Source organism: Aquila chrysaetos, chromosome 24, assembly GCF_900496995.4.
Source record: "Aquila chrysaetos chrysaetos chromosome 24, bAquChr1.4, whole genome shotgun sequence".
Lineage (NCBI taxonomy): Eukaryota > Metazoa > Chordata > Aves > Accipitriformes > Accipitridae > Aquila > Aquila chrysaetos.
This window is the reverse complement of record NC_044027.1, coordinates 18,731,411-19,019,768: the sequence shown is the minus strand read 5'-3', so window position 1 is coordinate 19,019,768 and position 288,358 is coordinate 18,731,411. Positions and strand designations below refer to the sequence as shown.

The 288,358-nt window shown below is 40.3% G+C and overlaps 8 protein-coding genes and 1 non-coding gene across 54 annotated transcripts in view; 6 read left to right on the top strand and 3 right to left on the bottom strand.

Annotated features, from left to right (window-relative positions):
* CRB2 (crumbs cell polarity complex component 2) overlaps positions 1-73,454 on the bottom strand; it is a 74,785-nt gene extending 1,331 nt beyond the window's left edge. Inside the window, exons 1-18 of one of the 14 annotated variants that reach the window (XM_030001041.2) lie at positions 73,334-73,443; positions 72,402-72,577; positions 61,571-61,628; positions 60,759-60,822; positions 58,042-58,186; positions 53,619-53,717; positions 28,054-28,755; positions 25,555-25,750; positions 24,871-25,010; positions 24,210-24,392; positions 23,134-23,247; positions 11,235-12,182; positions 9,843-10,399; positions 8,805-8,970; positions 7,085-7,952; positions 5,346-5,462; positions 4,741-4,867; positions 240-1,682 (exon numbers count right to left, since the gene is read on the bottom strand). In XM_030001041.2, the coding sequence (XP_029856901.1) occupies positions 1,455-1,682; positions 4,741-4,867; positions 5,346-5,462; positions 7,085-7,952; positions 8,805-8,970; positions 9,843-10,399; positions 11,235-12,182; positions 23,134-23,247; positions 24,210-24,392; positions 24,871-25,010; positions 25,555-25,750; positions 28,054-28,755; positions 53,619-53,694 (4,422 nt within the window). In that variant the 5' untranslated portion in view covers positions 53,695-53,717; positions 58,042-58,186; positions 60,759-60,822; ... (1 more) ...; positions 72,402-72,577; positions 73,334-73,443 and the 3' untranslated portion in view covers positions 240-1,454. Of the gene's footprint in view, positions 1,683-4,740; positions 4,868-5,345; positions 5,463-7,084; positions 7,953-8,804; positions 8,971-9,842; positions 10,400-11,234; positions 12,183-23,133; positions 23,248-24,209; positions 24,393-24,870; positions 25,011-25,554; positions 25,751-28,053; positions 28,756-40,401; positions 40,643-53,618; positions 53,718-58,041; positions 58,187-60,758; positions 60,823-61,570; positions 61,655-72,401; positions 72,578-72,714; positions 72,730-73,151; positions 73,184-73,333 lie in introns of those variants that run through there. The other 13 variants (XM_030001047.2, XM_041119596.1, XM_030001043.2 and 10 more) reach the window with 13 other exon arrangements.
* Positions 73,121-148,408, top strand: LOC115335413 (spermatid perinuclear RNA binding protein). 15 transcript variants are annotated; one of them, XM_030001080.1, is made up of 19 exons: positions 73,691-73,813; positions 98,908-99,083; positions 102,435-102,652; positions 107,049-107,214; positions 109,878-110,022; positions 115,641-115,735; positions 116,152-116,247; positions 116,960-117,071; positions 117,685-117,782; positions 118,259-118,370; positions 119,062-119,187; positions 120,061-120,260; positions 122,564-122,722; positions 124,683-124,817; positions 125,733-125,873; positions 127,568-127,691; positions 129,842-129,886; positions 136,245-136,309; positions 148,390-148,408. In XM_030001080.1, the coding sequence occupies exons 2-18, from the start codon at positions 99,081-99,083 to the stop codon at positions 136,265-136,267; spliced, it is 1,998 nt and encodes a 665-aa protein (XP_029856940.1). In that variant the 5' UTR covers positions 73,691-73,813; positions 98,908-99,080; the 3' UTR covers positions 136,268-136,309; positions 148,390-148,408. The 15 variants fall into 15 exon arrangements, with proteins under 15 accessions (XP_029856925.1, XP_029856930.1, XP_029856940.1 ...); XM_030001079.1 differs by lacking the exon at positions 148,390-148,408 and adding an exon at positions 144,973-146,578; XM_030001077.1 differs by lacking the exon at positions 148,390-148,408 and adding an exon at positions 136,591-146,578.
* A 10,353-nt stretch (positions 148,409-158,761) lies between these two features.
* Positions 158,762-234,379, bottom strand: RABGAP1 (RAB GTPase activating protein 1). 2 transcript variants are annotated; one of them, XM_030001060.2, is made up of 26 exons: positions 234,268-234,379; positions 227,158-227,359; positions 220,496-220,730; positions 219,744-219,948; positions 218,934-219,108; positions 218,426-218,583; positions 214,703-214,813; positions 213,533-213,599; positions 211,946-212,048; positions 210,553-210,722; positions 207,613-207,787; positions 205,755-205,848; positions 202,739-202,889; positions 178,205-178,318; positions 177,156-177,230; positions 174,756-174,881; positions 174,015-174,158; positions 172,379-172,420; positions 171,908-172,036; positions 167,476-167,568; positions 166,360-166,470; positions 163,455-163,559; positions 162,888-162,971; positions 162,034-162,105; positions 161,288-161,485; positions 158,762-160,487 (listed from the first exon to the last, which is right to left on the bottom strand). In XM_030001060.2, exons 2-26 carry the CDS (start codon positions 227,305-227,307, stop codon positions 160,365-160,367), a joined length of 3,210 nt encoding a protein of 1,069 aa, XP_029856920.1. In that variant the 5' UTR covers positions 227,308-227,359; positions 234,268-234,379; the 3' UTR covers positions 158,762-160,364. The 2 variants fall into 2 exon arrangements, with proteins under 2 accessions (XP_029856920.1, XP_029856921.1); XM_030001061.2 differs by lacking the exon at positions 234,268-234,379 and adding an exon at positions 234,170-234,192.
* GPR21 (G protein-coupled receptor 21) lies at positions 183,947-199,689 on the bottom strand. Of its 4 annotated transcripts, XM_030001086.2 has the most exons (3): positions 197,016-199,689; positions 196,493-196,754; positions 183,947-195,418 (listed from the first exon to the last, which is right to left on the bottom strand). In XM_030001086.2, the coding sequence occupies exon 3, from the start codon at positions 195,044-195,046 to the stop codon at positions 194,000-194,002; it is 1,047 nt and encodes a 348-aa protein (XP_029856946.1). In that variant the 5' UTR covers positions 195,047-195,418; positions 196,493-196,754; positions 197,016-199,689; the 3' UTR covers positions 183,947-193,999. The 4 variants fall into 4 exon arrangements, with proteins under 4 accessions (XP_029856946.1, XP_040975531.1, XP_029856947.1 ...); XM_041119597.1 differs by having other exon boundaries at positions 196,493-199,689; XM_030001087.2 differs by lacking the exons at positions 196,493-196,754; positions 197,016-199,689 and adding an exon at positions 196,292-196,484.
* On the top strand, positions 234,379-242,810 carry ZBTB26 (zinc finger and BTB domain containing 26). Of its 3 annotated transcripts, XM_030001082.1 has the most exons (4): positions 234,379-234,467; positions 234,727-234,807; positions 235,306-236,249; positions 237,125-242,810. In XM_030001082.1, exon 4 carries the CDS (start codon positions 237,135-237,137, stop codon positions 238,449-238,451), a length of 1,317 nt encoding a protein of 438 aa, XP_029856942.1. In that variant the 5' UTR covers positions 234,379-234,467; positions 234,727-234,807; positions 235,306-236,249; positions 237,125-237,134; the 3' UTR covers positions 238,452-242,810. The 3 variants fall into 3 exon arrangements, with proteins under 3 accessions (XP_029856942.1, XP_029856941.1, XP_029856943.1); XM_030001081.1 differs by lacking the exon at positions 235,306-236,249 and having other exon boundaries at positions 234,385-234,467; XM_030001083.2 differs by lacking the exon at positions 235,306-236,249 and having other exon boundaries at positions 234,394-234,464.
* Positions 242,811-242,937: 127 nt separating this feature from the next.
* On the top strand, positions 242,938-247,430 carry ZBTB6 (zinc finger and BTB domain containing 6). The gene is made up of 2 exons (XM_030000788.2): positions 242,938-243,013; positions 243,195-247,430. Exon 2 carries the CDS (start codon positions 243,205-243,207, stop codon positions 244,486-244,488), a length of 1,284 nt encoding a protein of 427 aa, XP_029856648.1. The 5' UTR covers positions 242,938-243,013; positions 243,195-243,204; the 3' UTR covers positions 244,489-247,430.
* Positions 247,431-248,402: 972 nt separating this feature from the next.
* Positions 248,403-281,536, top strand: RC3H2 (ring finger and CCCH-type domains 2). 13 transcript variants are annotated; one of them, XM_041119587.1, is made up of 23 exons: positions 248,403-248,529; positions 256,957-257,253; positions 258,687-258,804; positions 259,249-259,482; positions 260,439-260,614; positions 261,901-262,101; positions 262,504-262,636; positions 262,887-263,005; positions 263,377-263,489; positions 264,125-264,433; positions 264,904-265,118; positions 266,089-266,516; positions 266,957-267,169; positions 268,262-268,417; positions 269,823-270,036; positions 270,190-270,274; positions 270,802-270,883; positions 271,294-271,428; positions 271,990-272,097; positions 273,158-273,306; positions 274,966-275,049; positions 280,923-280,965; positions 281,423-281,506. In XM_041119587.1, exons 2-22 carry the CDS (start codon positions 257,023-257,025, stop codon positions 280,927-280,929), a joined length of 3,510 nt encoding a protein of 1,169 aa, XP_040975521.1. In that variant the 5' UTR covers positions 248,403-248,529; positions 256,957-257,022; the 3' UTR covers positions 280,930-280,965; positions 281,423-281,506. The 13 variants fall into 13 exon arrangements, 12 of the variants coding, with proteins under 12 accessions (XP_040975521.1, XP_040975525.1, XP_040975523.1 ...); XM_041119591.1 differs by lacking the exon at positions 274,966-275,049 and having other exon boundaries at positions 281,423-281,536; XM_041119589.1 differs by lacking the exons at positions 280,923-280,965; positions 281,423-281,506 and adding an exon at positions 275,600-279,313 and having other exon boundaries at positions 273,158-273,287.
* Positions 262,301-262,415, top strand: LOC115335505. Its single transcript, XR_003921449.1, has one exon. It is a non-coding gene; the product is annotated as a small nucleolar RNA SNORD90 (small nucleolar RNA).
* Positions 281,429-287,630, top strand: PDCL (phosducin like). The gene is made up of 3 exons (XM_030001176.2): positions 281,429-281,597; positions 282,687-282,868; positions 283,982-287,630. Exons 1-3 carry the CDS (start codon positions 281,429-281,431, stop codon positions 284,531-284,533), a joined length of 903 nt encoding a protein of 300 aa, XP_029857036.1. The 3' UTR covers positions 284,534-287,630.
* The last annotated feature ends 728 nt before the right edge of the window (positions 287,631-288,358 follow it).

Below are 288,358 nucleotides of genomic sequence, written 5' to 3'. Positions count from 1 at the left end.
TGCTCTTTCTGGCTGACCAATTTTACACACATCTTTTATGGGATGAGCTGCGATAACCAAGCTCGTTCAAGCAGTTGATCCTTCTTGTCAAGTAACAGCAGGCAGTCGCCTGTAGCCTATGAAGTAGCTTAAAGGTGTACAGACCTGTCCTACAAAAACACATCTCAAGACCTCAGACAGAGATGCTGCAGCAGTTCCATGATTATTAAAGGATGACACGGCACCTGTTGTGTGACCCCAGTTCTTATATCAGCCGCTCAGTTGGTGGCATCTTGATTACGTTCCACATTTCCACTCGAGCCCCATCCTTTTCTTGACGGCTTGGGCTGTAGGTTCCCTGAGTTGCTCTCCTCCTCTTCATGGCAATCGCTGTGACTGCAACAACTGCAAGGAGAAGGGCAGCCCCTGCAGCCCCGACTGCTCCCACAACGGAGGAGTTGCTAAGATGCGCCCACAGTGGCTGCTGCGGTAGAACAGGGTGTTACTCAGAGCTTCCACGTGGACAGTGCTGCATTTCACATCCCTCATCCCAGTACCCCAACAACGCCTCTCTCTAAGCTGCACTGTGCTGACAGCAGTGCTAGACAGGAGCTCCCCTCCCTTTCACTGCCCCCTCCATGTCACACAAGAGTCCAGGGAATACAGAAGCAGCCTGGTGACCCTGTCCCTGCTCATCTCTTCCCCCCCCGCCATGCAAGTCTTAAGTTCAGCATTTGGCAACAGGTACTGCTGATAGCTCCAGCACTGGCCACCAAATCCACACAGTTCTGACTGCACCTTTCCTGTGCGGTACCCATGGGAATGTCTAACAGAGATCACTTCATAACACGTTGATTTGTACAATGATTTCAGTAATTCCTGACAATTCCCTGTAACACTGTGGCTGTCACAGGGCAGGAGGTCACAGCTGCTGTTGCTGTTGAAGATGGCCTGTGAAAACCTCATACACCTGAGCTGAAAAAAGCTTTGAGTGTTTTTCAGTTGTTGACAAAAACAGAACAGTATATACAAACCAATCATAAATACCTTCTATACAACACTCTTTAAAAGTATATATAGATCTTAATCGGTAAATTAGTGCCTCATTTAACCCTGCCTTTTAAAGCAGATTTAACTATGCCATTGCTGCCTGAAAGGTGGAATGGAACCAGAGCAACTTCAAAGCAGGTGCACCTCAACAGCTCCTGCTGAGGTGAACATATAGGGCAGTCCACAGGGCAGGAAAGAAGGGCATAAGGAGGCTCACTCTGAGCCAGTGGTGTGCAATTGACTCAATTAACTGAAACCAGCCAGAACAGCTATTGCATATGCAGTCTGCCTTGTACTTCTAAGTCCATATCTTCATTACCATGCCTTAAGGAAACTGAGATAGGGTGGATCTGCTGCTGCAAGTGCTGGAAAAAGATCAAGGTCAAAGCAGACCTTGCAGGTGCATCTCCTTGTCATGGCAGTGCCTATATTAACCGCTCTTCAGGTGGCACCTTTAGGACACTGTCCATCTCCAACCGAGCTCCTGCCACTTCTTGCTGGCTCGGACTGTAGGTTCCCTCTGATTGGCGCCTCTTCCTTGCAGTGAGAATCATGAATATGAGACCAATACTGAGTAGCAGTAAAGAGCCACAGGCTACAGGGACAGCTACTTCAATTAGTGGGGAGGGGAAGAGAGCACCTGGAGTCCCTTTCTGTAAAAGAAATTAATGGAGAAACAATGAAACTCCAGTGGTTACAATAACTTAACTCGAAGAACCCAAAATGGTCAGATTGGAGGGAACAAGTTTTTTAGAAAAGCAAAAAAAAAGCAGAAGGTTTGTACCTGAATGGAAAAGGACAAGCAAGGAACAAGTACAGGGCTTGAGGGCACCTGTACAGAGAACACTCATGTTCATTCTTAATAACCTCTCAGCAAAACACGTTCAAACTTATTTTTTAAAATGGACTATTCTTAATACAAGGAACAGGCAGTAACACATTCTGAATTTTTCTTTCCAGTTCAAAACTAGTGACACTCATCAACGACACTCTTTAACTGGCAGCTTTGGTGAAGCTGATCTCAACAGGGCAGAGTTATAAACAGATCGACCGGTGGAACAGTTAATACCATTACAATAATTCATGCAGGGCACATGGACAGAATTATCACAAGGAAGAAAAGAGGGGATTTACTGAGCTGAGCAGCTAACCGGCATGGAGATAGCAAAACTAAATGCAGACAATTTATGGGACCAGTCCTGGAGCTGCAAAATTGCTACAAAGTGAGCTGTCCCTTGCACACCACTTGCTAATGAAGATAATGCAGAGCTGTTCATTACAGTTAGAACAGCAGTAGCTAAGAGTCTGAGCAACACTTCAGACACTATTAGACAAGGTGAAACTGTCCAAATAATATCACATGTTCCATGTTTTCCTCTCTGCTTATGGTTTTTCACAGCAGGACAGCCCCTTAAGATTTAAATGCCAGTATATTCAGCATCCACAGTGGAAATCTTTTAAGGGGCCTCCTTACCAATATCAGACTAAAATATGTAGGTGTCACTAGGAAAGATCCAACCAGTGTTGGAAAAAAAAAAAAATTTGTAAGTATAAAGTTAATGCAGAGTAATGTGACTTTTCAGTAACCCCAGAAAATTTCCCTGAGCAGGGGAACGATACTAAAAAAAAAAACAGTTCAATGCCACCTCTGATGGCAGGGTAGAGAATTTATTTCACTGTTAAACTACCCATCACAAGATGACTATATGCAGACTTGTGATTCAGCACTTCCTTGAAGATCTTGGGACAGGGAGGTGTAGTAAGTTTCAGGTTTAACAGCTAACAAACCTCAAAGCCAGAGGAAAGACTAGGATACAAAACCAAGAACTGACATACCTTGCAGGAACTTTATGAAATCCTAGGGCAAAAGATTTTAAATAATTTAAATAGCAGATGTTGAGTACTAGATCCATTGAATTCGTAGCTCAAAACTTTTACATTACAAAGGCACATACTTTAATGTCCACACTATACAAAAATGCTATAGAACAGACTTGAAGACAACTTGCAGCAGGAAGGGGAGGATGTTAAAAAGGTCAATACATGGATGGGAGATGGAGACAATAAAAGGCCCAAGTACTGAGGAGAGAAAAGAGCTGAATAAGTATTCTTTGGATTCTGGTGGAATTAAGGATGGTATGGAACACTACAACAAAGAACTAAAAAAATTGTGGAATTTTTGTCATTAAAGAAAGCTTTAAAATTGCAATAAGCCTAAAAATAGGAAATATTTCTTATTGCTAACAATAGTGTCTGCCACCTTACAGATAAAAACAAAAGAATTCAAGCTTGATTATTTACAGCTTTTGGACGCCAGGCAGTCTATGCTAATGTCACAAAGCAACACAGCACAGAATGAATATTCCCAGAGTACCTGGAAGTCCTTCTTCCATTTTCAAATGACTAAATTTCAAGTCGATTCTCTGGGCCTGCCAAAACTCGAGCGATGTGCTAGAGGTTAGTTCTAGTTTTGCACAGCATGCACGTTAGTCGCACAGTACCAACACTACAGGAGTTTTTAGCAGTCCACCCTTCTGCTTGCTGCATGCTTTTTAGTTGCTGCTGTTGGTGGGAAGGATAAAGAGCACGAGAGAGCAGCTAACAGCCCTTTGCTTCTACAGCTATTGTTAATAGCAAACACAGCCAACAGCCATACCTTGTCCTCCTCCCTGCCCCCCACCACAAGCCCTGGCCTTTTAAGAGGGAGAAGGCAGACAGTTCTGCAAAAAGTAATGGGGATGATGAAAATGAATACAAGGAATCTACAAGAATTGTCCTGGGACAGAGGAGACGGAGATGCCTGAAGGAGTCTATGCATGCAAACTGGAAACGGCAAGAGTGACCTCATGGCACATGCATTACAGAACCCTTAGTAACAGCAACAGCAGCAAACCCCACCTTGGCGCACAGCCTTTTCCATGCAGTATGGGTTAGTACATTCCCAGGTTACCAGACAAGCCACCTGTCCATGCAATAGCTTTACAGAGAAAAAGCAAGTGTATGATTTTACAGCTCCCACACAGGAAGCAGTTCAGCCTCAAACAGCAATGCTTTGCTTACGCAGAAAAGGAAAAGCATCACTGAGACTGCCCATCCACCAGGCCCATCGGGTCAGAAGCAGATTCAGCAGATAAAGGATGCTACTTTTTTTACTGGTGCTTGAATCACTTTTAGCCTGACTTCATCTGACTTCCCTTCTCCAAAAACATCCATTTCTACCCAGATGATCTTTGGAAAGAGAAGGTGCTTTGTAACTCTCTCATCCAAGATAAAACACCAGCAGAAATTCCATTCTCCAGGAAACTGCAGAGGCGATATTACTTATATCTCCTTTCTACAGGTCCAACTGCAGTAGTTTGATTACTGTCAAAGGAGTCATAAAATCTAAGGCAAGTTGCAGAGACAGCCCTGAAAACCACATGGCAGCCCATGCAGATACTGAAAAGTATTTGCTGCAGTTGCTTATACACTAGAGACTAACAACAGCACTGCACAGGAAAAATAATTTCCCACTTCAGGTTTCTTTGGTACCAGCTGATTTCCTAAGTGTGCTTACCAGTGCGCTTTAGCCAGGACACATGTGCAACACGTAGGCAGTCTCACCAGTACCCCGGTACCCAAGGACTCTGCTAAGCCTACTTCTGCTGCTCCTCACAATGCACAGATTGGAAGAATAGACAGGAGCTTCCATGAGCAAAGGGAAGTGCTTACGTTAATGTCACAGCGCTCTCCCGTGTAGCTGGCACTGCACAAGCACTCGTATTTGTTCTCAGAGTCTTGACACGTACCTCCATTCTGGCAAGGGTTTGGATCACACTTGTTTATATTAATTTGACAACTGGAAAGGAAAAGTGTATTAAAATTAAATGAAATTTCTCACACATGTTCTTGTGTCATAGAACACAAGATCATACAGTCTACAAAAGCCTCATTTATGTGAAAAGTTCCTGTTGGATCTTTTTCAGGTGCTTTCTCCAGGGTCCAACAACATGAAATTTTTACCCATTCATACCAATCCTCCTTTTGTCATTTCTGTATGACTGAAGCCAGTATGGGTCTCTAGCACAGTTAATGAATTCTCATGAGGCACAAGAACTACTTGGAAGCAGTTCACGCTGCAAAAATTGGTATTGTCAGCAGGATCATATCAAGCCTGCCTTTTCTAAAAATAACTGCTAGTTTACAGTTCTGGAGCAGTTGTTTGAATGACAAAAGGATATAGAAGAGGATGAAGCATTTGAACCTGCTCAGCTATCCCACTGACGTAAGAATCAGAGCACTAGCTCCTTTGCAAGCATCAGAAAATTAACACTTACTTCCTTCCAGTGAAACCTGGCTTGCAAGTGCAGTTGGCTCCCCAGCTCTCACTGATGCACTTGCCACCATTCAGACAGGTGAAGTTCTTACCACATTGCTCAGGTGGGAATGGCCATCTGGGAAAAGCAAGAGACAGCCTTGAAAGCGATCAGTTTTTGGGGAAGGTAAAACTGCAGTCAGACTCAGTGGAGGCTGGGCTGGCGAGGGTCATAAGCACAGTCATTGGTATTTCTAGGAAGGAGTTTGACACAAGTGGAGAAGGAAATAGTCTCAGAAATTATCCACAATATCAAAGCATTACTTTGAGCATGCCCAGAGAATACACGGGAGCTGTATCAGTACTAGGACTTTTCTCACATAGTTGCCTATTCTTGCTGATGAAAATAGAGACAGGATACTGTTGGAATACCAAACTGCAGCACAGCTAGGCCACAAAAAGGGTAATGCAAGTACTAGATAACTGTCTACGCTAGAATTAAGTAATAACAGGAAATTCGACCTGGGTAGATTAGCTGACTGAAGCTTGGCCATGTAAGTATTTATCTCAATGTTCAATTTGAACAGGCACAAGTAGATGGAAGTCTAAGTAACATATTGATTCCTACTTCCTTTACCGATATGAGACATACCTTTGTGACTAAAATACGCTGGATTTTTTCCAAACTAATACAAATGCTATGAATATAGACCTTACAAAAAAACCAACCCAACCCAGCCCTCCTGACTCCATACTGATTTCCCACCAAATTTTACAAGAGGTCCATGAAGGGATAATGAAACGTGCGCTGCTAAGCAGTACAGGCAGTAAGGTGATGGGTAAAGAAACTTGTTTCTCCCAGTACGCATTTGATAAGGAGCAGGATACACAAATAGACAATTTTTTAATCAATACACAGAAACAATGCCACAAAATACAACCAAGGCCTTGGCTGGAGGAACGCTGTTAATCAGTCTAGGAGTTCATATGTATTTTTATCTAATATTATAAGAAAATATTTGTCAGGGTAAGGCTTGTTTTTGCAGTGGTAGCAGCAATGGGCACCTTCATTAGCACTGGCAGCTTTCTGCTCACAGGCAGGCTGCATATCTCTTTAAAGTTGGCTGTGTACCACTAGTAGCAAAAATAACGGTAGTTAGGAACTTCTGCTACAGGTAATCTCTATAAATCCAGCGTCAAAGTGTTATCAAAAACAGCATTCTCAGCAGAGATTAGATTGTCCCTTTTCTGTACTCTGCCCAGGAAGCCATCTGCACTGGGACCATTTCTGTCACTCCAGGACATTCAGTGCACCTGAAACTGTAGAATACAGCCTGCTCCAGGGGCTGGGAGGCTCCTTTCATTTCATAAGCAGGCCAGTGGCGGTTTTTTTTGTTTGTTTGTTCTGTTTTGTTTTGTCAAAATCAATACAGGAATATGCCAGAGGGGAGTCAAATCCTGGAGAAGATGGATTTCTTGGGGAATGCAAGAGGGAAGTGTCAACAGGCTACAGTACCTGCACTTGAAACAGCTCTGAAATATAGCATGGGGATAACCCACATAAAAAGGAAGGTTCCTTATCCTGTATGAGGCTGAGCACCTTTCAGTGAGGATTTGGACCTGGACAGCACCTTCCAATTCACAGCAGAATTTAGGTGCTTTACCTACCAGACAGCTGCAATGAAAAATTTTCCCAAAGTAAAAGTCCAATTTATCTGGGGGCTCCTCTGACCCCTGCGTCAAACCAAGCAAGGCACTTACTCGCATCGAGGTCCCGAATACTGAGGAGGGCACTTGCAGGAGTAGCCATAAACCCCATCAACGCAAGTAGCTCCATTTAGGCACTGGTGCCGCACACAGTCATCAACATTGATGTCGCACTTCTTCCCAATGAATCCTCGGAAGCATTCACACTGAAAATCTGCTACTGCATCGACACAGTCCCCATGAACACATGGGCTTGACTGGCAGTCATCGATGTTAGATTCACACAGCCGCCCCCCCCAGCCAGCACTGCAGGCACAGCTGAAGGAATTGAACAAGTCCTCACAGGTGCCAGCATTGAGGCAAGGGCTGGAAGCGCAAACGTCAGCCCCAGTGCAGCCCAGCTGGATGGTCCTTCTGCTGGACTGCTGGAACTGTTCTGGCTGGGGGTACGAGAGATGGGCAGTGAATGGCAGGTAGATCCCCCCTATCTTCACTTGTCCTAGGCAGCCAGTGAAATTTTCAGCTAGAACAATCAGTGCATTGTTCTTTAGGAAGTCCAAGTTCCCAGCATTTCCCTGTAGAGTCATATTAACAGACCCATCCAAACGAACCAGCCATCTGGAAGAAAGCGCAGATGGCTCTTCCATAGACACAGAGATGGTGTGCCAGGCACCATCCGTGACGGACTTCTGACTCAGGAAGCTGACACCTTCGATGCTATTCCCACTCCTGATATCAATAAGCAGGGAGGAGTTCTTAATGGCTATCTGGAGGAAATCCACTTCTTCCACAGCCTGAAGCAAAACAGCATCTTCATCCCTGGTTCTGAAATCTATGTGGAGGCTGCTCAGAGTTCTAGTCACTGATGTATTGGTGGTAAATTCAACAGCAGCATAACTATTAAATGTTGCATTAGCCAGACCTATAAATAAAGGGGTAGAGCATAAGGGATTTGAAAGACAGTAGGTGTCATGTTTGAGACAGACCAACGGCAAACTCCTGGCAGGTTCTCTCCCTTAAGAATCATGTAAGCTTAGTGTGAGTAGGATTACAGGCCTAGCTGCTGGCATCCTTAAAGCTCTTCCTGTTTACAGTTGCACCTCTAATAATAATATCCAGCTCTTGTGTAGCAATTTTTACTCATCAGTCTCACAACACTGCACAAAAATAAAACTATTCCCCTTTTACTGCTAGAAAAACTAGAACATAAATCAGGAAAGTAATACATCCAAACCTGCTGAGGCAGCCAGTGGCAGAGCTGGCAACACCCCAACATCCTGAGTTCCAGGACACTTTCTAGTCACTAGACAACACTCCCTCCACATCAGGGCATCATTAGCTAAATAGTTTTCCTCATTCTCCATGGTTCTGTCTTAGGAGAAAATTAAGACACATTTGCAATACTTAATTGGGTCCTACTTGGTGAAATAATCTGAGACACTAGAAATGGCCGAACTTTACAGAGAGCAGGATGGTCCTTGTGCTGCAATGGTAATGAATTAGGCAATCACTCCACAAAAGTGGATAGGTTCCTCCCTGATCAGGTCAAACTAAGAGAAGAAAACACCTCTGAGTACCATCTTTGCTCTATCACAACCTGGTGGTAAGTCCATGGAGTGCATGCTGCCTGCAAGAGTGTGTACCTGGGCATCATTCCATTTCCTTTTTGCAGCATGCGTTTATATTTATTGCAACAGTACAAAGTAGGAATACTGATTATAGACAGTGGACATGAGGGATTTTACCAACACATATGCAGGACAACAGTACTTACACACATATCCTGCTAGAACATCTATACAGGTGGTAGCTTCAGGACATGGGTCACTTTCACACCAGACTCTCTCTTCACAAAATTTCCCAGTGAAATTTGCTGGACAGCTGCAATGGAAATCATTCCAAGTGACAATGCATCTGCCACCATTCTGACATGGTTCAGACTGAAAAACAAAATAGCAGAATTTAGGAGCAGCGTAATTCATCTTTGGATCCAAGAGAATTTGGTAGAAGGAAATGTGACAACAAAGATTAGTATGAGCAGCGCTGGAATCAAGAAAGAAGGTTAGTTAAAATAGTGACTCAACAGCAGTGAAGGAAGCACAAGGGTCTCTGTACAAGAAATTCCTGAGACCCTACCTCTCCCCGTAAGCACTGGTGAACAGAAACTCCCCAGGCAGAGCTCCATCAATTCGGAAAAGAACAAAGCACAGAAGCAAAGGTGAGAAACAGATGAAACAGGCTGCAGTGCTCCTGAAAACCTCACAAAGTTCTGTCACTAGAAGGACACACCTAATACCAGAGGCATGACAATACTTTATAGCACCATAAGCAAGAAGGGCAAAATTAGAAAGTATGGCCTCCCCATCTTCATGTGTGGCATAAAGGAGAGACAGCATCTGATCTAAAGGCACCATGGAGACAGTTCCTTGAACTGTTGCTGCTGAAGCAACAAATTCCTGGGGGAACAGGTTGTTGTGCAATGGAAACAAGATGAACGGAGGAGCTGAAAAGGTTACTGGTTAGAGGGTGGAGTCTGGAAAGCATGTGGGCTTGGCAAAATGGAGGTTGGCAGCACAAGAGCAGGACTGCCCAAGTTCTACAAACTACAAAAACTACAGAGGAGCTAGAGGAAACTTGGTGCTTAAATTGTATGTAGTATATTGAGCGAAGTAGGAGCGTATGGGACAATGTGTCCTTCAATACTTAAAAAACTTCTCATCTTCCCAATATCAGCAACAGTCCAACTGTTCTGTAATCACAGAACCATAATAAACAACTGCAAACATGTAGAGACAAGCGAGAGACATCATACCTTGCAGGTGTTATCAGAGATGCAGCCATTCACAAGATTACCATTTTGAGTCCTATTGAGTTCCTGTGGCAGACTGTAGTTCTCAACCTGAAAAAACTGTATTTGGTGGCTGTTCAGTTGGATGTCTTGCAAACAGCCTTTAAAATAGCCTCCCCACAGATCAGCGCTGTCTGGGTTAGGATGTCCACCAATATACACTTCATAACCAGCTAAAAGAGGTCTTGCTACGAGCTGTCCCAGCTCCAAGTATGTGTCTGATTGGTGAGCACCCACAATTCCTCCTTGAAAAGACAAGGCTACCAAATGTCTTCTCCCATCAACTAAATTTTCTGGAAACGTCACAGTATCTGTAGATACCATCTCTATCTTCAGCTTGCCATTCTTCAAGTATATGGTGAGACAGGGGTCAGTTTCATTGCCGATTTGCAATAGCAAACCGTTAGGTTTCCGACTACGAATGAAAAAGGAGATGTTGAAGTTTGCACCAAGGCTATCAGAAAGGGAGAAAGAGGCAAAGCTGGTGGAGTTCTCTAGGCCAAATGTTGCTGCTGGGTGCTCTAGAACGGAAAAGAAATGCACATCAGCTTGATGACAAGGGGAATGCAGCTGGCACAAGGATATTCTAAGCTGTAACTCCTTATGAATAGGGCAAGACCTTTCTTCCCAACATTTTTGACATGCATCAGGGTAATTACGCTCTCTCCCCACACAGGTCTCTGAAATTAAGAAGTGAGTGAATGTGTCCTTGCTCTCTCTGGAGGCATGAATTCAAGCACCTAAGTAGCAGAGAGGGAAATACAGGTCTAGCAAAGTCCTTGCCACCTATCAGATTTACTCAAGGACTTTTAAGCTACAAAGTTGCTTTTAAAGTTTGTAAATTTGGAAATAGCAGAACAACTTTGTACTTGCCATGTTTAGGGCTCAGGAGTGAAACAAAAAAATGGAACAATACTAATATATGCCTTGCAGGAACAAAAAAATGCAAATAGATATGATTTTAACTCAAAATTGTCAGAGCTTCCTTAACACTGTGTTTTATGTATAAAGCAATACATGCCTATTCATCCTCAACTCAGAAGCTCAAGATCAACTTTTCACAGTAAAACTACTTCCCTGCCCTCCTGCACTCACATAGATCTGATACAAAGATGAAGTCAGAGCCTCTGGCTCAACAAGGAATAACATCTGCACCACAGAACTGACAATCATTCCTGCAAAAGCAAGTGACAGAAAAGGGATCAATGAGAATTTTATTTACAGAGGGTTTTGCTTTAGTTTTCTCACTGGTCAAGTAGAAAATACCACTTCCAGAGCTAGCATCAATGCTTATCTAGTATCTTTGAAGCACCAACTGACAGAGGAGCTGGCAGATGTAAATCACGTGGCACTTACCATATGAGCAAGCTGGGCCTCCATAAGGCCTTGAACAGTCGCACCTGAAGGTTGCCCAAAGGTCCACACACAGTCCCCCATGAAAGCAGGGCTGGGAGAGGCACCACTCTGTCCGGTCACAGCCCAGCTTCACTGGGGAGGACTCGCCCACAGGCAGATCCATCGGGAGCACAGCTTCAGCATCTACCTGAAAGTCTTCCAGGCAGCCGACAAAGCCTTGCTGGCTCTGTGTGTTGTTGGCCATTGGATCCTCAGCACCTCCAACGTACATGTTCAGGAAGGCATGCGGGATCAAAGCAGTGCCTTGTGGGAGAGGAGAGCTCTGCAGGCAGACACCTGCATCACAAGAGTCATGCCAGAGCTTTAGCTGCACAGTGCTGTGCAGAACAACTTCAACTTTATGCCACTGGCCGTCATCAACTCTCAGCCCCTCCAGGGCCAGTGTGTACCCAGCATCCTCCCTCTTCAGTCCTGCATGCAGAATGCCATCAAAGAGCTCCAGGAACAAGTATTCAGCTTCATGGCCTCGGTAAAAAAGGATAGCGCTGGGCAAGGTGGTTCGGAACCGGAGGGACACGCTGGCAAGCTGATCTCCTGCTACGTCCCTCCTGCTCTGATTGTTCACGGGCAGCTCAATGAGGAGATACCCTCTGGAAGCAAAGGAAAATGTTGTTGGTGTTGAGCATGTGGCATCATAGAAACCAGGCTGGCACTGGCACAGGTGGCCGTGGCTCTCAGCTTGGTAGGTTGGGATGCACAAGGCCTCATTTTGGCAGTCATGCGTCTGGCACCCAGTGAGCTTGACAGAGCAGTTCTTCCCTCCCCATATAATGCCATCCTGGCTAGGGACACAGTGGCAGGTATAGTCAGCAATGCCATCCTCACAGACAGCTCCATTCTTGCAGGGACCCTCCTCACACTCATTGATGTTAACAGCACATTCCACACCTGCGAAAGAGATTTAGAAACGGAATCTCACTGCAGGGGATTGCGACTCCCTTCCCCAGAGCAAGCCTGCCAGGCACAGACCGCCCTCCCCCGCACTGCCGCTCTCTAAGCCATTCTCTTCAGGAAACCACCAAAGGGCCAAGAGCTGCCAGCAAGAAGTCCTGCTCACTACAGAGCGACCTACCACTAACATAAGAGCAAGAAAAACATATTTCTGTGCTGTCCTCCCAGGTGCTGCAAAGAAGGTGCTATTTATAGATCTTTGGCCAGTCAGCCTACATCATCCAACAGACTACTGTCCTCTCCCAGACAACCTCAAACACCACAGGTAATCAACATGCAGAGGATATTAAAGGGACAAAACAGCACAGACAAGGATTTTATGCATCTTTCATAATAGATGTGGTACGTTGAAACTCAATTTAAGTCTACAGTTCTGACCGGAGCATGTTCCAGGCACCATTGCTGCAGACAGCATTAAAATGGGAAGTTATTGGAAAGCCTCAGTTAAGAAAATTCAAATTCCCAGGTGACCCTCCAGTTGTAAAACACTCACAAAACTCAATTCATTACCAAACAACAAACAAAACGTGCTCCACAGGCATTTTGCTATACTTGCACTAAGCTGATCTCAGTTCTGTCCAGTCCTGCAGAAGCGAACTGGGTAAAAAGTACTGCATTGCAGCTCGTCTGTCTCTTCGAGGGACATGTATCCCAACAGGGCTCAAGTAAATTACAAGACATTACACTCAAATCTAGTTAATGAAAATCTGCTGTCATTTTCCTGAGCATCTCCAGACTGATAGAAGAGCCCTTCTGAACCAGTTCACTTTATCTAGCCCATAACATTGGTTTTCACTAATCTTCAGAGACAGTCACACAGATAAACCAAGCATGGATTATCCCAATCTAATAGCATTACACGCTGAATCTAGCTAGCAAGCACAACGAGGACAGCAGAAAGAAATAGAAGGAATTCACACACAAAGGAGGGGAATCAAAACACAAAAGACATTTGTAAAGAAAAGCCACTGGACAGAATGTGCATGTCAAAGAGATTAGAGAGTTGCCTGAGGGAAAGAGATGAGGGGAGATGGGGCTTTAGGAGCACTGGAGCTGGACTTGATGTGCGATAAAAAAAACTTAGCAAAGATACAGGCTTCTTGAATATATGCGTTGATGGTTTGTCCCCACTCATGCCCCAGCAACACCTCACAGGCAGTCTTGCACAAATGTCTAGTACCCTGCTGTCTAACCAAATTGCTTTACTCTTTTCAGACCCAGTGTTTATTTGCTGTTACCAGTGCCATCTCTGCAGATAGGCGAAGACTCAGCACCAGCTTCCAGCTCCAAAATGTCGGTTTGTGTCAGTGTAGGGACATAACACGTATGGAGCTCTGAGAAGCACTGAAAAAGAAATGGAAGGCTCTGGTAATTCTGCACTTGCCAGCTATGCTAGAGTGGTTCTGTAGGCAACATTACCTCGGATTCCTCTAGGACATAGCTCTCTACTGATGTAAACTAGAAGAGAACTGCTCTGTGTACTGCCTGTGGAAAAGCACTGCATTTGGGCAATAATATCTGCCTTGAAGAAGAGCTCAGCTGATGGACGGATTCAGAGTTGCTAATACTACCTCAGCACAGCCTTTTTTCTCCAGCTATTTATGCTGGGATTGCTCAGCACCCAGAAACTGGAGTGTGATCTTACCTGTAAAGGAAGCACCAAGGATAGAACTAAGATTTCAGCACAAAGCTATGGCCACACCTGAAGGAAATGTGTTGGAATAAATAGAATATAATGGACATCTCTGGGCTTGGAGAATCTCAGTCTGGGAGTCGATTGGAAGAATTCAACTGGAATTAAGAAAAATCAGTAGAGCAGTAGGACTGTATGGAGTGGGTTTTCCGAGTTATCAGTGGATTGGAGGGCTCTCAAAACTGTAAGAGGCAAGTTTGCAGTCAGATTTAAGGGGAGAGGTTGTTGAATGGCATCAGAAAGCTAGGTTTGGTATAGTCCCAAATCCTTGAGATGCTGCTCATTTCAGATCAGAGCTGTTGGTATTTACCAGGGCAACGAGGAGAAGATATCATTGGTTTGGATAACAAAAGGAGAGATGCCGTGAATTTTTGCATTTCTGAGAAGGCTGGGAGGCAGGGTCGAGAGCCCCATTTTCTGGTATCACATTCCTAGCCTGACCACGTCTCCTCCGGCCAGTGTGCTCTCTCCATTGAGCAGCAGCAGGAACACCTGCCTAGGCTGTTTCCCAGCCTCCCAGCTGACACCTGTGGGGTGAGTGCTTCACACCAGGTGGCAAATTAGTCCCTACGGTGAGTGCACAACCCCAGGCTGGTGGCTAATTAAACACCAAGCTTTCCCATGGGATGCAGCTGGTTTGATTTCTTAGATTATTTGTTTGAAATGGGTGAAAAGAATAAGCTGGCACTTCGGGTCTTTACACACTGCTGTCTAACCTCACAGCTTACAAACAGGCAAAGGACACATTCAGCAGCAGAAAGAGAGGAGGGCATCTCTTCCTGGAGGACCCAAAACCACACACATCATCTTTATCACTGTTTCTGCCAGCAAACAGCCACCCTTCACAGGACTAAAGCAGGAGAAGGAAAGGGCCTCTAAAATAACACCTAATGTATTCTTGCCCTCCTAGAAGCCAGTGCAGTGCCAGATTTGAATTTGGGGCAGTTTTAAAAACAAATATAACAGAGGAGACTATACAAGAGTTCTAAAAATCTGGCTAACAACAATTTTTTCCTGGAAGCCAATCTCACCCCTTGCTGAACAGTTAACCAGTGCTACATCACTAACTCCTTCTATGCCTTACAGTGACCATAGCCTCCATCAGCCAGCTGTCTTGCCCTCTCTCCTCCTCCATTAACACCAATGATTTTTGTCAACTGTGTTTGAACATCTCCAGTTTGTCAAATTCTTCAGTTACACCAAAACAAGGCAGAAGTTTCTGTTGCATATTGCTTCCTAGATGCTAATTTCAGTGCAGCAGAAGGGTCTGTTGGCTGCAGATGACAGTGTAAATGAAGAAGGGGATGCCAGAAAAATAAAGGAACTTTTCCCTACTTCAGAAAAAAAATAAGATTTTTGCCATAGGCCGTTACAGTATCCAGAAGTACAGATAATTTCCTAGATATCCATTATTCCAGTCTTCTCCAAGACATGGACAGCTGTGTCTTTGCAAACCCACTGGAAAGTGGATATTAAGTAGTTAGAAACTAATTCGTTTCTCCAAGAGAAGCTTAGGCATCCCTTTTCAGGTACACTTAAAAAAATAAATAAATAAAAGGAGGGGACAACTCCATTTGACAAAAACAGGCCACTCTTACGTAGTCTCCCCTGTTCCCTCTAAATTTCTTAGCTCAAATGTTTACTATTATTTGAACTACCAATAGTAAAAGTGATGTTGCTAATCTGATTCACTACATCATTAGGAGACTTTAAAATGTTTAATGAGTTTCTTATCTAGTTAAAGACTAACGAACACAAACCAGTGGAACTTGTTATCTGAAAATGAGACAAGTGTTATTTAAAAGGCTGCTATCTGGAGACAAGTATTTTCAAACATTCCAGTTAATGTAGCAGTGTTTAAGCAAACAGTCCCAAGCTAACAACCTACAGGGGTTGGGTCAGAAACAGACACTCAGAAGTCACTGAGCTTTAACAGCCTGCAGTATTTTAAAATACAAATCTATTCACTAGATTTTTAAAGTGTTACCGATGTGGTGAGAACAGTCTTGTTTCATAGAAGCAAGTGTTACTAAAATCCATACAGCTCGCCATTCCCTGAATGAAGGTAACGATTTACTGACTGCTGTTAATAAGCAAAGATTCATGTATACAGTGTAAGAATCATATACTTCAACAGATACATAATATGTTAAAAGAATAAGCACACATAAAGAGAGATATTCTAATTTAGCTGTCATATACCAAAAAAAACCTGATGGACGAGGTCTATTCATGGTCCCAATCTCGAAACATGCGAGTTCAGTGGGACTTCCCGGCCAACACTGGCTTGCCCTCTCCTGTAAGACAGCTGAATTCCTAGCAACCTTTCCCTGGTGCATCCTAATTAGGGCTTGCATTATTATTATCAAAAGGAAAAAGGAGGGGAGGGAGAGAGGGGGGAGAGAGAGAATTAGCCACAACAAAGGGACCCCGACACAATTATATTTGCACAATTACTGCCATTTCCATGGCAACACACTGCTTTGACCTCTCTCCTACCGTGCACTACTACTCAAGGAGACAGTGGGGGAGGAGATGGAGAAGTGCATAGGCCAGCAAAGGGTTTGTCCTCCAAGTTGAAACAAAAACTACTTCTCAATAAAGGAGTTTTAAATCATTAAAGGAAAAAGGAAAATTGCAAAAACATCTGTAAAAAGCAGAACTAACGTTTCACAGAACTAACAGGGAGACATCTGTGTGTTTACACAGTACACCTGAGTACAAAACAAGGACCCATGCCTCAGAACATCCCAGATTTGATTACTGCACAGACCAAGGCAGAATTGTAGCAAAGATGCACACGGAGCATGCTGACAGCTCCGCATTCATCTTGCAGCAACAAGGAAATTCCTTGCCCTAAAGTTTCCAAAACAAAACTTTAGGTCTCTTCAAAATAAAAACATTCTTCCTTTCTAGTCAATTCTTGTTCCTTCTCATGCCTCCAGCTACCACTAATCACACAACCAGCTCCCTGCCCTGGGCAGGCACGCAAACATTCAGGACACATTGCAATTACCGTATAGATCTCATTACCTGCTAGCAGAAAAATTCCCTTCAGGATCACGCCAATCAGCACAGATTTCATGGCCGACTCCTTGTGGACATTTGTGACAGTAAAGGGAAAAAAAATGGGGGTGAATGGGGGGGGAGGAATGACAGAAAAGGCTGGACTGAAACGGCAGAATGTGTGTAAGCGCTCCCTGATGCCAGTCAGACAAAAAGGGATTGGAGATGAAACTAGCCAATATAGAAGAGACCTGCGCTGTAGTGAGATCTAATCCAGCCCTGCTCTAAACCTCCCCAGCTGGCCTCTGTCAGTGCTGACATGAAGAATGTGTACTCACAGTGTATTCTCACTCAGTGCATTACAGTAATACCCTGCAGTATCCACAGCATTAGCTCCAACAGTAAAAAGTTGAGAAACAATCTCTTGCCCTTGCCACCTCTCTGGTGAATCTGCCAAATTCCATGAATAAGGCCAAAATTTGGATTTTTGGTTTTATAGGCTAAGCCAAAAACCTGCATTTCCATCAGTGTGTAATATCCAAACCATACAAATAAGGAGAGTTCCAAATGCAGAGTGCAACCTGGACCCTGCTATACATTCAATACTGACTTAATCAAGGACCAGCACTTCATGTGGTTTCCTTCTTCTATGTGCCCTATTCTGTGCATTTGTGAGCACGAGCATTTCCACTCCACAATATTCACGAAGAAAAGTCTCGAGTTTTAACTACCGTGATCTGTTTCTCTGAAGTCAAACTGAATGGAAGGAAATTCCCTGCATTATGCTGACTGTACTGGAAACATGGGACTGCAGAATCAAAACTCTCTTTCCTCATTAATAACCTTATAAAATTAGCTGTTGCAATCTCATTTTTTTACTCTATAGTGCTGGGTTGGGTTGTTTGGTTTTTGTTTTGTTTTGTGTTGGTTTTGGTTTCTTTTTTTTAAAGTGGTTACTTTCATATTGTGAAGTTCCTGGAGGCAGAATTGTACTTTCATGTTGTAAGGAACCCAGTGAAGGTTCTTATTTCTGTGAAGAAACGTTATCTGGGAGCTTTTTCCCAAACCTGCAGTCTCTGTTAGTATCAATGTCATGTCCAAGCAAACAAAAACTCCCACATGTCAGAGTCTGGAATCTGCATTAGCAGTATCACTTTAAGATATTAAAAGAAAGCATTACAACAACTCTTGTAGCTATTTTACTTTCTTCATTTCACTCAATCCAAACATGCCAGTTGATTTTACAGATATTTTAAGTGGGAGGGATATGGTGTTTGTTTGGAGTCAAAACTGCTCAGATAGTCACGAGTCCTATGCACACATAGACCTATCCTAGCACAGATTTTAAATACTGTCTATATTAGCTAGTACAACCCTTCTGTTACTGTTCAAGAGAAAACAAACAGGTAGCTTGTGCCCATTCAACCGCCTACTGCAACAATAAAGTATAACAGCTATGAAGACTGGAAAACGTTAAATCCCTTTAAAAACATCCATATTTTGATTTATACACACACATATATATTTACATACACACACACACAGAGTCTATCTGTATACTGCTGATCAGAAATATATTGTACCCAAATCCATGTAGCATAAGTCAGCATAGATTCTGATGCCCTACTAGTCATTACATCTTTTCAAATTCATAACATGAAATATTGCTAATTAGAAACTGTGATTGCTTCTTTTCCCAGGATCAGTTTAAGGATATATACAGACTAGGGTTCTCTTAGAGAGACAGAATGAGAATGAAGAAATACAAAGTCATGACAATTCTAAATAGTACATATATATATATGTATACACAAGATAAAATAATTAAATAAGACCTCTTATAAGCCAAAATGGTGGATCACTGAACATCTGTCTCAAACTATACACCACTGAGGAGTAACTGCTTAGGTTCTTTGAAGCTGGAGTATTCTAAAGAAATTAAAAGGATCAGATGATTCATTTTCTAGAGGTTTTAATTCCCCATTCTTACACACTGGCAATCATGCAAGTTACAAGATTCAGTCATGGGGTTTAAATTCAGAGAATTATTTTGTTCCTAATCGTTTGTAAAACTTCTTGGAGGATGCCAAGATAAAAAATACTAAATATGTCAGAGGGTTCTTAGCAGGAAAATGTCACAAAATGGAGAGTGAACTTTGGATAGAAATTTCCAAATTACACACATGTTCTTTAGATAGAGATTAGCAACTTCCTCACTGTGTTGGTAAATGAGTCCCAGAAATGTAGGAATTTCTTTCCAGGCTTCAGAGACACCCATCCTAGTCTCAAGAGCTAGCCTTCCCGGGGGAAAAGAAAGACGGGGGAAAAGGGAACTTTGTCCTGCCTGAAGTATACATGGCAGTTCACATACTGCAAGCGGTGGCCTCCTGGCAAGCAAATCCATTATCACTGAAAATAATAAACATTGCTGATGATAAGCATTTTATGTGAAAATCAACACACTGAATCTAGTCTAATATCTGACATCTTGAAGTCATCTCTCCTGGTAGACACCATTAGAAGACAGCCATCTCGCCATACCTACTCACAGGAGAATTCTTCTGTCTCTCTGGGACACTGCTCTGCCCAAGTACTTGCCTGGCTTGATTCTAAAGATGACATTAAGCTGGGCTTCACCCATTTTGTTTAGTAAGGAAGTCAAATTTAATTCATCAGAGTTGCTCCACCACTAATAATCCTCTCAAAAGTCTTTAACCATGGTGAACTAGCATATCTCAGGCTGTCCATAGTCAGAAAATCTATGCAAAGAGCTAGTTCAAAACAGAATGTGCAGTCACAAGCATCACAATCTCAGAAGACACTTTTGATCAAAACTCACCTGACACCTAGACACAAGCAGGATCTAGACTGAAGCATACACTTGTAGCATTCTGATCAGATGACAGGGAAGTCAAAAGGTCTGATTAACCATGGAACTATGGTCCAGAAGGGAGATGCAGTGTGGAATGGAAGGGAAGCAGGGGGGTCTCATGAAGTGTCCCCTAGCTCCCTTCAGCTATATTTACCAAAAGGGATTCTGTTGAAGGGGTAACAGTCCTCTAATCTCTTTACTATCTTAACCTTTTAGCTGCCCTTTCTGTAGAGGCTACATCTCTAAAGCAAATCTGACATCAAGAAATACCTGCACAAAAAAAATTAAATCTATCTAAAGGTGGTTAGAAGGAAGAAGCATCTCCCATTTATTTCATGACCCACGACCCAGGAATTCAAGCCTATTTGATCTGGGCTAGTACTCCTAAGAGTAACCATTTATAGCTAACTACACAGAAGGTATCCTACTTCTTTAAGAACAACTGACAGACATTATGGCTGAACAAAGTAAAATGGTCAATAAGCACTCCAATTATATTAAAACACATTCACAATCACAATCCCTCCCGAATTTACCACATCACCTTCTGATTCTCGTGAAAGTAGAAGCATTCCTGAGCCATGTGCAAAAAAGCTCAGAATTTTACGATGATCACAAGGTGCCACTGCCAAGGGATGTCTGCAATTGAAAGGATGATGCTCTTCCACTCATTCAGGCTGACCAATGCCACAGCACTGTGTTTTAGGACACTGCCTCTCTAAAGGCAACTTTAGCAGGAGTTGAAATATGAGTGGGAACGCTCAGGCCATTTAAAAGTTTTTAAAAAGTGAATGAGCCAAATTCAACTTAAGTGATTACAGTCTTGCAGGTTAAAAATTGATTCCCATTCCAAATGGAGGTACCTGTCTTTTACGTGATGGACTGAAACTATTCCTATGAATAAAGAATTCGTTTTCATTTTTTTTCCCCTAAAAGACAGACTTTTCCTACTATGCTTTTTCTTTTGACCACAATTTACATCATTTCCAAGACCACGCAAGATTCATTCTCCTTCTCACTTCATTTAGTACCCATGCAATCTTTTGATTCATACTTCTTACATCCTCTTAGGGTACATCCTCTACTAAAGCACAAACTGATGCACTGACCAGACTCTTCAGGACCTGTTACGTAGTTCTCTCAGGAATGAGGCACCACTTTTGCAACAACTACATTTCAGAGAGAGCTGGCTCATCTCCCTGCACTGCTGTAGCCTGAGACAGCACTGAGGCAGTTAATTTGCAAAGAAAGAATTTCTCCTGACTCGCATTGTTATCCCAACACTCCCCAAATTCCTCAGACTGAAGAAAAAAAAATACAGCAAGAACCCCCTGCCGCCCCAAGAAAGCATTCTTCATCAGAGTAGCAAGTTCACTTTAATCAGCGGAGGCAGCTTAAACCCAAGTTCATGGCAGATCTAAGCTGCCACAGAAATGTGTTTTGAACAGAAACATTATGGGAAGCTTCACAAAGTTGTTCTGTGATCCTAATATGAAGTAATAAGCTGTTTACCCAGCATGACTGTACTGGGATTAATTGACAAAGGAGGGGAGATTAATTGCTATTATTTCCCTGTCAGCTTCACTCCTCCACATGCACTCACTGATCTCAGACTGCTCCCAGCCTTTCACTGCGTTAATGTGTCAGAACTACCTCAGCTGAGACAAAGTCCTTTACCAAAAGCAATATCCAGAAGAGCAACCTGCTTCTAATCCCCTTCAAGTACTAATGAACCCAAATTTGATGCAACAGAATGAACTCTAGCACTCCTTTGCCCATCATCCTGTGTTTCTGTCAGCTTTTCTGCCCATAAGCACACTAAGAATTGGAAAGGATTAAACAGATCTGCAGTTTGGCAAAGCACAATGAAATTCTGAACTCTGTGAGGGTGCTGGGGCACTGAAGGAGGAAAAGGGAACAGGGCACATATGTGCGTGGGAATTCTGACAAGTAGGATAAACTTTAAACCATCTCTTTGGACAAGATCTCAGTTCATGAGTACAGCATCATAACTACCCAAGAAAATAGCAATAAAGAGTTTAGATAAAAGCCTATTTTCAAAGACCTCACCTACAAAAGCAAATTTTTCTTCGCTTAGCCTAAATTAGGAATCCAAAGCAAATGAGGTAGGCCAGAAAACCCCACAAAGAATTCAGCCCAGTTACAGAAGGTGTTAACTAGGAGTTGACTTGAATTCTGGGAGTGAAAGTACCTGTGTAATGAGACTTCCCAGGAAAGAGCTGGACAGAGTTACACCAACATAGCTCAACCACTATGATCACAGAGGGAAAACAGAAAACTTTCCCATGCAGTAAAGGCCTAAGACACGTCTCTGGAATGCTGCTACCTGCTGTTGCAAGGAGTTAAAGGTACAAGGTTTTCTTCTGGCTTCAATTTTTTCTTTTTCCCACGAGATGGCAGCCTAGTAACACTGTGGAAAGGTTACATCCACCTCAAAAATACATAATTACAAGATTGTGCTGGGGACCACCTTTCCTATAAACTACTTTTTGGTGTTAAATTGCTCAAAACAGAGAGTACACATGGAATTTAAAGATGCAGAAGACTGAGAACGAATATTTTAAACTACGATGAGGTTTAGTATCAGTTAGCAGTGTACCTTCCCAACAGAGTTGATGTGCAATATTCACCATCCCCTAGTTTCTCAGCTAGAAAACTGAGACCCATTAGGGTCAGGCAGGGCATTTGTGTAAGAATCCAAACTCCCCATTCCCTTGTAAACAGAGAAGGTTTCATTTGCTCACATCACAAAGACCTTTTGACCTCCTAACATAGCAGATTACTGCCTTCAACCAAAATTGCTGGCTCTTATCAACCAGGGGTGTTAGGGAATGGAGATGTTTTACAGATGTTTTATGTGCTGGTGATCCAATCTGCTATAGTTAGTAGCCTGTGACAAGTAGAATGTTAAGCACCCCTTTTTTTATTTGAAGGCTGGTTTTGTTCACCTTCATAGTATGTGTATAAAAGAAACCCCACAGTTCTCCCAGTGAACTTTCACTCCAGGATACAGATCCCCTAGATATTCTGATCTTAGACTCTTCTACATAGTTGGTCTTAGGTCTCAAAATTCAGTTCATAGCCTATGAACTTCCTTGACCAAAATCACATAGCTTTCCCATGGCATTTGAGTCCTGAACTGCAGACATCCCACTACCGCACTCCCCACAGTCCTGCTCAGCAGCCTGGGCTACCCAGTGCTGGAATCCAGTCCTGCAGCCAGGCAGTAATGCAGCAGCTCAGCATTAGTTAAGCAGAAGGACCCAATTCCAGCCACCCCCCTTCACCAACATTACCTGAATAACCTGGTAGGCAATGACAAAGGAAGCCATTAATAAGGTCCACGCAGAGCCCTCCATTCTGACACGGCTGGGACTCGCACTCATCAATGTTAGTAAAGCAGGTCTCCCCTTTAAAGTGAAAACACAAACAGCCACCTTAAGTGCACACGTGCATAAGCGAAGTTAAGAATCTGAATGACAATTGCATTCATAATTTTTTGCACTTCTGTTATCTAAAAATGCAAAAGAATTTCTTGAACTATAGCATGTCTCTCCAGACACTCTGACAAATAGATACTATCACCAAAACAATTAGGGAAAACGAAATACGGAAAGGTCAAATGATTTTCCAGTGTCATGAAAGGCAGCAGTGGCAGGATCACAACTTCTGAACCATTCCCATCTGTGCAATAGTGGGCCAAACACTCATTTTTCTCTCAGAAAAAAAAGTATTACTGTTTAGCCCCTCCTACCAGGGAATTTCCCCAGCTGTTAAATCCAGCCTTTTATACATATCTATAAACCAGGGGAAGAGTGGTATTTCAGCTGAACATCCGCAGAGCTTCTAGCTCCAAGAGCAAAATACCAAGAACCCCCTCTTCTCCCACCCACTCTGATTATACAGTTGCTGTCAAGAGAGTAATCTCATCAAGGAAACACCTAGAATAGTTATCTGAGACTCCAGGGAATTAGTTTCCTTTGATGAGGAGTTTCACAGATATCCTGTAGGGATGAACTCTGCCATATGAATGAGAGACTGACAAAGAGAAACCACCTTGGCATCTGCATAGCCAGAGGGCATTCATCAAAGCACTTGGAAAGTGCCTAGGCTGTTGCCTCAGCCTTGAGACACGCTTGCTGGACAGAGAATGACATTCAGACAGCTGTCTGCAATATATTCATACAGTATGTGAACAGAAACATGTTTCTGATGCATCAGGCTGCCACCCCCTCTGAAGTACCAGCCTCCTCTGAAGTACCAGTCGTTAGGTGATTTTTGTTGCACAGATAACATTGCTCCATTCCTATCTACTCAAACCATGCACCATCTATGAGGTGCAGACAGCATGAACATTTACCACATAGCTTACCTGCAAAGCCTGGCTGGCACCAACAGAGGAAACCAGCTGCTTGGCTATAGCTGAAATTACTGGGGAAGTCAGGTCGTGTTCCATAATAGGCTTGGTTGGATCGCTCAAAGCATACACCTCTGTTGTGACAGGGTTCTGTCGCACACTCATCCACATCCTCTTCACAGTGCTGCCCTGTGTAACCTGCCAGGAGACATCAGTGTCAACACCATGTACAACTTCACTAGAACTAGTCTCCCAAATATTGTGGCTGCCCTGAAAGTGAGAATAAGACCCAGAAGACACTGCAGCTCATCTAGTAGGGAGTCCCCAGCGTCCTCCACTTTCTCCACTATGTCAAACACAGGAGCCAATTAATCGATTTGCAGGAAAGCATTACCTCATGATAAAAAAACCACATGATGCAAAAAGGCAGAAAAGAGAAAGACAATTTTATGGTTGAGAATCGGGACGCATTTCCCAGCAATGATGTCAATTGGATCTTCGGATGGCCTATAATGGGCAGCAGTGGCAGCCTCACTGTTTCAGACAATGAAAACAATCACACTGGACCATGCTGTATGATCATTAATTCTTTCCTTCTTCAACACAGCAATTTAGCACGTGCTCTCCATTGCAGTGTGCCTACATGCCAGCATAGCAAAATAGATTTCTAACCTACCTGGCCAGCAGGCACAGCTGTAGTTTTTGATTCCCTCCACGCATGTGGCACTGTTCAGACAGGGTTCAGAGGCACACTCCAAGATATCCAACTCACAGTGGTCCCCCTCAAAGCCTGTGCCACTGCAGTCACAACGGTAGCTGTGGGGCAGCAAAACAGAGCAATGCATAAGCTTTTAATTTGACTGCAAAGCCCAGTATAAGGAAAGAGCAAATGGAGCTAAGCTGTCAGTCCTCATACCCACTTGTGGGGCAGAGGAAAAAGACAGTGCCATCTGCACAAACAGGGCACACTAATGACATAGGAGACAACCCTCAGCAGCCTCTGAGTTCACACCTTACCTGCAAAAAGGTAAATTCAGACATACAGGTCTGTTCTCAGCAGTTGCGTTTGCTGTTCATGCTCCGCAAATCACTTCCCTTTGTATCTGATATGTCAGCTGGAAGCAATAACGGGAATCTTTTCCTACCTTCCTTTATGCATCCTAGGACTTCTACTGGGAGGGGTCGTCTCACTTATTGCCACGAATCACTCTCAGTTACTGCCACTGGGACCACCGGGATGTACACTTAAACTAAATCCAACTCCCCCCACAGATTTCCAGTCTAATTTTCACAGGTTACACTAAGTAGACCTTTAGATCAGTCCTGGTATCTAATTGACCAAACAACACTGATTTCTCACCTGTTAATGAGGTCATGACATGTCCCATTGTGCTGGCATGGCTGGCTCACACATTCATTAATGTCCACCTCACAGTGGATTCCTTGGTAACCTGGTGCACAGGTGCAGGTGTAGAACCCAACATGATCATTGCACAAGGCCCCATTCTGGCAAGGGTCTGAATCACATTCATCTATTTCAGCATCACAGTTCATACCTTTGTTGCAAAACAGAGAAATATCTGTGTTATAAATCCAGAAAAGTGTATCTGTGCTGCCTGGACTTCTGAGCTGGAATCACAAAAGCCATGTTATCAACCCAAACTGGCTAGCATAGTGATCTGTTCTAATTTTGCCATAAGAATATTGGGAGCTTGTGAACAGCATGTGATTCTTACAAATTAGGACCTTTAATTTTTTTTTCAAACAAAATTATTTTGTCTAAACTTTTGGATTTTAGTCTTCTATCAAAATTAGAAATAGTTTCCAGTATTTGCAAAGCTTTAGTCTCTTTCATTCAGGTTTGCTGAAGCAGCCAATCAGTCAGCACTTCACAAATAACATCCATTTTCTGAGTAAGCCATAAAATCTTGATCTTACACACAGTTCTTAAAAATCTAATGATAGCTGTTTTGGTTTGGGATCCTTTGAGGGCAGGGAGGACAGGGATGGGAAGAGAAGAATCACGTTGCTAGTCAGTGTTATTTAAACTTTTATACATGATATAGCTCTTACAGTTTTAGTTAGACATGGTACTCTTCACTTGTGTTGCGTTGCTATTAATCAGATCCAGTGTTCTACATCAGAGGCAGCTGCATTTTGGGTATGGGAAAAGTGATTTCTACCTGCTTCTCCAAAACATTGTTCCATTTGTTTAAATAATATTTGTAACTTGCTTTGAGATACCTAGGAAAAAAGCATTAAAGCAGTGCAAAATGCTAATTACAGTGATACTAGGTATTAGTAAGTCATTTTATTATGAAATGCTATTAAAAGTTAGGTGTTAGCTCCAATACTACTAGTCAAGAATAACAGCAAGTCACGCATTTTTGGTCCAAAGTCTCAACTTTCCCTGACAGAATAAGGCCTCCTGCGTGACTTCTATGCAACTATCTTATCATACTATATTCCACATCTTTGAGTTGTCCATGGCCTGGCATCACCTCCAAACTTTAGTCATTATAGTGGCACCTGCCAATCCATCTAATCTCCCTTTCTTGGCAAAGGCTCACCACATAGTGGACATGACCATCCTAATCCTGATGGAATGTGGGCCCCCTAATCTGCTAGTTCAAACCCCTCAATACCCACGCAAAACCTCCTTCACCCAAATTCCAGCTGCAAGCACCAGGAAACAACCTGGCCTTGCTAGCCAATGGTGCTAGATCCTCTGGAAGAAGCACTAGATCATAAGGGAAAACCTCATATTTGACATCAGAATAACCTGGAGCACAACAAGATCCTCCAGCTGCCTGTGTCATTTTATCACTTCCTTGGCAGGGGAATCCCACAATCCTGAATTGAGGATTCAGCATAAAGATAAAAGAGAAACTGATTTGCAAAGACAATTATGCTTGATACTCAAAATCAGTGGTAATCTTAAGGCCTACACAGAAATTCTGGGGTTCTTCTCCTTCATCTCTGTTCTTTTTTATCAGAGAGTGAGTCAGCATCAAGGACTGCATTCCTGATGTTGTAACTTCTCCTCATTCCACCGGTAATCAGCAGCATTCCTTCGCAGCAAACTAACTCTTTAAACACTTCAGTCTGTGACAACAAGGAACGCTGAGAAAGTTCATGTGCTAGGTGGTACCAGGCAGACGTGGGCGCAGTACAATTGCATTCCACTCTGATAAGCAGGGCTGGAGAAAGGAGAAACCCCCACTGCCTCCCTCACAAATAACTCACAGGTGTAGATTACTCTCTGAGTCATCATTAGCACAGATGCACAAAAAAAGAGATACTTAAGTCACATGCCAAAAGACACTCACCAGGCATGAAAGAATTGGAGAAGATATCTCCAACTAAAAGCCACTTTATTCCAAAAAGACTACTTCCCTCAGAAATCCTGCAGAACAGGACAAAGAACTACAAGCCAGATAGTATTTCCAGGTATACCTTATCTCTGCCTAAGTATACTTATTTCCTGATAATAAATCTCTTTTCTTGTATATCTCCCTTAATTTCATACTGAGAGCTAATCACATCTATTTTGTATCTAGTACTCAAGTCTCAGACAGTCCACCCAATTCCACTCTTAGATCCATGTCTCTCAATATTCACACCATCCATGGGAATCAAAGCCTCAACAAGAAGCCCTACACCATTATTGACACACAGTACCAAACACTCCAGAAATATCAGTCCTGCAACAGAGATTTAGTCTCATAGCTGTAAAACAACAGCTTCTCAGAACAGCTACTAACACGACAAGACACATCAACAGCAGGCAAACTGTGGAACTACATGAACAGTGAGACATAACCCAACCACCCGGCTAGTACGTGAGCATGAAAGGTACCTGTGTAGCCGGGGACGCACTTGCACAAATAGTGATCCATCTCATTCAGGCAGGTGCCATTGTTTTTACAGGGCCGGGACGCACACTCGTTGATGTCTATTTCACAGTTGTATCCTTGGAACCCAGGCACACAGAAACAGCTATACTCATTCACCCTGTCTCGGCAGATGGCTCCGTTCTGGCAGGGGTTGGAGGCGCACTCATCAGTGTTGTCTCTGCAGTTGGCCCCGGTGAAGCCAGGCTGGCAGATGCAGGTATACTCCCCAGGACCCTCGACACATGTCCCATTATTTAGGCAGGGGTGGCTAGAGCACACAGAGCTTTCTGTTTGGCAGCCTTCTCCATTCAGTTCTGTTTGGCATTCACAGGTGTATCCATTTACACTATCTACACATTCAAAATGAGGATCTTTACAAGGGTTGCTCTCACACTCATTAATATTAATGTTACAATCAATACCTGTAAAGCCAGGCATACAGATGCATTCATATTCCAGGAGTCCTGCAGTCCTGTTGCAAATCCTACGGGCAGGACACTCATGTTTAATGCATGCGTCATAGAGGAGTTCACAGTTTATACCCATATAGGCTACAGGCTCCACAGGGCAGGTGCACTGGTAACCCCCTTCCAAATCCTTACAGCTGCCACCATTTTCACATGGGGATGAGGAACAGCTGCTATCATTTTCAGAGTATGAAGTTCCTGTTGAGAAAAGAGACTTTTTGTTAGTCAGTATTCATAGCCCTAAAGAAGAAAGTTCTTCTGCCAATCACCACATACAACTCAGAGGTTGCCCACCTCAATTCCACACTGCAAGGGGCTGTTCTAGCTGTTAGCTGAGAAGGACACTGGAGAACCAAACATTTACTATAAAGAAGACAACGCAATATGCCTTCATATGATGGCAATCAGGAATTTCTTGCTAAGTCGGGTGACTAGTTTTAGGAGGCGCTCACAAACCAACTATTTTACTTGTGCTTATTCATCCCTGAGTCACGTTGAGAGCAGTGAAACATTATCACCTTAAATCCATTCACAAGATGAACTTTGTGTAATATTCAATGACCCCTTTCACCGACAGAAGCACAGGACTTGTGCTTGGAAATCCAGAGGCAGACAGTATGTTTTAAGATATTGGCTGTGGCTTTTTATGTCCCAGCTCCTCCTTCTGAGGATACAATTTTTTTCTCAGATAATTCACTACCGGTTTGAAGATGCTGCCATAAACAATCCAACCCAAACTCCAAACTGGCACATTTCACACAGTCTGATTACATCGAGCAACTCAAAGTTTGATAACCACTGGCAAGGCACCCTCGCCCCCAGGTTAGAAATGTAAATTCACAGAGCAGGAAATTTTTAGGTGTTATGAGAACAGCAAAGAAGAGCAGAGACTGATGAGATTCACTATACTGGTGACATTTTTAGATCCAAACTCTTAGTATCTGTAGAGCCAAAACACCAGTGTAATATCTAAATACCAGCAACTAATGTTGAGACCAGATTGCCCTAAATCTGGGAGCATTTGGATGTGATCAATTTATTCACACCCAGGCACAATGCCTTGTTGTCCCCAAAATGGCAGTGTTTAAAAGGCTCTTGCCCCATTAAGCAATTCCACCATCCAGAAATGTGATGGGACGTGCCCATGGGACTGCAAATTTAATGGATATAAATTAGATTATACAGGATATAAAAAACAAAAAAGTGCTCAATTTAGATATTTGTCAAAGGAGCAGAACAGAAGAATAGGAGGAATCCTCATTTCTTTTCCAAAAGAAATTTCAAATTCACTTTGTGAAACAATCTGGTCAAAGGGCAGAACAGCCCAGGGGACAGGAGACAGTTACCTTGATATTAGAATTAGGATATATGCCCTGGACTCAATGACTCAACTATACTTTCCAAAGGGAAAAAAAAAAAAAAAAAGGTATAAAGGGACAAAGGCAATGCAAACAGAGAACTTCTCCCTTCACAAAGGCAGCAGTCATTAGCCCCTCATCCCACTGTGGCTTTCTGATGCGAGAGTTTTTTGTTCTGCTCCATTCCAGGATACATAGGAGAAAAGCTGTGGGGTAGAGATACCCCAGACTGATTCCTGCGTAAGTGTTATGAAACATCCAAACTTGGAAGTAACTCTGCAAACAACTATATAGCAGATGTTTTGAAAATGTCTATGGCCACAAAGCAGAGAGAAAGCTCATGAAATTGCAAATGGTATCTGAGAAATAGCTACTGCTTCTGGTGAGACAATCCTGACTTTGCCTACCATTGGAAGTCAAGCAATCACTAGCATTTAACCTTGTTTTTAGATGCCATTGTGTAAGCGGCTCTTTGCCCTTTTTGCTGCCTTCTGCACATAACTGTGGGCCAGCTTGTGACAGAAATCAGTCCCTGGGAAACTCCACAAAACTGCAGGTGGAGAGTGGGAAGTTACTCTGACACTACCCACAGCTCCCCACCCTCGGCCCTCGCTGCATTACTGCTAGTTGAGAAGCGTTGTTTTAACGTGCCATGCTCCATGCTAAGGATTTGCCAGGATCACACAACAGAGCATCACTTCTCACCTGACCGTACACATTCTCTCATTCGTGCCATCATTATCCCAGCCCATTTTTGGTCATGTTTGCCTTGCTTTGGTGCACCTTCTACACACCCAGCAGTTAATCTGTGTCAGTGGTTTTCTATCAACTCATTGCCCTATCAGCTTCTCAGTCTCTTTGTACCTGAAGGTGGAGGCATCCGACTTCAGGGCCTGAAAGGGATTTATAGGAGACTTTGGTTTACAAAAGCCTGCCCCTGCTCTGACCTCCCCCAAATTCCTCCCACGAAAAGACTGTAGTGTTTCTAAGTCTTCTTTTAAGAGGCAGTCTTGATGGGGAAGGGAGGGTGCTCAGGGATTTAGACAGCCCTTTCTCTTCCCAGCATCATCTCTACAGCCCACCCCTCCCTTCCTCTCTCATGTGATGCTGGGGAGAGTTGCTGAGCATTGCACTGTCCAGCAATCTCATTATTCTGCCATCAACCCTTTTATTCTCAGATTCCCAGTCAGGCAGAAAACAAGGATGACGGAATCTGCCTGGAATCTCTGTAGCAATTAAGAGTGGGAGCCCAGGAAACTATTTGCAAAAGAGCTTTACTAGGCAGGAGATATGAGCCTTTGTACGCTTAATGAGTAACCAGTCCCAGCCTGCACTTTCCACAGGCCAGAACACAGTCTATGGTAAAAAAGAGACCAAGTCCACTGCATGTTCAGAATGACTTTTCCGACTTGCAGCAGGCTCCATCTGCAAAGAAATTCACATTTCAACAGAATCACCAAGCACTGCTACTGTAGACAGGCTGAAGTAATTTCAAAGGCTACATGCATAGTTTTCTGCTTCCATTATAAATAGACAGTCTAAATGCCTCTTGCAAATAAAGATAAACGTCAAATCCCTTTGCTATTTCCCATCTTTTCCAAAGTTCTTTCACAACAGACATACCTTTTTGTACCTTCATGACTGCAATGCTCAATTATCTGTATTAGTCATTATGCCTGTCCATTACAAAAAGATTTGGTGACAAATATATCGCCCGTTTTCACACACAAACTTGCAGACTCAACAGGGCTGAACTACAGACAGATACCAAGTCAAGCAAACACAGAGCTTCACTAAATAGCCAGGAGGCCCTTTTGGCTTACCAAAAAACAGCAATAGAGTAATAGGGAGAACTCCAATCTCCTCTAAACTCACTATGATCATGAACAATAGCAGTGGTTAACTAGTTACGTGTACTCATAATGTGGTGAATGACTAGTTATGTACAGGACTGCATAGAGAAAAGCTGAATTCCTGCATTGTTACTGTATTAGTTTTAGCTACTTTCTATGACCAAATGTTAACCCTAGTTACGTCTAAAAGTGATGACTTCAGCAGAACCTCATTTTGGAGGAAAATGTTCCTTTTTTAGAACAAACATCCTGAAGTAACACAGCATTGCTCATAAGGCATGCATGGAGCAGGCTGAGAAGACTGCAGCGTAAATCACAAGAAATGAAACAACATCTAACTAACTTCAAATTATTCTGTGAACTGCAGCTTGCAGAAAATTACCCAGTGTTTGCCCTACTCAGTAGAGGTTACAGGTGTGTTAACAACACTAACTCCAAGATTATATCGTATACTCCCCTGTATTTAGCGTGCCTATACTAATACTGCAATATTTCCCAAGGACAAAACATGCCCCTGTGCAAATATAAGTATAGCCCTAATGTTCATTCAGTGGTAGTGCTAAACTTCTGGCTAAATAATTCCACAGATGAGACACTAATTCAAAACAGAATTTGTTACAGAGTGATGTCAGAAAGGGGGATTTCAGCAGTGAGAAGTGAGTACAACACTCGTGACATCGCCAGGAAGTTAAACACAGAGCCTGCAAGAATTCAGTGTACTAAATGGGTATCAAAGACTTAGACTACCACCTAGCTTGAGAAAGAACACATACATTTTTAGCTCTAGTTTTGTTATTTTCATCCATCAGTCCTAGGGCATACAATAATTCCTCTCAATTTTGGAATAGATTATTATATGAATGTGAATAGTGTACAAATATGCACCAAATGCTAATAAACAAAATAAGTAAACTATATTTTCCTGCTGCACAATATACCAACCATGAAAACATTTAATTCAGACTATGCTGTTTCATGAAAATGGTGAAAATCAGGTCAAAGTCGTCATTGAAAGACAAGAGTTTATAGTTTTCCACAGAAGTAGTTGATGCTGGATTAACAATGACATTTGGGATTTTCCTTTACGTTTCACAAGAAGAATATGAATCAGTAATGTCTATAAATGAAAAAGCCATTAAAAAATACATTACAGTCATACAATCCTACAACCCTACTCTGAAATGAAACTGGAGAAGCCTACAGTTTCTTTGAAGAAATATGTTCCAGGCATTTAGGGGTGGATTAGGAGGAACTTCAAAGGCTAACAGAGTTGCATATAAAGCATTCATTGAGCTCTGTCAGGACAGGTCTGGTTTTACACTTTAAAGGTAGCTGACAAGGATTTTCCCTAAAAGATGAGGTTTGTGACCTTTTTTATCACTTTAAGGCAAACAAGCTACATTACCAGGCTTTCTTTTAATAACTGGCTTTAATAAGTTTATACTTTATACCTTTACTAAATTATTTTGTCAAAGGGCAGTTGCAACAGTGGGTTTTCTAGCCAATAAAAAGAGAAATCAGAAATTAATGAGATGCTGGGCAATCTGAGATACCCCTGGTAGTAGTTCACTCTCTCTCTCCCAGAGAGTCCTGAGGAATTTCTTACTTCAGCTAACCAGGACAAGATGCTGTTGCACTGCACTGGCAGAAAGAGTTGTGGGAACTGATAAAGACGGTGCGGGAGGAGGAGGCTCTCAAAGAGCTGTAGCGAGGTTTCTGTCCTTCTCTTTAAAAAACAAACAAAACCCCTCAACTTTTTTCTCCATTATCTCACACATGTTCTGATATCTCAGTGGTAATCTCCCCCACAACATAAGTTGCATTGAAGTAACTTCTTTCACAGCCACCCCTCTCCGTCCTGACATAATGTTAGCAGAAGGTTTTATTATAGACCAATTATGAGTTGCTAAGACAATACACAGGACAAAGAGCTTCAGTCATTTTATTACTTCACCACTTGTGACATGCTGTTTTAGCATTACTCACTGGCTTCTAGTTTTTGTTTTGCTTTTCACAAGTTTGTTTTTGAAAAGTCTTGGGAAACCATGATACAGGATGGATGCCTTCAGGCTGGGATACACCTGACCTCATGGAAGATGCACAGTGGAACATCTTCATGAATCTCTCTCTCTCTCACTTTAATTTTAGCGGCTTAAGTTGTTGATTCCCAAGGTCCCCTTAATTGTCAACCTTTCCATGCACATGGTACCTGAAATTTCTAACTCCTCACACTGGCTTCACTGATAACTACCTTAGAGGTGCTCTTAATGATCACTTAAAATTCCAACAGGGAAGTGGCATGCATCAGGGTTATCAGCCCAGAGATTACCTTGTTTCTTTCATACTGAAGGACAATTTTAACAATCGATTGGGTTTTTTTCTTAAAATTATAATTATTGTGTTATTCAAATGGAACAATATAATCTCTACAAACACAAAAAAAATATAAGCAGAGTCAGCGGTACTTACTGAAAATACCCATCTCTGAATACCTGTTCATGCATGTGCACTGCACTCAGAATACATTTTCATCTTTTCACTATCTCCTGTGTACAATCTCCCAGCAAAATGCTCACAATCACAGACACAACTGCCAGAAGAGTCAGGATGCCACAGTATTATTTCCTGGCCTAGCAAAAACTTAATGTGAGGTTGGGGAAGCCAGTTCCACTTTGTGTATCAGTTTGCCCAACTTAAAAAATAGTTACAGGTAGTTCACAAGTGTCCCATAAGATGAAATTATTCAAAGCCTTTAATACTTTACATTGGAGGTATTACAGAATTAGGAATTTAGATTTTTCCAGTCTCTATAACATGGAGGTGCTTTATTTCAGCATGTAATATAAATACTACAACTGCCTAGCAAAAGGAAAGACAATTAAAGAAAAGGGTGTATTTAATTTCTGGATTCCCACCGACAATATGAAATATATTTCCTCAAGTTCTAGGCTCTGAAAACTTGCCCAATCTTACACATTCCAGCTGTGGCTTTGATCATTCCTAGATGCCCAAATCATCTCAGGAAGCAGACAATACCTAGGAGGAGAAGGTAGGCTCTAAAGTGGTATAGGATGTCAGATTGGGCACTTTACCCAGACTAATTACAGGAACATTACTGATAAAAGGAATTGTGTCTTTCCTGTCTTTGGGTCAATCAGAAGTGAGGCTTTCTGAGACAACAGGATGACAAAAGGATGAGAATCAGGTCTGCATATGTCCAACTTTTCTCATCCCTTCAGCTTCTCTCTCTCAGAAAATCAGCACAATTCGCATTACCCACAGTCCAGTTTAAAAAAAAAAAAGACAAAAAAACAGAGGATGTAAAATACCAGACTGAAGCTGCAATGCTTTTAAGGGGTAACCAGGCTACACGTATGCCCAACAGTGTTTCCCCATGACATGAACTGAGCAAAGGGATGTGCACTCTTCTCCTCAAGAACCTATTACTGTGAAGGATTGCCAAACAGAGGAGAAAAAAGTTTACCCACTGCATCTCCTAGTGTAGCACTTTTGTTTTCTGTTAAACAAGTTGCAACAGACAGGATTCTGGCATATTATCCTCTTGTTTTAGTGATATACTTTGGGAAAACACTGCTTCATGCTTATGAGTATTTATTTATGTTTCCAAAATTATGACTCAGTCATGATGTATTAAGTACCTTCTGTGCATGGATTTGTTATCGAGTTCCTTGACTTTCACGTTATTTTAAATCTTGCTCCTTATGACTATCACCTTTTACAAAAATGCACTGCAGGCTTGTGAAGAAACAGGCTTCCTTCAGGTGTATTTCACCTGCCCTACTCACTACAACAACTAGAAAGAAGACAATTTACAACCAAGAGGGGAGAACAGAAGGCTTTCCAGCAGTAGCCTCCAACTGCACCGCAGTAATAACTCAGCTAGAGGAATCTTCAAGTGCCTAAACCATGAATGCTCAAAACCCCAGCCTGATGCAATTTTTACCAGTCAGGCTGTGCTCCTGCTGATCACCCCAGCACATTTCCTGCTAGAGAAAGATACTGAGGCCAAGGGTAGAAAGGGAATCCCTCCACCTGAAGTATCAGAGTAACACAACTACTACATAAACTCTGAATAAAGGAATGGAAATAGTTATGTCTCCATGACAACAGAAAGGCATGTGCTTATATTAGTAAATCCCTGCTGACCTCTGCTGATCTTTCCCTGTCCTGGTCAGTGTAAGGGATTAGTGAAAGGGTACACACCATGGCCTGTTCCCAGGATCCACACACCAGGAAGGAAGACTGGACAGGTCTGAAAAGGGGTTTTCATGCTGTTACCCTCTCTCTTCCCCACCCTTGCTAACTTTGGAAGGATAGCATATCTGCTATGGAAGGTAATGGCAGAATAAAATCAAATCCTTCTTTAGGAAGTACCTTCAATGTACTTGTCCAGGGAGCATGCAAGGCCTTTTTAGGCAGCTTTACACATCCTAGGGCTTTACAAGCCCCACTTCCTTCTTGACACAGAGAGATTAAACCCTTTCTTCTCAGACCTGAGCAAAGCACCTGCTCCTAGTAATACTAGCATCAGAAAACAAGGCCCTGAAATTCTCTGAGACTACTGACAAGCTTATGACATGCTAACAATTGGCACTGATTTTTCACCTAGCCTTAATTATTCCTTAACCTGTATTCCTTGTCCTGTTTAACACGGTAATGGGCATCTTTTGACAGCTACTTTAAGAGTGGGCCTTTCTATTCAACATCAGAAAATGGGATGTGGGCATGGGAAACTTTCCAAAATCCCAATGTTTGGTCACAGCTACTAAGCCCCTGAGCTGCAGCAGTTTACTACCTCTGCCAGCCATCAGGAGAAGCTCTGTTGAAGTAGCTTGCTCCCACCTACCAGCTGCTACCTCTCCCCCCAACCACTTCCCATCAGCTTTTTTCTGAATTTCCTGGTCTCATGCTCAGTTGCTGTCACCATTAGGATCAGGTATATTCAATTCCCCTCAAGATCCTGGTGCCCAGAGTCAAGTTCTTCCTCTGCATTTTTCCATAGCAACTATTTAATTTTTTTGTTGTTGTGCAAATAGTATAAAAGGGAGAAATGATACTTCAGTGAAAACGCAGGCTGAGATACTATTTGCTGGCTGAATCTAAACATCATCGTTATCATCTCAGGTTATCAGCTTATCAGATCTGACAATCTCTGTGAAGCAAGACATGACACTATGACAAAAACCTCAAAATAAAGATTAGATAACCGAAAAGCAGGTAGTACCTCTAAGACAATACTGAATAAACAGCCCAGCAAGATGCTAGGGATCCTAGCAACACCTAGAGCATCTTTTAGAAGAGTCATTTTTAAAAAAGCCTTACTATTCATGCCTTTGATATATCTTGTAGATTTTGGTAGATTAAGCACACCAGCCCAGTATCTTAGCCAACTACCAGTTTGATTACTAATTTAAAAACCTCTAGTGAAGTCCCTGCACACAGTTCAGATTGCAGTTTTTCCTATCCAAAGTTTTAGATGGATATTGTGCATTCATCACTTCCCAGCCTACTTCTTACGTTGTTTTTCTTTGTTACTGGAGACCAACAGGTTCCAGACCACAACATTTGCATGCTAGGTTTTTGGTGTGACAGAGCTTTTTCATGCCAGAGATATGTACACAGTCTACCAGTGTAAAATATTCATGAAGAATTTATAAAGGCATAGACCACTAGACTTTCATTAAGACAGGCATAAGAAGATGTGGCTCAGTTTCCTCATGTGAAATATGCATAATATTTACACCCTCAAAGAAGCAGAACACCGATTCCTGGCTCTCTCCCACCCAGCTTGCCCAGTGAATTGCTAAATGGTGCATAACGGTGGGCAGCAATTCACAGGGCTCAGCAGTGCCAATATTACGGCCAGAGACATTAACAGCATTAATCAGAAATACCACTTCAGGGAATTAAACTTACTCTTAACACAGAACAAGCAGCCAGCTAGCTCGTTTTCATTATTTGTTCACTGCCTTAACACAGATTTGAAGATGTAACTCCTATTATCATGTTTCTAGAACTTGAAGAAAGACAGGAGCTATAAATCTATGTTTTATGATAGTATTGCATATATTGCCACAGTAGCTCTTTGATCTTCTGTGCTTATGACACCCCCGTATTTTCCCTTAATACATACTCCTCCAAGCTGACCTTCACGGTTTACACATTCTCTGATCTCTCAGCCATTTCCACAGATCAAACACTGAGACAGGGGGTTTCCTGTGTATTCAGTTAACCAGATTGAGTCACAAGCTTTAATTTCCAATTCTTATTTAAATATAACTGACAATCAACAAAACAGCTGAAAAGATTGTATTTCTTTGTTTCCACATTTTGAAGCAAGTAAGATTTAAGTCCAAGCTAATCTCAAGAGCTTGCATTAGAGCAGATAGCAAACTGCCAGAAAAAAGGTTTGTCTGCACATGTTCTCTCTCAATAGGCGTCCAAAGCATTTTCCAGGCCAAAGGTATGTGAATTACTGTGCTCATTCTGGCTAGAGTTGTGGGAACAGAAATGAGCAGACACTCATTCTGCCCTCCAGAATCTCCTTTAGAACACAACAAATTAAGCTGAGAGCTATTCTGCCCCTTACACACACAGCAGCAGTAAAACTGGAGTCACATGCAGAGTCTGTACCACTGTCCCTCTGGAGTTTATTTTAAACAATTGGAGATAGCGTGGATCTGGGTGCAGGATGGTCTTACGGTTACAGCTTGCAACAGGCCACCTGGATAATCAGAATTTTCTCAAAAATTTGAACAAATAACTTAGCCACCCTGTGCTTCAATGACATTTAGATTCAGTCAATTAGAAATAAAAAAAAAGTAGTCATAATGTCTCACAAGGGCAAGAAAAGGCATTTCCTTATGGCCTTAAAATTCTACAAGTACTACATAAAATACCACCATTCACTACAGTTAAAATCTGGCAGAATTCCCCCTGCAAAACAGGAGCAGGTGGAAAGACTATGGAAACTACTGCTTCCCTTGAGCTTTGCTGGCTATACCAAGATGTGTCATTCACCTGCACTCCAAAAGAAAACAATGTTCTCAGTAAATCACTGTTCCAAAGAAGAGCTTTACCAAAGAATGAAAAGCTATCAGTGCAATGGTCAAACAGCACGAATTCTCAGAAACATGCCAGCTCTCTGGCAGACACATACCGAGCAATTCCGTATATGCAATGGGCCTTCCTTCTGCACAATACAAAGCCACCATAACTGCCTCACACTCCAAACCAGTAGCTATGGTTACTAGATACAAAAGACAGTCCTGCTGCTTCCCTGTGGCCAGAGGAATTCCAGGCACTTGGAGCGAATGCACCAAACAAAGAAGCTGGTACAAGGAAGAGGGGGAAAAAAAAAAAAAAAATCAGACAAAAATCAAAACATATTTTGACTTTCATATTCATAGTCTGAGGTGATCAGAGCAAAGGAAATTTAGGGAGGCTTCAGAGGGGAAAAAAAGAAACTGTTGGGGAATCAAAGGAAAAGCTGAAAACTTTCTCGAACTCTCAAAAATTACATAAACATCACCCACTAATGAAAGAAAATGCTAAATGCAGTGTTCAGCAGATATGAGCAGAGAAAAGGCACTTTGACTGTATTTTCTGCATGTTCTCCATATTTTACCTCCACTTCATGTCATTGATCATTCCTGTCCTAGCTCAGTGGAAACCAAACAGGACTTTTATATACAGATACTGGCCTGGCAGTGCTGAGGAGAGGATAAGGAGGTCGGTTCAATCCCAATCATACTTTCCAGTAAAAGGCTGGACATGTTCCTGACATGACCTTATAATCCCTAGATGACTAAAACAGATGTCTAGGCCCAGCAGATCTCCAGGCACCCATTCCAGAAGAAACAGAGAAATCTATTTTTCAGGGAGCATAAGAAATTGTATAAAAGGGTGACTTCTGGAGCCCAAAGACATGTTCATGTGAACTTGAAGAATCCCAGTATACTCAAGTATATTCTTTGGCTACAAAATAAGTTTTCAATGTGGAAAAAATAAAACAAAACAAAAATCCCCATCAGTGTGATAGACTCTTTTGTTACCTCATCACTTCTTGCACTTTCAGGATGGATCTGCTTTCTTCAAAATTTCTAAGTAAGAATACTCATGTACTGTCGTCTTCTTCCACATTTTGTTCCAAAGGTACCTGGCACTTCAACATATTAGTATATTCCCCTAGGTATACTTCTCTTTTGCCTAGATGTACTTCTAAAGCATATAGAATGGAAATAAAGCTCTGTGTTTCTTCTGTATGGGCACAACCGTAAAATTCAGAACTTTTCAATGGAGAAAATGGTTACTATAATAGCTGAAAACTTAATTACATGAAAGTGCACACACTTATAGCTCTTGTGAATAAATGCATACATACATATGCACAGGGAGAAAGAAGAAAGGAGACAAGAAATAAATAGAAGGAAAAACATATCCAGAATTAAATGCCTGTTTATCTTTCAGACAAGAAGTTTTCAGGCTTCAGATCTAACTGTGGGAGTGACATTTTGTTCAGTTACTTTTGCAATACAAGGGCAGGTCAGATTTGATCCAAAGTTACTGCATAGTAGCTGGGTAAGAATCAGGCACAGAAGACAAAAACTTACCCCAAAATAAGAGGAAAAGTGGCAGCAGGAGAGCAGCATTGTACGCCCTGGAGGTAGTTTTCTTTAATTCCATGACAAGTCTAAGAGTGGCTATTCTAAAAACCTCTGGGGAGAAACAGTACTTGGAAACTAGCAAATACCAGCTCTCCCCACATCACGGACTTTGGAGAATTCTCTCTACTACAGGCACTCGCTCCATGCTCTGCCGAATTGGGGACTAGCACTAACACAGTGGACAGAGTCCCTGTCCACTCTCGAATGCTTCACTCATGTTCCTGGAACAACGAGAAAACGCTGCCTGGATCGCACGGATTGAACTGCACAGGGCAAAGCAAGTCGGATTTACAGGCACAGCAGCGGGAGGGCTTACAGGCCCACGTGTGAAAAAAACCTAGGCTGTCAAAGGTAGTAAGAAATTGAAGAACTGAGAGATTCACCGTACAAGGCAAAAAGGAAAAAGGACCCTGTGTGGTTTTTTGCTTTCTGTTTTTTGAACTCCCCCTATATAATGAAGAAAACAAACCTGGTGTCTCCTCCAGAGTGTGGCAGGAGCTTAGAATTGGCCTGGGGACTGAGGTGGCTGGGGGTCATTTCTAGGATGCAGGCTTCTGTATCAGCTTATATTTACAAACAAATTTCAGATGAGGATCAATCACAATTTTCTGATAGAGGCTGCTTTGTTCAAAGAGAAAATAAGACAAAAGACAAAAGCACACTGTTAATCCCAAAGAGCAGAGTTAGTCCACATTAGCCTTTACTGCTACCTCTCATACAATACGACACGTGTGAACCCACAAGACAAAATGTACGCGAGCCCTCTTCCCAACTAAGGAACAGTTATAGAGATCAACATGAGAAGTATCCATGTAACACAAGCACCAAATCACATCACCACCTTTAGATGCATGTGTTTAGTTTTAGAAATGGAAAAAATTATCAGTGTCCATTGTTTTATGAGAGTAACTGGAAAATGACAGAGCCCACACTCAGTTGTGACCTACTAAGTACCTCTAAATCCACATCACAATTGGATTAAATTAACCGTAATGAGAATTACGTAGATTGCCTCACCCTTCCACTGACAACTAAAAATAGAAGTCAGGTAAGATGCCATACAAATTCCTAGTTCAAACAAGAAATATGCAAGATAGCAAGGAATTGGTGCAGACAGACCTAGACTGCACATGATGAAAACAACAGTAAACCTACAATGAGTAATTTATATTTTCTCAGCATCCTTGCAGAGCAGACAGAGGTTGATTGGCCATGTGCAGGGAAATGGGATATTTACTGCATTGTTTTTACCTTCAGTGCAGAAAGCAGAACAGTCACAGCAAGAGCGTTTTCACCACCAAAACACTGCAATTCAGGAACAAATGGTTCATCTCACTATCCTGCCTTGGAATGCTCCAAAGATGATATATCATGTGTTATCAACCTTATCTGGACCACCCTGCCCCCACTTTCATCTCTGGTGTCTTCAGTCTGTTTTTTCAAGATCAGCCTCAGTATTAGTTTCTTGCCAGTTACCACAACCATCTGGAACTCATTTCTCTCTCTTTAGACTCTCATTTTGCTGTCAGGGGATGTAACCAAATGCTGACATGTGCAGAATCTTTCTGCTCAGAAATTTTTTGCCTCACCTGCGTGAATTATCCTCCTAACAACTCACCTTTTCCAAATCAAAGCAAATACATATGAATCCATTGCGCAATTAACACTGCAAGAAACCACTGTTGTTCCTTGACTGAATACAGCCACTTCTGTGAACCAACTAGTGCAACACTTCACAACACTTGGGAAATAAAACTATCCATAGTAATTTATGGCTCATATGTCTACCTGAAGGACACGCTCAGCTTTCACAGAACAGAATTACTGTAACAAATCCCCACACATAAGAAAATGGACGTCCTCCCACAGAGGCTTAGGTCTCATGCAGCTCTGCTGCTACTGCTGTGCTGTGTGGCCTGTGGCACCTCATACACCTGACAGAGCCATTAGCTACTAAAGCCTTGTTACACACTAGCTAGACCCAGAAAGAGCAAAACAGTTCAGCAGAGGCTGAACGATTAAAAAGCTCCAAAGAGGAACATTTCTGGTGTCTCTCAGTACATTTGAGACAATGTCTCAAGCAGTAGCTTCTTGTGCTAGCGACTGAGTTTTACTCTGGAGTCTTCATTTGGTCTTTCTGTCAAGTTAATGTTGATGGGTTCGAACTGAACTGCTAACATGGCCAATGTGTCAATAATATTACACATGCAGGAATGCTATGAATGGTACCTTTTTGAAGGTACCATTTCATGCATTTGTCACAACAAGGTTTGGACTTGAGCAACCTGGGAAATGGCAGCAGCATATGGTTCTCAGCCAAAATCTTCCCCAGACAGAGGTGAGACTCTCATGTCTGTACCACATATTTTAAGTTCTGGGGTTGGAGCAGGTTACAAGGGATGATCTTCTTGAAAAAAGTGTTCATTTGTTCTCTATGACCACTGTTAACTGCTAGCACATCCAAGTGGTCTGCCAGGGCTTACGGCTCGTTTAGTGTCACTCAAAACCCAAATTAATGGAGCCCACATAGGTCAAGACATCCGACTTCCTTCTAATAATAAAAAATACCTTAATCCAGTGTCTACCTGTGAGGATATTAGAATTTAATTTTTACAACGTTCATGGTTGCAATTTGATGAGATTTTGCCAGCATAAATGGCAGACTATTTCTGTGCTGGACCATTGGGCATACAAAAGCCAATGTGGGTATTAACCAGCTTAGTCCAATTAAAGGACCCTAATGCAATGCTGTTAAGGCCCTGATTTGTTAGGCTTGACTACATTTCCAAAGAAAGAGCACAATTGGGTGGATTTGTTATCTAAAGCATAAGCTCCAAGTCCTTAGTCATCCTTGCTAAAGCCTTCCCCAAACTGGCCATGGTTTGTGCTACCTCCGCATCACTGCAGTCCAACGTCAGTATAATCTGCTCTTTAACATAGTATTAAAACTAGAGCCAAAGGACACAGCTGCTTTCCTCTGTGTAACACTCATTACAAGAGACTTAAGGACAGCATAACAGCAAGGCTTCTATTCTCAGCCAGTAGGCAGGAAACTTTGCAAGCCGGAAATGCATGCCATGAAAATGGGGCAGCAGTAAGCAAGCTGGATTAAGAGAAAAAGGAAAGAGTAGGTCTGGGGTACTCAGCAGAACCTTTCTGTCTTCTTATTCTATACTTTTTGGTGTACTTTCCACAAAACAATCCTATACATTTTTGTATAAACAGTTCAGAATGAACTGCGCAGCAAAGTACCTAAGCAAAACAGTCTGCACTTTCCATTCAAAGAACAATGTACGCTTGCCAGAGTTTCACAATCTTTCCTCACACAGGGCTTAAAATAATCCTAATATTACAGATTGGATACTAGAGCTTAGACATGTGATATGACTGCCAGTATCACAGACAGAAGCTGGTAAGAATAAAGGTATTCCTACCTCCTGTCACATGCACATGTTGTAGCTGCCTCAGAGGAGAGAGCCTCACCTTCCCCCCTTACAGTTCTGGAATCTCACCACTGAATATAAATCTGCTTTTCTGAATTGAACAAGGCAAGCTAACAGCATCAAAATCTTCTGACATTTTTTCCCCAGCTTCGTCCTCTGAGGGTTATTAGACACAACCATAAACAAAGGAGTCCATGCTAACAGTGCCTGCAGACTTGGAACTTGGGAAGCTGAGCTAGTAAAGAAACAAACTTCCAGTTGCACTCAAAAACAGTGTGCAAAAAATGACTGCTTCAGTACACTCTTTTGCTCTCAATCACTGCCTAAAACTGCCAGGTATATTTTTTAAAAGTTCAGCTTTTGGAATTTCAAGCCTACAGACTCACAGGCCAATTCTGTAAAGTGAAAAGTTCAAATACAATTTAGTGATGTAATGCTTGAGGGTTCCCTGGGGTCCAACCTCTAACTCGAAATTGGCTCTTTCCTGTAATAACCAAAGTTATTGCCCTTAACATGCATCGTCACCACTTTTCCATCGGGCCGCTAGATGTCCCTTCTGCACAGCGCAAATTCCAGCAAAGGCCATTGTGTGAAAACAGCAGAGTGGAAAAGAAATTCACGTATCACCAGCGCTACCAAACCAATACAACTAGACAGATCCTGAAATGCTGTAGGGCTGTGCCAAGCAGCATGCTGAACACTGTAAGACCTACTGCAACATCTACACATCAGAAGAGCCAAGGAAAAGTTTTGTCTGCAAGTCAAAACTTTAAGTTGCTATTAAAATCTGGTAAAATCACACAAAATTTCCAGTTTCAAGACATCCTATTTGCACTTCTTAGATACAATAAATTTAGTTTCCTATCACTGCTAATCAGAACTGCTGGCAAGGAAATCATGCTGCCTGATAAGAGTATTGAGCATATGACACTGGTCAGTCCCAGCTAATGGCAATGAAACAATTGGCATGACAAGAAATAGCAGAAAGGTTGCTATTTCTTGCTATGCAGTAACTCAATAGAGCAATGTAATGGATAGTCAGAGTTCTGACCCAGTCTCACTTTCCTGGAGCACAATAATCAATTTCATATAAAATTGTAGCGCTGAGGAAGAAGAGGGTTGGCAGTCTAGTAGGACAAAGGCATAATGAACATTTATTTATCAAAATTTCATAGGAAATATCTATGTGGGTTAAGACTGAATGTAGCATACAAATCCCATACGCTTAGGTTTGGGTCTAACTCTTCCCATACATGCAGCCCTGCAAGCCTGGCCATCGGGCGCCATCCTGTGGCAATGGACTCTCACTCCTGTGATGCACCAGCGACTGGCCTCAAATGCATGATTTATGTCAGTCACACAGCTACAAACAGCAAACGAAACCTCAGTGAAATCCTGCCTTAACTGAGAAACTGGGACAACACCAAATCCTCTTAAAAGAATATCACTTCTACACAGAAATGATATCTTAAGCAGAACTTTTTTCTAATCAGTATCACCAGCAATGTCTCAGAAGACTCCTGTATTTGTCTGCAGACTGTGAGATGAGGGAACAAAATTGAAGCAGATTCGCCTGAAGTCTCAAATCACCTACTCTGCCTTGCAACATTGGCTGATTGTGCAGAGATCTTCACTACATGCCTCATTCCAAAAAAGAACAAGTTGTAAGAACCGTAACAACGATATGTAATACATGCATAGTACCTATAGCTTCCACTCCAGCATATAAGCCCATTCACAACATACGCAGACTAGGCTGTAGGCCATACTTCTGCCAAGTTATCTCCAAAGGAAGTTACAGAAGTCAGGCTCTAACCATGTATGTACCCTTTGATCTATGTGAGACCCTGCTGGAGTGCTGCAGGTCAACTTTAAGCCCCTTTGATCCTCTTCCACTGCTTGCAGCTGCCTCGGTGGAGGTGAATCCCTTCCAAGGGGCCTCTTTTGGCAGGCGGGAAGATGAGAATGTTGATCAGCTAACAGGAAGCAGCTAACAGTGTAAAAAAAGGTCTCAAGCAAGATTTTCTGCAGTAAAATGTTATAGCAGGAAGAAGGATGTATCCAGTACATTGCCTGGATCTAAGAGTGTTTTGAAGTTGTGTTGACTATTGAGAGGCCTTTTTGCTGCTGTTCTTGTCAAAATGATCCAACATACTTCTAAATATCTCTTTTCACTACGACTATCGCTGCTTAGAGGGAGCCTCTCAAGCCACTGGAGGGCAGTGCTGGGCAGTTTTCTGATCTACCAGCCTAAAAACAAGCTTTGAAAGGCAACCTTCTGAATTAGCATACGTTTGTTGCACATGTCTGCGTTGCTGGCAACCCTAGAGTCATGGTGGTGCCTAGGGCGCTTAGCAGGCTTCAGGGGAAAACTAAACGCTCAGTCAGTACCAAAGGAACCTACAATCAGAGCCAAAGTAAGGGAGCTATGCCCTGCAGCAGAGCCTGGGTGAAAGGAACCTTGTAATGCAAAAGTTTGCGCTCTGTGAAGGCCAAACATGGGGGTGGGGGAAAAGGGAATTTTGGAAAAGCCCCCAGCACAACCTGAAAAACAAACACATCTAGCTGCACCATGTGAGCTGTGTGTTCTGAAGCAGAGTCTAGCCTCAAAGTCCTGTATATGACATCTATCTCTGCCATGGAAATGACACCTTTGAATACTGCACAATCAGCAAGCTCTGCCTCATTTTCCTTCCAGATGTAATCTCTGTAGTCTATCGCAGACTTCATGCACACAGTCTGCTCTGTAATGAGGCCTCTGGGAAAAACTGGACATTCTTACCACAGTAGGTGGCAGGAAGTAAGATGGATGCAGACCACAAACATGCCAAATGTTGAGGAATGATTAATTTTCTCCAAGAAGCCAAAGATGCAGGGCTCACTTTTGTGTATTTGCACCTTAACGAACACTCTATTCAAGAAATACTCCTACTACCTCCAAATCTAATCCAGGTAACTAAACAGACACATTTGTCAATATGAAGGCAAGGGATAACTGTACAGAAAGAGCCCTATGTTCAACTTCCTGACTCACAAGCTGGGGATATTGTCCAGCTACTTTCAATATCTTAGGCTTGTGACTTTCTAGGCCGTGTTTCACACCAGTATTAGCATAACCTCTGACTGTGCCACAGTGACACAGAATAGCAAACATCTCCCAAGTTAACTCCTGTTCTAAGATTATTTCACAGACTGAAACTCCTATGTGAGTCAATTGTTTCTTCTTCACAGATGCCCCAGAATAATGGCCTGACCTAAACTGGGTGCGCAAAAGTTGCTGGATCTGTTATCACTTCGATAAGAGGGTCTGGCAGCCTTGCAAGGATTACTGCAGCACATACTGGCATGTGAGTAGACATTTAATTTTGCTGAGATTCTAAATCCTGGTGTTTCCATTGCCATACATCTGTCAGATTGCTTAACAAACCTTTAAGAATGACAAACACAGATTTTTATATAATTGTTAACATTCAAGCTTGTTCTCATGGTCTTCAAATGGTGCTTCATCCCAATGTCAATAACACTGAAGTTGTTTCATAATTAGGACTTGAATAATTAACTTGTCACCACACTGGCAACAATTCTTCCAGACCTGTTTTGTATGTGTAGACCCCTCTTTAAGAAAATAAATATCATGTAAGTCAGGAAATTTAACTTACTAAGCATATATACTTGTACTCCTGACTGTTTTCTTCTGGCATGGAAAGGTTTCGATGATGACCAACTACATTACTACCACTCTGGCAGCACTAACGTCAGATCAGAACAATCTGAGCTGAGACACAATCCCATATTTAGTTAATGCTCTCATTCTCTATTAGTACTGCTGCATTGCTGCAAACTAAAATAAAAAATACCCTTGTTTGCTTCTAACTGCATAACTGGACCAGAGACAAGGGTAGGTGGCGGTTTTTAGGGCCTCAGCACTTCTCTCTGCCCTGAGGGGAGCTCTAGTTTGCCTCACTTCTCTTAGGGAGCATGGTTTATGCACATTTTTTACTTCATGTCTTGCAACAGCAGGCAAACCAAGCTCCTGCTGAGCTTCTGCGAAAGGTGATATTGATTTGCAACACAAGTGTTTGAATCTTTAGCCCTTCTAACTGGTGTGCTGAATGTGCATGAGAGTTCATCAGTACGTCTGAAACAAAATCTGCTCAATGGCCTCTGGAAAAAAAAAAAATTAAGCTTTTATAGCATGCTGAATTAAAACACAGTCTATATCTTGATTTATAATAAAGAATTCCAACTATGATATAATCAACTTTCATATACACAATACATTGCATTGCACAAGGTCAATATGGCTTTCTTGCTACAATGGGCAAAAGGAGATGGGATACCCTAGTCTGGCTGCATATTGCATCAGCTGTAATGACAACACACTGAATCAGTGGGAATAGTGCAGTTCTGGGTGTTTGACTGTGCACTTTACTATATGGAGCATTTTTAAGCTGAGGGCCTCTGCTGCTCATGCTGGAGTTCCAGAGTGATCAGTCCTGTGACTGCATTGCCAAAGGCCTCAGGTGTGGTAAGAGGAAGCAGCAGCTGCAAAGTCTGAAGTGGAAGAGTCCGTATTCACATGAGCACTCAAAAACTTACAGTAGAAAGTGACCTCAGCAGATTTAAACAGGGGAACTGTTTTAAACTTTTCCAACCTAATTCTGGACACAACCATAGGAATAGAGCACTCGTAAATCCTGGTACAAGCACAATGGTAGCTTCATTGGGATTACAATTGTTCCAGTAAGAGCAAGAATAAGCACCAAAGCATCTCTCTCCGATGAGAGGCATATAAGCCTTCTTATGAGGTTGTAAACAAAATATTCAACTGGATGGATCTAGAAACTGCCCAAGAACTATGGGAAGAAACAAGGGAAGAATTCTAGTAGTTTAAATCAGTTGTCTAATGCCAATCCAGCCTTGCCGTTCACCAATTATATGTGTCATTTCTGGAAAGAAACATGATAGTTGACAGCTTATTGGAACACTATCCATTTTATCCCTGAGAAACTCCATTGCCACTAAGTCAACCCTATATATACCCCAGTAAGAAGCAGCATCTTGTATCTTTAAAGAAGTTTTCCACACCAAGGCCAGCTTGTCAGCATCATTTATTATACTTGAATGCTTTATGAGACAGAAGCCACAAATCTGACAATTTAATTTTCATTTGCTTTGGGAATGACTGCGTATGCCAACCTAGCTATACTATCTGGGCAAATGACGAATCTTTCTGCTTCCAACTCAGCTTTAGGTCCTCCTCTTTCTATTACAGGACATGACTTCAGAAAAATTTCCTTTCCTTTATCTGTGATGGGAAGGCAAGCCAAAGTATAGATAGCTGAGCTTCCCATAATGGTAGAACAGTTGCAGAAATTTAATTTCACTCCATGGTATATGAATCGATCTCTGGATCTTTAGCTTTGCTAACCTGTATGTTCAGCGAGTCACAGATGTTTCATGAGGGTCTATCAGTGCTTTTCAAAAAAAATCTTTGGCTGAAGATTTAAACTCCATTTGATCCTAAAGCCTATTTAATGCATGACTCTGAACCAAGGGACTTTGCATATTTCTGCTAGTCTCACTTCCCAGAAGGTCAGTAGGGCAACCACACTGGAAAAAACTGAATCCAAAAAGCAAGGAGAAAAATCTCTTTAGATGTGTATGTTCTGAGAAAATGACAAAACACTGTCACTTGTACTATATGAGACTAAATGAAAATTTCTTCAATTCCATTTCTACCTCTCTGTAAAGCTTGTTAAAACATACGTTCCCTTTGCTTCTGCATTTCCTTTGATTCAGGCCAGACAATGTAACATGGAGATTAATCACTACACAGCACCCAGTATTTCTGAGATTTCACAGCTTCGTTTTACTTAGAAAGATAAAAAGTAAATCTCCAATACTGTCAACCATATGGGCTGTTATAACATTTCCTCTTATAACTTGGGGAATCATACAGCCATTTGCCTGAAATCTTGAATGAGCTAATGATTACTTTGAATTTTTCTTTCCTTCAAGAGTGCACACTACATGCAAATGATCCAGCACCTCTTATTATAGCAAACAACTTTCAGGAGTACACGAATGAGAAAACAAAAGCAACCAAAATGCACAGGAGAAAGCCAGGAATGCCAACACATTGTTTTTCTACCTTGAAACAGTTTCTTCCCATTGAGTAAGAGGTTATGTCCTTCAGACATTATTTTAAAATAGTGAATCCACTCCTGGCTATTAACTTCAACACTGATACATACTTAACTCCAATTTCCTTGTTTATTTCCCCTCAGTAACTTAACCCATAACTTAACCCTATTGAAAATTTCTGTTAAAATCATAAAGCTGACACTTTGTATTCCCACCACCAAATATCCACTGGAGTTAACACTGAAGTCAAAGCCACAGTTCATCCTCTTTCCATGACTTTAAAGCTCATAATCCTCCACTAAATTAGCCAGTAAGGACAGTGATTTGCTGATTCTGCGCAGCATAGGACTTGATCTCTTGTCTTTCTCTATTGCTTTACAGAAATGGTGCTTCAATTACAAGCACATCCTTGTGGGCTGATAGAATCTCACTGTTAGGTCAGAACAGGTTCCTACAATTGCAGAACCAAATAACTTATTTGGGCAGTGACACACAGGAATTGCCACAGCAGCAATGGACACAATGCTTCCCAATTCATTCATCCATCTTCAGCTGAAACTGAACTTCCGGGGGTGAAATAAGGTCAAAACAAAGTAAAGAGTGAAATGGAATCTGTCCGACAATAAGCCTGGTGTCAGGCATCCAATCCACAGAGCCTGACCAAGGACAAAACGGTCATTCTCTGTTAGCTGTGGTGGGATGTTAGGAATTTTGAGCAGATGTTAATAGGATGAATACATACTAGTCATACAGTCTCAGAATGATAATGCCTCTGAATACCAAAAGCATACTGATCTCCTTTAGTTCATAGTCAGAACATCTAATGGCTTGGGAGAGCAAGGAAACACTTGGGGGGGGGGGGGGGGGGGGGGAGAAGAAAAAGAGAAGATGCTTTAGATGAGAGAGTTTTATCAGTTAAAAAAGCCTTGGGCCACACAGGGAATGTTAAAATGCTCAGGCACAAACAGACACATACTGAGGGATGCCAAGAATGCACACTTTGCGCATAGGAATTGAAGAATGAATTTACAAAACTTGTATGATTATAACAGGTCCCAAACACCACTTCTTGGTAGAATATTAGAACCAGGAAGAACCTAAAGGGGAAAACAAATCCTTACTGCACTGTCCTGGTGGATCAAAACTGTGGGAAAAGAAAAGCTAACACCAGTGACGCAGAGAATGCAGATCCTGTTCAAAAGAAATTCAAAGGGAAATTCTTTCTATTTTAATGACCTCAGCTGTTATTAGTAATGCAGATCAGGGCTTTGTTCTAAAAGGAAATCTCATTTCTAACCTGCAGTGTCTTTTTCAAGTGAGACTTTTGAAAGCTCCTTTTTAAACAAGGGCTGTGTAACTGGGAAATTGAATTCATTCTCTCTGCTTTGATATCTATTTAGTTCAGCACTATACACACCATCAAAAGCAAAATGTTATCCTCCACTCTGCACTAGAGGGCCAAGCAGTCCAATGGCATACGCTCTCTGCTCCATGGTACCGATCCAATGTTTTCACCATCTCACAAAAGCGTGTAGCTCTTTGAAGGAGGACGAGACTCCAGGACAACAGGACTGCAAATTATCAGCATGTTCAGAGGTGTTTTTCTTTTTTATGAGCTACAAATCAGACTAAGCTACACTAACAGAAAGATCCTTGTAAAGTTCACTGTCAGCAGTGCCACCATAGGAGCATATAATAATTCTATGAACTCTGGTCAATAGTATTATATATCCACTGAGCCACTAAGGACATTAAGCAAACACATTGAAAAGATGAGAAAAGATTCCAGTTGTCCTGAGCTTCCCACTCTCTGACCGCAAAACCGCACTCTCACATCAAATGGGGAATGAAACTCAAGGGACATTTTAATCCTACACCCCTGCTCTAATTAATAATCCTACTTTATCAATATTTGATGGAGCTGTTATTGTGTCTCCTCTGACCATTACACTTCTCATATAATGCTCCGAATTATACTGCTCTATAGCAATGTAGTAGCAAGGTACTCCTTTCAAGGTAATACAGATAGAAAACATGGCACCTCCTTTCCTAACACAGTGCTTTCCAGAAGACCCTGCTTCAGGACTAGCCTATGAGATCAGCAGCTATAGCATAAGCAACTGACTAACAATTTATGCAAAAAGATATATCGACTTAGCCCTAAATGACCCCTCCCCTTTGTGGCCCACTAAAGCGCCATCATATGGAAAAGAAAATATATTCATATCCTGAAAACCAAAGCAAAACACAGATAATGTCGAGCACAATAGAGAATAGTCATTGTGTATATTGGCATAGAGAATCACAGTTAATAAGGCACAAAAGCAATTATGACAAGAAAAACTTAAAATTTTTTGGCAACTAAAGTGTTGAGGAAGAGGACGTAGACTACCCTGTGCTAAACATAACAGAAATGCCTGTCCCCTGCCACAAAACCTGCATTCATGTCACACAAACTCATTTAGATGAGTACATGATTAGGTATGCTGTTGTGGTTGCATTTCCACAGGGTTAAGAGGTTACTGCTGCTACCCAATTACTCATCGGCACAGTTCCACAAGAGAGTACTCCCCCTCTGCTTTGCATGCGTAACTGCAAATGCAATAACTCCCAAAACAGATGTTGTTAACATGATCAAGAATATTAACTCGGCAATTGCAACTGCTTAAACTAATGTGAATTGCTTAGGTAAAAGGCAGCTCAAGAACAATTACATGCAGCTACATGAAAAGTAAAACATTCCACAATCCACATCACACTCTTTAAGGATCCTCTTCGGAAAACATAATACATAGTCAAAATTCTCCATCAGTGCAGAATCATTAAGATTAGTGCCTGTTGCTGAAGAATTGAGACACAGGGAATACAAATTCATGGATATAGAAGGGGCTTTTTCTGTAGATTCTTCAGTCTCTCAGTTTCTGAATACTGTACCTTTCTTCTGCAAGGGACCTTATTTAAAACAAACATGAAAAGTAAAAGTAAAACAAACATTTAAGAGAATAATAACCTGCTGACAGAAAAGAAGCACCCAGCTTGCTTCTCTACAGGACACCTGTTCCCAAAGCAGAGGTATGGGCTGAAGTATGGCAACTTATTGGGAAGCTTACACTTTCTCATCAGATTGCACATTTTCCCAGTTCCAGGCTTTTACTGCATTATACAATGTTGGTATCATAACATGCAAGTGTCAATTCATGGAGAAATACAATGAGGGAGTAGAGAAGCAGATTAATTCATCCCAATTCAAAGCCTGGGCAATAGTGGCTTCCCTGCCTGAAAAGCAATACCAGAGCAGTTACTGTTCACAGGAAAAAAAAAAAAGAGGAAAGAAGTAGTCATCCCCAACCTTTGGTCACCACAGATTAATTGTAGAAGTGTGGCACCCTTCTTCCCTAGCTCCCTAATGGTCTCCCAGTAGTGAAGGGGAAAAAGGAAAGAAAGAAGTAGGGATGAAGGAAAAAGAAACCAGACAAAAGCAGGTTTGGGACTCCATATAGTTAGATGCGTAATTTATTTACTTGTGTATGTGTGAGGAGGCCAAGCCAGTTCTTCCATTCAGAGTGTACAAACCCGTAATTTCAGCACCTAGAAGTGAGTCTCCAAAGTTGCAAGCCCAGCCAGGATTTCTTGTGCTCCCATTCTGCATGGAGCCCAGTGGAGACAGAATTTCTGTGGAGAGCAAGGGAAAGGGTTGGAGTGCACAGAAATCACATCAAAGAGGTTTTTGCATCTTTAGCTTGTAGAACATAAAGCAGAGATATTAAAATGGGAAGATTAAAAGAAAAGTAACAAAGAAGTTTTGATGTATTAATGGGACAACAGGTAGCAGTCAAAGTGCCAGAAGAAGCCAGAGAGATTGCTAGTTACTATGTGTCTTCTACACTTACGATCTGACTCAAAGCCCGATGAAGTAATTAAAGATAGCTAGCAATTACAGTAAGCTTTGGTTCAGGCCCACAGAGAGCATGCTGCTAGGAAGCTTAGTCCTTCCACATTTCAGCAGATTGTAACAACCGTGAAATTGCCAAAGATCGGAAAAAACTATGGAGAGAGGGAGTAAGTCCTGAATAACATCTGTCCAATGAGTTAAAAACACTAGATGATGCAAGCTTTGAGGGAACTTCTTTGTTATCTGTTCTGTCTTTAGAGAGAAGAAAGATGTGGTTGCATTTTTTTTTTTTTCACAGCAACGATACAAGCACAGAACAGCAAACAGATGGAGGTGTCATAAGCAAAGTGTGAAAAAGAAAAAAAAAAAGAATAAAGCGAGAGTGCCTCTGCTGGAGATTATCATGCTGTGAAATCGTTTGTAATGACCTGTCAGAAAAATGCCTCAATTACTACAGGTTGGGATAAGCAACAGGATAAGCATAGGTACTTAACCTCAGAGACAGAAGGTCCCCAAGGATGGACTGGTTATCCACACCATAAAGCAAGGCAGGTCATAGAACTGGGGAGGCTGATGACTGCATGCAGTACAACAGCAGCCTGTATACCAGACTGATGGCTTGCTGTTGTAATCAACCCTGGCATGATACTGTTTATAGGAGTATTCATGCAAATTCTGAGTAGTGGAGCTCTTGAGACTTGTCAAGTGACAGAGTAATACTTTTGTTTGTTTGCTTCTGCCCACAAGTGGGAGTGGGGGGGAAACCACGGTGGAAAGTACAGAAGAGAAAACAGCCCATAAGTGGAAGGAACTAAATGTTATCAACATAAAATGGAAAAGGCTTAATGTGGACAATCAAAGACTACGTATCCCCACCACAAAATATGCTAGGCAGGTTTAACTGAGCAGTATGGATTTTGAGGGACACACTGTTTCATGTATAAAAAGAAGGTTTGGAGATGTTACAATTTAGTCTTTTTTGCCAGGAGGTCCTTTATTAAAATTGCTGTAAATGATAACTTGTTCAACTAAAGAAGAGGCTCCTTCTGCCATGAGCTGTCAAAGGACGTAAGTTTTCAATTCTGTTTTTGAAGGATGTTTCAGATATTGATTTCTACCTCATGCTCAACATAAGTTATGTTTTCTTCACAATTCTGGTGCTCAGACCAGAGAGAAGCAGCATTTTCCTGAATCTCTAAACAGATCTTTTTTAATGCAATGTTCTCTGAACAGATCTTCACAATACTTCTCCATGGCATAACCCAGCATTCATAACAAACCAAAGTATTTGGCAATACCGAATTGCTCAAAGAAATCTGAGACTACTTTCTGTTCATAGGTCTCCCTCAGGGCCCTGAGTGGGTTACAATAGCACAGAGAGTCATTCGAAATATCTTGTATCCAAACTGCTGGATGGTGATATAAAATGTTACATGCCCAATGTTTGAAACAAAAAGGCCGGCAGCACCTAAGAAATGCTTTCCCCATAGAGCACATTATAGCACTGGACCTACTGGAAATACTATCATGTGATCCAGTCACAAACTATTGCTCTAAAGAAAAGAAATCCAGAACAGAAAGGAACAGTGAGAAAGTTCAAGATGTAAGACTAATTTTTTTTCCCCCTTTTTATTCCATGTGTAAGCCAGTCTTTGTTGCAGACCTGTATGAGAAAACAGATATTATACACACTCGTTTGCTACACAGATACTATTCCTAGGACATGTGCTAGTCTACACAATTCAAGGCAGGAGGTTTTTTTATTGTTACTGTGAGATTTGTATGCTTCAAAAGGAAAAAAAGTTAGGGGTTTTTTTCCTTTGAAAAGGCTATACTTTACAAAGATGTTGCTAACAGAGGAAGTGAATATCTGCAGAACACACTGATATTTTCTAGTATCAACTGCAAATTAATTGGACTTTGTTATATAGTTATACTTTTTTCTAATATAATACTAATCGTGACAATCAGTTAGTACTGATTAGCATTTTGGTAGTGGTTCTCAATAGCTTCTGACTGATCAGGCTGTGGTCCCCACTGTTTCAAAAAACTATAGAAAAAAGCAAAGCAAAAGCACAGACAAGGCAAACACCATCTCTCGTTCACCGAGTAATTTAAATATTTGAAAGTAAGTGTGGCTTTATAATCCTTTAATTATGTATTGCATCTGAATTATGTAAGGAACAGAGGGCGTACAGGAATTCTGGTGGAAAGAAGCAGCACTGTGCAATAGTATTACCTCACCCAGGATAAGACATGAACATGCCCTACAATAGGTTTGCTCCAGTTTAATGGAATCCTATAACTGCCAGAGAATCTGCACACCCATTCTCACTGCATCTCACTGCAAGAAGCAGTCTCATGTGCCTAAGAAATTTCCTGTAGCCCCCTCAGAAGAATACATTTACATTGCTGGTGAGCAAAAACTTTCTCCTATATTCTGCTCTACTCTTATTTAACCCAAATACTGTTTAGGAGTAACATAATACACAGGTACTTTACAACTATAAGCCTGTAAGACCTAACTGATTGAACGTGAAGTGTTTAAATACAGAACATACATCATGCCTTTCATATTAGTCAGTGGTTTTATAATATATGGCAAGTCCCAGAATTGTTCAGATTATTCTGAGACTTTATCTAATCAGCAATTTTACTGTTCTGTTGAAAAGTATGACTGGTTTTGCTAATCTAATTCAGTATTTACACCTCCACCATTTTTGTCAGGGACAGAAATGAATCAACTCCTATAATGTCATAAAATCTAGCTGTAAGGTCACTTGGAAACAAAAGTAAACATTTTTTTTTTGGTGTTGTCACGATAGGACTGCACACATAGTGGTGACAACACCTACATTAATCATTATATCAAGTTCTGTCATTGCTACCTATAGTGGATCTATAATGAATGTATACATACACAAATGATCCATTAGTATAACGATTCCTGTGTTCTATCCTTAATTCCATCCTCTTCTTTCCATATGCTTCTGTTTTCTATTTTATGTTCTTCATTTTAAACACACAGTTGTGTATTATACATAAATAAATACAGACTTTTTAGAGAAGTGATAGTAGGTGAATGATTAATCCTCTGAGATAGTTTTACTGTCCTTATCCATTTCAATAGTCATACATCAAGAAGAAACATTCCTCCACCTCCACCCCACCACCTCTTTAGATTGGGTCTGTACCTTGCGCTGGGCAAAATACTAAACATTGCTCCCCGAAGCTAAGTTTCAAGCAGAAAACAGTAGCTGTCAACTTCAGATACAGTGTCACACATGCAGGCTGACGTTTGTTTTGTGCTGGGAAAACTTCTGAAACTCCGGGGCTAATTTTGCATAAAAAAATGTTTGTGCTTTTGTCTTTCCCTTAGGCACAATGACCTTCCCTTGAAACAGTGACAATGCTGGCCTGCTGATTAGCAGTACAGCTTTGCAGCCAAACCTCCTCCGGATGGGGCCAATGATAGGCAGTGAAAACTAACTGCCACTTGGTGGCAGAGGTTAGATACCATAATTACATTTCTGGTTCCCAAGAATGCATCATGCATGCTTATTCTCTGCCCAAGGTGACTCTCAAGATTATTTCTTGCCTCCTCATTAATTACTACATATATTTATAGACAAATTAAAGATTAAAACTTAAACATTTATTCAATTAATCACTTCGAGTTCTAGTAGAATAAACAGTATCAAATCAATTCATTAACTTGGGGGTTCACGACAATTTAACACATTCATTTTCTGTTTCCTCTCTGTGGTATCATGTCTCACACAAGAGTTAAAACATCAAACACCAGCAGCTATCTTTGTAACAGAAAGAGCATAAGAAGTTCGGAACCATCGAACTATTTGCTTCAACTCACAGTGAACAGAAAACAGATTTGCTGCAATAATCAAATTAGGCTTGCTTCTACACCCCTCTTCCAAAGACATCATGTCTAATCTTTAAGTCTTTAGCTGATAATTCAATTACTAGCTTATTGAGAGCAACTATAAACACAGTATATGTTACTTACTGCATTTGGTTCACAACATAAATAAACAATATTCTACAAACAGACACTTCTGAATGTTTACTTCATGAAACCTTGCTTACCATTCAACTTCTGAGGAAGCTATATATTTTATTCCTTAAAGATGCTACAACAGCTCTCATTCTACAGCCACAACCTTCCATCCCATGAGAGGGGCAGCCCCATGACTTCAGCAGCTTTGCCCAACACAGGAACAAGCAGCAAGGTCTAGCCACAAGAAAAAAAAATCTTTTAAATCAAGCCAAAGGGACCTACACAAACATAATGTTCCCCTTTCTGCATCTATGCTCTCCACTTTTTGTTTCACAGTCTTTTTAAAACCTTCCTGACACTGTGAACCTCATAAATACATACTGCAATAACTATTCATTTCATCTAGAAATAAAATAAAGGGAACTGACAATTTCACATTTGCAGGACTTTTACAGAAGGATTGAGCTGAACACTGTGAGATAAGTTTATGCCTAACCTTGGCCATACGGACTCTTTCTGCTCCCTAGAAATTTAGTAGCCAGCCTTTACTCATCTCTACCCAAGCCTCCAACTCCGTAATGCCATTCAGAGTAAGCTACACACAAAGTCGCAGAACATCGCTGCTGACATGCTCCAAGCCAGAATGGTTCCAATTATACAATAGTAAAGTAGGATTAGGAAAAAGGCTCTTTAAAGACAAGTAATTTTTATCAGCTGTTTTTTCTGACAGGAAACTTTGGACAGACTTTACAAGTTGAAGTTCAGGACAGAGTTTATAAACCACAGGCATTTAACCTCAGAAATAAATATCACAAACCCTCTGAATAATGATAATTTCACCTAATAATAACTGTTTGTTTTGTCCACACAGGAAAACTCTAATCTAGAAACACTGACATAATTAAACATCATCTTAGTATAAACCATTTCATAAAACTTCAATTAACTGAAACTCATCTAGCCAATTTACCAGGTTAGCCAAGCTGGCTCTATGTACACCAGCTGCACTTCATCAAATTGGAGTGCTCTATTTATGAAGTATGCATTAATCCAAATACTATCGACCTCTCTGACACTCTAAATGAACACAGAAAGTAAGCATAAATACACCAAGATGTTTCGGTAGTGGTAACTTTCTGGATCTAGAATAATTATTACTGCTACTGAAGATTTGTTAACGTTCCACAAAGAAACAAGTACGGGCTAAAATCAGAGCAGGCAGTAACTGAGTATGTGTAAGAGAGAAACCAACTATTTAACCTAATTTAGAAATTCTCAACAGAAGTAGTTACTGCAGAGGCTGAATATACTATCTACCAAAACTCCATTAATTCAGAACTATGTCACTTAGAATATTATTTTTTCATCCATTACACTAATATTTTCCAAACCCAAGTCACAGCTGTTAAAGTTGTGAAATCTCCATTTGCCTCTTATTTCAGCATAGGTGAGGAGTTACCATAACTGGTACCCCTCTCTTATACCTAGACCTATTTATAATACATGTACTCCTCTATTTCCTGAAATGTGTCTAGTTCTAGAATTGTATATTGCATATTTGGTGCCTCAAGTGCTGCATGAGTTATTTAGAAAGTGCACCTTTCTCTTTTACTTTGTTATTGGGCACAAAGCCTGGAAAAATACGAATGTACAAATTTAATACGATAAACCTGGGATTTGCCACATTCCTGCAAAACCTTCTTTTGGAAAAGTTCAGGTAAGAACAAAAATTTGCATGCATGATTTCAGAGGAAGCAGATGTTTTATAATGTTTATTTTTATGGCTCTCAGCATCAGGCTATCCAGGCTCTTAAGTAATGATGACAACAGCATTGACCTCTGCATGCATCCAAAGATCCAGAAAAACTGGCCATCTGTGAATCCTTCTTTATCAGTTGCTCCAGCTTCTTCCTAGAACAGATCTGTATCTTCATAAATTTGGGGAAGATCCCTGTATTTTTAGATTATGCAAGTCTCACCAGGTCAACCAAACCCCTTTTCCAGTCTCTGCCACACCATTCATGAAACCCCTTACAACATTAAGCAGTACAGCTTTATGCTGCCCTCAGTATTCCAGCCTTGCATTCATGCAGTTTGGACCATTTCCTTTATTCAAACCCTGTAGACTTCTGCTTTTCAAGTATTTAAGCACTTAAGCTTTGCTAATGCATCTTTTTATTTGCAGTTCTTACATGTTTTTCTAGACAAGACACATGCAGCATGCTACACAGCTTTAAAAAAAACCCAACATGTAAATATCCTTAGAATGGCTCAACTAGAAGAGCGTAACAGACAGCATGTGGCCCTGGAACAGAGGCCATGGGCATTGTAATGCTACCTGCTGAGCACAGCCGCCAGCATTCAGAGCATTATAAAAAGGGCATTACTGTAACAACGACAAAGACAGTGAGCGCTACTTGCATAGTATTTAATGAACAACACAGACCATGGCATTTGGAGCCTGACAGTTTAGGTTTGTTTGTTGTTGGGTTTTTTTAATCCAAAATTTCCATCACCTTTCAAATAATAAAGCACCTGAATTAATCAGAGAGTCAGTTCTGAGAAAGCAGCATATATGATTTCAAGCCCATTTGCAAAAAACACACATGGATGCCTTTCAAGGCCAGCATGACAAGTCTTCTGCAAAGAAAGAAATTTGAGAAGATCACACTATACTTGCTTAGAAACCATTTTGCCTTTACAGGATCTGAACTATAATTAGAATGCTGATGCCCTGTTATAATAGAGACAGAAGTAGAATTACAAAGAGAGAACAGAACAATTTTCAGGATAGGGCATAACTCACAAACTGAAAGAACAGGTCACGATGGACAAACTTCTGGTATCAGTTCTTTCCAAGTTTCAGACTTCTGCAGAAGCAAAATAGAAGATCCGACAAATAAAAATATTTATGATTTTTAAAAAAATAAAACATCCCATGCTAGGTACTTCTACTCTTCCCCTTTAAATTTTCCACAGAACACTGGTTTTGTAGCTGCCAATTCTGTGACCTTGCTGGAAGTGACCAAGCCAGAGATCAATTAGTGAGTACAGAATAGAGAAGCATTCTGCCTGTCCCTTGGGAAGAGCAGCTATGCTTCAGGGTACAAGCAGCATAAGCCTGGAAGATCGTTATCCAGCGGGAGCGCTGATACGCAGGTTGGTTACCAACTGCAAGATGCACAATGCAGCAGAACTGAAAGGAAACAGGAAAACCTCCTTTTTCCTTTGACTTCCACATTTAAAATTTTCCAATAATTTAAAAACACTTTAAATTTTGCACATAATGAAACCTTATTACACTAAATGATATCTACAACAAATACACCATGCTGGCTTCAAACATATAAATTATGAACGTTTGTTAGTACTCTTCCTACTGATGTGCTCCATAGGAAAGTGTCCTTTAAAAATATTGCCTATTCTTCACATATCCCCCCATTTAATCACTAATCAAAGTTGGGAAAAGTTTGCCTGTAAAGGTTAATTGAGAATACGCAAAATAAATTAAAAGAAACCTTTTCTGAATCTCAGAATAGGTTTCCTGACTTTTATTAGCAGAGAAACATCATCAGTAATATTTAAGCATGATCAAAACACCTACCATCTTCAACATACCTTAGAAAAGCATGTTGCTTTTCCTAGAAAGGGAAATGCAGTACAGAGGGTAGAATTCCTTAAAGGGAAAAGAAAGAAGAAAAAAAAAAAAAAGAAAAAAAAAAAAAAAAAAAAGATAGAAAGTAGTTTGCACCAGCAGTACTCAAGTCCTGAAACTAGATAGATCATTGTTCTTCTCTATGATATGGACTGGTTTGGAATATGTTACCCAAAGAGGTACAGCAAGCATTTTTAAGCAAGCTCCATAAATCCTCAGTAGATCACCACTATTCCCCATTTGACAGACAGGATGAACCAAAACACAAAAGAATTTGGAGATTTTACTTGTGTTACACACCAAACTACAGTGACGGAGAAGGATAATAGCCCCAGTACCTTAACTTCCAGTTGCATATCTGAACTACCACACAAGTTACCAGAGCGGATAGTGTCCTGCCTTCCTGATACCTCCAGAGAAGCAGCAATGCGTACCCTCTGCTGTTCCCAGTGACACACAACTCTTTCCAATCCACTTGCACACGTTGCCATCTCCACTTTCTCCTTCACACAGAAGACTAACAGAGAATTTGGAATTACAAGAGTTAGATGCCATCTCTACATCTACCAAAAGCTACTGCTACCTAATTCGTCTGGCTTGTGCTTCTATGCCAAAGTAAGAGGTGACACAAAACATAAAACAAACACTTTTACAAGTGTCAGGAGATAGGGAAAATGGTAGTTGATATTTCGGAAGACTACTGAAATTGTTTATCCCATGCAATGAGATCTCACCGCCCCCAGACCTTGACTAAATTATTAGTTACTGGTCTCCATTTCACACCCTGCAGTACAGATTACCTGGACCACAGAGCAGTGACTTCAATAATAAAACTATCAAACTTGTAAGTTCTAACTTAACTTGTCTATTAGATCAAGTGATGTAAACAGAACTTCAGAAGAAAGTCTCCCCCCAAGAGACATTAGGAGCACTTATTTATGTATTTCAGTCCCCATTTCCAGTGACCCACATGGTGTTCAGAAACAAATCAGCCCCTTTTCTCTTGTCAAGGAAAGAGGACCTATTTGCAAGTCAGCAGGAACATCCCAACACTCAGTAAAATTGTTTCACAGCACCTTATTAGAGACTTGACATGGGTCATGTAGCACTATCTGCAAAAGCTGACTGATGACAGAACACTTTGGGACATGGAGCAGGAAAATTCCAAAGATCAGCCCTACAGAACCATACATATTAGATTTTTTTAATTTTAAATTTGAGCTTTTTAAATGCTATCCTGAAAAAGTTATCAGGAAACATAACGCACGATGATGATCACATGTTAATTCTCAATGCTACAGCACTTCTGTATGTACTAAATTTCACAGCCTTCTTGTTATCTTTCTCCTGTGACTAGACTAGCACTCCAGGAATGGAAAGCCAAGAACCGTGACTCAGACCTCTGTGGTTCATAGCAAAGGGTCCTAAATGCTGAATGTCTTTAGAACATAACTGGGGGGCTTTCCACTAAGAAGATTCAACTGCTGACTGACATATAGCTGTATTCTCAGTACTGCATGAACTCCAGCTCTTTAGTATTTAAATCAGTATGTAAATATTTCACGTAGAACTTAGACTAAAATAAGCCACCTGCCTGGTTACTGCATGTTACAAGTCTGTCTGCTTGCCTTAATTTGCAGGCAACTATAATGCTATTTGTGTGATACACTATTCTGTAAGGCCTCCCAGAAGAAACCTGAGAGATCAATAGTCCTTAAATAAGTAATTAGAAGAGCTGAAATCCTTTAGGTCATCAAATAGCAATTGGGATAAATAAAAAGTCATAGCTCCATGAACACCTGCATTTAATAGAATTTTTACATTTATTTGTTGAGTTAAATGACAGAAAGGCTGCACACTAAAGCGTACGAGGCAGAACTGCTTAATAGCATCTATAACAGGAAAGCAAAAAAGGGTAACATTACATACCTGCATTAAAATTATTTGGCGGGTTAATTAAAAAAAAAAGAAAAAAAAGAAACAAGATACAAGATACATCAGTTGTCTTCAACTTCCCACTCCTAATGCAAGCAAACTTAGATCAAAAATTTGAAGGGAACCTTCTAACCTAAGGCATGAAGCAAAGACAACATTCTGTGTAATGAGACATTTCTACACTCATAGATGTGTTACGCTGAATGTGAGAAAATTTATGTAAAATACACTCTTCCAAAAATATAGGTACATTTCTGTTCAAATGTCTCAGGTTTAATCTATGTTGCCACATCTACCCTACTGCAGTACAGTATCCTGTCATACCCAGAGTAGATAACTGTCCATGCCTTACCCCATTATGAAGACCACTTGGTTGTTGCCTTACTTTAAAATCCTTTACCATCTCCCCTCAAGGAGGCCTCCTACCTGTGGCTCCTTCAGTCTTGGCAGGGACATCAGTCTTCTAAATTTTCAAACATCTCATTCATTCATTCATTTCTAGACTCCTACTGATCCCTACGTATTACAGAATGGCTCCACCTTCCACAACTCTACAGGCTCCTGCTTCCTCAAAATGGATTATGGCTATAAAGTTTGCTACCTTCCTTACCACAGGTGGTTGAAAGACTCTCTAAATTATAGCTGATTACAGTCTTCTGAAACTACCGACCTAATGTGACACCATTTTGGACTTGCACTTGGGCAAGTAAACCCTGGGAGATTCTTTCCAGGTGTATGGTCGTCACAAGAATACCTATTCTACCAAACCATCTTTACAGACTGTGCTCAATTTTCCCTTAAAGGGGAAATCTGATATACTTCAAAATTGATAGTCAGCACTGCAGTCTACATACCCCATACGACACAGACATCCAAATCTTTCACAGTGTTTCAGCAGCACACACAACTTATTTGCTAGTCACAGCTTACTGCAATCTCCAGCTACTAAACAGCCTACATTTAGGTAACATCTTGACATATCAAAGTTTATGAATTTTTGAGGTACATGCCTAATGTCTGGCATGTGACCTGTATCTGTTGCAGATCTGTTTCCCATTTATCACTTTATATGACAAAACTAGTTAGTTAAGCAGCAGCATGCTGGGTACATGGAGTAAAGAGGCTCAAATATTGAAAGGTTACTTCTAGTTTATGCTGTGCAAGGAGCATGGCACACCACCACAGAAGAGACAAAACAGATTTCAAAGAGTAAGCCTTCTACCGTAATTCTGGTTAGAGGGACGTGCCAACACCCATTTGTCAAATCTCAGTTTTAGTGTACTGGACCATATCTGTTTGCTCTAGAACTTCAACTATTTTGAGATGAATAGACATCAGAATTACAAACTGCTCTAACCCCATGTTGCGATACTGGGTTTGGGTACCAACACATTCAGGAAACACTCGCACCAGCTTCAACAAGGTCAGTATTTTATCCCAAGGGTACAGCTTGTGAATGTTTTCCAAATGCCATTGAATTCTGGCTGTAGGGTCACAAAATTTTTAGTGAAGTTATAAAACTACTTCATTATAACCAAAATTCTCATTATAGCAAGATTTTTAGACCAGATTTCTGACCACAGTTCAAAGCAATTTATTTCTATCTAACAATTACTATTATTCCTAAGAGTTCTCTACTTTCTGTTGATGAAAATTAATCTTGGTAAAGCTTTTTTTAAGTTATTATTATGATGGCTGTACTGCCAGCTGCACTCAGACAAACTCTGATTCAAGTTCTAGGCTTCAGGGTCATCGATAGACACTCAGCTATTGCTTCCATCAAAAAAGATGGATCGCCATAGACAAAAACAGATACGGGAAGGAGAAAATACACAGTTAAAAAACCAAAGAGGAAAAAAAAACCCAAACCAAACACTGAAAACAAAAACTTTTTGTACCAGAAACAGATTGAAAACAGAAAGAAAATTAGCATTTAGGAATGAAAAAGCCTATTCACTGTTGATGTTAAATACAACACCCGCAGAGATGGAAGCTGGGTTTATTTTTGATAGCAGCAAAAACATTAAAGATAAGCCAAATGCATTTAGAAAATACGGGTGCAGTACAAAGGCTCATGTGATGAGAGATATTTTGCTTTTAATCTTGACCTGGAAAACCTCTTGTATGACAGAGCCTCTTTTCAGTGGAGTCACAGTCCTGCCTAGTTACTCTGCCTATTAGTGATAAAAAGGCCACCCAAGTTGTTTCTACTTTGGAACGATGGCAGGTTTTCAATCCTAAACTTCAAAGGAAAAGGAAAAACCAACTGAGTATAACTAAGGACCTGCACTAAACTCCTGTCTTCCCTTATCTGGTCCAATCACACTCTTCCCTAAAACAATAACCCTTACAACTGTATCATCGTTTTTCTAGAAAGGACATACATATTCCCCTAAATATTTATCTACTTGCCACTGACATATATGAAAATACTTATCTCATATTGATATGAGATAAACACGTACCATGTCCTACCCACACAGTGGAAAAAACAGCTGATTTCCAGATTGGTTCATCATGTCTACAATCCCAGTAATATGTAAGGGCTAACCACATCAACCACAATCATTGTGAAGGTTAAGCGATCACAGGATCAAACCTCAAATGTATATTATAAAGGATTAAGACTGAAAACTGTGGACACCTCTGTGAAGCTCAGTCCTACTTTGGATGTCTGTTCATACAGTCCAGGCTTCTCCAGGGAGGAGAGCTGCAGACCAATGGTTCATCTTCAGAAATTTATGCCATCAAATTGCAATGAGAAACCTGCTGCGTAAGACACTGCCAACCCCACATGCTCAGCTAAAACAGGACTGTAGAACCTTCTTTCTGCCATCTTTCCTTGCACAGACCATACAGGCAGAGATGCCCTGTAACTAGCTGCAGCCACCCCATATTCCCATGGGCACAACAGGTAAAAGCATTTCCATTCACAAGAAAAGAAAAAGGTTAGAAGGACAGATTATATATCAACACCCCATTTCCCACAGGAGAGATGTTAAGGATCAGGAGACTTCAGATGATCATTTAGGGCCCCACCTTTATGAGAAAGTTTAATTAAATGCTCATTGAAGGTTGGCAACATTATTTGTTTCCAGGCCTTCCTATTGCATAAGGAATGGGTCAGATCAATGCTCCTGTGTAGCCTGGTATTGTGTGTCTCAAAGCGGCAGCAGGAGGTACCACTTTGAGAAAGCCTCTGAGCCTGGCCACTTCCCATGGTCTGTTCTCTCTGTTTTTCCCCAGGGTCCGCAACTGTTGTATCAGTGATATCAGAGGTTATGAAGTCAGTAACTACCACTTTGTCTCCCTTCCTTTTCTGTAGAGACTGACATTGTACCGTCAACAAGTTTGTTAGATTCCATCAACCTGCAGAAACACTTTGAGACAGGAATTGAAATCACTTTTTTTTTCCTCCACACTGACAGGAGTGATCATGTGCCCTCTCCTACATCAGTGATGAGCAATATGGCAGCAGTTCTTTCAAAGAATTCATTCTCTTTCCCATCTGGGCAATGCAATCCGTACTTTGAAAAAACCATTAAATTAACTACAAAGTTTTAATTTCTCAGGAAACACTCCTGGGACACATACCACGATGAAATAATCTCAGCAGAAAACATGTCTGCACATGCACGCTCACATTTTAAAGAAGACTATTTACTGCTATGAGTTTTGTCATGGCCACTAGTGGAAAAGTTTTAATTATAACATTCGGCAGTTGCCAGATGGGGTTGAGAATACAACTAGTGGACTTAAGACAGCACAGTCTACAAAACAATCTAGATGTTAAGATGGCCAAGGCTAGCTACATTGCACTGTGCCCTAAACAGCACCTATAAAAATAAGATTAAAGCAATTCTGTTTACAAATGGTTCAGGAAACTGCTGATTTGCAGGTTCACTATAGACAATTTCACTTTGGCTGGTTCTAGCCAAACAAAGTAAGGGATGCAGTGACAGTGTCTTACCAAAGGGACTGTAATGCTGAATGCCAGTACAGTGTATAGCAATTCACTTTCTAGTTTAAGGAACATTCTGTACCATGACACTCAGCAAAGCTAAGACACATCAAACAAAAATGTGAAATCAGAAGATTAACAAGTACTGCAGCAAACAGAGATATGCACTCTTTTTTTTTTTTTTAACCTAGACCTTCGTTGTTTTTAATAATTGATATAAAGTAGCAAATGACTCACTAATTGCACTTCTAAATTGTAACCCAACCTGGAATCAATCACACATGGCATAACTTCTGTTCTTATTTGAAGCTAAATCCACCACAGTGCATGCAGTAGCCTCTCTAATAATTGCATTAGTCATAACCTGAAAGTATTTCCCACTTACTTTGTTCCAGTTTTGCTTGCTTTTCAAGCTGATCCTCATCCCTATCACTAAAAAGATCTCTGAAATGTTACCCCACAGAGCCTGCTCCGGGACTTGAAGAGCACTGTGGTACATTTCATGGTGTGATTCCTCCTCTTTTAGTGTCTAATTTTCCTCCAGTACCATTTTATCTCCTTTGCTCCAGTCCGAAGTCAACCAGCTATCATTCAAGATTGCACCAGATATTAGCAAGTACTCTGTAAAACTCTTAGTAATGAGTTAGGAACACAAAGAACTGCCAGATTTATGCATGTCATCTTTTGTTTTGCAGCACAGATTCTAGATTTTTAAGTACCCTCTACACTGGATAGTAGTCTGCTTGATTCTCTCCCTTTTATGCCTGAGATATACTTTTTTGTTTAAAACGAATACAGATCTTGTAAGCATTTGTCAGAATAAAACTCTTTGCTACATCATGCCACAGTTTAACCATCTAGCAGCTGCAGGCCAAACAAAAATGAAGGCAGAATGAAATGAAACGAAACAATAAAAGCTGGGATCAAGTATACACAAAACAAGGTAAATTCTGACACCTAGGAACAACGTGGGATGCTTGAAGAACAGCGAGATGGCATTTGAGAACTACCAAACAAGAACTCAGTTAATCGACTTTTGCAGGATCTTCACTAGGAAACAGACATGTTAGAGCCCATGTTAAAGTAAAACTCAACAGTACTCGCACTCCTAGCCACGTGGTGAGAACCCAGGCTTAAGTCACGTGAGTCCCAGCATAAGCAGGGTGTAAGGAGAGTTGCTTGGTTAAGACTTGGATATGCTTTCAGAAGATCAATACCCACACACAGTTACACCTACCACAAGCAATGCTTATCTACCCTAGCAAAGACTATTCTAGTACTGGTATCATCTCATGTTTCTTTTCCCCTGTGAATCTTCTAGGGGTGAATCTTCTGCCCACATCCTGCAGAAAAACAGATTCAATTAAAATCTGCCGAGTTTTCGCTGTTAATTTCCCTTCCCGCACCCCCAGACCACTCCCAGCAATTGACTACTCAGATATTTAGCCTTTGATTTTAATGCAGATTTGCAGAAATATTTTTGTTGACTCTGGGTTTTAATATTTGCACAGTCACCCTGTAAAGATAGGGGATTTAAAAAAAAAAATGTTTACCCTTTCTGAATACAGTTTTAATCCGCTCAACATCTATTTTTGTGCTGATTATACTATAACCTTTTAACTTTCACCTTCTGCTCTTTATGTCATTGGGTTTTTTTATAGAAGACAGATGACATCATGCTTTTCCACTTTGTTTTCTGTATCCTTTGGCATTCTACCTCCCTTCTTTTCTCATGACTTCTCTCTACACAAGCAAATACAGCAAGACAGAAGAGTGGTTTTGTACACTGTTTTGTGTTGTATGGAATTGTTTCCAACAGCACTCTTGTTATTAAAGATGAGCTGCTTCTTCAAACTTCAAGATTTTCTTCAAAACTGTTCACATTTGCAAGTCATCTTCTTAGCTTATCACCCTTCTAAATCCAAGCCTCCTGTGTGGAAAGTATTCAAACACTGCCAAACTTCAAAGCATGCAAACAGCCACATTAAATGTGTGACTAGTCCCACTGAAATTAAAGTTAAGCACATGCAATTATTTGTTTTTATAGATTAAAAAGATGTAAAGTCAAGCAAGTTGCTTTTCAAATTCTCCAATTTTTTGTTATTTTTAAGTTGTTGTGAAGCTTATGAGACTAATTTCACATGAAAAGATAGCTTTTTCTATGAAGATTTTTAAAATACGCGCCTCATACAGAGTTATTTTTTCCAATGCAAAGTCTGCCCTCGGATCTCTTTGCACAAATCCCATTAACTTTAGTACATGTCTAAAGGCAGAATTTGAAACCTGTAAAGAACTGGGTCACTGGACAATGATAAGTCTCAGAGATTTCTTTTCTGAGTTACAAAAAGAGAAAAATACCTCTTCCCTCAGGCACTATGCGAACATTCCCATATGTCTGTAAACAATACCAAACACTCGAAATTTGGTAGGTTACATTTCATCCTTGCTCACTTAGCATTTTTCCCTTTACTATAGCTAATAGCCATTTAGTCCTTAATGTAGTATTTGTAGCTGATGCTAGGTCATCCAAGCACACCATTCCGTGGGTCTGCCTCACTGCTGATTTCAGTGCCTGGTTCACTCCAAGCTTAAAACCGGTAGCTATCAACAACTTTTTGTAAAGGGTCCCTCTGTTTTTCTGGGGTTTTTTGGTCCCCAGGAAAACTGCTTTCACATGCTGATCATATATACTAGCTCCTGCCTTACCTCTATTTTTTATTTAATACTGGTAATAGAATTTCTTTATCACCTTTACAGAATACGGCATAATCAGGTAGGAGATCTACAAGCAGGAAAATCAGTCCAGGAAAGGAGGTTTTTTTTACAGACTAATTCTACATTTTTTGTGTCAGCAAACGTCAGTGAAATAATAGCCTTAGAAGACTTCAGTCACCGTGACCATTCTCTGCATTAACATCTCACATCTGTATACTGTTCTCATACAATTGGTTTTGTTCCATTACATACATTTGTTACAGCAGAAAACCTACACAGTACTTAAAATCAGACCATTCTAACCTAATCTGGCCAGTCAGGAGATAAAACGAGACAGGACAAGCCACTATGCAGTATTCAGAAGCTGACTACAAGTTCCTTTTCCACACTCACTTTTCCTAGAAGGTTTAGATTTGCCGGAATCATTTAGATAGTCAACCTCTTAAAAAAAAAAAAAAAAAAAAAATCCAAGTTACATACTAACGACATATACATATAACGACATATATATTTTCAAAGATAATATCACCCTTTAGATTTGCTTCTGCTCATGACTGTGAGGACAGCCTACTGGAATGAACACAAGGCTTGGAATTCTAATCCAGACTATGCTACTTGTGGAATGTGTGACCTCAGGTAAAGTGTTTCACCTAACTTAAGTCTCTACAACTCTACAGCCTTTGTGATTCCCTCAGTTGTCTAGGGGATGCTGCTAACATTCAAGAATACATGACAACATCTTAAATATTTCTATGAAAAGATCTGCATTATTTCCATCATAGTTATATATTAAAAAAAAATAAAAATCTTTCTATGCCAGTATTTTGTCCCAAGAAAGAGCACAAATATCGTTAATTACTTTAACTTTCATCAAGGTAGCTCTAATTCCAGGTTGCCTTTGGCACAATTCAAGTCCCCATCTCTTATTGAGTATACTTAGAGATATAAATTCAATTTTCTTCCATGAAGTCTAAAGACAGATGTTAACTTTTCTTCCAAACCTCAGATTTCTTTTCCTTCTTAAATTTATATCCTTGTACTGCAGCGCCAAAGCTGTTCCAATCCCCTGTATTCTAAATTAATCCATCAATCCCCTTTCCTCTGTGTTTTTGCCCTTGGCAAATCATTAGCCCAAGGGAGAACTCAACAGAAAAATTCAAGATTTCACTCACACCACAGCTGAAAATATCTTTCTTCTCCCTCTGCAAAAGCTTCACTATCTGAGATGCCATCTCTTGCAGATTTTTCTCTCCTTACTACATTTCCAGCTTCACAGCACAGCCACTAATTTTCAGAGCTGCCCCTTCCCATTCCACTATCTCCTCCGGCAGCCTTCCTCTGGGCTATATTTGTACTGCGTCTCTATTCGCCATAATCAACTTCAAATAAAAATGTTCTCACATTAAGTCCTTGGACCAGTCCTTGATTTTCTAGCTATTATCTTCTTGTCCCTTCTCAAGGCCTACACTAATATTTTAAGGCCATACCGGAGATTTAGCTAAACTTATTTATTGCTTTGAAACCTCTTGATTCTACTAGACTTAGAAGCACTAACTGAGATTCCTCAGAATTGTTTTTCCTTTCAATCCTTAAAACATCATGAGATAAAAGTTTGTCACAAAAGTAGAGCTATGTCTGACTGTTCAGAACTAGGGTGATGCTTTAGCCACAGGCTTGCAAAGAAGTGTACAAAATGTAAGTTTAATTTGAACAAGCTGGACCTCTCACTACATGTAATGTTATTAATGCACACGTGTTTTCTACTTCCACTCTAATGCTGCAAATCACTCTTTTGAATGAAAGTTACTGTTTCACTTCAGCACTGCAAATCTCCTGATCCTACTGCCTTTTGCCAAAGTTCCCTCATAGGCCGCTTCAGCACAGCATGTTGTGTACTGATTATTTTGGCACAGAGCTCCCTAGTCAACTGTCTTTCATCTTTACAGCCTATACAAAATTAGTTTTGAAAAGTGTAAAAAGTGGTATTAAATACGATTGCCATGGACTTATATGTTGAAAGCTGGGTTTGAAAAGGCACTTAACGTAGAAAACCTGGCAGAAATTTTTAAGCAGTCATGTGAAGGTATTGGCCATTTAAATGTTGAAGCAAAACCGTAAAAGTTCTACGGAACGCACATCCAAAGAAGAAAAAACCCACCAGACTCAACCTTCCCTCCTCGTACCTAAAGGTTTTGGCATGCTAGCACTTCTCTGAAGAGTCTGATGAACAACAGTACGTGGAGCTCTCTCTTCAGCTTCACCGTAGTGCCCATCTGCTCTAGAACAGTCAGATGCCTGGGATTAGGAAGAATTATTACAGGGCAGCTGAAAGCTAACTTGAACCCATTTGTCTTGATTTCTAGAAGAGAAAGATGGAGATCATTGAACGCCGTACTCCTTGTGCAGCCCGACCTGCCTGAACACACCACAAAGCCGCCTTGATTCTAACGTCCTCAGACAACCACTGAGGATTCCATACGGGGAACAACTACTCACGTGGAAACGCTACTTCTGCAGCTCCATTTAGGAAACTGCTTTAGATTTTGCGGCAGGAGATGAAACCCATCAAGGGCGTGCACTGCCTGGGTGAGGGGTGCCAGGGCCCTCCCTCACACCTCGCCCCCGCCTTCGCCCCCTCCCCTCAGCCTTCCCCCATCCCTCCCTCTGGCCCGCGGGCTGCGCTCCAGGCCCAGCGGCCAGGCCCTGTCAGCGCCCGCCAGCCCAGCAACTCCCTGCCCCTTCGGCCGGCGGGGACGGCTCTGCCCGTGGCGAGTATTTACACTCACGGCCCTGGGCCGCGGCAAGCGGGGCCGGGTGACGGTGAAACCACACGCCCAGTCTCCGCCAAGATGCCCCGGCGCGGGGGCGGCGGCTCCGGCTCCTCCCCGCCCTGAGCGGAGACGGGGCAGGGACGATCCTCTCCCCACACACACCTGCCTCCCGCCGCGCCGCCAGGCCCGGCCGCCCCTCAGTCAGGGATGGGGAGGACCCTACCGCGCCCCTTACGCACTCTGCGCCCGACACGCTAGCACCTACGGCATTTGCGCAACGGGAGCCCTCTCAGGTGCAGCGCCCGCGTTGACGACGTTACGGAGAATTCGTAAGAAACACTAACCTCTTTGAGGGGCTTTGCGTAAGCGACGTTCCTAGGTGCGGGCTTGGCCGCTCCTAACCCGCGTAGCCGCAGGAGCTCCTGAGCCGCAGAGAGCCCTCTCCCCGGGCGGCGGGCGGGATTACGCACTTTACGCAGGGAGTAGCGGCCCCAGGTAGGAAACCGGAGGGGCCGAGCCGAGAAGCTCTACGTCAATTCCGTAAGGCTGCGCCGGCCTGCCGCGAGGAGGGAGGAAACGGCTGGTTCCGCGCCCTTACGGAATTGGCGCGGCGGCCCAGCATCCCCCTACGCAGTTGGCGTAAGGCTCTCTCTCAGGTGCAGGGAGGGGGCGGGCTCACGTTGCCCGGCAGCCCCAGCCTATGGGGGCGCCGGGCGCTGTCACGTGCCGGAGCCCCGCTCGCCGCTGCGGAGCCGGAGGAGCTGGACGGGGCCACGGAGCCGGGACGGGGCCGGGGGGCTGCGCCGGGGCCGGCGGCGAGCGGGGTGAGGCGGGCGAGCGGCGGGGCTCGGTCGGCGGGGAGGGGCCGGGGCGGTAGATCAACCCTCCCTGCGCGCCCCTGAGGGGAGGCGGGCGCCGGGCACCGCTCCTCCCACTGCACCGGGCACTGCGGGCAGGAGGCAAGGGCAGGACACGGCGCGGGGGGGATGGGAGGCGGTGTGTGAGGGGAGGCGGTGTGTGAGGAGAAGGGGGGGGGGGGGGGGGGGGCGGAGGGCGCTGCTGCGCGCGCGGCGGCCGTTGGTGGTGGCGGGGGGGGGGGGGGGGGTGTCTCCGCGCCCTGAGGGGCCGCCAGCCCGCGGGCGGGGGCGGAGATGAGGGGCTCGGCGCCGCGGAGCGCGCAGGCGGCCGGCCGGCCTTCCGCCGGTTGAGCGGTGCGTACCTGTCCGCGGGCGCGCAGGTGCCTGCGGGAGGGAGGGAGGGAGGGCGAGCTGGAGCTGCGGCCGGGTCAGGAGGTCTGGCTGCGCGGCCGCGGGGAGCGGTGGTGGAAACTTGCCCGGTGTGTGTGTGTGTGTGTGTGGTGGTCCCGTCCCTGACAGCCCGCCATCGCCCGCCCGCGCTGCGGCCAGGTGCCGTGAGAGGGGAGGTGCGAGGAGCCGGGGCTCCTCCGGCAGGCCGTTCTGCGCGGCAGCCATGGCTCACCGTCAAAAGTTTGCTCTAGCTCGGTGGCTGCAGCCCATCGCCCTGCCCGCTCCTCTGACCCGCGTTCGGAAGCAGCGGTGTGCTCGGGAGCCCGTCGGTTTGTGCGCTGTCCTGGGGAGACCCGCGTCCCTCTGGTACCTTTACCGGCTTCCTGGGTTTCGAGGAGAGTATCGGCGGAGTTTTGGTTCGTGGTGGTTTGGTTTTGTTTTTGTTTTCTTTCTTTCTTTTTTTCTCTTTCTATTCTGGATTTGCTTTGCGCTGGATTTTGTTAATCGTTCAGCCACTAATTTTTCTGGAAGTGAGAACTTAAAAAGACATAACCGCGGAGTCATATGCAGGCTACTCAATAGAGCAAAACTTGAGTTTTGAATCCAGATAGAAATATGCATTATCTAGCTAAACATCTTATTATTTATTTACATGGCTCTGAAAATGGTGCCGTGTGATTTACAGAAAGTAAGAAGAAAATGTCCTGCTCCAGAGAGCGTACATTCCAAATAGTTCGTGCACAGAATACGGCAGTACAAGAAATTTATAAAATGGGGGGTTCTGGATATGTCTGAATCTTTTTTTTTTTCTTTAGCTGCGTACTGTAGTTTGTTAACATTTTTTAAAAGTTTTATCATACTTTGTCTGAAAACTTAGAAATTCTAAGTGTGGTCAAAGTAAAGAAAGACTTAACTGGGCATTGTTGTCAGGAACATAAGGTATTTCAAACCTCCAGTTCCAAAAAATGTTTGCGCAACTTAAATTAAAATAGCTGGGCTATTTAACTTAAATTAAAATAGTTGTGTGTTCTAGTGCACAATTGAAACCTGGCCTTCTAGGGTAAAGACAGAAAACTAAAATAATTTCCTTCATTCATGCAGAAATAATTTAACATCCTTGGAAAGAATGGAGGACTGTTTGCAAAACTTGGTCTTATTTTGTTTTATTTTTAAAGATATGGTAACCATTTTTGAAAGACCCAAAGGAAGCAACTGTGGAGGCAGAGAGGGCCTAATGTTTGCAGGAAGGAAGGAAGGAGGATGGAACAGTGCTGTCTATACTTGGAGGGGAGGCCTTAAAAACAAAAGTTTTGGAATGGGAAGGGAAGAAGGCCTGACAGTGTCTCCATAGAGGTTATATTGCTGTCTTCCTTTATTTGCACAAGGTCATTGCTTGTAGTTTCTGAAAAGCAAAAGTGTTTTCCAAGAATTTAAATAGTCCACCTCTTAGATGGGCCATCCAAAATTTGTAAAAGCTGGATTGTAGTTATTTCCTGCCAGTGTAGAGAGGACGAAGCAATCCATGTCAGCAGACTGCAGCTGGCTGTAGCTTCTACTAAATTCCTGGTCATTTTTAGGAAGTTGGACTTGCCTCTGGAAGTTCTTGGCATGTGTCATTTTCTTCTCTCTGGAACTTTCCAATCATTTTCCTCTGCTTCATGTTGGTGTAGAATGAAGGGAGAGGTGTGGGGGAAAGAGTGGGTAAGGATTGCTAATTGTAAGGTTTTAATATTTTCAGTTTTCTGTTTCTCAGAATCTTGTCGTTGACAGTGCAAGTCTAGTGCTGCTTTGGCATTTCTAGTAGAATCTTTAGTCATTGCTAACTTTCTTATTCCCATTTTTATAAAGGGGTTTTCTTTGCATAGGCTGTTCATCCAAACCAATCATTATTATTGAAGTATTGACAATATTATCGTCTCCCCACAAAGAAGATGCTGATGAAGTGCCAGTTCTTGCTCCAAGTGATTGACAGGCTAAATGCAAGATAGAAATCTAGGAGTTAATTTCTTGGGGAACTGGAGAAAGATTCTATCTGGAAATACTCGTGTTTTGGGGGCTGAGGGGAGTCCTGTGTGATAACTGGTATGAATGTTGCTGAAGGACTGACCAAATCCAGCTTTGTGGTTTGTCCTAGAAGAAGGAATTTCAGACATGATTGATTTCATACCAAAGGTTCAGAAGCAAACAAGAAGAAAGAGTAAGCAAATGGAAAGATATAACAGAAGATGGCAAAAGGCATGCCATGCCTAAACGTTAGAGAAGTAGTTTAAATTCTGGTGGATATGCAGATTTCGGTGACCCGTGTTTCTGACTTCTAAGCAATTTTTTCCATGGATGTTCATTCAGTAACATGATGCTTAAGGTTGCAGAGCTCTCTTCTTTTGAAGCCCCTCAGTTAACGTTCCTCAAAGGCCTGTGGGTGGACTGAGATTTTTTTTTTTTTTTTTTTAACTGTGGAATCCTGTTTGGAAATAAAAATAATAATAAAAAGTAGTCGAAGGAGCTGCTTCATGTTATGAAAAACCTCACTGTAAAAGCTGCACTTTTTCCACGTTGCTTTGGAAGCAGCTGAACTTTGTAACTTGGCATGTAAATAGAGCTCTTTGAAGAGCACATCCATGGCTGGAAAGAGGGGAGAGGGAAATGCCCTGGCTGGTTAACAAGCTTTTGAGTGTAAAAAGCCACTGTGAGCATGCTTGTTGAAGTATCTGTTAAAACATAGAAGTTTGCAGAGTCTTGTTCTTGGTTGTGGTGAGGTACATAGACCTAGAAGTGGCCAACACATCTAAGTGTAAGTATGAAACAGTAAAAAAGTGGCAGTTTATGTGTTTCTATAGACTGGGCTGGGTGAGGGAGAGTACTTGGGGCAGTTGAGAGGAAGGTACCTGGGAGTGTGTTGGTCATCTGAGGGAGATGCTAGGCGAGTGAGAATGCAGAAGTTCAATCTACACCTCACTAGGCTAACTTTCATCTCTTGGTGAGTTAGGACTTATGGTAAGCCTAGCTATGCCAACAGAGGATTTTAGCATAGCATTTTGATTTCTGTAACGTACTTTGTATTGAGGTTGGGGGAGGGCAGAATTTTCTGTTCTAACAACACACGCACGAGGAGCACTTGGCTGATGTAGTGTCCTGGATTTGCTATAAACTGAGCAATATTGGCAAGTAAAGATTGCTTTACTGCTACATATGCTGCAGTGATGAAATCAAAAGGAAAATTCCTGTTTAAAGCACCATGAAAAATAGTTACAGATTTAAATAGCAGAAAAATGCAAGTCTCAAACATTTCTGTAGAAATCATAGTTTTGAGTACATTTGTTGTACTTGCAACATGATTTGACAAATAGAAACTTTGTACTTCATGTGTAAGGAAACAGATGCCTAAACTGCCCTACCTGAAAATATTTGCTTATATTTTTCAATGAAAGCGATAATTAATACAAGCTACAAGACTAGAGACAATTTTCTTTCGGTTGTACTTCTGCATTTCTTGGCACTTGTGTAGTTTTTCTTTCTTAAGTGCAAGTCTTTCACTGAGCAATGATGACAGAAAATACAGATAGTGGCACACACACTATGTCAACTCGCAGAGGCATAGTGTTTCTATTTAACTTTTTTGAAAACCCTAATTCACGTCCCTTTAAGAAAAAGCATGCATAGGAATTCTTATGAATTATATGAGTGCATTAACATAAACTTCTTGCACTTTGGATTTTTGAACTTTATTTTGTAGCTAAGTTACCTTGTGTTTCTGGTCCTCTCACTCTAACTATCATGGAAGAGAAGAGGACTGAAAGAATTCTTGGACTCTCCTCCATGTTGGTCTGTTGCCTTGTATTCATATTTTTGCTTTGCAACGCATATACTGACCTTTCTGTTAATTTCCTATGCTGTATTGGAATGTAGACAAGGTGCTGGTTACAGGAGAAGCATAAGAAAAAATTCAGGGTATGTCATTTGTTCTGCTGTTACTGAAAGGTATGTAAAGCATGGTACTGGGCTGCTCTGTCCTTCCTTCTCCACTGGCTAAAACCAAGAACTCTGAGACTAATCCAATGTGTGGATTTTCCATGCAGCTGAGTGGGACCGCTGTGCTACTGGGCCACCTGGACATCTGCTGATTGGCTTCTCAAGTAATAAAGGCCATGGATTATTAAAACCCATGCACTTGTTTTACTTCATTGATTTTTCTATAACTATGCAAAACTTTATAACTCCTTTGTAGTAAAATATTTTCATAACATGCTGGTAAATTAAAGGTGTAAATGGATGTTGAAGAGGAATAATCTTATGAAATCCAGTTGCTAACTCATTTTAGGGGATCTCTTGGACTGTGGAAACTTAAGTGATCCTGCCGCATGGGTTGATTTAAATTAGTTCTCTTATGTTGTGGTTTGGCATATTATTTAAGAGCCTCAAGATGCTACTTGTGATTGACATAACAAAATGTAAATTATATGCTGTTTTACTAGGCTCTAATTTATCTGTCATAAGGTTTGTGTACCAATAGTATTAAGCTCTTCTTACAGTAATGTTTCTCTTTCATGTAGTGTCTACATAGGGGTATTAAATTACTCTTAATTGTATGCTTAAAAATAAAATAAAATTAGGGTGTGTCTGGCTATCACAGTAAATTAAATTTTGCTGCTTCTTATTCTTTTTGTGCATTTACTTTAAATTGACTGTTGGAAAATTAAATGTTTGAATATCTGGTTGGGAAGAATACTCTTATTAGTCGGTAATCATGAGATGTCATGCAACTTGAAGAAATCCTAGAAAACAGAACTGGTTAAGATTTTAGACCTTAAACTTTGATGTAGCTAGGGCTGAAGAAGTGAAACAATGATTGAAGCAGAACTTAGCATTTGGCTTGACAGTAAATGAACTCAATGGTGAGGAGCTGCTGTTGCCTCTTAGAAATTGCCCCATGGTAGGAGCAGAAAAGGGCAAGTTGATTTTAGAGGCCTTTACTTTTCTGTTTCATCTGATTCTTGGGAGGGGAGACACTTTCACTAAACACATTTCTTGTTCGACTTGTAATACAGCAAATTTGAGTGTTAGCATAGTGTTTTAAGTATTGGGCCCTAAAGTGTCTTTAGTATTCTCTGAGACACAGGTATAACGTTACATGTGGGAATGTTTCTCCCAAGCTATTGGATTGAGTTGATTATGACCCTAAACAAAATCTTCCCCTAATCCTAGTTCTCAGCTGGCAGTACCTGCCTTCCTGGAAAAGCATAAACAGACTACAGGTGTGTGTGAAGCCGAGACGCACAAGCTCTTTGAAGCTGGTTTGGAAACAAGTGTTGCGTGTTTCCAGAAATGAGCTTTGGCAGTCACTGTAGAGGCTGAGGAGGCTTGGGAGCAGGGTCATCTTGGGCATGCAACACTGCAGATTTCCTCCAGTGAGGTTTTGCCACAAAATGGTTTATCCTGGTGACAATGATATTGTGAAACTGATACTTTTTTTTATTCTATATTTTAAAGGGGGTGGGTCCTGTAACAGTGGATTGTGGTAAGTTATGGTTAATCTTGGAAGAGGCATTAAAAATTTCATTACTTGTTGTAGGGCATTGGGTGACTTTGTTTTTTGTTATGGTATAGCAGCCAAAGCATTGTTACTAAAAGCCTATTTAACCCTTTCCATAAACATGGTATCTCTCTTGAATGTCCTCCTACTTGCTCTTTAAAAAGAATGTGCAAAACTCAGCAAGGAAACAAGCCAGCATGCTGCATGCTGAATTTAGTTGCCATTGTTGAAATAGGTGATGGTCTTAAAATTGCTAGCTAGTATATACCTGAATAAAGAAGTTTAACTTAAATGGTCTTGTTACAGCCTGCTTAGCAAGACATTGAATAGTTGTACTAAATGTATCACCTGGAGACTGAGTGAAAACCTGCAGTTAAGATGGTACAAATCAGTCCATTTAAAAAACAAATTACAGTTTGTATTAAAAAGAAAAAAAAAAAAAGGCATTTGAGTTCTCTGTCCTATGGGAGTCAGCTGTCAAGAGTGAAGCTGGTAGTGTGTTTCTGTTATAGTACATAGCATGATCATAAAAGACCCAATGGGGTTGTGTAGATAAGATGAATGGGATTGGGTTGCGGATGTTTTTGTTAACCATAGAAACAAATATCATGTTATCAGTGGATCTGAAAGTGCTGACTAACGTGTGTTAACATTTAATCAATTTTGGAGTTGAATTTAAATAACGGCTATTTATGTGGTGTTAATTATCTGGTCCTAAGTGTGGCTGTAGCGCTTCTGCAGCTCTGAGCCGGTGGGGAGTGGTAGCAGTCAGCACAACCTGCATGGCTGGTTTTTCCAGCTATGCTGTGAGGAAGCTGTGTGATGTTCTGAAGGCTTCAGTTTGCCAGTGTGAAGGCAAGAACCAAAATTAGTCATTTATTCCTATTTGTTGATACTTCTGTGCTGAAGGGGCAGCTTGTTGCCTATGGAAACTTGCTCTTTTTCTCTGGTTATGGGGTGCTGTAGTTTGCTCTCTGACCCTCTATGCGCTTAGTACTTTTCTACTTATCTACTTTGCTTGATTTCTGTATGTATAATATGACAATTTTTTAACGTTTGCTTTGATGGAAAAGACTCTGGAATAGAAGGGGGAGCTGTAGGTGCACAGCCTGTGTCTTCAGGGTGTGAAGCACCAGAGAATACACGCAGGCACTGGAAAGCCGGGGGCTGTGGTATGACGGGACAAGTAGGAAACATGGAGCTCCAAGTAAGATAGTTGAAAGGAAGGGGTTGCAAGGAATCCATAAAGGATTATATGGAAGACTATAAAGTGCTTGTAGAGAAAATTGAGGATTGGAAGGTACCCATAAAAATCTGGGAAGTGTTTAGCCCCATAACATCATACATTGTGGTAGTTGTGCTACCCCCAGAGCCAAGCCCGGACTGACTTCAGAGTAGATTAGTAAGAGAAATTTCAGGTTGGATTGTACTTTACTGTGGCTGTGGATTCTAGAAACCTGACTGACTAATTTTTTATTTTTTTCTCTTTTTATATAGAGACATGAAAGGTGCGCCTAGGTGGGGGGGTCTTCTGTTAATTAGCAGTACTTTAGATGAATGTTAGTTATGTAACTCCTCACCGTGAAACAAAGACAAGGAAAAATGTGTATGGCCTCAGTTCTTGGCTTCTGCAGTTCCTTTCTTGAACAGTAAGTGCAGCAAGAACTGGAGATTCCCCCCCCCCCCCCCCCCCCCCCCTTAAGTAAACTAGACTGAAATCCTACTGGAGAACCTATTGGAGCTGGCGGCTGGACTCTTAACTAAAATGAACAAGCTTGGGCTCATCTAATTTGCCTCACGAAGACTTTTGACATCGCTAGATTGAGAAATGAGATGTCAGATGTAATCTCTGATATCTGCTGGAATTATTTTGTAAATGCATATGGTACAGAGACTTAGAACATTTGGATTTCTACTCCTCTTCCAATCCCAATCGCTTTCCCTTTACTCCTGATAGCTGGTTTAGCTCAACAGAATAGGAAAACCTAAATGCCCAAGAACTGATTTCTCTCCACCTCTGCTTTGAAGAATGCCTTTTCCATGTCATAGGTTCTTAGTGATTGTCGTATTTTCAGAGAGCTAAAACTGTTTGGTAAGGAGCTATTCAATGTCCTAATGCTTCATGATCTCTTGATTTGATGTCTAGGTAATTGGACTTAATAAATAGATTAGGGCTTCTTTGGTTACCCGGTCATGCTGTCCAAGTCTTTAATCATATAGAGACTTAATTTGTTTCTTTAAAGTAATCAACTATGCCATTTGGATGACCTTAAAGAGTGTATCACTGGGCTTGAAATTTAGTGCTTCTTATGCATGGTAACCAGGGAAGTTACATTGTGTGCATCACAGTCAAGCCCAGGATAATTGTGAGCATTTCTTCTAAAACTGGAACCTGGTAAAAAGCCCAATGAGTAAACTCTTCAATACCAGACACAGAGCAACATTGTGATCCAGAGAAGAAGGTCTGGTGGTTAAACTGGAAGTATTGATTAGGGGACCATTTGGCCCCCTTTCAGGTTCTGCCACTGATTTACTGCACAATTTCATTTCTTTGTGTCTGAAGTTCCCCTATAAAGACCTGAAATGTTTCCCTCTGTTACAAAAACTGTTATTTTAAAACCAGTAATAAATGTACTCTGGTAAATGTGGTGACAAGTGTTCTAGAAAAGCCAGGAAGAAAGGCAAATGCTGGGAAGGTGGGGGGAGACAAAGCTGATAACTTCTTTGGTTCTGGTGGGTGAGGGTGAAATTGGTGACTGCCAAAAATATGAGCTCAGAGAAGTAGCTTGTTCTGCTCTGAGCCCACATCTGTACACACCTCCTCATCTCTACAGATGGCCAGGAGGCTGAAGAGAGAACACAGTCGTCTAAATTTGTGTAAGAGAAAAGGATCATGACTCCCACCTTAGAGGCGAACAAGAACCTCCTGTAACTGGGGTATTTTTGACAATTTAAAAAATTTGGTTGAATTTTCAGTCTTAGCAAATTATGTAAAACCTGACACTGTTCGTAGTTGCTAAATAAATAATTTTTTTATATTGCTTTGTATTAGAAGATGGTTGGCTGGAACTGTACTGTCTATTCCTTCAAAATGAGCCTGCTAAGGAATAAATTTGATCCAGAAGTCTTTTTTGCATGCTTATGCTGTAACAACTTAGAAGATACTTTTCCACTTTAGATTTCATAGTACTTCACATTTTAGAAAAAAACAACCATCACCATCTAAATAGTGATGGTACTATTTGAATCAATCATGATAAAAGGCACAAAAATAAAACCAAAATATTTTCATCTTTATGTTTCTTCTCCACTAACATTAGTGTAGAAATAAGATTGTCTTTTGCAGGTTGACTATTTCCATACAGTCTGCTTTATCTTCTGGGGGAATTCAGTCGTTTTCCTTTTGTTAGCCTGTGAGATAAAGGATATTGTTTAAAGCAGGTAGCTGGGAGTCAGCATTATATAAGTAGTGAACTTGACCAAAAATCTGTTTTTGTGGATGTGGCCTCATGTAATAAACCAATAGTAAGAGTAGTTTACAAAGTACATCTTTGACAGTTCTCTGATTAACCTCTGTTCTTTGCAGACAGGGGTTGAATACTGAATGTTCCTGAATTGTGACTGTATATATTGCTCCCTTCCACACTGAACACTGAAGAACCTGAAACTGGAGACTTCCTGACCCTTTTAAAAACAAATGAGCAATGTTGCTTAACTTCTTGCTATGGGTCAGGAGCCTGAGCTTCATGCCAAGTTTGTGTGAAACAAAGTAAGACTGCAGAGTTAAGAAAAAACTCTTGCAAAGAGCACTTGTATGGAACTACTGATAAAGCTGCAACTGTTGAGGCACTGTGACTTATTAAAGCAGATTCTTAAAAGGGAAATGAGATATGGCCTGCCCTAAATGTTCTTCAATCAGTTACAGTTCTTAGCTGAAAAACTTACCGAGTGCATAGAGGCAATATTTTGTGTTCCTTAATATGGATTCTTCATTAGTGTTAAAATAACTGTGTGTTACAAATGGATCTGCTTTTTCTGTGTAGTTGGGTACTAACTTACCTCTGTTTTGGTTCCCTTTGAGATGCTTCCAAGTGTGCTTTTAGTAATGCAACATAAGCATAGTGTCATTGTCATAACAGCATTCCACCCTCAGTGAGAAGTTGCAGCAGCACCATAAAATGATGCAGTTGGTCTCTCCCTTACAGGATGATGTTGGTCACCCTTCCAGCACCATGTCTACAAAACTTTATCTGATGGCTATATTTAGTTCCATGAAATTTTGGAGAGGAAAAAGTGTATTGAAAAAAATATTAAGGGAAAGAGTATTCAGAAGAGTTTGCAGAGAAACAGGCAAATACAGAGTTGAGCTAAGCTGATTAGGATCAGTGAATTAACCAACGAGGTAGAGAGAGTCCAGGTGAAACTGTCAAATGTTCCTTCAGTATTTGGAGTATCCATTTACTGATGCTTCTGCGGTTACTGCAGGGTTTGAATATCTTGTACTCGTGCTTCTGCAGTTGCTGTAGGAACTGTTGGCTCGGGCAGTCTCTTTGCAGTTCTTCAGAGAAAGAACTGCTCGAGGAGAGCTTGTCTAGGCATGGGACTCAGTGGTATGTTTATTGTTTTCTTTCACCCTGTGATCTGTAATCTTTATTTTAATATAAATCCTTTGGATAGCTTCTTTTCTTTTGCTTGTAAATGTTTGATCTGTATGTGGTACTCGCAGTAAAGGAGTTCTGTTGTGCCAGAAGAGCAAAGACTTGCTTTCTGTTTGCACTGGGGACTACTGATTTGCAGTAGTCAACTGTTTTTACTGCCAGTTTTAGCAGGTGCACCTTGTCTCAATGAGTTCTCTTTACCCTCATCACACAGTACAGTAGCAAGTCTCATGCACGGTACATAGAAGATTGAATTTTGGCTGAGAGCTAAGGAGTACAGGGATTTGCTGTACTTCCCCTCTCTTTCCTTTTCCTTGCTCCGTTTCCATTATTTGTGCTCATCTTGTGTTGCAGTTGAACTAGATGATAGTTGTAGGTCCCTTCCAACTGAAAATATTCTATTCTAACAAAGTTTGAAGTATCTACTGAAAAGACTTTGTGTGCATTTGTAGCATTTGTGTTGATAGATTGGATAGTAGTTCAATAATATACACGTACAAAATGCAGTCTTAAGTTTTCTTCATATTTCAGAATGTTGGAAGAGATCAGAAAATTTGACAGTCTATATACTGTAAAAGGAGTCTGTAGTGGTCATTCATGGAAGCGTGTAGAGAGAAGGTTGTTAGTGTGGAAAAGATTGAAAAATGGTTTTTGGCTGCACTTGTTGAGAAGGAAAAATACCTTTTAAGTTTGTCATGAGGTTGCAAAAACTCGCTGTTCTCTTCCTGATACGTAAAGAATGGGGATGTTGGAGGGAAGGGGGAGAGCAGGCAGAACTCATGCAGGGTTGGTTGATAGGGCCTTCTCTGCTGTTCTTCCACATTGCAGTGCTTCCAGTCTGCAGTAGCGCAAAACTGGGTTTCCTCTTGCCAGTCTCTCTGTAGCAGTTGAGCGCTGGCAGCACAAGAACAGCTTGCAGATATTCCAGCACAGAAGCAATTAAACAGGGTAGCTGTTAAGACTAGTATGGGGGGAAGGAGAAGAGCTGGTAGCTTTTAGACCTCTCTTTGCTGTACAGAAGACAAAATTGCTTGCCTGGAGATCCAAATATCCAGAATGCATGAAGCCCAAGGGAAGCAGTACATGTTTGTTACATGTGTGCATTTGCTTTTGTTTCTTCCTTAGGAGCCGAAGAGAAGATGGGGTTAGAAGGGGGCAAAAGGAGTATCAATAGGGATGAAAAGTGGCCTTTTGGCGGAGTTGGGCTTGTTGTAGGGATCATCATATTGAAGTATGCACTCTGTAGTCTCCTTGTTAACAAATGTAGGATCAAAGTAGCCATCCTGAATGAACTCACAGAAATTATAAACTGCTACTAGATGGCTGGAGCTTAGTGTGGAGAAGGTTGAAGAGATACTGTTTGAAGTGTGTGATTTGGGTACAAGCAGGGGAAGTGATGACATATGCACTCCTGGTCATTCAGGAGCTGCCAATTTCTTTTCTGATTTCTAAGAGAGATGCTTGTCAGACCCTCCATCCTTTTTGTTTGTTTTGGGGTGTTTTAGGTGGCTACCTAATATCTAGTGTGAAGGCTGGTTTTTTTTTTTTATTGGTTGATTTTTTTGGTGTTGTTCATTTGTTTTTTTGAGAGAGAGAAGAATGAACTCTTATCCTCCGTAGCCTGCTCCTATGCCGCATAGAGCTTTAGAAATGCCAAGTGGCAAAGACAACTGCCTTTGGTTTTTTTTTTTTTCTTCAAAACCAAACAATATGCTAGAATTTGGTGTCCAGAGTGAGATGCTTGATGCTCAGGAGTGGGCTGCTTTATAGAGTGGGGCTGCAAAGCTTCCCCTTATCTTGCATAATGGCTCAGATACCTTGCTAGTGTCCTGAAATGTTCTTATATTTCTGGCTCCTGTTGTTCCTGAGAACAGACTGTGTGTGTCCTGCTCCATTGTCGTCTTTTGAAAAAGACACGTTAGGTTCCTGAGTCCATGTCAGTTTAACTTTCAAAAGAGTGGAGTGCTCAAAAAATTTGATGCCTGAAAAAAGGACACATTCTGAGTTAGTTTCCTGAGTTTAATCACGCTATTTTCAGATATTGAATTGCTAGTTTGAATCTCATGAATCTACAGGTTAATTGTTGTCAAGCATTTAATATGCGAGTTTGCCAGGCTGACCTATGAAGAAGCATGGTTGTGGTCCTACGAGGGAGAGATTGAATAGCAAAAGCAGCTAGCAAAGCAGTGTGTGTTCAAATTCAACTAAAGAAGCCTAAGTAAAGGTGGAAAGCTAGAAAGCGGGGGAGAGAGCATGCTCCATGCTTGATGTGTATAGTAAATGGAAAACTACTTTTCTAAGTCCTACAACTGATTTACTATGGCATTGGGCAAGCTACTTAAGTCATCACACAGTGGAGTCTCTTCTAAATGCAAACAGCATAACATTTACACTTATTACAGCAATTGGAGAAGTGAAGTTTATGAAGTGTTGTGAAATTCCTGTGTGTGTAGCTAAGGTCTGATATTTTTTTGCTAATAAAAGCATGTTGAAGCTTGATACTGCAATCAAAATGGAAGAGACTGAGTAATGTTTTTTAGTCTCTGCTGTTAAGTCAAACCTGAAGATTGCTATCTCCCACAGGTTAGCAATGCAACGTTGGATAGTACTGTCTGTTTATCAGTAGATGGAGAAGTAGTTTCCCAGATTGCTTTGGTTTGTAACCTCTGAGCTGTTTCATTCAATTTATTGTTCATGGTGTTGCAAAAAACCTTAATCTCTTGAGTGGCTGTAGAGACAATGCTAGTGAACTTGCAGGGATTGCCAGTTGCTTCCACAGAACAGCTTGGTGACACCTGCCTGCTTTGCTGAATATCTAGTTGCAGTATTTAAAATGAGATCAGAGTCCAGAAATGCGATATATTCTCCCCATGGTAAATGGAAAAAAAATTACCACAACCACTCTGAATTAATACAGTTATGTAAGTGTATTATTCAGCAAACTATGCTTATTCTCCAATGGAGATAACTTTGATTCCTCTATTAGCGTTTAATTTTCATGGTGATATTCCAAGAGGAGAAAACACTACTTAAGTTTTGTTCTTAGCACAGAGATAAATGGAATGTCTCTGTCACTTGTCTGAAACCATGTGTTGAAAGGCATGATTTTTTTTCCTAACAGTTTTGCAGAGTAATAGGACAGAATGACTTGGATTACAGCAGACACATGCTGGGTCAGTTTAAAGTCTGCCAAGTTCTAATTTGCAATTTCTAGAAGATTTAGAACAGAATCATCTGAGTGCCTGCAGAAATCATCATTCTAAATTTAACTTGCGGATTTTGTCTCGGTAAAGCCTGAAACTGTCTGGTAGTATTTGTCCACTGAATTTCAGGGACAACCTTTTCTTGTGTTGAGAGTTCTGCACTGGGGGTTCTGGCATTATTTTTTTTTCCTGGTCCTGCAGTGTGAGAGTTCTAAATGCTTTAGAGCAAAATGCTAAGTGAAAAAGTGTTAGCTAGGTTTAATTACTTCCTTTTTTGTTTCTCTCAAAACAAGCAAAAAGCTTTTGGAAGAATGTTATTTCACCTTGTTATTGTTTTCTTTACTGTATTTCTGCAGTTAATTAATGGTGAACTAACTTTTAAAAAATGGTTCTTACTGGCCTGTGAATGGTCTGTTGCAGTAAGTGTAGAGTTTCCAAATATCACTGAGAAGGCCCAATACAGAGACTTTTGTTTCCACAATAGAGGAGCCATGCAAAGTGAATAGAAGAACTTGTAAAACAGCAGAAGCAAGTGCTCTTTCAGTGCACACAGCAACACATCTATGTATTGCTTTTTTTTTTTTTAAAGGATTTTTCTCAACACAAAAGTTTCAGTTTTTAGGGTTGAATTTTGTTTGACCTGTGGAATAAGCTAGATTGGCAGCATTATAATCTGACATTCTTTTACCACTAAAAGTATAGTTTTAGACTCTGAAAATCGAGTAGGTTTTTTGTCCTGACAAGAGCAGAGTTCAATGTTCATGTCCCTTTGGTTCTTGTTTTCCTTGCTGTGGTATCGTTAATGATGATGGTGGTGTGACATGGACACAGATTTACATAGGTGGCTGAGCAGGCGATAAAAACATTAAGACTCTAATCTAGCTTCCTCATAACTTCTCACTGAGGGATGAAAGGTTTTATATCCTATTGCCCAGTTTAGGAGAATACCATCAATTGTATAGTAGCTCTTTTTTAATTCTGGTTTTGATCCTGCCCTCTGCATCTTGAACTGTGCACTTTCCTACCCTGACAGGTTGTGGCTTTCCAAGTGCACCTTCCTTTGAAAAATAAAATAAAATAAATCCCATCGATGTTGCTTTTAGGAACAGCAGGTTTCCTGTTACCGGGGGAACTGAAGTGGCTAGACACAAAATGCAGTTAATGACCCAAAATAAACTAACTTAGATTGTTTTTCTCTAGTCTTTCCCCTGATAGTAATTTCAAGTGTTACTTTTAGCAACTATAGTGTATGAAGGAGCTTTTGGGAGAAAGTGAGAGTTTTGTTGTTGTAAATCGATCTCCCTGCAAAGCTGAGAGCATTTTGAATGCTGCTATTGATTGCACTGTCTGTTTGCTTCCCTCAGAGAAAAACGGGTATGCACCCTCTTCCACGCTGAAGTTGCAGCAGCTTGCCATCACGCACTTCTGTTTCCTAACCTGGATGTCATGTTAACCTCCACAAACGCACTAAAAACCAGGTTCCTGTGGCTTGCGGCAGGCATGTTGCCTCCAAGACACTGATGTTGATCATAGACTTATATTTTGCTGTTCAGAGATGTGTTGCTTAATGTTGACAGGGAGAACAAGGCATGATGTTGATTACTTCGTGGTGAATGGCAAAGTCTGTGGAAGCCTTCTATTAACAAATGAACTAAAAATGTCTTTCATGCTGTTATGAGTACAGTAGCACACTAGAGATGACATCACTATCTATGAAGAGAGATTAAACTAATTCATAGCCCTATATGAAATTTAAAGAAAGGAGACCAAACCAGTGAAGTTGTGTCCATGTTCTTAAAAATGACATCCAGGTGGGATTGGTAGATTTATGCTGATAGCTTCTTTTTTCCCCCAGCTAAAATTTTGAAATTCAAAAGATAAAAAAATAATTGAATGTAACTTCTCAAGATCTATTACTTACACAGTGTGTTCTCTGAAGACATTGAAGAATATAGTGCTACAGATATCTAAACATAATTTTGCTAACTTTCTTAATATCATATTGAAAATAAGCAAACAAAAAAGGCTGTGGAATTCATTACTAAGGATGAGACTGACAGATATAACTTACACTGAGAAATTAATTTTGCAACCTGGCTTGTGGTCTTCAAACTGAGTATTGCCACCAGTGATGGTCCCTGCTAAAGTTATCTTTTTTTTTTTTTTTCCCTTTTACATAGCTGTGCTGTGCTAACTGGAGAGAGTAATAGATGAGATTTGCAACTTAAGTTGGCAGATCTGACAGCACATGCATGCAGTGTAGATCTGCTGAGGCAAGAAGGTGCTGGATTCAGCCAATTTAAAATATTTTTAGACTCTTACGGTTTTCCAGGGAAATAGGATTTTTGTTTATATTAGTTTTTGTAAATCTCTAAATATGTTTGTGGTTCTTCTTCTTCCTCTTAGCCAAGCTAGGACTTCCTACTACAAAATCTTGTGCAAGGCATAAACAGTGGACTTAAGTCACTAATATCAGACCAACAGTTCTTTCTCTGCCATCTAACGTGTTGGTGTGGTGGTGTTTTTTACTTTCTTTATGGATATTGTTGCTAGCTTTCATGCCTAAATAAACTAATTCAAATCTTTTGGTAACGTTATGGTGCAGTTGAAGTAAATAATTGCATTCTGAAGCTGAAAATCGATGGCAGCCAGGGTACTTTTCCCTAGAGAGATATCCCCATTGCTTTCTGTTGTAGGGGTTCTTGTACTATATTCTGAACCATATTTGATAGCTTCTGCCTGGCAAATAGTATTTCTACCATTCTTCTCACTCTGAATGTTTCCATTACTAACACTGATTCATTGGTGTTGAATACTGGTTTTTTGGAACGTGTGCTTTTTAGAAACAATTCTACTAAAAATCCCCCTTTCCCCTCTTTATGTGAATGACTTATAAAATCAATTTCAAGTCAGTCATGTGGAAGAAATTAATTAATTAAATTGCAGGTTCTGTTTTGTTGTAGCTGAGGGTGCTGTGCCTGCTGAGGGCTGCAGTGAGCCCTTGCAGGTGGGACTGAAGACCTGAGTGGTGCAGCAGCCAACAGACAGGATTCTGCTCCTCTGGGCTAGTGAGACTGTACGGGTCATATCTGCAGCATTGTGAAGGAAGAGCATTTCAAGAGAGGAGGCTTTTGTTTCCAAAACAGCCCAAGATCATTGTTACAGGTTTTGTTTCAGATGGTTCTGTGGCATTCCATGTTGTGATGGTAAGCTTCAGACTTCCCTGGAAATAATAATCTAAGACACAGGAGAATAAGAGGGAAACAAACTGAAAATAACAGGGTTGGATAGATGAGAGATAGCAAGAAAAAACCCTTAAAGAAGCTTTTCGTAACCTAGAGCCTTTGACAAGATGTTCTTTGACAAAATAGCCAACTGGACAGGAAGTAAAAAATTAACTTCAACTTGTTCAGTAGTCATAGTGGAACTAAAACATGGTAAAAGTCTCATGGAGGGTGTGTATTGGCTGAGAGCACAAGAGCTCTTTGCACAATACTTGCAGAGTCTAGTGGTCGTCTCTTCCAAATCCTTTTAAATCTTCTCTCTTTAATTAAAAAAAAAAAAAAGTCACTGAAGCAGCAAGACTGACATACTAGAAAATGCATTTAAGTGGAGAGTCATGAATGTTTAAACTGGCTGAAAGGCAGATGTGCACAGTAGCCAGTGTGGATTTGCAATACTGAAAATGCCAGCTTCTTTACATACTGACATTGGGGAAGAAATTCTAGGGGAGAAACTGTTGCTTAAATTTCACCATTAAGGGTTGCTGAAATTTTAGTTAGAAGGATAGCATTTATTCTTAAAAACTTCTTAATACTTTGAATTGAAACTTTATGTAAACATTAGGAAAAATGTGAATCTCCAATATAGTATTTACATTGTATTACTTGTAAGAAAGAATTACTAAATTTGTTTTATTTACAACACAGACGTTTAGGATCCATGTTGCTTTTCTCTTTCATCTTATTAATTACGAAGATATGTATTAGCTTGAGATGCAGAACAGGGAACAGCTAATAAAGCAAACATGTCAAATGTTTTGCTGTTGCCACATGGAATTGATGAAAAGTGCAAACCACCAATACAAGTAGATCTAGTTTTACTGTAGGACAGTTTGTTCTTCAGTCTCTCTCTCTATTTTTTTTTTTTTTTAACTTATTTATTACCAACATAGGGAGAGAATGCCATGATTTCCAGCCTTTTCCATGTGTATGCCTTTGGCCTCACGGTTCTGTAGAAGACATATTCTTCTTGGTGGAAGAGTGGCATCTTGCTGGCCTTTTCCATCCTGGTTGTGTGTGTCAAATGTAGTTAGTTGGTAGGCTGCAGCTTAGGTCAACCTGCAGTCTATGGGATATGAATCATAGCAGGAAAGAAACTGGGGCACTGCAGCTATTTCAGTTAAGCTGAAGGGTGCTAGGGAAGGAATGTCCCTGTTCTTAATTTCTTCAACATTGTGGCTGCTTCCCTATGGTTCTGGAGCAAAGAAAGCCTTGCATGTGAGGAAGTGGACACAAGTGACATAGACATGCAAAGTATCCAGGAGTTTGAAGGTCTATAAAGCTTTAGCGTTGGGATGCGAATGCAGGACAAGGCTTGGGTTGTGAGAAGCCCAGTGTGGCACTAAACTGCACTGTGTGATTGAGGAGGTAGAACTGTGATTCTCTTTTGGAGAATATGATGTAACTTCAGGCATAGATCCAGAATTTGGCTTAAACCAGCTCTGTCTCTGGAAAAATGACATTGCAGATGGTGAGTGTCATTTCAGTGTAATGTAATCCTTTTTATTAATTTAGTTAATTCTTCAACTATAAATGACTGTAGTCTGTGTTAGGAGTTTCAGATGATATTGAGATTTTGAGTGTAGATGTCAAATTACGACTGCTTCACAAACGGGTGTGTACTGCAAAGTAGCATCAGGTTTCCATTGTCCAGTTTAGCCAGAAGAGCAGGAATGCCTATGTTAGGATGTTAGAAGTCAGAAATCAGTTTAACATTTCACAGACATTGAGAACCCAGTGGTGGTTTCTGCCTTGTCTCAAATGAATACTTTGCTATTAATGATTTATGTACTATCTAGTCTGTGATTATTATTTTAATTTATTTTTTTTAAGACACCTACCAAGAAGTGCTCCCTGTAAGATGTTTTGTTTTCTGTAGTGCTCAGTTTTACAGGCAGTTCAGTTTTTGGATGTTTCTGACTGGTTGAGCAGGAAATACATTAAACTATTAATGTTCATGTGTCAATTTGTTATTTAAGTGTCAACAGCCAGTTTTTAATTTTTTTTTTTTTTTTTTTTTTTTTTGCACTTGGGTCTGTCTCTACTGTCTTGCATCTCGACGTCCATACCAAGAGATGAAGGCATTTTCAAAATTATTTCATTAGAGACCCTTTGTAGCACTAGCTGTGACTGGTGTGTGGGTATTGTGCAGATGCCAGGGAACATGAGGCCATATAGAAGTCTGGAGAGAGATATACATGTAAAAAATACCTTGAGGACTACAACTGGTGTGCTGCTCTGAAGACTGCTTGGTGAGTTTGGTGGTGTATCTTCCTGTCCTCGGTAGTGAATAGTAGCTTAAATCCTAAAGGAAAAGGATTTATATTCCTTCCAAAACTATTTTTCTTTTTTATACATTATAATTTGATATCTACAGTTACTTCTACTAATGTGTATTTCTTTCTGAGGTTGGATGGTGTGGGTCTATATAAAATACAGCATTTTGTTCTTCAAATGATTGCCTACTTGTATATATGTTTACACTGTGCCTCTGTGTTCCTTTTTTAACCTTCCTGTTAGGCTAGTGATGATTTCCCCTTAGACCATCTTTTCTTCACCCTCTTTCCAAGAGCTAAAAATATGAGCTATGCTCTGCACATCCTTGTTTCCTTTTACCTTCATACATTAATCTAGATCAACTGATTGTTTGGCTCTAATTCTTCAACTACTTTAATTACTTTACCAGTGTGATTTATTTTAGCTGTTTTTTCATTCCTTGCTCTACAATCTGGAGGAGAATCCATGTGTACACCCATTTTCAGTTGCAAGTGCTTTGTTGCATCTTTGAACCAAGGGTCTCCAAGTTCTCTGTCCATGCTTGTCCTCCTTGGCACAGCTGAATTCTCTCTAGGAGCTCTGCCAGTAGCTTCCTCCATGTCGACAAGTGGGCAGCTGCTTTCCTTGCACTGTGAGCATTGTCAGAGCTCTAGGCCCTGGAAGATGACTTTGAGTCCTCCATTCTGCTGATCACAGGTGCCATGATTCCAGATCTGTTTATCAAGTATGTGCCTACCCTCTCTTTGGTACTTGTTAAAGCTGGGTGTTGGGGCTACCTGACAGAGGCTACTCCTAAGAGATTTCTGAGCACAGGAGCCTCTTCTCAAAATGTTGTGAGAACTGAACAGGCAGGAGTAATACTAGGCTCAAGTATTTGTTGTATGAATTGTAAGAATTTGCCAGAGGAACTACCTTTCCAGCTTTTAACTGTAGTGTTGCTTTGTAATTATTCATTTGGCTGGAAAATTCTGGTCTTCTAAAGGCTAACCCAGATGCAACTTTGCCAGGAATTGCATTACTTGGAAAATAATAAAACTCCTATGAATATACAGTCTCCAGGTGAAATTGAATGCTGAGCATATTGTTGGAAGCAGCCTGAGTCTTATTAAATATGTATCCTAGTGATACAATTGCAGTTCTTTACAGAATGCTTATATGATTGTGAGTGGCAAGGATTTCTCTTCATATGGTGGTGAAAAATGAAGAAACCAATTCTGTACAGCGTACAGGGAGTTTGGATTTAAAATAGTAAATATCTGCATAAGTAGAAGGTCAGTCATACATTGCAGATTTCTCTGCCCCATGCTCCTCACTGAATCCTCGTGAATTGTATTTCTTATCTGTTCCCCTCAGTTTGTTGATACTTTTAACATGAGGGAAAACTATTTTGATATTTCTCTGTCAGTTATTTTGACATTAATCAACATTGCAGATCTTGTTTTGTTTGGTGTCTGGGTACATGATAAAAAGAGTTGCTGAAAGAGTTCAATTACAATATCAGCATCTCTGCCAAATGTATTGAGCTGTTCTGAAAAGCGCTTGTCTTTTCTGACCCAGATACACAGTTTCCAACTGTGGGAGATGCTGCCAGAAAGGCTCTTGGCAGAAGGCCAGCAATAAAATTATACTGCAGAAAAACACAACATATTTTCAGCAGCACTTTGTATGGTGTCACAAAAAATTACCTGTCTCCTGAATGCAAAGCAGAAGTTTATTTTAACTTCCAATTTAAAGTTGTAAGCCTCTTATTCTGACTTTTAAAGGTGACAAAAAAGGATATAAATTCCAGTTCTTTTCTATTACTGTGTCTGATACACCTCAGGCTGTGTTAGATACTCACTGGTTTGTTATTAGCAACCTTAGTTGTCCTTGCTGCTCTGTTAACAAACTTTGAGTGATTTTTAGGGTGGTGTGCACGGTAAACTGTAGTTCTCATGGGCAGATACCAGTATAAGGGTGGATTGGGAGGGTGGAGGGTGTTTTTAATGCTTCAGCTGAATATTTTTGGTGTGTGCTGCCTTGATGTAGCATTTAAAACCAATTTTCATGGTATTCTGCTTGGCCTGGCTAGGTGCCTAAACAGCAGCTCATTGAAGTGGGGGTTTGGAGGACTGGAGTCCAGTGGCCCTGGTTTCCTCTTCTCTATTGCACTGGTAACACTTCCATGCAAGGTACCACTTAGTGCTGTGAGGGGATATCAGGATGCCAAATGTAGTTCATGCTTCCTTTCTAGAGGCTTATAGCTCCCTGATTCTGATGTTACATTTCATTCCCCGCGGAGCCTAAGTACCTGTTTCTCCTGCTTTTTCACTTTTCTGTTCACAAGCACTCAAAGGTAGCTAAGCATATTCATTACTTCTGGCTGTTTAAATGTCTGTCTCTTGGGAACACAACTGCCAGATGCAGGAATATATCCTACTACAAAGGCCTCATCTGAAATTCTTTTCATTGTTTATCTTGTGCCAAAGCATAAACTTCCTCTGTGAAGGATGGGATGTTTAATGGAAACATTGTTAGACTGTCATGGTGTTTTAATAACGTTTCTAATGTGTCAAATCCCCAGTGACTTTAAACCACACTGCAGACTCTACTCAGCTCCCCTGTGACCTGGTTTGGAGACAGCAAGTATTTACTCGTTTTACACTTTAGGGCCACATGATGCAGAGGTAAAGTGACTTTCTCAAGGTCACCAAGGTCTTGGTAGTGCTAGTAGCTTTTCCTAGAAATTTTCTTGCAAGTGTGGGTGGCAGCCCCTGGGTAAGATAACCATGCATTTTAATATTGTGCTTTTTAGTCTGGGCATCAGCTGTTACTTCCCTGAGGATGCAGGGACAAATATCCTGCTATAGCCTGGTAGTAAAATGAGACTGTTGGATTTATGGAATTGCTGCTCACTTCACATAAAGCTTTCTGATGTGTTTGGTACTGAGCTATGTTCTGCTGCCTTAGTCCATATGGTTGGAGCAGATTTGATTTTAGTTTTCCTTAATTTAATTCTGCATGCTGTCAAATGTACTTTGTTCTGTGTATTGTGTCTGCACTTTTATGGTAAACTCCCTCCTGTTTAGTGCTTTTGTTGAAAATTTTCTCTCAAAGTCTGAACTATATTAGGTTTTCACTCCTGTGCACATTACTGTGAAACATTCTTAGGATGTTATTGAAAGACATTGTACATCAGCTTCAACTCAACTTTCAGGATTTTTTTTTTTCCCCATCTCTCTGAGTTTTATAATAAAGATCCTTTCGTAATTCAGCTGTATATGCCCTGACCTCAGTCATTCACTGCTGAGAAAAAGGGCAGGTAGAATCCAACTCGTAAATACCTTCATCCAACAACTTTTATTTGTCACAGAAACTTGAACCTGTCTTGAAAACAAGATGGTTACTATCTGCTTAAGGCAGAGTATTGAGAGGTATTGGTGGTTTTGCTTCATCTGTCCAGTAGAAGATTAACCCCTATCGTAGCTGTGAAACATTTATTTTCAGTCTGTTTCAGATTTTCGAAGAATGTTGAAAAGCATTCAGCACATCCAGAATACTGAGGTATGTCTGTTTCCAGAGCTTGTGAGGTAGTTTGCAGACTTACCCTCTAGCCAACAGTCTGCTCAGCAATTTACTGAAGCACCAGAATTTGCTCAGCCAGCTATCTTTGTCCATCTGCTTTCCATACACAGTACAAGCTGATAAGCAACAGCTTGCAGTAGTCTTCGGAGGGAGGCCAGGCTGTAGAGTTGCTTGGAGTCTAGAGACATTATACTGGGCATATGCTGAAGTCAGCAACAGATTCCAGTGCCCTTCTCTCTGCCTGAAATTGCCAAGTTACAGTTACCAGAGAAGATAGCAAACTGAAAATGTGAAATGTAGGAGTCACGGGGAAGAAGAGTATGTGAAGATAGCTGGAATTTAGTCTGAAGGGAGGACTAATTTGAAGTAGATAGATGATCTAGAAACATGTCTCATAAAAGTCTCTCTAGCTTGCCATCTGCTGACTCAAAAGCATATTATTATTATAGAAAAGCAAAACAAAAAGACCTCGTAAAGAGGCTGGTCGCTTCTGGAGATGGTGAAAGGCCATTAAGTGTGGAAGAGCTTATGACTAGCTCATAGAATAAATACTGCCAAAGCAGTAATCTTGCTTATTTTTCTTCCCAGCTGCCCCTGCTTGGCTTTCAGGATCTCGTAAGAGAAGAATCTGGTCCTGTGAAAGAACATCCCCTTCCTTGATCACTTCTGGGGAGCAATTTGGTAGAGTGTTAATAAACCTTGGTATGGTATATCGCCTTTGTGATAAGAAGTGAGGTCCTTCAGGGTTTTCATTAGCTTGCTTTTCCCAAGTATTTTTAGTATGACTGTATCTAACTCTCTTGGGGTTTCTTCCTTGGCAGTCTTTAGCTGCGGGAGCAGACAGGCCACTGCACAGTGTTCTTGTCTGGCTGCTTTTTGTCTTACACAATTCTACATCCTAAATTCAGTGGTGTGAGATACAAACAAAAAACTATTAGGCACTTGCTGCCAAAGCTATTGGTTCTGTAAACGTGCTTCATTTCTTCTTAACTAGCAAAATAGTGAAGCAGGATTTGTTGTTGTGTTTCCCCTGGCATTTTCAAATCTCTATGGGATCCAACATGTTAATTATTCCCTGTCACACCCCTGAGGTTTAAGCATCTACTCAGCTTTCAAGTAATCTCGCCTATCCCTCTGCTGTTGCCAAACATGCTTTTAATCTCTAACAATGTCAGGATTCTCTGACAGACAATGTGCAACATATTGCTGGAGAAGGAGGATTGGCATATAGGAGAAAAGGAAAACATTTGAGTGTGTGTGTCAGTCTGCAGAAATTTACTGACTGGGTTTTCAATTGCTTCAAAACGTTGCTGAAAAGCTGATGCAACAATATGTGCAGTGAAAGGAAAACAGGAATTTTCTGCAAGGACTAGAGTGTCTTGCTATGCAATGAGCTTATGCTTTCCTCTCTCTCACATTACCTGCTCTGTTATTCTGCTCTGCTCTTGTCTTGCAGGGCGTTCATTTGCAGTTCCTTATGCTGCCAGTGCTGATGTTTGTTTCCTAGTTTAGTACAAGAGGGCTGCTCTTGCAGGATCTTTTAAATGTTGTGTGCTGTGAAATGCAGTGCAAGGGCAGAAAAGGCAGTGCGGATGATGTCAGCTGAACATTCTCACAAGTCTTATGTCTTCAGTTTGGTATAATGCGCTCGTCTCTCTTGAAATAACAACTTAGAGTTATTGCCACCTGAAGTCTTAGTTCTTGTTGCACAGCATCTGACACATTCCGGGTCGAGGGCTGCACTGGGGATTTCAACAGATAATTACTTTTTGATAATTAAATATAGTGTGTTTGATTCCTAATGTGCATGCGATAAAAATAGAGACTTCTTGAGCTGGTTTCATATAGAGCATATTTAAGGCAATGGATTTCCCATCTTCCTCATATCAGAAACTTAGATTGCCAGGTGGCTGACAAACCGCACTGAGATAAGCTCTAACTGGCATGGGAAAGTTGTTACATATGTGTGGGCACGTTACAAAGAGTTGCTTTCCACAGTGACATCTGCTTGTTCAGGAATAAATGGTTCAGTGACTGCCTCCCTATCTTGAAGCTTGGTTGCTTTCATCAGTGGTTTGACTTAATGTGCTGCATTGAACACTTATTGGAATTAACATGCTGTTTCTTCTGGTTTCAGGTTGTTTCTCTCTTTTTGCAGGTGAATTGCAGAAAGTGATTCCCAGAGCATCTTGGCTGTATGAACTCTTGAGCTGTCAAGGGACTGAGAGGCTTATGAAGAGGTTCTGTCAGGCAAAACAGTGCTTAGCAAAGACACCAAGGAGGAGGGAAAAGGAGAAAGGGAGGGAGAGAGAGCTGAAACACTAACAAACCATGGTAGGTATTTGTCACCTTTCATAGGGTTGCATTAAAAATATTCTCTGCTGACAGTCTTGCATGGGGCCTGATAAAACCAGAGTAAGGGGATTTTCTGACCTTGCACTAAATTAGAGATGGTACTGCATGCTTTCAGCAAAGCAAATGAGGCTTGATATATTGTCAGCCTCTTAAAACCAGAGAGTTGTCTTGTGAGCCTGCATTACATGAATTATTAAATATGAATGAAGGGGATGCTCGTAAGGTTTTCTAATAAAACTGGCATTAGCAAGCTGTAGCAAACAGCATGAGTGACCTTGAACTTGCGGATTGCATAACCAAATGGTGATACTCCCCTTACACCTCCTTCCTCAGAAAAAGAAGTGTTGATTATTCATATTTGTGTGCATGTGATTGGATGTGGTTCTCTGCACACTTTGTTAATAGAGTAGATGAAATGTGTGTAGTCAAATATATTTGGTGTATATTTGTTTTAAGTGAGGAGTCATTTCTAATCTACCTGGTATTGGTTGCAAATTGGGAATGCCTGAGATGTTGAATTTGTAAAGCTGTGCAAGTATGAAGTATTGTGATGGTAAAATTCTGAAGATGTGTTCGCAAGAAGGCAATAAACGTACCCAGTTCCTGAAAAATACCTGTGGAGAGCAGTTTAAGCATATTTATGTATTTTAAAGTCCTCTAAGGTTATTACTGAGAGAACAGAAATGAGAATAAATGCAGTAAATTTTAAATACCATTCTCTAACATTTGTGTAGCTCATTGCTGCTGATAGGCTGTGTGTTTATATATAAAAAGACCCAAGACAAGACTTTTACCTATTACAGAGCACAAAGGGAGGAAGAACACTTGACAAAGCAGAGTTGTCAATATATTGTATTTTAAATAGCGTCCCATTTTGCTATTATTTTTGGCCTAAATTGTAAGGAAGAATTGATCTTGCCAGTCCCTCTTCATTAGGAAGGAAAACAAGTGTCTTCTAATTTAGGAGTTACTTGTTCCTGTTTTACTGTTTTCCCTAATTGATATTTCATGAGATAAGAGATGGTGGGGGTGAGTTAATAAATCCAGCTTGTCAGTTTTCACTGCTGAACTGCAGCTTCTTTCTGTATCCATGTTGCAGATAAGCCACAAGAGGGACCTCCTGGAAGCATTTTGCAACCTATGAAAGTACTGGGGATAATACCAGACCCCAACTGATGAGTTGCTTTTACTACCCGAATTGTGGGTAGGAGCACAAAAGTTAGGAAAGGAATGATGTCACATTGACCTTCAATGGAAGGGACGTAGTGAATGCAATAAGCCAGGAAATCATGACCAGTTCCTTAAGAAGTATGCAACCCCTTTTTGTCATTAAGAGTGTGTACTGTTAGAAACCCATGAAGTAGGGGTGAAAATCAACCTAATTAAGGTATTTAATGTCTAGGAGGAACAGAGTTGTTTGGCTGATGATTCCAAGTTCTGGGAGGCTTTCGTCAGTGATTGATGTGTCTATAGAGAACAAGATTTAGAGCTGCTCTTGCCAGAGGTCTGTGCTGTGATTGCAGCTGGTCTGGGTCACTGTTTAGATCAAAAAAGTCTCATCTGGATAGTGTGTGGCAAACCATAAGTTTCCTAGCACAAGTTACCCAACTGCTTAAGTTTACCTTCCTCAACAATACCACTCAGGACTCTGAGTTTCACTGCAGACTCTTTTAATTAGCAGTCTAATCTCTTCCTGTTCTTTCAAATTTTTTTTTTTTTTTAAGAAATTATTTCAGTCTTTTCTTACCAGTTTATCTCTATCCTCATCTTCATTCATGCCTTTGTAAATCCCTGCGCAGTTTGCTAAGTGTCTTGCGGCAATATGTATTGCCTATGACTTCATCTGCAGCAGTAACAAAACCACAAAGGAATGGCTATTTAATTGTCTTGTTCTAAGGTATGTTGCCATTGTCTCTAGCATAAATAGTGGAGAGGTGACTACATTCACACTTCGAGAATATGCAAAGTTGTGTTTGGAGAGTATCAATGCCTTTTACAAATTAGGTATCTTCTCCATGTTCTCCTTGTCTGCCCTCCTTTACCCATGCTTTACCCAGTCTGCTGTCACCCTGGGATACTTGTGTTCTAAATTTCCCTACCTTGAAATGAGGTTACCTTTTGGGATAAGGACCCTGGCTTTTCTTTTTGCTCTGAGCTATCCAGCTGTGAAGGTTGACACAAGCCAACAAAGATCGCTGAAATATAGGAACTCCTGAATTCCTGCAAGTATTCCAGGGTAGGGAAGCCCCTCTTTCTTTCAGTGCTATTGCTCAAAGCTTGTATGTCCATGAGATGTAGCTTCTTCAGGCTAGATCAGGGCCTAAGTGATTTCTCACTGGCTTTAAAAGCTTAATCTAAATAAACAAGCTAGTCAAAGGATGAGGGAAGTCAGATGCTTAATGAAACTGGGAATGAAACTCAGGTGGGTTTTTTTGTCCCCTGCTTCAGCACTCTAACCTTATACTTAGCCAGCCAGACCATGCCCTCTTCTCAAAGAGAAGCTTGGGGGGTTGGGGGGGGGGGGGGCAGGGGAACAGGGGGAAGTGAGAAAAACAATGAAAATGAGAAAAAGATTGGGGTTGGGGGCAAGTCATGAAAGGACAAGATGTAGAAACTCCATTTCTAGCCATTGCAAACAGAGTAATGCATCCTACAGGCCTTGACCCTATTTTGTATCCCCATAGCTGTATATGGGTGTACGAAGTTTTGTCTAGTCCTAGACCTAAGTTCTCCCATTTTCTGATTTGTGACTAGCGCACACAGTGTCACAACTTCCACTTATGATGGACCGACCGAACAAAAGATGAAATTCAGCTTGCTTAATTTTTAGATATCTCTAGCCTCTAATCTGATACAGTAGTCTAGCCTTCTGTAGTCACATGTGGGTTGGTGGGGAAATGCACCTCTAAAGCACAATTTGTCTCATCCTAAAGTAGACATAAACATAAACATTGCTGCAGATATGCCTGGTATACATAAACATGAACTGCACTCCACATGTGCCTATTCATTTTAGTAGCCAATAAAAGGATTCTAGAAGAGTTGAATTTAGGCATCAGATATTAGGTGCCACATAAGCCACCTAAGGTCTTCCATGTTTTATCAGCTTAATGCTGATTTTTGTACTGGTGTTTGTTTTCTTTCTTTTTTCTTTTTAAAAATTATTTAAATAAAGATAAGAAATCATTCCTGCATGATTATAAGCAATGGTTGTCATAAAACACTTTCCTACATCTGTCGGGGAGGATTCCCATTTAGGCAATGTCTTTCTATTGATAATCCAATAACCTTGTTCTTTTTTTCCCACCCCTGTTTCCCATTTCATAACAGAGATCTATCCGATCTTTTGCTAATGATGACCGCCATGTAATGGTGAAACATTCAACCATTTATCCATCTCCAGAGGAACTTGAAGCTGTCCAGAACATGGTATCAACAGTAGAATGTGCCCTTAAACATGTCTCTGACTGGATGGATGAAAAGAACAAGTCTACAAAATGTGAGGGTGATATGGAAGCAAAGGAGGAAGCTGCGGAAAGCAATGCCAAGTGAGTGAGTTGAGCCTCATAATGTGTTACTGTACTGCTCTGAATGAGTTCCTTTCCTTTTAAATAAGAGTTGTAGTGTTACTTGATTCTGTTGCATATGAATGTTCATAGAAGGAAGTGGATATATTTGGACTTTTTGAGGTGGGAGCACGTAGGGTGAGTGCAGGGAATAGTAATAAGCCCAATGTGGGCAGCAGTTGCTCTCTATTTCATTATTTATGTTACTGTGATGTTGTGAAGTTGCATTTAGCAGTCAAAGCTTTCAGCAATTATAAGTGAATATATGTTCCTGTAGCACATGAATGCAAATCCACAGCCATGTAGCTTAGGGTGCCTCCTTCGGTTTAATACACAAATTATAAACTTTATTGTTTATCCAGCAAACTAACTTTTCTAAGGATCCATTATCTTCCATTATTGTCATGGTTTTAACCCTCGTAGGCAGATCAGCACCACGCAGCTGCTCACTTACTCCCCCAGTGGGATGGGGGAGGGAATGGGAAGGGGTAAAAGTGAAAGAACTTGTTGGTTGAGATAAAGAAGTTTAATAGGTAAAGCAAAAGCCACGTGTGCAAACAAAGCAAAACAAGGAATTCATTCGCTACTTCCCATCGGCAGGCAGGTGTTCAGCCATCCCCAGGAAAGCAGGCCTCCATCACGTGTAACGGTGGCTTGGGAAGACAAACGCCGTAACTCCAAATGTCCACCCATTCCTCCTCCTTCCCTCAGCTTTTCTTGCTGAGCATGACATGATATGGTATGGAATATCCCTTTGGTCAGTTGGGGTCAGCTGGGCCCTCTCCCAGCTTCCTCTGCACCCCCAGCCCGCTCACTGGTGGGGCAGCAGCATAAGCAGGAAAGGCCTTGATGCTGCGTAAGTACTGCTGAGCAATTACTAAAACACCCATGTGTTATCAACAGTGTTTTCAGCACAAATCCAAAACATAGCCCCATATACATTACTGGGAAGATATCTAACTCTATCTCAGCCAAACCTGGTACAATTATGTAGTTTTCTCCCAAGTGAAACATCTGTTTGCTCTATATCCCAGTCTACTCCCTGATATGGTGCCAAGTTTTGTTGTTCTAGCATAACTCCAATAATAGAGGAAGCAGCAGGAACAACTGGCTTCTTTCTTTTTTCTTTTTTTTTTTTTTTTTTTTTTTTTTAAGTTTCTTGGTGTAAAACTTTTTAACTTGGGCACTTCTGGCACTTCAGTGCTTTCTGGATAATGTGTTTCACGTGTTCTCCAACTCAGGTAAGTATCTGTCCAGGTTAGAGATTAGGAAGTGAAGCACTGGGAGACCAACAGCCTATTTGTTATGACTTGAAAAACCCGACTTCCAGTTCTATGCTCTTCCTGTGATACAGTACATCTCCACTGAACTTCTTGCAACTTAATCTGGTTACATCTGTAGCATAACCTGCACTAGAGATGTAGTCAAAGGACTCTTTCCATTTCCTTTCCAATGATGCATGGAATATTAAGAAAGTCTGCTGCTACATGGGCTTTGCCCAGTAAGTTCTGATCTTAAAATTGATAAAGAACATGTATTCTTTTTCATATGTATTTGTTATGTTTTCTGACAGTGAAAGGTTTATCATGAGGCCTTGTTTAATTTTTGGTGTCCTGTTAAAGAATGTATGTGTTAAGTTGTTTACATTTTGGGATGGTGGAAGTATAGCCTACTCTAGCAGTAACAGATGGAAATACAGACACCGTATACTGTATACTTCTGGAGTAAGATACAATTCAGTGCAGGTAATGGAGGAAGATCCAACTCTGAATCAGAAAGACTGACAGTTTTTAAACTGAAAATGTAGTTTACTGGCTTAATATGAGAAAGATAGCGATTACCATTGTAGTTATCAGTTATTCCTAAATGCATAATGATGTATGTCTGAAAATTCAAAAGTGAAATATTGTTTCCTGTTTTATCGTAGTAATGTGGTTCTTAGTTATTTTCAAGTCTCTCATAAATTTTTAGAGTAGCATTCAGGAAATAAGGTAAGAAGCCCTGCCATACCTCACTATCTGGATGCACTTCAGTTTAGAAACAAAATGTGCTATATTAACTGAGGAATTTTGTGTGGCTAGGAGGAGCAGAAAGCATTCATGACTTGATCTGTTTTCCCAACAGTGTTGTGCATTCTACAGAAAATTCCTCATGTATTAGTAGTGTTTTTCCACAGGTTTCTTTATTAACACTTAAGCTTGTCTTTGATTGTCTCTAGGATAAGGTTGTGGGCTTGGGAGCTATTGAAAGAAACTGCTTGCTCTGCATGAAGTTTAAATGCAGCGCTACCTACTCAGAATACACCAATCCATGTAGGAAATGTTCAGCAGCTTGAAGACCATTGTATGATAGCCTTGGAAAAGTAAATATACAAATGGTCCCTTATTTTGATGCCTGTGGCTTTCTGTGTTCCCTAATAAATATTTAACAGACACAAGTCTGATCACTGGCATTTTTGTGTAAGACCAAGCTGTGATATGTCACTTTTTTTGGTGTGAGATGTATTCAAATAGAAATAGCAAAACATGAATCTTTTTAAATAAATTAATGTCTAAATTGGTTTAAGACAGAATGATTGTATTGACATCAGAGAATAATTGTAGTGGATTGATAAGCTGCTTCTCCACAGATGGACAATTAAGTTTTGTTATCTTCTTGAGGAAGGTATTTAAGCTCAGTGTTTTGCTGAAGAACAGTCTTTCTTGATATGCAGTGTGCTGTATATTTTGTTGGTGACTTCCTAGCATTGCTGGTAACGTTTTTAGGTGTCTTCTGATGTGGGTAAAATAGGCACAGAATGGATTCTTCAAAAAAGAAAAAAAAAAAATTAAAATCCAAGCCTGCAGTAAATACTTTTGAGACAATTGGCTAGCCTTGCTTTCACACGTGTGTGCAGGATTTTTCATTCTTGTGCTCTGTTACAGAGTACAGTTTTTGTAAACATCAGTGTATTATTTAAACATACAAAATATTTTGTGTATTTTTGCATTTGTTTGGGACAAATTATTTTACTAATCACTTTACAAGCTAAAAGGGGCTTACATTGTAGAAAAATATATAACTTTAAATTTCTTTATGCTACTTACAAACCATATCTAAAGGAGTTTTGTGTTTTCTCAGGTGTTTGCATCCAGATACTGTTAAAGTAGCATAGTTCCAGGGTGAAAGTTGAGATGTTGTTTACTTCTATAACAGTTTTTGTTAGTTTGCTTCTGGCTATGCCAAGGGTGGTAACTAGTTTGGGATTGCCACTTCGTTTTCTGTGTCATTGCTTCTTTTCTTCTGTTTATTGTTTAAGCACCTGTTCCTGCCTTTCCATTTAAAATACATAGATAAAGACAGTAAAATTATTAGATGAAGATACCTCTGAGTGAAGCTTAGGTTTTATGTGATAACCTTTGATCACAGTGGGACTGGTGTTTGGTTTGGTTTGAGGTTTTTTGTTTTTTTTTATCCAGTCCATCCCTCTGCATGGTAAGAATGCTGTGAACAGGGATGCTTCCTTTCTGGCCAAGGTGGTTTACCACCTTTACTGATTACGTGCTTTCTGTGGGTTTTATGTTGGTGATGTTGGTGCCACAGGGTGTAAGATGCATCATGTGGCAATAGCTGGTGTTGAACTGTCAAAGATGCATTTCTTGCATTTTTCTTGATGTTTTTGAGCAATCCTAAACTGTTTTTTGTTGCAGTCTTTCTCTCAGTACTCAAAACAAAAACATTCTTATATTGCTTTGAAAGCTGTTTACTGTGGCTTTTAAAGGTTCCCCTAAACTTTAACTGGAGAGTAAAAACTAGTAGTCAGACCACTATTCCTGTAGGTTTCACTGGTAAGATTTGTTGAAGGAATTGTGCCTTTTGGAAATTAGAAGCTTTCCTGAAATGCCAGTTTATAGTATGGGCTAAAACTTCAGAAGTTGGTTGTATAATTTAACGATAAAGGTTTAAATGTATGGATCAACTAAAAGAAACATTGAAAAGGTGTGTGGCCATGTTTAAAGTTGAAGTATCACTAAAAGACAACTTGGATCACTTCTGAAAACAGGATTTCTTTCAGAGAGCTCCTCTAGATTATTTATTCTACTCTTTTGGTAGATCGGTAGATAGTGAATTTGGGCTTTTTTGAGCTTTGTGAAGCTTTGTGACTTGAGCTAGGCAACTTCTGCGTTTGTGTGAATTGCAAGTCAGTGCTTCAATTAATTTTTTCATAGGAGCTACTTGCATAAAAGGAGCCTATGCTTTTCATTTCCTGATCAGTGATACACCACTTTAGCACAGTCATAAGTCCCATCCATTTATCTCCTCCCTGGGATAGGATAATACAATTATTTCTAATGTGTGAAAATACCATTTTAATTACTCCAAATTGTTTCATTTCCAGGGATCAAGGTGGTCGGACGTTGTGTGGTGTTATGAGAATTGGCTTGGTTGCAAAGGGCTTGCTGATAAAAGATGATATGGATCTGGAGCTGGTTCTCATGTGCAAAGAAAAACCCACAAAGACCTTGTTATGTATAGTTAAAGACAATCTCCCAGCTCAAATTCAGGTGAGTTAATTTAGAGTAGTACTCTAACAATGGCTGATAGCACTGCAAGATGTATTTGGGTAAAGGCTGGAATTTGTTCCAGGAAAAAAGGCAAGTGGTATAGAATAAGGAAATACACCTTGAATCTAGGATGACATCTAGGGTGTGTGAAATGTTTAATGTGGTGATGTGAAGTAGTTTTTCACAAAGTTTAACATCTTATTCCTCTTGTTGCCCACTCCCTATTTGTGATGTCAGTTTTCTTATGATGGCAGCTAACCTTTCTATTTGGTGACTAACCCAGCTGATTTTTGCTCTCTGGTTCAACCACTAATGTGACCTAAATTGCAGTCCCAGAAATCTTCCCTGCTCGAGCATATGAATCGGTCTGTATTGTTGTCCCCTGTCTGAACCTTCAGTTCTACACTGCAGCAGCTTTGCTTTGCTTGGGCTGTTCCGAGATAAACACCTCTGTACTTCTGAAGGGAGAACAAGTCGCTTTAGGTGGTCGCTCATTTTAGCTCATGTTAATCATGAGCTCATAATTCGTTTTTATTTATGGCTATTTAATTCTGATGTTGGCATCCAGTAGGCAGCACTTACAGCTAATATCGGTCCCTTTAAAGCAGCTAGGAATAATATCTTTTTGACAGAGTTCTGAGTGTGAATAATCAGTCCAGCTTCCAGACTGACATACACTGTTGCCAAGAACCTGTGCCCTGAAGTATTCCACTGCAAGTGCTTCTCCCCAAACCATGTCCAAACTTGATCTGCTTTTCTCCTGATCTGCTTTTCTGCCTTGTGTTTATTTCCACATAGACAGCATGCGTTTTACCATTCTTGACAGCTGTTTGTTCTCACTGTTCAGTTGTTCACATAAAGGGCTTGTTTTAATGAGATAAAGTTGCACCTGCAGATGTGGCCCTACCCATAGCTGAAAATGCTAAGCATCTATTAAGTAGTAAAGAGTAAATTTTAGTTGTTTGTAGTGAGGTGTGAGATGAGAAGCGTTGAAAGGGATAAGAAAAGTTAGCACATGCCTCAAAAAAGTGAGAACGGCAGAATAGACTTAAAAGATGTGAAGACTACAATAACGTCAAGAGACAAGTAGGCAAGATTGTATGGGGAAGTATTGTGAGGCAAGGAATTGCAGAAGAGATGAGGTAAGAGGAATCTGACTCATGAAACGATCTACAACTATCATGGGCATAAAAGATAGTAAGAGGTTCTGCAGATGCATCAGACACAGGAGGGAGAAGGAAGGTGTAGGCCCATTAGTGGACAAAATGAGGAAATGAAGTACAGGGATGTTAACAGCTTCTGCTTTTCTTCTTTGAAGGCTACTAGTGAGCAGATGCTTAAACATTTTCATCCCAACAATAAAGGAGCTGGAGGACTGCAGATTGCAACAGGGAAAGATGTTAGAATCTATGTTAGATATGTTCTAACCGTATGGTCTTGCTGAAAAAAAACTCACGAACACAAGGAATAGCTTTAGGACTGAACCGTCTGTGGTTGTCTTTGCACTTCTGGAGGCTGATAGAGGTCCCAAAGGACTGCTGAAAGACCTGCAGATACAGATCGCTTGAGATAACCCTGATACAATGCATGTTACTGGAACAACTCATAAGGCAGTTGTAGTATTATCTACAAAAGAAATATAAGCAAGAAATAAAAAGTTTATTGAAAACATTTTAAAAAACACTCGATTTATTGGTGTGCTGTCAAGAGAGGAAGGTCACATTTTCCAGGCATTGTCAGGGATCTCTCCTGGGGCTGCTATTAATGAATGAAGTGGGTGACAGTGTTGTCCTGAATCCAGTTTCAAGTGCTTTGGGGAAAGGGAGTGAGGGAGATGAACAAACAAATTGGAGAAAATCAGCTGAGTGACAATGACCACCTAGAAAACCACCTAATTAAAATTATCTGGTTTGGAAAAACTCAAGACCAAATGCAGATGTAAGTTTTAAAACATTAATGGTTATTTATAAAAGGATGGTGATTCAGTATCTCACATGACTACCAAAGGTAGGATGAGAAGTAATTGGAACTGTAGCAAGGGCATTTGTGTTGCAAAATAGGTCATCTAAATTATATGGGTGGCTAAGAATCAGAATAGTCTTAATTGGAGAGATAGTAAAATCTCTGTGGCTAGGGCTTCTGAAGAATATCTTAGGGTTGGTAAGAGACAGCCAAGGTATATCTGGTCATACTTCATGGCAGGTACATGGACTAGGTGAGCTGGTGCAGCTCCTGCACTGGAATCTGTCACCCATTTGCACTGACAGTTGTGGTTGTGTTGGTCATACTGCATGTGAGAGCTTTTACATTTAGAGGCAGCGTTACCAGAGAAGTATGTACTTACTAAGAACAAAAGTTGCTTGTGGTATTTTGCATACTAGCAGTTATGAAAGTCAGCTTCTGCCTTTGTTAAAAAAGTTTAAAAAAAAAAGTGATAATATAGTGGAACTACTTAGTATTCTCATTAAACTTGCTGCAGACCTTTTTTCTTAAACGTGTTACTGGGGTTTTTCTGTTTGTTTTTAATGAGGGAGGCAAGGCGTTACTTGTTGTTGCACTGTCTCGTAGGCTTCTCATTAGGTAAGAGGCATATCCACATACAGAGATTCTGCAGTTTTTCAGCTGATTGGGAGATTCTTGAAATCTTTCTTGGTGACTTTCAGAAACTTACAGAAGAGAAGTATCTCGTGGAGGAGCATGTAAATGAGGCAGCTATTATTATTCGTAACACAAAGGAACCCAAGCTAACTTTGAAGGTGATACTTACATCCCCTCTCATTCGAGATGAAGCAGAGAAGAAGGAAGGAGGTACACAGAGCGTTTTAACTTGTTTTTAAAACTGTTCTATCTAAATGCCCTGACTGTGCAGCACAGGGTGAATTGGGAAGTAGGTTTTTAATTGTGCATCATGTACTAACTAGATTGGCTATTGCCACCATAGGTTACATTATTTGTGTCTTAAAAAGACAACAGTCACTTAATTTTCACGTAAATATGCATAGTTTTCATTTGCAAGCAATATTCCTACAGTGTTAACTTTGACATACAATTAGATCTTAGTTCTCCTTTCTTTCAGACTTGCTAGTTAATTCTTGAGCACCCCAGCGCTGCACAGTCATGTTTTCAAATTAAGTCAGTCAAGTGGGATTGGTTTGTAGTATCTTGAAAAACTGATAAAATCGTTTCTCTTTTTACATAAAAAATAAAAAACCTCTCCTGCAAAGCTCGCAAGTATGTCGTCCTGGCCCTCAATTTTTATTAATTGGTAATACGTATGTGTATGTTTCTAGCTTTAAGAATTTCCTAACTGGGATACAATTGAAGTTACAGTGCTATAATACAGCACTTTTGCTTCTGAATTGAACATTGTACCTCATGTCCTTAGAGCAAAATAGATATAGAAAACTGTAACTTAGTTTCTTTCTGTTTCTTCTCCCTAACTGCCTGATGTCCAATATAGTTACATGCCCCTTGTTAAAGGAATGTTGACTGGTAGTGCCATTGAGGTTGGAAACAAACCAAGAGAAATAGAGAAGAGCAAATGTAGCCGTACTTTGTTTTATTTTTGAAATCTTGTTGGTAATTTCTGCTTCCGCTTCCCAAACCTATCCCTAGAAACTTTGCCACTGGATGATGTCAGACCTTTGACCAACTGGCCACTCTCTGTCATGACAACCGAGGCAGCTGGGCCCATGTGGGCTAGGGAACTCCCTGTCGCTCTTTTCCCATTTCTAGACTTGCCACAAGTTCTTTGCTTACTCCCTTCTCCCACATGAAATACCGATACAATGAGAAATGTTGGTCAGTTTCTCTTCGTTTTTATTTGAGGCAATGGCAGGAAGGATCCCTGTTCAAATGAAATGTAACACTTTGGCAGCAGTTGGATGCAGAAAAATCTTACAAAACAGATGAATGGCAAAGATTCCCAATTGCAATGTCTGTTTATTCTCAAATTAGTAACCATGCTCTTTTGCAAGACCATTAAAAATAAATCACGTATTACTTTAGTTGTTCTTCAACTTCCCATAAGATGCTGAGATCAGCCCTGTAGTTGTTGCAGCTGATCTATGTTCCTGAGAAAGAGCACAAAGTGCAGAACAAATTTGAATGGTAAAGGATTTGTAAGATTCTCACAAGGGGATACAGTTTTGCACAAAGGCTTCTGTCCAACTATTTTCTTGCAAAAAGTGATGCTGTTGTGGCAGTAAACTCTAGGGATTCTTGAATTCATCTCAAACTGAATGAGGATTTGAATTTCTATGCTTTCTTATATTTAAAATGTAGGTGTTCTATTTTGTTTTCAGTATCTTAAAATATTTTTCAAAATTCTGTACTAATTTTTTTAAAACTTAAAATAGTTTTACTACCTCTCTTAGAGTGGTGTTACGCTATCATTTCTGTACAGCTGATGAGGATAGTTAATAGGGTAATGGATCTTGTTTTAAAGCCCAGGTTCTTTGACATTGATTCATCACAAGTGAACAGAGACATTTATCATATTCCTTTTCAAAGGTATGTGAAACATTATGGAGATGTCACTAAGTAAATTGGGGGGGGATACTTTTTTTTAATAACATTTCCAACCATATTTAAGTCACTTTCACTTGGATTCAGACCAAAAAAGTTTCCTATCTAATATCAAGGGAAAATACTCAGAGAAACTGTCCAGTGAAAATACCTTGATCTCCAACGAAAGTACTGCCATATTTTTCCAATACCCCTGAATAATGCCAACCAAATGTAAATATATTTTCCATGCAGTTTTAAGAACCGTTTTGAGTTTATTCCATACATTCTTTTGAATGAAGGAGCTCAAAATGCTTGTCAACTTGCCTTTCATCTTACATGTAAGATAGGCCATGGAGTTCTGGGTGCGGGCGCAGGTTTGTGCTGGAGCCGCTGGCCCCTGGCGCTGCTCCCGGGGAGCAGAGGCTGCGCGAAACTGACCAAGGTTTCAGCGTTCGGTGTGATTAGCACTAATCTGTCCTCTAACCAAACCAGCAAGGTTAGGCGCAACGGACCTCGTTATCAGTGCTCCCATTTGTTCTGTAGGAATGCTGTGTGTGCCTTCATGCCCTGATGTCAGAATGTATCGAAAAACATTCCTGGATTTCTCCTCAGTCCCCACCTCTTTGGAAAAGTGTTCATGTTTAAGATGTGGTGTTTGTCCTATTTGTTTTTGCTGCTTGTTAGCAAAAATAAATAGTGGGCCAGTGTGTGTGTGCATTTCAGTGTTTCTCACAAATGGCTATCCATAAAGCTCTGCTTTCTCATGTCGACTTGAGAAGTCAAGCACCTAAAATTCCTGCATTTTGCATCAGTTTAAAATTTAAACTTCTTAAGAAACTGAATTTTTAGTCGTAGCACCAAACATAAATTGGGCTTTCCAGACCAGAATCTTGTAGCTTGCAAATCGGTTGTTGTTACTGTATGCTCAGTAACAACAAACTTATGTAATGATAAACAAGCTCATTTACCAAAGTGGGGCTGAAATCAACCTTGCTCCTTGAGCAACTACTGCATAAACATTCTGCCTCTGCTGCTGCCTTTGCTGGGCAGGTGCAGCCAGTGTTGCTCCAAAGGTGCCAAGTGCCATTGAAGGGGCAACGAGCCACAGATTTACCTTGCCTCTGCAGAGAAGACAATGCTCCTCGTATGGCTGGCTGCAAATGAATGAAGTTGGCAGCTACTGTGTGAAGAGAATACATACAGCAAGTGGGGAGAGAATTACTGAAGGACTGGTCCTGTGTTGCATAGTGTGAGCTAATGTCAGGGCTTTATTATTAACTGTTTATTAAACTCCTTATATCATTGCCCTCATTAAAACCACAAGAAAAAAAGTAAAGCTTTGCAATCGCATTTGAAAATTTTGATTGGGTCTCACTTTCCTGACTGGCAGAGCATGAAGAAACATGCCATTCTCCTGAGGGTATCGAAAGGGAGCCTGCTGCAAGCCGCTCGCCCTCTTCACTGCCTGTTCTCTTCATCTTTCTGTTTAATAGAATCTTGCACCCAAAAGTTGGCTGACTGCAACATCTGCAAAAGGTGCTCAGGACACTAGTACTGAATTTGCAATTGGCAAAATTCTCCAAGATACTTGTAATTTAGACCTTTGGAAATAGCCTTAATCCTGTAGGAGAACGTGTAATTCTGACTTGCAACAAATCTTATGAGGTTTTTCATTCACCTGAATGACAGATGACATGTATTCTGTTTGTTTTGTAGTTTAAAGGAAAAATTAATTTACTTCGTCAATGGCTGCAACAGACTTTAGCAAAGCCTTGTACCATACTACGTAAAAGTCCCTAGGCATTTAAAGATCCGGTTCACTGCAAAAAAAATTAATGATTTTGCAATCAGTCACCTTTGCCATTTCTAACGTTTTAAAATAAGATTCTGATCATTCATTGACAGTAGTTGTTTTATACAATACATGAGCTTTAAGCAGATGTTTATATTGTCCACCATAAAGTTTTCTTGCAGAACTATGTAAATGTACATTTAGTAATTGTGTGCCACAAAACATTACTCCTGAAAATAATGAAACTGCAAAGGAAACTTGGAAGCAAATCTTGTGTTCCAAAGTGACCTTTTATGCTCATAGAAATCCAATGCTTTGAGACTTTGCAGCTTTTATTTGGAAAACAGGCAAGAGGAGTGATTAATCCCAATATTGTAATACTGTTGATGAGGGCAATAAAAAGCAATGCAAATATCTGCTGCCAAGTTCATTGGGGTTAGAAAATAAGCTTATAGCACTTAAGTCTTCTGCTGACAGCAGAGCCAGCAGGGGTGAACTGCAACTAGGAACTGTCAGACAAGATACCTGGTTCTGTTCAGTTTTACACTGGGGTTTTTGGTTTGAGGGGTTTTTTTTGTTTGTTTGTTTTTTGGCTTTGGGCTCTTTTATCCATCATAACATAATGTGCTTTTACCACAGTAACCTTCCCATTGAATGGCAGAGGAGGTGAAGCAACTTTAACATTAAAGATGCAGTTGCACGTGCAACCAATACTATCCAAAGTAACCTATGAAAATCTACTTTGAGATGTTACTAATAAATTGTACTACAAACTGATGGTACTTTTTTCCTCCTAACTTGTCCTCATATTTTAAATGTCTTGCTGGATTTTGCTTATCTAGCATAGTCTTCAATTTGGAATGGATATTGTATTTCATTCAGACCTGCATAGGTGTCTCAAGACCTGGAGAACTGACCATTGTGAATAACGAAAAGACTTGATTTCCAAATTATTTATTTTGAAATAAAGAGTAATTGTGTGTTTCATAGGAAAATAACATATTCAAGGTTTTAGTTGAACCATGGATTTGTTTAGTTCTTCCAATGCGTTCTTCTCATGTCAGCTAAAAACTAAAATCTTTTTAACCTGATTTCACAGATATGCAAAATCTGTCATTTGTACAGTGTTTCCAGGGAATCTGGATGCTAATAACTCCTTAAGATTTAAAAAAAAAAAAAAAAAAAAAAAAAAATTAGGGAAGAAAAGACTGATACAAGATGTCCCTCAATATAGAATTGGATGTGACTGCTAAAAGCAGTTTTTTGCATGCTGGATAAAAAAAGAGAAAAGGTGGGTTGAGGGTGGAAAAAAAGTGTAAACCTGCACAGAAGATATCAGTGTCTTGTCTCTCAAATCCTTCTTTGAATTTCCTCTGTTGATTTCAGTTGCTGTTGGGAAGAGAAGATTTTTACAAGAAAGGACTACCTCTCTAATACTTTAATAATCTGGAAGTTACCAAACTTACTCACTTCTTTCATATGTTCTGGTTATATGAAAGCCTAATCAAACTGTAAAATTTCTTACTAGCATTTCTTGTATATTTCTTTCACTGGATTATAGTGGCTAGTACTGTTCATGCAATAATATTTCAAATCTATTCAGTTTTTTTCTTGGAATTAGCAATAATTGCATGGACATAACTTCATTTTCTACCTATTACAATTTTTTTCATACGTCCCCCCGAGAATATCTCCCTCTTGTCAAAAGAAGCTTGTCTCTTTGAAATTCTGTGCCACCTTTGTGGAATGAAAGTCACAAAGAAGGGAAAGAAGTGGGGAAAAAAAAAAAAAAGCCCAATACAACCCAACAAAAAAAAAAAAAAAAAAAGTGCTATATAGCTATTTTCTGCCCTGAAATGTGTTCTACATTTTTAATAAGATCCCAGATTGTCTGTAGCAGTGGCCATCTTTATTATTACTATTATTTTACAAGGAGTGAATGCCTTTGCTTCTGTTGCACACGTGCACATTTACTACCTTTAATGGCTTGTTTAAATTAAATAACACAGTGCACTTAAATTCTGGGAGTCTTATTATCTCATTGAGATGCTGCCGCTCTTTTTGTATTGTGACAGAAACCCCTTGGTCAAATTGTATCTGTCTCTTTTTATCCCATTTTTACCAGTAGATAATGTTGCGATGAAAGATCCTCCGGACTTATTGGACAGGCAGAAATGCCTGGAGGCCTTGGCGTCTCTGCGGCACGCCAAATGGTTTCAGGTTGGCTATTTGTTCTTACCTTGTTGTTACTGTAGCCTTACGAGGTTTAATTTGAGACAGTTTTAATTTTAATGCCTCTTTAATTTCTGACTAGTCCCTAATAGAGCAAAGGTCTAGAATTCCGAATTCAGTGCTGTACTGTGCAAGGGCAAACATGACAGGTAGACAGCCGACTGGTCTAGAGTTGTCATGAGGCTACAAAAGCAATCTTGACATTTTGCTTCCCTTTTTTTATATGTCTCTCTAAATTGAAGTATTTTACTTTTATATAACTGTTTTTATTTTGCATGAAGCTGATTAAGTATTAAGTAATAATAATTAAAAAATCTATCCCAGGACTCTGTGCATTTAAAAAGAAAAGCAAAATTGAAGGCCAGGTTTTTGCAGGTGTATTGGAATCATTTTGTTTGTTTTAGGCCAGGGCAAATGGACTAAAATCATGTGTAATTGTCCTTCGTATTCTGCGGGATTTGTGCAACAGAGTCCCCACATGGGCACCACTGAAAGGATGGGTAAGTACAGAAAGAGTTGAAGGCCACAGTGTCAGGTCTCAGATCTCCTGAGAACTGTAGCAGTGTCTGGATTGGAGAAAACAACGCATTGTATGAAACGCCTCCTTAAACACCCCTTCCCTTTACTCCCCGCTAACCGTTACCTGTGTAGAAAAGTGCTTGTAGGAAGAAAAGAGAACAGGAATATTGGCTGAGACTGTAAGGTGTACAGATACCGTGGAAAGAGGCGTAATGATGTGGGCCTTGCCCATCCTCAAGGATTTGCAGTAGAATCCCACTTGTTGCCTCCAAGTGCTGCTCCTACCAGAGGATACCATTTTACATTAGCAGGTTTGGGGAGGGCCAAATGGTCTGCATGTCCAGAGAGGAACACTTTGTCGGTCAGCGGAGGCAGTGTTTTCTCTCACATAGAATTGGTAACCCTCTGAGACAAGCAGAATATTCATGTGACTTGGCTTTAGAAGGCTCCTCCTTTTAGAATTCCTGGGCAATTAATGGAGAGGAGTTGGTTTCCTCACAAGGTGACTCGGAGCAGGGAACAAATACATGTGCCATGAACTGTCCTCTGGGATGGATGTCTCTGTTGGTTAGACTTGTAGTGGATTAAAAATGAAGTAAGCTGATGTGAACATTCTTCCCCTCTACCCCTCCATATTTAACTGCATTACAGTTACCCTTGTGTCCATACTAATCGTAATTTAATGTCTTCTAGCCACTCGAGCTTATATGTGAAAAATCTATAGGTACTTGTAATAGACCTTTGGGCGCTGGGGAAGCATTGCGACGAGTGATGGAGTGTTTGGCATCTGGAATTCTGCTTCCCGGTAAGGGGCCAATTTCACTTCAGGAGCACAAAAAGTTGATCAGACAGCCTTAATGTTTTGCTGTTGCTGTATGATTATTAGATGAAAAATGCCTGTCTTGAACTCCTAACTTGCAGTGGAGCTAAATGAATAGTTTCTTGTTTAAAACTAAAAGAAAAAAAGAAAAAAGGAAGTTGCATAGTTGTAACTGTTTGAATGAGTACTTCCAATGCAGTAGAAGTTAATGGGGAATGTTAGGTTTGTTTATAAATTAACCCGTATCTCATTAAGGGGTTGCAAACAAATAAAAAGACTTCATGACCATCTGTTTTCTATAGATTCATCAAAATCTACATATCTATCCAAATTATTTGGTTTAAAAAAAACCTACTGCTTTTAGTTCATGCTATTAGACATGTGCAGTGTTAACCCTGATAAATTCTGTGGCCATTGCTGCAGGGATTAAAATCTTGGGGTTAGCTTGCTTTGTATGATGTTTGAATCCCTTAGTGGAAAAGGTGCGCTTGTCACTCTGCTGAAGACTGAGACTTGCTGTTGCAATATCTGTCAGCACCCACCTTCATATTGCTTCTTGTTTACTCTCAATAATCAGCTTTGCCTCTTTCCCTCCTAGGAGGCCCTGGTCTGCATGACCCCTGTGAACGGGAGCCAACAGATGCTTTGTCTTATATGACAGTTCAGCAAAAAGAAGCCATTACGCACAGTGCTCAGGTAGAAAACTCGTACATCTGAGGAGCTAGATACTATAACAGTGAAGACTTCAGCTCATTAATACGATGTATTCTCTGCCAGGCTGGGTTATTTTAATGGCAGTCCTGACAGTTCTTCCGGTGCGCTACCCTGGAAAGATGCAATGATAGTTCATGAGTGCAAGAGTTAAGTGTGTATGAAATCTAATCCTTACAAAAGGCAGTCTAATGTCAGTGTGCCACTTGCATCCCACCTCAAGTGCTTATGGCACAGCGCCTTTGAGTAGGCTGTCAGTGTGCCCTGCACTTTGTATTACAGAAATTAAATGAGTGTTAAGTTTTTAGACATTAGCATTTTCTATAGCTATCGTAGAAGATAGCTGTAGAAGCTGATTTCTCATAGAAGTGGGGTTTTGTCTACAAGCTTATTTAGAAACTTAGACAACGAAGGTAAAGTAGTCCTGTGATGTAACTTCTGTTTCTACTGTCACCTTATAGCATGCCCTCAGATTATCAGCCTTTGGTCAGATCTATAAGGTTTTGGAAATGGATCCCCTCCCATCAAATAAGTCATTTCAGAAATATTCCTGGTCAGTAACTGACAAAGAAGGTAGGTATTGTTTGCTCCAAAAATCACTAATGGGGCAGTAAAATATGGGTTAATTTAGAATGGGTGAAATTCCTGAGTTACATGCTGTGAATGCAAGGTAAAGGCTTTTCTCTGTGTTAAATGTGGTGTGGTTTGTTTTTTTTTTCTTTCTTTTTTTAAATTCGATTGTCAGGAGAAAATCTGGAAGTTCTTTTTTCTAGAAGTACCAACAAAGGAGCAGCAGCACAGCTAGAATATAGCTGATGATTTTCTTTAAACACAAAGTCCTTTGGGGTCTGAAGAGTAAAAGTAGTGTTTATGATTCTTATGCTGGGGAAGGAGAGACTGTAGACTGGTCAAAAAGCATATAACGAGTGTCCATAATAAGAATTACTGAAGAATTCTTCCTAGAAAACAGTATACATCTAATAAAAATAAATTTCCATTTATATTTTTTGTAAAAACAATACTATTAGAGTTCTTGCCTTAGACTAACTGTAAAAAACAACAATGCAGAATTACACCACTTATATCGCACATGATATTGGAAACAGACATCTTGCATGGTATGGTACGGTGAGCAATAAGCTAATAGTGGCCTACATGTAGCACTAAGGGTTTGACTGATGGTTGAGTTCTTTTCGTTATAAACATGCAAGGAACAGTATGGGACTAATCAGACTCCTGCTGTGGAATTTTGTTTTTCTAATAGCATATCCATATTACAAGGAAATTTATACCCTAGGTACAGGCTCATCTGCTCTTAAGAGACCATTTGAAGATAGTGTCGGGGACGATAAAGATCCAAATAAAAAGATGAAGCGTAATCTGAGGAAAAGTAAGTGCAATGCTTCTCCATTCTGTTTTCAAAGATCTATTGTACAGTGGGAGGTGGTTTAAAAGCTTCTTTGTGTTGGTGTGGAATAGCATGTGAAAAAGTCTTTGGAACAAAAAATGTTGTCTCTATCACCCCACATTCGGAATGTCAGACACATTGTGCATCTGAATTTCCCCTGGCATGTCTTACCAACTGAATGATTTGCATTTTTAAATGGGATTACTCATCAAGTTACAGTAAAATTTAAGTTGCCCAAGCAGCTGAGTTATTTTATTGATAATGTCCCTGTACTGTGGGGTTTTTTTGGTTGGGGTTTTTTTTTTTTTTTTTTTTTTTAAATACTGCAGTGACTTTGCTGTGTGAAGATTTGCCTTTTTGCATTCTTCCCCTTCTTGAGCTAGTTGTTGGTCTCTCAAGACCTCCCACAAGAAAAATAAAACGCTTAATCTACAAAACATTGCATATATGCACAGGCTGGAAGTCTCTCAGCACTGCTGGGATCCAGTCAGTTCTGGGGACTGTTTTCATTGTGCTACTTTGGTGCTAGTTCTGGATCTGGTTCCTCACTACCTATAAAAGTTGTTACTCCTTTTATAGCAGCCAGGGAGAATATAGCTAGCTGCAAAAGAATTGTGTTAACAATATTAAAAAATGGGTAATTATAGTTGTTACCCAAAATAGAATGGCTTATTAAAGACTTAACAGTGTTATGGCTATCCTCAACTAAGAGGCTGAGGGGTTGTTTTGCTCCTTTATACAGACAGAAGGCACTGAAATGCAAACTGATTCATTTTTTTGTTCATCTTGTTTTGTTCATTTCCCCCCCCTTTTTCTCCCCTCCGCCCCGCCCCCCCTTCTACTATCTTGTACCAGTACTAGATAGTAAAGCAATAGATCTCATGAATGCTCTGATGAGGCTGAACCAAATCAGGCCAGGGCTTCAGTATAAGCTGCTGTCACAGTCTGGTCCAGTCCATGCCCCAGTCTTCACAATGTCTGTAGATGTTGATGGTACGACATATGAAGCATCAGGACCTTCTAAGAAAACAGCCAAGCTCCATGTGGCAGTGAAGGTAAGGCAGCCTGAAGTAATCTGCTAACCCCAGATCTTGGAACATCGAGTATGAAATACGGTTAGAACTAGTAATATGCAGCCTCAAAATTACAAAAAAAATTGGATGAAGCTGAGCTGCTACCTATGTACTCTAAACACAGCTGGGCATGGCTCAAAGAGCGTCACTGGTTTTACACTAGTGGAGGGGAGGGAGAACTTCCCAGGGCTCTGCAGGTAGCTCAGTTGACAATGGACTGAATGTGGTGTTTAAGTTTTGGACTGGAGGGGTTCAGTTTTGTTCTTTGAAAACCGCATGTTGGTGGCTCCCTCTTTCTCCCCTTCCTTCTATGTGTCTATTCCTGGGTTGTGAGCTCCTGGCAACATGGAGTTGTTTCCTGTCTTCAGTGTCTGAAGAGTACCTTTGCACACTGGGATAAACAATGTACATAAATGATTGGTCTCCAGTCAATTTTTCAGTAAGAGACTGATATCATTCAGGTACTAGTCAACCTACTGTTGCTTCTTGTAGGTGCTCTACATGACAGAGCTTAGGTCTGTAAAACAGTGATAGACTGGAACACCTAACATGAACATCCGTGTTGTATTGCATGAGGATAGTTCAGACTGCTAAAGCAGACTGAGCCTGCTGGGTTTCTGGGAAGAAACAAAAGTTTCCTACAGACAACTGATGTGAAAAAGAACCTCATTTAATAGAACTGCACTTATGATAGGAGCAAGCCCATCTGTCATTCTTTGCTTTTTGTTTTGAACAAGAGTTTCCTTTTTAGAAGCTTCATCTGGCAACTTGCTGCTTTCCTTTGATTTCAGTTTTGAAAAATCCCATTGTCCCATGTGCTTTCAAGTTCAAAGTGTCCAGAAGTAATCTGAGGGAATGTGTTGTTCCTCCAGGAAAAGTAGCTCTCTGCATGTGTGTCCTTCCAGACCTTCTGCCTCGTTCTTTTATTTTGCCTCCCTCCCTGCAGTTGTTTAAAAAAAAAAAAAATAGAAAACTTGCCCTGAAAAGCTGTGACTTCTCTGCCCTTGAACCTCTCTGCATCAGCCACATCTGTGCTGGTGCCTACCCAGCTCTTTTCTCTAAATTTACACATACACAAATCCTGGGCTACACTTCCAAAACATCCATGATTCAAGCCAAGAGGAAATGGGTGGTGTGGTAGAGACTGGCTTTCTTTTTTTCTTTCATTTTTTTTTTTTTTTTTCCTAGCAGATCCAGGCCCTGCTTTCCCAGACTTATAAGAGGGAATAATGTGACCATTTCAGTTTCTAGATCTGACCTTTTTAAAATTTAGAAGCCCTGAAAATGCAGCCAGATGTACCATGATTGTATGGGAGCTGAGCCTGGAGTTACCCATGCAGTTCTCAATTCAGTGTTGGAACGTAGTGATTTTTGCACTTTGTTCTTCAGACTAAATTTTCAGTGGAGCTTCAGATTCTTTTCAGATTCTTCTGGGCCTGTGTCGGATACCTCCATACAACTACGTTAGGTGGCTGGTTAAAGGAGAGGCCAGCCTTGCTAGTGGAGGACGCTTTTGAAGGAACGGATGAATAGTACCTTAATCAGTAAAATTTCATTTGCTATACAGCTGCTGGTTGTAAGCAGCATGGAGAAAGCATGGTTCACTAAGAAGTAGGCTTACTGCAGACAGACAGTTTGTTACTCTGCTAGCTGGGCATTCCTTCACCTCACGTCTCGGTTCAGGAATTTGCTCCCTGTACACCTGCTTTGGAAGCATCTACCCTCTGGTGTTGCGGAAAGATGCAAGCAAGGGAGGTGGTATCAGCCCTCTAGCTTCAGGGGCACATTTTGTATACCACTTGGGTACCTGCTGGCTGTCGCCTGCGGTTTCCTCAGAAACTCCAGAAGTACCATCTTGTAGAAGTACAATGCTTTATTGTTTGCCCTACAGTCAATCTCTTGATCTGCCCATATATACCGAGAGAGGGGGGGAAATGGTGTGCAAAACAATCTCCTTATCATACTGTTAAGCAGCGTCATGTAGTGGATGCACTTCTGAATTGTAATCTATTATTTTACAAGGAATTCTTGAGATTATAAACGATGAGTAATTGCTATCTTTGAGACTAAAATTCTGTTTGTGTTGATCTCACTTTTGGAAACCTGAAACTATTTTCCCCATTGCTACTGTGTTTTTCTCCATTTCAACACAGGAGAAAATGTATTTCTAAGGAATGTGCTTTTATTTAGCATAGGGTGGACATTCTTTTGTGTTGTGATCAGCTTTGTATTTGTTTCTGTACTGCTACCTATTCTATAGTTCAGTTCATGTGGCTTTGTTGTAGGTTTTACAAGCAATGGGGTATCCAACTGGTTTTGATGCAGATGTGGAGTGTATGAGTTCTGATGAAAAATCAGATACTGAAGGTAAAAATGAAACAACGTCTTCAATCTCAAGCAATAATACTGGAAATTCCACAGCTGACACCTCCGCTACCCTAGAGGTGAGTATTGCATTAAAAAGTACAAGTGATGGAGAGGTTTGGGGTTGTTTTTTCTGGTTTTAGGGGTGCTTCTTTTCTCTTCTCCCAGAAGGGGATGGCATTTTAGTTAGGGTGGTGGATGAGGCATTAAGAGAGAGTTTCCAGTCTCAGATCTGCCCTAAGGTTTGTGTCACTGTGGTCAAATAACTGACCTTTGTGCCTCCTTTCCTCAAGTTTAAGGTGTGGTAGCCATCTTGTCCTCGTAAGACCATAAACTTTGAGACAGCTGTTGTCTCTTCTAGTTAGTTTATGTATGGTCTTACAACTGGGACAGCTCCATCTTGTTTGGTGCCTTTGGGCTCTAGTAATGCAAGTTTCATAATATCTGTTTTGTAATAGCGGGTTTGTCAAAAAGGTATACTTACACAGACAGTATTTTAAACTAATACACGTGAAGATGAATGAAAATATAACAATTCATTAGGAGATGTTAAGAAATGTAAAACCTAATTCCTCTATGCATATTGAATGGACTAGAAAATGCTGCATTGAAAATGCTCCAATTTCAATAGAATATACTTTAACTTTGGCACTTGTAGCTGAAGTCAGGTGCTATAAGGAGCATGCTGTGCTTGTTTTCTCGCTGAAGTTGTGGGAAATAGAATATTCCTCAAAGGACAAAATTCTAGTAACTAGTAACTTTGGCTGAATGTCCTCAGGAATCAAGCTGTGATGGGTCTGTAGTACATTAATTGGATATTTTCTTAAAGTATTTCTGGTATTTGTTTCTTTTCACCATTGAGAAACCAGGAGATTTTAAACTCATGCTTAGATGTCATCCCTTTCACCCTTCTCTTCCTGATTTCCTTGGCCAGTGTTCATAAATGCCACCAGGGATTTTGGAGAAGCATCCTGTGTAAAGGCTGAGTAACAGCATTAATTTGTGTATTTGTTTGTCTGCCTGACAGCTCTGTGGCAAGTTCTCTCGGGGCTGTACTGATAAACCATTGTAGATCTCTGCTTTCTTTTTCATTATAATGCTTTTTTCCAGGACTACGGGGCGGGGGGGGGGGGGGTGTGTGTGTGCTGTAAATCTAAGTAATTGTTCTGTTCTTTGAACACTGGTCAAGATGTTAAAACATGACTTTGGGTGTCCATGTTTACACTTTTGAGACACTTTACTTTCAAAGGGCGGGTCCTGGTACTAAGACTCCTGATCTTTATCCAAAATAAGAAGTTGCTTTGGAAAACCTGGTTTTGGTCCCTTAATCATATTTTTCTTCATTAGCGAGTAGTTGTTTGTATCTGTAGCAGAGTGCACTCTAATGCAGCCTGATATGCTGGTGCGCTGAGATCTCAGCTTTACCTTACTTGCTTTCCAAACAGTTACAGATATTTCTGCTGAAACATGTGAGCCAGGATATGAGACTTCTTCAGTCAGAGCTCAGTAGTGCCAGGACATAATTAGATCGAGCAGCAGAGATGTGTGCAAGGTTGGGAAGGCTGATCTCCTTTCAGTACTAAAGCCTTCGGTTTCAAGGAACTTGACACCATCACCTCAGCTTTGGATATTCTCAGGGTTGAAATTCCAAGTCCAGCTGATGTAATGTTCAGTTTGCGTAGATACCAGGCCACAAGGACAGTAGCTCTCACTAACAAAAATAAGAGGGTGTGACTTCTTTTACAGTATTGTTTGTCCCCCTGCTGTTTTTTAGAGAAGAGACTTGCCATCTGCTGTTCTAGCACAGCACGTTATATTGAAGCCAAGGCAGTGTCACTTTTGATATGGGTCTGTTCGTGGGAAGCCTGCCGAGGCCTACGTGTTGGGAAGAACAGGCTATTGCAGAGGCTTGACACAGTGATAACGCTGGCATTGTCTAAGTGGCTGGCCATGTGGCACTGTAAGCCACAATGCTGTAGAAGTTTCTCTGCCTTTTGAAGAGATAAAGGCTCTAAAGCAACACCATGAATGTGTCTCTAGGTAAGAACTCAGGGTCCTATACTCACAGCAAGTGGCAAAAACCCGGTGATGGAGCTCAATGAAAAAAGAAGAGGTCTGAAGTATGAGCTCATCTCCGAGACTGGTGGAAGCCATGACAAGCGCTTTGTGATGGAGGTGAGTGAAGCAGAGTTACAGAGTTGGTAGGTGGTTTTATTAACAGTGCTTCAGTCTTTGGAGTTGCTTGCTGCTATAGTTCAGATTTTTTGTAGTTTGCTTTTTGCAATGCACGTCTGTGGTGGTGATGTTTTCAGGTTTTTTCATCTCTTATTGCTGCTGTGATGATTAGACTGGGGAAAGGAATGTCTTTTATGCTTTAGGAAAACACAGTGGGAATTAAAACTGGATTCTGACAGCCCCAAGCTACATCATGTCTTGACGTGAGGAGGAGGGAAGTAGAAGATCCACAGCTTGACAAAAATATCTGATTTGCAAATTTTGCAAACGTACTTGGTAACCCCATGTCAGTGACTTCATTTGAATCTCCTATTGCCAGCTTACCAGGGGTATTTGGAATGACCGTAGCAGAGGGCAAACTCATTTGATTTCTTCATCTACTTGTGCTACCTCTGAAGTAGCACTGGGTTCTAAAGTGGTATGAGGTAGCATCCCAGTTAAACAGTGTATGTATAGTGTAGGCAAAGATGTTGGTATATAAGACATTGATAAAGATGAGGGGAGCCTCAAATGATTCCTAAAACCCCTGTTTCCTAGCAGTATCATTCATGTGTTGAGAAGCTCAAGCATATTGGCTAAATTCAGTATCAAATAGGTATACTGGTCCTCTTTTAATTGCACGTGTAGTTTCCAGATTCCTAATATCTGCGATATAATGGTTCACAGGATCACTTAGGTATTCTTTATCAGTTTCATAGTCTAGAAGCAGTAGAAATTTGTCACACAAAACACTGAGGACTTTTGTTTTTCTTTTTACTACTGAAATTCTTTATGGATGGCACATTGTGACAAGTGGGTGGAGCATGGTATTCCCAAGGATCAATACTAGGCATAAACTCATGTCTCAATTTTCAGGTAGAAGTAGATGGGCAGAAGTTCAGAGGTGCAGGCCCAAATAAGAAAGTAGCAAAAGCAAGTGCTGCATTAGCAGCACTTGAAAAACTGTTTTCTGGGCCTAATGCAGCAAACAACAAGAAAAAGAAGATTCTTCCTCAGGTAAGAATTGTTACTTGCTTTTTGGACTGCTCTGTTATCACAGCTCTGGGCTGTTTTATAATATAAGAACTTCTACAGGAAGCAAGTGATTTCAGTCTCTTGTTTTATGCACACATGTAAGGTTTCTATTTTTATTCTTCTATAATAATTATTGCAGTATAACAATATAATCTGATAGGTAGGACCATATTGTGGGAAATACAGTGGAAAAGGAGGCACAAAGAAAGAGAGGTGCTGATTAGCTGGAGGAGATACAATAAGGTCAGTGGTTCACCCAGTGATGATGTGGAAGTCTCTTGTGTTTCAGGCCAGAGCCATAGTGTGCTGCTCCATCATGTAAGGTGTGTGGACTTAGGGGATAAGTCATTTATAGCCAGGTAAAGGCCTTAACTCTAGATTCTGGAGTAAGGTGAAATTTTGGCACCTTTTTTGCACCTTTTCAACTTTTCAGATGAGCCATTTTGGTGAGGAAGACTTGTATAATAAAAAGCTCAGTCTTGTTCATTAGGTTTAGTAGCCACAATGATCTCTCAAATCTATTAAAATTAAGGTTGAACAGAGCAGAAACTAATCAACAGTGTTCTTCCTCCAGAGGACTACAGTCTGAACTATGTCCTGAGGATTACAATTCATGTCTCTTGTGCAAATATGTTAGAATTAGGATTTTCTTGTCATTTCACACTGGAGCAGAATGTATCATAAAATACACTTACAAAAGATGTCAAGTCTTATTAGTTAAAGAACAAAACCAAAAATAAGTCCTCTCCATTTCCCTAAGACCTTTGGTTAGGAGTATCAGTTTCTGGGAGTATTACTGTGTTGAAAGTCTAGTAAATGAGGAGAACACTACCTCACAGGATAAATGTTCCACATGCAGTTAAGATATGAAAATGACCTCTGATTCAGGCACTTCCTAAATTCTGATTTTTCTTTTTTTGTTGGTGTTTGTGTGTGCTTTTTTCAGTAGGTCAATGATGGTAGTAACTGCCAAACTTGTCTTTGAAATTCCTGGATTTGCATGATTGTATTGTTTTCAGGGGGCAGTCAGAGCATCTAGTACAGCAAAGCTGTGCTCTGATGCACTGAGCAACACCAGCTTCTGTAACTCCTTGCCGTTCTTTTGCTTGTAGGTGGTGACAATGGGAAAAGGAAGGCGGCATTCTAGTAAAGTTAGGTTACAGCAGTCCGGTGTTGTCATGAGGTGGTTATTTGTCTTTGGGGCGGAATCCTGGCCCTGCTGAAGTTATGTGGGTTCAGAATGGTAGGAGAGAAGCAAAGACAATGTTGTAGATTGAGGAGAGGAAGCCTGTAAGGAGGTGGGAAAGACAGCAGCGAGGCACAGCAGGGAAAGGGTCAGAAGCCACCCGTGTTCATTCGTGCCCGTGTGACCAAACGGAGGTAAATAACGCACACTCTGACCATGCCGACTGCCAGGTCTGAGTGAAGTGAACGTGCTGGGCTCAGTGTGCACTGCTGTGCGCTGCAGTCAGTGACCTGGCAAGGGACTCGCTTGGTTTCTGCCAGTCAGATTCTTTAGGACAGTACTTCTCCAGTCCATATTCCACCTTTAACAAGACTGGCACATCAAGCATGTTTAAAGAGATTTTTAAAAGGTGGTGATTTAATGCAGATGGCTGTGTATTTCCAGCAACACTTTCACTTTCTGAATTTTTATTTTTTATTACTCTGGGCAGACTAAAGGGGTTGTCAATACAGCTGTTTCTGCAGCGGTCCAGGCTGTTCGAGGCAGAGGACGAGGTGCTTTAACACGAGGGGCATTTGTTGGGGCAGCTGCTGCTACTGGATACATAACACCAGGTAAGGCATGATGCTAATAGCTAATAGTTTTTGTCTGCTGGGGTGTTCTTTTCCATGTGTGTCAGTCACCTATGCAAGTGGTTTCTTCAGCTTTAATCATCTGAGATAAAGCAGAAGGGAGAACTCATGGGGCTTTAAATAAATCAGAGCTGAAAAACTGGCGGTGCCTGTCCTTTATGAGGTACAACTTGAAGCTCAGCGTGCACAGAGCACACGGCCATAATGGTTTTCCTGGCTTTATAATTTTATTATATATCTTCTTCATCGTTTACTGCCATGGCACAATTCCCAAAACTCTCTTCCTAGCTAAGAACCTCCTGGATCATGTGCCCTTTAGCATTAGGAATGGCTTTCCCAAGAAACCCTGTGGAGGGAGGTTAAGTTGGCAGGCTCAGGAGTTACTGTGCTCCCACAAACTTTCTACATGAATTGCACATGTGAGCACAGCATCTATTAGTAGCTTCTGTGGTGGCCAAAAAACAAAACCAAAAGAATTTCCCTTCATAATGTGGCTGATGTTAATTCATTATCCCTGCTGCATGGTTCTGATTAGCAGAAACATCTTTTAAAAATCCAAGGGACCCTCTGGTTCATGTTTATGCTTGGTGCTTGCTATAAAGAGCAGGTGAGTTACTAGTCAGGATAATCTCATTGCTGATTCCTCTAGGGCAGATTTGCAACCATCGGAAGCAAAACTGTTCCAGCTTGAAGAGCTGAAGTGCTCAGCTACTACTGGCTGGTACAAAATAGTGTAGGGCTTTTTGTTGTGTTGTATTTAAAATCACAGGCACATAGACTGTAAGGTGTTAAAATGTAAACACAAGAAAATGTTAACAAAACGTTCACTTTCTCATTCCCCTTACTTTTCAAAGTGCATTGTTCTTTGTGACTCTCTACAACATGTCTGAGGCTTGCAGGCGACATGTGAAGGGAATCTAGACATTGTTTTTACTTGGAATGACAAATTTGTAAGAATGAGATGCTGGAGATTCCTTAGTCAAAGCAAATCCAATAGCTTCCAAAAAATGAAACTTATATTCCTTATGCTCAGATTTTCAGATTATAGCATAAGCTCTAATTACACCCTTCAGCAGTTCACACATGCTGATAGCATAGACCCTGTTGTTTGGTAGCCTTGCTTCCTGGCACAGTTGATAGCATGTCATCTTCATTGTTCCTGTATGTTCATGTAATTATAAATATTAAAAACCAGTAATTCATTTTTAATGGCTGTTAACATTGTTTTTGGAACTGTCTTTCTGCCCGAGGAGTCCCTTAAACCTGCCAGGGGCATGCTTCTTGCCAGCATGGAATTATTCCAGAAATAAGTTTAATTTCACAGTCGCTGTAGTTATTAAGCTTTTATTGGCCTTGGCCTTCACAGATTATTTCTCTTCATCCCCTGTTCTTCTCAGAAATCTCTTGCTTTTTGAGATGGACACAAGCGATCCTACCAGGAAAAAAAAAAAAAAACAAAAAACCAAAACCAACAAAAAAATGTAAAACCTTCATGAACTACTGAGATGTAGTAAGCACGATTGGTGTTACCACTGTTGCTTTTTGTCTCACTCCAGAGTCATGCTTAGCTCTTTGGGGAAAAAAGATACTGTTCTCTGTGTGCCTCTAGGTGTTCAGATGTCCTTTGTGAAACTTTGTTTTGTCTGTTAGAAATGGCAGAGGAGAATTCACAGGAGCTTTACTGATGACGATGTTGGTATCTGCCACAGGCATCTAGCATTCCTCTCTTTATAATGGAAGTTGAGGAAAATGACTGTTCTCTGCATTAGACTGTATTTGCATATTAGGAAGAACATAAGCAAATATGGGATGTCTGGATCATGCCAACTCCATGCTCCAACAGTACAGCCTTGAGGGCTTCAGCTGAAAGAAAATGCTAAGGAAATGAAATATGGAATTTAACTCTGATGCTGAGGGTTAAGGACGTCATTGGGTAGCTTGTTCTTCAAGCCACCATGTAGAAGGATTTCAGTGTTTTCAGCAATATTTCGATGTATTAGTGTGAGTTTGTTTTTCCTGTGGTCCTGCTTCAGGACCAGAAAGGGTCCCTCCCTGTGTGTTGGTGTGCAAACACTGATTGTTTTCAGATACTGTAGGAAATGAAACCCATCCCTTATCTGTTTATATTGCAGGCTATGGAGCACCGTATGGGTACAGTACTGCTGCACCAGCTTACGGTATGTATAGCCCAATAATTAACAAATTAGAAATGAGACAGAAACTGTTGTGGCAGTCCAAATGTGGCAGTCCAAGGAGAAATTAAAAGAGATTAAAGCTCTTAAACCATGACAACAACAACACTTTTATGCCATAACCTTGTGGTTCTTTTTTGGTTGGAGTAGCTTTTTTGCCTATGCTTTGCCTGATTTGTGGAAGGACTGCTTGTTCTAATTGCCTGTTCCCTTTCATACTGAAACTGAATTGAAGTAGTTTTCTTACTTTTTACAGCCAATCTGTGCTCCATTCAAAGACTACCGAAGGGCCTATTTCAGCATCTCTGACCTGTATTTATCTAAATGGCATTACAGTAACATTGGCAAAATGTTTGTCCCCAAGTGTAAGTGGCTTGTGGACAAAGCTCCCTTAATGCTGTCAGCTCTATGAACTCCATGTGCACATACACCCCCCCCCCCACCCCCCCTACTCCCCCCCCACCCCCCCCCGCAGGCTACAACACTGCTGCTTGGGACAAGCAGAACGGGTTTTGTGTAGCTTATACCATTAGCAATCAGATTGCAAGGAAGCTAGGACATGGTAATTTGCCCCAATGCTTTTTTACTAAGAAATATAGTGATATTAGGCTGGCAAAGCACTGGTTTCATGAAGATTGTAAAATAAACTAATAATCAGAGGGCTACAATGGAAGGGTTTTTTCTTAACTCAGCTTCTCCCTACCCACTGGCTTTTTTTATGCTAGACTAACAATGCATACCTCTAACCGGCCCTTTTGGTTACTTTGAATGAGGTTTATGTGGCAATGGGAGCAAAGCAGTTTGGAGTCAGTGATATGTCCTGGCACACAAAAAGCGAGCCCACCAGAACCAGTCCCACTACCCTCTCCTGTCACAGGGACTGGGTGAAAGCCTGCTACTCAAATGACAAGTTGAGTACGTTTCAAGGCCTGCAGTTTTTTGTATGGGAAACTAAGCCTGCAATTTGCTATTAATTTTCTACCTTTTGTAGCATTTGTAATACTTGTTCCTCTCAAATTTGTATAGCTTGGGCAATACCAACTCCCCGATAGCATTATAGAAGTTAAAAATATTTCAAAACATTGATTTTATTACTTTCTTTTAGAGGTGTGAGCTATAAACAGTGCGAGAATGCCACTGCTTTATTGAAAATGTTCGTTTTGCTTGACTAAGATCGGCTGGTCCTATTCTGTGCTCCTGCAAGTGGAAAGGGGAAGGATAACAGGCCCATGGCCTGCACTTGCAGTGTGGAATTCTCCCTTCAAAATTGAAGCAAACCTCTCTAGTTTTAGAATTCCTGCCTTATTGACTGGCCAAGTGCTTTGACAGAACGGCAGCCGACAGCAGTGCTGTCCCATTGAGTGTACTCTGTGCGTTGTCTTTTGTGTTGTGTTATGCAAGGACCAGCTACTTGTTTTCTCAAGAAAAAACGAAAGTAAATTTAGTTTAGGGCCTACATCATGGTATGGATTTTTAAAAAAATCCCTCTGGTTCTTTCCAAGCAATAGCCACAGACTATAACTAAGTTGAGTGGTATCTGCATGTATGTATTTTTACGAGCAGTGACATGTAGTGATGTGAGAGGAATCCTTTCCCTGCTGAAGAAAAGAATACAATTGTTACCAACTTTCCTTGCAGCTTTTCTTGCTTTTTTCATTCATTCCTTCCGTTTTGTGTTTTTTCTCATGATGCCTATTTTGGGAGCTGGGTTTTAATCACTTAGCTGTGTATATGTGACATATCACTGACTTCAAAGCATTGTGGAATTGAATGCCCCCATTTTTCACATAAAGAGTTTCTGTTTTTAATGTCTTATGATTGTGATGCGAAGTACTGGGATAATGCTTTTTGGCTGTAAGGTAAATACGTCTCTCTGCCTTTGTAAGCTGTTGCATGTTGGGAAACTTCACTTTGATCATCTGGTGCTCTGGAATACCTGCTGTTGCTGCTTTGTGATTTCTAAATGGATACACAGGTTAAATACTAGAATTTAAATAGGCAAGATTAAAAAAACCAAACAAACATTTAATTGTGCAGAAGTTTGCGAGGCCACAAGAACTCTTTAATAATCATGAAATCAGGCAGATATTAATCTTTCCAGATTTGCCACTTCAATACAGGAGAGGAAATGCAGAATAATGAAGCAGATGCAGAATTTACTGTAGGTGCTTGATTTTTGGCTGACCTACCTGGATGCTTATCAAAGCTGCTGAACAGTTTCCCTGTGAGTTCTCTTTTACGCACAGCAGTGCCTGTCTAGAATATTTGCAATTGTAACTGGCCTGTGAAATTAACTCAGACCATAGAACAAGGTAGTAGAGATTAATTATCATACAGATTATGAAGTAGAGCTTCAAGTCCAAATATACACTCTGCTTTTGAGAATATTGCTTACTTTAATTTTACCAAACACCAGGACAAAAATTAAAGCAAATTTTACGCTAACCATCTGTTTGAAACAGTGCAAAGTGTTGAAGTGTTACTGTTAATGGGACTCTGCACCCTAAAATCACATTGACTGACTGATCTGGAAAAGGTTAATGAGAACACTACTGTAAGCTCTTATCTGACTTTCTTGGATCACTGAACTTATTTGGAGTCCTCTCCCTTTCTTCTCTCTGTAGGTTTACCCAAGAGAATGGTTCTGTTACCAGTTATGAAATTCCCAACTTATCCTGTTCCCCACTACTCATTCTTTTAGCAAATGGCAGAAGCTAATTCCTATTGATTGAACAACACAGTACAGTACAGAATGTTAGAAGAAAAAAAGCCTTTTTATCCTGTTTTCTTTGAACACATACTTGAGCAAAGTCATTTGTAAAGAAACATCTTTTTCCTACTTTTTGATTTTAACAAAATGCAAATTTAGTTCTCTAAAACTTGAAAAAAATGTTCTGTGAAATGTTACCTCATTTTCAAATAACTTATACCAGCCTTCTGTTATAGGGAAGAACTAGAAGCTTAAATCTTACGTTTTAAATGAAGTATCCGATTATGTAAAATTAAATTTGTGAAGGATGTATAGAATATAAAACACTGATCACAAATAAACTGTTTTGTTGTAACACAAGAGTACTGCCTGTTTCCTAATGCAGTCACACAGATCCAGTTAATGACCTGTACTTGTTGTAGGGTTATTAAATGCAGGGCATAGTTCTTTAAAAAAAAATAAAAATTAAAAACTAAAAAAAACCCCAAACCCACACAATAGAAACTTTACAGTTAACATTTAACTTTGTAAATATTATGGTGTGTAATAAACTTAGTAAAATATGGGTTAAAATATTGTTTTATCTTATTTTTTATAGTTAAGCATCAGTACCTGAGTTTCCTTATAATCTTTAAGATCAGCATACTGTAACTGTGATTTTAAGACACAGTCTTAATTATCCAAGAAGTCTTTTCACTTGTGCACAAAATACTGAAAAACAAATGAAACAAAAGGAATTAATCTTAGACTTTCTCTCTGTATTAGGTTGCATTCTGTGAATTAAGTATTAAACAAAGGAAGTTCCCACAGAAGGACTCATTATGTAATTACAGGGATACACAGTTAAGTCCGTATTGCCCAGAGAAAGGACGACAATAATGTTACAATCAGGTTCTTTAGAGCTCAAAAGCTGCTTGTTTTCCTTTCTTTTCTGTTTTTACAAAAAAAAAAAAAAAAAAAAAAAATTTGCACTTGTTCTTGTGGCCTTCTTCACTTTTAAGATTGTCTGCCCACCCTTGATTTTTCCATCCACCATTTCTACAGAAAGCATTTTAGTTGTCAATCTTACATTAAAACAAAGGGTTCTCCTTTTCCCCCTTACATTTATAAGAATCTAAAGCAGCAACAAGGTCCCCATGAAAACTTGCTATTTAATTGTCCCAGTTCTTGTTGAGTGCTGCTGTGAAAAGTGACACACTTCAGCCATAGGCCAGTACTTTTCTAAGAGTTGGTGCTCAAACCGAAAGAATCCTCTTTCTGATAAGCAGTGTGCACCTGTCTGAAATTCCAGGACAGGCCCTGGCTCCATGCTGTCTCCGTGTATTGCAGACTTCGGCATAAAAACTGCTGTGGGCTCTAACAAGGGATTTGAGTAGTCTTTATTAAGGTATCACCCCACAAAATAAGCAGCGTTGTTGGTTGCACTTCTCTACTCAGACCTCACCCATTGCTTTTCCGTAGGTTTGCTTTAGTTCATGCTGTTTTAAAGATTGCCTTTATACACTCTGTTCTCTAACAGACTCTGCTGCTGAGGCAGGGGGAGCTTTATATATGAAGAGGGTGTAAGAATGGTGCTTAAAGCAATGTAAAGTTCCTCCTCTGCTATGCCCCCCATTATAGGGAAGGAAATACTAGAAAAGCTTAATAAGGGGTGGCTTATATAACAAGCTGCTTTTCTTGGAATTAACTGCAGCTGTTATTCTTAAGCTAAGTATTTGTGCTTAGGAATGTGTTTATATCTTAAATGGTTTTTCTTCTGCCGTAGCTCTCGCTTTCGTTTGGTGTTGGTGGTACTTTAATAAAAAATGTAGATCTATTGACAAATAGTGGCGAGCCTGCTGTAGTCATCCATGCGTTAGTGTTGAAATAAAGAGCAGGGTCTCGGGGATGTAGTCAAATTGAGTGGTGCTCGTAAATCACTGATATATTTTGCTGGCCTATGGATGAAAGGAAGCCATCACGGAACCGAAAAAGCATGGCTGATAAAGAGCCCATTTTTGTTAATCAAATATTCATTAAAGGAATCTTTCCTCTGCACATATTTTTTTTTTTTTTCCTCCTCTCCCCATCTTTTGGAGTTCCCCTGATTGGCAACTGTTTGTAGGTGGTTTTTTTTGTTTGTTTTTTTTTTTTAATCCCCAGCTTTGTAAAATTTCAAACAAAATACTCTCTGAACCAATTCTATACGATGAACATTCGTAAGCCAAATAATTTGTTCTTATTTCAAAAACAAGGAGGGCGCTATGCTCTTTTCCAACATGATGGCAGTCATTTCAGATGATTTATAGAAGTCATTTTTTATTTTTTTGTCATTTGTTGGGAGTTACTAACCACATTGTAAACTTGCCCCCTTGCTGCATATTTTACATTTCTCTGCTTTACTGAAAATATGAATGAGCTGTCAGTTCTTTGTTTAGAAAGTGGTAACCTTGGAAGTGTTAGATGTTTCAATACCTTCAAAGAATTAAAAGTGCCCGTTTTGCAATGAAAATTCCACTTGCAGCTGAAAGAGCAGAGAAATTTAAATGGAGCTTTAGCTTCAGCCAGTCTCTCTGAAATTAACATGAAGTTTTTGCTTCTCTGCTCTTTTCCCACTGTAGGTGGTTTTTTCATTGACAGTCCCTATTGCCAGCCTCTCAGCATCGCACCTTTTATTATTCACTTGGGCCCTCAAGATTTCTTCTCTGACTTCTAGAACCATCAGGTTGTGTGGCTCGAAATGGCATTTTGTACATGTCTTAAAAGCAAGAACAAACGTGGCTCGTTTTGAGGTTTCTCAACTTCAGACATGGAATCTGAGCTTTTTTCCTTTTTTTTTTTTTTTAAAGTGTTTTTCTCACTTCTTGAACTTTGTTCCATTTAATGAAAAGCAATACTTACTCTAAGCCACAGTCCTTTCTTTGGGTACATAGCAATAGATGTATGTTATACTTCTGGTTATTTCTTTACACTAGAAAGAAAAGACTGGTGTGTTGGGGGGTTGGAGGGGGGGGGGGCAGACCCAAACACCAAAACAAGAAACAAAACCTAGCAGAGTGCCTGCTTTAAGCAGTGAATCCTGCATTTACTTTCACTATTTAAGTACTTCAGAATTTTAATACTATGACTGTATTTGCATGTTTCCTATAAAAATTGCTACGAAGACTTGCAATGGTCACTTTTGAAGCAGTCGTGCTTTGTGCCATTGCGCATGTCAGCAGACATGAAATGTAGCAAAAAGGCAGAAGAAAAAAAGAGAATATATATTTTTCCAAAATCTAAATAAATGATATACTCTCTCTCTCTCTCTCTTCCCCACATCATTAATATGAGGCACAAAAAGGGTAGGCTTGAACTTGACTTTCAAATGGATTGCTTTTGTGTCTCTTTCAAAATCATCACCAAATGATAGGAAAACATAGTATTTGATAAACATCCAGTTCAAAAAACTTTGCTGCTCTAAATTTACTGAGTTTTTTTTCCTCTTAAATATTCGTATGTTGATATTTTGAGATTGTCAATCAGCAATAACTGAAAGGTGAATGTTTTTTTTTTAAATGGTATTGGAACATCTATATGTTGCAGCTTAAGACTTTTAAGCAGTTTTCAGCAGGTTAATACCACTTTATTCTCATTCTCTCCGGACCTTCATAGCCATATGCACTTGTATAAAATAAGCAGAAATGTAGTGACTGTAAGCTGAGATCGTGATATAAAAGGTAAGAGATTTTATTTTCAGCTTAAAGAATATTTTTATTGCTTTTTTTCTAAAAATCTCATATACCTGTGACAATCTTGTATATGGCACGTTTTTATTATGTCTTGTTTAACTGAATGTTTAAACAGGTAATACATAGGTCTGAATTCCAGCTTTGTATTTTTCAAGGCCACTTCAAATACTCCAGTTTCAGTTAAAAAAGAAAATATTACTTAACACTTTTAAGAAATTGTTTGGTTTTGTCAACAGACTGTTCTCCTTCAAATATTTTCTCTTGTGTAGCATAAAAAGCTGTATTGACACTCAAGTGTCAGGCACTGCATTCCTTGCATACCAGTGGAAAACATTTGGGTAGGTACCAAAGCCACAGCCATGGCCTGCACTGAAAGCCGTACCATGTTTATAGGTACGTGGAATAAAAATGAGAAGTGGAATGTGTGATACTAACTAACTAATAAAAAGAGAAATTATCTCCCTAAACTATTAAAGCTAAACTCCAACTGAAAAATGAAAGACTTTGACGATATTACAGTTCAAATCTGCAGAGATCAAATTGTATTAGGCCAAATTAATTCATGAAGCAGCCAGGTTTGCTTTCCTCTTGTGGGTGCAGTGGGAGGAGAGGAAGGCAGGCAGGCAGTGGTTTAACTCTGCATGAATAATTTGCTTAGCTGTGGTTTTCTAAAGCTAGAAATTAGGATACAGCCATCCATAAATAATTATTTTCAGTTCTGTAGTAAATGTTTTAACAAATATTTTACTTGGATTAAAATGGTTTTGGATTATGACCTATATGGTGCACATGATATGTGTAGTTTTAAAATACTAAGTTTTTTTTTAATTTGCTTTTATATAACCTTGTGTTATACAAAGTTGCAGAGTACAGTACTGCACAACTGCAGTACTTGCAGTACTTGAAGTTGCTGGAAACAACTCTCTTTATATAAAAATGGTTAAAAAAAAAAAAAAGGTGAAAGGGAGGGAGTTGATGTTCCATTAGCATTTTAGGGTCTCAATTCAGAGATGAAAGCATAAAAAACCCTGACTGATCACAGTTTATACTGATATAAAACAGGAAAACACTTGGTACGGAGTATGTAGTAGTAGATCAGGCCCAAAGCTTGTTGTTTTGCATCAAAATATAACAGCAAAAATAAACTATATTTCATTTCAATATTGAAACATCAAATTCACTAAATAACTGCATGTGTAGGTTATCCATAACTCAGGATATGTCTGGATAGAATTCATAGGCTGATGTAGAAAAATAGCTGTTAAATATTGTTAGCTTTGCTGCTGTGGGCAAAAACCTGACCTTGCAAGTGGCCTGTATATTTGCACCTGGGGAATTGAACTTAAGGAACTGTACCAGTGACTTGCCCACAAAAGCACATAACCATTTGATTACATTTGCAGGTGCAATTGATGAGCCATCAGAATGTCCTTCCCATTTGGTGGTGCAGATTTTCATCTGCTGTTATGTTCAAGGTGCAAACTTGGGGCTTGGTCTGAAGCTCACTTAAAATTAAATTCATTCTTTCAGCCTGTCAGGCTAAGCAGTCCTCATAGTGGAGCAGCAGGCTGCTCCGTTTCCTTTGGAAAACAGTATTTTTATATGCGTCAAGGCAATGTTAAGGTGCATTATAATGAACTTCTCTTGAGTATTCCTTTCCTAGGCTTAACTGACGTCAGTCTGACAAGCACTGTCCAGTTCAAAGACTGATTAATAAAATGTCTTGCTGACTCTTATTTGATCTGTTTCTTTGTGGCCTGTACTTGGCAGCTTAATCCATTTGTATTGGTTTCCATCAGAATGGCTTTGACTGAATTTCCATATTTTTCTGTCATTACCCTTTTAACTCTTACAGTTGTAAGCATTCCACTCTTCTGCTTTTTTTTTTTACATTCTCACTTTGTTGGATCTTGTCTTTCACTGAAAAGATACTAAACTTCTCTAATACATTTTTGTTGGTAATGTGAGTACTTATGTCTGAAATTTGTTGCCTTGCCTTTGCTGTGCCCATTCTCAGTAGGACAGACACCATTTCCTGACATGTGAAGTACGCAGTGTACATAAGACTCCTAAATCCTGGGTTTTGTTGCCACTTGGAATGGGTGGTAAGATCCTAAGGTGCAAGATTGCCTAGGAACCCGTCTCATTGACAGTAGAACTTGAGCAAAACATTTCTGTGAAGTGTCATGGATGTAGGCTCCTTAAGTGCCTAATTTATTGGCGTTGGAGAAAACAGTGAAATTCTAACATTGGGTAACATCTGCTTGATTGATGTTGCAACAAGCACTGTTTTGCTAAGGCAGAACTAGAAACTCCTTTCTTTTGCATAATACTTGCAGGTTTCCTTTTAAAAGCCTCCTCACAGGAGCATGGTCTAAAGTGCCTTTTCTGTGAGATTAGAGGTCTGTTTTATGGCAACCAAGCTTTGTATTTCTGGATATACCCAATAGCCAAATATGTAAACCTGGTTCTGTATGCTTTGTGCAGCTGCTAGTATCATTGCCTATTTTGTTAGTACCTTTTCAGTGAAGCAAAAATATTATTTTGTAGTTTAAATTTCTGGTTCATGGAAAAGAATTCTGAAAAAGTTCCTTTCAATTAGTACGTACATAAATAGGACACCAGGAAAAGTCTGTGCCTGTACACCACCCACCTTAACTCTAGTTTTAGCTAACCAGATGATAGTGTGTATTTTGGGAGATGGTGTCTGGCACTTAAAGGATTAAAAGACGCCAGAGCTTTACAAGAAAGAATTGACCTGTTTAATGTGTTATCTGTATTGGAGGTGAATGGCACTACCATTGACTTTGAAGCTCACAGTTGTTCTTCCAGTGGTCTGCTTGGTTAACACTGAGGAAAGCGAGGCTATTTACAGAATAGGGAGATTAAAATATAGACTGTTCCACTGTTATAACAGCATTTGTTTGCTGTTAGCCACACTTGCATCAAACCCATCATCAGGAAGGTACATGCTTTCCCTTTCTACTAGTTTGGGTTTCGTGGCACCACATAAGAGAGAAATGTATGTATAAAGCAGCCTGTTGCACTGACTGTTGTCTGAAGTGCCTGTGCAGGACAGCAGTTCTCTCTGGCCTATCTATCCTTCAGAAAATTGAATCCCAATTGACTTCTTACACAGTTGTAGCATTGGTGTAAAAGCAGCAGCACTGGTATGACCTTGCAATGAGGTCAGATATTCTAGAAGCAGTGTTTTCCTTTGGTTTGAAATAGGTGAAAGCTAGACAGAAGTATTGTTTAGAAATTTGTCAGCACATGACTTCAGGAGACACCTGGTGTTACCATACATATGATACCAATCAGCTGGTAGCTCCTCTCCGAAAGTGTCATAGCTCTGCAAGGAGTTGGCACTTCCATTTCACCAGCTGCAATGGTCAAAGAACTCGAGTTTTAAACAGCAGTCTTTAGAGGTGGAAAGCCTGAAGTACCATGTACTGCTAACCATACCTCAGCTTTTTCCTCCTGATGGGTGAGTGGCAGCTGGAATACTTGTCATTTTCACAGATATGCAACTGTGAATTTTGAAGAAATAAGGTATTTAATAAAGTAGGACTTCAATCCTACTTTGCCAGTGATATGAGCTTTCTCTGAGCATGTTCTGTCTAGAGAAGGTTTTAAGGCAACCAGATTGGTCTGGAGGGCTTGGCTAGCTGAAAGCATGGTACATGATTCTTCCTGCCATCATGTCCTCTCTCTGCCAGTGCTTGCTGTCTTCCTTAAGCACACATTCAGGAGTTGGAACATGGTCACCTTATTCCTGGGCATTGTGCCAGTTGGATGGAGGGAGGCCAGCCTATGCTTATGAAGGGAATGTGTAACATGCAGCCTCTGTTGTCCAAGCAATTTCTGTTGGATGCAGTGCACAATCCAACCCTCACAAAGGCAATTTAGTGCCTGGGTAGGTGGTTCCTAATCTGTCTAATTGGCTGTCATGTAGCCAGTGTGAGCTAATTAGATGATTCAGCAATTGTCATGGCTCCCACTTAATGTGCTGTGAACCCTGCTGCTGTGACTTTTGCTGCAGTTAAATACCTTTGCTTCTCTGAATTCTGTCCTCTTTCCCTGCCTTTTCTGATCACCTTCTAGTATCCCAGTAAATAACTGATTCTCTCAAATTACGGAATTGTTACATAGAAGTTTATAGATTCTTAAAAACTTTTAATCAGCCTACAGAGAGCTTCAGAGAAACAGGTTTTCCTACAAATATTTCAACTTATTCATGTGCCAAGGGACTATTTCTACTCATTTACAAAGATCTGTGAAAACTACTCTGGGATCTCTAGAGACTATGATTCTTTCTTTGAGAACATTTGCCTTCTGGTAGGAAAAAAAGATTTAAAGTGTGTCTTACTCAATAAAAGACTATGCCCTCTAGCCACTGAAAGAACTTAATTGGGGAATTAATCCTTGACCACAAGTTCCTTGCATTATTAGGAAGTAGAAAATGAAGAAAGAGTGGCATGAAGATTTTTCAAGTGGTCTAGGAAGAAAATCTCCTGTTTGTTGGCTGTTCAGCTATGGGCCCTCGATCTCTTAGCATTTCTTCTAAAACTCCAAGATAGCAAGAAATGTGAGCAGCTTTAACATACCATCCCTGATCCAGTCCCAGCAATGTCCTTGGAGAGTGAGCCTGGCAGTCCCTGTCTTTTCAGTTACCGATCCCCTCAAAGAAACAGTGTCCCTTGCTTCATTTGTAATTTTGCATCAGCACTTCTGAGAGCCTGTAGATCATCACAGTCTAGAGATGGGATTCCTGAACATCTCTCCAGAATTGTATAAATGAAGAGCAAGCAGACAATATAGTATTTCAGTCTCATCTCAGACAAAATTGCAGGTTTCCATCTGCCTCTCTTGCTTGGTAGGCTAAGGTTCGCTCATTCGATATTAGAACTTCTTGCCTTCAGCTAAATTCTCTGTAGACAGTTGCCTGTTACTTAATCAAGGGAAAAAACATGTCCCAGCTTCAGATGAGTTCCAAGTCACAGAACCAGCTTACAAAAACGGCTACTATTTCCGGTGGCTCTGGGAAACAGCACAAGAAGTATGCTGCAGTAGATTCTTTTGGATACATGATGAGATATGTAAATAGGAAGTTCAGATTGTTGTTCTCAGTCATGAAGCTGACTAAGACCTCACCTCTCTGGCATCAAAAGAATGAAAATGATCTCCCTGCTGGATTCACTGAGGAGTTCTGTTAAGAACGGTTGCACTGTCTTAAAAACCAGTAACTCAGCTTGAATGTTCAGGGGACAGACCCTCTCAGACTTCCTGCTGAATAAATCTGTTGAAAAATGAGATACTTCATTGACTTGTTTAAAGCAAAGCAAAGGGATATTGTAGCTGCATTCACTGTCTATAGTACACGAGACAGCCTGTCTAACAGCTCATTGGTTTATTCTTCTGTTTTAGCACATCTAGTTTGCTGTGAATCTGATTGTTACTGTAAAGTGGAAATTCTGTTATAGTCATTTTAGAGCAATTCACCAGAGAAACTCGGCACTGAAGTCCTGTGCATATGGATTGTGGCAGCACTTTTCACCTGTACTTTGTTTTGAATGTTAACCACTTAAGCTAGTAATTAAGCATTTGGCATTTAATTGTCATCACAAAGCTGTTTTATTACTTAATCCCAGAAGTTATGTCTCCTTAGCTTTATTTGTGTCATCTAAATCCATACCTATTAATGTCCAGGTTTTCCAGTGCTCCTGAAACATCTTCCTTTTTCCCATTCTGCTCATAGAAATGAGACCGATTCTGTTGTTTGTTTGTAACTGATGTTTATGGTAATACAAAAGCATGAGTAGGACACATGTGCCTGCTCTTCCAGTCTGGGGTCTTCTAGGAGAAAGGGTGCTTTTTCTGCTAGGCCTGTCTGATACAGTGTAGGCAATGCAATGCCTTACCAGACGTAGCTGTGTGAGTTTTGTAAGAGAAAACTTCATCACAGTATAAGATTTAAATTCAGTAAAGTGATTTTTTTTCTCCAATTCCTGTGGCTGCATGAAACATTCAGACCACATGTTTACCTTGATGTTTAAGAGGAGCTGAATGTCCCAAAGTGTTATGTGGAAAGGAGCACTTCTGAAGCAAATTTCTTATTTTGGATGTTGTTTTATCTTGTATTTGGTGCCTTAACTCTGTACAATCTAAGGTCATATATACTGTACCACAGGTAGTTTAATAGTTAAGTGTATTTTAAAAGAACCTGTCAAGCCTACTTTATAGAAACTGTTGCAAAGACTGAAGCTTTCTCAGTAGGAGAGTTCTCTTCCGTGTTTAATAATCCATTGATAAACAAGAGTTGCAAGAATTTAAAGAGCATATAAAAATTTTAACCACAGATTGAGACTGAATTTATCCGATTTCTAACTGCAAAGGTTTGTGCCAATAAGAAAATTAAAGGTACAGTCTCTATGCTGTGTAAGTAAACATCAAAATGTTTTATAGCTAGCCAGAAGTGCATGTTTGTGAAAACCTCTGGACTGTTATCTCTACTAGAACAAATTACACTAATTCTAAAAGGCATTAATTGAATGCAATTGGCTATCCTTCATTCATTTGTACAGGAGAGTTGGAATGAGCAAGAATTGCAATTAATTTTTAATTCCAAAGTAGCACATGGACTTAAGCCTCATCCCTGCCTCTTACCTGGATCTAGAAGCTCCAGGTGCCTTATGCTGCTTTGCAGTTGGCGAGGTGTAGTGCAGCTTCTACTTGAACACATGCTTGCTGAATGCATCTGGTCCTGGTAGAATGGACTGAGGCAAGAGAGAGAGAAGAGAAGATGAAGCTAGAATGCCCTTCTCCAGTCTTAAACGTTGATCATCATAGATAGGAAGTTGGAGGAAAGTTGCACTGCCTTTTCCAAGTCCATTAATAGAGTCTGTGGTAAAACCAGGACATTTATGTCTACTGTGGTAAACCAGCAGTCTTAGTATACTAAGAGCAGGGGGAGACTGTATTGTTTTTTCAATAGTTTATAAGAAATGAGATAAGAGGTTTAAGCCATCCATATAGCAGCTGCTAGTGATGTTGCTACAGGAGATTAATGGGTTTTTTTCTGTTCAGTAAACAAGTTCAGGATGGAAGGTTTTCCAGAGGAGGAAGAACAGGAGAAATCCAATGAACAAATTCTGTTTCCTGATGCAGCCCTATCCAAAACAGGGAGACTGCTCCAGGCAGTATATATAGCACGCAACTGAATTTGGGGAGGGAAAGGAGTAATAGTAGTTTCCCTTAAAGGAATACTAGTAACTCATTTCTACAGTGCCCACAGTCTTCTAGACAACTTGCTTTTACACAGAACAGCATGACAACAAGGGAAAGCAGATACTGCTTCCACAACTACACGTTGTAATGTATGTATTTCAGGTCACCAATATTGGTGTAACTAGTTATGACAAAGTAGGTTCATCTTACCAGAAAAGCGTATTTTGACGTTCTATCCACTATTTTTTTAAGCTAGAGGGGGTTAATTATAGCACTCATCTGTTTTGAAGGGAGAAGAGCACAAGGTAAGTTTTAATTTCATACTTTGAAGCTGCTATGAGTAAGTTGATTAACAGTATTCCATGGAAACAACCTGATGTACTTACTTATTTTCTTTGTGCTCATTTCTACGTTCTTAGAAAAGCACAAGCTTGTGTAAGCATAATCAATACAAAGTTACTCAGGGTACTGTGTCATCTCAGCAGTGGACACTAACTGCATCTTAAGTCAATAGGCACATATAAATCAAGCTTAATTAAGAGGAACAGAACATCTTGGCAGGTCTTGCTTTACTACTGGCACTGTTACAATTTAATGATCTATGCATATGGAAATGTGTGTATTGCTGCACTCCCAATAGAACCTGTAGTTCTGTAAGGGCATCCTGTAAACTAACAAAGTAAAATGTAGTCAGTGGAGGAGAGAGAGTGGTGTTCTTTCACTATTTCCACAAAGAACTGTTTATAAGCAGACAGAAAGTGATACTGCTCAAAGCAGAATAATGGTGGGCTGAAGAACAGCATTCAGAGTAATACAGCTTTTGAAAAGTTAGTGATTATATGAATTTAATTATGAAAATTCTAATTTGCTGTACAGATTATTTCCTGTGTTTTCAAACTAGTATCACTGCTTCCCTCCTCAAAATAACAGGATAAAACAAGTGTAGTTTTCTAGTAACATCTATTGCATGGAAATATACATATACTGGAAGAAAACGGAAGCTGTACTGCAGAGAGCATATTCAACTACAGAGCCATTCTCTGGGCAATGCTGCATAATTTAAGAGTGGGTAAATATGCCTTCAGGGACAACACAACACAGAACAGATGTTTAAAAAAAAAAAAAATGGAAAAAAAAGCCTCGAAACTTTGTCATGTCATACATTTATGCTTCCCTGAAAAAGGGACAGGTACATTCATACGCACTTAGTGATTTATACATCAGACATCATAAAGGTCCTTAAGAGCGAATGTTTTAAAGCTAGTCTCCTTTTGGACAGAAAAGGGAGGAAGTTGACTCTGTCTTCCAGTTCCAAAGTGCAGTGTCTTATTTCTCATCCTAACCCTAAGTCAATATTTATTGATCGAACTGACTAAGCTTTTTAGGTTGACAAGCTCTCTACGAAGCAATTCTGTTCTCTCAAGCCTCTGCAGGGGCCAGCAACTGGTGCTTAACTGCTACTTCCACTCCAGAATGTCACCCGTCCTCCAGCTGTCCCAGAGCCATGCTGGGACACTTGCACTTCTAAGAGAGCAACACTGCTGTGGGGGGACTGTCAAAAGCACTGAAATACTACAGCAGAGCAAGTCCCAGTGGGCTGTATGTATGCTTTTTAAGTCCTGTCCAGTTCTTGGTGACAAAGTTGAGCATGAAACCTGTACTGCCAAATGTACCAGCCCCTTAATGAAAAGGACATCTATGGGAAGCAGTCTCAGAAGTGGAGATTTTGAGGAAAGGCTGGTGTTTTCCAAGTCCAACATGTAAGCTTTTTTTTTTTTTTTTTTTTAAATGGTTGAGTTTCCACCCACCAAAAAATCACCATCAGTCAAATCAATTAAAACAATTGCTGCTAATTTGGGCTAAAACATCCCCCTTGTATAACCCAAACTACCACCACCCATCCATCTAAAGAATTCTTAAGCAAAGCACACTCAGGAGGCAGAGCCCTGCTAAGAGTCTGCACCCTAGAAGGCAGACAGGAAATCTGGCAGTGCAGTATAATGTGACTTTTCTGATGACAGTTACTTCTACAAGACAAGGAAAAGACAGAGGCAGTGCTTTGGGGCAGCGTTTCATGCTCAGCAAGTTTGTAGAGGGAAGGAATGCAATTCTATAAATCACTTGTACTGTATTTCTGTTTCTAGACTTGAATGAATTTCACTTTTCCTTTGTGGGTCAGCATAGTAAACATTAAAGAAAAGGTCTATTTTTCTAAATCTCTTTCACCAATAGAGGTCTGACCTGCAGCCAACAGATGGATTTATTTATCCACAGAGGACAGAGTGTTTATTTTTACACTAAGATTGGATATGGCATTGAATAAAAAGAAGTATGACCTTTGAACTATCTAAACCTTAAATACTATGAACAAATTCCACAAATGAGTAATATGGTGGACAATTCCATCTTTCTTCCCAATAAATCTCTCTCTCAAAAGAAGTTACCCCAAATTAAACTTCCAAATGAAGTACAAGAGATCCTTGTGGTCTAATTACAGACTACTTTCAAAATATTTAAGATTTCTCCCAATTTGTAATCTGTAGAGAACAATGATGATTAAACTATTCCTGACTATACTGTAAATAAAGCAACTTCAAATAAAGTAAGTCAGCAACAACCTTAGCTATTTTTAGCATTGAAAATGTAATCTGAACATTCAAATTGTCTTAATTTGGTAGCAATTGAGTGGGAAGAAAAATAACTGCACACTGGTTTTTAAATTGAGCTGTACCTACTCACTAGCCAAAAAAGCCTGCAAATGTAAAGTAAATGGAATACTCTTTGTACATTAAGTTGCTTCCTCACGTGATACTGTACCCTGTACACTTGGCTTCATTTGGCTTCTGTGTTGTGGTTTGTACGCCAGCCACTGTTACTGACTGTACACAACACTTGGATCTGCACTGTTATCTTGGTTCATTTGCCACTGATTGTAACCCAATGCTACAGACTTCTCTGTATATAAAACCGTTACCATGTCCCATTTGCTTCCAACAGCATACAATAAAGGCTTATCTCTGTAAACAGGAATTATGGCCTTATGATTGGTTTGGGGTTTTTTTGTTTACAGTGAGGAAACTGGCTTTAAGGTTTTCTGAAGCCTAGGAAGCCAAACTACAGAAGTCCATTCTACTTTAGTCAGGTAATAGGCTCAGCAGAAAGGGGAGACAGGCTTCCTAACCTGCAGTTAGGAACCTACAGTTTTATCAGAGATGATTATTAGTGTTGTGACTTTGAGATGTAAACATAAAGCACATTTATGCTGTAACAAGCAGAATGCATGCCTTTACAAAGGTAGCAGTGAGTAGGGTATACAGGAATGAAATTGTGCAAGGGCTGCTGCACACAAATACCACTGGGGGTTAGCCAATGGAAGCAGTAACAGAGAAGGCTGTGATGAGACCAGCCAGAAAGGCAAGTTTTTTACTTGAGAATGAAACCTGGGCATTTTCTAGTATTTAGCTAATTAGAAAAACTGTATGTCTATTTTCTTAAAAGATAAATTACATCTATAAAGAACAAGTAAGGTTCTCTCAAAATTTTTTCCTCTCTTGCCCTTCTCATTTCACTGTATATCCTAAACATTACATTCCTGTGGTCCCAGTTTGTCCTCTAAGGTCTGAAGCAAATCCAAGCAATTTCCTTGTCCAGAGCCATTGAGGGCAGGGGTTGAGGATACCGTGAGAATTGTGTGGCTGCTGTTGTTTGCCTGAGGCTGCAAATCATGGTAAGATTTACTGGAATATCCAAGTATGTCCAGTTGCCTGCAGTTACAGAACACAGTTTTACTCTAGAAGGGAAGATAGAGAAGTCACTTATCATATGCTCTTACCTTTTCTTAGAAGTGTTTCTTCTGGTCTTTAATTCAGCATTTCAAGTCCAAGTGCAGAGGTCATTCATCAAATTCAGAGGAGATCAACCTTGAGGAAGGATTAAAATCTGTTGTGAGCTGACTAAAGCTGAGATTGCTCTTAATAAAATGAGATGCATGGAACCCCACAGCTTAGCATGTATGATAACTGGAATAAGACTTGGTGTGAGACTTTTGCACTCAACAAAACAGTGTGCAGCAAACAAGTCAGTTATGCATATAAGAGCTATTCAGGGACCACTGTACCAAAAACAACTAAACCATACATCACTTAAAATTCAGAGCTGCATCAAATACTTAGCAAGTAAGATCCATAAAGAACTGAACATAGTTAGGAAAACATCATTAACACTTGGCTGAAACTGAGATCAGTTTTACCATATATATATCAGCATAATACCATACCTATGTATATGCTTAACGTTAGCTAGGTCATTCAGAAAGCTACCTCAGGATTATCATCTCGGAGGTGCTGAGAAGGCTGACAGCTCTTCAGCAGTAGCCTGGCAATTGCTGGTCAGTGACAGCTAATGAAATGAACTAGGCCCACTCCAGGAGCTGGCTGACATTCTGTGGCCTCACAGGAATGAAACAAGGGGTAGATAAGGGAGTGGTGCATGGGAGGAGTAATACAATCCTGAGTGTAAATTGATAAAGGAGGTTGGCATGTCCTTTCTTCACTGTGAAACTGTCTCACATCTCCTACTTAGTTTTATTCCTGTCATGCTGTAGCTAACCTGAGCTTGCCCAGGCAGTTGCACAGTCTTGCTTGGGAGAACAGGGAAGCTGCGATTTGTGGCCCCTTGTACTCATTACTCTTACCACCTCTACCTGCCACCCCCTCCAAACCAACAAACAATACCCAAGTCTGTCTAGTTCTTCTCAGGGTACTGCAATGTCTCTCACTATCAACCTGCAGCTGAATGCATGCATGGAAATCTGCAGCAGAAAGCTCCTTTATCATTTTCAGGCCCTCCACAATATTGCTTGACAGCTCTAGCCCCATCCCTTGCTGCCACAGCACTGAAGGGAGCCATGTAGAAGGAACCATCTCCTTAACAAGCAGGACGCCCAGTTTATCTTGCTGCAATCAACATCACCTTCAAAAAGTGAATCCGATTACAGAGGAAGCAGGAAAAATATTACATATTGACTGATGTCTATGCAACTAACAAGCCAGCCTGTCACTTCCACGTGCAAAGAACCTCTGCATCTATAAACCTGCCCAAAATATCAGACAACTAGCTCTAGCCTCACTTTACAATAAATACCAAACAATGGAAATTCCATGTCCTACTTTCTCTTAATTTCAGCACCCTAATTTATCTAGATGTCAGTTCCCTTTTCTCATGAATAAACAACAGATCCCAAATGCAAGGTTTGTAACAGGCATGTGGGACACTGAGGGCTGACAAAAGCCCCTATTTACTCAAAAGCACACTTACAGCCTGTGTACAGCAAACAACTATCGTCATGCTGGTCTACTTTGATGCTAGTCTGTTTTAAGACACTTGCAAAAGTGTAAGGAAAAGCAGTTAATGCAGAGTGAAAGTAGAGGTCTACTTTTGAAAGAAAAGTAGGATACTTAATAGTATCTCAAACAAGGACACCTATGTTCCCCAGGCTCACACACACCTTCTAGAAGGCTGCTAGACTGCTGATGATTCCAGGTTTCCTTGCAAAAAATCAGAAGGCACTCCATTTGGCATTTAGGTTTCTGAAAACATAGGTGCATGACAGTCTGAGCCACACCCTACTTGCCACAGGACCAGTAACTTGGGCAACAACTGTTAAGTTGTCACTCAGAGCAAAGACTTAAGCATGGGATCAATTCCTATTGTTCCACAGAGAGCATATAAGCAGCCAGATTACAAAACTGTCCACTGGATGCCAGCTGTAGCAGTGCAAATTTCATCCTCAGACCGAAGTCCCACATAACTACTGCACTCTCTTTCAGTCCCACCATCAAGCACCTGTCTCCCCAATGCCAAAGGAATCGCCATCTCTGCTGCAGAACTCCCTACTGGCACTTTACTTGAGCATTACCTATCCTTACAGGGCAAGCCTTCAATAAAAGAGTAATTTCTTCACCAGAACTGTACCTTCTGCTAAGCTAGCACAAATTCTTCGTGAACAGCACCCCTCTTTCTGCAAGAATAGAAGTGTCGCCTCACTTAATTGCTCATGACATAATGCTGACTTTGGTTGTTTGCTGCAGGATTGAGTTCCAGCAAGTCAGCTAGAAAGAGTTCTTCTCTTTCCCATTTGCTAAGCTGTAAATTATCCTTCCCTTTTGTGACCCCAATCCTTGGTACACTCAACTGAAAGAAACTGGAGCTGCTAACACTTTCAGGACCCTGAATTCATCTTCACTTTGGGCTATACATTCCACCACATTTATTTGTAAAGCTATAAAAAGTCTGTGTGTACTCTTGCTACAGTAATACAAAATGGCCCTTTCTTGATCCAGGCATGAACACAGGGCAAAAACCTATAAAGGCCTTTGGATCTCAAAAATGGGTCACATATCATAGCACAAATAACACTTCCTCTTACCCTTTGCTTAGGTGCTGACACATACCAAAGATGGGATTTCCTGCTTGCAGTAAAGGCAGACTTAGTCCTCTGCTAGTTATGATTTATTCAAAGGGATTTTTTTTTTTTTAAAGTCTGGGTAACTTCTGATTACTGTAGAAGAGGGAAGGCTAAAACAGGGCAAGATGACAAACTATAGCTCAGTAAATCAAATTACGTTGCCCTGCAAACCAGTACCACCCAAACTCCTATATTACTGACACTGCAGGTCTTGAGGTAGCAACAGGATTTTTGCATACAGCACAAAGCAAGCATGTGGACAGGGATTTGAGTTGCACAGGTCAGTTATCCTTGTTTTAATGAACTGTGGTTTTGAGAAAGATGCTCTTACATGTTGAAGACACATAAGTTCTGTCTGCAGCTTGGGAACTGCAGAAATCTGGGGGTGCCTCAGTTTAGGCTGTGAATAAACAAACCTGAAAGACAAAGATGAGACCAGATCCCAGTGACTGGAGGAAGGGTGAGGAGACCTTTCTCCATCTTCTATTAATACAGTTATTCAAAAAATCTTCCTTATGCTGGTTAAGATTAAAGGCTTAAATCCCCAGAAAATTAAGCCAAATTGCAAGAAACTGCTCCGAACTGACTTTGAGAGCTCCTTTTCTATGCAGTCTGAGAAGAAAGGTGCTCTTGCAGAGAAAGCCAAGAGCCAGTTTGCAAGCCCCAACCTCAACTGGCAGACCTCATTCCAGTCAATTTCATTTCATCTTGGCAATAGTGAAGGCAGACCCCTGCCTGCACCCTGCCTGGCTGAGGGGCAGGATTGTTCCTCCACAACAGCTTTGTACTTGGAAATGGAAGGCACAGAAATCAATAAACCATTCCAGTGATGCCACAGTTACGAGAACGGATCTGGCCCTCACAGCTCTGGCTGACCTGTACAGAAAGGGCAGTTTCATAGATTCTTTGTCATTATCCCAATCCTTTGTCCTGTAAATTTTGTTCTGCATATAGCTGAGGGTAAAAAACACAGAGCTCCTTAAAGGAGGCATCTGTTTACGGCATCTGATAGAAGCCCAACAGAACTGGTCCGCCAAGACCAGGCTGCATGTCCGAGCAGCTATCTCAAGATATTTTATACTCTATTTAATCTCTCACCTTGCTTGCTATGTACAAAGGGCACATGGACTACTCAGGGTTGTCTGGGACAATTAACTGGCTTATTTTAATACTGGAAAGAATTAAAAATTACACAGCTGAAGCAAAAGACAACACCCTCCCTTGCAAAAATAACAGAATTTAAAAAAAAACCAAAGAAACCACTACAGCCAGACTAGAAAAACCACATAGCCAGATTAGAAACACACAGCAGTGTTCAGCTGGAAGACGATGAATAAACTAAATTCAAGTACATTAAATTATTCTCACTGAGAACAAATGAATGAAGCCTTGGGACAAAATTTAGAACTTCCCAGTTACACCACTTATTACTGGCCTCCTCACTCTGTCCTAGGCACGGAAATGAGCAGCACCTGTAACTTCTAAAGACATTAAGAGATCAGAGCAGGCTGTTGAGCTGCTAGTGGATTCTAAAAACAGTCTATTACTGTAATGCTGAGACTGAAGGCACCCAGCAGCTCTACAGTTTGCTGTTCATGTCTGTGCTAGCAGCAGACATCTCATCCATAATTCACAGAAGTCTGGCACAGGCTTCCATAGCCCCTCTGGCACAGTGGGTTTTTGACTGTACCATGCAAAAAACACCTTAGGGAGACGCACAGTCGTCATCTCATAGAAACACTATCCTTTCCCCTCCATGCTAGATGAGATCTTGTTCCACAAGTGATTCTCAGTGGGATTATGCAGCAGTCCTACCATGCCCTGGGTACGTGGCAAATTCAGATATACACTACTCTTGTAAGCAGCAAGCCTTCATCCTCCTCCTCTTTCCCATCCATTCACTCTGGTGTACCAGTATTAAATTACCATAAAACCACTTCTTTAAACTAGCATAAGCCTTCATGGCACAGAAGACATTAAGTCACTTCCCTCCTTTCTTGTCAGCCAAGAACTGTGTCAAAACCATAGTGGTTTTCTGTGGTGGTATTAAAAGAACTGACAAAAACCCTTTGCTCACATCATGAAAGCTGATAGTGGCACAGCACTCAGTCTCATCTCAGCAAGTACTTTACTACCTTGTCTCAGGCACAGAAATGGAATGAAATCTCCACAGCAGTTTTCTTTTCCCTATGTGTGATAAACTGGCCAGATAGATTAGAAAACCCCATCAGGACTCATTCTAGTGTCACCTCCCAAAATTCATTTATGAATGTGGCTCTACAGCTACCTTTACCCTGGATCAGACAGACAACTCTATGCATTAACAGATGCTCACAGCAGGGAGCTTAAACACACAGCTTTGATGTATTCATGGTATACACTAACTGTACACTCTGCATGATGAGGGCTTCTGCTCCTATCTGGCAGCCTGCAAATCTCATCACTTTTGCACCTTCTGGAGTCTGAGAGTCCAGAGGGGCTGTGATTCCATCTGCAGTGCTGCTTCCTAACAAGCATGACTTTTGTCATGCAAGCTGTTGATTAAGGTGAACCTCTGCAACACCATAACTAAAACAGCATGCTCACTTCTATGAAACAACCTGTACTTTGAATAGTTATCACCTCCAGAGACAGTCATGTACAGGGTTAAACTGCACACCAAAGGTCCATAAGGTGAGATCATGATATAGCAAGCAAACATCTAAGGTCACATCACCTCCAACTGTAACTCAAGTCACTAAAGCTGATTAAAACATACTTTTGCCCTAATGTTTTAATTATGGTAAATTTAAAGTTTTACGTATTCTGAAAAACTTTTCACTATTATGCGATAAACTTTTGCCATAAAGTTTGCTACATCTTGTATGTCAACCAGTATTAGTAAAGCAGGAAAGTAACAGAAAGACTTAATCAATACTCTAAGCCAAGTTCAAGCTGTATTAGAAATACATCCCATAGATTAACTTCCAATACATTTCAATTTTACTACACTTCCTCCTAGCAGACCCTTTTTGTAGAAGGACATAACACAACTTTCAGAACAGACCTGTAAAAGAATATGGAATGTTCTCATCTTGTAACTACTCCAGGTATCACTCAGATTGTAGATTTTGGATTTGCTAAAAGGAAATGAGGGTTCACACAGAGGTTTTTGCTAATGCTGGGCAGCTACTGTCGTTAGATTCCTTGGAAAACTCCAGGCTTAGTGATTTGAACTTTTCTCAACAATTCATTCAAACAAGCAACAGTCTATTAAGTTTAGTGACAGGGGTCAGCATGCTGAAAGCAGAAGGTTTTCATGAATGTGTCTCCCAGATCCAGCTGTGCCAAAGCAATAGGTCCCTGTCCCTGGTAGCTTTGTCACTGTCATCCTCCCAGACACTATCATGGCCATGATAGTTCATGAAACTGCTCCCAGCCTCTACCAGGCAAAATCAGCTGGGTCAGTTTAAGCAGTTTTGTTGCTGGTCTGAACTAACCACTGCTCATTTTCTAAGAAGAAAATTATAAAATACTACCAACTGCTCTGCCAGCAAATCGGTGTGAGTCATTATTCTAACAGCCCACAGCAACTGGCATCCAAGGGCAAACACCTCTGATGTCAGCACTGCATCTGGAAGACAGCATCTATCCAGAATGCTAGAATATGCTCCTCTTTCTTTCATCCCAAAGCAAGGGAAAATCGTAAACACAAAATAAACTGTGAAGCATATCTGGAACACACATTTCGTTCAGAGCAGTGTGTCCTGTGTCATCTACATGTAGTTCACGAGACCTTTTAGGACAGAGCCTATGGCACACCCTTCTCTTAGAAAAAGCTCAATCAGCAATAGCATATCTCCAAAAAACCAGCTGGCATCTTTCCTACATCACCTACCTACAGACCATCAAGCTCCTGGCACAGTTATCACAAAAACCTTTCACTACAAAATGTGAAAAGCAGCATTAAAACACCAGAGTTATCTACAGCAAAAAGAAGAGTCATAAGAACAGTGCTACAGGATATCTTTACTGCAAAACCATTTTAAGATACTCGAGTTAATCCTACTGGACTGAGTAGAGCCTAAGTGTACATTAAAACTTTACTGCTCTGTCCCTACTCTTGCAAACTAAGGATTTGACTCCATAGCAAATGACCATCAGGCTGGCTGCAGATCGGCCCCCTCTCATGCTAGCACTGGTATGCCTGGGTGAGTGTTGTCACCAGGAAGCCAGTAGGAATGTTCAGTTGGGAGCGAGGGACTGACCTTTTAGTGCAGTCTGATCATACTATCAGTTCTACCACACTGTAAACCTGCACCTAGTAAGATGGAACATACTCATCAGAAAGTGTGCTTTTCAGCAAAACTGAAGGTTTAGGTCTTGTAGAGTTAATCATTAGACAAGCAGAAACTCCGCACAGATTTGAGTATCCTAAGGCAAAAAAATCAAATAAATGAAAAGTGCAGCATGAGAAATGCACCTGCAAGAAAGCACCTGCAAGTGTTTCCTTTCTTTACCTCTTCTCTGACATGCATAGAATTAATATGACATGCCAAGCAGACTCAATAATACATGTAGTAAGGATAGACAGTACAAAGAGAAATATTATCTTGAAATCTGCATTTCTGGCTGGATGCTATTTGGCATGCTGACAGATTCTGTCTTTATTAGTTCATTGCTTGAATTACCTAATTGCTGAATTTTATTAAAATAGATTTTAGCTCCCTAAAAGTATAGAGAACATTCAATTTAACATTAAAAATCATTCAACAAAGATGATGTCTGTTAAGAACCTTGCTATTTAACATTGCTCTTTTAGAAGTCTTGCAGGGTCCAGGACTTTAACGGGGCCATCTGTGGCAATTTCATCTATGTCAATTTGGGCCAAACCCTGTAATATAATTACTCCATTAAAAAGACAAGATATTTCACAAAATTGGTTAGCAAACTGCTTCTGCAGTCCTCAGGGGGAGATCAGATAAATCGTATCCTTCTCCCATTACTTTGGCAACAGAAATCAGAGAAGTTCTATTTACAATAGTTTTTACCCTATATAAATACATTTGTATGCATTACATGTGTAAATGCATAACCTATAGTAATTTTTTCTACACACATTAGCTACTGCACAGAAATAGCTTCCTTTTACACATCTCTACAAGCATTACCTCAGTGATTCTAAGATTTACAGAAGTAGAATTTTTTTTTTCTTATTCGAGCTTTCCGTACATCCAGCATCAGAATACAACCAACATTCAAGCAGAGCCTGTAACAGGGAGGAAGAAACTATGAACTGCCTTAACCTGCTCAGTAGTTAGTGATTTGATTGGCTTCTTGTGCAGGGTCTCCATGGGGAGAACAGTACAAGGCAGCCACTCATCACATTATAGATCAAACAGTTCAAGTGCAGAGTGTTTTATTAGTTCGCACATCCTATTTCACAGCTTTCCACTTCAGGAGGCCTCAGTTCACCTCTCAGCAAAGTTGGTGCAAGAAAGGAACAAACCTGTCTGTGACTGTGACAAGCTGGCATGAAAACTACCCCCCCAGAATAGCAGGTGCTGATGCTACACAGGAAGAGAACTTACCACCTTCCTCAACCTGAGGGGCCTATGGTGTTGTCTGCAAAGGGCGAAAAAAAGACATGGCAATTTAAATCCCATCCAAATTAAGAGAAAATTTTACATCTTCTCCACAAAGCCTCTCAGGATCAGGGGTGGCTTGGCAGCTCTGGGCAGGCTGCTTGGGTGCCCACACTCAGCTCCTCCCTCCCACCCAGGCAGATCCAGCCTTTCCTCTCGCCACCGCCCTGCTCCATGGCCCCTTTCCCTCGGCGCGGTGCCCACCGCCGTAGCATGGTGCCTCACCTACCACGAAGCTTCCAGCAAACAAAATGGCGCCGTGGAGAGGCCGCCGTGGGAGACGTCCAATGCCCGCCCCAGGATCCGCCATCTCTCAAGGGCTGCTCCTGCTGCCAATCAGCGTGCCAGCCTATCAGAGGTCACCCTGGGACCCGCGGGCTCTGCCCCTGCTCCTCAGGACAGAGGAGGGAACCACGAGCACCACTGAGGCAGTGGCCGCCTCGGCATGGCTTCCCTGGGGCAGGGAGGCGCACCCGGAGGGGTTTTCCTCTTTGCAGCCGTACAAGGAGAAGCCTGAAGAATTCGGGGTGCTCCGCATTGCCCCTCCGCAACTAAATCTATCTCAGGCAATCATCTGCATGTTAAACTTCAAAGTCAGCTCAGTTCCACTCATCTTGTGTGAGAAAACACTTGACTTCCAATGTTCCACCCACGTCAGGCAACAAATATGGTTTCTTAACAGGGGCAATCATGCTATTCTCACAGTCCTTGCTTTTGGACCATTCCTTTAACTGGACTGCAGCTGTGTGGCCAGATTATCCAAAGAAAAACCTTCAGTACAGGATTACACTTTGTCCTATTTCATTAGCATGCAGAAAATGCAGCAAAATCAAATCCTCATTCCTCAAAGTCATTATGGACGTGCAGCAGTAAATTCTAGCACAATTCTGAAGGTTTTTTGTATGCAGTGTCCTTGATTGCCTTTGGTAATACAGAAGGACTAACACTGCACAATAAAAAAAAAAAGGGGGGGGGGGGAGGAAAATCTAAAATAGAAAGCAATCCTCACTGTGCACACAGATGCCACATTTTTGGTTGTTTGGTTTTTTTGGGTTTTTTTGTTTTTTTTTATTTAAGAAGGACTTTCAGTTTAGTTAGTTGGCTCGCACTAGCTTCCTTGCTCAATCAGGGCACCGGGCACGCGGCTGGGGTAAGCTGCTTGCCCCACAGCACCATCCCCTCTCCCACCGAGGGCTGAAAAACCTCACCGGATTAAACTCTTACATTAGGCACCTCTGTGAAGTGTCTAAAGTTAGGCTGGATGAACACAAGCCAAGCTGTTGGAACAGATGGAGTGAAATCCTCCTCTTGATAACAGGAACTTTATATCACTGCCATGGATAAGAAGGGCAGCTAAAAAAAGTCAGGGAGGTAGTTATATAAATTTCAAGAAGGCTTACCAGCAATGCTTAAAGGTAAAACTTTCTCATAGATCTTGAATATCCACTTCCAGCTGCAGACCCTAGGCAGCCAAGAAGTTCTGCAACAAAAATGAGATTGTAACACTAGAGCTACCACAGGACGAGACCATAGGAACTTAATGATGCAGCAGAAACATGCAAAGCATTAGGAAGTTGGAGCCTGGAGCACAAGAGACTTAAAACCCAGCATCAGCAGAGTGGCACTTACCTTAAGTTCAGCGCACAAAACCAGCTGAGAGGCATATGTGAACAGAAAGGTGATTGACTAACAGCAAATAACTAACCATCTTATTAATACCAAAAAAATGCTACCAAATACACTCATTCTTTTTCGCTTACAGGTCTGTAAAATACTTGTGCTTATAGCAGCCCTGACTCAGGGTCTTTTTTTTTTTTTTTTTACCTTGCTTTTTCATAGTCTTGAGCATCTGCAATTTCATCTTCCTCATCTTAAAAATGACCTGCTTCCTTGTGTTTCACATGTAATTGCGCTTCAAAAGATGTGTGTCTCAGCACAGGATCCATTTTTCTTAATTAGCTGTGGATATTTTAGATGGAATCAGATGTGAAATACATTGGAAATACTTATTTTTGAGCATCAAAATTCTTCAGGTAGATATCTAAAATAATCCATAATGACTGGAAACTGGCTATAAAATGTTTTGTATAAAACGCTGTGAAGCAATTCGTTTCTCATTATGTATGTTCCATGTCCATGCTAAAATGGGGAGTATATGCTGCATGCAATGTTGAGGTAATGTTTACTTAGAGAATGGAAGAGATCTGAAAAATAAAGCAACTTTTCCCCTCCCTTCAAGTACCTCATTTTTGGAGGAAAGGGGAAAGTACACTATTACACTATTTCCCAGTCCCTTTGGGGAAGACAAGTGGATGAAGTGCTTTGGACTTGGGTTGTTTCTTCCTCTCCCCTATTTACGTTCAAAGTTTCTCCAAAAGTTGTAATTATTGAGAAATGGCAGAGCTGAAGTTACCAAGGGATGCACCTCTGTGAAAGACAAAGCAGTAAAGACTACGCACAACCTTATAGTGCCATTCTCTTAAAGCAGAAGTATGGTTAGAAAAGTGACAGCGTGATAACAGCCTCCTAGAGCAGGGCTGCTTTCGGAGTCACCTTTAGTCATTTTGGTGACAAAAATACATTTTTACTCCTTGTTATCTCTGCAGAACACACACAGCTAGGGGAGCCTGCGCTGCACTGTGACCCAATTAGTGCAGTCATCCAGTTGCACAGCTAAACCCTACATTCAGCTATGACAAGAAAATCCTAGTGAAGATGACGTGAACGGCACTTGACCCCATAGAATTTGTTACTGATGATGATAAGCAGAGCTAGCCTACATTTATTTTGCAGATCCAAGCAGAATTTGGAGGGCCATGGAAAAAAATGTTATAAATTGGAGATGCTTGAGAGATACTGAGTCCCAAGCTTCAAGCTGCACAAGGTCATTTTTGCAGTTTCTTTTTTTCAAAGCAAACCCTAGATTTTATTATATAAAGCAGTGTTGGCAACACGTAGAATATGCAGTCTTTTTTAGCAAAGCCCTTTGCAGCATGACTATAGTTTCAGTCTTAGAGAACCTTGCAGATGCTACTGCTTCTACTTTAAGAAGAGAATTAGTTTTATATTGCAAAATATTTAATTAATTTCCTGTTAAAATGAAATGAAACAACAAAATAGTTATACAATTTTACTAGTTTATATTTCAATTCATAAAGTATACACACTGCAACTATGCTACCACAATGTCCACGCATCTAATATTGATGGAGTTACAGGTTGGTTTTTTTTTTTGGTATTAAACAATAGAGATAATGTATGCAGTTAAGGAAAAAAGCTTGGACATAGCATGTTCTATTCCGTAGTTACAGAGTACATTAGCTAGCATTAGTACAGTAAACAAGAAAAAGGTAGAAATACAAAATAAACCAAATATCTTTATATACAAACCAGTGCCTCTTATTGTTACCAGCTTATACTCACACTGCACACAAAATTTATCCACTGATGCAATAGATACTTCAGCATAACACAAACCATTATAAATTAAAAAAATTACAAGGTGCAAAACTCCATTCTACAGCTTTCTGGTGAGAACTCAAGACAATCCAATGAATAAGAAATCCAAGCACGTTTAGCACCTATTAGTGCAACTGCATCGAGCATGAAAAATGACCTACACAACCTCTGAACATGTTACCAGGGAAGCGAGTTGGATAGCTATAAGATGCTTGCAGCTACACTCACGCAGTGATTTTTGCCTCATATATATCTCAGTTTATTGTTTCTTTGTCCCATTCATACCCATGTGCAAAACTAAATCCTGGAAGCTTTCTCAGAGCTTCACAGAAGGCCTGCTACAGCCGGGTAAAAACAAACAAACAAAAACAAAACAAAAAACCTGACAAAAAACAAACAAAAAGACTCAATTAAATGTCAGACCATCCACATACTTAGTACTTATTAGCAGTCCTGGTGTTGGGGATTTTAACGCTGTTGATATGTGGATCAAACAATATGACACAGAAATGAAACGGAAATTTGCCAAGAATTCTGATTATTCTTGTCTAGCACTTAGACAAGTGTCCCAGCCTCAGGTTGTGAATTTGTTTGGCAGCCCATGCCAAAAAAGCCCAGAGTTGCATAGAATTGATTAGTAACAGAAAGAAATGCCAAACACAGAGAGATGGATGCTGCGTTTACTAAAACAAAGTGGGGTTGCTCGACAGGAATGCTGAAATCATCCCCATTCATAAAGCAAAACATGTCACCTCCTACTCTCCATATCCTACCTCTGGGGACTGCTTTCTGGCACTGATGTAGTTCTTGCTAAAGTTGTCTTTTTTTGTTGTTTGTTTTTTCCTTTTTTTTTTTTTAATTTTTTTTATACTTTGTTAGTGACACTTTTCGTTTCAAATAAAATATTAAAAAAGGTTATAACTGTAAAAAAACCTATCATATGTAAACTTAACAGTTAGGGTTTGGTAAGTTCTCGTACCTAGTCTGTGAAAAGCCTCCAGCCAGACCGCAGAATGGAGTGTTTCTCTGAAGAGCTTCAATCTAGCTACATCACCTGTTAAATATCAGTAGTATGAAGTTCCCATGTCTAGCAATAAAACCTTTCTTGTGTTTCCATCCTCTTTATCACTGACCTATTGAAATCCTGACACGCTGTGTTTCTATTTTATTTACACTCTGGTCCTCTCATGTCACAGAATTAAACATCTGGCCAAGGAAGGCAACAAAAGGTGTTGTGTTAAGAAGGTGTGTTTGACAGAACTGCTTTTCAACAAGTCTCTTTTCCTTGGACTCCAGTCACTGTTTTTATAGAGCTTATTGTTCTGTTGAACCATGTTTTCTTTGCAGCTTGTACTTCGTTCAATGCCAGACCCAAATGGTGCTCCAAATCCTGCAAACAGAAGAGTAATTTCATTAACTTGTTATGTATTTGCAGCACAAGGTTATATGAGTTAAACTGAGAAGCCTCCAGGACATCTACAATCTCTTGGCCACTTTAGAAGTTAAACAAGTCTTACATAAATTAAAAGTAGCACAACAAGCTGATGAAGGAAAAAAAAAAAAGCTTTGAAAAGCAAAACAAGACTTGTGTGTCATTGCCCTCAGTGAAACATTCAGCTTTCTTCCGTACATCCAAACCCTTTAATTCTTTCCTATCTGAGAAGGAGCTATTCCCACAGAAAGCAGACTTTCTACTAATTTTTACCTTTCTGTGAACAAGAAGCACTGACATACCAGTTTTAGGCTAAAAGAACAATGTTGTCATATTTTACACAAATACCTCAAATACCTGGAGTGCTTTCCAATCATGTTTTCAGAAACATGTCTAACATTTGTCACATGTTACTTCTTCATTTAACATCGATTGTGAGATAAAGAAATGCATGATTCAGTTCTTTGTCAGAGCTTGGATTTCTTCCAAGAAGTTGCAGAAGATCAGTCAGTAAGTACTGCACTGCAGCCAGGCAGCTGTCTGGAAGTTGTAGTAGCTGGTAAATACAGTTCATGCAATTCCAATTATTTTGTCTGCACACACTAATTTTCAGACCCAATGTTTGGTTAAATAACCCATGCAGGAAATAGCAGGTTACAGTTTCAACCAACAGGATCTGTTTCAATCCCTCTACAACACACTTTTCTAGGAATGCAGACATACCATAGAGACTACAAAATGAACCTCCAAAGCATTACCTGTATTTTACATTCCGCCTCCACAAGCTGCAACTTGGTCTGGGCCAGCTCAAGCTCCATTTCCCTCAGCTGGTTTTTCAGCGTTTCCTTCTCCTCATCTGTGTCCTCATCTGAACCGTCCTTGGCAGAACTAGCAACCTTCACACGGCCTTCTTTATTGAAGAACTCCCGGCAATGCTCACAGTCATCCACTTTTTGCTAAAGTAAATACCTGATTGTGAATGCTTGCATTGAAGTGCTGGTGATATGATCAAAGCCTTTTCCTGCCTCTGCTCTGGAAGAGCAGCACAACACGAGAGGGACCACTAATGACTTGCAAACTCAGGAACTTTTGGGGAAGCACAGCCAAGCAGGAACTCCTGCCACCCCCAGATTTATGGGCTCTGGAAACGCTGCTGTATTTTTGGTAACACTGTATTGCTACAATAATGGGCTCTGTACTGCCTACATGTTACTTTATGGTAAAAGACAGTCAGAGAAATCTCCAGAAAAAAAAGACCCCTCAACAAAATTAACAGTTATTATTGCCCAGCATCAACATTAGTATGTAACCAATATAGCATGGGAGAGAGCTGACAGTTACTCATCTCTTCTCCAAGCTCTCCCTCTTAAAATCTTTCCAAAACTGTAGGTCACTAAGGAACTCTCTTTCAGCCACCATTTTAGTAATGAAATAAGTATGTGCTTTCTGTTATGATTTTACTAAGAGATTTAAACATAGACTCTGGATCTATCTGGTCTCTTACCCGTATTTTCTCAATTTCAGCTTTATTTGCTGTTTGTTGCTTTTCCAGTCGCTCACTCAGCTGGGAACAAATCTGACAAGCAAAATTATGTTACCAGACCATGTATAAATGTAAATTTCCTCCCAAATGAATGCTAAAGCACAAATAAATGCTGCAGGAATATTAACATGGATAGTCTGACGGCTCTTAGAAAGCCAGGAAAATTGGGATGCTGCATTAAGTTGTCTCGTACATATTCTCATTCTCTACAGATTCTTCTATGCCCACAGGAAAAGGTGCAGTTTCAACATAAGTAATTAGCAGTTTGGCCTTGCTAAAGGAGCCAGAAAAGGTTAGGAATAGCATGGCTCTTTTTGCTGCATGATGCAGACTTAAGAATGTTTTGAAGGTTATGGGCCCACTAAAAAGATACATGAATTTGCTCCCTTGATACCTTATGATAAGGAGCTTGAATTCCAAAGCAAAATCTTTGGAAGGAAAAAGGCATCTTATTTATTTCTGAACTGCAGTTACCATTTGATTGAAGAAGGGAAGCTGGGAGAGAATGGTTTTTTTGGAATGAGGTGAACCTTTGATATACAAGAGCCCACCTGAACAACGTTAGGCTGTAACTGTGGCTGTGGTGACTGATGACCTACAAATACCTACATCAGGGGCAAAAAGAACTGACCACCAAGCATCAGGATCTCAGCAAAAGAAAACGCAAAACCAACCACAAGCTTCCCATTTAAAATAGCTAAAATGTCTCCTCAAATGCATGACACAGATTACACTTATTTCTAATAATCTCCTAAAATACCTGAGAAAGTCTTGCAATCTGATAGCAAACCACATCATCATTAAGTTGTACTTACCTGTTTGTAGTCACCAATAATAGAACTGTTCTTTTTGATCTCTGACTCTGCCTTATCTAGTTCCCTACGACACATTTCCTTCAGCTGCAGAAGAAAGAAAGTAAAGGGTTTATATATTTGTACAGTCTGAAAAATAACCAGGCAGTATTTCCTCCATCTCCTTAACCTCACTGTTATACTCTACACCAGGGAACAATGGTCTAGCTCAGCTCCACGCAGACAAGGAAAAGCCGGACTTTGGTGGCCATCATTGTTAGAAAAATTGACTAGCTAAGAGAAGAAGAAAGTATTTAAGAAACATGCTGACAGCTGAAGTCCTATACTGCCTCTCTGTGCAGCAATCTCTGGCACAGTCTGTGCCTTCGTGACTTCAACTTAAAAATTCACTACCCTGTGAAGCACCTGGCAGGAAAGCAAAGAATTCTGCTTTGCTGACGTCCTTTACACTACAGAAGAAGGACAAACATTACTTAGGACATTAAGCCCTTCCCACACTTGTCACTTTTTTTTTTTTTTTTTAATTTCTGTACTGCATAGAAATGTGAAAGTGGCAGAAATGCCCCTAACCTGAGCTGATTCTTCTTCTAGGCGCCTCTTTTCTTCTTCTGCATCAATCAACTTCTGTTTGGTCATTAGCAGTTCTTTATTCAGAGCATCTGCCTTTTCCTCGGCCTGAAACACAAAGAGCGGAGTACAGCACTGAAGAGAAGCTTTCTTGCTGTGCCGATGCTGCTGGGCAGCCATGGGCACCGGATCCAGTAGGACACAGCCAAGATTGCAGTCTTTTCATTCTCCTTAATGAGGGTCTGTTCATTGTTATTAACAAAAACAAAACTTTATTTTGAAAATTATTTTTCTAAAAATTACCATCTGCAATGTCAAATCAGAAACAAATCACAATTAACAAAGTATACCACTACACTCCATCACTCCAAAACTCCTCCTTGAATTCAGTGATTAGTTTTACCAAAACTGGAGTAGGGATTGGTCCAAAGAAATCCAATAACAGAAATAAGTTTTGTTTTCTCATCCAGACTGGAAGTTGACCAATACATTTGGAGGACAACAAAAGGCACAGAACAGCTCACAATGTGCAAGATCAATAAAAGACTATAACCAGCTTAGACCTAAGTTCAATTTGCAAACATACAACCTTGCAGTGACAAGAGAATTAATGAAAAATGCCTCTAGGCCATTTAAAAAAGCCCCAGAACTCTGTGGCACCTACCAATGGATGTGACACCATCTTTATTACATGACCCAGAAAATACTGCATGAAAAAAACTTAGCTGCCAAAGCAAACATGAGTCAGACCCCTCTCTCCTTTCCTCCTTAAAGAGAAGAGATGTCCCACCAGAAACCATACAATCCTTTTTTACTGCAGTTTTTTAAGAATAAAGATGTATTGTTGAAAAATCTTGGGCACTTTATAAACCACTAAAAACTCTCTCTGCAAAGTTAAGACACCTTTTCCTGTCTTCTACACAGCAATGCAGTACTTCCCAATAGGTGTATGAATTCTACATAAAAATAGATCAATAATTCAACTGATATATAAATCTTCAGAAAGTAGCTGTACCAATTCCCTTCAAAGGAAGAAAATCAAAAAGTGAATTTTAGTCCCTTGAAGTCCTGCTGATCCTTTAAAACAGATGGCAAAGGCAAAAAGAACACCTTTTCATTATACATGGTTTTTAAGCTGTTTTAAAGTTAAAGAAAACTAGGATGTGGGAGTCCAACAACAGCAGAAAAATGAATCCTATTTTCTGGCCTAGTGCAAAGGATATTAAGGAAATTCTTGTATTTCCAAATGCTTTGCTTTGATCTTTTAGGTTGCAAGATTTCATACATGCCATGAAGGTATTAGAAAAGGTGTGTTACACAATGTCCTTTGGTACTTTTCTTTCAGGATGTCTGGCTAGTAGAATGAAACTTATCATTTCAGGATCCAATTAGAAGAATTAATCAGGGTCCTAAGTAGGATCAAACCTACCTATATCTCCTCCTGGGGGATAACCCAAATGCTGCCAACATCATTTACCACCTTTGAAGGCATGACTATTATATATCCAAGGAGGTACCTCAAAAGATTTTGCTTAATTTTGTTCCTCTCCCAGCTCTCCATTTAAACGAATCAATGTAAAAGCATAACTGTGTCTCACACAGGCTCAAGCAGCCACAAACAACAGTTAATAGCTGATACAAAAAGCTTCTTCAGTACATTTTTTGCTGGAGTCCAACCCCTGAGTGCAACCACTGGGCAGTCTGCATAGCCTTCTATGAGCTATCTTTAATGAGGTGAAAAAGCATAGGTACCAGGAAGTGAACATACCAATGCATCATGAAAACTCTGTTTCTAGAACATACTTCTATGATTCACAGATTTTAACACTAAAGAGCAGTAGATGTAATAAACTTGAAAGTCATAAACCAAACCTCAGTGAAGCAACATTCACCCATTAGCATCAACATCTACTATGAATATTTTTCCAACAGCAAGGTTCCAGGAGACCGTGGGAAACCTTAAATTCTCTGAAGCAGATAAGCTGAAACATTTTAAAGCCTGTCAACTCCTGCACTGTATGATTTTCAAAAGTCATTTTCCTTTGAGATTTGAGAAATGCATTTATCTTGGTACAGAACAAGAATGGCAAAACATGAGCACTTGAACTCTTCCCCTCATCTCCCCGAGCAGATAGACTAAATGCGTTCTAGCCTACCATGTGCACTACAAATGCCAGTATCTTTCTGTCTCTGCATGTCCTGTAAAAAAAAGCATATCCTAATAATATCTCCCAAACATGAGTATGTAAAGAAGGAAATGGGACAGCAAGCTTAAAAAAAAAAATCCTATAACACAAAGAGAACCGGAAGTTTCCTCCTGAGAACTCTACTGATATGGGAAACAACCCAGGATGATGAGTTCACGTGGGCACATTTCAACAAGCCAAATGGAAACCACAATAACATTTTCAGAGTTGCCTAACGTACCTGACATCTGATTCCACTGAGAGCCAGACAGACTCAGACTTTCAAGTTTATTACGCACTTTGCAGAAGCCTGTCTGCTGTGAAATCTTATTCATAAGAATACTAGTTGAAGAAAAACAAAATATGGCATCCATGTTATTATCTCTGTGACAATTCAAAGACTTGACTTAGCTCCTGGTAGACCTCCTTTAATATACACAGAGAAGAAAGCAACTACTCAAGTACAGGCTCAGAACCTTTCCTCTCCCTCAAATTACTCTGAATGCTATTCAGAGTAACTAGTATTTCAGTCACCTGTCCTGTTTCCCATGGACCTCTGACACAGGCCTATATATCATCAGCCTGCAATACAGACATGGAGGGAAGAATCCTATCCCACTCAAATGAAAAATACTCTATGTATCTCCTCTCCGATGAGAGGAGTAATGAGGAATTAGCCCTAGTACCTTGTCTCCACTGGACAGCATAAAGACATGTCTTACATTGTCTAAATCTTTTCGCAGAGCAATCTTGCTGGTCACCAGTTCATGTGCAAGATCATCATTTTCTTGCTCAAGCCTCATGTTTGCTTCTTGTAGGCGCCGGTTCTCACGCTGTGGGAAACAAAACAAAAGAAATCAAGAAAAAGGCCTTCCCAGGTGTTTGTCTATAAAACACAGTGCTTACTGTGCCTAAGCACAAATGCCTACCTTAAATCTTAAGTATGCAAAGACAACTCTACCTGCATGAAATTCAATGAGGACAAAACTAGCTAGCCATATTGTAAATATAAAATAAAAGTAAATAAAATATTAGCCTTAAGAAGAAACCATGTATAAATAAATCTGCTCAGCTATTACTTGTTGAGCTACAGAAATGTTTTTGAACACTGCAATAGTAGGGGTGTCATTCTGCCATCAATACCTTGCCAGAAGGTTCCTACAAGTACTGATTTTCTTGGCGCAAAATAGAATTTGTATGCTGGAAACAGGTGAGAGAGGAGGATCATGGGAAAACCACTCTATTTTCTCCCTCCTGTTACAACTCCCAGCACACAGACAGAATTAAAGAAAGTTTACATAAAACTCTTCAGCTTAAAATATATAAATTTGTGTGTGTGTTATTGTGTTATGTATACATATACATAATTTTACATATAAAATTTATTTGTATATTATACTTACATGATAAATAAAATATTTATAAAAATATATACTTACCATACCATACATCATTTGAAATTAGGGAGAGGAGTGAAGGCAGGATTATAATCAATGGAAGGCAGAGTTATAATCAATTGGGCGTTTTCTTTCTGTTCATGGCTTTTGGTGCAACCAGCATGTTACACAAGTGCTAGAAACAGGCTCTAGTGAAACAGTTGTATAAGCCCAAATATAAATTCATACTATTCCTTTTTTCATCATGAAGCTGGGCTCACAACAACCCCATCCTGATTAACATTGCCAATATATAGAGATTCACTTCATGTTCATGTAGCTGATTCCCCTGTTGTACCCAGACTGGTCACAAAGCAAAAACAGCTCAAAGAAAAATGAGTCGAAGTAGGAACTTCCTGCAGGTACTGTATGTTAAATCAGACTGGAGTAGGGAAGCATTACCTCATATCTTTCTATAGGATCCTCCTGTTGAGCTTGCTGCTCTCTCATGGTATGATATTCCTTTTCATATTTCTTCAGCTTCTTTTGGCTAATCTAAATTAAAGCAGCCCATTAGTTCCTGCCCAGAACATCAATAAAAGAACACAATTCACAAAGGGTTATGGCACAAGCTTTAGGCAACTCCTGCCTTCTACAAAACACAGCTAATATCTTCACTCAATTTTGAGTATCAAACCCTCAGAAATGGTCAAAAATTCTATTCCACATAATGACAGAAGTGTCCCTTCCTCTTATCCTTTTGTGGAACATAGAAAAGTTTTTGAAAGGCATCCACAGGAGCATCCTACCTGAGTTTTCCTTGGTGCTGCGCAGCTATTTGATGCTTTAAATACTACAGTGGCTTAGCATAACAGATTGCCTCGAAACCCACAAGATGCGTTTAATTTTTGAACTAGCATGACGCTGAGGTTTCTTCAGCTGCTTTTTCAGCTGTAACATTTATCATCATGCAGAAGTATTTGGTTTACTTTACATGAGACTGCAAATGCTGAAAGGGCAAGTGCAGGCTCAGCTGACATTTCTGCTAGTGTCACTCAAGCTCAGTAGAAAACAGTCCAGTCCCAGAGCTGCCTAGGTGTCTCGACAAGCAGCAACAACTCAGAAGCACGTATGCTCTGTCCCCTGCTGCTCTGGGATTCGGAAGGCTGGAATTCTGTCCACGGCTTTGACAGACACACAACACTAGGGAAATGACCCTCTCAGGGTCCCAGATTCCCCTGCTGTGAGAAGGGAGAGAAAGGTGGTGTTGAATTCAATATTTTGTGCACAGTGTTCAAGTCCTACAGGGACAGAGAACACAAGAGAACCTGTAACAGATCCTGACCAGCATCTTTCCTGGTGTCACCTGTCAACTGTGCCACATGCTACAATGGTTTAGCAACACAGACCATGCCAAGACCACTGCAAGTGTTTCACATGCAAGTTAGTATGCATCTAAATTTAATCTCTAGTATTAAAAGTTGCTGCTGAACCTTTATTATTATTTCAGTAAACCAAATAAATTAAAAAGTTATGGCTATGTTTTCCTCTTTAAAAAAAAGCCTTGTCTGAGAAACATGTTAAACAAATATTACATGCCTAAATGACAAGCAGAATGGAAAACATGTTTAGTTTCTCTTATCTTTGGTTTTATCATTAACAATCTTACTTGAAATGAACTGTAGAAAACTGGTAGCTAGGCTCCCTCTAGTGAGAGCTGCACGGAAGCATTTCACCGTACTTCAGCTGACATTTTTTTGGAGATGCCAGCCCATTTATCTGGAGTCAGTCCAGCCATATCACAACTGCAGAAGTTATTCTTAAGCAGCACTCCAGACAAACACCCAGAGTATTAACCCTTTACTGACAATGAAGCTAGTATCTTGAGTTGATTATTCCACTGCTCTGCCCCAGCTTAAACACTGCCCAAAGTATTGGGTTTCATACACCAGATTGCAAGCTATGTGAAGGTTTGATCTTGAGAAGTGAGGCATCCAGCCCCATGAGACAAAAGGAAGGAAGGCACACCATTGTATTTTCATCTTCTACTTTTCCAAGTGCATTAAACCAGTTTTGCCTTTAGATACCAAAAATGAGGTGATCCTGAGAAGATTTGCTGTTGTCACTGATTCTGGACATTGGAGCCCTCGAGGGAACCATGCCCTGGGGAAGTCAGCAAGGCCTTTGGGTTTGCATGGTGATAGAAAGCAGAAATGAACACTGAAGTCCCACCACAGTTTTTCAGAGGCACAGGAGGCAGCAGCAACTCTGTTAACATTTGACAGCAACATTGAGGAGTGACTTTAAGAATCTAGTGTTGTCTCAAGATGATCATTTACTGACCTCCTTTCCAGCAGAATGCTGTTGTAATCACAATGCCTTAGCCAGGCTACTTCTTCCTTCCTATAAATGATTTATTTTGACATCAGGCCCTTTTCTGCTCAAAAACACTTCCAGATACAGAGCCGGAGATTTCTACTGACAGCAAAGGACTTCTATTTTAGGTCAAAGAAAGCAATTTTGTGCAGCACTCCCATCAGGGGCACCATACATGCATGTGATACAGAAGTGTTCAGCATCTGTGCAGAGCCCAGTCATGCAGTCTGTACTTTCTCCATAAACTCCCATTTAATCCCACCAAAACCACACAGCGCTCAAGGAAGCAGTGGACAACCTTGCTGCGTACCGCTCAGACTGTTTGCTTTAACTACTTCACACAGCACTGGGAATGCAGTGAATTTTGACAGAGTGGGAAGAGGAACAAGTTGTTATTCAGAAACATGAAAGGCAAATGCACTCATTACATATGATCTTAACCAGATGCAAGTGCAACGTCTAATCTGTGGCTAATGTTAAACGATTGGAGAGCTAAAATAGCTTGCTTTATTCTTTATTATTCTGTAATTTCTACACTAGTTTCATACAAGATATGCTTGAACTCTATGCGGAATACTGTTATGCGTACTGCCACTACACCAGGAGTACAAGATGCCTTGAATGTTAACATACTAGGGAAGTTGTGTGCTTATGCACTGATGCTACAAAGAATTCCTCTAGTGAATTTTAAGGAAAAAGGATACTTTGAGCCATACCAGTGTATTTGACTAAAAATTAATCTACGTGAAACTGTAACAAAAGAATCACAGCTTCCTTAAAATACACTAAATAAATTATCAAAATTCCATTTTAGAACTCAATCCTCTATAAAGAAGAATCAATAATTTCCTATCTCTTAACTTTTTTCAGAAATTTAACTTTAAGGGATTATTCCAAAGTGCTCATATAAAGCTTTAGTTACAGTATTTACTGATTAAAAAAGCAATTGACTTTCAGCTGTAAGGTAATGCAATATTTGCTATATATATCTAAAGTCTTAATGTCAAAGGCTAGAACTTTCATTTCATATAGTCATATTTAAGAAATACAGCTTAGTGGGCAATTGAAATCTAAAAAAAACCACCATCAAGCAAAAAACCCAACACTCCACTGTTTACCTCAGTAGTTCAAACACACAGGAGAGCTCACAGAGCTCTCTGAATAAATTCTATGAAGAAAACAGGAATTACTGAGATTAATTCATTTATGGGAAAACATTTCTCCAGTACACACTGAACTCTAGTTGCTATGTTTCTATTCTATTCAGAAGAAGGCTCCTATAAGGACCAGAGATGACATTTTACTGTGATACATTGTTTCTGTTATGTAAGTCAAAAGTCTAATTATCCTCAGTATTTCCTAAACATTGACTGTATGAACAGTTAACCAATGATCTGTGGGAGAAGTCAAATGGCTGTGATGACCACATTAAAAGACAGTCTAGATGAGCTTGCTAGCCTCAAAACACCTTCACAGAAAGCAGTAGGTCCTTACAAAAGATTCATGTTCAGAAACATCTGCACACCAAACACTGTACAGTATGTCAGAGCCCTACTTCCAACCAGAGCGTCTTAGCACTTGTTTCCAGTACCCAAATGAAAAGCCAAGAAGGAAGCCAATACTGCAAACCTCCCACATGGGCTGCTCACGAAAAACAATGCTTTTTTGCATTATTAAAAAACTAACTGTGGCAGCTCTAGACAACATACAACCCAGCCAGCACTTTGTTGAATTTCATATAAAGTAGACCCTCTTTAGACTACAAAGATCATAACAGATTAACCTGTTATTGTCAGCTACCTAGAGTACAAGTGAAATAGTCTTGCATGGGAAATTAACTTAAAATGCTTTAAAAAAAAAAAGGGGGGGGGGGGGGGGGGCATACATCCCCCGCCATAAAACAATGACAAATCAAAACCTCACACAGGGAATACATAAACCTCAAGGTCATTTCCCTAGCTTGACTTCTAAGAAATTTTAAATGCCAAATCATATTCCTTCATGTCCCTAGAAGATCTGTAAATCTATCAATGCATTTTAAATGAGCTTCCTACTGCAGTACATAAACATCACATGCATCCACAGTTAAAAACAGCCATTTTCTGTCTGAAAATTTACATTCTGTTTCTGCATTATTTACTCTATTTTAAATGAAACCTCCGCACTACTTCTCAATGAAAGAAACTACCCTGTTTGCAGCTACTATTGGAGAAAGATTTCATCAAAGAACTGCAGAGAAGTCTGCAATTATTTTATATTAGTGCCATTAGTCATTTAAGGGTTTTTTTGAAGTAGTCTGATTTTCGTTAACACTGAATATTGCTTTCTGATAGCCACTCTGGTTTTGAGTTCTCCAGGTGGGCTCATATCACTTGAGAATCTTGGGGCTTTACTGTGTTTCACTGTGAAGTATCTGCAATGTATTTGCATTTGGACAAGCAAGTTGCACAGTTACATGTGGAGACAGAAACTGTACCCATTAAAGATATGCTTGCAGTTGCTATCACCACATCTTTACCTTCATATTACATGCTAATTCCATCAGCTTTTTTGCATTTTCTTCTGAACGGTATCTCTTGGGCAGCTGTACACGGAAGAATTTTAAAGCCCCTTCAAAGTCAGTCAGTAACAAATCATCCTTCGTTGTCTAGAGACAAGGAAAGAAAACCCAGTAACTACAAAGCAGATTTTGTACAATTACTGAATTCCCAGAGACAATAAAGCAAACAACAGTTTTGTAAAGCTCCAAGAACAACTACTTTTTAACCTTCTGCAAATAGTGTTTGTTTCTATTTCTGCAACCTTCCATTTCCCTGCCACCCCACCCCCAAAAGCACTGTGCTGTACAGGGCATGCCAGACAACAGAACATGTAATACAGGAAGTTGTTAACTTTTCAAAAATAAGCACAATATTTTTCTAACAGCCATCTTAATTTTTCATATGGTGCATGATGATGCATAAAACACAATGTAACATTGAATACTCACTTTTAATAATCCCAGTGCAACGTTAAAGATAACACTTATTCCCTAGAGAGAAAAATAATGACAAAATAAATTAATTTCACAGTATATACAAGCCTGGATATTAATTTATTTGGTGCGTTTTGTTGTTTGTCTAGTTTCTGTGAAAAGGAGAACCAGAATACAACCGTAACCAGGTGCTATATTAAATCAAAGGCCCAGAGAATGACTTTGCAAACAACTAGGAAGGTATCTTTACTGGATATCCATTACAGATAGCAAAACAATGTTTCAACACAGGTTTTACTATCTCCTTAGTAGTTTGAAACTCTGAAATGATGAAGGCACTGTTGTGTACTTAATTTTATTTTTTAATAACTAGTTGGTAAGCTCAAGATAATTTAATTTCATACAGCAACTTCTGAAAACACTGGATTCAAATGCAGCAAAATATACATCAATATATTAAGTTCTGGTATTAAAAATTGGGATAATTCATGTAATGAAAAAGAAAGTGACTCACTTCAGGACAGAGTCCCATGTCATCTATTTTGCCACTACTGGTTAGAAGTGTTTCATTTATATTGTCCAATTAAATACAAGCAGTTCCTATAGTCAGTAGTAGCATACACCTTCTTAAGGGATACCTCTGATAATCAAAAGACGTTGCTCATCTTATTTCAAGATTCTGTCTTTGTTTTTCACACTAAATTATTCTTTCACTATTACTTTAAAACGACAGAAAAACCTTAAAACTTCACTATGAACACATTTACTATTTATGAATTGAAAATGTGTTTCTAAACAAATAGAACTGATTTTCTCTATGCCATCTGTTGCTTTCTATTACATTGGCACATGGACAAAGCAAGCTGCAGATAGATACAGAGAAAGGGTAAAACCCAGGAGATTTATAAATGCTGAAGCCCTTCAGTAAAGGAAATGCAGACAAACTGCTACTTCACAGTAACAACTGCAGATCCAATGAAGAATGGATACATAATGCTTATCAGCAAGTAAAAAAGTAATCATTAAATAACTCAAGGATGCTTCAGTACAAAATGTGATTTGTTCACTTATGTTAATAACCTCTGACTCAAAGTACAGTACTTACCAGCATACTACCAAATATAATATTCTAAACATGATAACATACTAAATCTCAGTGTAAAGAATTTTGCTCTCGAAATACATGCTGTGAAACATAAAGAGACTTCAAGTTTCCAGGAGAAAGAGCTCCAAGCTTGTTAGATTACCAGCATGAGAGTTAACTGGGCAATTTTATACCAAATGGCCTCTATGCAATAATATTCTAGGAAAAAAAAAAGTTATCATTGCATATAATACAATTTAACAACAGAGGAATCCACATATTTGTAAATTAACTCTCATCCCATAATCACTGTACAGAATCTCACATAGGTTCAGCAGTGTTACAAGAAATAAGAGATTATAATCTTTTATACAGATAATTGACTCCTAATTTATATCTTTAAAATGCTGAGAACTCTTTTTCATTGCAGAAACATAACACTTCTACATAAAAATAATTATCACATGCCTAGCTCTGAAAGAACAGATAGTAACAAGGACATGAATCAAGATAGTGAGAAACTGTCAAAAGTTGCTAGCAGTACAAGTCTCCAATTATAACACATACCTCACATAAGAGTAAGTCAATAATATGGAAGACCATGTAGAGAGGGAATTTTGCAGTGAACAGGGTAAGGAACCATTGGGAAGCATACATGTGAGCTTCAAGGCTAATGTCCAGAAAGTGGTTATACAGATCAGGAATGTATTCCTAGTAATTAAAAAAAAAAACAAACCAACACATAAATACTGAAAGTTAATTTATACTATTTTGGAACTGTAGCTGAAATCCCAAAGTAACATAAGTAAGTAGGGTAGTGTGACAATCAGTGCAGCAAGGATTCTGTATCCACCCATGCCTGACAAGACAGCTGTCTGACAAGCTAAAGGACCTTCTAAGGATGCCGAAGGCTTGTCCCAGTGTGGATGCTCAGAAGGACACTCTATCACAAGCACAACGAGTTCAATCTCCGAGCTCCCACCTTAGCAGGAAACCCAGCCAGTGGACGTGCTGACACTGCAAAGCCACTCTGTGGTGTGCCTGCAGTGAGCTCAGAAGTCACTGCCATGCCAGGCCATACGAGAGCCACTCAACTGGTCAGACACGTCTGCCTTCAAATTTATTGCACATTGTGCCAGCAGCAGACTGGTCTCGAGTCAACATTATTCTTAAAAAAACACCAATATGGATAGTCCTCACTCTTCATGCTTACTAAGATGTCACAGACACTATTCACATATAATATAAATAGCTAGTTTTGAATTGCGGGCTCTGCTCCATTCACTTCATGTAAGTTTGAACACCTACCTGCATGAGGCGCTCCAGCTGATAGAACTTGCAGTGCAAATCTTCAAAGTTTTGTTTGAAAAGTTCCCTGAGTCCATAATCAAACATGATTTTAACCAGAACACTGAAAGCTTGCTCCTCAGGCATCTGTGAGAGAAGAAAGTGTATTTATCACAGAGCATTTAAATCTTTCACATCGGTTCCATTTGGCCTTACCTCCCTCTTACAGAAAGGCTAAATTGTCACTACTTTTTATTCTGGCCCTATCCAGTTTAAAAGTAAACAAAAATACTAACACACAAAATAAGGTCTAGTGTGGCAAACAGCATTTCATTCTTGTTCTGTGGAATAAACCACCTCTCAATCACTCGGCTAAAAATACATCTTTCAGACATCAAGACCAAAGCAGTTTCTTGGTTCCAAATCATGTCAGAATCAGAATCTTACAGATTTTTAACAGCCTAACCCTTTGTCACCTATGTAACTAAGACAGAAGCAGTATTACTAGAGGATGTTAAACAGGGATCTTTCCCTTATTCCCAACAATATATTTACCTTTTTAAATGACATTATTACATTTGATGTTTACTTATTAGCTGGCAGGAATAAGAGAGACCAGTAACTGCTAACAAAAGTTCCACATATCACAACTCAGCATTGGTTTGGGAGAGTTCAATATCCCTTTCCTGCCAAAAACTGAAGAAACACTCATCAAAGCTTGTCAGTGTTCAGACGTTTTTCCCTGACATAAAAATTCAGTTTTCATATTTCCATAGTAAAGTCTGACTTTGGGTCAATCACTTGTTCCTGTAAAGGGACAGAACATCCATCTCAAGTATTCTATTATTAATCTGCAGATGGAGTTTGTTAAAACTGAAAACTTTGCTGAGACATTCCAAACTGGTAGCAAAGGACTCGCAGAAACTTAATTTCCTTTTCTGCAACATTTCTTTTTAATATTTATTTTCCCTAGCAGCCACACTCCAAAGGCTGACTTCAAAGAGAATCAAATAAAAAGAAACTTATTTGAAATGTAGCCTTTTTAAATGGATACATTATTCCCAGAAGGAACAGCTATTGCTAAAGAAAAAACCCTAGAATAACACATGGTTCATTCTTGACAGTGAGTCTCTCTAATGCAATGGATATTAAAAAAAATGGACATTATGACAATGAAAAAGCTAAAAGAAAGCATGTATGTTTCAGTAAGTGTTCAGTTCTCCTATCAGAAAGTATCACCCTTCTTGATCTAATTCAGTGTAGTAATAAAGAATTAACTGCTCACCAAGTAAATATTTCAGATTACAGTTACAAAGAACTAAAAGGTTGTTATCATTAATAATTTGGCTTTTGTTTCAAAAGAATGGAGTTTACAATCTCTTCTATATCCTTCACTGACTTTACAACATTATGGAAAATCCTTCACTGAAGACCAGACTTCCTCTTCCACTGAAAACTGCAGAGGAGTCTTCATACTTAGCTCTCTATGGTAGCAATGATCACTAAAAAGCAGCGGGGGAAAAGAAATCTCAAAACACTACTGGGCTTAGGAACTCTGTTCAGTTTCAACTACCCATGCTTGCAATAGAAACACTGATAAAAAGCAGACATTACTTTAAAAAAGAACAGTCTATAAATAATTTGTACAGATTTCTAATCCTCTCATATTTCCCAAGCGTGAGTGAATCTAAAACTTTTGCTTCTGATAGACAGTAACCATAAAACTCTCTATCTTCTGAACATGCAAGCAATTAAAGGATATTACTCTGATGAGATCACTTCTACCAACAACAATTAAGTTTAAAAAAGCATAATGCAGTATCTTTTAAAAAAATTAAAATATTATTGTATCCTTCACTAACCTCTCAAACCAAGAAGCACAAAGGCCTACAATACAATAGCCCATATAGGCAGCATGTTGTTTAAAGCACGAGACCTAATAAACTGCCGTCCCATCAATGCCATAAATACACTTCTGTGTATTTAAGACATATGACATAAGACATATGGCAATTACTATCCCTATTTCTGACTGATTCCAATAGAAACGTCTTCTAAAAAGCCTAAATCTGACCTTGAAACCCTTTAATAGAAACATTTACAGTGTTGTCTTATACACAAATTCCATGCCTACTAGTGATCATGAGTACAAGCCTGCAGAGTTTCAAATGGAAGGGGTCCTGAAACGGAAACACAGTGAAATGAATGGTGACTGTAGACAGAGTCATTACGAATACCACAGTAAGTTTTAAACAATGTACTCTTCTCTGTCTAAAATCACATTATTATTGACCAACATATAAGTGGATATGTAGCTTACAACCCTACTAGTTCACCAGTTACAGACGTTTGTTCTAGGCATGTGGAGCAATATTTATTCTTAAGCTTAAAACAAACGGGGAAAGAAACCCTACCACTTACATGTAAAAGCAGCACAGCAGCAAGAAACGACTGGCCTTGACAGTAGCCAATCTCTTCATCATAGACAGAGTAGGCCTAAAAAAAGAATCAAGACTTTACAGCATATCTATCTTGAGCTACGAACACAAAGAAAACAAACCACTGCATTGAACATAGCTCCACAAAATTTTCACAGGGTACATCAGTTGCCATTCTAACAAAGGGATAACCTGTATGAAAATCAAACTGTGATATATAGCGGCAGTGGCTGGTTACAGTGATGCACCAAGACCCCTGCAGCCTATTAAGCCACTTACTGGAGTGCTTTTATGTCTAAACAGGTGCTACAGGGACATTAGGAAGAGGGAGAAACACTAGGAACACAAAAGAAAGAGTGCAGGAACCTTACAACATTCCAGCTGAGATAACTGAATACAACAACAAGCTGTCCATTTTTGCTAATTTCTTCCTTATAATAAGCCACTTCAGTGCATGCCTATAGCTTTATAACATTTATGGGAGGTACATAGTCATCTCCAGTTTTAAAGACAACTATATATGGCAACAGCAGCTTATGGCATACATTACACGTAAAGGACACAGCCAGCGTCAGAACATTTCTTTTTCAAAAGGCAACATCAGCATGTTTTCCTGCACGTGTCCCTAACTTTGCCAGCACAACTTACACAATATTGACAACTAGGGAGCAGGCTGCAGCCAAATGTGAGCTGCTCTTTATCAGTACGGAATTAGCCCTCAGCTCCATCATAGTCATATAATTTGTCCAGCTTGATCCAGGCTGACATGTCTGGAATCACGTGAAGTCTCTGTACCAAACACCTCAGCGTTCAGGAATCCAGAAGGGCTTATTACTTTAGGTCTCCTATCTGAATGGCACTATAACCAGCTAAACATCTACAATGAAGAACCAGACTGAGACTAGTGCCAGAGTCTGTCTCCATGATACAGTTAACGGTAATACATACACATTCTTCTCAGGTAACAGTTACATCTGTTAATGATGTTAAATACAAGTTACCAAAACCAGTCAAGAACAATTTAAAGAATACCTTGCATATTTTGTACAGGGAGTCCTGGCCATCTCCCCCAGTATCTTTAAAATAATCATGAGCAGGGAACGTTCGATTGATGTCTCGGGTGATAGCACTGTCTTGTGGAGACTCCTATTGGAGGAAAAAAAAAAAGTAAATTAAAACACATATCAAAAGAATATAAATCACAATACGCTAGGACTGAGAGTTAGGAGATTGGCATTGTGTTCTGTGCACTGTTCTAAATTTAACAAAACACAGAACAGGCTGCCTGCAGGCTGGCAGGTCCAGATCATGATCTTGATAAATTTGGTTACCTAAGCACATCTGGGAACGGTCAGTGAGTGGCAGAAAAAGCACGCACACAAAATTGTTCCAGGACATTGCAATGCAGATAGCAGCCTTCCCTTGGAGACTTCTGAATGCGAATACTGCCCGGTCACATTTCTTCTATCTCACAACTGCAGAAAGTAACAGTCAATTGTAAGCAGCTGCATGCTGCTGTCCAAAATTCTGTCCCTTAGGTTCAGCTAGAGAAACTACTCTTCATCCCCTCCACAGAATCAGACAACAGAAAAGTAGAAAACTGAGTATGAGCCCAAGAAAGACAGTATCATACAGTAAAACATTATATAATGCAGGGGCAGTTGCCTGTATGAGCTGGGCATTTCAGCATGAGGAAGATGGAACTTTGTTCTCTACACTGCTCTGATGCAATCAGTTTCAGATGCCTTAGACATTTGGAAAGCTCAACAATAACAAATAGCATACAATTAAGAAAACCAGTAAATGTGAACAAAGGACCAAAGAGACCAATTGGAAGAAACACCACGGAAGTCTGCATCAAGGGCAAGTCCTATACAAAAGGCAGTGAAAACTCCTGGTAGAGATGAAAGTAATTTGACAAAGCATAACAATTAAATACAGAAAACAATAAAAGGGAATCTTAGGACCTTTTCCTCCTGACTTTTGAGTGATTTAAACACCAAAGGATCTCTGTGAAATCAGTTGGCAATACTGGCCTCAAATAGCCCACCTTATTAGGAATTGTCAGTATTGCTGAGGATGGCTTAGAAGGTATCCTAGTCCTGCTTCGGAGAAATATCCAGAAAAAAAGTTTCCAGAATATAGAAGGAAGAGGTTTGTGTCAGGCACATCATGAGAAACCATAAGCATTTATGAACAATGTCCAACTTAACCTGATTTGCCCTCAACCACAGATTCACATTCCGAATGGGAAAATAAGCAGGTGCCATTCCCACACTGAGGTCTTCTCAGTTCTCTGTCAATATTAGACATGTGACTGAGTGAGATGTTCTGATCCATCTCATTCAGTTCAGTTTGAAACTATTTCTAGTGTAGTCATTTAAGCCAGAGCTTGTCGCACTGCAAGGAAAAGTATCCTTTGGAAACAAAAAAAACTGCTCCCCCTCATTAGCAAATGAAATTTGCTTATTTAGGAAGCCAGTGGAAACAGCTCATATACATCATACCTCCTCCTTTAATTCAGAAAACTACAGTAAGAAATATGTATTTTAAAATCACACATCAAACAGTGACACAAATGCAAAAATTTCTAACCGGGCACACAGAAAATAGCTGTCAAAAGATTTGATGCGGTTCCCAAAACCTTTACTTTACAAGGAACATTTATGCAAATTGGAAGATTAAGCAGCTTCTTCCATGTAGATGGAAATGGGTTGCTGAAAGAGGCTGTAAAGTCTCCATCATCACAGGTGTTCAAGACTCAACTCAACAGGGCTGTGAGCAACCTGATCTGGTAAGACCTGCTTTGAGCAGAGGGTTGGACTAGATGACCTCCAGAAGTCCCTTCCAACCTAAGTTATTCTACAATTAGCATAAAACAGAAATCACTCATTCAAGCTATCTTTAAATCACTTAATTTACCCAGCATGTGATAGGCAATTTTAGTGTGTCTTCTGAATCTGAAATTGTGCTCACCATATTGAATTAAAAAATCTGAATTGACCTCTACAATTTCAAAACTACTTCTACAATTTTATGCCACATTTTGTAATTTCTGATTAATCAGATCTCAGATTTTGTACGAATGTGTTTCACCATAATGTCTTGTACCTTTTGTGGCAGTCGTGACCCAGCTGTTATCTAGCTGATTATTATAACCATTGCTATTACCTAAATAAAACAGAAAAAAAGCCCTCTGTTTGTCTGTAGGTATTTCTTCTTGCCTGTGATTGGTCCCTCTTTCCACTACCTAAAAGATTACTTTCCTGGGCAGGTAATGAGACCAAAAGCTCCTTGGTAGTGGGAATCATCTGAAAAGATGCCACAACAATCATTAAGCAACGATTGCTAGCAAAAGGGTCAAAGATTCCCTTGTTAGGTGGCTTCCCTGGCAATGACTGAACACACAAAGCCAGTCTTCACATGTGAGATTACCATGTAACAGTGTCCAGGTTAACATACAAGATGCTCTGCAGAAGCAAAACAGAAAAGATTTTTTTATTTTAAAAACAGTTTTACTATATCCAAATAACCCATGTTTCTGTTCGACAAAGGGAAAAAAGGTTAGAAGTAAAATGGATAGTAAAAAAGTACATTATATAATCAGTGTGAAGATCATTAAATGTATCTTTTAGTTGATCTTTTTCTTCACAAAACGATTTTCCAAACAAGAACAAAATTACCCCAGTGTGCTTGTTTTCTCTTCTGACTTTAATCCAAGGTTAATGCTCCTCTCTGTGGCTTAATACAGACATTTCATTAGGAAAGCATTACACTGCTGTTAGAATCAAGTTACTGGATTGTTTTGGAAATTATATCAAAAGTACTGTTCAGCATTTCAATTTGATAATAATTAACATGCTAAAGTGGTCCGTCTCATTATAAGGAAATCGGAAACAAACAAAATCCAATGCTAAACAAATTTCATATAAATAAAAGCTTTTTAAGTCAACAAAGACAAGTACAATAAAGGCTGGCTGTTAGCTTCAGCTAGTTTTGCAAGTAGAGAGAGACAATGTTCAGAAACAATTCTGAAACCTTTAAAGGATGCGAACACAGTCTTGGTGATAACATTCTTAAAAGTTTGGAAGACTGAATTACTCTGCTTTGCAGGAGCACAGGTACTGTTCACTGCTAATAGCAATTTGTGGTACCAAACAAGTGCGTTTCCGGAGTGTTGCCTGTGTTCTACTGCAATGGCAAAATAATCTTAAATCCACTTGCCTTTATTCCACTTATTTAATAGCTAAGACCAAAGCATCTCGTTGGAAACTCTTAGGATAGACTTCTCAAACAAATCAGTCATTGTGGCTAAAAAAACTAATTAGTGGTCTCTCTCTGACTTTGCGTGACTTGTTCAGCACTTGACTCCTATGTTTCAGTACAATTCTTCCAAGTAATCTGTAATGCTAGTTCCTGCAGCTGAAACATAGCTTGGGGAGAGAAAAATTAACGGAAATGATAAGGTTTAAAAAATGTTTTTCAATCCCTGGCTTTGAAATCTCCCCATTAGTACAAACTGCTGCAATCCAAGCATTGTGTAACCTTTTCTTTACTCCTATTTTTATACCTTGCTGTGAGAATTGGCTCAATGGGCAATTTCTCATGCTTTCAGGGGACTGGGAACTGAAGGAAACCCTTCTGAACCCACACCCTTCACAAACTGGGATTGAAAAATAGAAAGCTAAGAATGACAGGAAGAAAAAGAAAGTAATAAAGAAAACAGAATGGAAAACAGCCATGAGAACTGAGGCAAGTGTAGTGAAGATTAAAATTCTCACAACAGTTCACTGCTCTGAAGGAAAGCAGGAAAATGTAGATGCTCAGACTAAGAACATACCCTTCCTCCCCCTTTTTTATGCACTTTAAAATATATGGGGAGTTATACTGCAACCTTCCTCTACAGTTGACTTAAAAAGAAACTACATGAGTAATTATGGAAACCAGGACACAGTCCAGTAGATAAAAGCTCATCTATTATACCAGCCTGTATATAAAAGCATATTGGTTCCCACTGTACACACTTAAAAGACATTTTCCTTGTATTTTTGTGATCTTCCAGGGACCTTCACAGGATCTGCAAACCATATCATGCAGTTACAACCTCGATCAACATCTTCAGACTGAGACTGTGTTACTTTAGAAGCTCTTTCTGTAGCTTAAGCCACAATTAAAAGACATGGAAGAGCTGGAATTCCTAGTACCTCTTCATGGGGCTGATGTACTTGCAGTTTTCAGCAGCTCAGGTTTATTCCTTGTAATCCCCTACATAAACCCAAGAGGATGAAGAAGCAGCAGCAAAGAATTGCTGAAGGGACCAAATCTGTGATAAAAAAACCTGAAATAGTAAGTCTCCAGAGAAGCACAGGAAGTTGCCTGCTGGAAATGGCTTGCCACACAAAGATAAACTCCTGCCGCACCAGGCTACTGGAGAAATCTGATGGGGGCATAAAACATAAAGCCTTTACCTAGACACAGGTTGACTTCAAAAACAATGTAAAAATGGAAAAATTGTGAGGTCCAAACTTCAGATTCCTCCCTGCCCCCACCCCAGAATTATTCAAAATACGGAAGTTTGCTCACTGGGGTGAGTTATCCGACACACCCACCACAAAAAACAAAAACAAAACAAAACCCTCTGCTTGATTCTCACTCTTGCCACAATGGCACTGATTTTCACATTGCAATTATTTCTTAGGAAGGTCCCACTGACTTTGCAAGGATTTTGTCACACGGTCAGAGATTACTGTGAGAAGGGTCTAGAGACTCAATCAGTCAGTGGAATTTTACCTGCTTTGTCCAGGGTCAGATCAGCACAGGGCATGTTGTTGCAATGCATCTCTGTGCAAGGCATAGACAAGCCATTCAAGAGAGCACCAAGCCAGCTGACAGCTTTCAGCAGTTGCAACAAGCAGAAAAAGCCAAAACTCTCTGTAACTTCCATGGGCAGTAACAAGGGTAATATTACACGATGGGGATAAGTTATTTTCAGCAGATCTGTACATTTTAAGTACATCAAAAAATATTAAAAGGTCTTTCGATAGCTATTTTCAATGTTAGTAGGATACCGTGTCAGCAGGTCTATTTTGCAGGTTGATGGCATTCCCAAGATTACTTTTAATAAGCAATATTTACACTGACTTTTACACAGAGGGCATTTCCTGCATTTGTCTTCGACCAAACCACTGTGAGAAGGTTTTGGTAAGAAGAATTACACCTGTTACTGAGACCTTAAGGAAGTATCACAAAACCCACTTTCAAAGCAATGTACTTGTTAACTTCTCACAAGAAATGCTGCCTGCAGAATGTAAGCGTTACCTGGAGTTAGCACTTACCAAGAACATTCACAAATAAATAGTATTTGTGGAAAAAAACTGAATAATTTAGACGAATTCGGAATGGTTAGACAGCTGCAATTTGATACAATAGTGCATTGATACAGCATACTTTCAGTCCAAATATGGCAATATAGTGCAATTCTAAAAATAAAAGTGAATCCCTTGTGATATCTAGCCCTTTCGCTGTGTTCGTTTCCTTTTAGGGCTCAAGTTTCCCACAGGAAAATTATAGAGGCGAGTTTGCCTACAGTGCCCTACAACATGTATGGATAAAGCATAAACACAAAACGCATGCTGGAAGGTTTTCCTGCTCTTGGCAATTACGTACAAGCCAGACTATTTAGAGCAATCAAGATAAGAGGAAAAAAAATCCACCCACTCCCAAAGAACACACCTTTATCAGCACAGTTACATAAAAGTCATCCAAGACAAGACGTGAAAACATGTGACGTATCATTTATTTCTTAAATGTATTTATGATCCATTCAGACCTTTCAAATAAAGTGTACAAGTGCATTTCAGAATAAAAAACTACACTCTTCACACAGCTCCGTAGAACACTACATTTCATCAAGAAACTTGAAGCAAAAACTTCCTATTAAACCACCCATGCATCCTTTGGCTACAATAATATCACTGATCAACAAGTACTGCTATTCAATTCTGAGTTTCCCTTTAAAGAGAAGGAGCATCCTAAAATATGCTACCCCTTCCAGAGACCTCTCTTTAAAGAGAGAATATTAAATAAATTAGCTAGGCTTTTAGGCAAAACAGTAAGGCTACTTAGTACTGTTGATGCATGATCCATATATTTGGAGAACAGGCAATCCTAGGCTATGTGAAATGCGTCAACAGCCCTTGAAATTTTAGTAGTATCAAGATTACATCAATCCAGAACAAACGGCAGACAAAATGTAACCAGTGGAACAATCACTGAAAAATGTGCAGTTTCTCTTAGGATGGGAAGTGCTGATAACAGATTCAGAAAAGTGTTTATAAAATTCGCTAAGAACCACACTGACATTCTTAAAATTACATATTGTACAAAGCCCTAAACTGTATGACTGTACAATTACTACTGTGTTAAATTGCTTGTTTTAAAATACATACATACACATATATATAAAATACATATATATATGTATTCCAAAACAATCAATTTAACACGGCAGTAATTGTACAGTCACACAGTAGACACATATATATGTATGTACATCTACAGCAAAAAGGAAACAAGCCAAGAGATGTATGACACAGCTGGGGTACAGATCATCTCAAAGGGAATAATACATTTCTTTTGAGTTTTAATAGCTCATAGCAAAATTACCTCTTGGAAATAATTATGCAAAGATTTAGAATCAGATATTTACATGCTTCCAATTTATCTAGTTCCATTTAATATTTAAAAATATGTAAGTATTATTTTAAATCAGTAACATTTGTCATTTTTGGCTCAACTGTAGTTTTTTTATTATTAGCATTAGTTGAAAAATCAGCTACAGAAATGTCTATTAAAACGATGGGGTAGAAGTACCCCTCTCCCCTGTATTTTAACAACAATTCTGAGTTGGCACAAAATAAGTCATTCTGGAGCCACGACAATAACTCTTCCTCAGCTGCCTTGCATATCAAAACACCCATCTTCACCATCTCCCCATTCCCCCACAGAGTACAAAACAGAGCAAACCCAGGCATAGATGAGGAACATCGAGGAGCCCAAAGTGACACCCTGATACTCCCCATTGTGTCAGAATTAAACACAGCATTAGAGAGTCTTAAGGGCTGGATTGCCTCTAATTCACCTGTTTGCTTTTCTAATCTGCTTTGGTGGATTTTTTTCCATAGTTCTTCATAGCAGGGGTTTCACACTCACAGCTCTTTCTCATCTTTTAATACGAAACAATTTCCAGCATTAAAAGGTGCACAAAGTCCTTACAAACACACACATACACATTCTCACCTGTGAATTTGTCTATTCTTGGCCTTTTCACTGACACTCAGGAAAAAACTACCAGTTGTAACACTACTCCTGTAAGGAGCTGGACTGTCTCCCGAACAAAACTCCTCGTAACGACCCTCTGACAAATGTCACATCTCCACAGAACACACTGAAATAATGTCACCAGTGGCTTCTGCTGTCCCAGTTACTGTGAAGGCGCAAGGAGACAGGTGGGACACAAGGAAAAGCAAGCATCCTTCAAAGTAAGATTGCTCCGCTGTATTTCGTTCAGCAAAGCAACCTAAAAGCACATGCATGCATAGCTTCCCATGCTTGCAGTTTAATTGTAAACAGCATGTGAAAAAAAAAACAATTAAAAAAGGTAATAATACAACTTTGAAATCCCTGAAGAAAAGACATACCCACGAGTATTAAGAACAGTAAAAAAGCTCATCATTAGCAATTGCAAACTCGTTTCCATCCTGTTGCATTCATTAGAGGAATACAAAATTGAATCTAGTGTTTACATGCTAGAATTACAATAGAAACTAGATTTCAAAGGTTACACATGGAGAGAAATTTATCAGCATAGGAACTTGCAAAACACTGTGCTGTACAGCATTTCTAAAGACATAAGTCTGTGAAGACAATATACGCGATTGCAAATCCTTTCAGACAGTTCAAAAGCATGGCTGGAGGTAATGCTGCTTCCTGTTATCTGAAAGGATTAACTGCACCATTATTTTTAGTAGGTTTTAATGACAACAATTTAACCTCAAGAAATACCTAACCCCTCAAAAACCGAGGTGATCAGAAACATACAGGTACCTTACAGCCCTCAGGGTTTTATTTCTTTGTACACTAAACATCAATTCCTTTGACAGTATCTACAGAAAATGTTTTAAAAAAATGTTTTTATGAAATACTTTTAATACTCAGTAATGCTAATATTTAAAAATACTTCACAGTGTGGTACTAATGTAACTTCATAAAACGAGCAACTTGAGTTAGCTAAAGCTCAAAGCCTTACATTATATTAAAATAGTCCAAAGATTTCACACACACACACACAAAATCACTAGCACTATAAATATACCTAAGCCACTTTAGTGCAAAGTCTGTTTTTGCTTCCCCTGACAAATCCCTCTACATTCCTGCCAGCATATTAAAATGTCATCTTTTACTAATCTAATTATTGATTTTCAAGGATTCATTTACAGTTGAAATCCCAGAAGAACTTTTTTCAATTTACCATAAAAGTAATGACTTGGTTTATTAAGCATTTGATTGCTTGTATCACGTGATCTTTGTAACATTTAAGAATGACTCACATATGCACAGCAGAATTTGAGTTCATCTTTACAAGGAGCTACTTGAATTTAACATTTTAATTAAAGGATCTCCAGTAATGACCATCAGAGAGAAGCCAAAGCTTTGAATTACAAAATTGCTATCCTCATCTTAAAAATTCATAAAAAGAAAGAAGCTGGAACAAAAAGTTCAGACTCCCTTCCCTCTTCCTAACCACCCACGGGTACCCTCATGCTGTATCTCAGGCGCTGTCTCATGCAAAGGAACTGCCCAGGTCTAGTGCTCCTCCACACAAGCAGCAATTGCTAACTTCAAAACGTGTTTGTCTATCTAAACCCAGATTCTAAATATAACCTAAAGCAATGTGCACCCGCTCAGCATTTCTAAAAACTTCTTAGCAAATAAAGCTCCTGGTTATCAACCCATGTACAGGTAACAGTCCCGCAGTGACCTGGCCTCCTGGTCTCTCCCCGGAGCAGAGCCTGTACCTCCTCTGATCATCTCAGTGATTGTGACACTCCTCCCCAATGTCCTCAGGACAAAACAAAGATTACTTCAATGACTTCTCTTTCTCAATTTAAGTAATAACAAATTCACTAGCTAGAGAATCAGTTTTGACTGGACAGATTGCTAAAGTACACCAGAGGCTGTAAATAAACAACCTGGATCAGGATATAGGAACGTAACTTAAATTAACGTTTTCATTAGCTGCTAAAGCTCAAGAGATGCAAATATGATACGGGTAAAATCCGCAAACACTTCCATTTGCAACCACCACTAAATGCATGCAGAGCAGACGCAGACTGTGGCTTGTTTTAAACTCTGCAATGGGAATAAAAACCGAAAGGTGACAGAAATCCATATTTAGCAGAGAACCATCAGCAAAGCTGCCTCCATAAGCAAAACGTTGTGTCACAGACAAAAAACCTGAAAAGCTGACTAAACAAACTATACCACATCAGATTATTTCCCTATTGCTGGAACACCTCAGATGGTCAACCACGACACCAATTGGTATTATCGCATTTTACCTGCACTGAAACGGAGGGGCTGGATCGCCGCTCCAGGTCTGAAGGGAATCTGTTTGCTGCGGGTGCGGGAGACCCGAGGCTCAGGAGAGCTGCCTTCAGAGTGCAGCAAAGCAAAAGCAAAAAGGTTAAACACCATCTTTTAAAAAAATGTATTGTAAAGAGTATGACCCAAATCAAATACTCCATTGTTTTGACAGAACTGCAATTTACAGCCTACCATCAGCACAGGCACAGCTGTCCAGTGGGTTTCCTTTGTTTGTTTCCACTGGCCACAACTTTCAGTTTCTCTAAATACAACTGCATCTGGTTTTACACATACTAAATTTTCATTTTGAAGAGCTATCTTCTTCCCAAAACATTTTACATACCTAGTTTTAATATTAAATTGTCTGCCTTTGCTTATCTGCAGGAAATGTCTTTCAAAGCAGTACCTCTGCAATGCACAGGCAATAAGGGAAATACAACTGAGAAGCTTTAAGACATTGGCCTCTAGAAGTCAGAACACTTCTCTTCTAGTGCAAAATGGGTTGTTTTCACAATGGGGGATTCTCCCATCATCCTAAAGGAAGGGCTGTTTACTTTGATGGAGACAGTCTGTAAAACCTGATGGCCCAGCGGTCTGACCAGCTGCGGCTTATCCCAAGGTCTAACCTGACCTCAGCCAAATGTATTTCAAGCCCACACGATTATGAAGTCTTAGGGGTCCCAAAGTGACTAACAGATCTAATATATTGACCTGAGACCACAGCCACATACAAACAGTATTCATAGTATAAAGAATATGAAAGATAAAAAAAGCCCCACGTTAACCATGTTCTCTAGAGCTCTGAATTTCCACAACAGGAACGGAAAGAGAAGAGCAGAAAAGAGACTGAAAGAAACAGGCCAGCTCAGACAGCAGGGAAGAAGCACAGCTTCACCAGGAGAACAAATGGACTCGGCTTGGGCATTTCTCCACCGCCGTTACGCCCCAGCCTCTCCCCTCCTGGAAGCCTCAACAGAACCACCCCAGCATTTGCGAAGTGTCCATTCCTTTAAGTTGCATAAGGGAAGACAGCTACTCTTCCCCCATTTAAGTATAAAAACCACGGAGGCCTTTACACCTCTTGGATCTCAGCAGAACATCAGTTACAAACATGTGCTTTGCCAACTTCAGATAGTGTTAGTAGTGAGGTAAAATCCAAGTTTATCTTGAATGACACCACAGAAAGGATGTGCCGTCCTATTCTGCAAAGTCATAGAAGGGAAGAAAAAGGTTTCTAAAGTAAACAACAAAATAAGGGCCAGGTCAGGCAAATGTTTTAGGCAGGTGCTTCAAGTAGCCAGAACCAAAAATGTGTTAAAACAACAACAAAAGCCCTCCAAATCTTCCACCTCCTCTTCTCAAATTAAAATTACCTACAGGAGATTTAAAAAAAAAAATTTTAGATGAGCCTTCTGTTTGTAATGTCTACCTTTAGACTCCTATGCTCAGATATTAGTTCCTAAAAAACATGTTTTTTAAAGCACCGACCTGAATTAGAAATAGAAGTTCTGTCAGCTTCAAACCCTGATGTGGAGTAAGATCAGACTGAAACATTTCAGACTTCCTGACGCGTGAAGGTTCAGTACATCTGTTATCATCACAGCAGTTGGTAATGCCACAATAAATATTGAAAAATCTGCTTATTAAATTTGCATACTGAATGTTTCCATCTCACATCACATACAGGCCTTGGAAGTACCTTTTTCAGAAGAGACAAACTGCTGAAATTCAGGACTTCTTACAGGTAAAACCTTTATACAAGCAGGAAAGGAACAATGCCATAAAGATGCAGCACGAGACTGAAATTTGGAAATTCTCATATAAGTCTGCTGTAAGAAAGACTCTTTGCGCAACCTCGTGCTACTCTTGCGATTCTCTGTGCCTTGGTACTTTGTACCACTTTCTTCTTGTCAAAGATTTGTGACAAATATTCAAGACTGCCCCTTGGCACTCTGACGCTGAGCCATGTCAGAATTCCAACTAGCAGAAACAAATTTCTGAGTGATAAGAGGCTTAAAAACAAGTACAAAACCCCTAACAGCAAAGAAAGACTGTAGAAACTAGTAACATTTAATTAAAAAAAAATAACAATAGATAACAGCAAAACTTTTGTTTCACACAAAAGGTATCTGTTGAGTTAAAAAATACTGCCACTTGATTGGAGATTGTAAAAAAAAAATAATATTTCACAGACTCTTCTCTCAGTCTATTTGGAAAATGACAATAATCACAAGCTAAACTTCCAGTAAACTTTAAAAAAAAAAATAAAAAAATCAAGAGTTCTAGATGAAGCAAATTATCACCTTCTGAGAAGTTGTACATATAGAAATCCTTCCCAAGGTACTAAAAACATGCCACTGAATTGCATCCTGCAAATTGAACCTTCTAGCAGCTTTATTTGAAAGTGAGGCAGATAACCTTAATAAAAAAAAAAATTAAAAATTATAGTCTGAGATGGAACTTCAAAAGTAGTTCACTTAATCGTATCACAACACACAATTTTTATGAAGATGTAATTTGATTTCTGTATTTTCCTTGGTGTGGCATTTATCTGTGCAATGCTCTTGATACCAATTCCTAAAGCACCAGGCACACTTGGATACAAATATAGCCAAAAAAGGATCAGTTTCATAAGTACAATGATGAAAGTGATCCAACTGGAAAGTTTGCTGCCTAACAATTCATAGCACAGATTGTGATGAAAAGGACTACTGTGCCTCACATTAACTATATGACAAAGGATGTTAAATGGACTGCTGAGCAAACAAGGTAATACATTTCAAAATTATTTCTTCCACAATTGACACGGTGAACAAGATTCACCTCCATGCAATTTCACTGGAGACAACAGACTCAAACATTATGAATACCTAATCTAATCACATACAAACCTAGATCAACATTAAATTAGAGAATAAAAGTAATTTAAATTTTTTTAAAAAATCAATAAATTAACACAGATAAAAAAAGAAATATTTGACACTAAACTACTGAGGCAACATTTTAAAGTGTCTGTAAAAACACCAGATGAAACTTGAATGCATCAATTGGCTGCAGCTCCTCTCCGTCCTCATCTCTTGGAGACTTCCAGATTCTGATTTTCACCTCTCACGAAAATCATCTGAGCTGATGAAGACTTTGAGATGAGTAAGGCAACTGAACAAAAGCCTGGCTGTTAGGAATGTTATAACTGAACCTTAGCTGCAAAGCAACAACAGCTGCAAGCATGCATCTGCATCTGTAACAACCACTACACTTTAAGTACAATTCTAGGCTTATAGCTGAAGTAGCAACTGCTTCATCTCGAGTTAAATCTCTATGCCATGATGTAGACCCCTTAACACTTTTAAAAATTTTCCATATTCTCAAAAACTAGCACACAATGCTCCTATTTAAACCCTCTATCCATGCCATGGCGGGGTGGGGGGGGGGGTGGGGTGGGAAGCAGTCTTTGCTCTCCAGCTTCCACTTAAACCTGAAACTGCCATTTTGGGGGTTTTAGGACCTAGCAGATTCTTTTCTTCTAATAAATTTAACCAAATGCTATTTCAATGATAGATTGCGTCACTTCAAAGACTTGGAAATGTTAGATAAGGTGAAGAGTCAGAGAAAAGCTATTGGGAATTTACCTGAGAGGCTGTTCCAAAAATATCACACACACACACTTTGATATTGGTGACTAAAGCCCTTAAATTGTTCCCAAAGCCCACCTTTGCCATAATACCTACAAAACACTTGAGAACAATTAGCCAGCTGATGTGCTGTGAGCTTATTATACCATTTATAAATGACTTGCTACACCCTTACACTTCGCTCCCCCCACAGCTGTCTGTGCCTCTAACCAAAATTCAGACTGCAAGAGCTCTGCAGAACAAATCACCTCTATCCTTTCTGTAAAGGATCGCAGCGCAAGCCCTGGCTCTAGACATGGTCTTATTACAAAAGATAACAAGAAATGTTGTGAAGGCATCAGGGTTTAAACAACCTTTGTTCTTAAAATTTCAGATGAACTAAGGAGGAAGTTTATCTTGAGAGGTTTGGACTATGGATGAAATAAGTTGAAAGCAGACCAAGATACGACTTAAATGCGCTTTGTAACAGGGCTCTCAAACCAAAACTAGGCAGCAATAGCAGGGGGTTCTGCCCCGTCCTCCCCAGGAACAGGTATACGCACATATCTGTAAGAGGAACTCATGTCTATCATCCGTGAGTGCTGACAAGTACAAGCCATGCCAGGAGTGCTTCATCCTGCTGCTCTCTCTTTTCTTCGCTGTTTCCTCACTGGCAGCCTCACAAGACTGTACCGGAGTTAACGTGGATGGGCAGCAAGCAGGATGGTCCATAGCAATCGTCTCACGCGACAGGACAGAGACACAAACTGTTATCCTCCAGAGCAAAGCACGGAAGATAAGAGGCTGGGGCTCACAGCAGACCAGAGGGGAGGGTATGTGTATGCTTGCGGGAGGGACAAGGTAGAGTACTAAATAGAGCATGGTCTTGATCTATCACAACAGCAGACCTGGAACCATTGAACAAAAATACAGAGTCTTCCCTTTGGCCAACAGAATTACCCCAATCCTAAAAAAAACTCAGATTACTTTTCCCTACTAGGTTTTCATTCCCACTATGACTAACAGTACACACCAACTATAACACACGAGCTCACAGAATTCCCCAGGCTCACAGCAGTCCAACGCACCGACTGGAAGCACAATGAAGGAAGCGAACTGCAGACTGTCACGGTGTATAACCTGCTCTCAGACCAGAGGTGTGGCAGGGGGGATATCCCTGTACCAGGGATAGGGTGAGATAAGACCATGCAGACTGTAATCCATTATTACAGGAATACTTGGTTCACTTTCATTTTCCAATATGGCATCAGTAAAAAGACAAGGATATTCTCCAGGAAAAACTAATCAATTTGAGGGCCATACTGCCTTCTTAACAGCATTACAGTTCTCAAAAATTTTTTATCTAAGCTAGCTTGAAAAAGCTGTGGTCAATGAGATTTTGTTTCTCAGATACTGACTTTGACCAGTTAGATACGCGTTTGCCAACAGGATTTAGCTCCTGCTATATTCGAACCATCTTTAATCCCATGAAGGCTAAAGAAAAATGTCTCTCATTTAGCTCTGTGCACTTATGAATAACTCAAATACTACAGTTAAATTTACAACATAGTTCCCTTAGCTGTTTAGAAGGCAATTGTTTTCTTTCCTTTCCCCTTAAGTTCTAGTATGTAAAATATCAGAAGAATTTAGATTAAAAAAAAAAAAGGGGGGGGAACAACATGTTATTTTTAAAGTTGTTCTTGAGAAAATTTCCACATACAAAACCATGGCATTTCTCCACTGGTTTGAGAATAATTTTCACATGTTGGCATCATCCTCGAGTGGCTGCCCCAACTCTAGTATCATAAAGTGACATGTATTTTCTCTTAGCTTATCAAAACACGTTTTATTTAACTGCTAAATTTGGTCTGATCCAAGTTTTTCTTCTTACTTCACAACAAACAGGAAAATGCAGATGCCGTACTCTGATCGCACACATACATCCTACCAGAGAAAGGGGGCACGGAAGCCAGATCAGTCCTCCTAAGCATATGACTGTTCAGATCACATCGCTGCACTCATGGCTCAATAAGACTCTAAGTTCACACTAAAATGTTCACATTGTTCACTACTGTTCTAAAAGTCCTGTCTAGGTAGCACTGAAAAACAAATTGTTTGGCCCCTTCTGTTATGAAGCTGGAACATTGTGTCAACATACTTTGGCATATATTAAAAAATCCCTGTAATATACCATATACTGTGACATTTCCACTTCAGATCTATCATTTACATGTGAAGCACGAATCTCAAAAGAACCTAGTAAAGCTGTAAGAAAGACTACATTTTGCCGAAGCTCTCAGACACCCACTCCATTCAGTCACACCAGCTGGAGAGGTAAGTGTCAAGATACAGCTTTATTCTTAAAAATGAATATGGAGGTGAAACTCCACAGCCTCCTCCACAGCAATAATTTTTTAAAGTGAAACCACAATGATATGTGCTCCTGATTCTTCTATGTCAGCAGCATTTCTCAGAAACCTTTTTGCAAATCTGGACATCTTAAAATCATATTTAACTTATTTTGCAATTTACGGAATTGTCCCTGCACTTTCCAGTCCAGCTGATAGGCGTCTTAGACATGACATCCATTGGAAGATCTTTTACTCCTAGAGGTAGAGGAGTCCTTAGCTACCCTCTGTCTAGCGCAAGAGGCACAAATAGCCCCAGAGAGACGCTTAAGTCCCTTCTGAAAGACACTGTTGGAGAGACTGTAAATGACACAGTTGCAGAAACTGTTGCTAATGGCAAGCCAAGTGGTCAAGAAGGATGCAACGCGGTTACTATAGACATTGGAGCTCTCCAGCAGGAAATAGATTATGTAGGGCAACCAGAGGATGTAGAAGACACTGGTGATGCGGAAAAGAACCATGGCATAGCGCTTGTCCGGGCAGGGCTGTGCCTCCCCAGCCTCACCATCCTGCGAGCTGAAGCGCACTCGCCTCTCGTTGATCTCCTTGGTGTGCTGCTGGCAGATGCGGAAGATGTTGAAGTAAGTGAAACAGACGATGAAAGCAGCCGGGGCATAGAGCATCACCACAATGAAGAGGGTAAAATAGGGATCGGTGCTCCAGGAATTGGCACACCACTGAAACACATCCCCATGATATCCAGGCTTTCCCCAGTGAAAGGAGGGTAAGAAGACCAGGCAGGAGTACAGCCAAATGATCAGTATGCAGATTCGAAGTCTCCATGGGGTAACCAGTGTGTTGTAGGTCAGCGGCTTCGTGATGGCAATGTATCTGTCGATACTAATGCATGCCAAAGAGGCCATGGAGACGCTCTTCAGCACTGACACCACATAACCAAAGATTTGGCAAACCAAGGACTCACTTAAAACAATAGGGTAGTGCAGCAGAGACAAAGAAGGCACCAGACAGCTCACACCCACCAGGAGGTCAGCATACGCCATAGTCTGGATAAAGTAGCTGGTGGTGTGGTGGTTCAGCAGAGGTGCACAGTGAAAGACAAATATCACGATAATGTTGCCCGAAATAATCAGCACCATGAGGAACACAATAACAACCACTTCCAGGAGGCAAAAATTGACGGTCTCCAAATAGCTAATGGCCAGGAGACAGAACGGCCGGCCACTCTGGTTGCCAACCAAAGAGGAGTTCATCTTGAGCACTGCAGTGATCTCTCTACTTCATGCTCCTGCCTGCTGCCTGCAGCCACTCCAGGCAGCTGCTGTCATTGCGGCTGGTGCCGTGTGTGTAGCAATGTCAAAACCGGAGCTCCGGTCCCCGGGGCTGCTCCAGATGCTGCTGCTGTGCATTGTCTGCAGCACAATTCCCCTTTAAATCCGGCTCCCCGCCGCTACCGGTGCACCGGGACCCAGCAGCAGTCATGTCAGCAACTTCACACACGCACACGGGAGAGGGCTGTTATTCAAGCCCTCCTGGGTGGGCTGCCTCGCCGAGGAGGGATGAGGGGCTGGGGGAAGAGGGGAGAAGGAACCTTCACCGAGTCAGGACGAGAGTCCTCCCGGAGGCTGACAGAAGAGAAGGGGAAAGTCTTTTTACAGAACCGCCTCTCCCCCCCCCCGCGCTCCCTGCCACCTCCATCACCACCCCTCCTTCCCCACGCCCTGCTACGGCGCTTCCCCGCCGCCGCCTGCCCCCGCTCCCCGCCGGGCTCCCGCTTCGCCTCCTTCTCCCCCTTCCCCACGCCCTCGGCCCGGGGCGCCGGGCTCCGGCCGGAGGGGCAGCGCTGGGGGGGGGGGGAGGCTTTCCGGACGAAACAACCTCCCCGAAATTCCTGCCGCCGGCCATCCGGGCGGAGGGATGCGCGGCGGAGGAGGGGGGTCCAGCCCCTTCTTCTCTCCTGGCTCCATTTTGCACGACGCTTTTGTTCGCCGCCTCTCCCGGACCGCGCCGCTCCGGCCCCCCCCCAACCCCCCCCGCAGCCGCCCAGCCGCCGCCGCCCCCCCCCCCCCCCAGCTCCTCCTCATCCTCATCCTCTCCCCAGCCCGCCCCGGGCCGCAGCCCCGTCCCCGCCGCCCCCCGTCCCCTACCTGCCGCAGGGGAACAAAAGCCCGGCAGCATCCCCGGCCGAGCGCCGGCACGGGCGGCGTGTGCTCCGGCCGCGGCGATGCGGAGCCGGGGGGGGGGCGGGGAGGGGACGGCGGGGAGGAAGGGGAGGGAGGCGGGCAGGAGCGCGGAGGAGGGCGCGGCGACGGCGGGGACCCGGAGGGGAACGGGGCCGCAGACAACCCCCCCCCCCCCCAGCTCCCCTCAGCCCCGGGCCGCCGGCGGGGAAGGGGAGCCCGGCAGCGCCGCGGCCGCAGCCTCGGAAATGCGGGTTTTCCACTCAAATCGGCGAGGGGGGCGTTTTCAGGAGTGGCCGATGGCGGTAGGTGCCTCACCCGGCGCGACCCCGGGAGCAGCCGGGAAAACGAGGGGGTCCCCGGGCTCCGGAGTGGACAGCGGCGGAGGCAGGCTCTTCCCTGGCACACCCCGGCCCTGCAGACAGACAGACAGACGCACACCCACGCCCTGGTCCTGCAGACAGACGGACACCCACGCCCTGGTCCTGCAGACAGACAGACAGGCAGACAGACACCCACCGCACGCCCCTGCTCCTCCTCTCAGCACCTCTCCGAGCGGCGAATGACAACCGTCCGGGCAAGGACGTGAATTCAAGCGTCTGGTCGTCAGTTAAGGCTTTTTTCCATCCGAGCCCTTTGGGGGAAATGCTTATTCTGGAATAAACGTTGTCTTTCCTAGGTGTAGTTTGTGTTGCTTAGGTCACACTTGAAACCAAGGGCAAAGCTGAGAACCATGTCCCACCATTAATCCAGATGTTGCTCCAGGTTAAGTAAGCACCTCCTGCATACGTACACACAAAACGCAACGGCATCGCTATCCCTGACAGTCCCCGAGACAACCTACACCAAACTAGAAAACACAATGACATTCCAGAGAGCAAACGCACGAGAAATTCACAACACGGCAGTTAAACTTGTATTCACACCATAAGCTAATACCATCACGCGTATTTAACCAGAAAATCCTCGTGGATGCATACAAGGCGAAGATGTCGTAACAGGATACTGGTATCTTGTTGTTTGTCAAGAGCGTTTTACTCACTTGACATGCTGGAAAACACATTCCCGTGGTATGTGGAAGCTCATTCTCTGACCCGGATACCAGACTGCTCCACTGCCACGGCTTAGGACAGGCCCAACGCTACGGGAATTGGTCTTTGAACTGATCAGACCAGTAAGAGTCTGGAGTGAGGCTCTTCAGCAACTAAAGTCCTTTTGTCAAAAATGAAAGCGTGCAACTGGCATCCTTACAAACGTTAAGTCTACACACTGAATTCAAGTGATACCAACGAACCCAAGGTTTCAGTTAACCTAAGCTAAACATTTATTATTCTGTGAGATGCCTAATGAAAATGAATTGCAGCCAAAGGGCTAGATCTCAAAGCAATCACGCTACAACACTGGGGATTTTAGCTGACCTGTAAGTAGAAAAAAAACATTTTACGATACGCTTGTGTTGGTCAAAAATCTGTGCTGGACAACAGCATGACTTGGCAGATTTTTAGTCTGTCTTGTGCAAAAGCCTGAAAACAAAAACTTGGTTTTTTCCCACCCTATCTTAAACCCAAACAAGATCCCTTTACTATTGTCCTTCATTTTCGTTGTAATTTATGGCATTTCTACTCATGGCAATTGAAGTACTAGAACTGTAGCTAGGAAACATAAACTTTGAATTAAATTTAGGCAAGGGCATTGTGGTTATACAAAAACCAAGCTATGATTGAATTACTGCTGGAGAAATGATCTCCTATCTTTCCAAAGGAGAGAATGATTTACATACCAATTGATTCAAATAGTATTTCTGGATCCTTAGGCATAAATAGACACATTATAAACATCCTCAAGAAAACAACACACATTGAACTTTAAATATATCTCAGATATATAAAAACAAGGTAGCATTGGAAATTGTGAGACTGACCAAAACAACATCTGGTTGCTGAAATTTCAAAACAAAAGATGCACTGCCAAATCAAAAACTCCTCAATGTTTAGATTTTTATTAAAAGTACAAGCTTAACTCCTGTACAGCTGACAGGTATTTCTGTAGAAGAGAGACATTGTTTCTTTCCTTTAACTGACATTCTGTTGTTTCCCCAAAGCCGAGAGTAGTAACTCCATTCACAGTTCATGCCAACTTACTCCTGCTTGCTTAAAACACCCAAGCCCAAATGAGCAATATCTCAAGTTAATTCTCAAGCACCCCTGCACCAGAAGCCAGACCCAAGTGGCCAACAAAGGGTGTAAACTGCAACTGGAAGGTAAGTGGGCTGGAGATACACCTGCCTGCTACCCCAGCTCTCTGGCCAAGAGCACAACCAGCCTACCAAGAAGAACCACTTCTAAAGGACATTAAAACATGTGGTTCAGATGGCTGAGGTCTGTGAGAGATTGAAAATATTTCTGTATTATAGAGACTTCTCCCACTCTATACTATGAGACAATGCAACCTCATCTAAGACTATTAAAAGGTATTCAAGAAATCATTCAAAGTTACAACGAGAACTCTTGGGAAAACTACTGCTTGTAAAAGATAATTAAACTTTTATCACCATGTGATCAAAACTAATCAAACAAGGGATGTAGAGGTTCAAACAGACTGACAGCAAGGCTACGTCATACTTCTTATACCGTGGTTCACAGACGTAAGTTCGGTTTAATTTCAGTTAATCGTACACAATCGTGGCCCTTTGTACTCCTGAAAATTAAATGTATTCTTCTTAATTTATATGAACATATGGAAATGTCATTGTGATACAAGTGGAAAATAAGTGTTAACCACCCACAGCTAAAATACTGTTACATTTTATGCCACTGATGAAGCAACACATTCAGTCAAATAATGGTAGTGACATTTTAATCTATTTCTTCATTAGAAACTAGTATCATTTGCACCAAGACAGATGAATAGATTTGGTAGAACTTCTCTGTACTGTAATCCTCTGCTCATGGAGACAAAAAAGTGGGAAGATGAGAAAATAGGTAACAAGTGTCCTGCTATAAGAAGAACTGGAACAAATTAATCTCTTACCAGGTCTACAATTTCTACCAGAAACGGTGACCCCAGGGTAACATCCCAGGATACTCCTTCTGCCACTGGATTATTTTTATTTTATTTTATTTGTGCCACAAGATGTCCCTCTCACATTGTAATTTTCTTAATATAGTGTATTTATCTGGTACAACAGTTCACGGTTTTTTCCTTTCGACATTATTTCCTCCCACACAGACCTATATCCTTATTTTTTTCTGAATACTGTAAATGTCAGGTTCTTAAAATTTTGGTATTATGAAGTATTTCTCCACTGAGAAATCGCTACCGATCTGAGAGATTCAGTAATTGCATTAATACTTTTTAAAAACCTTGTCTGAAAAGTGGCTATTGTCTATTTTGCTTTGTATCATGATTTTTTTTTTTTTAACCTCTGTGGCTCACTTTACAAGTTTTCTACTCAACAATACTTTCCATCCACCTATCACTGTCAAAAACATGAAGTATTTTTCCTGCAGGTGTCCATTAATACCTGGAGCAAGTCCCGATGTCTGTTTTTCTACCTTTCAGTGGCTGGAAGCTTGAAGATTAACAGCCATAACCATGATTGCCAAAGTCCTACCAGGAACAGATGCCTCTCAAAGGGATTGTCTAGATCGTTTTACCTAGAGTTTGCTTTCTGTCCCCAGTAGGGACATGACCTTAATTCACTGGGCTGGCTTTCATCCACGCTCCCCACCACGAGCACAGCAATCTGGAGTTACTAAAAGCTTTATTACTGCACACAGATGGTGTGCAAATTCTCAAAAGTAATTTGTGGAAGCACCACAATGGTGAAACTTAGACACTACTGCAATAACAAAAGCACAGAGTACAAAAAGCCAGCTACTATTTATCAAAGAAATAAGGAGAAAATAATTAATAAATACAGTCATGATGTCTAGAACACAACAAGCACATCTTCAGGCACCAATGCAACACCATTTTTAATGTACAAGTCAGGTTCAGGAAGAGACCCAGACACAGCCTTCACTGGTAGGACACAACAGAAGACATCTCCTTTTCAATCATTCAGTAGCCACACATCAACAGTGAGCAAAAAACTACCCTTGCAGCAGTTAATTTTCAAAAGAAAGCAAAAAACACAGATTCACTAGGCACCAGGGGCCAGAACTGCACAGGAAAGCAAACACCAGAAGAAATACTGGGGCGCCTGCATCCAACACCCTGCGCACAACGGGGAAGAAAAAAAAAAAAAAAAATATCCCTGAAAGAGGCCAGAAGCTTTTGAAGCAGCTGTCAACACAGATCCTTATTAATTTGGGACTGTGCTGCCGCATGGGGTCATGAAAAGCCTGACAGAAATCAAATGCAGCTACAGGAACAGAGGTCAACTTTAAGAGAGAAGGGGCACTGGATTATGAGTACTCAAACAGGCTTACTGCATCTCACTACTTGCACTGAAGAGCAAAGGTTTTACATCAACTCCTTGTGCTTCTGCACTACACCACAGCAGTTATTCTCAGATAAACCATTTTCAATGCATGGTAATGCAAATAATTGCATGCTTGCCAGAGAAGAATTTGTATTAGTGACATGCAAAACACGGCGAAGCATTACAAGGATGGTAAAGCGATGTATTATAAGGCACCCTTGCCTTCACAAAATCAACAAATTTATTTTTTCCCAGACACATTTTCTCCTGTGCATTGCTGCATATTGACTGTAACTGAGCTGCTATTTTAAAAGCAGTAAGAATTAGTCACATTAGAACTCCAAAATTATCAAGTAATCTATGAATGCAATGAAAATAAAAAATTAAGGCCAAAGTGCAGTCCAGCGTTATTATACTGTTAGTATATACTATATACGATGGGTCTGCAAACATTCTCTTCCTGGGTCCTGAATTCACGTTCTCATCAGCCTCCCAAACAAACTTTGCATTCTTTGCCTATTCTCATCATTAGTACTTCCTCACAGCCACTGATAACCTTTTTTGAAACCTTACACTTCTTCCACTGCCTGCAAATTGAAGAAATCGCAGTTCCACTGTGAACCAGCCAAACATTTTTGCTCTCAAAGCACCAGCCTTTGTCCATTCTACAGGAACAGTCCCAGCCCATTTTCATATTTAAGTCAGAACAAAGCAAAGAGCCACAGCTATGGTCTAATATGGCACTTCCAGATTACAGGAGACTTCACTTTCATTTGCTTGAGCTGGTTATTGTAGCATGCTGGTAGTATACTACAGACCTCATATGACTACAGCTGAGCCTGAAAATGGTCATTCAGTACTCATTTTCTTTCACTGTTTAATTTCTTAACTAGTTTCCACACTGAATGACCACTACAGGTATAGCCAGTCCTTTTGCTGCAAAACAGAGTGCTGGATCAGCCCACTCTGCCTTTTACTTGGACTCTAGGGATGCTTCCAACACATTAGATCCAGGTTATTTCCTTCATCTCTGCCAAATGTAAATGAGTGGAAAGGTTCACAGATTTAAAAATGAAATGTTACACTGTTCCTTTCTAGCTCACAAAGATAGTAGCAGTACATGTCACCAACTGTGCCACAAAGATATCATCTTTTCCATTCTGATACCAAAACATTGAAACAGAGAAACAAGTGACACTGTCAACTACTCACTAGGCAATTAAAATAACACAACAGGATAACTGTGATACACTCCTTGCCAGACCACTCAACCTCCATGTTATTTGTATGATTTATTCACCATAAAATCCAAGTTATAGCTCTACAACGCATGTACCAATATTATTGAAGAAACTTGATCTGAATTCCTTAAGTATGTGAAAGTATTTATGGCAGAACATTTTTAGCTAATCTAACATGATTCATCCAAACCACGTAGGATCCTTCCTGCATGATTCCAGCAGAAACTAAGTTTAATTTCAGAAGCCCTCTTGCCCTCAGAATAAGGTCTTTAACAGCTCCTTGCGAATCTGTGCCATCAGAACATAGATATACAAAGGCTGATTCAGTTGTTTTGCTTTTTTAACTAGTGAATAATTAATTTCTCTTATATATGTACTAAAGTTGCATCATTAATAATTTCTAATATAGTCCTCCTAGACTTGCATGTTTGATGAAGGCAGTAAAATACAATGTATCTATACAGACAATGGTCAAATCCAAATCAACACATCAGTTCTCTGAATAAGGAAGTGACATTTCATTTTGTGACCGATTTGTTACTCAAGAACCTTGAGAAACACCAAATCATGTCTGCATATATGAATTCTTATTTTCTTTTTCTACATTACTGAGGTCAGTATTCAAGACGAGAAGTTAAAAAACTGCTGTCTAGTGCAAAAATGTCCAAAGTGTTCTGTTTTTTCTATCAAAAAAGGCAGCGATTTCAACTAGCGTTGGATTTTTAGCATAAATGTTAAGACAATACAGCGAAATTCAGCTTTCATTCAGGAAAGCCAAACAAGCAAAGGAAATGAGCTCCCTGAATCTCTGTCAATTATGAAAGCAATTAATAGAATACTAATTTTTTTACAAACTAACTCAGAACTCATCTGAGTGAAACAGAAGTAGGACTATTAAAAAGAAAGCACTCTAAAGATAACGCCACAACTAGCACCGCATGTTAGGGGTTTTTGTTGGAGGGAGGACTGAATTGTACACACTAGTTGATACACTACATTCAGATACACTTGTGAACCTTTAAGCAAGAGGGTACACACAGTCTATTTCCATTCCTTAAGAGATGGGTAGTGGGGGGGAAATGAAAAAAAGCATTCTACCTTTGTGATGAGAATTCGGTACTTCTCCACCAGGTGATCATTATTATGACACCCTGCCAGCAACTGCCACACTTCTCCTCTTAGGGCCTCAGGGACACCACTTCTCACCAATGCTGACAATGTCTTTGGCCTCACACTCAAATTGAGGTGCCTGGGTGTAGATGAAGGCATTGTTACTATTATCCAAATACAAATAAATGAGTACATAAGCAACAACTGATGTGTAACATCAAACATGTCAAAAGACAGGAATTTCAAGACAGTCCATATGTTGCCAGAGTAAGTGAAATTCAAGTTATGAAAAACAACAGATTTGGAAAAGCACTTTCCAAGCTATTTCCTTGATTTCCATTAAATTTAAATATAATATAAATATATAAAACACTCCAGCAAAAACTAGAACTGGAGGACAGATAGCACACTGTAAGATTCCAAGCTCAAACTACACCAAAACAAGAATTAGTTTGCAGAAGCATATACTGCTCTCTAGACTTCCTACACCCAAGCAGGCAGGTAACCTTCTAGGTGAGGGAGGGAGAGAAGGCAGGCAAACAGAGCTATAAAAAAAAAAAAAATCTCACATGGTTATCTAACTACATCCATACATTTAAGCAGCTTCCACTGTACAAGCTAGTCCCATCTAAACAGTTTTTTCAAGTGAGACCAGTGACAGCTCATAAATTACAGCACTGCAAGTTGTAAAAACTAAACCTACACATAATTTATGCAGTTACAGAAAGTTAAGCTGAAGAGTCCATTCGTGGCTTATACATAAAATCCCCAAAAGACAGAGGCCTTAAATCAAAGAAATTACAATTTTTCTGCAGTTACTAAAAACCAAGCTTCTAGGTAAAATGATTAAGAAGACTGATAGACAAAGCCAGGCAAAAAAACTGAACTTATGTCATATTGATCGCATTATCTTCTTAACAATAAACTGGTATTTAATAATGTTTGTTAACAGTCTAACAGATAGGTAGATGATGATTTTACACAGACTGGGACTCCTTGTTGCCCTTCTCCAGCCTACAGTGTTCCAACACACTACCATAATGTCTTCCTTCGCTTTGCTTTCTCTAAACAAAATCAACTATAATAAAAATAATACTTATATAATAGTTACATTTATATCTACATACAGTCATATCTATAGACTTATATATCATATATTTATAGAGCATTTATTATACCTTTATAATATATACATATTTATATATATTTATATAAATACTTGTTATATACAAAATATTCAAATTCTTTGTAAAGTCCTATACAACTGTTTTGCCTTAATCTCAGATCAGAATAAGTACAACATTAGTTCCAATGAATACAGCCATGAACTGTAAGGCTATAGACTAAAAGCCACACACTACTAGATTCTTCCAAAGTATTTGAAATGAGAAAGTTGTGTGACTCAGCAGTTACGAATTATGAGCCAAATATTATTTAGAAATCACAAAATACCAAGGCATATTTAATTACTACACAAATCTAATTACAGGATTCTACAAAACTAGCATGAAACTACCTGAAATCTGATTTTTATGATTTTCAATCCTCTTATGTTAAAAGCTCAAGGATCATCACTTCCAAATACTCGTTTTTAGTTAAGAAGGAAAGCCCTTTAACACATATTAAAGTTGTTGCCAGCATTAGCACAGAAGCACTTCATATCCTCTTAGAGCTGCCAAAACATTTTCAATAGGAGTCAGGTGGCTTAATTATCTTTGAGTCCTTGGAAGAATTACAAAAAAATTCAAGTTGAAAGAAACCTTCTCACAGCAGCAGATGCATAGAGCTCATCTGTTAAAGCTGTTTCTACGAGTCTAGGAGAGGGAGGGAAAAGGGATCATATATCATTTTACCATAGCCTTTCCCTTCTTACAAATGTGTCCATTTCTGATGTCCGCTTTCTTACCAAGTTAGTGCAATACATTAGTGCAAAACCAAACTGGAAGTAAAAGTACTTATTCAAATAAGTACTAAGTAATTGCAGAAAATAAAAAAATAATGCTAAATGGTTACAACCTTAATTTAAAGAGAATCCTGGCTAAGTGGTCACATCAATACTTTTCCTCAGCTAAAGTGCATGACTTATTCTAATCTCTGCTGTCCTACTCCTTAGATCTAACATTCTATTCAGATCTTTGATTTGCTGTACATCCCTTGTGCTGCCCTCTAACATTAGGAAGCAGAAAGCAACAACCAAAGCCAGAGTCAAAATGTAGCATATTTGAGCTCAATCTGATGTTGTGCCTGTCATCCCCCTTTGTGGAAAAAAAAACCCCAAAACTGAATTTTGCAACAATCGGCATCACTTTCTTCTAACTGCTCAGGCTACTTCAAGATGAATAAAAGATCCTTCATGAAAGGAGGACAGGTGTTGCATTAGCAACATGACTGTCAAGAAACACTCTTCTTGTAAATTGGCATTTGCTAGGAAAAAAATCAGAAGAGCTCATGCACTTCCTTCTTGGCAGGCTCTGGAGCCATCTTCCTTTAGACAACGGAGGAAAAGCATCTTCGCTATCCAAGTACAAATCTCCCATATTCTTAAGCTACAGTTACTAAGATATGACAGCTGCAAGAAAAATTGGCTGTGAACTACATCAGAATTACAAAGAGGAATGGAAGTGATCTATGCAAAATAAAGACAAAGGGCTGTATTTTCTTTATACTACTTAATTTAGGTTTTTCTTTAATAAAATCCCAGTGAAACTCACAGATAGCTAAAATACACATGCTAAGAGAGAACCACCTAAAGACACAGCACAATTGAATTTCTACACGGTATTTAAGCATGCACTCAGAAATGAAAATACTTAAAACACCCTCTGAAGAAATCAGAAAACACAAAGCCAGAGAATAAGGGGTGTTGTGGGGATGATAGAGGACTAAATCCATACTAATCTCATCTCAGCTGGCTTCTGGAAATAACAAAAACTCCAAGCAGAAGGAGCAAACAGAATGAGAATATTCAGAATTGTAATTTTCAGAATGTGATTTTGCCACTTACCATTTGGACAGCAGCTCTCCCCACGTCTCAAGAATTTTTTCTGCACACTCTTTGGAAACATCTCCAGAACCACTTAAAAGTGGTTCGTCGTTGTCTGCCAACAGAATAGAGGAGATGCTATGAGATCAACAGCCATTACTCTACCTTTACAGATTTAAATGTCGCTCTCTTAACCATATCAGCATGTGGCACAAGAACTCCCTCTCATTTGCGGTGCAGTGCTTGCGCGCTCAACACAGAGAAGACAGAAGTATTCTCTTCTCAGAGGCACACAGTGATGTAACATGAGGCAGAAGACAAGCAGCAACATGTGAAATTCTGGTTAAAAATCAGGAAAACAATTTACCATGAGGGTGGCCAAACTGATACAAGGGCCCAGAGAGGTTGTGGAACCTTCATCATTGGAGACTGTCAAAACACAACAGGACAAGGCCTTGAACAATCTAGCTGGCTGGATTCATACTGAGTGGGAGGCACAGTTACTCCAGAGGTCCCTTCCCACTGAAGTAATTCTATTCTTCTACCTCAGACTTTTGGAAGGCTACAAAAATTCTCAAAGAGCACAACTTTCTGTATGTGAAAAGCTACAATACTGTAAAAGCAAAAAAGACAATAAAATCAACATGGTTCCACCAAGCAGCTGCAGACTTGGCATGTTGTTGCAGATCCATGAAAGTCCACGTGGTATTTTACTTTTAAATGTTTTGTACTTTTACTTTGAAAGCTACTACTCTTTGGTAACTTCCTTGGCTTAAATTAAACAGATTTTTGAATGAAACACATTAAATGCGGTGGAGGGGGAGGATTAGCATAATCACAGTAACTCTTTTTGAAACCAATACTAACTGATGTACTCCCAGATATTTTTAAACACAGCAAGTATCATATACAAAACCTACATTTCATTGATACAGTAGCCAACATTGGTTTTGCATTATTGAGGAAATATATTCTTTTTCATTAAATCTATGCTTTCTGAACTGACACCTGAACTTGTCAGCAAACTCTTGCAACGATGCAAGTCATATCAACTGTAAACAAAATATATGTATGTTCCTGGTCTAGAAAAGAATACCACTGTGGTTTAGCGTAGTCGTTAGAGATTGCTAATGAATAACACTTTGCAAAGGAGTTAATTTTCAAACCAGCTTTCCCCTCCTTCCCCTCCCCACCAAGAAGGGAAATTAAAGCACAAAAGTGAAACAATTCACCCAAGGCCACATAGAAGGCCAGCGGAAAAAGTGAAAAAGCAGAAACCCCAGTCATCTACATTTCAGCTCAGAGCTGTAAGGCCAGATGTTTATATAGTCAGAACTAGTCCATATTTTGGTTTAAGAGAACTTTTTAAAAGCAGAAAAAAGATCTTGAAAAAGCATTGAGTTTCAAGCTGGGCAGGTCCTGATATAGTTTTATGTATTACAGATGTCTATACTCGCCTCTTCACTAAAATATGCTGCTTGCTTTTATTTCCAAATAATATCACCTTCTCATTTGTACTCTCAAATCTGTTCACAGCTGCTCGAGGAGGGGCAGAAGCTACATGATAATCCCAAATTTTTAGCAGCCTCTTTTCACATTGTTCCAAATATATCATACTGGAGGCTTCAAGAGGCCTGGGCTGAGAAAAGTAGAGACACAGAAGTGTCACACAAGGGAGAGGCTGATCCAGAATGTGAGGGTATTGGTTATCGAATACTCACAGCATTAAAGCAAGGAAGGGGAAAAAAAAAAAAAAAAAAAAAAAAAAAAATCAGTAGGCCAGATTCTGACTGGAAAAGATTTGACATGTTTCGTAACTATGTTATTTATCAACTGCCTGTTTTTTCAAAGTATACAAAGCATACAATCCACTTCTTACCTTCCTCTTCATCATCCTCTGGAGGAGAAGGAATCATCGAGCCCTGTGACCCAGACTGGGGCAGACGAAGAGAGGGGCTTGCTGTAGTTTTTCTTCTCTCCCTTTCTGATTCACTTTCTAGGCACACAACTTCATATAACGTGTCCGAGTTATTCTTTCTGTCCTTTTGCTTTATCTAGGAAACAAGTTTCATTTTACTGAGAAAAGCTATACAAATGCCCAGATTAATTCATAAGGTTCTACCTTCTCTTTTTGGAATAGGAGAGCTGAGAAACAATTTTCATCACATTCTACAGTGAGGAATGTTCAACCCTTGCAGCACACTTAATGCATCGTACAGGCCTGCAAGTGTTTCTACCCCTAATGCCCTAGAAAAATCTGTAAGCATACTGCACCCAAAAGGCACAAGTATCTGTAACAGATAGAGCAGAAGTGACGTTCGGGTCTGCCATGCACAGGTAGCTCATCTTTTCAACCGTAAGTGGACTGGACACAAATGCATAGATTTTTAAAGCTGTAAAGGCATTTGTCCAACAAACGGTCTAAGAGAGGAAGGTTCCTTAACATGAAGCAACTCTGCCTTTAAATAAAGATTAGTGGAAAATTAAAAACAAACCTTTAAAATTATGTGTAATTTATTTCTTTAACTTTCTGGGGATACTGATGGTGGCAAAAGGAGAGTTTTAATAAAAATTGTTAGGATTTCTTTTCCCACCATGACAACTGTCTTTGGAGATACTTCCAAGTCACGTATCTGTGTATACATTGCTGCAGGAACACAAACTGTTGAGTCCCAAAGTCTATTATGTGGCTCTGTTTTTTCCTCAATTTTCAATGCTTTTATACCTTCCTTTCCTTTAAAGGAAGATTTGTCTTTGTGAAGTGGTTCTAAAATTTTAATACAGTCTAAGGATTTGGAACTTTTTTTTTCAGAAATGAATAAAAATAGAGAGTAGAAAAGGAAAGGTGAAGAAAAGAGGGAAATAAAATTTATAATTATACTCTACACTAAGCTCCTAGTGCTCAATTTTATCCTTTGGAGTATTAAAAATGAAGAGAAATACATCAAAACTAAAAATGACTAAATCATTAAATGTAATCTGAGCAAATAAAATCCCTCTGCTTCCACCATTTCCGAATAAAGAAACACTGCCAAAGTAAGATAAGCCAATTCTACACAGCTGTATTTTTAATAGGCTAATCATGACTCCATAGAAATAGGTTTCCCTTCCAGGCTTATCAGGCAGTACATTCTATATTTGTTGCGTCCACTATGAATTTTGATAATCTTCCATTAGTAAACACTGGAAGTTGGATAACCCGACAGTGCCTCTGGAAAAAAGAGAATTAGCTAAGATAAGTCACAATGCCTGTGAATTTGCTAAGACAAAAGATACAGAATTAGCTACGTAAGATAAGCTTCCTTTAAACTGCCAAATAAAAAAGGCACCTTTTGGAGGTTGTAGAATATTTATAGCCCAACAGCCTTAACTGTTCAACATCTCCATGCTCCACCTCAAAAATACCCTAAGTAAAAAGACTGATCTCATCCATGAAGAATTTTTCCACCTTAAATTTTGAAGGAAGTTCTAAAGGAAAGTTTCCAAAATGTTTATTCATATTTTACATAAAAAATAGAACATACACAAAAAAGTATCCTTACTGAACCTCATCTTTGTTACTACCAAGATGCCATTATTTGCTAGCACCTTAAGACAAGTGCAAAAAGAACTAAGGAAAGACTCTTATTTCATTCAAAACCTCTTTAAAAAAAGAACACTTATCAAGAAATCAGGACTCCAACCTTGCTTTTTTGGGCTGCACCCAGAATTATAAAACCTTGAGAGAGGACATACATCCACATTGTTATTTGCTTCTATATATTTCCATTTCTTTAAACAGGACTTTAATTTCAGAACAATAATTTCTAAAGCAGGAGAACAGCAGCTACTTCAAGTACATCATCTCTTTAGTGACTTGGACCTTCAACTTTCCAGCCTTATTTTGAGACTAAGTTATTGCCTTGTACTGCTATTATGAATATCCTGGACAGAAATAATCCTTTCCTTTTTAGTAGATAGGGTAAAAAAGTAAGTTGGAAAAAACAGTAAAAGTTTTTAACAAGTTCTGGGGATTTTTTTGTGGTTCCTTGGGTCTTTTTTTCCCCAGGGCAAACTTGGGGTATGTTTGAAATCTCTGCTTCCAACCATGTTCAAGGGGGAAAACAGCCTTTCACAAAAAAGAATTTTTTTTCTAACTTCAGGTGGATGTTTGCTCATCTAAAAAAAATAATAAAATATATTGGATTTGTATGATAAAATCAATTCAGTGACATATCAGATAGCATGTCACCAGGATTATATCAAAGCCTTTTTTTCTCTTAACCCTTAATTTTACATACTTACCCTACTATACCCTTATGCAAGCAACTCTCAGCATAGCGCCTGTTTGCAGATAAATACTCTGTTCCTTTTATTTCTGTGGTTTGGCTGGAAAATCCGTAAGCCTCTATGTAACTTTGCAGCCTCATCAAAGCTATCAAAATTTGCTTTGGAATGAGAAGATCCAGCTTTTAATGGGAACTTTAGATAGCCAGCAACAATTAGCATAATGAAGGATAGCTTTTCTAAAATTGAAGAGCGTTTATTATACTACTTTGATTCAGGAGTAAAATGTTGAAATACGAACATTATATTAGTAAAGATTTTACCAATCATAGGGAGAAACAGCCATAGTGAAATTCTGATCTGCCAACAGGCACCAATAACTACAATTCATCTTTACCTTCAATGCATTTGCATTTATTCAGCATTGTACCATAAACCTACCTCTCAAGTCTCGAAACAATATAATTGACTGTGCCACAGTTATATTTGAAAAACAACCTTGCCAAATCCCAAATTAACTGTCGATTTTATTTATTTATTTTTAAATAAATACCTGTTTCAATTTTAGAAAGAAATTTTCAGTCGAGCTACGTTTGCTGAAGGGCCAGAACAATCTCTCATTAGGTGAGCAAACTCTGACTTTAGTCTCCAGAATGAATCGAACAGGTTCCTGAACCTCAGTTATTACCAAATCCACAGCGGTAGTCATGAACAGTACTTTATCTAGAGAGAAAAATCAAAGCAATAGTATTAAAAGAAATATTTCAAACAAAATATTCCATAACCTCTTTCCTAGTAACATGAAAGAACAAATGAAACTTTTCTGCAGAATTCAATTTTTTCCCTAATTTAACATCTCAAAACCATAGAAGTTTCAAAATAGGAAAATAAGATGACTACGCACTATCCACTAGAGAGTAAGGAAACTTAAGTCTTCAAGCCAAGAAAATGTTCTTGTTAAAGAGAATAAAAATTTTGCTTTTCCAAATCCCACTGAAAAGCAACAAAAATCTTCATTAAACATTATAAAGGATCTGCGTACTTAACTCCACAGTGCAGATCTCTTGCCATCTAGCCTAATTACATTTTAGTTGGGTTTTGTTTTTAGAAGTTACTTAGACAACACTTAAGTCCCACCACATTAAAGGTAGCACTTAAGACCATCTCAGATGTGAGATTCAGAAAATTGACTATACAGTATGATGCTCCAAACAGAGGCAACTGGACTCAGTGACCTATTAGATCTCTTCTGGTACTAAATGATAAATTGTGTCCTTTAGGTAGGATGGCATTCAATCTAGCAGCAGACTGCACCCAGCTGCACCCAGCAGTGGACTTTTATGACTTTGCCCAGTCAATTTCTATTAACTTCCCAACCTTTGGCGTACAACTGTGACAATACATTGAAAAGATGATAATTCAGCTGACATCTTAAAAGAAGTAATGACAGATCTGTTTCAGGACTGAAGAGAGCAATGCAGCATCAGCTATTTTCAGATTACAGTTGGGAGTGTTTTAGTTTCATTTTCATAGGTACAGGAATCCTTCTTTTTAATTAAAAAACTTGGATTCAGAAAAATCTGAGCTGACCACAGAAACTAAGCAAAGAAGAAACCTGCAATAGCCATTTAGTGCAACTCTCAATGGGATTCTTAAGAAGCTCTAATTGTGCACAAAGCATCTGCATCCTGTCCCCAACCTATACAGCCTCCTACTGGGATACAGTTATTCTTACAAGGTATTATTACTGAACACAGGAGCTTTCTTCTAGCCTTGTATTTTGTTTAGATGTTTATGTTACATCTGGCATCCTACTTTCTGAGAATATATCCCATACTATGAAGGTCTTTTTGCAGGATTCATCTTAAAAGAAAAGAGAATTGATCCAAAGCCCACTATGTAAGTCATTCGCCCTGGCTAGGGATAACATCTGGCAAAGTTCATACCTTTTGGTGTTTCTTCATTTACAAACTGGAAGTGTGGAGATTTTTGATTCCAGCTCCCAGTGATCACGTATGATTTCCCATCAGAACTTTTACCCATGGACTCCTGGAAACAAGGTAAGGTTATGTATTTTTATTTAAATTAAAGAAATCTCTACATTATGAAGTCTCAGCCCAATAAAACAGCTACTGCACTGGCAAGAGAAGGGCAAGCATCTGAAGTCCATGTGACACAGTCCTGTAACAGAGATCATCTCTGAAGAAAAGAATAGAGTTCCCATGCAATCTTTGGTGTCCTTGCTGATAACATAAAAATGCCAAATAATACTAACTGTTATATATGTATGTGGTATGAACGTCTGTCTAGTGAGAGCTGAAGACCAATAGCTCATTTTGGAGGTGGCTATTTGACAGCAATTTTCAGCTCACACAGGTGTAGGTGAGATCACAGCCAAGTACTTGGAAAGACAGGACTCCAAGCTGCAAAAGCTTTGCTTTTTTGTTGCTGTTTGGGAAAAAAAAAAGAAAAAAAAAAACCAAAACCCAAACCCACACACAAAACAAAAAAAACCCACCACCAAAAAAAAAAAAAAAAAAAACCCCAAACCACAAAACCCCACTAAAACCAGAAAAAACAAACCAAAAAAAAGAAACACCTGCCTGAGTGGTAAAGCATTTAAACATATAAGGCTTTAATCATGAACTTCGGGGATGTAGTTCATTGCCTCTAATACAAGAAAACAAATTAAATCAGAACGCTCTCTTACAAACTGCTGAACTTGTAAACTTGGCAGATGTTTCACATTAACATACCTTCTACTTCACTATGATGTTTTAATACACCAGATGTTTTGTTTTATTCTAAGTAGTTATTTTATATAATAAATTTTACTCTAAAACATCCTGAGATCCAGCTTTATTCAGCAAACAAAACACATGTTATTCAGCTATTAAGAACCAAATCAATATTTTATCTTTAGGGTTCAGCGTGTCTGTCTACCTACCAACCTTATTTTCTGGGCCCGGTAAAAAGCAAAATTATTCATGTAGTATTGGACCTTTTTGGGTACTCACTACTGTAACAAGCATGTACTTCATAAATACTAGCAAGTTTGTTTTCACAACACACTTGTGAGGTCAGATGATGTCTTTCATCATTTTATAGATGGAGAAGTGAGTCATAAAAATAAAGCGCCCACTAATTCTCAGTGTTATGTTTGAAGCCGCTTAAATCTCAATTTTTACAGTGATAAGTATGCTATAAAACTTTTTATGTTCAAAGCACAGCTCTTTAATATTCAGCACTTCCAAAAATAAGGCTCCATGTTTCTTATTTCAGGCCCCTAACTGACAACAGTCATGACAGACTGCAAAATTGGGCAACTCCCTTGACCAAGCACCAGGTCATATTCTAACTCCGTAGGAGGCAGGAATTCAACGCAGTTTCCCAGAGCCTCAACCTCAATAGTATAAGCGACAGCATCAATCCCCATCAACAAGTGTACATAAGCATCTAAATCTTTTCTGTCTATCCTGAGATCACGCACAATCATTATCAAAATTATTACTGAATTTTGTTAAGATCCTTACCAAATCTAAAAGGTGCATGTCACCGCTCCGAACATCTTTCCCACGGCTAAGGAGAAGGCCAAAACATCTGCAAAACCAGGCAAAAAATTAAATGGCAAAAATTAGACTTACTCATAAACAAACCACTAACGTTCCTTACCTAAATATTTGCTGTCATACATCACAAGCAGCCCATGAATCCAATAACAAATGTCAACAAACCTTGACATTTGAAAGCAGCATCAAGTATGTCAAGCAAAACAACGTCAAGCCAATATTAAGTGTCAAGCAAGATTTCATAAGCATATTTAGAATATGATTTTACCCTGCCTACAGTAGCCTGGAAAGTTGTTCCATTATCTTTGTTTACAAGACAGTGTAATATAGACATTGCTAATAAGGGTTCCTTATCCCACAGGACAACTTAGCCTGCATTCTTCTTCCCTTCTTTTCTTTTTTTGAGACGTATTTGCATAGAATTTACCCTTTGATACAGACAAGAATCAGGAAATTCCAGATAAAGTGCAAGGACTTGTCTTTTATGTTTTCATTTTGCAAAGACTTTTGGCCCAAACAGGTATATTCCACTTCATCCTCTGATTTACCACACTGTCCCGCATTTCATTTCAGACTGGCAGAAGCTGCATCTTTTCTCTGTAGTATGAGCAGCACTAAACTCTGTCAATAGTCAAGAACTGCTAGTTTATTTCTAAGCAGTGGAAGATTTGAAGTCTGAGCTCCCCCCTTCCCTCACAGACGCTTCATATTCTAGAATTCCAGACTGTGGCAGATTCAAAGCGTACCATACAGCAATATTGTCAGATGCAACAGAGATTAAATGAAAGCAAATTCAAATAACTCAGTCACTTATTATAGCCTAAGCATTTAAGACAAACTGGCCACTGAAAATAAAAGCAGTATGTTTTTTAAAAAAGATTTTTAAATCGGGATGCGACCACTGATTCCACAACCAGATCTGTGCAAGATCAGACTGCGCCTGTATTGTACCCCCTGCCACACACATGCTGAAACAAGCCAATCTGATCTTCTGCACAATCCCACTTGACAGAGGTGTGGCATTAAATTACACAAATGGAGTATTCATAGAACAATTACTAATCTGCTGCCTCAGAGGAAAGAACACAAAACATCAAAACAGATAAAGAATTTTTTAAAAATTTATGAAATTACCTCTCAATAGCAAGTTCTTTATTAGTTGTCTGTTGGACGTAAATCACTATCTTCTTATCAATTCCTTGGCGGAGTTTAAAGCATTGCCTGTCCTTGTCTTTGGGAACTGCACTGTTATTTACCAGGAAAGGGAAAAAAACAAACAAACAAACAAAAACCTCAGAATGTCATTTATCTGTATTCCTTGCATGTATCAAAACCAGCAACAGACACTTGGTGAAGCCAGCTTTTTACACAAAAGCACTCAAGACCCTTCTTCCTTGCACACTGCAATCAGTAACATGAAAGAAATGGCAACGTGATTATGTGATGTTATTTTACGATCATTAGGTGAAAACCAAGGACACTTAGTTTGCAGAATAAAACCCATGATTTTATACTGTGTGGCTTAGTGTTGTTAGGCTTCCATCAGCATTTCAAGAAAGCTTCTAAATATTGATTCCCCGTGTAACATGCAAGTATTATTTGTTAAGTAACTACTTATAAGAAACTGCATATTGCTTGCTTTCACAAGCGAGGTGACTGCTGGGGCAACATGATAAGCCAACAAGCCAAGAAAGTGCACCAATCTTTAGACTATTTCCCTTATTTTTTCTCCAGAGCGCCCCTTCTCCTAAATGCTGCAAAAAGAGGGGATAGTGTGGTGGAAAAACCTAGAATTACACTTCAATGCCAATACACATGCTAAAGTTTTACCATCAATATTCCCTGTTGACCAGCACAGTTACATTAAATACTGGACAAATTGAGACTGGTGGGTTTTGACTTTCTTTTTAAGTCAACCGCATGTTCACTTTTCTCTTGGATATAAAAATAATCCTTATTTTATTTCAGACTTTCAAACCATGCATTGTTACCCCCAGGAGTTGCAAAATGGACGGTGGAGTATTGCCCATAGTTTAACACCTCAAACAAAACTTGGGTTTATTTTCTGACAGTGGGTGCTTACCCAGGCCAGGGAATAACAGACTGCCTTTAACTGTCAGCAGGAGTTTTGTCTCCAGGGCCAGGACAGTGGATTTACATACTTAGAGCCAGTACATGCCATCAGACCTCATTTCCACAGCATGACAGAAATGCACTACTAGTGACCCAGAGTGACAAGTGAAGGTAGATGAGCCAAGACAGGGTCAGGTACATTAAAGATTGAGATCAGAGACTGAGTATGTGGAAAGTGTTCTCTCAACTTCCAGGTGAGTATGGGTCTGCACGCAAAGGGTCATATGAGGATTAACATCAAACTGATAAAGTTTGCTATGTGAATTAAAACCTGTACTGTATGCCCAATGTAGGTAGGATTCTGCTTAGCTGGAGGCAAAAAATCCACTTTTCTTCACCTTGTACAGAGTAGGTACATAGCTTTTAAACAAATGCCCTGTTCCACTCCTAATGCAGCTGTATTTTTGTGGCTGAAAAGATCTTTAGATACACCTCCATAGCAAAGGCTGAGGTTCAGCCTACAGTCCATGCTGACATACCCACGCTGGCTAGGACTGAAACAGTTCTTAGCAGCGCAACTTCTGGAAACCACGTAAGCATCAAATCCTAGGCTGGCTTACACTACCTGCACTGCCGTGGCTATGCTGACATTAGCACCAAGCCAGCAAGATTGAACTTCACCTTGCGTATCCCCGTGTGCTGCAGCCACGCTTCTGCCTGCTGTGCACCTCAGCGGCTGCTGCTGCATCCAAGCCTAAGAGCCGTCAGCATCTTTTCAGGCTCAGGCCCTAAGCTAAATCATTTTTCAGTTTCAACACTTGAGCAGTCCTTTGGAGTGCTGAATAACTACTGGATTATTAAATGGGATTTGTTCACTCAATAAATAAAACTAGAGCTGGATGTAAAACCAAGAAGAGAAACATCTCTGAAGCTGTGGCTAGGAGCCAAAGTGCTCAACAAGTCAGAGTATTTGGCAGACATGCTGTACTGAAATAAAGACACTTCAGCAATTACAGAACACTATAAATGGTTATATAAAACATCTAAAGGCACTGGGTATAGGCTAAGCAGAAAAATAACTTTTTAGCATAAACTAAAAAAGGTCTTTTTAGAAACCAAGGTTATCCACCATCAGACTTAACATGAAAACAGCATTAGCCAATACAATGTGAAAAGCTGTTCTAATACTCTCACCCTACACTACCACTTGCTAATAACACCTGGTTCAGGAAAAAAAAAAAAAAGGAGGAAAAATTAAATTAAATTTTGAGAACTCAGTCAGAAAACAGAACCCGTTAGAAACAGAGGCAAGCTCTGTTCGTAAATCTTTTTTGATATTGATAAAGAAACACTACAGATCAGAACGGGTGAGTATTTTAATGAAACAGATCACAGCAAAACCAAGGAGAACTAATGATGATCTTTGAGAACAAAGTTGAATTCTGCCTTCTTTTCTGCTTTCAATAACCAATACAGAGATCAATCCTAAGAAATCACAGGGAAATGGGTACGGATGAAGGATTTATCGTTCATATTCTTAAAATGCATGATGTAACTAGAAGTTGCAATCACAAGGGGGAAATAAGGAAAGCTGGGTTTTCACTAGGATAAAAATAACAGCATGTCTACATAGGCAAATGTCATTCAAGAAATTTACCTTTCCTGGGCAGCACTGGAAGATTTCAGCCTGAACTATGCAACTCCAGTAACTACCAAAGCACTATCACATAAAGAGGAAGAACTCCAGCATGTATGATTTGTTCTATTACATTCTGCTCTCAAACGTCGCTAGAGAATTCTCTCTGTTCAACATATTTTAAGAAAGATTAAATTGAATTTATCCCATTGATGGAGCAAAATCAAACCTAATGACCAAAGTTAAAATGCAAAGTGGTCTTTATGTTCCTATATAATTACCTTCTGCCTCTACACAAACATCCTTCCTATGACTGTAAGTAAACAACTATTCAAGAAAGGGTTTTAAACAATATTGTTGAATTCTAGACACTTGCTGATCACAAATTCATAATCATATGGTTGTTTTCTGATACCGGGATGCATACAGAGCCATATCTCTGGAGCCAAAAAACACATTATGGACAACTACACCTTTATTTAGTTCTGGAACAGCAATGTGGGAACAAGTCGGAGATCTTGATCATCAAGCTCTCAGCTGATGAAGCAGTAATAACCCTGTACTAGATCTTAAAAGTAAATGCATCTTGTGACAAACAGATTTGGCTGAATACTTCTCTGGAGAGTAACTTATCTTTTTGGGATCAGCAAAATTATATTAAAAATTGAGGTTTTCAGAGTTTCTAGTTTTCTCTGCTTTCTTTCATGAGACTTTATTAAAAATATGCACCCTTATGCCTCCTGCATTAATTCACACATCCTCAGCACCTTTGAAAACCTGGCCGAAAATGTGCACAACTCTGGATATGAGAGCACAGTCACAATGATGCATTTTCAGCTTCAGCAGCAATTCAGCTGAACACAACTTAAAACGTATTGCATAGAAAAGGGTTTAAAGACAAAAGAAAAATGCAAACTATAAGAAGCACTTTGCAGGTAGCACCAGGATCAGTTCAACAACAAAGATGAAATAGTCCAGAGGGACATCGCTGTTTTACTTCCCAAAAATGTTTATGTCTGGGATTCATTTAAACTAGAATAGGAAACTTTCAAAAAGGGAATTTAGCGACCACCTCAGACTCACACTCTTTATTCACTCACTTTCCAACAGAACCAGATGCTGCACGCACAGGAATGAATAATCTATACCTGAAATAACCTTTCCCATCATCTTCTTTGATTTCCAGTGACACGGAGAAGGTGAAAATATCACTGTCTGGAGTCTGTGGGGTGGCAATGGCTGAGAGCGGAGTTTGTTTGGCAGAACGACGGAAGGCAGTGGCAAAGCTGTACAGTATTCGGCTCACCTGTGTTTAGACAGCACCAAAGAAAGATCAGAAAGCCACAGACATACAGAATGCATCGGTTGAAACCTACCTGAATTTCCACTAAAGAATAAAATGAGAAGTAACTGTACAAAAATAATTCAGGTTTAGCATCTAATTAACTGGTTTTCTGCACTTATTAAAAGGATAAACTATTAAACATGCATTCTTATTTCATACCTAAGGTTTCTATAATTATCTTAACTTGGGGTAGAAAAAAGCCAAAAGTGATGAATTACATTACTTCTAACATGCCTGAAAGACTTCAATTTCATTTCAGTAGTAACATTTACATGTACATAATTATCGTTTGGCAAAAAGATTCAACTTACAGCCTCTTGGATTTCACATCGGAAGACATGAATCCTGAAGAGTTCTGCATTGTAGTGGCTTTCAGTGAAAGCAAAGCAATCGCTTTCAGGGGTTCCATCATGCCCTCGTACACAGAAAAGGATTTTATAGATTGGATAATTTGCTATTTCTGTGTTCGTCTGAGGATCTAAAAGTCTGTTAAAAGAGAGAAAGAGGAAAAAAACCCCAAAGCTTGCACCTTCAGAACAATTATTTCAGCCAGATATTAACTTGCAAGCTTTAACAATGTCATAGCTACTGGTGAAAGTACATCACAAAGAAACTAGCTCCTGACTGTCGTTTACTGCAAAACTTGACCAGAATAATTATATATAAATTGAACAGCATAGAAAAGAACAATGCAACAGACATTTCCACCAATAATTTCCCCATAGTTTTCAGGGCTTAGCCTTCAAAAGCTACACTAATACGCAGCAATGGATAGCCTCATCCCTGTTAAGCCTTGTGTATCAGCCATTTTCCAGCCCTACAAACTAAATACTTTCCAGGCTATTTCCAAAGTCTTCATCAATAAGCACTCCCACTATGGCTTTGGGGACACCTTGGATCATCATAGTATTTCATACTGATCCTTGGACATAAAATGTCTTTGGTAAACAAATTCAAAGCATCACTTTTCTCAGATCTCTTTAAAACCCACTTTTTCCACTAAACAAAATCCCAAGTTGCTCATGTCTCCTCCCAGGTAAGCTGGTAGCTTGTTTCCTTTGCTAAAAGGAAATAAGATTAAATGCGCACAGTCATGGAGTACACCTGACTGAGCTTCATACCTCACTGTTCCTTCAGAGACATTAGGCACTGACAGAGTCACATCTAAAGAAATCTGGCACTGGCTTCGTAAGATGGACATCATTCTGAGGGCTTCCACTTCACTCCGGGGAGCATTCACAGAGGCACAACCTAAGTAGGTGAGCTTGCTAAACACCACGCTGTCCTCATCTGTCAGAGGTGTAAAAGGGCTCAAATCCTCACAGTCTAGGGTGAGACACAAAGTGGAACATAAGAAGCAAGACAAGGTATATGTAAGTAAATTATCAGAGATTGACTCATCTCTAACTAAATGACAAAAGCGACCAAGAAACACATTACAGAAAGTCAAGTCAGGACAAAATACTATAGGAAAACCCTGCCTGAAAGTGAGGTGCTGATGGCAGAGAGCAACTCAGCTATCCCAACTCTACAACCAGTTCACTCAGAGGGCTTCTTTTAAATATAAGAGTGCATTGATTTTCATTACAGCAATAAGATGCATAGACGAGCTAAAGAGACTAAAATTTTATACAGCCAGGTAAGAAATCATAGTACCTCTCAAGGCTAGTACAGCAAGTGTCTTCAGAAGAGAGGACAGTTCAGCATATGTTAACTCTTGCATCACATAACCTGGTTTTTACTGCACTAGTTGATTATAATGGGAGAAATGGGGAGAGGTTGGTGGACACACCTGTACGTAAATTCTCCTTCCTTTCCCCATAAAAAGCTAGCTCATAAGATACTACCAGGCATTCCACATTTTCTTTCTAACCTCCCTCAGATGGTTTCACTGGCAAACTCATTTCTGGTTTCTGGAGTCCTGCCACCGACACTGGGTTAATGGTAGAGGATGCTGAAGCTTCAAGGACAACAGGTTCTTCCCCATCTCCATCAGTTCTAACTTCTTCTCCATGGTCCCGGTCACTTGACTGATCTTCCATGGGTGGGTCCATCAGCACGTCTTCAAGCTCCCTTTGCAGCTGCTGTTCGCTTCCATTCCCCACAATCTAAGAGCCACAAACAGAGTTGGGACACAAAAAAAACTGTTTGAATGAAAAAGAAACCCCACCCCTCAGGCACAGGGTCATTCATATGGCTTTTTCTGCCAACCAAAGCAGCAGTTAACAAATTTAACCTAGTTACAACCCTAAACACAAACTGCAATGTGCAAATGCTCACCAGTATGGATTATATCCTCCCTACTTTAACAAATTAAACTCAAAGCAGGAATTTTCTAGCACTGGAAAAAGTGAGGAGACTACTTTCAAACTAGTCTTTAATCACCAACTACAAAGACTAGCTTATGACAGAAGAAACTTACAGATGTCCACAGTACAGTGGTCTATAATAATTCTCAAAATAGTACCAGAAAGGGCCAAATATAATTAAATATGCTATGTGGTTCACGGGTAAGACAGCAAGTCTTCACAGAAGAGAAGAATCTGGAACAGGATTATGCCATCATGCTGAGGAGAAGAGGTAGTGTTGTTTTATTTCCTAACACTCACCTACAGCCTGACTTTGCACTCATTGAAGTAAACATGAAAGCATGAAGCAATCTAAATGGTGTGAAATTAAGTTCTAAGCTAAAAAGAGAATGAAGACATTAATTTCAGGAAACTTAGATACTGTATCTAAGGAAACTCTTTGTCCATTCCTCTGCAATTAATAGGGAAGTGACTGATGCTTTACATAGTTTAGAAATTAAGCACAGAAATAGAGTTTACAGAAGTATTTTACCAGATGGCAGTCAGAGAAAGGTACTTGATTCCATCACTTCAGCTGCTGCTGGTTACTACTGTCTCAACTCTATGAGCTGGTTATCTATTGTCTCTATGAGCAGATATGCATTTCTATATCCTTACATCTCTGTAAGCTTACTGACTTAAGACGCTACATGCCAGCTAATAAAATCCAAATTGTGCAACTACCCCAAGTTCTTAAAAAGAGTGTAAAAGAAATCTTATTAAAGAAAATTTTCTTTTTTTTAAACCTGTAAAACAAGACAGTAAAGAAAAGAAGTGGTTAAAAACAGGAGGAAGAATACAGAGCAGACAGAAATCTGCCCATAACACAATCTCAGTATTGAAGCAAATTCCATCTGCCTCAAAAGTAGCATCTCATAATAGAAAATTATATTATCTTGAAAGTACCTGAAGCAATGGCCAAGGTTCTCACATTTCAACAGTAAATAAATCAACCTGAAGTCCAGTTAAGATTGCTGAAATAACACTGGAACAGATAACAGAACACCTTCATGCACACAGATGAGCTTTGCAATGAATTAAATATACTATGAGCAAAACATCAGATGTCACTTAGATATTTGTATGTGCATTTCCACCAGGCATGTCTCGGGAGTAATTACAGCAAGATTAGAGGTTTCTCAGTCAAGTCAGAATTCTGACATATGGTCATTTCCATCGCAACCCCAAAGACAAACTTTTCAGTTCAGAGGGAAAAGGAAGAAACATGAAGTTTACTTACTGTCTTCTCTTTTACACTCAGACCTACAATCTCCAAATAATTATCTGTATCTGCAGCCTCTATCTATATTGCATTAAAGGTGTAAATTGCATATTAGTTTTCTGGTGAAAAGTAACTATTTAATATACAAGAATATTAACAAAAGAACAGAAACTGGAATTACTCTAGAGTAGAGCAGAATACAATTACTTTAAGAGAAGAAAAGTCCCAGATCCCTGTTCTTCAGAAGAAAGTAGGCAAAAAATGAAATTCAAAGGTAATGAAAAAAACAACAAGCACACAAGATCCTAGAGGCAGGAGGGACATAAAAAGTAATAACCTAGTGACTGTTTTACTACAGAATCTAAACAACAACAACAAAAAAATCTGTCAGATGTTTATGCTCTTGAAACTCATGCTCAAACAGAAAGTAATTTTTAGGTATGGGTTAGAATACATTGATGTGCTAGCTGGGATCATCTGCCAGGAGCAGGACAGTAACTGTCTTACTCAGCTGTACATCCACAGAAGTATCAGTAACCTGTAACTAGTTACAGGAATCCACAGATTTGCATTTTCCTCCCAATAATTCTAGTATTCATTTGCATGATTCATCATGGAAGCAATGAAAAATCTTGCACAAGCATGTGGTCATCAAAGGCATAATCCTTTTAAGTATCAAGTTTATTATTCACGTCTTTGCAGGCGTTCGTCAGAAAGATGATGATGATGATGATGGAAGATGCACCATGTTACTTTACTGTACACAGTTTATATGTTTTGCAAGAAAATGTAATGAATCAATCATAATGTCCTGCCAGCCTTGTTAAAGCCTGTATATTAAAAAAACTAAAGTAACTTCTAGTTTACAGGACCTGTTTCTTATGTAACTTGAAGTTAAAATTCATTCTGGCAAAAACCTGCATCTCATGCTTTTGCTCACAGTGATTAAACAAGCTTCAGTTTTGGGTTTCGGAAAGGAAGGTAAAGAATTTACATCCAGTGAGAATTAAATGTTGCAGGGGTATTAACATAAAACGCACATAAAAAATGTTCTGTTCCATCAAGATTACAATCCACAAAAGTCTGAACAGTGGTCTACTGTATTTGGTAAAATAATCATTATCAATAACTTGCATCTAGATACTACCCCATAAAACATGATCTTGAAAATAAAAGTTCCTAGAAATAGTAGTGACAGGTAAAACATGAGTCTAAGTTGTTTATGGTGTGACATGAAATAGGCACGTAAAAAGAAAAAAATCCGTCCCGTAAATATTCTAAAATCTCATCATGAAAATCTTCATTTAAAAAGTAATTTAAAAGAATCCCTCTAAGAAAGCCTTCCTTCTCAGCCCAGACTACCCTCAAAAAAGAATTCTAAAAGACACAGTAAATATACTTTTGGACTAGAGGAGCTCTGCTGTTCTCATAGCCCTAACAGTCAAGTGCAACAAACCAACTGCCTGAGAAACAAGGCCTAAAATACAAACTACGACTAACTTCGTGTCAACCAATGTCTCTTATGCAACCGTATAAATTCACCATATCATGGGAACAGCACAGATTAAGATGTAAACTTGCTTGAAACTTTGCTGCAACCTAAAAAACCACTAAAGAGGCAGCATGACAGAGTGCAGCAGAACTAAGGGCAGAAGGGAAGAATAAACAAGGCGTACCTAACAAATGCTTCTTGTAGGTTTGCTTGAGATAGAGGAAAGAAACCATTTGCCCTAATCATTGTTTTCTCCATTTCTCACAAAACTGAAAATTAATTTTACTTGACCTTTAAATAGGAGGTAGCGAACTTCCTTTACAGAAACACAGGGGATTTATTAGAACTGTAGTTTATTCCCTTCTCCTGACGCATATGCTGCTGGCCTCTGCTCTGAGAGGTCTCGTTGTACCGTGTAGTTCAAGAACTCCTGCTCTACAGTGTGCTCCAGAAACAAGGCTTTCATAAATCCAGTTCAGTCCCACTGGCAGTGAGCAAAAGCAGACACAGAAACAATAATGGAAAGTAGAAACAGCTAGCCAATTATATTTCTGGAAAAAAATTATTGACAACCCCTTTTTAAATTGAACCAAGTATTTCAGCATAGACAAAAAACCAAAACACATTTATGAATTATGACCAAGTGAAGAAAAATATGGTTCCTGATTGTACTCGGAAGAAATATTTCTCTGTCTGGACTTGAGAAAGAACAAAAACTAAAATGTGCATTAACGTCCACAGCACTATTACTTAAAACTATAGCATATCAACAAATTTGAAATGAGAGCCTTAGGTTTGATGTACAAATTTCACAGCCTATCACATTCAGCAAACACAAGCCTAAACTTCTAGCAGCATCCTCAGACTGCACTTAGCAAATGAAAGATCCTCAAACTGCTTTTCTAAAGAAACACAACACCAGAAAGACATGTGCTCAAACATGAACCTGAACCTATCTTCTGCTTTTCTTAGTGGGCACATCAAAGCAAACAGGTTTTGACATCTACAAACAAACTTAGTTGTAAGTACCAAAGCAATTAGTTCTCCCTGAAAAAACTCATTTGTTCCTATGAAATACATAACCTCTGTTCTCACGTTGTACTGTTAATATTAATCTTCCATATACTACTTAAACACTTTTAGATATCACAGTGACAGTACTTTTAACATATGTCTGACAACCTTCACAACTCCACTTATCCATGCACACCATAAACAGTTTAACAATACAGTAAAACTGGTTACTGAATGACTACTTGCAAGCTGGAAAAAAAAAAAGATAGCAAGAACAAAGCCATATTCTAGGATAGTATGTCTCTTTCCTTGTAGAACAATAACAAAAGACAATTTCTGTTCTTAAGAACAGCTAAAAAGTCTTCCCATTTCCTCCATTAAAAGTTTTTACCTCCTTAAGCAGAAGGAAGGAGGTTAACGGGAAGATCCCTGTATGGGAGAATTTAGACTGCGCACTGACTACTTATCTAAGGTATAATGTTTCCATTAATCACTCAGATTGCAGCCAATAACTAAACAGCACATACTCTCAAGTGCCGGAATACTGAAAGGCTCAAGGTGAATCACTTTGTTCAAGGATTGTGCTCAGTCTTGGCACCAAATTCATAAAGAAGCTTATCTTTAAGACCTGCAAAGCTCTGTGACATTCAGTGCCAAATCAGGGAACAGCGTAACTTTATTTTACAATTGTTAATGATCGGGGGCAGCAGTGCTAACGTTCTTCTTTCCTCATCAAGAGAGACAGCATATCTTTAGCCACCATTTTATAAATCACTTTGGAAGTAAACATACGAGGAAAATTTAAGAAGTAATTTTCAGGAGTCTGTTTGAAATTGATTAAGGATATTCTTCTCTGAAATATTTGCAAGCTTTATGAAGATGACTTTTGTATATAAAGTCTCTTCAATTTCTTCGCTTGTGCTAAACAAGATATAGCATGTCATACAAACACTGCAGGACAGCCACAAGCCAATCGTTAGACCAGCAATACAAATAGCTCCCATGTGGAGCAAGGAGCACTGCAGACTATGGCATTTCACGTTTCCAAATTTTCTTTGGAAGTAACAGGATGGAATGGAAAATCTGGTTGACTGTGTCTGTCTCCTGGGGTCTCAAATGATGCATCGCAACTTTGGGAGCTAATAACATACACTGTCACATAAGCATTCTCAAGGTAAGCACCACTATGGAGACTATTCTGAATTGTTAAGTATTTATAGCTGTTGGTATTTGCAGCATTTAGAAAGACAAGCGTGAGGTTGCAGTCTTTCAGAGGTTTTCATAGATAACCAGGCTGATTGTTCAAGAAAATTTCAAATTTTTTTAGACTATCCTATGATGTGAAGTGGCAATCTTCTGCAATAGCAATAAAATGTAAATGAACATTTTTGCCAGATTAAGCAGAAGTAAGATCTTGAGACTCTTAACTAACAGAATTAGCTTGAAGTCCTATGTAAAAGAAAACAGCCGCTATAATGGCACGTCTTGTCCAGGACTCAAAGGAATGCAAGAAAAACAAAGAGAGTAGCTGGGAGGTAAAAGCAAGATGAGCAAAAGCATCAAGAAACATTCAATAAAGTCTCTGTTACAACTGCTGATAAGGAAAAGAGGAACACCAAGTCCAACAGGCAGAAGATGTGATTTCTTATCATCTTCAAAGACATTATTTTGAAGATGTAGGTGTGACTATAGACGTCAGTCTCTTGCGACGGTGGATTATCTCTTTCCATCTACCACAAAGAACATACTAACTTGACTCACTCTAGGAAAGATCCAGTTTTCAACACATTAAAATGATGGAATTTGGAGTGACCACCTTACTTGTATCACTTTGCTTAAAGACTGCTGAAATACAAACTGGGATGAAAGATTTTCTTTAGGTAGCTTTAAAAAAAAAAAAAAAAAAAAAAAAAAAGAGCGACAAGGATCTCTTTTCAGAGCAGCACTTTTAAAAGTGAGAAGATATCAATGCCCTTCCAATTCACACAAGCCTACCACATAGGCTTGTATTCTCAGATTCATGCCAAGTTGTTAGTTATAACTACTCTTCTACATTTCTTAAAGAGAACATTTCACATTGGGGAAAACTTTAATATATGTTTGAATTAACAGATATGGTCAAATCAAGTGTATGTTAATATTGCTTTCTGTCCAAGAGCTGTGATAAAAATCACAGTTCAAAGTTCTTGACAGTCAGTCTGTTTCATCCTAAGCACTTCATGAAGGATTCTGCAAAGTGGGAAAAAACCCACAGGTAGTGATGGAGAGAGCTCTTACTCAAAACCTAATTATCACCTCTGACATCAGCAACAGTAATGCAGAAATTACTGGCAATATTGATTCCTGAATAAGTTCTCCCTTCTGTCAAGTTTTCCACAACAAAGAAGTCCCTCTTTAAGCTCTCTATGGTTAGTTTGATTTAGAAGAATAGGGAACAAACTCAGGTTATTGATTCTTACCTTCAGTCCTGTTTTTTCATCATCACTACCATTATTTGTAGATGGTGTTTCATCCCCTTGCCTGGAAACCAAGACAAAATCTTCACTGTTAAGAGTGGATACCGAGTCTGAAGAGACACTGATTTTTCCAACAGAAGCCTTGTCATCCATGACTTAAAAAGGAAGTTCGATTCATGAATGAGATTAAATATGTTATAAACTCCTGAAAAACAAAAATCATAAAAATACTTATATAAAACTTCATGCTAAAATGCTCCAATGTTTCTTTTCAGAAACCTGCTGACTAGTTATAAAAAGTAACACATCTGACAGTATAACCAAGTTATAACTCTTCTGTCAGTGTACACTCATGGTCCTGCTTTGATTTTGCCAAGAAGCACACTACTATTAGAGTACTGGTTTCCATAGCTCACAAAAGGGAAGTTAATAAATCTTTTTGCAGTATTTCATGATTATGTCAGGCACCATTTTCTACACGTAGCACAAAACAGGCCTTTGGAACATACACTATGCCTGCTGACATATTATTAAGGCCAGAACTATAAAGTCCATTTACTTTCTTCAGATAACCTGTCTGCCTTCACCTATGTTCATGCAAAAATTACTTTTGTAGCTATCAGAGCTCACTGTATGCTGCAGTCACATTCTTTTCCCCCAAAACAAGAGTTAGATCTAACTCTTGATATTTTGTGGTAAGGATGCTCTAAAACCTTGGGCATTTTATGAATCTATGCTGAATCTTCTGTACTGTAACGAACAATAAAAGAAAAGACTTCCAAGAAGCAGGAAGAACAGCGTAGGCTGGATCAGTACTGAGAATCAGAGCCAACAGAGGATTTTAAAAAGCTGGTACTGGCACTGAGAGGCATTTGAAGAAAGGAACAAAAGGTGAAGTTCAGCTGCACACCTTGAACTCTACAGCACAGATTCTCAGAATTCATGGCTCAAAACAGACTCCCATGATAAAAATGGGTAATTAATTTCCCAGAAACCCAAATATACACTTATCACAATGGCTCAGGTCTTTACATACTCCCAAGCATGACCAAACCCAAGTGCTTTTTTCAGCCTCAAGTTCTGCCTTCCATTTGGTGGAGCACTGTCCCAACCTGGATTCCAACAGAGCAGCCAAACAACGGGGAAACCTGGCATATCCACAAGCACAGCTCATCGCATTCCTCCCTGAACCAAGAACAATGCACCAAAAATAGCAAAGCCTGCTTTTATTTCTATCAATACCCTTCTCTCCACAGCCACCAATATGACATGAAATCTGCCAAGAGGACAACAATTTTTTTTTTTTCTCCTCTAGTTATTTTTAACCTGATTACTTTACCAATCGAGTCACTTCACAGTCCTGAAACACGTTTAACTGGACAACTGAAGCAGTGCGAAAGAGGAAGAATGGATTGGGTTGTTCATGAATAACAATATATCTATGATTATTGGGTTTCATTTTCAAAAGCATGTAAGGTATTTAGATATCCTTTTCAAAAACATTTTAAGATCCACTGAATTTCAGTGAGAATTAGCTGCTGAGAAACTCGCTGTATGTGTCTATCTGGTATTACTCGCATAGATCTTAAAGGTAGGGCGGAGTTCTCATTCTGAAAGATGCTTTTGTTTAAAGAATTCATATTAAAACATTTCTGTAGAAGTTCCCTATTGCACCATCTAGATAATACACATATCATCTGAAAATAACTAAATCAAATATATTGAAACACAAAACAAAAATAAGCTTCAAACACTTAATATCCCTTTGGCTTTACTGTTTTCATTCAAACAGTGCAAACTCATCTGCCACACTAGGGCAGTATGAGTAGAAGAGCTGGCTTTGATCACAAGCAGCTGTAAAGATCATCTAGGCAAGGATCAATTTAGCAATTTATTTTGGTATAGCGTTATCTGTCTTGAAGCGTTAATTTCACCTATTTCCAAAGTCTTTCAATGTGACACCTTCCACCAAGATTAACTTCAATTAAAGAAAAAGTATGCTGTGCTTTTGCGTACTCCTTTTTTTTTTTAGCAGCGTAGTGTAAACAGACACCACACTTGATCCTGGAGCACAGCTGGCTTAGCCTAACCCCTACAGCAGTTTCACAATACAGAATTGCAACAGCAGAAGGTCCTGATTAACCCAACTTTGCCAACCTTACATTGAGCAAAAGTCTTACTGAAATTACACAAGATAAGACAGCACAGGAAAGGGGACAATGCAGTAGACTACTGTAAGAAGATTTTGTTTATTAGTGATGTATCAGCAAGCAAGGCTCAGTTACCCAACCACACTGGAATCAGCCACAGTTCATCGGATTAATGCTCAAATAGTCGAGGAGCAAAAGCAGAGTCTTAAAATTCTAAAAATGCTAAAATATTGCCTGAAGTTAACCAAAGTTTCCATATCCCCATACTTTGCTTTGCATGCATTTTATTTCCTCTGTTCCTTGCCATCACTTTGTTCCATGCAGACTACCGCACAGATCATTTTACCTGAATCAGAAAACTCACAATGGCAGAATCAACAACAGAAAGCCTATGAGCTCGTTAAAATATGGGCCAGCCTAGAAGGGCACACATCAAAGACCAGCAGAGCAATTAAGTGTGGCAGGCTTATGACTCCTCTGGAATCAAAAAGCAAGAACAAACAACAGTGGTGACAGTGCTCTTTAGTAATACCTGCAACTTGTCTTAAGAATTGAAGCTTTCTGTTCTCACAGTTTAGAGAGGTAGGAGAAAAGACCCCAGCCAAGCGCAGATCTCGAGTTTTAACGTTTCACTGAAGAAGCCAATCTCTCATTCCTTACAAGGAGAGACTTTGGTTTGTTTCAGCATAAATAAAATATGAGTTTTTGAAATCAGCATAGTTTAGTTCCTGACACAAAACTACACCATAATAATGTAGTATTTGCCTGAAGGTGTCTTTACACCTCTATGGGAGACCAAGTGTCTAGGTAAAATGCATCCTGAGAGACAAATTTTTAACAACTTATTTCTTTGCTCACCTGTGTAATTAAATGGGTATCCTGTCCTCTCCTCACACAAAAGACCATTAGAAAAAGCTGCAAAATGAGAAGGTCAACACAGCTGGCTCTTGGGTCACTGTTTTCAGTTTTATTTAAAATTCTAATTCTCAGTGCAATTCACCTTCACTGCTGCTGTTATACAATGCTACAACATGAGTCCAAGAATCAAACTATCTTTTTAAAAATGTTCTTGTTTATCTTTAAAGCAACCAAACAACAGTAGTAACCTACCTTACTCTCTCTATTCAAGATAACATGCAAAGGAGCAGCAATCACCATGTTAAAATCTCAAACAACTGGGGAAAAAAAAAAAAACTGAGTTCGAGATTAGTTATATAGCTTTATAAAATATTTATCCTTTACTTTCCTATCTTCTCCCAAGTATTTGGCACCTGACCTGCAACTTGTAATCAAAATTTTCCTTGTAAGTACTGCTAGAATGAATTTAAAAGACCTTAAAGCAAACAGTATACAAAAAAAGAAAACTAGAAAACCTTCCATTTTACATTACTGTAAGAGACTGAGGCTTGAATGCCACCTGGAGACATGCGCAACAAATGAAGCAAGGCACTCGTAACTATGGCTGGTCTCAGTCCATTTCCAAGGGGTGCCTGTTTTCCCGTGTTTAGAATATCCACAGCCACACAAAAAGCGAGAGGGTGAGCAGAAAAATGAATGTTTCAGCTGTGAACTTCTTGGAGTGTTTAAAACAGCAGTTACCTTTAAGTCAACAGCAGATGTAGCACCCTTAGCAGTGAATTTAGAGGGGAATAAAACACAAAACCTAAGTATGTTTTGGGTTTTCAGGGCAGAAAAGAGAATAAGCATGAGAACAGGTATGCAAACTAGAGAGGAAAAGAGATTTTTTTTCCCCATTCATCTCCTTCCCGGTGTTTGTACTTCAGCTGCAGTTCCTATAGCGATCCACAAAGTTACAGTATATCTGATGAAGAACGCACCAGATATAGAAGAACAATACAGCAATATTAACTAAATTACTGAAGACTGGTATACTTCAAAAAGCTATATTGAACAGCAAAGTCAGAAAGCTTGGCATGCAAAATAAACTTATATCCTCTATCCCCTAAAATATAAAAACACTAAGTATAATGTTAAAAAACATGGGAGACAAGGAGGTAGCACACAGCCAAGACACTGAGGTGACTGATTCAATGCAAATTGATTCACTGAAAATAACGTATTTTCTCTTTCTATTCCTCTGGCTTTATGCATAGCTTAACAATATCATCGAGCATGGTTCAGTTTATACATACAAAGTTCTGCTTTCCTAGTTTTCATCATTAGCATCTTAGTGTGGGTGAAAAGTGGAATTTGTAGCAGAGTTCAGAAGATTTACAATGTACTTTGCAAAGCCATGTTATGACAAATAAGCCAGCATTGTTTAGGACTCGGCTCTTTACAGTCTTTGACATCTGTGATTTTTTTACCTTCACAATTCACATAGTCTACACTTAACTGTTTTACAAATACACAGTGAGTCCTGAAAAGAGCCTGGAAAATGCTACAGCACAATGCCATCATTACAGGCAGTTGCGCCAGGTGCTTAAGCCTGAGCAGCCTAAGAAACGCAAGAGCAAAAGTGATGTCGGACTGACAGAGATGCGGGAAAGGAGCTGTGGTTTTGACTTTTTCTGAGCACATACACACTGCCTGTATTTTACTGCGGCTTTTGGGGGGAAAAAAAAAAAACCATACAAGAAAGATCAATCACTAGCAACCTTTTTCTTCTCACATATCGCATGATTAGTCTGCATAATTGTATGTTTGATCTTTACCCACCTTCCCTGTGCAACACACTCTCAAATACAAGGAGAAGTATTTTGCACTCAAAATGAAGCAAGAAAGCCAGCGGAATACTGCATGTGAAAATAAAGATTTAGGATGACTAAAGAGAGAAATTGATAAAAAATAGCAAGTACAATACTAACTTTTCTGTTCATTTTAAAATACACTGACAGCCACAGATGTTCCCACTAACCTCAAAAGCCAGACAGAAAAAAGATATCATTATCTGGAGATAACGCTGCCTCAAATTTCACCCCCCTCCCTCTTCTCAAGAACAGAGAAGGGCAGATCTCAGGAAGCTGAGTGAGTGAATCGTTACACATTGTATGCAAAACCAGGAATCAGACAAAACACAGGAGTTAAGCTAATACAATCTTTGTTAACAATCCTTAACAGATTCATAGTTATTACCAACATAATTTTGCTTTTAATCTTAATTTGAACTATCTCTTCAGAGGACAAAACTCTAATTTTAGGCTCTTGTAATAAGCAAATTCCCCAACCCCAGAAACACGCGGCAGGTCCTGGGAAACCGTGGTTTATAAAAGAAATGCTGACACTGCCTCAGCTAGCCCATCACAAGAATGTTGCTGGAACGAATTAACTATGAACGGTTGGTTCATCCACACTCCGCGGCTGACGCTCCATCAGCATCAGGCACATCTATGCGCTGTCTGCATGGGGGAGCCGGGATATGCAGGACACAACCCAGGCTGGAGGCTGGGATAAAGGCAGTGCAGCCAGAGGCTGAACAAACTCTGAAGATGAAGCTCTGTATACTTGTGGAGTTCCTCTCATTAGGATTCAAACAGAAACAGAGAGTTATGCTTACCAGACAAACATAGCACTTCAAAAATACACTGTGAAAGAACTGAAAAAAGGAGAGTTACATTCGGTGCATGCCGCTAAAAGCTGTCTGCACTTGGATTTGGAAAACAAAAGGAAACCCCTATGCCAAGCTCCATTTGTTAATTTGTTTACTGTGTACACAAAAATAAGTTTGCTCAGGTCCTTGACCTTTTAATGTTAAGTAGAGACCTTCAAAAAGAATACAGTGTTTCTGTAATTTAATCAGCAAAGAAGTCCACCAGTTACGCATTTTCTAACAAAGTAGCCAAAACCCTCAGAAATCCCATCAAGTTGTGCTTTAACAAAACTTGTAGAGTAAAATTGGGGATATAGATGAAGCTATATCTAACAACGCAGGTAAGCAGTGCTTGATCTCCAACTCGTGCTTAAGAAATAAACATGATCTTTTCCCTCTCTCCAAACCTCTCCTGAGTAGTTTTTCTCCTCCTCTCCCCCAGAATGCCTTGAACAGGCAAAACTACACAGACGACAACCACAAAGTCTACTTCTACCTGTTCTATTTTCACTTAATTTTCGCCAATGCGTGTTTTTAAACCAAGTTAGCACAGTCTGTTTGTTTATACTTAATTTCCATCCCTAACTGACACAATGAGACCTTAAAAATTCTCTTCTAGGAATGTTTTAACTGAAACAAACGTGTCCTTGCCAACAGGAAGGGAAAAAAAAAAAAAAAAAACAAAAAACTGAGAGAAACACGGACGTTACGGTACACAAACCAAATAAAGGTGTCTGGACGCAATGAAACGCCACGTTTTAGGATACACCTGGAAGCAACAGGCAACAACCCACACAGCCGGGCCACGGCGAGGGAAAGCGGGCACCTGGCCGGTAAATCGATCGCCGTCAGTCCCAAAGGAGCCCGGGACAGAACGGCTCCGGGACGCGCTCAGAGGGGTCCCGGGACCACCCACGGGTTTCCAGGCTGGAGGAGCAAGGCGGGTCCCCCCTAGTCCCGTCCCCCCCCAACCCGCATCCCGGGGAGCTGGCGAGGACGGGCCCAGCCCGGCGTCCCCCGCCTGCCCCGGGACTCGGACCGGGGACCCCGGCAGCGCCCCAGGCCCCGTACGAGCCGGGGGGGCGGCCTCACGGCCCCGCACCGAGGCCGCGGCCCCCGGTCACCCCCGCGCCGGGTGGAGGGGACGGGAGGGCACGGCAGCAGGAGGGAGCGACGGTCCGGTGGGCAGGGGAAGGACGCGCCGCTGAGGGGGCGCAGGAGGGGTCCCCAGCCCCCACGCGTCTCTCGCCGGTCAGGGGCGGGGAGCGCCGGTGAAGCCCCGGAGCGGCGGCGGCGGGGCAGCGCCCGCACGCACCTGACAGGCACCGCGGGAGCGGACCGGGGGGGGGGCGGCCCGAGGAGCGGAGGGACGGGGCGGACGAGACCCCCGCCGGCAGCGCGAGCCCCACCTACCCGGCCGCCGCCGCCGCCTCCCGGTGCCGGGCCTGGGCCGCCGCCGCCGCTGCCGCCCACCACGTGACCGGGCGGAGGGGGCGGGCGCCCCGCCAGGCGCTTCCGGGTGCGGGGCGGAGGGCGCGGGAGCGCTTCCGGCGGCCGAACAATGCGGTTCCGAGTCGCCGTCCTGGGCTGCGGCGGCGGCAGCGGCGGCGGCTGTAGGTCCCGGCGGGCTGGCGGGACGCGGGCGGCGGCCCCGGAACGGGGTTCGGAGCGGGCCGCGGCTCCCGCTCCTGCCCCCGCCGCCTCTGTCTCCGCCGCTGGCCGGGTTCGGAGAGCGGCCCGGCCCGGCCGGGGACGCGGCGGGTCGCGGGGCCGGCCGGGGGTTGCGGCTGGCGGCCGGGCCCGGTCCGGCGCTGGGGCGGCGCGACCCCAAGCCCGGGCGGCGGCTCACGGCGGCTCTCCTCCCCTCTCTAGGTCCGTAGCCGGAGGCCGCGGCGTGCGCTGCGGTAGGAGCGGCCGCGGGTGCCAGCGGGGGGACGCGGCCCGGCGCTACAGGTACGTGCCCCTTCGGCGGGGGGAGCCCCCCCCCCCCCCCCCCCCGCCGTTTTTGCGAAGGATTTGGTGTTTGGGGTTTTGAACAGCCGCGCGGGCTCTCGGTTGAGCTGTCCCGCAACATCGTTTTTCCCGGTTGTCGGGAAGTACGTGCGGGGGGACACGGTGGCCGTCCGCCGTCGGTGGAAGGTGAGGAAACACCGGCTCGGCCCGGAGGGTCGCGGCTGACCAGAAGTTGGGCTCGGTCTGCCAGCCTCCCGAGAAAGAGGATTTGGGGTTCATTGGGTGGCTTTGTTGCTTGTTTGTTTTTTTTCTTGGAGATCAGGGGTATTGGAAACTGAATGTGTGTCGAGGCTAGCTGCTTTTCTGTTTTCAGTTTCTCGTGGTGTGGCTCTTGTCACCTGCCCGAGGAACGCAAAGCCACTGGAGTAGCTGTGTCAGGTTAGCAGCACGATATAGCGTTACCTTGGCACGGGCGCTTTAACTGCGCTTATATTGTAGTACCCCCAGGTGGAAAAAACAGGTTCACGGGTAGACTTCCTTCATCGCTTCCAAGAGAAAACACAAAGAGAAACAGTTCGATGGCGCCTGAAATTCACTGAAGATACTGCACGCTGATCTGTTGCTACCGTTTATATTTGCCAAAGGCTATTGCCTCATAAAATTCAATGTTTTGGCCTAGAAATGGGGATGAGTCAGGCAGCACTGAAGACAGGATAACTAAGAGACTGGCGGCTCTACTTTCTGTAGATTCAGCAGAACTGTTTGTGCTGCAGAGTGATGCTACCCCTGTTTCCGAACTTTCCATGGTCCCTTGTTTCTGAAGGCTTTTGAAATCCCTTTCTAATTCTCACGTGCCGTACGCTGGAAGATATACCTGATGGGCTTGAGTAGTGAGGAGGTCATGCTTCCGAATGATGTCTGATCAGCAAATTGAAACAACCCTGACCATCAGCAGATACTTCTAAAAATGTTTTTCTTTGAACCCTTGTCTTGTGTACTCATTCATTTACACTAGGCATGACTCCATTTCCTGTTGTGTACACTGAGCTGATACTTCATGCCCCAAGAGAGCAGTATCGGCTTTTTATCTGTAAACTTCAAAGCTTCCTTTCAAGCTTTATGTGGTGGTTGTAATAGTTGTGAGGTGTAAGTTTTGCTTTGTTTTGTTATTTTATCTCACTAAATCTTGCATCATTTAGTCTCCTGTGATTTCTTCACTTCCTGCAATCCCAGTTCTCTGGCACGATTGCGTGAACAGTGTTTCATCGAGAATCAGTGTAGTCTCCTAAATTCCTAAAACAACTGTTGAAAGAGAAAAGACTGATACTTGTTTTATGGAAGATCCACTGTTCTTCATTCCAAATACTGTCAAACAAGAACAAACTTCCTAGAGGAGTCATCTTCCAAAGAAGACGAGAAACAAGACTTCCTACATTCCCCAGGTATTCAAAACAGGGAGCCTAGAAGGTGTGATTTATATAATGAAGGGCCATACAGAACGTTTTTTTCCTATGATCTTTTTAAAAAAAACCAGAACAACGCACAGCAAACCAACCCTTGCAAAAAAACTTACAAGACAATCTAAAATGATGCGTTAAACTCAGTGCTGCAGATGCCACAAAGCTCGCGTAGTCCTTCCTAAGACTGGCTTGTCGAAGTTACAGTTACTGCCAACGAGATGTGTCCTATGTCAATATTGCTGCAAATTGTGAAGTGTCCTAGAGGAACTGTAGCCATTGTTCTTGGACTGTAACTCTTAGGAGCAGTATATGATAGATGCAGAAGGTTAAGAGGGATGTTTGCATGTCTGGCAAGTGCCAGGTACTATCTTACCTTGAATTCATTTGTCATGAAAGCTATTTAGGCATTGAAGGAAATCAAGAACCAAAAGCTGAAGGAACATCTTTGTTATTTGGTAAAGACAAAATCTCTGAGGAGTTTTAATGTGGAAGCAAAGCTTTACAAGAGCAAAGGCTGCTAAAAATAATTCAGTGGCTTCCCTTTAAATTCCAGACAAGTAGTGTGGAAAACATCTTAACTCTTTAGGATACTGCTTCAGGAGAATTTCTGTCCTATCATCTCTACTTTATATTCAAGCTGCATTAAATTAAAAAAAGGTAAAAGATATTGTAAGGCAAGGTGTAAACTTGATTTATTTTTTTTTTAACTTGTAACAGACTTCAGCATTTATCTAGGATAAAACATAACATCTGATTAAACACACACTTTATATTATTTCTTTAGACCCTTCTAACTTGCATTTTAGAAAAAGAAAAAATTCTCACTTGTGTTTTTTTTTCTTGCTGCTTTTCCTTAGGTGTGCCAAAATGTCAGAAAGATCAGATATTCTTCACTTCAAGTTTGACAATTACGGGGATTCAATGTTACAGAAAATGAACAAACTGAGGGAAGAAAACAAATTTTGTGATGTCGTGGTCCATATAGATGACGTTGAAGTTCATGGGCATAAAATTGTATTTGCTGCTGGCTCTCCCTTTTTAAGAGATCAGTTCTTACTGAACGACTCCAGAGATGTAAAAATCTCTATACTGCAGAGTTCAGAAGTGGGGAGGCAGCTGCTTCTCTCCTGTTACAGTGGCATTCTGGAGTTTCCTGAAATGGAACTGGTAAACTACTTGACTGCTGCAAGCTTTCTGCAGATGAGCCACATTGTTGAACGATGTACGCAGGCCCTCTGGAAGTTTATAAAACCAAAGCAGCCGTTGGAGAGCAAGGAGTGTGAACAGCAAAGTGACTCCTCTGAGCTGAAGGAACATCAAGGAGACGACGACTCTCTGCAGCAAGATTCACCTTGTATTCAACCTTCAGAAGACAGTATGGACATGGAGGATAGCGATATTCAGATCATCAAGGTGGAGTCCATCGGGGAGGTAACAGAAGTTAGGAATAAGAAGGATCAGAACCAGTTTATTTCTTCTGAACAAACTGCACTGCATTCCTCAGAGCCTCAACACTTTCTTATCAACTCCACTGTTGAAAACAGAGCAAGTGAAATAGAGCAAAACCACCTCCACAACTATGCCCTTTCATATGCTGGCAGTGATAACATCATTCTGGCCTCTAAAGATATGTTTGGGCCTAACAACCGAGGTATAGACAAAGGCCTCCAGTGGCACCATCAATGTCCAAAGTGCACAAGAGTATTTCGGCATCTGGAAAACTATGCTAATCACTTAAAGATGCATAAACTATTTATGTGTCTTCTCTGTGGCAAGACATTCACTCAGAAAGGCAATCTCCACCGGCACATGAGAGTGCACGCAGGCATCAAACCGTTCCAATGTAAGATCTGTGGGAAAACGTTCTCTCAGAAATGTTCCTTACAGGACCATCTCAACCTGCACAGTGGGGACAAGCCCCATAAGTGTAACTACTGTGACATGGTTTTTGCGCATAAACCCGTTCTGAGGAAACATCTTAAACAGCTACATGGTAAAAATAGCTTTGACAATGCCAATGAAAGAAACGTTCAAGACATAACAGTGGACTTCGATTCATTCACATGTAGCGCTGCTACAGACAGTAAGGTCTGTCAGCAAGCTGATGCAAGCCAGGTACTGGATGCAGGGAAGCTGCCTCAGGCTGTGCTCAGTTTAAGAAATGATAGTACCTGCGTCAATTAAGCAATTAAAAACAGCCCTTTGTAGGGATCATGACTGAGAGGAGTGAACAGTTGGTTTGGGCTCTTACCTAAACTAGTGGTATGCCCTGAAAGGCTACGGATGGATGGATGGCGGGTTGGATTGCAAAACCTGGCAGGTCTTCAGCATTCGTTCTTAGTCTTACTTGATATTTTCTGTGAATAGCAATCTTCCTTCAGGTTTCTGTCTGTGTCTCTACTGTGGATTATGGGGTTAATTGTTTCATTTCTCTCTGATTAGGAGACTCAAGACTAACACCTTTTGAAAGACTGTTGCTGTGGGCTGCAAGTAAACCATCTGCTGTACAGTTAGAGGCCTCTCTGTGTCTGGGCAGATGGAGGAAAGAGCAAAGAGGACAAGTCTGTGAGATAACCTGATTTTTTTTTTTTTTTTTTTTTTTAAAGCACTGGATAACTGAAAGCACTCCATATAGTTAAATTTAAACTTACCTCTTAAAATTACCTTTCTCTGATCTTACCCCTATACCCCTACAGTTGAAATGAAGTATTTTTGTGTCACTTTTTTGCCCTTTCTAAACTATTTCAAGAAACTTCTGCTGCCAATCAATGCTATCTTAAAAGCTCTCAGGGTTTTTAAGCTTAACATGTGTTATGAAAAGATAAAACCCTAAATGATTTGGCAGGGTTAGCTGATCGTTGCATAGAACTGTTCAAAATGAGAATAAATTGCAGCTCTGGAATGTGAGAGGCCAGTGCCTGGAGTGCAAGTATGACCTATTTCTTATGCTGTCATACCTAAGATTTTTAAAGGGCACTTACCAGTGTATGTACTGAGACAAGCTAAACACTTCAAAACTAAAAATTATCATCCATCTTCCATAAATTTTGCATCACATAAGCCACAACAGTTGTTGGTTTTAGAGCAAAGCTGGAGTGGAGAAATACTGCTTTTTGACACTGTGAACAGAATCTGTTTTAAAAGCTGCAAGGTATAACAACTCCATGCTTTTCTTTTTTTGTTGTCTTCCCCCCCCCCCCCCCCCCCCTTTAGTTCTTGTATATCTCTCCTTGGTATCTAATAAGGGCCATGTTAACTTGGAAAAAAACCACCACAAAAATACCTGCCATGAGAACATTAACAACATAAAGTTTTTTTGATTTCTTGGACATTCAAAGAATACTTTTTTTTTTAAGTGACCTGCATAGTTCATGACCATTAGTGTTTTACAGAGCCTAGGATGAAGTATAGGTAGCACAATTTCCGTAGGTTAATATATCAGCTATTGGCTGTACTCAGCAATACCTCTTGTATACCGCCTTAAACATCAAATGTAGCGGGAATGGCATGTCAATTGGGATTCTGGGATTATACTGTATTGCTTCTCAAAAGTGCCGTGGAATTATCCGCATCCCAATGAGGCTGAAAAACTAATTTATCGAGGAACACCATTCCCAGTAGAACAGCACTCTTATTACATTGAAGTGTAGCATAGACTAATAATCAAATGGCTGATCCTCGGTAGAGAACTGCTGTTTGTATTTGGATTAAGTATTTCTTCCAATGCAGCTCTTTTCCACAAGGTTTGCCATGAGGCTGAGATTATGCTTCCTACCTAAAAGTAGTACTGTTTGTGTGTTTGAATGAGGGGGTGGGGGTAAAAGGCTGCTATTGTATGGTTAAAAATGCTAAACAGGTATGACCAAAGGTGTGTTAGAGCAAAAAATGTTTTGTATGTAATTATCAAAAGTTGGTCTTGATCTTCAGATATGTGTGTGTAGAAGCCAGGATTTCCTTAAGCAGATGTTACACTGATGGATGATAAAAAGCATTAATGTTGCAGAACGTTTTCAGAAATCCACATACTTTCAAGTAGAAAAGCAAGATGATTCTGTGAATCAGTTTTTGCAATTGAATCCTTAAACTACTGTACTTGACTGTTACATGAACTATTACATGGACAGCTATGAAGTAAGCAATGGAAGTGGAGTCAGGGCATTACACCTTTCAAGTTGTAGCAAATATATTTAGGCCTAAAATCTAACTATTTGGAACTTTTTAAAATTATTGTTCAGGTTCCTGGGGCAGAAAATAGGTTTGCATGGGAAGAAAAACTGTTTTTCCTCATAAAGCCACCCGCTTTCAGAATCGTTTTGAGCTAAAACTGACCGTGACAGTTGCATCTGATGCTTGCATTCTGTCTTCAGGCAGAATCTTCTGTATTGTTCAAACATCTTGACAATATTTTATTCAGTATATGGAAATAAGTTATAGCACTAACATCAAAACGAAGATAGACATGGAGAATAAGAGCTTGCAGAGCCAGGTCAACGTGCTGTAAGGGACTAGTGAACAATCTAACCAGATACGAATATGGACATGATAAAGAAAATGGTCTTCTGACAGAGGAAGGAAGAAAACTGTACAAATGCTAGAAAAAGTGGCAGCAAAATGGACAGCATTGAAAGCTTTGTCTATCTGGGAAGGTTTTTTTTGTGGAATTATGAAGCTGTAATGTTACTGTAAGGAGAATACAGCTTGTTGAAGTAGCCGTGGGTGACCTGAAGCTGACATGAAGAGACAAGGGGTTTCCTAAGAAACAAAAAAATGATTTGGTCAAGATACGTAGGTTTTCAGTCCACCCTATGCTGTGGTGATGTCAACGTCTGAGAAGGCTGAGACTGCTGGCTGTTGAGTTAAAAGGCTGCTTGTGGTCATTTGGTGAGACCATGGCAGAAATAAATAGGAAAAAGCAGAAATGCAGAAGACTGCTTGCTTCTTCAATGAAAATGGACACATCTGTTGGATGAAAAGTGACTTCTTACTAATGTCTGCGCTTTTGGCCTGGCAAAAGGGTGCAGACCAAAAGATTTATGCAGGAGATGGCTGCGTGACTCCAGAAACACTGGAGATCTAAGAGGGCAATACGCTGATGGCACGGTGCAAAGTGCACTGGTGGTAGAGTTCATCTAAGATTTGCCCCTATATGGAACAGACAAGCAAGGAGTATAGAAGAGGTATTAGAAAAGAAAAATCTGGCTAATGCTTCTTCTCTGAATTACAGATTAAAATGGAGTGAGAATTATTATAAATGGAATATACAGAGGCAGCTCGGTTATAGACTAAGATGAACTTAATTGTCCATGTATGTAAAATGTTGTCTTCATTGCAATGTTCCGATTAGTGAAAGACTAGATCCATTGGTTGTTGCTACTGATGCTGCATATTCAGATGAGGACTATGGCAGTTATCATGATCTGTGTGTTAATGTGTAGAATACTATTTGCTGGTAAGTGGATAGTCTCACAACTTAATGTGCTGTACAACTTCCTGCATATCCTAAAAATAACTGAAGTCTATTACAAAAATATTTTAATACCTCCTTGAATATATTAGGATTTTTTTTATGTTGGCATTTTATTTATTTATTTTATATAGAGGAAGAAAATCTTAGAACTCTTAGGTTTACCAGAGGTTTAAGCTCAACACTTTTCTGAGTGGTGGTAGCTTGTGTAGCCTGTGTTCCTGCAGCATATGGTGCAGCTGCACAGCCTCCTGTATAGATCAGGGATGAGTCTTTCCTTAATTTATTTTTCTTTTAGAAGACATGTTTTGCAAGTTAGTAACTGATAAAATTGAAGTGTCGGTCTTTTTCTTCCCCTAGCTTTTTGGCAAAACTTGGATAGCTGCCGCTGAACTTTAAAAAATCGATTGTGTGGGGCTGATTTTGGTTCTGGAGTCGTTGGGAGGAGTACAGGCAAGGAGGGAGAATCAAAACTCTATACAAACTGAAACTGCTGAGAGAATTCTAAAGTCACATTAAGTCTTGATTTTGAAAAACAAAGGGGGGAAAAATAGTCGGCCCCTCCTGACTTGGTAAGGCTTGAGAAGGCAGAGCGGACGTTTTTCCTTTGAGATTGTATAATCGACGGACTGAGCATTAGCTACCTCTTCAGTGACGGGCAAAAGTCTTACACTACGTATTATTACCAAAGCAGGCGGGTCAGCGGCCCTCGGAGAGTTTCCTCCCCGCTCCGGGCCCCGGGCCCGGCCCGGTGGTCGGGCAGAAGCCAGCCGCTGCGCCCGGTGGCCGGTGCACCTCCTTTCCCTCGGCGCATTCTCGCTGACGGTGCCTGCCCCCCCCCCAACCCGGCGGCGGGGCGAGGAGGAGCCCCCACCCCACCCCCCCCCCCCCATCCCCGGGCAGCTGCTCTCCGAGATGCCTTACGGGGGCGGCGGCCCGGGACGCCCCGGGCCCACACGTTGCTACCTCTACCGGACGTTTAGGCGAGGCGCGCCCCGTTGCCGGTGCGGTGCGGTGTCCCCCGGCGGCAGCCGCTGTAGCAGTGCCAAGTCTTCTAATAAACGTGCTGCTAACTCTGTCTCCCGCCGCTTCTCATTTCCCGCCGGGGTAACGGCGCCCGCGGAGCAGGGAGGGGGGGAGAGAGGGGGGCGGCGGCGGTGCCGGTGCTGGAGCCGCTTCCGGTGCCGGAAGTGGGCGGGCGGGAGGTGGAAGCGCTTCCGGGGCGCTGCGGCACCGGCGGCGGAGCACGCACCGGCTGCAGGGACCGGCCGGGCCGCGGCCGGTGAGTGGGGCGGGCGGCGAGAGAGAGAAGGAGGGAGGAAGGGAGGGAGAGCGGGGCCCCTCAGCCGCCGCGGGGCGGGGCGGGGGGGGGCGGTAAGCGAGGCCGCGGCTGGGCCCTGCCGGCGGGGGTGGCCTGGGCTCGGCGTGACTTTCTCCGTCGGTGCCGGTGCCTTCCCCCGCAGGAACGGCGCCATGGCTGGGGACTCGGAGGTGCTGCACTTCCAGTTCGAGCAGCAGGGGGATGCCGTGCTGCAGAAGATGAACCTCCTGCGGCAGCAGAACCTCTTCTGCGACGTCTCCATTTACATCAACGACACGGAGTTCCAGGGGCACAAGGTGATCTTCGCCGCCTGCTCCACCTTCATGAGGGATCAGTTTCTGCTCAATCAGTCGAAGCAGGTGCGGATCACCATCCTGCAGAGCGCCGAGGTGGGCAGAAAGCTGCTGCTGTCTTGTTACACCGGCGCTCTGGAAGTCAAAAAGAAGGAGCTGCTGAAATACCTCACTGCTGCGAGTTATCTCCAGATGGTTCACATTGTGGAGAAGTGTACCGAAGCTCTGTCGAAGTACTTGGAAATCGACGCTTCCATGGAGAACGGTAATCAGGCCGCAGAGAGGTGTCACTCCTCCGACGCTGAGCTGAGAAACGGGGATGAGGTTTTAGAGAAAGACTGTGAAATAATCGAGATCTCCGAAGACAGCCCGGTGAACGTAGAATACCCTGTGAAACAGGAGAAGGGGGAGATCTCGCGGCCTGCAGTGCAGAGCTTGATCTCGGAAAGGAAGGAGGCAAAAACCCCAGAAATATCAACAGTTGAAATCGGATACAAGGACGATGAAATCTGTATCTTCAGAATGGATTCTATGAGCGTAGCGAATGTAGAAAATGATCATTTTCCTCAGCCTTGCACGTCCTCCAAAACAAATCTATATTTTCCAGAAACCCAGCACTCCTTGATAAATTCTACAGTTGAAAGCAGAAATACAGAAATGTCAGGAAATCACTTTCAGGCTTTTGTCAGTGACAATCCAGAAGGAACTTCTAGTCTGATGAATGGGTTCCAGAGCCTGGATGATTCTGGCAGTTCGTGGCGGCACCAGTGTCCGAAGTGTCCCAGGGGATTTCTGCATCTTGAGAACTATCTTAGACATCTGAAAATGCACAAACTCTTCCTGTGTTTGCAGTGTGGCAAAACATTTACCCAGAAAAAGAATCTCAACAGACACATCCGGGGGCATATGGGCATCCGCCCCTTCCAGTGCATGGTGTGCTTGAAGACCTTCACTGCCAAAAGTACGCTTCAGGATCACCTGAATATACACAGCGGTGACAGGCCCTACAAGTGTCATTGTTGCGACATGGACTTTAAACACAAGTCTGCTCTTAAAAAGCACTTGACTTCTGTTCATGGAAGGAGCAGCAGTGAAAAACCAAACCTGAACGCTATTACGAAAGTTAAAATAGACTATGATTAATGGATGGGTGGTTGTGGGGCCAGGCTCTGCAAAAAGCTCCTGCCGAGTGAAATTCTAGATGAAATTCTAGATAGAGATCCCCATGCGACGGAGAGAAGCACAAATACATGACTGGTGATCAAAGACAGGCCTTGCGAGCAGCAAACTTGCCTGCTGCGTTAAGGTTGCTATTGCTGTAAGTGTGAGAACGGTGTTTACTAGTTGAAAGTAAACTGCAAAATATGTGAAATTATTTCATGCTTCTCTTCTGTTATTCTGGATGCATTCTGATTTTGCCCCCCCCAATTATGTTTCACACTCCCCTGTTTGAAGGGCAGGCACTGCCGCTTTTCAAACTATTACTGATACTGCAATAAGTTGAAGACTGAGCCGTCATGTTCCCGATCTGTAACGGCTAAGGAAAGGGGATGTTTGTATTTATTCAGCGAGTCAGTCATTCCCACCCGGTTCACGTATCATTTATGGTGACATCATCTCCTTACTTGCCCAAACTTTGCTAGATCTTTTCAACAGAAAGAAGGCATGTTTTCACACTCAAGTCTGTGATATTTAAGAAAGAACACACAACAAACAAAAAATAATCGAGGAGGCTTTCAAATTGCCTCTTGCAAATCGAGAATTGGTAAAAGAGAAAGAAACAAACAGCATTGCCTTGCAGTTCATTTTTAACTGGATAGTCCCATTAGAAGGATTTGTTTTCAGTTTTATGAATGAGTTCTGAATTTTTCTAAACTTTCTAAACTGAATTTTTTTTCTGTCATACCAGTGTTTTGCAGCTGTATTTGACTAATTCCAATTAAGTTAGTCCTGGTTTTTGAGTTGTAACATTTGCCTTCATTTTTTACAAATCTTGGATACATACACTAATGTGAAAAATTAAGCTGTGTGCTGTTACATAATAGGAGTTTCTACATTAATTTTGAAAAACAATCCTTTATATCTTATTAGGAACAGCTTAGAAATAGAGGTCTTCTCATTCTCTGATTCTGTGATACGGTAAAACAGTAACTATGTGTGTTTGGATAGGTGTGTTTGTACTTTGTCAAAGGTCATTTCAGTTTCATCACAATCATCGAAAGCCCTGTAATGCAGAATCTTTATCCTGTACCTGTCTTTGACTGGTATATGTTTCTTCCACTTAATATGATATAAATAAAGAGTCAATTCAGTTGTTAATATGAGATAATGGTACTTACATTAGATTCTCTCCAATTAGCAAAAAGCGGTAGTTCTTAATTCTGTCTGTATCACAAGGGTACACTTTCCTTCAAGTTTCAGAAGTGCTGTTACGAAGTTCTTGCTCTTGAGTCCAGAAGTCTGGCCCGTGTGCTCCATAACCTGGCTGTTTTTAAAATCCAAGACGACAGGTTTTAATGTCACTTAACGGGTTTCACTTCCTTTCCTTCCCTGTGTCCAAGAGTGCCCCAGCCATTGCTTGGGGTTTTATTTATCGGCTACGTGAGGGGTTAGGTGTGTACAGTAGCTACCATGCAGTTTCCTGTTATGTGTAATAGGTGTGATCAGCTGCGCCAGTGTTATTACTGTCTTCATCTCTTGAAAATTGCACTAGAAAAGTTTTTAAAAACTTGTTTCGTGAGGGTTTTTTTGAGTTTAAAGTACCTATTAGTTGGATTGCAGCAATATTTTCAGGTCCGGGTTCATACTAGGCCTTGTGTGGTAGGCAGCATATGTCTTCCTCAAAAACCATGTACTCTAAATAGGCAAGTAGCGTGTTCTGAAGCTGAGCATGCCACTAGTGCCGTATTCCTCCAAAAATTCACAAAAATATCTGACTTCACAGACAGTTGACTTGTGAAGGACTGCATTGTACTGGATCACTGGAAAGCTGCGCGTGCCAAGTCTGCGTACCGGGGTGTCCCTATGAATAATGACAGAAATGACACCCCCCGAGTAAGTAGCTAGTGTAACTGTGAATTGAAATCACCTGTTCTATCCAGTACTTTAAGCATAAGGCCCAACCTTTCACAATCTCTTCTATTATTTCATATTCAAAGTTGATAATTTGCTTTATTTTGGTGATTTTTAACTATAGTAATTGTCATGACACTTACTGTAATTAAAAGGTTTGGGAGTCATTTATGGCACGACTGCCTGACATTTTGAAAAAAAAATTGCATTTTATAGCGCTGTCTTCCGTTTGCATTCATTAGTCTGTCACTATTTACAGCCTTTTTGACCTTGTGATTAGTATTGTTTGCTTGGTTTTCACAGAATACCATTAATTTTTGGTTGCCAATTGCATAAAAATTAAAGGTCTGATTTTCAAATGCATGCTAACACCTGCACCTGCCCTTACTGTATTTACAGTTGTTAACTTGGGTACACATACAGGCTTGTATGTAGCTTTTCACTTGTGCCTACGGACTTAAACTCCATCCTTGGAAGAGGTCGTAAAACAAGGAAAAAGTTTTCTTCCCTCCCTCCCTCCCATCCTTTTTACATTGGGCTGCTGTTACTGTAGTTCAGTAAATAAATGTATTGTGCATTTATGGGACAGGCTTGGTTCAACTGTGCTTAAATTTGTTCAGTTAATAAGCATTTTTGGCAGGTGTACGATTATCATTGTAACACTTCAAAAGATCATTCCTTGTTTTTTGTTCGACTGTTTTTTATAGGTGTATGCATGGGTATTTTCCTGTGTGTCAAAGGGGAAACAAAGGCTGATCTTTTGAAGTCCATCTTCTGTGGGAGCAGGGTTGTGAGTTATTTTGGTCTGCTGTTGTATTGCATGTAAACATGAGAGGGAGTTGTATTGTGTGACAGGCCAACAGCATGTTCTCTTCCGTGGCTAGAGTGTCTTGGTAAGCTTTGTGAACAGAAACTGATTTTGTGCACATGTTCACATTAAAGGTGTTTCCTCTCCCCTGTCCATACATGTAACCACTCGTCCTGTCATAACACAATAAATGAAATGCAAACAAGACATTGTTTCAGAAATACATATGCTTTCTTCTAATCACAGTTAAATAGTTCTGTGCATACCTTGGTATTTAGTATTCTGGCTTGCTATGGTGAGCAAACAAGATGGTGTAAACAAAATACGGGCGTTCAAGTGGCAGTCATTCAGTAACGCGTTTTTGCTGTCCTTCGAAGGGTCCACCTGACCTACTTGTCAGACGAATGCTTTCACCTCAGAAATGACAACTCTACACCGCCTCGGCCTTGGTTAAGAAAACCGGTCTGATTTTCGCGAGTGACCAGAGGAATGAGATGCAGCTCCCGGGCTTCTCCCTGGGCTGGTCTGTGGCGAAGCAACAACCCAGGCGCTCCCGCCACCGCCTTTGTGCCGGGCTGGCCCTGAGGCGGCCCCGCCGGGACTCTCTGGCGGCTTCGCCTCTCACCTCCTCGGGAGGCCGTGGCGGGCGGCAGCGGGACAAGCCACCAGCGCCAGGGACGGCTTCCCATCCCCTCGTCCTTCTGGGCGCTAGTAATAATCAAGTTATTCGTTGAAATTTAAAAAGGACAAGAAAGAAGCGACGCTTGCCGCGAGGACGGGGCGCCGCGCGTCGAGGAGCGGGCTGAGGCGCCGAGGAGGCTAGGCTAGGCGAGCCGCGAGGGGGCGCTGGCGGCGGCGGCCGCCGCTCTGCCACGCCGTCTCGATGGCTGCCGCTTACCCCACAGCGGCGGGGCTCGTCTGTGCCGCCGTCTCGATGGTAGCTCCCTAGCCGGCTCCCACAATGCCCCGCGACCCCCCCCCCCCCCGCCCCTCCCTCCCTCTCTCTCTCTCTCTCTCTCTCTCACACACACACGCACGCACACACACACAGAGACCGCGGTGGTCACGTGCGGGGCGGTGGCGGGCGCGGCGCGGCCGTTGGGCTCTCGCGCGGCGGCGCGCGGGTCTCGCGAGAGGGGGCGGGGCGGCGCTCCCGGCTGTCAGCGCGATGAGGAGGCGCCGCCGAGGCCCCCGCCGCTGCCTCCGCCGGGCCGCGCCGCGCTGCCCGCCCCATGGCGTGTGAGAGGCCGGGGCCGCCGCCGCCTCCGCCGCCTGCTCCCGGCCCCGCCGCCCCCGCCTCGCAGGTAGGAGCGGGCTGGGCGGGGGCGGCCGGCGCGGGGGGGGGGACGGACGGACGGACGGGACGACGACGCGGTGACCCGGCGGGGCCCCGCCCGGCCCACACACACTCCACCCCCCCGCCGCCGTCGCCTCCTCCCGTCGCCCTGCGGGGGTCCCGGCGCTGCGGAATCCGGGCGGGGAGCGGGGCCGGGCCTCGCCCGCCGAGCGCGGTCTGTCAGCGCCCCCGCCCCGCCGGGTACCGGCCGCCGCTGCGGCGCGGGGGAGGGGGCTGCCGCCCGCCCTCTCCCCCCCCCTCCCCCCCCCCCCGCCGCTGGGCCAGCCGGGGGACGCGGGGCAGCCATTTGGTGGCGGCTCCGAAATGACGGCGAGAGCCGGGGCCGGCGGGCACAGGTGCGCGGCGCGGCCCGGCCGGCGGCTGCTGACAGCGGCCTGGCGGAGGCGGGAGGCGGCGGGGGCGAGGCTACGGGGAGACCCGCCGGCACCGGCGAACGTAAGGCGACGAGGCTGCCGGTTAGCTCGGTGGCAGCCCTTTCGGGCCGCTTGGCAGCAGCAAGCAGCCTGTTCTAGTGGTGTCCTCCAGTACGGAGGGGAATTGCAGCGGTATCGTGAGTGTTTCCACTCTTGTGGAGCTGTGCTTTAGGGTAATGGTGGAGAAGAGTCATGGTGGAAAACAGGCCCTAGAACTGCACCCGTCATGTCACGTTTAAAGCGTCTGAACCGAAAAAAAACCCAAAACAATCGAGCAGGAAAAGCGTGCCTTGGTTGTGCTGATGCTTGAGGTGCACTGAGGGTTTTAAGTTAAGCGTAGAAGTCAGCAGAAAGCGTAGGAAAGGGCAGCAGTGCGATTGGAGAGTGATGAGTATTCGGCTACAGTCAGGGTTCAAAGTGGAACGGTATGTGTCTTTAGTGAGAGAAAATAATGGCAAAGTTTAGGCTGGCAACCAGGAAAATTTCTGATGTCGGTCTGTTTTGCTTTAAGTGCAAACTTGGGATTTTGTTTGGGTTTAGTTGTAATTCCTGTAGCTACTCTTGTGATTGTTCTTTCACGGCCATTATAGCTATCTCATAATGTTGAAACAAAAATTAAAAACAGCCCTTCAGATTACAAGCGTGTAAATTTGTAATTGTGGTGGAAGAGACCTTCTCATTTTAAATGAGAACCAACAAGTACAATTGTAAATCTTCTGAATCAAAATACTGTTACTTGACCTTTGGTCTGTGTTAAACATCTGTGGAGATTCTAGAAATTGAAGCTTGTGTTGCTGGGATAAGTATTCTGTGAAACACTGAATTCTTAATTTTTGTAATAAATCATTTTCCCAAGACTTGCATGTCTTTTTAATGAACTTTTTCTTGTTTCTTCAATGTAAGCAAAGCTTTCCACAAGAAAAGGTTTCTTGTTAACTCGCGTTCCTGTCTTGTTTGAGGTCATGGCCATTTTTCTCAAAAATATTAAATTCCAATGATTTTAGTGTCAGGGCTTGAGATATCTCACAGTTATGTCCTCGTCTTGAGTATTGATCTCTTTTATTTAAGGTTTCGTTGATTTACAATAGATAGAATATTTATAGTATCCAGAGGGTAATGGCTAGTCGCATTTGTTTTGTTAGATGTACGTTACATTTTGTTTGATAAGATTTTGTATACCTCTTAATGAGATGAATAGAAGTGGTCTCTCCTTACTGACTGGACAATCCTAATGAAAGGAAAAAAAAAAATCTATATCTGTGGACATATTAAGCTATTTTGTACGAACTTTAAAAAGGCTTTCTGACTCTTATGGAACCCTCTGTTTTCCTGCCTATGTCTCAGAATGGAATTATTATTTCATTAAAATTATTTGAAAAATGTTAGAATACAGAGTTTCTCTTTTGTAAAATGTATAGTTTAAGTATGGAGGTTGTGTTTAAAAAAAAAAAAAAAAAAAGGCATGGGGAACTAAGCCATACATGAGGGTCCTTATTCCCTGAAAATATTAATGAAGAGTAAGGAGTTCTTCGGTGTATCTTTTCTTGAAGTAATTGTGTCAAAATAGATGTGCTTAGAAATAGATTCCCTTTCTCTGCATTCAGTGTAAGTTCAGTTGATTTTGGTGGCAAAGAAAATTTTTCGTTTATTTGCTCTTCAGTTAGTCCTGAAAAGTCAATACTGTTACAGGAGCTGAATTTGTATCAGGCTTGTGGCAAGGACAAACTCTCCTTTCAGTGACACCTACGAAACACAAAAAAACCCCACAGTGGCATTACATAAGTATATAGGAAACTTTTAAAATTTAGTAACAGGATTTCTGCTAGCAATGCTTGAACAGGAAAGAGCAGGTGTGAACTGTTGAGGATACACTGAGTCTAGTGTTGATTTGGGGGGGGATTTACCTCTGAATTGAGTGAACTTTGGCAGTCATTGAGCAACCATGAACTTAAATTTGTATTAGTGAATTGTACCACTGTTCATAGGGAATTATTCTTCAGCCACATCTTTTAAGGAGGCAGAGGGGATCTAAGCTTTAATTTTTTAAGAAGATGGCAAGTGAAGCATCCCATAGGTGTTTTGGCAAAACATAGTCTGGATAAACATATATTCTAGTATGTCACCAAGATTTCTCTTGACAATAACTTTTCTAGAATTTAAATTGGGCTGCAGGTACTCCCAGTAGCATTAATGTTCAGTGAAAAAACTGCATTGAAATACTATCTTTAATGGTCATCAAAGACTCTGCTTTATATATAGAATTTGCACATGATATAAAGACATTTACATGTGACATTATGGAATGTGGAAATAAGCAAGTCTGCTCTGTAAAGAGGATTTATTTTAATTTCAAGCCGTCATAGCCGAATGATGCAAAGCTGTTACGGGGATGGCCCTTTTCTAAGCCTTTAATGAAGCTAGTTTTTTAGATCTGTAGATGATGGCTGTTGAAGAGAAATGAATAAAAGTTTCTAGCCCTTTCAGAGAATAATTTAACACTGATAATTTGATTATGTGTTTGACTAAGTTTTTGACCCAGTCAGGGTGCTTTGAAAACTACATAACTTAGGAAGGAAGACTTGAAAAAGGTACCTCCTTGCAGTACAAACAAATGATTAATCTGCATAAATGGAAAATTATAATGGAGATCACTTAAAAGAAAAGAAAATACCATGATCTCTGCAGCCAACATTAAGAGCAAGTCAGTATCAAGGACTCTATAATTTAGTGATTAAAAGTCAATTGAATTCTAAGATTTAGGCTTAAATCCACAGTGAGATTGTAATTGGACTACCTTAAGTTGTGAAAATGCCATATAATTTCACAAGTTTTTCCAAGATTTTTCCTTCATCTGTAGAGAAGACTTGCCCATTGTTCAACACTGGCAGAATGGTTCCATGTCATATTCTCGTACAAGCTCTGCTTATTAGACTTTCCTTTGCCTGTGTCACACAAGGGACCTGATCAAGTCACCTAAGCAGAGCAGACCTAACGTAGAGCTGCAAGACTGCCACTTCTGTTCGGAAACATGGCTGCTGGTGATGCTGCTGCTGCTGTTTTTTCCCTAGGCATTTGCCTAGTCTATGGGGGAACTGAGTTCAAGCCTTCAACCCTTCCTTTGAAAAGGGATGAAACTTGCATATCTTGCATTTTGGTAAATGCCCTGACTCTGGGCAACGTGCAGCTTTGAAGGGGATTGCTCCCTACCTCATGCTGAACCTGTTTCCCTTTGAAGAGAAGAAAGTTTTCTTAGGTTGAGACCCATGCTTACCATGCTACCTAGGAACTGGAACATGTAGCTGGGGAGGAGGCGCTGACTTTGTTCCTTGCTCAAAGAACTATACCTAGATTTGATCCAATGACTGATTAGTAAAAATGCACAGATGATTTTTTAAAATGAAGCAAAATCCAAGTCATCTGCTAGGGCAGCTGAAGATGAGGCTGCGGTTGTCTTTGATGAATATTCAGTCCTTTTTTGTGTGAGGAATACCTTCAAGGGGAGGGACTGAAATTGTCCTGTCTCCAAATGCGTGTGTTTGGATGCTTTTTTGTAAGATGAAAATGTGGGTTAAAAGTATTTAAAAGTAATTGAATTTGTATCTCTTAGTGTAGATAAGAAATCTGGTCACGGAATTAAGATGTAAGGCAATGCTAGCACCACTAACTAAAGAAATCCCTTTCTCTATTTTTGTGTGAAGTTGTTGAACTCCTGAGGTCGTTCTGGTGTGGAGAAGTCAACATCTCCTTCTGGTATCAGGCCTCTAAGCCCTGGATAAAGGTAGACTTTAAGATAAAGCATTGTCATCAGAATTTCTAATTAGCTAGTCCAGGCAATGTTCAGCTCAACGTGCTGGCTCAGTATCCTGCCGTGGGGTTCTGAAACCTCTCCTTGCCTTGCTTAATGAGTACTGATACTGAACTCGGTAGGCCAAGCGCCAAATGTGCGACATTGCTCTTCATAGATCAAGCCCTCTGTCTTTAAAGGTTTGTTGGAATTCCTGCAGATTTGTGTCATGTCCCTACCTTCCAAATAGCCCTTTATTATATCTGAACAAAATGTGATATTTTTTGGCTGGGTTCTGGTTGGCTGGTGCATATATGCTGATAGATCAGAAAAGTACACAGACAGATAACTGCTGAGCCTGATGCTGTAGCCTTTCCTGAGAAGCATGTGAATTTGTAAGTTTTTCTAGGTACCAATTTTCATGGAATGTACGTGCATTTCAGATGTGATGCATCTCTATCAGGTTTGCTCAAAATGGTCTAGAGGTCCTGAGGCTCATGTGGGAGAGGAACAGACTAGTAGAACAGCATGATCACCTAAGCTTGGTTTCTTTAGGAAATCAGGATTAAATTATATTTATCATGTCCAAACGTTGTTGAGTAGGTACAGTGACTTGGATTAGTTGCAGAGACCATCATGGGATTAGGTAGCTGAAAGTTAATGTAAAATAAGAACATCTAAATCTTACAAATTCCATAATTTGTAAATGGTACAGCTGTTTGAGGAAGGTTTTGGGGCTTCACCTTTCTCCCCTTCCACTCCATCTTCAAATTTCATAAAATATTCTGGTCAAAAATTATCATGAGAAAATCAGTCACTTATCGTTGTTACTCCACTCCATTGCAACCATTACTGTAGTGGGAAAATGTTATTGTATTAGAAACAGAAAATTACTCAACTGTAATAGTTTTTATTATATAATTTCTGAACTTAGGCTTGTGTGTTTTTCAGTTTGTCATCTGAAGTGTGGCTTCTAATAGTAATACTATAACATTTATTGTGACTATACTATGTAAAGATCTTTCAATTAAAACTACTAGGTCTTTTCAATCTGTTTGCCTTGTATGTTTGGCCAGTTTCTGTATCAGCCATTTCTTTGGGGTTTTTTTTTGTTTTGTTTTGGTTTTGGTTTTTTGTTTGTTTGTTTTTTTGCAGGGTGCTTCTACTTTGACAGGCAAGAGAAGCCCTGTGTATGTGTAGAGATAGACAGCATGTCTGCCAGAATGAACAGATAGACCAAGGGTAATTGTTCTGAGTGTACTGCCTGTTAAAAACAAACCCAAAATGATTTCTAGTTTACCTTCTTTATTATGCTCTCCTCCTTGTGTTTGCTCAGTTTAGAGCACTGGAGCAATTTGTTCTGCAAGAGGACATCCCTGAAATACACTGTTTCTGACAAGGAGCAAGAATCTATTAAACATTTGGCTTATGCTTTTTGTAGAAGTTGACATGATAATTAGGAGATGTGAGATTGTTTTCTTAACACACTGGAGTGCAAGAATGGCAGGATAGCTGGCATGCTTAATAGAGTATGGAGACTTCCTCTGCGTATGGCTGCTTGAAGTCTAAGGAGTTGAGAGCTTTCCCCAGCTGTTTGCTGATTTAATTAGATCTTTTCCTGTCAAGAAATCTGAAGGTCAACACATGCTTAGTAGAATCTGTCACTTACGATGATTAAATACCCAGAGACAGATCTTTAAAAATCTTAAAAAAAAAAAAACAAAAAAAAACAAAAAAACCACTTCAAGAATCTGTTGTGTTCATTTCTATGCTGGTCAGGAAAACAAACAACTATATTTTAAAAGCTTGTAAATAGAGAGGTGGCTGTTTCTTGCAGGTCTCTGAAGTATCGGTGGAAACTGAATGTGTGTACTGTCTCAGAGCAGAGATTCCTGCATTTGAGATAATTAATGAGCAGTGTGGAAATAGAGACTGTTTATTAGGAGATTGTTAGTGACCAACAACATATTAGCAAATAAGCTGTGTGTGTACTAGCCTTTTCTTAAACTTTTCCCTGTGTGAGTCATGATGGTAGCACGCTTCCCAGAGTTGTCTAGTTTGTGCTGTTACCTGTGTCATGCAGTCAGGTGAAAAAATGCCAGTCTCAGTCCTAGGTCAGCAGTAGTGTTGGTGTTAGTATCTTGACGTTTCTGGTAATGCTGGCAAAAGGCTTTAAGGAGAGTATTTACTGCAAGGCTTTACACTACAATTCTGTGCATCTCTTGTCCTGCTGTTTTTGTAGGAAAGCTGAAGTAGATGTGCTGAAGGAAATGGTGGGATTTCTTAGAGAGGAATTAAAAATCTTTCTATGCATGTTGGCTCATTGTTTGGTTTTGCTGTTATTTGTTTTGCTTTTGAATTTCCTTGGTTAAAAGACATATGTAGTAATAGCAGATTAAAGAGGACTGCAATTTTTTTTATCCCTGCAAGAGCTTTGATTGTGCTTTCCTAGAAATTGGATGAAAATCTATTTTATCCAATGCCTGTGAATATTCTGGCTTATGTTGAAACTGTTAGCCCAGCAGTTTGGTTTTGAAGGGACAGGTTCAACTTTCAGTTTGTTGTATTTTACACTTACTATGGGAATTCGTTTGGGGGGAAAAATTGCTGCATAATATTGAAAACCTCACTGAGATAAGGACATCTTGTACAAGTATCCTGTTACTTAAAGGGCACTGAATGTTCGTAGTACTAAATAGAATTTCTAAACAGATGGTCATAATTAACATAAAATACATCCACAGATAGAGTCTATTTGGTGTTCTAGTAATTATTTCAATGGTCCGATACTTTAGCATTAATTAAACTGTAGCACAGCCAACAATGGAATTGCAGTAAAGAGTTACCGAACTCAAACATGGAGGGAAGATCTTGGCTTCCTCAAAACAATTACCTTTTTTCCGTCATCGCAGAAAAAAAATAATAGAATGTTAAACATGTAATTAAAACATTTGTGTATTGGCCTTTCTAACAAGCTGCTAGGAGAAGCTTGTTCATAGCCTTGAAGTGAACTAACTGGTCTCTAGGTTGCATAGAAAGTCAACATCATTGCACATTGCAGCAAAGGGTGGGGCTATTTAGCTCTTAGATGAAGCTGTGAATTTAAATCTTCATGACGAAAGCTTGAATGTAAACGGTTTCAATGAACTTCTGAGGCCTGTTATCTTTTTCAAGAACATAAGTTATATAAGATGGGATGTCTTTCAGAACAATTTCTACAAATTCAGATTTTTCTTTGGAATACAATTTTGTAAATGATTTGCATGGTACTACTGCACAGAGTGAGATGTTTCAGAAGAAAAGACTTAGTAGCAAGCCAGCTGAAGTTATTGCTTGCTTTATTGTAAGTTTTGTCCTAAATACCTGGATTTTCCACACATCAGAGATTTTCTCGCTGTGAGTTCATGGAAGTGGAGTTGCATTGTTGTATAAGGTAGAGATGTGAAAAGCAAAACTGAATACAGCAAACTCTGCCCTTGTGTGCTCCGGTGGGTTCTTGGGAGAAAAGTGGGAAGTAACACAAGAGAATAATAAAACTAAAAATTAGTCTCTCATTCTTTTTGTGTTTTCTTATGGTTCTTAACTTTTGTTAATTGATTTGTCTTTTACAGAAAGAGAAAATGTCTTTTTAAAAAAAAAGCAAAGCTATGTTTAGTTTCGTGTCTGAGTAAGATCTACAGAAGGAAGGCATTGTTCTACTTCAGTTCAAATGGAAATAACATTTTAACTCCCCCCTTCCCTGCTAACAAAAAAAAAAAAAAATTGTGCCCTCCCTCCACCCCAGGCCCATTCTACAACCAGGGAGTGCTTTCAGGGTTTTGAAAACTTGAAGTTAGATGAGGCAGTGTGAGAGATGGTTAATGTGATTCACGCCTTTATGTTTTCTGTGCCAATAAATGTCTTCCTACGCTAAAGGTGTATTTAATCCTGTGAGAAGAACTGTAATGCTATTTATTGTGCATAGGTTCGACTTCAACTTACAGTAGTCTGCATTAATTCAGTTCATGAGCCTTTTTTGGTACAATTATTAAACTAACACGAAGTTGAGGTTTTTGAGTACTTTGACATAAGGATTTGGTTTTATTCTGTAAAATGTTGAAATGGTGGGCTTTTTTAATTAAAAATAATTCTAAATTACCAGAAAGCATGTTTTAAATACTCTGTTATTCACTTACAGCTGCCAAAACATAGTACAGTGAAATAATGGTCTGCTAGCCTGCTAAACAAGTGTCCAGCTTCCACAATGCCTGTGCAGGCAGCTCAGTGGACAGAATTTCTGTCCTGCCCAATCTGCTACAACGAGTTTGATGAGAATGTGCACAAACCCATCAGCTTAGGTTGCTCTCACACTGTCTGTAAGACCTGCCTGAACAAGCTTCATCGCAAGGCATGTCCTTTCGACCAGACTGCCATCAATACAGACATCGATGTGCTTCCTGTAAACTTTGCACTCCTCCAGTTAGTTGGAGCCCAGGTATGATTTAAGCAGCTCTTTGTTTTGCCACTTTGTGTTATTACTGTTTACATGCCAGTTGCAATACGCTTGCTGATCTTTTACCCTCATTATAGTCTAAAAAAAAAAAAAGGTCAGACTTTAACTTTGTAATATTTAGAAGTCCATACATACTCTAAAAGCAACCACACCATTTTCAGGACCATCCTAGTCTCATAAAATGAAAACATATTCTAGTTGTAACCTGAATTCTGGTTCAAAAAGGCTCTTGAACTGTGACTGGAGAAAAATACCCATTAGGAAATAGACAGTTATCTGTCACAATTGTCATTAGAAAACTGAACCTGCAGATTGCACTCATTCATCATACTCTTGCAATGAATCTCCTTTCTACATGTCACATGTTCGAAAGTAGCTAGCTGTTCAACCAAGTTTCAGAAGCGTGTGTGTGTAAAATTTTTTTTTTTAAATATGCATGATGATTGCTTTTCAGTTGCGTTTTCAGACACTGGCTAATCAGGCCAGGAATGTTCCCTGTGCTGTCTCGTAGCAGTGGCAAAACAGCGATTATATAATCAGTACTGTGCTTTATGGAGACTAAATAAAATAAGTCTGTTCACCTTATGCTGATTCATATGCTTTCTCATATTACTCTTGCTATAACACCTGGGTGATGCAGTAAGAAGATGCTTTTTACTTTGCTTTTTAATGTCTTATCACATGCCTTGACACAGCTATTTGTAATAATACTGTCTATGTCAAAGTGGTTTGTTTCTCAAGTTCACATGTTCCTTTCATTTTTTTATTTCTAAGTTTGTGTCAAATCTCTGCCTTGATCTTAGAACATTCATTTTCCTGGTCTCCTAGCTTCTTGCAATGTCTGTCAAACAATTTAATGTATTGTGACTAATACTCCCTGTATTTTCATTGCCTGACCTTGTTACTCTACTTGGAGTTCTTTTCCACCAAGTTTGCTAGTTCTTCTCTTTAAAGATTTCAGCATGCCCAAATTACGCTTAAATTATTTTTTTAACTTTGCTTTTGATTTTTTCGTATTATTTTCTTGCCAGTTAATTTTGTCTCTCTGTAGTAAATCATGCTGATCTTGTACACTGGTCGTCCTCTCAAGTGATGTGTTCTTAATTCATCTTTTAAGTAGCTTCCCATTAGACCTTGGTTATTGTTTTCTATCCTACTTTTGTTCTTAATGTGTTGAGTACTAACAAAAATAATCTTTCATCACCCTGATCCTCATCATGTGTCCTGTTTGTTTTTCTTTATTATATTCTACATACCTTGGGTGGGCCCTGTCTTTCACTTCTCTAAAAAGCAGTGTACATCTGCAGTGTTATGTAATTAATAGTAGTGATGTTGGTACCATTATAGGCATATCATATAGGTCAGCTGGGTATATATAATTCTTCTCCCTCCTCCTCCCCCTTGCATTTTCTTAGGTACCTGATCATCAGACAGTAAAGTTGAGTAATGTAGGAGAGAACAAACATTATGAAGTAGCAAAGAAATGTGTTGAGGATTTGGCACTCTACTTAAAGCCATTAAGTGGAGGAAAAGGTGAGTCTACTGAACAGTAGAATTTTGATGTAGCTTACTTTTAACAGCATTGTGTTTTCAGCACTGATTTTAGATGTCAATGGGATAATCCTCTAATTTTTGTAATAAAATGTGCCTTATGTCTTTAAAAGCTTATTCACACCTGTGACACTTGATTATTTTTTTAAAAGTTTACAAAATAGTTTTTTTATTTAATAATATTACCTTGGGACTAACTTTGTACTAAAAGCTGAACTTCCCTCAAAGGATGGGTTTGTCAATTTAAGACTTTCATTAAAATTCTGTTTGATAATGAATTACAGAGTTCCCTAAGAGAAGGGAAGATACCTGTGACTAGTATCCAAGTCCTAGAGAAAGACACATACTATTAGACACTTTTTTTGTCTTATTCAGATAAATGTCTGATTAGAAGCAATAGTTTGCCTCTTCTTTCTTTCTTTGAAGGTGTTGCAAGCTTGAATCAGAGTGCACTGAGCCGTCCAATGCAAAGGAAGCTTGTGACACTGGTGAATTGTCAGCTGGTGGAGGAAGAGGGTCGGGTTAGAGCTATGAGGGCAGCTCGATCACTGGGAGAGAGAACCGTTACAGAACTGATCTTGCAGCACCAAAATCCTCAGCAGCTTTCTGCCAATCTTTGGGCTGCTGTCAGGGCACGAGGATGCCAGTTTCTAGGACCAGGTAAGGTACCCATAGAATCTGCAACAGTGTATATTTAGCTGTACCTTAACAAAACAATCTTTGGAAATTTCTTCTGTTCAGTTGAAGATGTAATTACTTCTGGTTTTCAACTTCTTGCCAGGAAGAAAGGAGAAGGAAAGAAAATATAGACAAGTTAGTAAAATCTGCTGTTTTAAAGTTTGGGTTGATTTTTTCCTCATCCCCCCCCTTATTAACTTCTTCAAAATTGTGAGGAACTATTTCAAGAAGTCCTGGCAAAGAAGAGTAAATAAGCATGCTTTCTGCACAGTTTGTAATGCAGTGTAACTGTTAACACAGGTTGGTTGTACTGCTCCCTGTGATTAGAATTGGATAGGAAACTGCAAATGCTGTGTTGTTCATACTTTAGCTGCAAATACAATCAGCTTAACTTTAGTTGCAGCATACTTTAATTATAAATTTTAAAATGATCATGTTTATATCTTTGATAGAAACAGCAAATTCCTAGTTAAGAATGCTGCTGAAGCAAGCACAGAAATGAGAAGGAAATTCTGTTTAAACTGGAATTCTCTCTTGATTCCAATAACTGATGATAGCATTCCTGTACTGTTCCCATATTTATTTTATACAGTTTCATGGTGTAGCATTGATGAGATGTCCAAAATGACAAAGGCTACAAGACTGCATAGTGGAGAAAAGTATAAAAACTGTACTACTGATGTGTTTATTACTGAAAATTAGTCTTAGCTCTTTAAGTTTGCTGTGCTTAGAGTGCTTCGAAGTACTTCTTCTAAACTAGCAAATTTCTTAAAATGTTTACAAAGCTTTTTTTTTATTATGGTTAGTGAAATAAAAAGTAATAAGGAATTACATTCAAGATGATTCAGATGCTCCTACTTGCCGTGTTAATACATGATAGCCTTGCTGTTTTCTGGCAATATATTTCACTTCATATCTTTTATTTTTGTGTGTTAAAGCTATGCAAGAGGAGGCACTGAAACTTGTATTACTGGCACTGGAAGATGGCTCTGCACTCTCAAGAAAAGTTCTGGTACTTTTTGTTGTGCAAAGGCTAGAACCAAGATTTCCTCAGGCCTCTAAAACAAGCATTGGTCATGTTGTGCAGCTACTGTATAGAGCATCATGCTTTAAGGTAAAATACCAATATTTGAAGCTTGTTAGTGTGAACTAGTGCAGCTCCAGAAAACCCAATCTAGGATTAGTATCTTTCACCTGTAAAATGTTACATAAATTCAGTTTCCACACATTTAAATAGTGTAGACTACAAGATTTTTATCTAGAACTGTCATGAAGTAATTGTTTGATATTTAAAATTCCCTGCAAAAGGAATAAATGATCACATGTGGAATTAAGCTGGAATAGATTCTGAAATTACTGCCCTCATTATTAACTGCCCGTCATCTGGAAATTATCTCCCCTGAAAGAGGCATGAAACCTGACTCTGTAGGCACTCCTAGCCTGCTTCAGGTGAAGTATTTTAATATAATCACTTCTGGCTTTATTTAGATTGATAAGAGTTGACCATGGCCAGACATGCCACACTGGCCTGGATGCTCTCAAAGCTTAGAATCCAATCCCAGCATTCTAAAGAAAACTTTTGGAGTTCTGTAGTCCTGGGAACACCACCAGGCATGAGAGAGGGACACCATACACAGAGAGTGCTCTCAGCCTGAACTCCAACATTGTGTTCCCACACATTTGTCAGTCTCTGTCCGTTTTCTTTTGTCTGTATCTAGCTGCCTTGCACTGAAGAGGTCCTTTATTTTTAATATGTAGGGGTGGGTTGTTTAAACTGAATATTCCCAACTCTCTGTATCTGGAGAAGAATGAAAAGTTAATTCCATGGGTCTTTTCTTCTTTTTGAATCACAGTTAAAAACATGATTATCACAACATCACTAAACTAAACATTAAAATAATGACACCGGTTGCTCTCCTTTATGACAAATGTCTTCTGTAACCTAAGAGTTTTACTTAACATTTATAGTGGGCTCTAGGTTAAATATTCTGTTCTTTAAATGTCAGTATCTTAAAATTTTTCTTCCTTTTTATCATTTGAGTAATTTCTAGAGACTTTCCTGTGTCTTTAAGTCATCTTTTAATATTGCATAGCAAAAACTACTAGTAGAACTACTAAATAGCTAACTATTTCCTGTGAATTAAGCAAATCTGATTACTTTCCTAGTTGGAAGTAGTGAGTTGGTTTAGTTTTGCACCTGTGATCCTGTAAAAACTTCAAGAGCTGGCATTTCTGCCTGTGCACTGCTAGCTAAGTGGATGAATACATGGAAGAAAACAAAGTATATGCTAAATATAAAAAAGCAATACTGTTGTGATTTGTGCTGTGTAACTTTTTTTCTGATGGACTTGGAGATTTTTTTTGTTAAAGGAGGAGTATTTAACTATTACAATTTATTAGGTCACTAAAAGGGATGAAGATTCTTCTCTGATGCAACTTAAAGAAGAGTTTCGGAGTTACGAGGCTTTGCGGAGAGAACATGATGCCCAAATTGTTCACATTGCCATGGAAGCAGGACTTCGAATATCACCAGAACAATGGTCTTCCCTTCTTTATGGTGACTTGGCACATAAATCACACATGCAATCCATTATTGACAAGGTTCGTCAAAGGGATGATTTTAGTATCTTTGTAGGATTAGATTTGACTATTAAACTTTATAATAAAAATCCAAGAACCACTTGAGTTAACTTTTTGTCTTTAGTCATATCAAATATTAATTAAAACTAGAATGAAGGTGTTTTCCCCACTGTAGCGTGTTCTTTATATGAAGACATTTTGGTTTTCAGTAGTTCAAGGCTAATTCCCTTTCTTGTGTCTTATGATGAAGCTTCATAGGGCAGATTCTGAGCTGAGAAATAAAATTTCTCTCCACTGATACTCTCTATATGCCGTCTGAAGACACTACATATTGTGTTTAGGAAGCAGTGTAATGTAAATCTTTTTAAGATTAGTAGTTCACAGTTGTAAGATGCAGCACACTAATGCTCACTTTGTTTTCAGCTCCAATCTCCGGAATCTTTTGCAAAGAGTGTACAAGAATTGACAATTGTCTTGCAGCGCACGGGGGATCCTGCAAATTTAAATAGGCTGAGGCCTCATTTAGAGCTCCTGGCAAACATAGATCCAAATCCAGGTATGCAAATGAAGCTTTTTAAACATTTCTTGATATTTTTCATATCTAGCAAAGTAAAATATTAAGATGATAACCTGCATTCCTGGTTTCAAAATTCCCATTAATTAACATAGTATGTCATGAACTCTTCTTCAGGCTCTCTGAATTCTGTCCTAGTACTTGGTGTTTTGAAGTACTAGAGAGTTGCCTCTTATTTATGATACTGCTGGAAATATTGACAGAATGACAAGCCTGCTTTTAATAATTTTAGATGCAGCATCTCCAACATGGGAGCAGCTGGAAAATGCAATGGTGGCTGTAAAGACTGTGGTACATGGACTGGTGGATTTCATTCAGAATTACAGTAGAAAAGGCCATGAAACTCCACAGGTAACTATATTTGATCGTTGCATTATATGTCTTAATGTACATATACTGAAAGATGCAACTTTGAAAAATTACTATTGATTTGAAATATTTATAGCCTTTTCTGTGGAATAATTGATGATACTGTTATTTACTGCATTCAGATTTTTAGAATTTAATGTTTCTGAATATGGAATGCAGCAGAGCTTGCTGTAGTGAGATCCATACAATGGCATAGTAACCCATCAGCAAGAAATTTTCTTAGTTTTCTGATTAAAGGTGCAAAATGTAAAAACATATCGTGGATCCATTTTGTGTATTTTAAGCCTATTTTTATGTAAATGTCTGTAAGATTGTAAGAGGAATGTCTTGTGTGTTTTGTTTTTTTTTTAAAGCCACAACCAAATAGCAAATATAAAACAAGTATGTGCCGAGACCTTCGACAGCAAGGGGGATGTCCAAGAGGAACAAACTGTACATTTGCTCACTCTCAGGAAGAGCTTGAAAAGTGAGTGTGGGAGACTTTTTTTTTTTCTTCTCCTTTTTAATTTAAATCCAAGCAATCTCCATAGAATTTTGAAAACAGTTTCTTCTATACGTTTATTCATTTGGAAGGATTTGTGAATCTCTTGAAGTGACAACTCTTTACATGAAATTGAAGGTACAGTAAAGCAATGTCTGCAAACTAATTCCAGATTTATTTTTTATTTTACCCCATATGAAGTTAACATTTCCTTTCCTGGAACTGAGTCTAGGCTCAGCGTCTGTGAGGGATTGGTTATATCACCTTCAAGAGAGAGAATGTTAATTGCATTTGAATTGATTATGGAATAAAGCGAGTTATTTGAACAGTATGTAACATCTGCATTCTCGAAGCTGTTTTCACCGAAATCCATTTTTAAAGAACTGCAGAAGTGGATCTTCTACAAGGAGATATGATCTTTGGATACAAGGAAGACATCGATGTTCTATTTGCAGATTGTTGAAAATAAGCGCCAGTTTTTGAAGTCTTGTAATTTTTGGATATTGTGTTCTTCTCAATCCCTTCCTTTTGCTAGTTTTACAAATACATTAAACTTCATAATAAGCACTTCTAAAATCGTCTTGTCTTTTGTGTGTGTTTGTACATGTGTTTGTTTATAGGTATCGCTTGAGGAACAAAAAAATCAGTGCAACAGTGAGAACATTCCCCCTTCTAAATAAAGTTGGTGTAAATAGCACCGTCTCAACCACAACAGGAAACGTGATTTCTGTCATAGGAAGCCCTGAGGCAACAGGGAAGATGGTGCCAAGTACTAATGGAATAGCTAATCTAGAAAGTGGTGTTCCCCAGTTGATACCTCGCTGTGCGGACACCTCCTTGAGAGCTTTGGAGAACACCAAGAAAGGAGGAAAGACTGGAGCCAATGGCCAGAATGTTTCTGGATCCCCTACAGAATCACTACCTGAAAAGTAGGTAACTTTTTTTTTCATAAAGATAACCAAGCACAACATTTTGCTTTTAGATTATCATGGAGTTTGTGGATGGCAAACAATAGAAACCAAGAAGGGCGCACATAGTGCGTACTCCCTTAATAATCCTGGAAGCCTTCTAGTTTGGGGGTTTTCCCTTAAAACTTTTTAGATGCTTCTCCGGGAAGCACTGAGCCTCTAAAATTTTCAAAGCCTTTCTCTTTACCAGAATACAGTTACAAGTGGTATATAAGCTTCTGGATACGTACCAAAACATTTATATCCACTTTTGAGCTCTCTTAGGAGAAAGTCTAAGATGTAGTAGTAGTATCAGTTTGGGGTATGAAAAACAAAATTCCAGAGGAAATGACATGGCCCAAATTTCCACATTACATGGGAGTGTACATGAAGAGATGACTCACTGAAATAAGTAAAGATCTGCTTAATTATTTCTTGGTAATCCTTTTCAGTAAAATTGGTTCTCCACCCAAGACTCCTGTAAGCCAGGCAGCAGCTACCTCAGCTGGTCCTCCTAATATTGGAACAGAAGTTAATTCTGTGCCTCCAAAATCCAGCCCGTTTGTTCCTAGAGTACCTGTCTACCCTCCACATTCTGATAATGTTCAATATTTCCAAGATCCCAGGACTCAGCTGTCATATGAAGTTCCACAGTACCCGCAGACAGGTGAGTGAGATGAGCACTGAATCAAAAATAGCTCTGAACTTTTCTCTAGATAAGCCTGAATGCTGAGAAGTAACTTTTATCTCAGTTTTGTGGAATTTTTTTTTTTTTTAAATATCAGCCAAATCTTCACTTAATGGAATACTAATCTGGTCTGTTGCTGAGTATGGGGGGGGCCTTGTAGTTTGCTCCCAGTGTTGGTGGTGCTGTATGTTACGCAGCTGCTACCTCAGCATCCAGAAGAGCTTGAACCTCAAGGTCTTTCATCTGCTTCTTCCTTTGTTAGCATTTAATTGCATTTATTTAGGCTGGCTCACCTCATGCCCTGTCCGTGAGGGTATCCATAGAAAGGATTCAGACCCAGAGGCATAGCACGCTTCTACTGTGAGACTTAAACATCTTTGTGCTTGCTGAAATGTTTTTGAAAGGTTTCAGTCATCTTTTTAGGTTGCAGTGTGCATGTTTATATTCAAGCAAACAATTAGATATCTGTTACAGCATTGGGTCATTCAGAAGCTCTCAAAACAGAAAGTAGAGGTGTTCAAACAGTCCTTTCCAAAGAAAAAAGAATAAGCCAAGTGTGAAGTGTTTTTTATGGACCTTTGGAATTACTTTTTTTTAGCAATATAGCTTTTTATTTTGGAGATAACTATTTTAACTTCCTATATAAAGAAGTGCTTAAGATGCTGTCTTTTCAGTGACATAATTATATCATAGTACATAGGAGCAATGGCAGAGAAACTCCATTTTCCAAGTTGGGTCAAGGTGGTAAAGCATCAGCACTACATCTGCAAATATGGTTGTCATACATGAAATTACGTTCCATAGAAAAATGATAGGGTCAGTAACAGGTTTGTACAGTGTGACTCTTCATTTTCTAAAGGTACTTATCAACACTGTTTACAGTTTTAGAAGGTGTAAAATTCTGGGTCATTTGTGGTTACATTAAATATGCCTTTTTCCAATTTTTAAGGATATTATCCACCACCTCCAACAGTACCAGCTGGTGTGGCTCCCTGTGTTCCTCGCTTTGTGAGGTCCAATAACGTTCCAGAATCCTCCCTCCCACCTGCTTCCGTGCCATATGCCGATCATTACAGTACATTTCCCCCTCGAGATCGACTGAATTCTCCTTACCAACCTCCTCCTCCGCAGCCGTATGGACCAGTTCCTCCTGTCCCTTCTGGAATGTATGCTCCAGTTTATGACAGCAGGCGCATCTGGCGCCCACAGATGTACCCACGAGATGATATTATTAGGAGCAATTCTTTACCTCCCATGGATGTGATGCACTCATCTGTCTATCAGACATCATTACGTGAGAGATACAACTCTTTGGATGGTTATTACTCTGTGGCTTGTCAACCTCCAAACGAACAGAGGACTGTGCCTTTACCAAGGGTAAGTGAGAGCCAGAAGGGGAAGGATGTAGTCTTGGTTTTGAAGGTCATTACTGAAAAGTTGGTAAATAATTAGCATAGACCTCTTCTGTTTATTTGGGGTTACAGTGATCAAGACTTGTGACCTGGACAAAGTTCTTGTTTTGTTTTTAACCTTAATAAAATGGACTTGTAAAATAGACCACTCTAATCTGCATTAGGACCAGAGCCCCTCTGCCTCTTTAATTCCTATGCATGTTGCTTGAACTAATTACATATTTAAGATTGGAGTTCCCATACATGGGCCAGGTTCTCCTGCAAATCCTTGTGAAATTCTTCTAGTGATATCAGTGGAAGGTTACAGACCCAAGGGAATTTGGGGGTCCAAGTGTGTTCCCCGCAAGCATCTGCCTTCTGATTAGAGTATGATAGGTTATACAGTCCTATATTTATTATTGCTAGGAGCCTTGTGGTCATTTGAAGACTGGTTATGACGAGCAGTTGAGACGGAAGCCGGAGCAATGGGCACAGTACCACACACAGAAAACTCCTCTGGTATCGTCAACCCTTCCTATGGCAACACCATCTCCAACACCACCTTCTCCTCTCTTCAGTGTAGATTTCAGCACAGAGGTGGGAAGCCAAAGTGCTTCTGTATTTTCCCTTCCTGTTTCTGTAAGATGCCATTTAATATTTCTAGTAAAGCTTTTCTACCTACCATCTATTGTTCATAGAATTAATTTAATCTTCCAGCAAAAGGAAAGTAATCTCTAATAATGAATGCATTCAATTTGATATCAAGGCAATGCTAAACATGATTGTGGAAAAAAGGTCAAGTAGTGAAGTGATTCAATTTACCCTCACTAAAGGAAATGTAATTTTATTGAACTAGCTTTGTGAACCTCCAGGTTTTTGTGTAGGGAACAACAGCTGTTTTCCATTAAGAAGGGTCTTTTATACTCCGAATGGCACTATGACATGATGTGTAGAGTGAATCAAGCTGCAAATACTTGTCAAGTCTCAGAGAATACATACCCCTTAAAAGTGGCAAAAGGCATTGGTAGAACATTGTGTACTTATGTGAGAAGTTCTGTAAACAAGAATGGAAACTCAACAAATGGGAATAGTGTGCTTTTGAAGGAAAAAAAAAAAACCTAACTTGTGAAACTTATTTTCTGTATGTGTAAATTAAATGGATCCAAGAAACTGGATTGAGAACCACTGTGCCAAGCACTCTTTGCTGTGGTTTGACAGTTCTGTTGATGATATCTGAGGTGTTAGACTCTGATTATTCGGAAAAGGTCTTGTAAGGAAGGTGTACCTGAAGTCCCTTATGGGTGCATTCAAGATAGATCAGGATTTAGTCCTTTTCATCCAGGTTGGAGAGTTCCAAGTCATACTTCTATCTGCCACTGGCTCATACATTAAAGGAAAATGCATGGCTTCCTCTCAGTTTAATTACTGCAGGTATTTGGCTGAAGAAACCTGCCATTAACATAGTGGCACTGATTTCAGTCTCTCATCTTGGCAGACCAGGCAGTTCTTCATAGTGGCAAAGCTTGCCCTTCTTTGACAGCTGTCAGCTGCACTAATTTAAAATTTGGCAGGACAGGTTATGTTGTCCCTAAGTCAAGTCTTGAATATAGCTACAACTCCTTGATTGACTTTTGAGATAATTTAATTAAATAGCAGTAAATGTCTTTTCTTATTTTAAGACTGTATTCCCTGTTTTTATTATTCACTGCTTATTTATTCCCTTTTCCATAGTTCTCAGAGAGTGTCAGTGATTTGAGTGGAACTAAATTTGAGGAAGACCATCTCTCTCACTATTCACCGTGGTCTTGTGGCACTATTGGCTCTTGTATAAATGCTATCGACTCAGAGCCCAAGGATGTGATTGCCAATTCAAATGCCGTGTTAATGGTAGGGGTTTTCTGCATGTTATCTCATTAGTGTAATGATACTTACATGCTGAAGTGTCTTCTGTTTGGTTAAAAAAGTCTTTTTTTTTTTTCTTTTTTTTTTTAAAGTTGCTAGCTTCTATTATTAGTATTTTAAAGTAGGTCTGCCCATTTGAAGTTGTTTGGAATATCATTTCCCAGTTTTGTAAATAAACAATGTATTCAGTGACAGAATGTAGTGCCATGAATAAAACTCTCAGATGTCTGAAACAGCTATTTTAATAACAGATCTCTGTAAGTCAAACTTGTAGCCAAAATATTTTGAGTGGGTGGTCTGTAAACTGATAAGAATGAATTAATTTTAAATGTGTTCTGTGATTATTAGAGTGGGATAAAAATTTTTGACTTCTTAATTTTGTTTGTATCTCTTCAGAGTTCTTTATATAAATGTATATGTGTACACATACATCCTTACAATTTCTGAGGCATCTAAAATAGTCTCGGAATATGTTGTAGTGGCAGGTTTGACTGGTTAATACAGGGTCATAGTGGCCAGTTCAGAGCAGGTGTTTCCACTGCAGAAATACATTTCCTATTTGGCTTAGGTGCAATAGTCCATCGTGTATGAATGAATCGCTGGCCTTTTCAGGGTTCTAAGATTTGTTACGTTGCCGTTGTTTCAGAAAATCGTTCCTTTGAAGTTAATCCCAAGAGCAAAAATACACTCACAGAGAAAAGTTGAAATACTGTGGACCCAGGATGATCAACAAATATTTAACTTCGCTGCTTTGTACTCTCAGAGAATCTGTATGAAGTATTTTCCTAGACTACACCTCTTACTTGGTTGGAAGGCACATTATCCTCTGTTAGACAGTTTAATGGCAACATATCTGTGAAATAAAATACAACTTATTTTTTTATCACCCAATTCCCATGAGAGGAAAAAAAAGCTAACTGAAAGACTTTAGGGAACAAAAAGTATATAGCCTGAATCACGGAATACAGCCTACCTCTGGAGGGGTAGGAGGTCATGCTTTTTGGAGACTTTCTGCTATATAGTGTAGCAGGCTACCTTTATGTTCTATGAAACAAGTGTAACCAAATCTCATCCCAAGCCTTCTTTTATACTGCCTCCTTCAAGTATAGGAAAGGGTTCTGAAGGACCTTAAAGCATACTGGAACTTCTTCTGCCTCGAAATACAAGCTTGGAAAAGCAAAATTACTTCTACTAGCAGTGGTAACAGCTTTCTCGTGGTCAGTTTGCCATTAAAGGGCAATAGTTAAATCATTGAGGCCCATCTTGGCTCTCTAGTTGGATAGATTATCAGCATTGTATTTAGCAACAATAATCAGAAGGTTATTGGGAAGCTGAAGAATCTGAGTAACCTCAAATGAGTCCATGTATCTTCTGTCTCCTAAATGTGTAGGATTTGGACAGCGGGGATGTTAAAAGGAGAGTGCATTTATTTGAAACTCAGAGAAGGGCAAAGGAAGAAGATCCTATAATCCCATTTAGTGATGGACCGATCATCTCCAAGTGGGGTGCAATCTCCAGGTCATCCCGCACGGGTTATCACACGACAGATCCTATTCAGGCCACTGCTTCCCAAGGAAGTGCTACTAAGCCCATCAGTGTATCAGGTACAAGTACAGTCTTCATATGACAATATAGCATACATCATGAGCATTTCATCTTGTTCATGCTTACTACAGCATTGAAGATGCAAAGAGCTAAAATACCTGTATATCCTACTTTAAGAACAGGTAAGATAACGGTATCTTAATTTATTACAGATTATGTCCCTTATGTCAATGCTGTTGACTCAAGATGGAGCGCCTATGGCTCAGATTCTACTTCATCAGCACGTTATGTGGAACGGTACAGACTTTTTTCTGTGTTCTGTTAAAAGCATTTTCTATAGCTTGCTGTTCTTCAAAATCCAGAATGTGGGGGAAGAAAATCTGGAACTATTAATAGACATTCTTAATTTTAAAGTAAGAGATTCTTTCCTATCCAGCATAAAGCCTTGGAAAAACTACACAAGTTTTAACCTAGCCTTTAATGCTTAATGCAGCTAATAATACCCAATTACTAGCAACGTATCCCTTGAGAAAGCTAATCAAAGAATGGCAGTCAGGTACTGCCAAGCTGTCATGTCAAAATCTGCAATCTTAAGTAGTTTCTCTCAAGTTTTCTTGCCACATCTTACTCATATGTAAAATAAGGATGTTTGCTTCATATAGCGCCTTGGGCTATTGTGAGCCCCAATGAAGATGAAGAGCGCATTATCTTAGTCACACACGTTCTATTGAAAAATCTAACATTGATAGACTAATGAAGTTTATGGAGCCTTTGATTCGGAGAACTTGTTTTTAATTCCTAGTTTTTCCTTCTTGTTCTTAAAGGGACAGGTTCATAGTTACAGATTTGTCTGGTCACAGGAAGCATTCCAGCACTGGAGATCTATTGAGTATTGAATTACAGCAGGTAAGATCAGCTATTATACCATGTGGTATTTTTAATTTAAAAAAAAAAAGTGATTTAGTGAAGTGATTTAAAATAAATTTTCTTAGTGTAGCCTACAGAAAATAGTACAGTTGACAAAATGATCAATAAGGGTTAACTAGATGCTAGTCCTGCTGCAAGACTTAGTATGATGCATAAGGACTGCTAATATGAGCTGTTCCATTGACATCAGTAAGGCCATTTTGGGGAGAAAGTGGTGGGCCTGATACATGTCAGCAAACGCAGAACAAAATAAATGCTGTGCATTAAAGGAATAACATAGTTTTCCATCTAGCAAGAGAACTGTTCTTTTTGTAAGCTGGTTTATTTTGCCATTTGACAGTACATGGTTTAAGCATAGTTGTTGGTAACTGCTACGTTTCTTTCCATAGGCCAAAAGTAACTCATTATTACTTCAGAGAGAGGCGAATGCACTAGCCATGCAGCAGAAGTGGAATTCTCTAGACGAAGGCAGTCGTCTTACCTTAAATCTTTTAAGCAAGGAAATTGATTTGAGGAATGGTGAGGTAAAGAAAGGGGTAATTGGGATGAAACAAATCTTTTGAGTTTTTTGTATGTACATAAGTGCATGCATTTTCACTAAGAGTTAAAACTCTTGGTTTTAACATTCCCAAATATTTATAACACGTTCTGTGCAAGTTAAGTCACTGTTGTTGTTGCAGCCAGTTACTTCCTTGAGATCAAGAAGGTGCACCTGCTATGCTGCTGCTCCAGTCATCCATTTACAAAATGGAAAGAATGTGACAATCTGTTTTCATGCAATCATTACTTTTTGTTCTACTTGTACATGTTATAAATCTAAACATTCTGCCAGTGGACTCTACAGAAATTTCTACTTCAGTATTCATTTTATCTCTCTGTTTCAGCACTTAAATGTGATTAGATTTAGCTTTGTATCCTATGTTGTCTATGCCCAAAGTTCTATTTGTGTCTTAACTAGCTCTTTTATATTGTAGAAATGTTGTGTCCTAGAAATGCATCTTCTGTTTTCACTTTAATACTTGTGTTGTGTGAAGCAGGTGAAAAGCTAACTTGATATTTACAGAACATATTAATTCTTTTTTCAGACTGATTATACTGAAGACTGTGCAGACACAAAGCCAGATCGAGACATTGAATTGGAGCTGTCAGCCCTTGATACAGATGAACCTGATGGACAAGGTGAACAAATAGAAGTAAGTACAAAAATCTGTGTGTCTAACGAGGTCAGTGGGTCCATTCATTAGTTACTAAAAAACTTCTAAAATTTCTTTGTGAGTTAGTAGATTATGTTCATAGCAAAGCCTTTTGGTTTTAGTCTTTGTAGTGGTATCAAACATTTGCCTTATTTTAACACTAGGGGTCTCATACGTCTCATTCAGATACCTGGCAGTTAATATTACCAAAGTCGAAAACAGCTCACTGTGTTCTTTGTCATAGCTTTCAGCTTTTTGTTCTTTCTCTTTCCATAGCATTAGTAACGATGGGAGTCCGTTCCTTTCCCCTTCCCCTGCAGTATTGAAACTGTAGTTAAGAATGTTTTACATTGAAGTTTATGTGTAAATGCAGTCATTTAATTTAAGCTTTGTGCTCACCTGATTCTAATGGTAAAGTCATTTAAATGATTGTAATCCAGTGTTCTTTTGTTTCCGCTACTACTTCATTGTTTGTAATTCTGTGCATCTGCCCCAGTTTCTTCTGTGCTATTTCCTCCTTTGCTGTGCAGTCATAAAACATTCGGGTGTTCATCCCAAGCATTAGGATCAATTGTCCTTTTTTTAAAGTATGGTACACTTAAAAGAAATTAAGGTTCTTATTTGGAACATGTTCCATAATGTATTCCAGTACTGGCTACAGCTTTTGTTTGCTCTCCTATGGTATGTGATGCAGTACTGTAGTATCAATTGTAAATAGCCATTAGACGGATGGAAGGACCTTTATCTTTAGCCTTTCCTATACCCCTAGTTATTGAAACAGCTCTCACTGTCTTTATTGCCTCCTTTATATCTTCCATGAGAAACCATTTTTTAGCAACTGATGTTTATACTACTGTTGCCATTCATTGCCATCTTTGAATAATTGTTTTTTCCTTTTTGCTATAGTAAAATGTGGTAGACATTCCAACAGTGTGAAATAAAAATAAGGAGTCTTATGATGAGACTCCCATTTCCATTGCCTTTATGTAGTAGAACATAATAGGAAAATTTAAATCTGGTAGCGACAGTATTGATGGACGTTTCTACTTTTCTCCTGTAGGAGATTCTGGATATACAGCTAGGTATTAGTTCTCAAGATGATCAGCTGCTCAATGGAACAACTGTAGAGAATGGGCATCCACTAAAGCAGCACCAGAAAGAATCTATGGAACAGAAGAGACAAAGTTTAGGTGAAGACCTTGTGATTCTGTGAGTGTTAGACAAAACAGCAGTGTGTGCCAGTATTAGACAAACAGCAGCAGCAGAATAGTTGAAGCATGATTGTTTAAGGATGAGCTACGTACCTACTCAGACTTGGATTAGACACCTGCATTGTGTATACATGGTGAAGTGAGAAGAACCTGTTAAGAAATAGAATTAGGTCACAAATATGAAAGTCACAGGATGGTACCATTGTTCATATGCATTGTTGTAATTGTATATACTGAAACGTGTCACAGCTGTTAAAAATACCTTTCACAGTAAGCAAAAAATGCAAAAGTATTTTTATAGGTAACAGAAATTAAGACAAACTTCAAAAGGTTAAATGTCATACTGTTTGCACAAATCTCCATAGAGAGGTAGTTTTTAAAATACACTATTTTGGGTTTTTATGTTCTGTAGTCTTTAATGTGTAATGCAGCCTTTGAACATGAGGCAGACTACTTTTACCATCTTAAGCATACCGTTCCATAGTAAGATGTTTAGTCTGTTGCTAAAAATGAGTTTGTCAGTATTTATTTAATGCACACAATTCAGTTCCGGATACTTGTGCATGTACTTGTTTAATATTTGTGTAACTTACTTTTCTCCTTAGGGAGGAGCAGAAAACAATCCTGCCCGTAACTTCTTGCTTCAGTCAGCCGATCACAACATCTGTTAGCAATGCAAGCTGCCTGCCCATCAGCACATCAGTCAGTGTTGGCAGCCTCATTTTGAAAACTGCTCACATTATGTCTGAGGATAAAAATGACTTTTTAAAGCCTGTTGCAAATGGCAGGATGGTTAACAGCTGAAAGGCATTCATCTTTCCAGCTTGTGACCACACCATGGAAGCATTTACACTAGCTTTTTATATATATAATATATATTATATAATGTATATTTTTTTTAAAAAAAATAATATTGGGGTCATGCATTTCCTGTGGACTCTTTGATACTTCAAGCCCCTCTCGCATTAGCATTCTGAAGAAAAAGAAACTTACTTTACTAGGGTAAGGCGTTCACTTTCCACAAATGAATGGAATTTGGACATTGTTTTACTTAAGCTTAAAGCAGCTTTTTATGAGTTTGTAGCAATCCGGTGCGGTATCTGAGCCATTCTTGTTTAAAATGGCTTCTGTAGAAAACTAACAACTCAGTTATTTAAACTAGCAGGATCCTACAATGATACATCTAGTGAAAGGAAGACTAACTTATTTGTCTCTATTTTGTTTCATGAGAGAAGAAGTTGTGTCTTGTTGCAGCTGCTTTTTCTTTAGTTGTGGAACTTTGCATGGAGTATTGTTTCCTGTTTGAAGACTGAGAGGTGGAGATTTGGACTTGAGACTTTTACAGGGTTAACACACCATTAGCTTTGCACTGCTACGTTATTTGCAGGTCTGTGGTGCAGTGCTTTGCTGCAGCTTTTTGTTTCCATTCCCTCCCTGCCCCTGCCAATTTCTGCTTTAGTACTGTAGATACATATACACAGGCTACTTGTCCAAGTAAAGTTATCAGAAGTAAACCAAGTGCCTAAGTCCTCCAGCTAATGTACTAGGTATTGATTTCCCCAAGTTATACATGAAACAATTTTCAACCATTTTGAGAGGTTATGCACTAATGTAACAGCAATTTCGGTTTTGTTTTTTGTTTTTTTCTTTTTTTTAGTAATAGTTCTCAACTTGGAGATTATAGAATCCAGATGACTTGGCAAAAAGTATCAGGTGCTCTTGGCTTTCCTTTGAAAACCCTGTATGTAGTGTTTGCACTGACTAACAAGATGGTATTGCTGTTTTTTGTACTGTTTTGTTTTTAATTTAAACTAAATATTGGGAATTTAAGGCGGTTATATTACCTTTGTTAAATGTTGTTAATCATAATTTTGTGTTCAGGTTTAATTTTTGCTTGTTCAGTGGCAACTTATTTTCAAAGACCTTGAAAATACAATAATATAGCATTATCTGACCTTCAGAGTACTGAAAAGTGTATGAATTTATGCCCTGTTAAGATGTGACTGAGAATCATGTTAGACATGTCAACTGAAAATTGGTTTTCATAAATACACATGAACTAGAGCCCTGGGCATATTTTTTTGAGAAGCTTAAAAATCGACTTTTTTTTTTTTTTTTTGGAAAAGAAAGCAGGACTCTCCCTCCTGATGATTATTACTATCTTCTTGTTTGTCCTCTTACTTTTCTTTGTGACAAGTTTTACATTTTTTTGTGTTTTTATTAACTTCTGTGAAGTTGTTTACTCTGAAAATTGTACTGGAATATTTTAAGCCAAGCTGATCTTTCACCAGGTGTACTGCATGTAAGGGCTTTTCCTGCTAGCAAAATGCTTAAAGAGGATCATGTTACTGGTCGTCTGAGTTGTTATTTTACAAAATCACAGCTATGTGGTCGGGTAAGATTTTGATAACTGTTTTGTGCACGCTTCTGGGGGGTGGGGGTTGGCATTTCCCTGAGGGTTACTGATTAGACTAAGTAAATATTGGTGTTTGATATCTCTCCTAATGAACCTGTCCATGAAATAATTATGTTGTAAATATACCTGAAAATCCAAGGGTTAGTTTTGATATTCTGGTGTCAGTATGGAAGATCTTACACATCTATTTAATACTCAAATGTAAAGGAATGTATGTAGAAAAACAGTCAAGTAGTCTTTTCTTAGTTTCCTTTGGCTGTTGCTGTACCTTCCTATAGCCAGTGCCACCTCATAGCTAGGATTAGACTGATGCTTTGTTTCACTTGCAACTTGAAGTGAATGGATACAAGAACCAGACCACCTTTGTCACCTTAACTTATTTCCTATTGATGTTAACTTTAACTTAGAATGTTAGACATAAATATGATTGTTGTATATTTTATACCAAGACCATTCTGTAAATATGAATTTATATTACTTTTGAAATGCTTCTGAGATACTATTATTTGCTGTACAATGTAATTCCAAAACAGATATGCAAACAAGTATGTCTCTTTCATGGATATTTAAACAGTGAGATCTTCCATGTTGAAGGTGATGTAATTTTTTTAAAAGATTTTTAAATTTTAAATTGCTATTTTGTTACAAAAATAGAGAAAATATAAAGGTTTGAGAAGTCCTTATTTGCCCTCAGGGAAAGAGCCCTCTGTGCACCAGAACTCCACAGAACATCTTCAGCATGATCTGAGGGTGAATATATACTACATAAATTGATTGTGTATTTACCTTAACTTTTTAATTTTAAAATTGCAATTTTAAAAACTTGGTTGTGCTCTGCTGGAGGGGGATTGGGATAAGCTGCTTACACACATTTGCCTGTTTGTCCAGTGAAATTACATAAGCCTAACATATTCCTGCCAACCATATTGGCGTATTTAAGAACAAATGTATCTATATACTCTTGTCTGCAGCAGGAGGTCCCATGATATAGCAGTTCTCTAGGATGACCATACACTTCATATGGAAAGTTGGTTCTTAACTGAGGCTAGGTTTTTTTTAGTTGAAATTTTAATATATAGAATGACAGGCAAAAGAATTTGAGGGGGGGGGGGGGTTAACAGCATGCCAGCTTTGTCGTACGGTTTTAACGCTGACTGTGTGGGTTTTGCCATGAAACTACACCCTCCAGTGCCCTGACAAGGAGAAGCTACAGGTGGGAACCTAGTTCTGGCTTGCTTTGGTGAAGTTTCAGCCCTTAACCCTATACAAACAAGTATGTATTCATTTGTCTAGTTGTAAATCAGGTGCCTTTGGGCTATGGAAGGGCTTATTTTCTGACACTGAGATATAGTGACTTATCTTTGTGTGTTAATAGCAGTGATTCCCATTTAGGTTTTGGCCTAGCTTACCTGTGCTGTCAGAAAAAAAGGCCCATAGCAGATTGGGGAAAGAGATTGGCTCTTTTGCTTTGCTTGGACAAGCGTTTTGGGTTGTTTTGGTTTGAGGTTTGTTTTTTTGTTTTTTCCCCACTGGGGGTACAGCAGGGATTTCACATGCAAGAGATACAGGAATTATTAGTATCTAAGTTAATTGTGTTGCCTCACTACCTGGATTCATTCCTTGGTTTGCCTCATTTCCCACATAGGTCTTAATAGAGACTAATGCTTGTGCTGGGAGAATGCTTGTGTGAGAGTAATTATCTGTACATTCTTAACATATACTTATAGCAGAGTGATTGCCCTGCTACTGATATTTTGTTCCTGTAAACAGGTGACAAGAAATGAATCTTAGTGTTTATGCAGATTTTGCATTGTAGAATGTATACTAGACCCTTCAAAGGAAAGGTTAGACTCTTTGCAAAGCAAACTGGCGTTGGTTCTTGGTAGTCTAGTACAGGGACACTAAAGTTTGACATTTGATTTAGGAGAAAAAAAAAGTTGTACGCAGCTGATTACGTTAAATAAGCTCTTAAGTGCTCTTTGTAGAAGTCTAATTTGGAAGGTTTTAGTGCTTCAATAACACAATTGAAATTTTAATTTATCCTGTACTCAAGAGCTGAATGCTGTTCTTGTATAATAGTGTACTAGGCTGGATGAGGTACAAAATAATGCACAGTGGTCAGAAACAGCTGAGGAAAGAACGCTTAGAATAACTTGATCTAAACTCAGAATAGTTCCAAACATTGTTTTTGTTTGCTTTTTTAAAGCACAAGTTGTCAAGTTGTACCTGTTGCTGTACATAAACACTGTATGCCAGCAGCTCCTTGATCATATTTGTGAACAGACTTTTCATTATTATTAGACTGTTATTAAAGGAAGATGTTGAATTTGAGAGTGTAACAAAATGAGAAACGATCAGATTATCTATAGTATGTAAAAGTCCATTCTTTATGTTGTAGTTTAATCCCTTGGTTAGGAAATTCCCTCTCATTGAGGGACCTCTTCTGCAAGCAGAACACAATAAATGTGCTTTTTTAAATGACCCAATTTTCCAGTATAAATGAACAGCTGACTTTGGCAGTAGTCATCACCGTGCATCGCTTTGCTGGCAAGGGAGCACGACAAGGAAAAAAAGAAACAAAACTGTCAGTGGTGAGAGGAAACAAATCTAAATGATCAAAATGACCGATACCCGAACATAATCCTACACCCCGTTATTTAAGAAGGATGCTTGTGGAAGCTTTTAATCACTCGAGATTAGCTGTAAAAGCTGAAATAAAACAGAGCCTGGCTGCATTTATTACTGCCAAAAGCCAAGGTCATTTGCACATAGCCCATCAATTTATCCAGAGTAGATCTCAGTTAATCCAAGGCATGGAAATGCATGCATTTTCTTAGCTGGGCAAACAAGTACATTATACGGTAGTTGTGATACAACACATGTGGCTTTTATTTGTACTGCACATACCCACTGTACAGCCACTCAGAAGTATTGTGGTTAGCTTGCAGCATCTGCTGTCCGCATTTATACTGTTTACTGCGTATTCTTTTCCCTGGAAGTTTTAAAGAAAATTTTTTTTTTCTTGTTGCATTGATTACATTTTATAAATTTGCTTAGCTGGAAAGTTTGGGAAAAGAGGCCTGTTTGTCAATTGTACAACCGATTGTGAAGCTCTAGTGTGAATATTTTTACGTCTGTATTAGACATTTTCTTTGCAAATCTATTGTTCGATTGAAATGTAAATGAAATAAAAGATGGTGTACACCCATCATGTATAAAGCAGGCACCATCGCTACGATGGATTTAATGCTCATTTTTATGGCGCATTCTCAGCTTCTATTTAAAACTATAATTTAAAAAAAAAAATCTGTAAAATGAAATGGGGATATATGGGGGAGTAAATTCTATTCCGTTTATTTCGGTTTTGAGTTCCCAATGGTAATGTTTCCCTTGGTGTTAGAAGTAGGGGGGCCCCGTGGCGGGGCGGTGCCGTGTGTGTTTGCTGTAGCACTGAAGTGAAGAGGTTTTAGCTTTGGCTGGTCACGGAGTAGAGCATCCTGGTTTTCAGTGTTTGAGAGACTTGATGGAAGAAGTTTGCAGTATTGACATGTATTTGCATGCACGAATAAAAATTATTTGTCCACCTTAATTGCCTCTCTGCCTTCAAAGGGGGCGGGGGGAGGAGGGGCGGGGCGGGGGGGGCGGGGATTGGCGGTTGGCTCCACCCCTATCCCGTCGGGCCGCCTCCTTCCCGTCGTGCCCAGCGCCGCCGAGAGGCAGACCCGGAAGGCAGCGGGTGAGGCGGCGGCGGCGGCGGCGGGACGGGCCTCGCCGGGGTTGGAGCGCGGTTCGCGTCGTGCCCTGCCCCGGTGGGCTTGAGGGCGGCGGGCACACGGCCCTGAGGCGGGGAAGGGGCCGGGCGGCGCGGCCCGGGGTGCGGGGAGGGGGGGGGGGGGGGGGGGGGGGGGGGGGAGGCGGTGAGTCCGGGAGGCGGGGGGAAGGTGGGCCGAGCTGAGTGAGGAACGGACGTTCGGAGCGTTTGCCCCTTTTCTGCTGAAACTAAACCGGGTTTTTCTGCCGGTGCCCCGGCCGAGGAGCCGCGTTCGCGCTTGGCGGCGACGCGTTGCCGTGGCCCGGGCATGGCTGCAGCCTGAACCCGGTGCCGCGCTGCGGCGCTCGGGAAATCGCCTCAGTAATCCTGGGCCTGCTGGCCACGGCCACCTCCGCCATAATCCGCCTCGTCTGGTTTTAACTCTTGCAGAACCTGCTAGCGGTTGGCAGAAAAACTAAACGCCCTACTTTATCCATAGGTTGCTCGGGGTGTCTTTGTCAAATAAGCATTGATAGGGCTGACTTGGAGAGCCCTGCAGAATCGTCAGCTCAAATCAACTGATTTGACTGCAATTGCTTTTTTTTTAAAAAAAAGATACTTTGTGGACATGTAGACGTAGTTCGTGCATCACATGTCGACAGCCACATATCTGACCTTAGTGGCACTCCTTTCTACACCCGTTGCCCCTCACCCTGGAAAAAAGAGTAATTCTCAGGCATTTTACATCTCCATCAGGATGAGATCCGATCAGCAGCTCTTTTAGAGGGTTGCGGTGGAAGGAGTCAGTGGAGAGCAAGCCCCAAACTCTTAAGGTGCTCCGTGGTTCTTCAGCTTTCCATCCCTTGGAAACGTCTTATCTTTCTGTTCTCCCGATGCAGGAGATGTACGAAGTCTGTAAATGCCGATGCTGTCAGTAGCTTTAGAGGGTGGATTCCGCTGCTGTTAATTTCTGTTTAGTAGAAGGTATTTTGGATTAAACAAATGTTTAACTGGGGAAAAGTGAGGATTTTTAGGGTAGTTGCAATCACTTTATCAGTGTGTCAGCATCTAATTTCAGTGTTGTCCGTACAAACAAGATGCTGTTGACTTCTGTGAAGATGACCAGTGTGGTCAGTGGACAGGCAAAAAGATGACAGACGTGAAGATCTTTCTTTTGACATGTTATATCTTAGCTTGGAAGTGATGTTCATGAAACTGTAGCACTGACTGCACTAAGCATTTATGTGTTCTGTCTCAATACTTAGAAAGTATGTTTTCTGTGTTTGAGAGTAACCTTTTTTATTAAACAGCAAACATGGTTACATTTTCTTTAAACGTCTTTCCTTGCATGCCTTATATTATTTAAATGTGCTGGATTTCTGCAAAAGTTTTTTTGAGATTGTTGTCGACAATTTGAATTAATATAGTCTGAAATTTCTTCTTCCAGGTTTTGACAGAAGCTTGTCTCTGAAAGACTGGAAAGGAGAAAGGTCAGAACATTTTAATTTGATTAATTACGCTGATCATTTTTCAGGTCAAATAAATCATTAAAATAATGCAAGTAATACTGGAAACTTAAATTTCAATAACTGGGAAAACAATCTCACAGAGCTGTCCAAGTGAGGCTGATAAGACTCCTGAATCACGGTTAGAAAATTCATTCTCTGTGAGTGAGAACACACATAAAGTGTTTCTGCACTAATGAGCCTCAAAGCAGTTCTGTTAGTAAAGGTTTTTAACTTAAGTGAGTTTGAAATTGTGACTAAGAATTAACTCACGTGACTGACTGTACTGTAGGCTGTTTGATAGTGGGGTGTAAACTGTACTTATGTGGCTAAAAAACTGCTCTGAGGAGGTAGAGGGCTATTGTTATGCATTTAAAGTGGTGTCTCGTGCTGCATATTTGAATAAGAGATACATTCTCTGTTTTGTTAATTTATTTTTTAGAACATAATGACTGCTTTGGATGATAAACTGCTTGGTGAGAAGCTCCAGTATTATTACAGCAGTAGCGAGGGTGAGGATGAAGACAGTGAGAAAGAAGATAAAGAAGGCGAGAGCACCATTCCTGAAAGCGTTGGGGAAGTAGAGCTTAGCAGCGATGGCAGTGCAGTCAACACAGGTATCATCATATCAAACTAATTGTTTTGTAAATACTTTGTTTATTGGAAGATTCACGTGTTTTTCTCAAATTCATTTTTCGCAATGAAAGTCCTGTTTTTATGCATACTTGAGTCAGAGATTGATCATTTCCTGGCTGTAGTCTAACCTTATTTTTAATAGCCAGTTCTTTATTTTAATGTTTCACTTCGCCTCTGAGAGACTTCGGCATTATATCTAAAGCAGTTAGGCTTTGCATACAAAGCTGATTTTTACAATTTGGTTGATAACGCATAAATTTCTTTCCTGTAAGCTGCACAGTTGTTAACCGCTAACAGGTGGGTGCTGAACAACTACATGAGGAACAGAGAGAAAGTGGCCAGGCTTTCTCAAAACACCATTCTCCACTGCCACTGTCAGAGACACAATACTGGTCTGTGTGGATCATTGGTGTGATCCAGAGGGTATTTCTTATGTTCTTATGAAAGAGTGGCCCTTTGTGTTGTACGGTTTCTCTAAGAACGATGAAAAATCTTCCTGCATGTGTTCACATCTTTCACCTGAAGGAAGAATGGAAGAATTATACTACTATACTACTCTATACTACTAAACTGGTATACTTACAGAGGACCTGAAGAAGCAACTCCGCGGGGCCCCAGCAGCAAGGTAACACCAAGGTGCAGTCTGTAAGAATTAACACTATTGTACATCATAGAATGTACTTCTGTACAAAAGCATTGGCAAACTTAATCATACTTTCCCATCATTATTTTTGTTCTTATGAAAAGCCATGCTAACAGTAGGGGAATTCTTGAGCGCTGGTGGTTCTACTTCAAGAGCACAAATGCTAATCTTTGGAATAATCTTTGGGACCATTATAAGAGTGGCCTAGTTAGATAATCTTTAGTCTTCTTAGGAGAAAAACATAGATACAAGCTCAAGGACATGTAAAATGGCAAATTACTTTCATTTCAACATTTTGCACAGTATACAAAAAGTTTATGACAGCACCACTATTTTACTGCTGACTTATAAATTATTACTTGAATTTTAAATGATAGGTGTAATTTTATTACCCTTTTATACAAAATGCCTACATATTTAATTTCAGGTCCCAAAGGAGTCATTAACGACTGGCGAAGATTTAAACAATTGGAAACTGAACAGCGGCAGGAGCAGCGCAGAGAAATGGAACGACTCATAAAAAAGTTATCTATGACATGTAGATCTCACTTAGATGAAGAGACTGATAAGCAGAAGCAGAAAGAGCTTCAGGAAAAAATCAATGGAAAGGTAGCATGGCACGAATGAGTTAAAATGCCACTCAAATGTTTAACATTTTCAGTTTCATCATTTGTGTACGTGAAGCAGATAGGAGTCCTTGTTCTATCAGTAGATATGTATCGTTTCTCCCTAGTAAACAGGAACACAGCAGCGGTGTAAGAGGTGCACTGTAATTGTATTTGCCAGGTGTTGTCAAGCTTAATTATTTTGCATTTCAGTGGTATTCCAGGAGCGTTGCATTTGCCTGTGTTAAGAAATAAGCGATTTAGCTGCTATACCAAAGAAGTCCAAATCCTTTTCCCAGATTTCCCTTATCTGTTTATCAAATAAGTCAACTTCAAGGGATTAATACAAAGAGTTGTACAGCAAACCTATGAATACTGCCTCCTGTGCCTAAAACAAGAGTTTAGGAGTCCTTACTGATTTCGTATTTAGTAAGTGGATGTTGAGAATTTAGCTTTGACTTTGAGCTACAAAGATAGAAGGCGTTGGAAGTAGTGAATGGTTTTAATCAACTGAGCTGTATAACTAGCTCTTACGGTTCTAGTCAGAGAAGTTACTAATTAGCAGACAGCATTTCTTGCTTTCAGCTGATGAGAGTTGGCCACACTGTCCTATACCTTGAGTGATGCAAATATTTTTAACAAAGCAGGTGAACAGATAGGAAATGCATAAAATCCTGTTAACTTTAGTTCTACAGACAAGATAGCGCATTTGGTTGCCAAACAATGTTAACTGAAAAACTAAACGAAAAAGCTAATGAAAAAGAAGCTAGACTTAGATCAGGCGTGGTATCCAAATCAGTGCTCATAGCTTAGTGAAAGCACATATCCGCCATTAACCTGAATTAAAGTGGGAGCATGGAGCAGCCACTTGTGTTACTAGTGCAGCTTGTGGAAACTGGAATACCCAAGGCTGAAATCGCTTTTCCCACTGGACATGGTTTCTAATTAGATCAAAATGGAGTATAATACAGAGGGTGCTTGAGCCTTCACGGCTTGCACTTTGCTGTTATTAAAGATGAGTGACCCATATTAATCCTCTTGATTTAAATTCTCATTATATAAGTGACCCATATAGTGACGCAGATCTTTTTCGTGTATCTTTGTACATGTTTTTTAGATGACATTACAAGAATATAACATGATTCACAATGATGAAGATGATGAGGAATTTTTACAGCGATACAGGAAGCAGCGAATGGAGGAGATGAGACAGCAGTTGTACAGTGGGCAGCAATTTAAAAAGGTTTTTGAGATTACCAGTGGAGAAGCATTTTTGGACACAGTTGATAAAGAGCATAAGAGCACACTGATCATGATCCATATTTATGAAGATGATATCCCTGGCACCGAATCCCTGAATGGCTGTATGATCTGCCTGGCTGCTGAGTATCCAACAGTTAAATTTTGCAGAGTAAAGAGTTCGCTCATTGGTGCTAGCACTCGCTTTACTAATAATGCTCTGCCAGCTTTGCTGATCTATAAGGCAGGTGAGCTCATCGGCAACTTTGTGCGAATCACTGACCAGCTTGGAGAAGATTTTTTTGCTGTAGACCTGGAGGCTTTTCTTCAGGAATGTGGTTTGCTTCCAGAAAAAGACCTAGTGCTCCTGACTTCTATACATAATCCATCTGCATGTTACAGTGAAGACAGTGATCTGGAAATAGACTGAACCTCTTATGCCAAGGGCCATTAGGTGTAGTTGTACTGTGGGATGTTCTTGTGCTAGGGATCATGCTCTTTCTTCCGTAGTGTGGGTATGTATTCTTCCCCTTCATGCACTTTGACTTTTGCTTGTTAAAAATTTGTTAAAAATACTATAAGGGATTCCTAACGTTTTCTTAAATTAATTCAATAAAGTACACACTAAAACAGTCTTGCTTTTATGCAATTCAAATGTATTTTACTAAACATGAAGTTCTAACACAAGTCGGTAAGTCTAGGAAATTGTGTGTTCTCATCTCCGTTCTCCGAATCACTTAAATTTTTTTTTTAAACATTTTGTTCTCAGATCAGCTGTGTATGGTCAGTCTTCTTACAGGTTTCCTGAAATTGTGTAATGTGAATACCAGTTGGATTGAGACATGGCCACCTACTCCCTAAGACAAGAATTGAGACTGCAAATTTTATAAGCATTCAGGACTTATTATTAACCTGGAGTTGAACTGCTGCCAGTTAACAGTGCAAAGTCGCATCTTCCATTCCCCAATTTGCAGTCCCCATTTTGGAAGTACCTTCTTGTTCCAGCACTTGGCATCAAATATTTATTCCTAAAAATAACAACTGCCCGTGAATTCATCCTGAGAATGACTTCAGCTGGAGAGAGTTCTTCTTCCTTTAACCTTGCCTGAGGCTTAAATGAGAAAGTCTTCTTTCAGTTACAGTTCTTAATACATTCTTGGGTTTTAAAATACCCACCCTTAGAGTTCATAGTAGTTGCTTCATCAGAAAATGATCTCTGCCTTCTAAGAGAGAGACTGTCTATTATAAAGAGCTCCAACATGTGTGCTGAATAGCATCAAGGAGAATTTTGTTGGCAAAATTAGGATTTGAATAACCTCGGAAATTCGTATCTCTGTAAAATGACTAAATCACTGCTAAAGTTCATTTTTGTCTGCCTTCATATTACCTGCCTCAGCTGGGTCATCAGGTGTATTTTGAATATTAATAACTCCTGGACCTGACAGATGACTGGATGGCTTTGTGGGAAAGCAGCCTTGAGCCAGGAGAGCAGGTCACCATTAGAGGAGTTCAGTAGCCGGCCCATTTTTTCACAGCTGATTCCCTTTTCTGAAGCTCAGTATCCAGTTTCTGCACGGAGTATTCAGCAGGATCCAAAAACATTGCAACTGTCCTGGTTTTCCTCTGAGGGCAGCTCCTTGGGAGCATGTTTTTGGTAGCATGGATCAGTGGAGTCCACTAACAGAAAAAAATCTTGTGGGGCAGGAGTGAAACCTTTGTGCAGACTGCAGTTTTTCCTGCTGTCCTTTGTAAGAAATAACAAGTAACAAAGGCCTGCTCAAAAGCATCACAACAGCTGTTTCAGTTGCCTAGTGACACTGATCTTAAAGTTCTCATCTTCCCCAAAAACACAGGGTGACTCCTGCTTCTGGACACTGAGTAAAAGCCATCCAGCACTGCCTGAGCCCATTTGTCTCTTTATGAACATTATTGCTACTGAATGCAGCAGCTGCACATTATGCTTCCCTCTTGCAGCACCTTTGTCATTACCATTTATTTGTCAGTGATTACGTTTTCATTAAGGTGTGTTTGTTTATTTTGTTTGTGCTCTACTTCCTTCATAAATCAGACATAATATGGGGAAGTAATTTTCAGGGTTTCTATTACATTGAAGTTCACCCTGCCTCCAGCGAGTCTGGTGCTATGTAGCTGTGAGATAACCTGGGTAGCATTTGAAGCCTTTAGCAATTTATAGCGAATGCAAGCACGAAAACCTCTGATGATGCAGAACGAGGTAAAGGCTTTATTGGCCTGATTATGGGGTGGCTGAAGTGCTCGAACAATGTACCTAGCACAAACGAGCCCATTGAATGTGTGCACTCTATACCTAGTTATTATTTAATTGTTTTCTACATACTTAATTTGATATTACAACATGTTTGCTTTCTCACGCATTACTTATTTTGCTTGTTATTTTTTAATTTTGAGGAAAGTAGACTATCATTACCTAAATATATGACCCAATGTAATGCCATGTTTAATGATTAAACTTAATTGCAAGTTTTATGTAAGGCACTTTAGAACACCAGAAAGAAATGCAAATGTCTCTGTGTAAGCACTAGGTTCTTAATAAGAACAGATCTTATGATAAAAAAAAGAATTTGTAATTGTATCTATTAGAACTGTGTTTTAAAAAGTAGTATAAGCAGAAAAATAAATAATTTGTAATTAAAAATTACTGGATTGGCACAAATTGTAGCTGTTTTAAGGAAACTGGCAGAAATCCAGATTTTAAAATGTGGTAAGAGATTATTTCTTTTCATCTCAGGACTGCAGAAGAAAAACGTGAAAGTTATATGAAATTAAATCATTGAGCATGGATATCAGCACATTTAAGAAAAAAAATCAAAGTAGCTGTAATTTATATTCAGGATGAGATTCAGTGAAGTGTGTCGTGCAGACAGAGTGCACATTAGCATCATAATAAAACCTGGCTTGGAGAGGGGGTCGAGGAGAGCTGACTGCTTCCGTTGCTTTGAAGTTTTATTTTTATAAAGTGTTTTTTTAACCCCTGTGGCAGCAAAACTGTAACGGGATCAAAACCTCTCCTGCTGCTCTATGTTGGATGGCCTGCAGCAAGGTGACTCCTGGTTATTAATCTCTCATGCTCAGGTATATGACAGATGGTTTACAGTGCCAGTAGCAAAAAGGAAAAGAAAAAAGGTCTGAATCCGATTAATCATTGATCTGGAAGAATATAATAAGCACAAGGGAGAGGGGGAGAGGGAGAAGATGTGCTATAATGCTGCTTCTGATTCTCAGCACAGGCAGCCCAACTGTGAGAAGGAAGGGGAGGCTGGCAGCGGCTGCGGAGAAGCATCACTGGCAGTGCTGGGCGCTGCTGTTGCTTTTGTCCATTCTTGTAGCTAAATCCTTCCAAACTGACCAAGCATGCCCTAAAAAATCCCAGAATTCTTAATGGGCATTAAACAATGTAACAAAGTAAAACTAATTTAGAATAGGTGAGCTACTAATTTGTAAGTGTCTGTCCCCTATCCATTCAATACAAATAAAAACTACAACTCATACCAACACTGTATCTGTAAATGTTTTGGTTGAAGTGTTAAAGTCTGCTTTATTTCTCTAATTTTAGACGTGATCCTGACCTGCAGATTAAGAATTGGGGTGTATTTATATACCTGTATGGGGGACTAAAGTGAAAATGAAATTGTATGAACACCTACATATGATAAAAGTGTTTTGAAACATCCAACTTGGCATTGAGAGCTTCAGGTTTTTGGTTTGATGCAAGTGCCTCTCCTTCCCCCAAATCCATTGTACTCTCACTGTCAGAACTTCATTTAAATTGATGCATTCCTACTAAATGGTTTGGTTTTGAGTAAAGGATGCTTTTTAATTTTGTCAAAAATGTTTCATCTATCTTTTCTGGCACAGCAGCTTCCCTAGCATGTAACATCGTTCTTGGCAGAAAGCTGATAGATTGTGATAGTGGGTTTTGGTACTGTGCAGGGCTCTGGTGTGGCGGGTGGTAGAAATTAGTCAACTCTGATGGGTGAAGGGGCTGTACGCTCAAATACTTTGTCACTAGCCCTTACCTTGCCTTGGCCAAGTGTTCTGCGTGCTGCTAGACACCAGCTGAAGTTAGGGAAGAGTTGATTTGCCCAGCCACTCTCCCTGGCTGTTGAGGAGCAGCTCCCTGTGCACCTCCTGAAAGGGTTTCTGTTTGCTGGACAGGCAGCGCATGCAGCAAAGCTGCGGGAAGGAGCGTCCAGAGGCAGCACGGGGCTGTGAACCT

Bases quoted from the DNA above. Each gene is read 5' to 3' on its own strand.
- LOC115335413 (XM_030001065.2), top strand. The intron at 117,072-117,684 runs GTAAGGGGCCAA...TTTCCCTCCTAG, and splicing joins ATCTGGAATTCTGCTTCCCG to GAGGCCCTGGTCTGCATGAC. The intron at 124,818-125,732 runs GTGAGTGAAGCA...CTCAATTTTCAG, and splicing joins ACAAGCGCTTTGTGATGGAG to GTAGAAGTAGATGGGCAGAA.
- GPR21 (XM_041119597.1), bottom strand. From the start codon at position 195,046: ATGAACTCCTCTTTGGTTGGCAACCAGAGTGGCCGGCCGTTCTGTCTC.
- RABGAP1 (XM_030001060.2), bottom strand. From the start codon at position 227,307: ATGGATGACAAGGCTTCTGTTGGAAAAATCAGTGTCTCTTCAGACTCG. The intron at 162,972-163,454 runs GTTAGGGGCATT...TTTCTTCTGCAG, and splicing joins TAGAAGAAGAATCAGCTCAG to CTGAAGGAAATGTGTCGTAG. The intron at 161,486-162,033 runs GTAAGAGACCAG...TATTTACTTTAG, and splicing joins CTGAAATTGAGAAAATACGG to CAAAAAGTGGATGACTGTGA.
- ZBTB26 (XM_030001082.1), top strand. From the start codon at position 237,135: ATGTCAGAAAGATCAGATATTCTTCACTTCAAGTTTGACAATTACGGG.
- ZBTB6 (XM_030000788.2), top strand. From the start codon at position 243,205: ATGGCTGGGGACTCGGAGGTGCTGCACTTCCAGTTCGAGCAGCAGGGG.
- RC3H2 (XM_041119585.1), top strand. From the start codon at position 257,023: ATGCCTGTGCAGGCAGCTCAGTGGACAGAATTTCTGTCCTGCCCAATC. The intron at 260,615-261,900 runs GTAAAATACCAA...ACAATTTATTAG, and splicing joins ATAGAGCATCATGCTTTAAG to GTCACTAAAAGGGATGAAGA. The intron at 264,434-264,903 runs GTAGGTAACTTT...AATCCTTTTCAG, and splicing joins ACAGAATCACTACCTGAAAA to TAAAATTGGTTCTCCACCCA.
- PDCL (XM_030001176.2), top strand. From the start codon at position 281,429: ATGACTGCTTTGGATGATAAACTGCTTGGTGAGAAGCTCCAGTATTAT. The intron at 281,598-282,686 runs GTATCATCATAT...ATTTAATTTCAG, and splicing joins TGGCAGTGCAGTCAACACAG to GTCCCAAAGGAGTCATTAAC. The intron at 282,869-283,981 runs GTAGCATGGCAC...CATGTTTTTTAG, and splicing joins AGGAAAAAATCAATGGAAAG to ATGACATTACAAGAATATAA.